The sequence below is a fragment of the Schistocerca americana genome, chromosome 2, assembly GCF_021461395.2.
Source record: "Schistocerca americana isolate TAMUIC-IGC-003095 chromosome 2, iqSchAmer2.1, whole genome shotgun sequence".
Lineage (NCBI taxonomy): Eukaryota > Metazoa > Arthropoda > Insecta > Orthoptera > Acrididae > Schistocerca > Schistocerca americana.
The window spans coordinates 137,394,946-137,683,303 of record NC_060120.1 but is presented as its reverse complement, the minus strand read 5'-3'; the positions used below and the strand labels follow the sequence as shown (position 1 = coordinate 137,683,303).

The window sequence follows — 288,358 nt, the reverse complement described above, 5'->3', positions numbered from 1 at the left end:
TGTTTGTTATTTCAGATGCGCAATTTCGCATTTCCAGGCATCATTATGCCTCCGCTTGCGCATTGCCAGAATTCCGACAGATTAATCTCGTCAATACCACGAGATACTCATAAACTAGCTATACTACGCACGGAAAAGTGCACACAAGCGGAAATGATATGTGACATTCAGTATTTTCCGTAGATAACAGGTCTTATATTCAGCCGACAATTTGTGCCAGAAACCTGACGATGAGAGGCAATAGTTTCATAATGCGAGAGATCACATTTACGCTCAACGATGCACGACATTCTGGATACTGCTGGTGCAAATGCTGTCCTTGATTAAAGTCTCGTATGGATGTATGTGCAAGCTATCTGACTTAACTTGTACCGCAGATAATATCCTATGCGTTGGCCGACATTAATAACAGTCGTTATTAATGTAACACATCAGTCATTTTACGACAGCACAGTTTAAATATGTATGAAAGACCTTCTCAATACACCTTGCAAATATCACGATACTTACGCTGTATAATAGCATCTCGTAATGGAATTCATGCCAATTTTCTATGTTTATGTGAATTAAAATTATAACTTAGTTATTTTGTTCGAAACGTAAAATTTTCCGATGTAACTCACCCAACTTCAAGGAAATCAGTTGCTTGGTATTAATATCTGATATGATTACAAAAGGGAAACCGAGACATCTGAAGTTAGAGACGTTAGTGAGAGAGGGGGTTATGTGTTAAAAGGAAACTATAACCGTTTAAATGTCTTATGTGTGTTACTGCTAATTGTAATAGTAGATCCCCTGGAACTGTAAAACATATTTGTTTAGTCGAGAAACGGATGAGAGAAAGTTTTCTGGAGTGACCTGTGCAATAAATACAACTCTCATGCAATTTCATGTATTACGAGGATGAGTAATTAGTTCTGCCTCTCAGAAAGATTCATTGTGAATGCATAATTGGTGTTTAACGAATTTCTATCGCGAAAGATTGGTCCAGAATAATGTTTGTGAAATATCAGTGCAAATTAAAGTTAAAAAATTTCGAAGTCCTTGTACGTAGCAGAAATTTCACTACGTTACTTTTCCCGCTCCATGGAGAAACACTTCCGCCCGTATCTTAAACTTCATTCTGCCAGACTATATTTTAGTTTCCAGAATAGTGAAATTAAATATCTGGAAAAGTTTTGTGCACAGTAGTTAAACTGAATAGCAACTTTACATTGTACCTATTAAAATTACGGTGACAAATAACATAATTGGGGTAAAGACGATAGTTACTTTATAAAAATTATAATTGTCATCAAATTGTAATCAGTATTATTACATAACTGCTGTTTTATATGTTGCTGTAATGAATCCATAGATATAATAAAAATGTGTATGCGTGTGCGTGTGTGTGTGTGTGTGTGTGTGTGTGTGTGTGTGTGTGTATGTGTGTGTATATATGTGTGTGTGTGTGTGTGTGTGTGTGTATTTCACATTTCCGCCTAAATCATTGGAATGAATTCAACCAAACTTTGTACACATATCCCTTACAGTCACGCAACAATCGCTCGTTGGGTTAAAATCCACCTATCATAGCTCGGGAGATATGACGTCATAAAGAATGAGATGCGTGAAAAATTTCAGCATCATGCATGTCGTTTAAATCTGTTACTTCTGTGGTGCTAATTGTATTTCGAGGAAATCTTGCAGTTCGTAACGAACCTATAAAAATTTATCATGATACCAGTTCAATAGATACGACGTCATAAACATGGAGATGCGCGAAAAATTGCCGCCTAGTGGTTGATGTTTACATTTATTTCTTCTTTTCCGCTAACTCAGTTCGCAATTCATTATGCAGACAGTGTCCAAATATGACACTGAATGTGCCTACAAAATTATGTCATTGTATGATATATAGATGAGGAGATACGACTTCACAAAAACTGACACGCGAGATTAACTGCTGCATACGTTTAAATTTATTATTTACTTGCCTCTAACCCTATTCCCAACTTATAGTATCCACATATGCCACCGAATGTAACTACACAAAAATATCGTTGTACGGCATCAACAATGAGATACGTGAAAAAATACAGCTTCATGCATGAAGTTTTAAAACATTTATTCTTTGCTACTTACAGACTCCTACATACGAGTCAACTTAAGGAAATACCTGATGCCGGGCGCCGCTTTTGACAGCTTTCAACTGCGAGGAGCAAACGGCTATGGGCGAAAACGAGAGCCATCTATACAGCTACGAAGAGGCGTTGACATAGAGACGTTTACAAAATCGCGTTGTAGAATCGCGAGGCAGCTGCCCTCAGGCCACAGAAACTGTTTCACATAATTTCTAAGGTGTTTCCACGAATAAGTGGAAATGAAAATTTTCCGAAATTACACTGCAAACATTGTTCATTTATTGCTTTGGTTTCTTATAGAAAATTTGCAAAATGAATACCCGAGAAGGGCAGGGTATGTCAGTTATACTGTAAACATTATATATAAACAGAAAGGTATTCATCACAGAAAGTGAGACCACTTATCACGCCGACGTGTAAACAACAAATACAAGTAAATAGGAACACTGATGTGGAAGTACAAACCTGATACGCACATCAATGATTAAATGTCTTAGTTAAGGTTTGTGAAATAATGATCAGTTAAGCTAGTCATCTCAATTATTACCGGAACGTGTAACCTCCCCCTCACTTCTTTCAGTCACTCCCCATTCGATCATCTTATCGATCTCCCGTTGAACTGCTTCCTTTTTGGACAGCAGTATAGCATACGGGTCACGAAGAATGGTTCGTGCGGAATTACATGCAACTTGCATTTATATCCTTCCACAAGTCCCGGTTTGTCTGAAAACACACTCTTATTCCTCATTACTACTTCATACAGTCCTCGTCTTTGTTCGTGTGTTATGTTTAACATACCGTCTACAATACTTTCCAATTCACTTTCTACACTATTGTCAATGCCGAGATTCCTCACATTACAGTAGTTCAAATCCATACCTACGTCAATAGCATCCGGCCAGTTAACAATGTGTATAGGCTGGTATTGCCTATGCACACCGTCTCCTGCCTCGTCAAAACTAACTACTATTGTTTTATCTTGTGATATACGTGTCAAAGTTTTGCTTTCGCAATTAATCACTGCACGGTACTTTAATAGCCAATCTAACCCGATAATTACTTCCATAGTTAAGTCTGGTACGACGACAAACTCTTGTTCAAATCGTGCCCCACATATCTCGAAGTTCACAAAAAATCTGTTTTGTGACCGGTTTACTGGCCTTCCCAGTAGCACCGATAATTTTCACTCCTGTTACTGGCATAACTACGATGCCAGGTCTATCTTTCAGTAACTCAAATATTTTCCCAGATACAGCACTCAATTCTGCACCGGTGTCAATCAACACGTTTAGTTGTAGGTCGTGCATATTAACAGACACTACTATCTGTCTACACTTGTCCTCGACTGTTTCTTCATTTTCCCACAGTAAATCCTCGTCTATATCCAGGTCATTCCAGAAAAAACCATCCGGCTTTGATCCTAAATCCGGCTTATCTGTCGGCCTATTCAGCCTCTGTTCACATACAGTTTTAATTTCAACACGTTTGTCCTGAGGCTTAGTCTGTAGCGTCGCCTCCAATACCGGAACCTTTTCCTGTAACTCGTCAACTAGTGAGTGTTGCTTTGCTATCAATTCATTAATTGTCACCTTCGTTGATTCCTCTTTGGTCAGATTGATCTCATCTGCCAATCTACCTGGAGGAATGTGCCCAGTAGTATCTGCAATTACTTCCTCTAGATCTGCGCAACTCACACTGCTATCGTCTGACCGTATAATGTCAGCTCTAACCTCATACACGCTGTAATCTATGTGCTTTTCTACCAATCGTGTCCGGCTATAACTAAAATTTTCGCAATCCTTCTCCTTAATACTCTCGCCATGTTTAAACTGGAGGTTTGCGTCGGATGGGTCGGCTACTTCTACCACTATAACTTTCGGTAAAGTCTGCCTGTTAAGGCCAGAACTTTCCGTTACTACTTTAACATCCAACTCCTGCGGGACGAAACACGACGAATCTTGCTCGTGCTCCCCATGAACATCAACTATTTCTAGTAAAGTCTACCGGTTAGGGCTAGAACTTTCTATCACTTCACAAATACTATCTTCCTGTGGGACGAGACGCGGCAAATCCTGCCCGCGCTCCCCATAAACGCTTCTCCCGTACAGGCCCCTATAATCTCTTAGTTCATCATATAAGCGACCGAATTGCCTTAACCAGACCTCATCCCTCTCTGCATCCCCTCGCTCAATGACGAACGAGTTATCCGACATCTGATCTTCTCTCAACAATTGCGAATCATTCTTAAACTCAATCTTCATTTCCGCTGTGGGTGTTACAGCTGCCACTTTATAATCGTTTTACGGAACACTACTTAAATTGTGCTCACTGACAGTGAATGTTTTTCCTATTGCCCTGTCTACAGCTGATCTACTACTTGTGGGCGCACTCCTTTCTCCTAACACTGGCACTCTCTCCCGCCGTTGAATATTCCGTACGGAATTTTCATAACGACGACACCTGGGTTTTCTCCTGTTATTGGGCCTCCATAATTTCTCCACGCCCGGTGGGCCCCTCACCGGCGCGGCTAGTGGTTTCCCTGTCTTGTCCCAGCAGATCAGCTCCCCGGACGCTGCTGAGGCGGGTTATCGCACCCTCTGGCGTTATTACTATCATGTGAAGCTCGTACCACGTTAGTATGATACTAGTTTCCGTCATTCCTGTTATTATTTGCATTGTACCGATTGTTATCACGGTCCGAACCATTATTGTTATTGCTTCCGTGGTTGCGGTTTGCGTTATTCCCATGGTTATCGTTGTTGTGGTTGCTTTGGTACCCGTTGTTGTTACTACGGCCTCTACCACTATCGCGATTATTGCGCCAATTGTCCTCGTCCTCAGCTCTTTCCAGGATATCATTGATTGTCCTGTAATTGCTTCCTACGTAGCGTTTTGTATCATCTGGAAGCTTCTTGTAGAGTTCCCAGACTATTTCGAATTCCGTGCGGCGATCACGCAAATATTCCAACTTGCGGATCCAGCCCTCACAAAACTCCTTCATCGAGCCGCGCGAATTCGCATCGAAAGGCCTCGATACGACAAATGGCTCTGAGCACTATGGGACTCAACTGCTGTGGTCATCAGTCCCCTAGAACGTAGAACTACTTAAACCTAACTAACCTATGGACATCACACACATCCATACCCGAGGCAGGATTCGAACCTGCGACCGTAGCAGTCGCACGGTTCCGGACTGCGCGCCTAGAACCGCGAGACCACCGCGGCCGGCTCGATACGACAAATTCGCGCCAGACACTTTGCTGTTTTTGCTCTGACCAGTATTCAGCCGGAAACAAATTCTTAAACTCGTCAAAAGTCAGGTTCGTAATGTTGAGGTTTAAGCCCCAACGCTTGGCATCACCAGCCAACACATTAATAGCCGCATTAATTTTTCTCTCATTAGTCCATGATCTGGGCAAAACTCTTTCACAATTTTTAATGAAATCAGTCCCGTGTATACCGCCTTTTTTCAAGGGGTCGAACCGCTCCTCTTTCGTCAACAATTCCAAACTATGTGCACAGATTGGCACATAGCTCTGTTTTTCGTCAAGTTTCTTGGCAAGTGGTTGTCGCAAGCTTTTCTACTTCCCTTTTTTTCTCTTCGCAGGTATTAGCCTGATTCGCCACTTTGGTATCTACTTCGGATACTAAAGCCTTTAAAGTTTGCACCTTCTTTTGATCCTCTTCTTTCACTAATTGAATTTGTTCCGTCACCTTATTCTCGATGATCGGAGCAAGTGCTTCTCCTACACTTTTCTCGATTCTGCTAATTTCGGAATAAAAACAAGAATTTATGCTCGCAATTTCCGCCTGAACGCCTTTCATTTCCTATTTAAGATTACCGATTTCGGTATTAATTACAACAATATCTTCTTTGATTTTATCAGCTTTTGTGTTAACAACTCCAACATTATTGTTAACAACATTAATAGCTTTGTTCTGATTGTCTAGCTTCCGTTCAATTTTTTCAGACTGACTCGTGAATCTGTTAATCAAAACATTCAATAAATCAGTTAAATTCCCGGAAACTACCGGCTTTACTTCCGTAGCGGCTTCCTCTTTAATTGTTTGTCCCCCCGTATTCGTCATCAAGGGATTCACATTTGATTTTCACTTCCGATTCCGAAACATTTTCTAAAGTTTGGAATTCCATTTCTGCTCTTTGTTGCGTTTCGGCGGTCGCGTGTTTCAAGCTAGCCGCCTGCCCCTGCAAAACGGGTTTCGCGGTGCGCGTTTCCCACTGTTCGACCGATTCTTCCGTATCCAAGTCTACCAAATTTTGGTAATTGTTGCCTTCACTCATATCAATAATTTTCAATATAAATGCCAAATCCTAAATCTAATTAGGATTCCTTACACTAATATTCTCGCTGACGTATCGACCATTTCATAACCTGTACTATGTTACGAGATTTGCACAACGCAAAATTCGTGTCCAGAACAACCTCAAATCCGAAGATTGTCCTGTCACCAGGTAGCCACTTGTAACCTCCCCCTCACTTATCGACCTTAATGACAGTGAAAAATTAAACCGCGTGTACCTAATGGAAATTTGGGAAAAGCAATCGTCACCGAAGTTAATTTGTCGGTAAAGAGGGAGGAAAGGGTTACATCTAAATGAAAGGAAAAGTGCAAATGAAACTGGTGGAAATTAATTTTGGAAAGGGGTAAAGTTAATAAAGAAAGTAAATGTGCGGCCATTACGTTAACAATTAACTAGCGGTAATTAGATATTTGAGATTTGGGGAAAATTACGGTCGCCAGTCCTAAGGACAATTACTATAGTAACTGAAAAAGAAGGGTTATTACACATATAATTAGCACTAGAAGCGTGGCAACTGAAGGTTGACACGTGTAGTGTGAAAACTGAAGGTTTGTCAGCAGTAATAAATTTCGCTACACTCTGACTTAATTTAGCAAAAGAATTAATAAAACCGGAAAATCGAAAGTTAATTTAGTGAGTGAAGTTAATAGTGAGCTTCCTTTCTGAAGCACGTCGAAATTCAGTAAAATACGGTTAGTCTTGGACTACCTCAACAATCATTTCAAAAGCTACTCGAATCTACGCAATTTAGAAATAAGAGATAGAACTTGAATTAAATGATTCTGAACAATTAACAATAGTAAAATTTTGTACGTACCAAGCTCTGCTGCAGTCACAGGTAAGCTAAAATATGGTAACAAAACTCGCACTCATAATTTGTGCTTGTGTAACCTGAATATTGTAGCCAGCTATGAATACTTTAACTGAACTTTGAAATTAAAGCAGTGAAATAGAAGAATATTGCTTTAATGCTGTCGTTTGAATTTCAACGACACTCGGGTTCATTCCAGAAAAGGAAGGGACCCTGCTTGGTAATGCAATTGGGACAGTGAGCAACAAAGGTTCATGCTACATTGCTGTAATTTTGTGATTTGAACAGTTTTAAAAGCTGAGGTCTGCCATACAGTTCTAAAACTTTACGTTCTTCCAGTGTTCCTTGTCGGTTGATTGAAGGTTTGAAGCCGTCGATCGAGGACGTGGCGACAGTCACTCATTGTCGGCCGTCGCTGTTGCAGAAGCTGGATGTTGGCGCGCCTCCTTCTCGACACGGCGAAACGGGCTCTTGATATGCGCCAGCTAATGCTTCCCGTCCGCGTCACCTAGTCAGAAACTATCATAGCAAGTCGAGCTCAATTACATGCTGCCAAACCCCGAAAGCGCGGCAACTCGCGGGAGCGTCACACAACACACCTGCTCCACTCACTACTCCAGGCAGACTCTCTCTCGACCCGCGCTCCACGCGACCGAGTTAACACTACCAAAGATCCTAAACACTTTTGTTCTCCACACGACCTATCGATGTATTCGTTCGATAGCATAGTTTTCCCAGCGTATAAATACAAATAATATTCACAAAACAAACCAACATAAATGCATATATATATATATATATATATATATATATATATATATATATATATATATATATACAAACAGTAAAACAGTTACAGTGTATAAAGACACAGAAATGTCATATCTTCAGGTAACAAAAGAAGGAAAAAAAATTATAGTGCAGCAGATGGAAATAGGAGGATATGCATTTCCGGTGTTACAAACGATTGAAGATACTGTAACTTTGTTTTCTCGCGGATGCATTATGAGAAAGTTCACACTAAATGACGCATAATCTGTTTCGTAGCTGCTTTTGATATCGGTAACAAATTCGCTTGTTCAACGAGAACTATAGTAATATCTGCTACTAGCATGGTAGTTCGAAAAGAGACGAACCGAAGGTTGTTTCACTCTTCAGAGTCAGACTACTAGTTTCGGGGTAATTACAGTGAATTACAGTGTTTACAACTTAGGATATATCTGTTTTGAACATTAAAGCGATTGCGGTCATATTACGACGGATAGAAGTCAATTCAGATAAGGAGAAAGAAGTGTTGCGTCGCAGATATGCCGGTGTAAAAGAGACAGAGAGCAAATACAGCTTTCATTCTGTTTGTGGTGTTTAAGTGCGTCGCTGCTGATTCGTATGAACAAATGTGTATGATTCACCAATCAGGTGATACTACACACTCTACTTCTTTGCCCCAAAGGGGAACAGAACAGTTGAGTCTTACGCATAAAGGCATCCCAGAAGATGGTGTTCAAGAACAATTACAGTTCAACGCATGTGCAGAAAATTGTTGGGAAAGCACTGGAATACTATACTGTGGATAAGGAGCAAGCCTGCTACGAGTGGAGCAAACGACATAAATCTTCAGGCAGCTGCTGCTCCTTATCTAGGTCTTAGCTCCAGAGAAATTGCGAGTAAATATGGAATACGTCAACCCGGCTTTGTTCGCATTTTGCGCGCAAACGGATTACATCCTATTCGCATTGCACTTCACTAGCAGTTCATTGAGCGGGACTGCTGCTAAAGATCACTGGAATTCTATCGCTTGGTTCCACTACGGTATCAGGACAATAGGTTCATTCTTCAAAGAATTTTGTATACTAATGAAGCTACGTTTGCAAACTACTATTGTAGCGTAACGGGTAGAGCGCTAGCTTGCGAGTCGAGGAGGTGTACCGGACCCGCGTAAAATCCGTATTAACGACCGGCGTTTTGTATACGGGCTAGCCTAGTGGCTTTTAGATGGTTACCCGTTCTCGTTTAGGTAAGTACTGCACCACCCTAGAATTTCGACTCAGAGAATAGGATACACAAACATTTAATAGATGATAGTGCACACGACAAAGTTTACATGATTCACAAGCAGATGACGCACACCATTTCACTACCTTGTATAGATTACTTTTACAGCTGTGGCATTAGGTAGGGCATCCAGCCACAATGTAAAATAATAGAATTACATTTGCCAAATCCTGACATAGCGTGCACCATATTAGGCTGGATACACCCTAGGGAAAGAAGAACATGCTATCTTAGCAGATCACCGAAAGCTCAATGAAAGCTGAAGTATAACTGAGCTGCAGAGAATCCTCACTGTCTGAGGTACTGACTGGAGTGTGACGTTTGATTCGGAGTTATTGGAGACTACTTGACTGATTCTTACTTCACTGCAGAACCCTTGACGGGTAAAATACACACCTAGTTCCTTACCGATGCGTTACCATCTCTCCTTCAGGGAGTAACACTTCTCTCTTTCTTCGTCGTTGGATAGGAAATGAAGGTCTTATCAGTTGTCCTGCAAGTCCACCTGAACTTTTTTTCTCTAAGGTGAGCGGTAAGATGTTAGTACTCACGTTCGGACGACACAGCAGGATTTAAGACGTCGCACTGTTGCAGTATGTCCAATGGTGTTGAAGGGCACTCTCCACCGGCCGCTGTGGCCGAGCGGTTCTAGGCTCTTCAGTCCGGAACCGCGATGCTGCTATCGTCATTCGAATCCTGCTTCGGGCATGGATTTGTGTGGTGTCCTTAGGTTAGTTAGGTTTGAGTAGTCCTGAGTCTAGAGAACTGATGATCTCAGATGTTAAGAGCCGGCCGCGGTGGTCTAGTGGTTCTAGGCGCGCAGTCCGGAACCGCGGGACTGCTACGGTCGAAGGTTCGAATCCTGCCTCGGGCATGGATGTGTGTGATGTCCTTAGGTTAGTTAGGTTTAAGTAGTTCTAAGTTCTAGGGGACTGATGACCACAGAAGTTAAGTCCCATAGTGCTCAGAGCCATCTGAACCATCAGATGTTATGTCCCATAGTGCTTAGAGCCATTTGAACCGTTTTTTGGGCACTCTTCAGTCTGGCGAGAAGTCCTCGCAACAGTGACTGCAAACGTGAATCGCTGTAGACAAGGGGCATTTCGAACACTTTAACAGTTGCATGCCGACGACCTGTGTTCTTTGTTCCACTTGCCAACACCAAAGGAAGGGTTATGGAACGGGACGGGAGGGGGTGGGGGTGGAGCACATAGGGACGCACCCCATGACCAGTACTCTGTCTCATTCTGGGATGAAACATATGACTTAAATATTTCTGTAATGTTGATAGACTATAAGTTTAAAGTGTTGATAAGACAGGGAAAGGATTTCTTAGTCTTTTTATAAAAGATTTCTTAGAATTATGTTTACATGAATTATAAATAATAATTTTACATTTATTTGTATTAATTTCACACTTACAAGGCTTCCTAAGATGCATACTTAGAACAATTCACAATACGAATTAATTCTTCCTTCTTCGTGTGTTCACGGCAGATATACTTCTTGCAAGAAGTGCAAGCTTCCACATCCTTACGGCCTTTGCTCTTAGCACAGAAGTAGGAACGTCCTTTCTTCGGCAGATTATTCGCAGCTGTACGTGTAACTTTCCCTCGTGGCTTTGTAATAATATTTCTCTGCTTACGGCACCTTGATGTTGATTACAATCATACTGAAAAGTTTATAATGCTGTTGTTTACTTTGAGTGAAGGCCTGCAGTATTCTGACCGCGTCTTTTCATGTTAAGGTAACAAAGTTCTCGAGAAAAATCATTCAGATAATGCTTTCTTCCAGCACTCTTTGTGGGGTGATTCTTTGCCCATTCCTTGTGTTTATCTTGAATTCTAACATACTAATTGTATGATACAATGCCAATGAAGTTGGAAAACATCACTACTTGTCAAAAACGCATTGCTCGACGGCAGCTGTACGTTATTACACACTTATCGAGTGTATCCACTTCAGACCTTTTACAGTTGTAGAATAGGGTGATGACTAGCTTCTCTTCCATCACATTCATATAGTGATATTGGATTGAAAACACTGTAACAACCATTCCTTTCTTGAGAACGTAAATGACTAAAGTAACACCATTAATAAAGGCAAACCGGACTGTTTCCGGTGTAACTCCATTTAGAGAAACAGGACAGAGTTCTGTAGGTACATCACGTTCGTCACTTCAAATAGTACGAACTGTAGATATTTTCTCTTTCAAAAGATTAGATGCTAATGGGATGGTAACGAGCTTTTCGTCCATATTGATGTTTACTCCTTTTTGTTTCAACTTAGACATTTGAATCGACCTTCTAACGATATCAGGATCGCTGTTACAATTCTTCTTACTGGTATGTCTTCCAGCATAGTTATTCCCTGTCAAGCAGTATTTCGTATCCAAATCACATAACAGGTTCACTTCCATGCCATGTTTTCCTGGTTTTGTTGGAATATATAGCCTGAATGGGATCGCCCATGGAAGGTCAAACTGTTTTCATACTAACATACATAACTATCTCCATAGGATTGTAAAACTAAGGAAATTTAAGCATTATCGTGTTTCATAAATCCCTCATAGGAGCAAATTTGTTTGTCTGTCTTCGAGCTGCTCGGAATACAGCATCGTCAAAACGCAGGCAATTAAGTAAGAGCCACAGTCTACGCTCCGAAAATGAAGCCAGGGCAATCGGAAAATTTTCTTACTAAATATGTCACGTAAACTGTCCTTATTCTGTCTGTGGCTCCACATTTAAAAAGACTTCCGATTGCTGTACAGTTTCTTCCATTTCAAAAGGTTGTGAATTTTTCATGAATGTATCTTCACGTGATTCCCAAAGAATTCCTAGTGTCATCGTTAAAGTATATGAGAAACATTTTACCTGGTGTATCAGATTTTATCGTTGGCCTGGTTCGTTTTGGAGCTCTCATTACGTTAGCAACAGACCTCCACCTTTGAGTTACGTGAGGGTCTGTTCATATCATACCTGACAGGGCCACCATTTCTCCTTCAAGGTGATAAATTTGTACCTCCGTCCCAGGTCGCCTTCTATACGAAAAAAAGGAAACAGAACCTGAAGTTACCACGCAAACCACTCATGTGTCGAGGAAATAATCCTAATTTTCTCAATAATATCTGCAAATAGCAAGAAATGGCAATACTTCCCGTGTTCGCTTCCCTCCGACTGGCTGCTGCCAGAAACTACTTGATTTGGAAGATCCACAACTACGTCAGTTTCATTTCTTGGACTTTCGGATAGTTCTCAACTAAATAAATTGTCTGAGTTGCTTGAAGTCTGGAATAAATATCTTATTTAATCACCTGTAAGTTTCATATTTTGATGCATTCTATTAATGTGCCACACATATTCTAGTTTCCAATCACACATATGCACGCTCCACTCGCCACACTGTTCACCGTTTGACTGAGAGTATTAGTTGCACTACTACACAATCGCTATAACTCAATAACGAGTGTAAACCATGTAGTATCGATAGCTACGATGCCACAACGTTGGTCCGCTCTGCTAGGTTGGCACTACGAGATACACCGACGACAGCACCCTCAAGCCGGTGTTGTCGAGGTCTACGAGCTCCGCGACTGCTTCAGCCCATTTCATAAGGTGCAGACAGCCAGGACACTTCGCTTCAACTTCGCACCACCTTGCAAGTTATGTAATATGTTTGCATGTGTTATCCACTAGTAAAGATGCCTTAACTGTATCTGCAGTACCGAGAAATTAGTACCTTTTCCTTTTCCTGTTCCTACCCACGCGCCGCTTCCCAGGCGGGATACAAAAAAACCAAAAGCTCTTATTATAGTCACTTGTAGCAATAGTAATTGCAATAGGCGTCATGTATGTGTTAAATAAAATACGGGAGTTTTAGCTCAAAAGTTTTGTTGGTGTTAGTCACTGATCACTGATTCTCTCTGATTCCTCCCCCCCCCCCCCCCCCCGTTCCGTTGGTGTGCAACTGTTAATAATAACATAAATGAAATCTTTAGAGAGTAATTATTTAACTGTCATTATACCTCTAATGTCTGTTGCACAAATTCAACTGTTGGTTTACATTTATCTTTCAAAGCTCTGGCACAAACTAGAACAGGACTCCTATCGTATTTGATGAATAGTGCTTGGATACCATATACCTTGCTTTCCAGTTAGTTTGTTGGTTCAAGTTCGTACAGACAAGTGTGATTAAAAGAAACTGATCTATACTGTTCATCTTTTGTTCGAGTAAATAGACTCCGTTAAGCAGTCGGCACACTGAACGTGCTGTCGAAGGTCATCTTTGAGCGTGCCGCCCCAAAGTGGTGCTGAACGCTCCGAAAAGGTGCGACTTGTGCATATTGTCCGTGCGCCTCGGTGTGCCACAATGTGGTACACGTGATCGCAGAGCACTCCAGCGGCAGTTGTCGGCTGCATCTCGCTCTTAAGTCACAATATTTGCGAAACTGAGGAACTTAAAATTTATACGATAGATCTATATAAAGCACATTTCATCCCTTGTCCACATCTTAGTAATGTTGTTCTACACTATGTGATCAAAATTATCCGGATACCTCCAAAAACATACGTTTATCATATTATTTGCATTGTGCTGCCACCTACTGCCAGGTACTTCATATCAGCGACATCAGTATTCGTTAGACATCGTGAGAGAGCAGAATGGGGCGCTCCGTGGAACTCATGGACTTCGATCGTGTTCAGGTGATTAGGTGTCACTTGTGTCATACGTATGTACTCGACATTTCTACACTCCTGAACATCCCTAGCTCCACTGTCTCCGATGTGATAGTGAAGTGGAAACGTGAAGGGACACGTTCAGCACAAAAGCGTACAGGCCGACCTCGTCTGTTGACTGACAGAGACCGCCGACAGTTGATGAGGGTCGTAATATCTATTAGGCAGACATCTATTCAGGTCATCACACAGGAATTCCAAACTGCATCAGGATCCACTGCAGGAACTCTGACAGTTAGGCGGGAGGTGAGAAAACTTGGATTTCGTGGTCGAGTGGCTGCTCATAAGCCACACATCACGCCGGTAAATACCAGACGACGCCTCGCTTGATGTAAGGAGCGTAAACATTGGACGCTTGAACAGTGGAAAAACGTTGTGTGGAGTGACGAATAACGGTACACAATGTGGCGATCCAGTGGTAGGGTTGGGTGTGGTCAATGCCCTGTGAACTTGATCTGCCAGAGTGTGTAGTGCCAACAGTAAATTCGGAGGCGGTGGTGTGACGGAGCGGTCGTGTTTCTCATGGAGGGGGCTCGCACACCTTGTTGTTTTGCGTGGCACTATCACAGAACAGGCTTACATTGATGTTTTAAACACCTTCTTGCTTCCCACTGGGTTTACACGACCATAATATCCCTATAATGGACTGACCTGCACAGTGTCCTGACCTGAATTCCATAGAACACCTTTGGGATGTTTTGGAACGCCGGCTTCATACTAGGCCTCAGCGACCTTCATTGATACCTTTCCTCAGTGCAGCACTCCGTGAAGAACGGACTGCTATTCCCCAAGAAACTTTCCAGCACCTGATTGAACATATGCCTGCGAGAGTGAAAGCTGTCATCAAGGCTAAGGGTGGGTCAACACCATATTGAATTCCAGCATTACAGATGGAGGGCGCCATGAAATTGTAAGTCATTTTCAGCCATTTGTCCGGATACGTTTGATCACATAGTGTATCTGTACATTGCAGAATAAGAACTTCAGTATCAATAAACATGTTATAAGGCAAAATAGAAAGTCCATGCCCAGTTAGTAAGGATACTCGCTTAGTAAAGCCCCGTTAAAACTGTGCGATACTTATTTACGGTACTTCTCCACATAAGATAAAAATTGTTTCACCACTCTCACTTGTTAGTAAAACGCTTTTCTTACAAGATCAATGTTTGTGTTCAGTAGCAGAATCTTTACAAAATGTAAAATACAAAACTTGAAACAATAAAGTACAAAATATCTTACTGCAACGAATACAAGCTCTCCTGTAAATGAAGCCGGTCGAAAAAATCCACTTTTCAGAAAGGGCGCACGTATATTTACTTAAGATCGAATATTATCGAATATGCTTCTGTTAAACTAGTAGGGGAGTATCAGAAAGGATTAGAAATCCGAGACGTTATTAAGAACATATTCGGACCTAGTGACACTCGAACCAGCAACACATCACCTGTTACTTACCACATCTGTATGTCTGCTCATTACTTTACTATAACCATAAATGATTGAAAACCATACTTTCTATCTTATCACCTTCTGAAAGCTTTAATCATAGATACGTTATTAACTGACACTTAACTATGACAAATTGCACTAACTGGTAGGTATGAAAACAGGGAGTAGAAACAATACAGGATTATTAATTTATTCCAAAAGACATGATAGAAGCTTCATTGGTATTAGTATAAACATTGACTGACTGAATCCCATAAGATGAGCTTATTAGAGTTAAATAAAATTAAATAAAGCGGAATGGCAACAACTTTAATAGAGGTCGCAGTCTTGAAAAAAGTTATTCTCCTCTCCTTTAAAACAAATTTAAAAAATTAACAGCAGTTAAACAACAGTATTTTTGTTTCTGCCTTTTCCTTGCTCCTCTAGCCTATAGTTAGAAACAATTGTTGTTGTACACTCCTGGAAATTGAAATAAGAACACCGTGAATTCATTGTCCCAGGAAGGGGAAACTTTATTGACACATTCCTGGGGTCAGATACATCACATGATCACACTCACAGAACCACAGGCATATAGACACAGGCAACAGAGCATGCACAATGTCGGCACTAGTACAGTGTATATCCACCTTTCGCAGCAATGCAGGCTGCTATTCTCCCATGGAGACGATCGTGGAGGTGTTGGATGTAGTCCTGTGGAACGGCTTGCCATGCTATTTCCACCTGGCGCCTCAGTTGGACCAGCGTTCGTGCTGGACGTGCAGACCGCGTGAGACGACGCTTCATCCAGTCCCAAACATGCTCAATGGGGGACAGATCCGGAGATCTTGCTGGCCAGGGTAGTTGACTTACACTTTCTAGAGCACGTTGGGTGGCACGGGATACATGCGGACGTGCATTGTCGTGTTGGAACAGCAAGTTCCCTTGCCGGTCTAGGAATGGTAGAACGATGGGTTCGATGACGGTTTGGATGTACCGTGCACTATTCAGTGTCCCCTCGACGATCACCAGTGGTGTACGGCCAGTGTAGGAGATCGCTCCCCACACCATGATGCTGGGTGTTGGCCCTGTGTGCCTCGGTCGTATGCAGTCCTGATTGTGGCGCTCACCTGCACGGCGTCAAACACGCATACGACCATCATTGGCACCAAGGCAGAAGCGACTCTCATCGCTGAAGACGACACGTCTCCATTCGTCCCTCCATTCACGCCTGTCGCGACACCACTGGAGGCGGGCTGCACGATGTTGGGGCGTGAGCGGAAGACGGCCTAACGGTGTGCGGGACCGTAGCCCAGCTTCATGGAGACGGTTGCGAATGGTCCTCGCCGATACCCCAGGAGCAACAGTGTCCCTAATTTGCTGGGAGGTGGCGGTGCGGTCCCCTACGGCACTGCGTAGGATCCTACGGTCTTGGCGTGCATCCGTGCGTCGCTGCGGTCCGGTCCCAGGTCGACGGGCACGTGCACCTTCCGCCGACCACTGGCGACAACATCGATGTACTGTGGAGACCTCACGCCCCACGTGTTGAGCAATTCGGCGGTACGTCCACCCGGCCTCCCGCATGCCCACTATACGCCCTCGCTCAAAGTCCGTCAACTGCACATACGGTTCACATCCACGCTGTCGCGGCATGCTACCAGTGTTAAAGACTGCGATGGAGCTCCGTATGCCACGGCAAACTGGCTGACACTGACGGCGGCGGTGCACAAATGCTGCGCAGCTAGCGCCATTCGACGGCCAACACCGCGGTTCCTGGTGTGTTCGCTGTGCCGTGCGTGTGATCATTGCTTGTACAGCCCTCTCGCAGTGTCCGGAGCAAGTATGGTGGGTCTGACACACCGGTGTCAATTTGTTCTTTTTTCCATTTCCAGGAGTGTATTTTATAAAAATAATTTCTCACTATTATTAGCACCAAAATATAGGGTAGCAGCAACAAAGATTACTGTTGATCACTCAGTATAACGAGGCATTAGTTCTGAAAGATTTGTGCAAGGTATCTAATAATAAAGGAAAATACTCAGACAAACATTCCCTACCATTCACTAGTCTCAATTAGGTCCAATTAAGAAGTTTGGAATCAATCGTTTTACAACCAGGCGCAAACTTACTTCCAAAACACTTTCTGGTTACCATATTTGCATTAAACAAATTAGAATAAAACATGTTACAGCTGAACAGCCCATCCCGACTCCCACCACTTGGTGATAATTAAAAATAATAAACACCTTTCTCCTTTTACAATTTTTCATGTTATGGACAAATGGCAATTACTAAAATTACTAGGAAGAACCAAAAAACTTCCTCTGAATAAAAAAAATTCAAGCACTCAAGATCTCACATGGTCCTTGTGCATGGCCGGTTGTGACTGCACAAGCCGCTTAGGCACTTTGGTCACGCAACCTGTCTCTGCGCCCTTGGCAGGACACTTAAGACTACAAACATCTCGATCTAAAACATAAGGAAATACCATTAACACACAGAAGTTGCTTCAGCAACTAAACCTTGTAACACAAGCCAGAAGGCACTTAAAAGCTTGGAAATTGTCATGAACAAGGGCAGTAGTGGTTAAATTATCCGCACAATTATAGCAAGAGCTCGTATTTCAAATACGTTTTCAAAAGGAACAGAAGTACGAACCATAAACGTACCACCGAATACAAATTTTGCACCTCTACCTTCCAAATATGGTATTGTCATACCATCTTATACTCTGTTGAAACAATTAGAAATATTAACCCAGCAAACAGTTTTGAACTCTGCTTCAACAGCATTTGTTTAGCACTAGAAGTACTGGACTTCGCCGTACCTGTAGTAGTATCATGTGAGTCGGGTTTGACCCACAGTAAGAAACCACCGTTTTGTTCGTATTTGGATGGTGTTTTGAGAGTCGCCATGTTGACAATGCGTTCGGGAAAACTGTAAAGATAACCAAAGAATAATTTAGTCTCTAAAATGAATAGTACACTGTCGAAAACAATTTTCAGACACAAACTTTTTTTTTAATTTTAGAGAAGAAATTGCAAATCTTTCATCAATCATCATTAAAACAAGTAAGTAACAAAACGTTGAAATGTTTTCCTTTAATAAAAGATCGGAACAGAATCAGACCGTATTGTTTATGTGAGTACAGGCAAATGAGGTAAGTAGTGAGTATTCGTGAAAGATTCTGAAACGCAGAAGGTGGCTAAAATGCTCTCCGGTTTTTTTGCTTATTGTGATCAAGGAACTATAACATAAGGACAAACAACTTCAGTCTATAATTATAACTATTTGGAAATATCTAGAAACAAAGACTTGACAGGATTGCCTAAGCTGGGATGGGCTCACAGTTCTGATATTCGACGAGAGTTTTTGTTTGGAAGCTTTTGGACACTTACTTGTTGCACCTGGAGCATAAGTTTGATGTTTGTTCCCCTATGTTGTTTTGTTGTTTGCAGGGAGACTGAATTTGACATCATATTCTATTTCTGTACTGCCCAGCGCCAGTATAGATTGCCTGCAATGGGAGATTAGCTCCTGTCAGCAGTTTGTAGTGTGCAGCAAGCTCATCTGCTACTCTGAGGAAGAAGTTTGGTCGAAAAGTAGTAGAGGTAAATAACTTTAAAACTTTGTGAGCATTGACCATGGAAAGGTCAAGAATAATGTAAAAGACATGCACAGGCCATCTGTGGGTGCCAGTTCGGGCACTGTAATGTCTAGCCATTTGGTGAATTAAATCTACTAAACCCTTAGTTTCATTATAAAACTTCACCGCTTCTGGAAGTTTCTTCTCTGTATTCTCATTCACCCGACGTCCGGCATGAATGTTACTCAGAACAAGAATGTTTTTATCTTTTCCCCTTCGTATGCTGTGTGAAGGTTGTCGCCTGATTTGCAAGTGTGTTGCACACAATGCGTCTTCTCCACTTCGGGCTGTGAGGGAGACCTCTTTGAGTAATCTCCTAAGAGTGCCAAATAAACGTGTTCCTTTTTCTTTCAGCTCATCCTCCAGTTTCTCGGAGGTGAAGAAGCTGTCAGTGGTGATATTCCGTAATGTCGATGCGCCTGCCATCCGCTGTCGCGTAAGACAACTAATAACAGTACCCTAGGAAGCAGTGTAGGAGGACGGGGGTGGGGGTGGTTTCAGCACTGTATAATGGGCTACTCTGTAACTTCCCAATGTCACTCGGAAGATCAGCATGTCACCAGTCCGTAGAAAACGGAAAGCCGCGCTGATGTAAAGTATCGCCAGACCTCCGAATTCTGCATATTTCACATTTGGTCCAATATGTCGTAACATACATCGACATCACGTGAATAACGTCGAGGCACGCCCAGGAGCTGTTTAGTGTATAAAACGCTGTTACTGATATGAAACAGCGTTATAATGCATATGGGTCAAATATTACCCTCATAGTACAAATGGTATAACGGTAAATTTTTCATACTTCTAGGTGGGCTAGGCGGATGAAAATTTGGTGAGTTGTTCAACCCCATAAAACGACGAAAAGTCACTGGAGCGTTTGGTCCTGTGATGGGAGACAACAAATCGTGGGTCAAAAGTGACGCATGTAACACATCTGGTGTTAACATGTTGACTAGGTCAGTCCCACAATAACAACTCTCAACACAGATCTCGCAGAAAGAAATACGTCACTTTAGCACAACAAGAAAGCACAGAGAATATCCTTTCTATATTCTTAGCGTCACGTTCACGACAACCAGGGCACAATCATAATCAAGCAACGACTCAACCTCTACAATCTCCCAAATAAACCAGTGAGTACCAAGGATATCGAAGGGAGTTACGGCTCACAAAGAAAAATGCGTTTCTGATGGATCTTCGATGTGATTTCTTAAAGCGAATACTTTCATAATAAGTAAGTTACTATAATCCTTTAACCACCAGTACCATGTTTCCTGTCACTTTTTTACAACAAATCATACAACTGACGACGAGCTTTCTAGAGATCCTCAACTAGCTAGTGCTTAGAAACGGGATACACTTACGTACATGTGGGCTCCAACTGGAAGCCAACATGCGTCTCACAACTCTGAACTGACGAGCGATGGCCTGCTTGTGACGTAGGTTGGGACTTTCCATCTCACTGGTCTACGTTAAAACGCACGTTCAGTGTGTCTGACATGCTAGATAATGCTCCGCAAGATCGGAAAGACTTCCCCAACGTGGTTTTTCCACGCTATGACATCAGAAACTCGGCACGCTCAACGTTCGAATGCACGGTCGGTGTAGCGACGGTCTTAGCAACGTCAAGCTGACGCGCCCCATCAGTTTTTCATGGCAATTTCGTGGAACAGCTAACTTTCATATGACACCGCAATCGATTTTCTGTTGAAAACAAACGAATACTATGTTTTAAACATAGTAATTACTCTGAAACTAATAATCTTAGTTTGAAGAGTAAACCGCCATCAAAATCGTCTGCTTCAGAAAAGAGATACCAGCAACAGAAATTGGTGTAATTGCATACGAAAACAGAATGTTGATCTCTGTAATATCTCATTATGTCAGTACATTGTCACTATACGTTTGTTCCTAACAGTATTAAGATATCTTAATGGCCTCGATACAAACTGGACCCAAAAATGCAATTTTCAAAATTTGTCCAAAAAATTTCTTCTTTCCTTTAGCTTTAAATGCGTGAAAATCTAAACCAAAAAATCTTCATTGTTTGTAGAGTTGTAAATGAATACTTGTGTTGCGGCACATGCCACATTTGAGATCCTGCACCCATTTCATTCCTTACTTTGTGGCTCTTAGTTTTACTTCGAACCTGCATCTCGTACTTTTGTGTCACAGAAAAGTAATTTTCTCAATCTTAGTTGGTATTGTTCAGTCCATGAATTGCTTGCTTCGGAGCTGTTCGTAGCTTGAATTGCCTTTCATTATTGAGTGTGAAGACTTGTTTCAGTAGCTGTTTCGGAGCGAATTCTGAGGTGATTGTATTTAATTTAGGAATGGAAAAACTATAAGCATCTTATAAAACAAAAATATCAGTCTTTTACGGAAACAGACATACTAATTTCCAAGAGAATGCTAATATTCGTAACCAAAAACCAAGATCTTTGGTGCCAAAAGTGAAAACATATTTCAATTCTATGGACTCTACATAAAATATAGTAAACGTGATTTTAATATGATTTAATTTTTAAGGAAGTAAAAAGTTATATGGTTGTATTCACTCATTACGCTAATGAGTCATTCCAGTCCGGAATTTGGAAGATTTAGGAAAAGACTTGTTTTTGGAAGATTAGTAAAAACAGGAAATCGTGCTGCTCTGATTATTTTTAATGATAGAGTGGATGACAAATTAAGTTACCGAAAGAACTAAAACACCTATGGAGCAAACAGAGCCAAATATGATAAAATATTTGAAGAATGGAGACAGGCAGAGAATAAATAGTCCTTAAAAAGGTCAGAACAATGCACCAAGAGAGCAAGGAAATTATGAAACAGTTTTAAATTACAAAACGAAACCAAAGAAGGTGGAAGAGTAAGAAGTATATTATTCACGGGGACAGTTTCAGTTCACTGAAGTCCTTTTAAGATACGAGTACTATAAAGCATTTTTGAAACTTCAATGGTAATTTTCTCAGTTCCTATGTTTAAAAATATATTTTCATGGTAACTCTTTGTCTACTGCTTGAGTCATCTTATAATTTTCACAGTGTTTGCTAATTATGATGGTCTACAGCATGCACTACAATTTGTTTGCGAAAGACAGAAAGTTATGAAGTTATAATTTTTTAAGGTTGCAACAGAATGTACAAAAATGGTTCAAGGAACTCAGTTTACCATTAAACAATTTTCACAATGATTGCTTGATGATGTTGTACCTATGCACAATGGCTATACAATCCAGTTTAAATAAATACAAAACATATATACTTGACGAGTTTCAAGGAAACCCTGAAAGTCAACTTTGCTGAAAGGTGAAATTAAGACATTTCCAAACTAGTTATTTATCGAAGTGTCGGCATTTCTCATTGCCTATATGCACATTTCTTCACACAGACAATTACATGGAGTTATCTCTGACGTTTATTGAGGAACAAACATTGGAATTTACCTTAAGTTTACTGAGCAGTAACTAAATCTGTCCCTCAAATAGTTCAGAAAATATCTTAGATGAACATCTTAGCTGAACCCTGCAATATTTACTGCAAAAAAATCATCATTGTCTACTCAGGGACATTATATTCCGCTCTTCCACTTCATAAATCAGTGTTGCTCACAGTTACTGTTTTCTGACGGATAACGTACCTGGGGATAATATTTTGTAAAAAGAATTGCACACAACCGTTTACTCTAATCTGAGAACCAAATTCGGCTCTATTTAACTGTTTAATATGGAACACCTCGGTTTCCTACCAAATTACGGTGAACATCAATCACTTAATTTCTTATCTTCATGATGAAGAAAAATCAAACTCTATAAGAAAACAATTTTTGAATTATGTATAGATCAAACTGCAAGAAACGAGCTCATGTCGTAATGATAAACAGACACAACTTCAAATGTGCAGAAACATTGAAACTAAAGAACTAAAGATCAGCAGACAGGTTGATCCCATCTGTAGGTGGTTTATGGAATGAACATTAATTTTTCTTCATTCTATTACTTCCTATAGAAGTTTTATGACTGCAGTAGTGATGACGCCATGTGACTGGACGAAAGACATGTGAAACGAAGTTGTATTTTTTCTTCAGATCATTTACTTTTACGTAATCCAGTTACCAAAAGCAAACTGCGCACTGATGAAGAAAGACGGAATGTTAGGCTCTTTGCCTTGTAAATGAAGGAATTTCCGTACTGAACTATGCAGCAGACATTTCTTGCCTTTGCAGTCGGAAGGAAGTTGACGCCAGATTTTATGCCATCAGTAACTACTTTCCCTCCTCACTTAGCGCCTAGAGAAAATAAAGGGGAAAACACAAATTAAGATAAATGTGGAAGAAGCACTGTCTGCATCGTAAAATAGTGTAAAACGAATTTTATTTGTATTCTGTTCTATACGGCTGTCAAAAATATTGTTACAGACAAGTTTCAATGGCTTAAAGGAACAGTTTCGTTCCGCCTGAAATACTACGGTCAGCATTAATAGCATACCGCGAGCGAAACTTCAGTGGCAGAATGTAGACCATGTACTTGTAAATGATAGTAGTACAGTGTTGATTTGTGTTCATGTTAAGTGCCAAAATTTGATCAATACCACATAAGTTTCTTTCCCTGTCTCAGAGACCACCATAAAAGATATGCTTGAACTGGTACCATAAAATAGTTGTTTGTTCATTTTCTCGTTGTCCTCACTGCTGCTAACCTAAGGATTCTGTTCAAATTTTGTTCTTCAAATCTAGAAGCCGAATTTTTCAGGCACCAAATATGTACTTAAAAGGGACATTCCATGAGATGGCTGCTCTGCTTCACTAACACAGATTACATTGCTTATTGCCTATTTAACCTAAAATGTTCTGCAACACCTCTTGACACTGTTTAACTATCTGACCAAGGTATAGTAAACGTCACATTTTGAAGCATCATACACATCAGAGAAAACATCAAATTATATTTATAGATCAACTCTATATTAGTGTTGCTGTTAATAGTGCAGCGCTAGTGTCAGTCCTAGTCTAGGGAAAGGGAAATTTTGTAAAAATTCAATGAAGGCGCGGGTCAGTGATGAAAGGTGAGGCCACTGGGTGAGTATAGTAACAGACGCCAGCCAGCAGGCCAGGCAAGGTAAACATGGCACTCATGGGCGTGGAGGTGTGACGGCCGTATTGCACCCACGATTTGTTTTGAGTGGAGCAACAACGAAGCAGGAAACTGTAGCGTTGCTGTAAGTTACTGCGATGTATGACGTGGGGCACTAGGCCAGAGCCAGGAGTGGCGATTAGTAAAAGGCTGACGTGTGGGAATCTATCCCTGCCACAGTTTCTGTCTCTCTCTGACACTACATCAGAAGCGTGGGAGAAACCAATATAAATACACGGACAATTTTAGCTTGACAGAATGTACCAGGTCAGTCGAGCGTCGGGAGGGACCTGTGCTGGTTTTCACTTATAGGGGCCAGCCTCGCAGCAATGTTATATGTATTCGGCATAAACTTGCACTTTGTTTCTATGTACACTGCTGACCATTAAAATTGCTAGACCAAGAAGAAATGCAGATGATAAACGGGTATTCATTGGACAAATATATTATACTAGAACTGACATGTGATTACTTTTTCACGCAATTTGGGTGCCAGGATCCTGAGGAATCAGTACCCAGAACAAACACCTTTGGCCGTACTAACGGCCTTGATACGCCTGGGCATTGAGTAAAACAGAGCTTGGATGGCGTGTACTGGTACAGCTGCCCATGCAGCTTCAACACGATACCACAGATCATCAAGAGTAGTGACTGGCGTATTGTGACGAGCCAGTTGCTCGGCCACCATTGACCAGTCGTTTTCAATTGGAGAGAGATCTGGGGAATATGCTGGCCAGGGCAGCAGTCGAACATTATCTGCATCCAGAAAGGCCCGTACAGGACCTACAACATGCGGTCGTGCATTATCCTGCTGAAATGTTGGGTTTCACAGGGATCGAATGAAGAGTAGAGTCATGGGTCGTAACAGATCTGAAATGTAACGTCCACTGTTCAAAGTGCCGTCAGTGCGAACAAGAGGTGACCGAGACGTGTAACCAATGGCACCCCATACCATCACGCCGGGTGATACGACAGTATGGCGATGACGAATACACGCTTCCAATGTGCGTTCAGCGCGATGTCACGAAACACTGATGCGACCATCATGATGCTGTAAACAGAACCTGGATTCATCCGAAAAAATGTTGTTTGGCCATTCGTGCACCCAGGTTCGTCCTCGTGTACACCATCGCAGGCGCTTTTGTCTGTGATGTAGAATCAAGGGTAACCGCAGCAATGGTCTCCGAGCTGATAGTCCATGCTGCTGTAAACGTCGTCGAACTCTTCGTGCAGATGGTTGTTGTCTCGCAGACGTCCACATCTGTTGACTCAGGGATCGAGACGTCGCTACACGATCCATTACAGCCGTGCGTATAAGATGCCTGTCATCTCGGCTGCTAGTGATACGAGGCCGTTTGGATCCAGCGCGGCGTTCCGTATTACCCTCCTCATGCCACCGATTCCATATTCTGCTAACAGTCACTGGATCTCGACCAACGCGAGCACCAACGTCGCGATACAATAAACCGCAATCGCGATAAGCTACAATCCGACCTCTATCGAAGTCGGAAACGTGATGGTACGCATTTCTCCTCCTTACACGAGGCATCAGAACAACGTTTCACCAGGCCACGCCGGTCAACTGCTGTTTGTGTATGAGAAATTGGTTGGAAACTTTCCTCATGACAGCACGTTGTAGGTGTCGCCACAAGCGCCAACCTTGCGTGCATATCACACCATGTTCTTCCTGTTGCTTAAATTTGGCATCTGTAGACGTCATCTTCGTTGTGTAGCAGTTTTAATAGCCAGTAGTATACTTGTTCGGCTATATTCCACCGCAGGGGACAAAACACCGGGGCGGGACGGAACGGCAGCCTGGAACTTGGAGATCACACAGTCTATCTGAAAGAGGGCAGTGACAGCAGTCTGCATCAGGTCCAGGAGGGGCTCAAATCCACTCTAGTCTACGGGCCACGTTCGGTTCCCACCTGGCGTACCGGGGTCCGGGCGAAGCATTGGCGTACCAGGGTCCGGACGGGGTATACGCTGCGGTCGGCGCAGTAGCGCTGTGGCAGTACCAAAGACGGCGGCGGGTGTTGCCATCCGGCAAGCACCACTAGCGGCAAGTTGCTGCACAGCGTCCAGGAGGGCACGGGTTCGAATCCGGTCCTGTCCTGGAAGCAGCGGCGGCCCGAGGGCCCACGGGTGACCGGTACACCCACCTTCGTCCCATAGTCGGACGGAGCCGGCCAAACGGCGCGGAGGGCGGCGAGGACCAGGGACTGTAGCAGTCTTCGGAATCGCAGGCAGCAGCGTGGCGCAAGTCGGAACGCGTCGGCAGGCGACGACGGGGATAGCGGTGGCCGACCTCCATCGGTGGGTGGCCTTGATGACAACATTAGTGGCGTCGGCATACCAGGAGTCTGCTGAGCTGGCTGGACTCTCGGGACATCGGCGGGTAGCACGCTACACTACACTTCACCATCGAGTACTGTAAATTAGCTGAAAATCGATGTTACCGAATACCGCTTGTAATGTGACAATGTGCTGTCTATAGTCAAGGCGCAACGGTAGAGAAAGTGGACGCTTATGCTATCTGTGGGCCAGAATCGAAGGCAAAGAGGAAGTGCTTCCGCCTGGTGGCAGCTAAATTAAAGAACGCCATGCGGGACACAGTGTCTGGCTTGTGCAGCACTCTGACAGCGAAATAACAAAAGAATGGAACTATATAATATTGGTACGTGTACTAAAAATATAAATGTAATTTTACTGTAATATAGTAAAATGCCTGTAATTGGATATTGGAATTGTATGGTATGTTTAATTGTAAATAGAGAACTTGGCACAATATAAAATAATTTTTAGGTGTGGCGGGGTTGGGGGGGGGGGGGGGAAATTCCCGAGAATGAGAACAGTGTACAGGTTGCCGCGTAATATTGGCGGTAGAAATAAGTTGGCGTAGCTCTGATGCAGAAAAAGTGTTACGTGGCGTAAAAGTGACTGCCGATGTGTGCTACGGTAACGTTGCTAATAGACCATTTAGAAGTGAGCTGAAAATAGATATGGACTTAGTTTATCGTTTTGCTACAAGCTAAATGGACACTAAGGCTTGTAAGGCTCGGTATTTCGACGGAGGTGGGCTGTGAGCGGCAAAATAGTACGGTTTTCCGCTCTGAGGTACATGGCACTGCATGGTGCAATGCTGTGTTAATTGTGACGAGTAGCTTGTGCCAACGGCGATGTGTGAAGGAACCAGTAGCCGCATCCTACGGCGTATTGTGATCTCAATAACTGATGAGGTCCATCGGTGAGCTCACTTCGGTAGCAACGAAACAGAAGTTATCTTACAAGAGTATTATTATGAACAGTGGTTGTTATACCGACGCCATTACCAGTACATTTCTATTTTGTGAATCAGTTTGTGTAATAGTCAAACCAAGTTCTCTACAGTGTGTAAAGTTTATAGGCAGTAATAATTTTGTGGTTTAAATTGCTTTCCCCGACTGTAATCAATTATTTAAAGGAAATAGATCATTATTGCCCATATCCAGAGATTTCTATGTGCTGCAACATCAGTGAAAAGTTATGGTGCGTGAGTATCAGTGTAGTTACATTACAAGAGAAAATAGTCGGAATCAACGCTGAAATTGCCAGCACACGCCGCTTCATACAACGGATGGAAGATGCCAGATACTGTGCCACCCTAATTACTATCCAGCTCGATGTGGTGGCTTTTCAGTACATTGCCATAGTCAAAAATTACTCAGTTCCGTCCGAGCAACGTGATTATCAATTACTGTTTTCAGTAACTATATTGACAAGCACATCTATATTGTTCTTTACTTAAACGTTCAAGGAAATTGCTGCCACCACAGTACACACTGTGCCCTCAGCACAATGCAAGCAAGCTCAATACCATCAAATTCAGTAATCACAATTTGTATAGTTTACATTAACCTAAAACAAGTTCAAGCGTTTATCATGTGTGTTTATGTAATGTGAAATGATTTCAGGCTGTGGTATTGTTTTAAATGAATACTGCCCTCCTGCTAGGAAATATCAAACATACAGAATTAAGTGCTCCCTGTTCAGTCACTTCAAAGAGATTATCAGTGCCACTAATAATCAAATATAGACGTAAAAATAAGTTTGTTACCCGCCATCATCATTATTTATTCCCAAAATTCCGTGTAGTAGTTGGATTACCATAGGGTGTCTATTCAAACCTATTACACGCGAGAGCCGCTTTCCAGAAGTCCGATGCCGCATGGTCTGATAATAATACAGGAAACTCCGGCAGTGGCATCACACGCTATATCTCTCTGCGCTGCCCCTCGACGCTCTTGATGTTGCTCGGTCTCCTGACGAAATACGGCGCTTTGGGTCCCAGCTTCAGCTCAGTCCCAGATTTGACCCCTGACCCCGCAACAATAGTAACGAGTAGATGCGAGTGGGCTTTAAAATCAGGAGAAATTTAGAATCAAAATTCTTTGTGTTGGTATGGCGATATGACGTTTTAAAATTAGATTTAACGCAAAAATAGGTAATCACAAAATAAAAAAAAAATCTCTTTTAGTTGTCTCGCAGCTGAGAAACTGACAAAGAGATATTGAGGTTCAATCTTCTATCGACGAAGAGGTCATTAGAGACAGAGCACAAGCTCATATGCGGAAATTAAAACGGCCGAGTCCTTTTAAGAGGAGCTATACCGTCATTTGCCTTTACGCGGGTTAAACAAGCCACTATAAAACTTATTCTGGATGAGGGGGGGGGGGGATATTTGAGCTCGGTCCTCCCTATGCGAATCCAGTGTCTTTCCACAGCGCGTCTTTGCTGCTCTATACAGGGTGAAATGTATTTAAACTGACAAACTCTAGGAGGTTGTAGGGGACATCAAAACAAATATTTTTCCCTAATGTCATTTTTTCTTATGAGTAGTATTTATACCGGTAGAGGAAGATTTCTCTGGCGGCAAATTAATTAAACCAACAAACACTTTTCCATTTTTCTATGACCAAGAGACAACACATTAACACAACCCAATTTGAATTACAGTAGATTTTCAAAAATGCCTCCACTGACACGTAAACAAAGTTTACACCGTCGGATCGTGTTCTGTCTGACACGGGCAAAAACCCCAGGAGTATCTTGAGTTGTTCCTGCTGCTGCTATTATCTGGGCTACCAGATCCTCTTCTGATGCAACAGGAGTTGTGTAAACAAGGTTGCGCATCTCTCCCCACATAAAAAAGTCCAGGGGGACATATCTGGGGATCGGGCAGGACATTGTACAGGACCACCTCTGCCAATCCACGGTTTTGGGAACCGTCGGTCCAGGAATCGCCACACACGACGACTCAAATGTGCTGGCGCCCCGTCATGTTGGAGCCACATGCGTTGTCTTTTAGGGAGCGGGACGTCTTCCAGCAAGTCTGGAAATGCTCTGGCGAGAAAATTGTAATAGTGCCTGGCATTTAATGGCCTAGGTAGCAGAGACGGCCCAATTAAACAGTCCTCAATAACACCGACTCACACATTAACAAAGAACCGCACTTGTTGATCAATCCGCTGTGCGGCTCGTCCGTTATGGTGTGCTACGTAGTACGCACCAACCGTATCAGTGTACTCACTCCAAGTGTATCGCTCCATTAGTAAACAGAGACAGTGCGCTACTACACTGGTGGACAGCAGCAGCCTACAACTGAAGAGCGTAAGCTCTAACAACTAAAGATCGTAATACGGCCTCTAACAACTGAAGAGCGTAATACCGCCTCCACCGGTTTAAATAATCTTCATAGGAAAAAATGACATTAGAGAAAAATATTTGTTTTGATGTCCCCTACAACCTCCCAGAGTTTGTCGGTTTAAATACTTTTCACCCTGTAGAAAAGGTGTAGTTGTCCAAACGCCATGTCATGTTGCATTAACAAACAGAAACAACACAGCGCGATCCTGGCACGGAGAAAGAGAATTGTTTTACAATCGTTTTACTGCAATTGGCTTAGGACGTCATGTGAAGAATGGGCACCAATATTACTTTCACACTGCGTCACGAAGCCATACACTTCCAATATTCCGTACAAAACTAGAAAATAAGATAAGCGAAAGTGGAAAATTCTTAAGTAGTGATGTCATTATTCTGACGAAAAATCTGTAGAAAAAACTAATATCTATGACAAAACTCTCCCGAACTATTTAGTAAGAAGTAGAAACAGTCCGCCAAAGAACTTCACGTGCCCCTTTGGAGTTTGCGAAAAGTTGTGTGTTTCCATTCGACTGTTGGCTATTGACGTCGACGGTTGGTCGTAAGTATTCATTTGGTGAAGGCCTACCGGAGGGGACTACAAGAGAACTGTTTTCGTTTATTGTGTATTTCTCAGATCTACAATTACGACGGAGAAATTAAATGGAAAATCTGTTTAGCAGGCTCTCTGAAGAACTTTTAAATTATGATTGCTGGCACAAAAGATTTTATGAAATATAATCATTATCACTGAAAGACAATGGAAAGCTATGGTTTTGTGTTTCCATAGCCAGACTGATACCATTGGCTAGATCTAGCTGGACAATCAATAACTCGTTTGCTTTACCTTTACGCACAACCGGTTTCTAGTTTCGCACTGATTACTAAGTACAATACAGGAATACTGCATATCCGAATAAGACATACTGGTAACTGCAACTGTCGTTTTACAAAACGAACGTTTGATATACGAGGCCGGGCAAAAGAAGTATTCATTGAATACGTTCAGAAATGTTAGAAGAACAAGAAGATGAATCATGGTTTATGACACTCAAGATTTTAAACATGGCTGAAACAGCAACTGTTGAAATTCTTCACGGTAAATGATGACAGCCAAAACAGTTGCAGGAGAAAGATTTATTAAAATTCTTGACCAAAGTTTCGGTATATATAAATATACCTTCATCAGAAGTAAATAATCCTGAACAGGAAGACACTTTCATTAGCAAAAACTTAGCATCGGAAATGAGAAATTAAAAACACTAAAGCTTAAGTAGCCGTAAAATTAGCAGAGTAATACATGCACAAAATCTTTTAGTTACTTACTAAAATTATATCCCGCAATGGATATCAATAAAACAATTGTGCTAAAGACGTCGTCAATAGTTAAGACATCATCTCTACTTGTACAACATGATTATGGACACAAGGTCAATGCGAACACAGTTTAGCACCAGTACTTCACCTACGAACTATCGTGACGAGAGTGTGAAAGCGATAGGACAGATGATATCGCCGAGAGAGGGCACTTGTGGTATGTGGCAGACACTCGAGCACATTAAAATCCATGGATGCATACACAAGCGCATCAGACTTATTAAAAGTTGTGCTAATTCAAACTTTCTATCACACATTGACTCTTCTGGAAAAGTACTCTGGAAATAATCACTTGAAATTGCAATATCCCGCAACTCGCTGTAATAGAGGCATATTAAATTAATGGTGCTATCTACTTAGGCCATGAGGAATTCCGAACAACTTCTCCATTCTAGAATTAAATTTTCACTCTACTGTGGAGTGTGCGCTGATGTGAAACTTCCTGGCAGATTAAAAACGTGTGCCGGACCGAGACTCGAACTCGGGACCTTTACCTTTCGCGGGCAAGTACTCTACCAACTGAGGAATTAAAGCTGTGAGGACGGGGCGTGAGTCGTGCTTGGGTAGCTCAGTTGGTAGAGCACTTGCCCGCGAAAGGCAAAGGTCCCGAGTTCAACTTCTCCTTATCATAGAGAACATTTGATATTTCTTATAACAATTAACAACTATGATATGAACTGTGTGGACTTAAGCTTGCCTCTTACTTTATGATAATATGCGTTTTTCGTATCTATTCTTTGTTTCACAGCCAGAGAAAATGCCAATTAACATTACTTTCTTTCGCTGTTTACACATACTTTACTATCACTTGAATTTTAATATTAAAGCAGTAATTATTCCACATGGAATTATGAAACCCCACACATCCTATCCCTAAACTGGTACTGTTCATAATTTCAGACAAAAGGTGACTAACTGTCGTTATTCTTTACGCCCTACAGCGATACTATCGCGTCGTTTCATTCGTTCCTAGTACGTAACGATGAATGGCTCTGTTGATTACATTATAATATTGCTGTTGCATTAGAACCAAAGAGGTAGAGAACATAGAAAAAGCATATTTGTGCCATCAACTGCACAATTTTATGTCTATTCTCAGTCAGAGTATACAAGAAAATATGGCGGCACGCCATTTGAGGCTCCTCGTGTTGCCATGCTGTAAGTGTTTTTGTTTATTTTTCTTTCTCTAGGTACAGTTGGGGTTACTCGAGTTTTGACCTTAGGCAGAATCATGGTTAACTGATAGTGGTGGCAGGCCAAGTCCCAAGTAAGAATACATGAAAGGGGATTTCTAGTTACAGTACTTACGTTGCAGCCAAGAATATTGGTAAGAACAGGGGGCTGTGAAGTATTTTTCATTTAATTGTGGGAGTATATTCCCCAGAATAAAGTATGGAACCTAATAGGTCTGGAAGTGTATAAGATATATATTCCGGTGAGGATTAATAGGGATGGTAATCCTGGTAACCTCTGACGTTTATGAGTAGGCTGTTTGTAAAAGAATGGGTCACGAGGCAGAACACACTTCCATGAGTAAGAAAGGGGGGGGGGCCGCTCAGTGGGCGTGTCTTGATTTTAATTTCACCTAAACCACTTTCATCAAAAGCAGGGGGCAGACTGATTACTAACCATGAAAAGAAGGGCTTCTCGAATGAGCTATTGAGGACAAGGATCTAATTAAAAGACTTTGCCTTTAATTCCTCGTAGCTACCATAGATAGCACCCGAAAGATAAACATAGTAGATGATTGGTATGTGTGTACTGACTTCACTGAACCAGACAAATCCATTTAAATAAACTTGAAGACATAGTTTTCAATTATTATTTAACCAGTGTAATGACTTGTTTAGGGAATCTTGACAGAGCATTCAAAGATAATAGTGAACTGCCACTTGGCGTTTATTTATCATTAAGCCGACAATGTTCACTGCCCAATAAACATACAGTTGTTGTTGTTGTGGTCTTCAGTCCTGATACTGGTTTGATGCAGCTCTCCATGCTACTCTATCCTCTGCAAGCTTCTTCATCTCCCAGTACCTACTGCAGCCTACATCCTTCTGAATCTGCTTAGTGTATTCATCTCTTGGTCTCCCTCTACGATTTTTACGCTCCACGGTGCCCTCCAACACTAATTTGCTGATCCCTTGATGCCTCAGAACATGTTCTACCAACCGATCCCTTCTTCTAGTCAAGTTGTGCCACAAACACCTCTTCTCCCCAATTCTATTCAATATCTCCTCATTAGTTATGTGATCTACCCATCTAATCTTCAGCATTCTTCTGTAGCACCACATTTCGAAAGCTTCTATTCTCTTCTTGTCCAAACTATTTATCGTCCATGTTTCACTTCCATACATGGTTATACTCCATACAAATACTTTCAGAAACGCCTTCCTGACACTTAAATCAAAACTCGATGTTAACAAATTTCTCTTCTTCAGAAACACTTTCCTTGCCATTGCCAGCCTACATTTTATATCCTCTCTACTTCGACCATCATCAGTTATTTTGCTCCCCAAATAGCAAAATCCTTTACTACTTGAAGTGTCTCATTTCCTAATCTAATTCCCTCAGCATCACCCGACTTAATTCGACTACATTCCATTATCCTCGTTTTGCTTTTGTTGATGTTCATCTTATACCCTCCTTTCAAGACACTGTCACATACATATTAACACGAACAAAACTGGATCTTGCTGTTGTTGAAAAATAACATAACGTCAACTCTGAGTAGGGATTATACATTTACACACATAAACATGACGAGTAGCGAGAGCATTGCTGGGATGCAGCGTTGAGAAAATCCACTCACACATGTATTCAGTGAATTCCTTAGAAACCATTACTTTATTATAGTTCGACAGAATGAAATACTATAAAACGGGGATATAGAGAAACTATCACGCCAACATATGGAATGACCTAAGTTCCCGAAACAAATTGCGAATTTAGATATCTCCAACGATTTCACACGATTGACTTCTAAATACGAGAGAGCATTCTGTCTCACCATCGATACTACGGATGCCGGCGGATTGACTGAAAGACACGCTGTCGGTCATCAAAGCACTATCATAGGAAGACTGCCTAAAATATCGAAGTACATTGTAGGTCGTACTGTACGTAAAACGTGGATAACTTAATTCTCTACCAAGCTCAGTGTAGTCCGCACTGCTGAAAACATTAGCATGCCGTCGCACAAAGGCACAAAGACACAAATACTCGACAGCCAGAAAGGGAATGTGAATTACGAACTCACGTGAATTACATTAGCTCACATACGTTAATCCTGAAAAGCAGAAGTGGATGCACTAGAATAAACACTAACGAGCATGAAATTCCTTTTTACGATCACTACACGTGGACAGCGGAGCAACACATGAAATAATTTCGCGACAGATACCAAAAGATCTCCTAAACGCATGATTTATACCAGGCTGTTCCAGCTCGTCGGCACCGTTGTGAGCCGCGGAGCGCTCCATACTCCAGGGAGCCGTGTCGCTCGCTGTGACCATTAAAGTGGGCCGAAACGCCGGCACGTGGCACGGCTGGCTGAGGCAGGCGGCAAGGCAAGCGTTTAGACGTGTCAGCTGCGTGTTACAAGATCGACAACCTCATACTCTTAGCTGCTAAGACGTGGTGACATGGTACACCAGGAAATACGAAGTTCAGGAAATAAACAAGAAAGAACTCTTTTACAAGAAATTGCATACTAAATTTATTGGGCCTCTGTAGCTTGACATTTTCTTTTCATTACAAGATCGGAAATATCAGGCGTCAAAGTGTTCGTAGCGTTAACGCGGAGGATGGCCTTCATTGTTGCATCCTGAAGAAACGATCGTTCCTTACTTTTTACTCTTTTCATTGCTGAGACAAGCTGCTCACAACAATACGTAGATCCAAAGATGCACATCATCTGAGTGGCATTGTTGTGAAGCTTCGGAAATGTTTTTTCCTGTAAAGTACGATACTATCGTGACAAATCCAACGTGTTGTAGTACTTGTCTTTCAACAAAGTTGAATTTTGCAAATCAATAATCTCAAATTGAAGTGACGATAACAAGTCATCGGGGGAAACTGAAAAAGGAGTGCTGAACACCTTAAGTTCCGTTTCCAAACTAGTGAGGTCTCAGAATCGTGTTTCAAACGACGTGATGAGCTGCTTTAACTTTGCTTGGTAATCGCCGAAAGTAGTACCTTCAGGTAGTTTTAAAGCAGCAAGACAATTGAAGAACAAATGTCCATTACTCATCTGCCTCACAAATAAACGTAACTTTTCCATGAACGCTTTGATCTGGTTGTGCATGTCAACAATTAGCTGCCCTTTGCCCTGCAATGACAGATTTAAATTATTCAGATACATAGCTAGGAACGCCAGGTCTGATATCCATTTTATATCTTTCAGAAAACGCATTTCTTCCGCTTTCATTTCGAGAAAAAGGTATATTTCTTCACCAGTGGCAAAGAAAACATCAATAACTTTTCCCCGACTCATCCAACGAACTGTACTGTGGTAAGGTATATCCCCATACTCAGCTTCCATATCTTTCAGGAATCCTTTGAATTGGGGATGATTCATACCGTGACGCCGCACAAAATTCACACACTTCACGACATCTTTCATTACGCCACCTAGCTCTACTATTTCACCACACATTGCCTCTTGGTGAATAAAACAATGAAGAGTCAAAATGTCTTTCCCGAATTCGTCCGTGAGTTTATTTTTCAAACGAGAAGCAAAACCTTGGTGACGCCCGATCATTTGTGGTGCACCGTCCGTCGCTACAGAATGGAGCTTATCGCAGGGCAAATTCATATTGCCCACTGATTCAGAAACAGCTTCAAAAATGTCACGTCCTGTTGCGGTGCAATCGAGTGGTACCACATCCAAGAGTTTTGCGGCTACTTGCAGCTCCATGTCGACACCACGCACAAAGACTGCAAGCTGAGCACAGTCCGATGTGTCGGCGCCTCTGTCAAGCGCTAGCGAAAATGCAACAAAGCTCTCTGCCTTTTTCCTGAACTGTGTCTCTAAATCCGCTGCCATGTCCAGGATTCGATGAGACATTGTCTGCTTCGACAGGCAAACCCCTTCAATTGCCTGCACCTCCAATGGCTCTAAGCACTATGGGACTTCACATCTGTGGTCATCAGTCCCCTAGAACTTAGAACTACTTAAACCTAACTAACCTAAGGACATCACACACATCCATCCCCGAAGCAGGATTCGAACCTGCGACCGTAGCGGTCACGCGGTACCAGACTGAAGCGCCTAGAACCGCACGCCCACAGCGGCCTGCACCCTGCACCTCCCTCGTATACAAACATTCTGCAACTGCTACCATGCACGATTTTACGAGTGGTCCCACCGAAAACGGCTTGCCACTCGTCGCAATGATGTGAGCGACCCTGTAGCTTGCTCGAATTGCAAATTCAGTAGTGTTTTCTCCGCTCTCATTCACCTGAAAATTATAAACGCATTACAGAACACGAACTATGATGCATGTTTTGATACCCTCTGTATTACGAACCCGTTTTTAAACTTAGGTCTCCTGGTATGTTCTGGCTGGCTGGCTACCAGTTCTCTGCGTGCAACGCCTTCTACCTGATCGTAGTGCGCTGCGTGAAGACGTGTATAATGTCGTTGTATGTTGTACCTCTTCGCAGAATTAAATACTTTATGACATAAAAGACACTGCGGACCACCATTCCTCTCAATGAATAGAAAGGTATCCTCCAATAGAGGTACAGGGGTCCTGCGGCTAGTTATAGCTGTCACTGAACACGGATTGTTGCGTCAGTTGCGGCTGCATCCAGCCAGGGGGCAGTGAGTTCGCTTTCCCCCTCCACGCGGGCTCCGAGCTGCCGCAGTGAGCGCTCCGGAGCGCTCCGGCTCCCTGGAGCTCGGTTGGAACAGCCTGATTTATACGCATCTAAACACTGACAGCTTGACTAATATTGAAACACTGAAGGGAAAATGATTAGGTAAGATAATAATGCACTAAAGCAAAAATTCTAATGCCTTCATGATACTATACATAGAGTAGAGCGGATCCACGTCTGTCTTACCTAGTCCCCAACCTGCGGAAGGTGTTTCAAACCATTTTCGTTCGCTGGTCTTTCACGGCCTTGGTGCGGTAAGATTGCTTCAAAGAGGCTAAGCTCGCCCTGATCAGCATAGAAGCAACACCCATTCGCTACTACAACCCAAGGAATTGTACAGGCGAAATCTCTGGCCACACACTAATGTTCTAAGATTGGCAAACATTTCTTAGCAGAACATGCTTCCCTTCGGACACTGAAAAGAGCCTCAGATTATAAGGTACTTTCACACACAGGAGGTGGATGTAGGAATAAAGATACATTCATTCACATTATCCTACATTCACATTTATGCATGCATGAGGAATGGTAGGAACAATGCTGATACACTTATGTGATTGGAATGATCAATCAGATGCACTGCTCCTTCCTGGAGGTCTGCTGCTGTAACAGTTGACTAGCACGGGGCAGAAACGACAATACATACCGATGAAATACAGGGTGATTCAAAAAGAATACCACAACTTTAAAAATGTGTATTTAATGAAAGAAACATAATATAACCTTCTGTTATACATAATTACAAAGAGTATTTAAAAAGGTTTTTTTCACTCAAAAACAAGTTCAGAGATGTTCAATATGGCCCCCTCCAGACACTCGAGCAATATCAACCCGATACTCCAACTCGTTCCACACTCTCTGTAGCATATCAGGCGTAACAGTTTGGATAGCTGCTGTTATTTCTCGTTTCAAATCATCAATGGTGGCTGGGAGAGGTGGCCGAAACACCATATCCTCATAAGAAAAATTCGCAGGGGGTAAGATCAGGGCTTCTTTGAGGCCAGTGATGAGGTCCAGAACTTTTCCCTTTGCACAAACACCCATTCTCTGTAAACTGTTTATACCAACGTTTAATACACCACCTATCAGGAGGTTTAACACCATACTTCGTTCGAAATGCACGCTGAACAACTGTCGTCGATTCACTTCTGCCGTACTCAATAACACAAAAAGCTCTCTGTTGAGCGGTCGCCATCTTAGCATCAACTGACGCTGACGCCAAGTCAACAGCGCCTCAAGCGAACAAATGTACAACTAAATGAAACTTTATAGCTCCCTTAATTCGCCGACAGATAGTGCTTAGCTCTACCTTTTGTCGTTGCAGAGTTTTAAATTCCTAAAGTTGTGGTATTCTTTTTGAACCACCCTGTATTATGAAACACATCTAACGAGTATGTTTCGAGTGTATGAGCACATTATCGGCAGATTAACTGTGCTCCATTTTGCATACAGTGGTGTATTTGTTTATTTGTGTTATTAAGCTTTTTTCATGAAAGTTCTCTATGCCGTATACCTTAAGCCATATGATTTTCCGAGAATTCCTTCACAAAAGCAAATCTTCTTACGGACATGCTGTATGTACAGATTTTAATCTTTTCCCCAGAATGAACAGCCGTGATTGAAGATGCGGGAACAAGTGTTGAGTCACGCTAGAATAGTTCAGTTGGTGGAGCATTTACTGCGAAATGCAGAAGTCCCTGTCTCGAATCCATGTCTGGTACGATTTCAATCTGTCAGGAAGTTTCTAATTCATTAGAAAAACAACTTCATAGACTGTTCCTAAGCCATTTCTCCCTAAGAGCCTTTCTTCCATGAGTACAATCCAGCATGATATGCTGGAGCACTCGTGTGAAGTTTGGAAAGCAGGAGAGATGCCGGCGGAAGCGAAGCTGTGGAGGCAGGTCGTAAATCGTGCTTGGCTATCGCAACTGGCGGAGCACTTTCCCGCGAAATGTAAAGGTCACCCTTTAGAGTGCTGGTCTGGCTCACAGTTTTAATCTCACAAGGAGTTTCACCTACAGAATAGCTTTCAACATCACTAAAAATTCAAAAACGTAAGATGCTTACTCTGTGCAGTGACTCAAGACTTCCTTGTTGGATGATGCGATGCCTCTTTCTTGTATCAACATTTTTATTTAATTTATTAGGATTTTAACAGCTGAAGTACGGATGATCGATATTCTTTATAAAATGTATGTTGTATTTTAAATGAAGTGTGCTTTCGCATAACAAAACGTGCATTTCAGAAAGAAAAGCAGGTAATTTACTTTAAACATATGGCTACCAGTTTTAAAACGTAACTCACTGTCTTAATGCCGTATTATGGCCACAAGTCTTCAAGAATCTAAAGGATACACCAGAAGTACGACGGTAGATGCGTTTTTCACCCATCGGCAAAATTGACGAACTCGATACATTTGATCGCAGACGATCTCGGCCTCACAAAAAATGACTTACATAATCTACCACACCAGTGTGGGAAGTCTTATACTGGGCAGATGATTCGTGTACATCATTAACCATTCGTGAAGATGTCGGCAATTCTCTACTGTGTATATAGACTGTTATTGTATTGCTTTCGATATTAACTACCTTTGCGCCACGTCTAGCATACAATGTTTGGATGTATATACTACCTTAGATATCGGCAGCGTGTTACATAATTATGAACCATCGTGTGGTTGCGTCATAGATACATCGAGGTTTGGAGCAATATTGCATTTTGTTATTGTTCATTTGAGTGTTAATGACTGTTTTTGTACTATTTCAATATACGCCATTGACAACTTAGACAAGAGTTGGCATAACGTTCATTTGTAAAACCATTCATGTAACTCAATCACTCCACTTTGCAATGCACACTTAACGAATGCCGCCAACTGCAATATGCCTGTAGTGAGTGATTTTGTAGGTAGTATTACACGTACACTGTTTATTTTGACTGCCATGGTATCTTGACATATATACAGACGCCGTTATCCGTTTTTATATGCGTTTACGACCATTTTGAATACTAAAGTAATTCATTATTGTTTCGTATTGATTGTTACTAGATTAGACACTGTTATTGACTATTTTGGAGATTTGTATAACATACAATGAGCAGATGTATGTACTAACATAGAATCGATATCGATTGATGTAGACTTCGGGCGCCAGATGATTACACCATTGATCTGCATTAATTTGCATCTGTGATTGATTCTATGAGGCAATAATCAATATTTACTGGTTACAATGACTGTTACTATACTGTTCACAATGTTTGCGACTTGCATATTACATTGTGATTGGGTTTATACATCAACCTAGGCTTCGATAACATATAACCTTGAAATACGGCAGTGTTATATGGTGTAATTATAAACTGGAGGTGATGTATACGTCCAGATAATCTTTACGTATCCTCCAGCACACAGTAAGGTTGACTAACATACGTACATTTTCATAGGTTTGGCTGCTACAATAACTTGTAAACCACAATCTCTTGTAATCTCTTCACACTCTTGTATGGACACTTAGTTCCCATCTTTGTTATTTTAGATTTGAGCTGTTACCTGCGTCATGGCAGATTCATTCATGCACTTCTGTTCTCGTGTTTATATGAGTGACCTGATTACCATACACACTGACATTTCCTCCTTGTACCGATCACATGATCACATACACTGGTTGTCTTTATATATTGCCTATAGTTAAACCAATCGTCAATAATGCGATTTCTGTTATCTGTTCCTATGTAGAACATTTTGTGTATAGATCTGTACAAGTTACTGTATCATTAGTCCTTCTATCTGAATAGACAGTTTTTATGATATTAGCAACGACTTCTGTGTATTTCCATATTTTTATTTACGGCGCTTGTCTAGTTTACTTCACTAATTTCTTTACGACAACTGTAGCTTTGACTGTTTTCTGTTTTCATTTTATACTTAACTTTATATTCCATACTGTTATACTTGAAATTGTGTGCAGCGACCTCCTAATGGTTTCTTCACCCATGAGCCTGTGCACTTATCATAGGTTAGTTGGCGTACGACAACCTCATGAAAACTCTGGCTGTCGCTGTCTCCAGACGACATGACTATTGTATAGATGTCACTTTGTGTGCAGGGCAACTATGTTTGTCTATACTTACTATTTAGTCATATCACAAGTATGAGAACGTCGTATGCTCTTAAAGCAGTGTTCTCGTTTAACTTTTGCTCTAATTCCTGTCATTCATGGCATATATAGACCTACATTACGATACTTCCATGTCAGTCTTAACGTCATTTGTTTGACAGTTGACGTATCTTTTTAACAGGTGACGTTCTCTTACGTTGCTAACAGCCAACTGACAAAGTGTCCTCTTACCTTAGAAACTGCTATAAGTACAGTTTAATAATTTTTTATTTTCTTAAACTACCATTAACGTTGAATGCAAATCCCTGTCTTGTAATCTTTCGCATGTAGTCCCTTCAGATTTGAAGGTAGCCCTTTACGGTCGAAACTAGTCATTAAACCATAACATGTAGGCTTTCATGGCCGGCGTCTTCATTAATTAAAACTTCCGGGCTGAATTGCCGTGGTCCGTATATAAAACTTCTCCTTCCTGACGTTTCGTTGCCTACTGCGGGCAACATCTTCTGAGGTGAGTCGGCGACTGGCTGCTAGGCGCTGGAGGTCCCGCTTATATAGAGCGCTTAGATGGTGCACCACTCATCACGTGCTTTCGACTTTAAAATTATCTCTGGCTAGTGCCATCTCTCTCGATTGTAGGTAATCGATAGTCACTTCGTTGGTACAGAGTCGACCGCCATACCTTTTCTAGTTTTAATCCTTCTTCTTTTTTATTAAAATTATTTTCGTGTTTGTAGATCTCTACAGCTTCTCTACATATGCGGGTATAATAATGTGAAGCCCTAGCTATCCCGTTTGTCTCACTAAATTTTATTTCGTGATCACCGTCTTTGAAAACGTGTTCCGCTACAGCTGATTTGTCAATTTGTCCCAATCTAAACCCGCATGTATGGAGAAGCTATAGAGATCTGCAAGCACCAAAATAATTTTAATAAAAAAAGAAGGATTAAAACTAGACAAGATATGGCGGTCTACTCTGTACCAACGTAGTGAATATCGATTACTTATAATCGAGAGAGATGGCACTAGCCAGAGATAATTTTAAAGTCGAACGCACGTGATGAGCCGTGCGCCATCTAAGCGCTCTATATAAGCGGAACCTCCAGCGCCTTACAGCCAGTCGCCGACTCCCTCAGAAGATGTTGCCCGCAGTAGGCAACGAAACGTCAGGAAGGAGAAGCAGTTTTAAATATGGACCACGGCAATTCAGCCCGGAAGTTTTAATTAATCTAGTCATTAAACTTCCTATATGAACTCTTGGCAGAAAGACATATATAAAAAATCAATAGACGTTCAAATAATTAAACGCGCCTCTACACTGACAAACTAGGAGACGGATTCAAATTCCTCATCCCCAAGTACATCCTCACCGGATGCTTATACCAGCGGTCCTATATCTATCAAAAATTTGCAAACTCTACCTCCTACATAGTCTGTTAAGCAATGTTCTTCCGCCGATTACGCATAGGGGTGCCTTGTACTAAAATTCACAGTGAACGTTTAACAGTGCCTGCACTGAGATTCCTGGGAAATTAAAACTGAATCTTTGACTGGGAGTCGAAATCGGGAACTTTGCCTTTCGCAGGCAACTGCTCTACGAACTGAGCTACCCAAGCACGACTAGCGATCCGTTCTTACAGCTGTACTTCCGTCTCCTCCCTTCCAGACTTTCAAGACTAGCACTCATGGAAGAAACGCTACTGCGGAGACACAGCCTGGGGCATGTTTCCAGAATGAAATTTTCACTATGGAGCGGAGTGTGTGCTGATATGAAACTTCCTGGCAGATTAGAGTTTCGTGTCGGACAGAGACTCGAACTCAGGACCTTTGCCTTTCGCGGGCAAGTGCTCTACAAACTTTCTTCCAGGAGTGCTAGTCTTGCAAGCTTCGTAGGAGACCGCTGTGAAGTTTGAGAGGCTATAGTCGAGTACTGGCGCAAGTGGAACTGTGAGTAGATGTCCTCACTCGTGCCTGGGTAGCTCATTTGGTAGAGCATTTACCTGCGAAAGGAAGCGGTCCCAAGTTCGAGTCTCGGTCTGGCACACATTTTAATACGGCAGGAAGTTTCATATCAGCGCATACTCCACTGCAGAGTGAAAATTTCGATTATCATTGGGGTGCGAGATGCACCTTTCAACCCATAAGCACATGTCTGTGTATCCCTTTGAAATTTTGTTCAGGGTCCAACCCATTTATACTTAGAGCCCTGCTGATTGCTATAACATTGTTGAACGTAGCCCAGTTCGTCACATCTACCACACACAGTCTCAGCAATATAAACTACTTTCGCCCAGTTCGCCACATCTACCATACACAGTCTCAGCACTATAAACTACTTTCCTCTGTGTAGGCTTTGCCACTGTATCCATCTCGGACAAGGCTGCTGTAGCTGCTACAGCCTCAGTTAAAGGTTTTAGAAAATCCACGCACACTTTATGTAACACATGAACAGGCAGTCCCTACGTAAATGCATGTAGCGTCACCTGCCGACTCATACATTTTAATGTTTAACTTCCTAATGAAACCCGAAACACTCCCCAAAGTCTGTGCCTGGCTCCGAGCTATCCCAATAAGTCGTTCCTGGGAGTATGATGTTGTGTTTTTACATCTATAACACTCTCTTATTCCGCTCTGCATATCTTGGAAGGACTGAATGTTTAACGCCTTTTTGTGACGCATCACACACTCTCTAGCATCACTTGCCAACTTCAGCTGAGTTGTACGTAACCTCTCGTCGTTCCAATTCCCTAATTTTGCAGCTGTTTGTGAATTATAAACAAATCCTCCATAGTTTTCCCCAAGAATGGAGTCAATAGGACAGGTGGGTTAATGTTAGGAACTGAAATAGGAATGGAGTCTTGATTTGTACATTCAAATTCATGTATTGCGGGTCTACACCAGGATATAATTCAAACAGCGGCAGTGTAGCTGAGGCAATCCAGTTGCTTCCCTCGTGTGTATGCGTGGCATCGTACAATCCTGCCAGACTGCGGCTTGGCTGAGCTGAGTTAGAGCACCACTGCTTTTGTCAGCAACATCATCTGGGCTCAGCGGGTACAGTAGTGATGGCTGAGACAAGACTGATGTCTCCCGCGCTGTGCTGGCTGTGACCCACTGCAGGAGCGCTGTCGCTGGCATACTCTGCCCACGTCTTGGCGTGTCCCGTGGCGGCACGACTCTGCATCTCCTGTCTCAGTGCAGGTTGCCATGACATGAAGTAGAACTATGGCCTTCTCCAGCATTCCGGATGGTGCCACTAGTATCACAGGCCCATGGGTGTAGTCTTCCGATACTAACAGAAGAATATTTCAGTACGTCAGTGGCTAGGTGTTTATACACTCATGAGCTATACTTGCTTGCGCTTTGCTATGCCTTGCTGCGTAATGATCACTTCCGCAATCGCTGGTGCGACACAGCATCCACCTTCATCCGTCTGGGTGCTGCTGTGTCAATTATTTTCAATTCTGCCTGGCTGGCCTCAAAATGCGCGACAGCTTTATTGTGTTTTGAAAGCTATAACATACACACTTTCCTGCAACTGGCTCGGCTCTAATCTATTTTCTACCTTGCGTGTTTCGCACCAAATGCGTTCGATGAGCAACCGACCTGACTTCTCTTCATTCTTCCCTTAGCCTTTCTACCTCCATACCTAAATTCCCACTATCAGTCCGCTGTGGATCTAATTGATGCAGCATGTACTGAAATGTTTTTTGAACTGATGCATTTTCACTTGCTGCCGCTTTACTCATCTATTTCCACCAAAAGCATACAAAACCCACGCAAAAGATAAAAAAGGAGGCCAGTGAGAACCATACAGACCCATACACAGGGTGATTCTGTGATGCTCTTACAGATTTTCAGGGATGGTGCAGAAGAGTAAATGTATCAATTTGAGGCAAGGGACCCTGGCTCAGAAACGTCCAAGCCGAAAGTTATAAGCGAAAATCGTTCTCAAATCTCTGACTGTGGATTACCTGTACTGGTACCTTAAAAGCTATGAACCTTATCTCTTCTACTGAGAGCTCTTTGGTTTCCATATTTTGGAAGAGGTAGTGCCAACCAACGCAAGAAAAGTTGTGTAGTGAATATAAATCACAAAATGAACATTGTAAGAGCAATGGGCACCTGTTAATGTGTTTCACGGTATCGAAGATGAACAAGTGTTCATAGCTCTTAAGATATGTGTTTTGGAGCGCATGTTTACTGGACTATTTTTCTAGTTTCGTCCGTACTACCATCTCTAAAAGTTAACAACAACTGTAACCATTTATGTATTCCCCTGTTAGAGAAATGACAGCGTTTCTCGCTTATAGTCGGTTATTTCTAGATGAGGGTCTCTCACCTCAGACTGATACATCTTACCCATCACTCCTGAAATTTCGTAAGGAATCAACACGTAAAAGTTGAATACCATATTAATACAGTCTCAAATGATCGGTAGCATTATCTTCACAATAAGAAGATTAGTTCAGGAAAATGAAGTTCACAATTAGTTTGCTTCAGTACAGTATGTTCTACAAAAAATATATGTCCTTACAGAAAATACCGAAACTTCTTTGAGACAAACATAAACCACAGCTTTTGGAGGAGGGCGAGTTCACATATTAGTAGGATAGCAGACTTTATAAACAGTATACGAATGGTATGAAAGGTGCAGTTACCTTTTATTACAATTTGAAATAAGTGAACTTTTTCTTCCATGGGTTGAATATGGAAATTCCGACTCACAGATCAATACATTACAACATAACCCACACATCCAGCTGTACATGAATGAAGTGGTGGGCAAGCCATAAGGTTATGAGATCTAAGACACTACCTAGTTAAAACGTCCTAAAACCGTTCATTAAGAGATCCAAATTTTCAAAGTGACTACCCATGTGCAAGAGAATACCACGATCAAGTACCATAGGAGTACCTTACACTTTGCACTTAATTCAGAAACGTGTTTCGTTAATAAATACAATTCTTGGGGTTACTGTCAGATATCACTGTGCAAGCCCCTTAATATTCCATCGGTGTTTGTTGTTGAAATCTCTGGCCGAAGACGCTGTTGCTTTTACTGACTTGGGGAGTTGGAAGTTTTAGGGATGAGGAGCAGCTAGTATACAACTATGGGGAGATGTTCAAAGTTGGACGAAGGTAGCCATCATAGTGCCCAGAGCCCCCTGCTGGGAACTTAGAGAGGCCTTCTGTGAATGTGCTGTGGAATGAGCTGCCAGACGCTGCTGCAGTTTATAGCTGAATTAACCCTCTGTGACTCACTGTGTCAGGTCTTAAATCGAAGATTTTTGTTTTCCCTGTTTTAATTTAATAGCAGCCATTGCTAGGTAGCGCTAGGCTCAAATCATGCATGTCTGATACTAAGAGTGTCTGTCGTACAGATATATATACGGCTGCCTTGGAATACCATACGATCCACTGTTATTCATGTCCCACCTGCATATCCGCCCCCCCCCCCTGCACCCCAAATTCTATAAGTCCCCCCAGATCCTCAAGTGCCATGCACTCTGCCTCACCTTCCGTATATGCCTCCCATCCCCCATGTGGATCCTCTACGACCTCATTCCTTTCCCCCATCTGCTACTATTCCTTGAACATATCCACATACTCTACACCTCCTGCTACTTTGATCTCCCACACCCCATGGTTGCTCCTCTCCTCTCCCATCCCTGCCCTCTGCCACACCTTCTCTGTTGTGTCCCCCTTACCCTCCATCTCTACACCCTTCATCTCCTTTCCCAACGTGGCCTCTGTCAACTCCCCCTCCCGGATGATTCCCTCTCTCCCTCCATTTATCCCCCCTATCAACTCTGATCTTCACCCCCTCCTTTCCTCTGTCCTTTCCCTGGCCTCCCTCTTTCCTCCCCCCTTCCATCCTGTTTTCTCCCCACCTAACCACTCCCTGCCCCCCTCCCCCCCCCCAAGGCCTTTTGTATTTCTGTCCTGCCTTTCCCCTGTCGCGTCTGCCCAGCACTCCACCCCCCACTCTCATAGGTCCTCGTCCTCCATTGGCTCCTTTGTTCCCTCCCTCCGCTTCGTTTTTCCTCTTCTTCCGCTCCCCCCTTTTCTTTCCCGTCATCTGTCCTCCTTCCTGCAGTCTGCCCTCGGCTGTGGTATGTCATATTTGTGCCAACATTTTAGTGCAGTGTTCAAGTGAATGTTCAGTGTTGTTCGTCTTTCGAAAGTGTTATGAACAGAAATCATGCTGTCGCTGGGTGTGAATTTTATATCTCTTGCGAGCAGAAACCAGACAGTCGCGGTGTTTCTTCACTGTCTGTGTATTATTTTACCTGTCTGCTTCATATGTATTTTATTAGCATCATCAACCCCTTATTCTATGTTTTAAGTTCCTCGATTTTCCACCATGTTACCATTAAAGTCTCCGATTTTATGGCCTGTTTTTATTATTTATTATCTTCATCTTTTTAAAACAACTTCTGTAGGCTGAAGAGCAGCATAATAAGCTGCTCCCACGCGCCCCCTTCGGGGGGAATGGAAACTCAATAAATAAAAAAAAGTACCATACGAGAATGATGACGCAGGAGATCACAGTCTGATCATTATCAAGTATGATGCCCCATGTTCAGGTAGTGGAGCATCACTGCTAATTTGTCAGGCTGGACCAGGCGTGTAGGTCGATGGTGCTCAGCACAACGTTTTCACTACATCTCATTGTAAATTAACTGGTGTAGTTGGGGCTAGTGTTCACACTCTCAGTTAAGCAGCCTTGGCTTTCTGAGAAGAGACAGAGACAGAGAAGCTAATGAGCTTTCATGTAAGGCCTCCCTAGTGGGCGTTTAAGCTATGACATCATACTTCGGCTTCATTCCCTCATCAAATTTCGTGCCAAAGTCGATCTACAACAGTTCGTAGTGGAGCCAGATGGGACTCTGTTCATGTTGGTTTTACTTCTGATAGGACCTTACGGTCACAGGAGAAACCACAGAAACTAGGAAAGCCGACTAACCTGCATACAAAGTCTCTTAGACTAGACTCATGGGGAATAACAGTGTAACATTAAGCCAAGATAATCTGGGTTGATGTAGAAGCAGACACGGCAATTAAAAAATTATGTGTGAATAATTCCTTGAGATAAAATGAATAGTTGGGTACAACAATGCGGTTTATTTGCCACGGTTCGTTCTAGTAATGCGTTTCTTGAATATTGTTGTGACCTGTGCAATGCACCCGTTGAACATTTCCCGTCGTTCCAGCGAGGCGTTTCTCATTTAAAGATATACAAAAATATTATTTTTAACACCCTTGAGTACATATTGCAGTTCCTATCACTGTTATTGTTATTCTTGCTATTATTATTATTGTTAATAGCAGAAGTAGTAAAAGTAAAAGTGAATTAAAGGTGTAAATATGAGCAACTTCTTTTGTTACTGACTATATTTTTGGAAAAATATTATATATTTGTCCTTCATTAACAACTATAACGACTTTCGTATATGATAAAGAATAAAATAATAATCAATATTAACTATTTCTATTAAAAAATTAATGTGTACATGAAGGTTGTAAACTAGCAATAAGAAATATAGTGCAAATATGGGCGCTCTCGAAAAAAAGTGATAAAAACCTTTCAGAAAATTTAAGTGAACAGGACAAAACAATATGAAATTGTACTTGAAAAATTTAGCTGATTCGTGTTGTATTGTTGATTGCGTTTACTTAAACATATTGGCTTGACTTTTTTCGTGTTAAAAAACATTTTATTTTTATCTGTTATTAGTTTTTGCTGTGCTGCGAACTCGGCCTCTTGTTGATAAGGTGCTCCGTCGGTTTGTAGATTAGACTGATGCTGAATCTGTCACCCCATATCATATAAACTGGTAGATTACCACCATGAACCCAATAGCCTACTTGAAAAATCAACTGCCGCGCACATCGGAAAACGTTGTTTGATAAGTTCCTGAAATTGTCAGCGGCCTCGCCTATTGTTTATGGTTGGAGGGACTGGAGCATATCAGTTGAGCAGTTTACTTTAATGGTTGCTGAAAGATAGATTTCGATCTGATGAAATAATATTTATTCAAACTTTTTGTGCCAAAATTGCTCATGATACATAAACTTCGAAGTTACAAAACAATGTGAGAATGAATTTAAAGAACTAAAATAGATCAATGATAAGAAAATGAATGGTTGTTATCGTCGCCACCAGCATGTTGCTGGACAATTACGGCTGAGATGGTGCCCAGACACATGAAGGACACAGATTATAGTTTCAATCGTGATCGCAAAGCTTTAAAAATTACACAAAAAGATACGAATTCGAAGTAAGCATATAACAGATCAATGAATAAAGGAAGAATGAGCTCCAATGAGTGAACTCAATAGCCGAACAAAGATAGGTGTTCATGAGAAAAATCCTCTCTGAAGCAAGAAGTAGACTGCCGAAAAACTTGCATACCAGGGCGTGAAGCGCATAGATCAAGCTAGAAAGCGTGAAAAATGGAAACCAGGAATGAATGCCTCTTCCCCCACTATATCGCGATTTCCGAAGACAAGGTGTGCTTTCCAAGTGCGATCTTACACTGATTGCCACTGAGATGGTTGCCGACGGCATTGGTGCGCCGAACCACGGACGGCTGGCGCCAAGGAAAACACGTACAAGCACTGAGTCGAGAGTAGCATCACCAAGCAGAAGTTCGAAACAGAATATCCACACGAATCTCAGTACCGGCTACCGAATTCCTCTGCCAGTTCTTGGTAGCCTTCTTTCAGACGTCGGAAAGGCATCCCGCACAATCTTTTGAGCCAATACCACAAAGGGCCTAAGTGCTCTTCCAATCAGGGATCTGGAAGTCCATTCCCTAAGCTCCTATCATAATGTTAAAAATGTATCCGCCAATGAGATACGTGTATCACGAAAAGGGAAACGAGTGTCCCCCGTTCCCAAGTGAAGGCTTCTTTGTCGGAAATTCTGAGAACTATTTTGGGCTTCGCACAGCGGCCTTCGGGAAGGGCAAAACACGCTAGTTTGCAGACACACTAGTGGCTATTTATTTTGCTTTAGGTAACATGTCTGGAGACCACACACAAATAGGTAATGGCAAATGGACAGCAAGGGACTCCACCCAGTAGTTACTAACAAGCAGACTTCTCACCCCTTCCTCCTGTTGTTTCCTGCTCTGCCATAGACGACACCTGTCTTTCATCCCGCCGCTCATTGTCTGCAGAGTCTTAGCCAGGATAAAAATCCTTGGAAGGCTCGTCCCACTTTCCGGGCAGTCTCTTCCAGAGCATGCCAAACTTCCCCCTGTTTTCACTCAAGCGGAAAGGAGTTCCCCTGGTCAGTACAAGATGCATTTAACGGGGAAAAGCTACTACAATAATGAAATGTTAGGTTAAGTACAGAGAGGTGCGTAAACCACGTTGTTAGAAGCTACCCTTAACCATCTAGTACTCAGTGCGCAGTACCGGTCAAAAGTAGACAAGTAAAAACGGGATCAGAAAGTAAATAAAGTGGAAGAGTCTTGTACACAGATTAGGGTTGCAAATAGGATAAAACATGAGATGGAAGGCCTGTTTCAGGCCTTTATCCCCACATTTTCTCTCTATAAACTCCTTGGTCTTCTCATACGGGCCCCCTCACCGGGTTGCAGCCCTGGACCGACGGCCTCTTCTTGACACAACTTTTATCAAGAAATTGATTCAAATGATCCTTGAGGCTCCAGCACTCGATATTTTACGTCCCCGAGTGGTGGTTCTCTTGATCATGTTAGCGACAGGAAATATTTCGAATGGAGGAACTGAATTTTATGACCCCATGGAAAATTAAGGTTTTTATATTGGGGTCCATATCTGCAGCAACTCTACCTAAGCAAGTGAATACTATCGAATTAGCATAAAGACGTGGGTTGCTAAAGACGTGTTTCTAAAAGTAGGTTAGGATTATGATTTTAGGATATCAATGTGAAATCAATTTAGGCCAGCAATAAGGGAATGTAAATAAGAAGATTTCGTAACCTGCCATGGGTTTGCAGTCCAGAACAAACATCAATCTGGACAAAACCCATGCTCCATGCACACTACAACACAGAGACGTTCCAACGCTTCCCTGATAACTTCTATCAAGAACCGGCACCGTTTACATTCCTGGCAGTAGTTTTATTCCCTATCCTCTAGTAGTAGTTGTTCTCGTAGTATTTGAAATAGTATTAACACAATTAGACCGTATTTAGTACAGTTAATCGAACTGTCAAAAGACACGTTAAGATCACTTTTGAGATAATAATTATTTGTATTTCTGCCACTTCATTACTATTTCTAAAATCTTTGGTGTCCTTCTTTCGGACATGTCCGAAGGATCAGATGCAATATGATCCCACAGCCAGTATGAACCAAGACACAAAGGAGTTAATAGCTACTAGTGGACATTGCTTTAAATCAATGGGGAAAGTTGAGACATTTTACCATAGAGGGATTCGAACCGGGACCCTCTGCTTACTAGGCAGATGCGGTGGCCACTGTCCCATTCAGACGGTCGTCAGTACAAGCGCATGGAATACACTAGCATGTCTCCCGTCAGGTGCTAATCCTCAACATATCCATACACTACAATGGTTCAAATGGCTCTGAGCACTATGGTACTTAACTTCTAAGGTCATCAGTCCCCTACAACTTAGAGCTACTTAAAGCTAACAAACCTGAGGACATCACACAAATCCATGCCCGAGGCAGGATTCGAACCTGCGACCGCAGCGGTCGCGTGTTTCCTGACTGCAGCGCCTAGACCCGCTGGGCCACTACCGCCGGCCCAATACACCTCTAGTCCTCCTGGCCCCATAATGATAAAGGACAAGGGGCACCACATTAGTAGTATATGGATGAGAATTTGAGTCTAACGGGAGGTGTGCAGGGTACTCCGTGTAGTTACGATGACCACTTTGTCTTGATGGCACAACAGTTAGCCTATCTGCCTAGTGACTAGGAAACCCCGTTTCGAATCTCTGTTATGGACTGTGCGGCTGATCCCGGCGGAGGTTCGAGTCCTCCTTCGGGCATGGGTGTGTGTGTTTGTCTTTAGGATAATTTAGGTTAAGTAGTGTGCGTTAGCTTAGGGACTGATGACCTTAGCAGTTAAGTCCCATAAGATTTCACACACATTTGAACATTTTTTATAAACTCTCAGTCCGCCACAAATCTTCAACTTTCCTCGTTGATTTATATCAAAACCAACCATCAGCTAATGTATTTAACTCCTTTGTGTCTCACTGTTTGTAATGTTGATATTGCTATGCGGCCCACGTAAGAGAGGGCCTGCTTGTTCTAGCCAGATCAGGGTAAACAAGTAAATCAGTGTAACGTTCCTTGAATAACAAAGACTCTTTCCAATGAGTCTACCATAGAATTGCAGGTTCTTGTAATGTTAAGTCAATAACGAAGTGCTTCAAAACAGTTTGGCGGCGGCTGTACTGTGGAGATTGCCGCGTACGGCGTTCCCTCCACTGGCGCTGTTCCGGCCGGTGCAGTGCCTTCGCCGCTGCGGCAGACGGCTCCCGCTGCACGCCGGTGGAGGAGTACTTGTTGGCAACCAGTTCGGCCGCGAAGGCGACCAGGGAGAGGCAGAGTCCCAGCGTGAGCAGCGCGAACTCCCCCTGCACGTGCGACAGCCGCAGCTTCACCGGCTCGTCGCCGGCCGGCGAGGAGGCGCGCGCGCCCGCCTGCACGGCCAGCTGCACGCGGGGCGCCATCCACTGCCGCGACACCTGGCGGGCCAAAGTGTCACTCTTTCAGGAGCGAATATGGTGGCTCGGTCCCAGCCTGTCTAACGGTTTCCAAGCGGCACAAAATTCTTAAATTCAAAACTTCATATAAACATATCAAAAAAGTTTTGCATCACCCCGATTCCCAGAACTCCTGAAGATAAACGTTGATTGTGGATATTGCATCACAGAAACAGTCCCTTTGACTGCTCTGAGATGTCACCAACCCGCCCAAAGACGTAAACAGCCATGCATCAGAAGCGCCTATTAGACAGAGGGGGACCGACAGCTGATTCTCCCATACCCGCCCCCTGCCACGTCTTCACTGGTGTATCCCCCCTACCCTCCATCTCTACGCCCTACATATCCTTTACCAAGGTGGCTTCCATCAACTCCTCCTCCCGGATGGTGCCCTCTCTCCCTCCATTTATCCCTCCTGTCAACGCTGATCCTCAACCCCCTCCTTTCCTCCGTACTTTCCCTGGGCTCCCTCTTCCTCCCTTCCATCCTTTTCCAAGGTGGCTTCCATCAACTCCCCCTCCCGGATGGTGCCAACTCTCCCTCCATTTATCCCTCCTATCAACTCTGATCCTCACCCCCCTCCTTTCCTCTGTCCTTTCCCTGGGCTCCCTCTTCTTCCCCCCTTCCATCCTCTGTTTTCTCCCTGTCTACCCTCTCCCTTCTCCCCCCCCCCAAGTCCTTTTGTACTCCCCTCCTCTGCCTTCCCCACTCTGTGGCACGTCTGCTCAGCACCCCCCACCCCTCTTCTGGATCCTCCTCTTCCATTGGCTCCTTTCCCCCCTCCCACTTCACTTTTCCTCTCCTTCCACCCCTTTTTTTCCCGTCATCTGACCAGTTTCCCCTACCTGCTCTCGGTATGTCATATTTGTGTCAACTTTTTAGTGCAGTGTTTAAGTGAGTGTTCAGTGTTCTGCGTCTTTCCACAGTGTTGCGAACGGAAATCATGCTGTCGCTGGATGTTCATTTTATATCTCTTGCGAACAGAACCCAGACTGTCGCCGTGTTTCTTAATTGTCTGTCTATTATTTTTCTGCTTCCTGTGTATTTTATTAGCATTATCAACCCCGTATTTTATGTTTTAAGCTCCAGAATTTTCTGCCATTTTACCTGTAAGTCACCGATTTTATCGCCAACTGTTATTATTTTTTCTTATCTTCATCTTTTTAAAACAAATTCTGTAGGCTGAAGAGCGGCGTAATAAGCTGCTGCCAGCCCGCCCCCTTTACGGGGAATCGAAACTCAATAAAGGAAAAAAAAAAGGACAGCTGATCAGTTCCAGTCATTCCACTAGGAAGGATGTACATGGCACGTGTTGCCTGTAGTTCAAACATGCCTAGATTTATCACATTATACGGAGAATGCTGAAGATTAGATGGGTAGATCACATAACTAATGAGGAAGTATTGAATAGGATTGGGGAGAAGAGAAGTTTGTGGCACAACTTGACTAGAAGAAGGGATCGGTTGGTAGGACATGTTCTGAGGCATCAAGGGATCACCAATTTAGTACTGGAGGGCAGCGTGGAGGGTAAAAATCGTAGAGGGAGACCAAGAGATGAATACACTAAGCAGATTCAGAAGGATGTAGGTTGCAGTAGGTACTGGGAGATGAAAAAGCTTGCACAGGATAGAGTAGCATGGAGAGCTGCATCAAACCAGTCTCAGGACTGAAGACCACAACAACAACAACACGGAGTTCACTATCCGAAAATTACCTCGAGCAATTAAACAGAGAACCAACTCGTGAAGATAACATCTTGGACCTACTGATAACAAACAGAACCGAACATATCGACTCTGTAAGCGCAGAACAGGAAATCAGCGATCATAAGGCCGTTGCAACATCCCTGAATATAGGAATAAATAGGAAAACAAAAAAAACGGAGGAAGGTTTATCTGTTTAGCAAGAGTAATAGAAGACAGATTTCAGACTACCTAACAGATCAAAACGAAAATATCTGTTCCGACACTGACAGTGTTGAGTGTTTATCGAAAAAGTTCAAGGAAATCGTAAAATGCATTACAGAGCCAGAGGCTGGTTGAACATGAACGCAGCTGGAGTTTGCAGAATTCAGATTCTGCATTTTCTGAGCATGTACTGAGCGAGGGACACAACTACCAGCCAGTGTCCCATGTACTTCACTTAGAAAACAAAGGCCATAAACTCAACCTTCTCGAAGCCCTGGAAATTAACAAACATCTTGCTCACAGTTCAGATCTCAACCTAAATTACCAGACACAGCTCAACACTTCCGCTCTCCTAAACTTCATATAACCATCTTTGTTGTTCATTACTTCCCACACTCTCTCTTTCTACATATTCCCATTTCCCTGTATGCATTAAGTTGTTTTATTTTCTTGAAGTTATCTTTGTGTTCCACATAGACTGTAGTTTCAATAGTTAAGGCTTTCTTTTAACTGGTACTTGTATTACTGTCCATGTTTAACACCCCTTGTAGTTGTCTCATCAAATACAGTTCATATTTTGCTTTGCTCATTTATTTAATGAAAACTGTTACACAACCACTGCTTTGATTATAATGTTAATGTTAAAATGCAGTACCACCACACTCTTAGACTGTAGGTTAACTCAAACACCTCCATTTTCCTGCATTTATTTATTTCTGTTTATCTTATTGATATTGCTTAAGTTCCTTACATATTCCGTATTTTCATTGATAACTGTCTCTTCTTTTAATTTGTTGTGTATCACTCTCCATGTTTCATACCTCCTGATGAAGCCTCGTCTAGTAGTAATTTTATTTTATTTTATTAGTTTTGTTTATTAATAGAAACTGTTATGTAGCCATGCTATTCCTATTTTGCGCTAAAGGTTTTCCTGTCTACTCCACTGTTATCCATGTACAGTTCAGTTTTTACTTTTTCATTGCAAAGATGTTATTTACTGTATGTTTCCACATCAGTCTAGATGTGTTACTTCTCCTCCAAAGTTGTCTGCTAATATTTAATTTCTTTGGTGGTAATACTCAGTAAATGTCTGAAGATGGCCTTGTAAGCCGAAAACCGCTTTACAATAAAAGTAATACTGTGGAACAAAAGCAAACTGGTGCTTTTCATTTATTATAATGTAGTTCTACCAAGAACCGACGGAAGATTCTGTTAATATGAAAAACTCAAATATTTTGGCTTAAGTTATCTATCGCTTAGCACTGATAACCTGGATGTTGAGCTCTCCTAATTCACAAATCTGTCGTTCCCTGGTATAAAACAATAACGCTAGTAATCATTTGGAGAGTCTGAAATGGACGTTGAATTACAGAAGCTGGACAAAAATACGGAAACACAGTGAGAAACATTTACTTGCAAATGAATGCATATGTTATCCAAGCCTCTAGTTTGCTCTGTAGTATTTGAAGACGAAACGCTCCTGTGTGATGTCCTCGATATGTTCCAAATGTGACTCGTCATCAAAACAGTTTTCTGTGTAGCTGTAAATCTGTTATGACAAAGCTAAGTGAATTCGAACGAGGGCATATTGTTGATGTTGGTATGGTGACAGCTTCCGTGAACAAGTTAATCGAAGAGTTTTGTGTTTCAAGAATCACCGTTCCGATGATTTATACCGGGAACAGAGAGAGCAGAAAAACGTCGTCCATTCAGTCACAACGCGGACAAAAGCTTGTGTCGAGTGATCGTGAGAGAAGCTCACAGAAGAGGATTGTGTCGAGAAGAAAGAGAATGACAGCTGGAAATGTCTCTGCAGAACCGAATGTCGAACTCCGGAATCCTGTCGACACGTAAACAACACATAGAGAGATACATAAGCAGGGAAATGCAGGGCGACCCCGAATTCCAGTATCACTCGTCAGTGATGCTTATGGCCATAAAACTTGGAAAAAGTAAAAAAAGTCATTTGGTCGGATGAGTATTGTCCCACCGTGTTTCCACCTTCTGGCCGAGTAGGCGTCTCAAGACGGAAATATGGTGGGGTTTCAATGATAACTGGGCAGTCATATTGCGGCATTTCATTGGCCTCATGGTTTCCTTGTAAGTTCATATTACTGCCAAGGATTATGTTACCACATAGGCCCATCAGATCTATCCCATGGTACAATGTTTGTTCCCCAATGATGATGCAGTGGTCCAAGAGTAGAGGGCCTCTGTCCACACAGCTTGCGTCGTCCAGAACTGGTTTTGTGAGCAGGAGGATGATTGTTTGCACCCCTCTGCCACTACAGTCACTAGATCTCAACATTATTAAGTGTTTGTGCCCTTCTTTGCAAAGAAGTGTGCTTGATCGCTAACTACCTTCGTCATCGTTACTTGAACTTGTCATTATGCTGCAGGAGGTATTATATACGATTTGTCGGCCGGTGTGGCCGAGCGGTTCTAGGCGCTTCAGTCTGGAACCGCACGACCGCTATGGTCGCAAGTTCGAATCCTGCCTCGGGCATGGATGTGTGTGATGTCCTTAGGTTAGTTAGGTTTAAGTAGTTCTAAGTTCTAGGGGACTGATGACCTCAGATGTTAAGTCCCATAGTGCTCAGAGCCATTTGAACCAATATACGATTCCACTGCAAACCGTACAGGGGCTGTATTTGTCCGCTTCGAGACGGCTGGAAGTTGTATTGAATGCCAAGGGCTTTTATAAATCGTATAAGGCATCATAATGTGCTGTGGTTTTGGTATTTCCATATTTTTATCCATGCTCGTATGCATCTCCTCTGCGCGGAAGAAGAAACGCTGCAAGCGGCTATTAATCGACATAAAATGGTAGAATGGTCTTAAAAAACAGACTTCGGACATTATAGACAGCTAGGAGCCACTCGGTTTTTCCGATGACTGGATTCCATCTCTGACAAGGTCTTGTCAGTTTAATTCACTGCCTCTCTAATAGCACGAATTGTAAACTGAAGAGCCCAAGAAACTCATACACCTGCCTAATATCGTACGCCCCCGCGAGCACGCAGAAGTGCTGTACACGACATGGCATGGACCGAGTAACGTCTGAAGTTGTGCTACAGGGAACTGACGCCATGAATCCTGTAGGGATCTACATAAATCCGTAACAGTACGAGGGGTCGAAGGTCTCATCTGAACAGCCCGTTGCAAAGCATCCCAGATATGTTCAAAAATGTTCATGTCCGGGGAGTTTGATGGACAGCATAAGTGTTTAAATTCAGAAGAGTGTTCCTGGAGCCACTCTGTAGCAATTTTTGACGTGTGAGGTCTGTGCATTGTCCTGCTGGAATTTCCCAAGTCTGTCGGAACGCACAATGGATGCAGGTGATGAGACAAGATGCTTAAGTACGTGTCAGGTGTCAGAGTCGTATCTAGACGTATCAGTGGTCCCATATCACTCCAACTGCACACGCCCCACGCCATTACAGAGGCTCCACCAGCTTGAACAGTCCCCTGCTGACATGCAGCGTCTATGGCTTCATGCGGCTGTCTCCATACTCGTACACTTCCACCCGATCGATAAATTTGAATCGAGACTCGTCCGACCAGGTAACATGTTTCCAGTCATCAACAGTCCAATGTCGGTGCTGACGGGCTCAACGAGGCGTAAAGCTTTGTATCGTGCAGTGATCAAGGGTACACGACTGGGCCTTCAGCTCTGAAAGCTCATATGGATGATGTATCATTGAATAGTTCGTACGGTGACACCTGTTGTTGGCCCAACATTGAAATCTGCAGCATTTTGCAGAAGGGTTGCACTTCTGTCACGTTGAACGTGGTAGTTCGTCCCGTTCTTGCAGGATCTTTTTCCGGAAGAGCGATGTCGGAGATTCGATGTTTTACTGGATTCCTGATATTCATGGTGCACTCGTGAAATGATCGTACTGGAAAATCCCCACTTCATAACTACGTCGGACATGGTGAGTCACATCGCTCTAGCGTCGACTATAACACCACGTTCAAACTCACTTAAACCTCTATAACCTGCCATTGTAGAAGCAGTAACTGATCTAACAACTGAGAGAGGCACTCGTTGTCCTAATATACAGGCGTTGCCGACCGCAGCGCCGTATTCTGCTTGTTTACATATCTCTGTACTGGAATACGCATGCCTATACCAGTTTCTTTGGTGCTTCACTGTGTGTTTCATATACAGTTTTTGTGTAAGGAAACTTTGCTTGCTGTTGACTTGGCACTTTCTGTAGCCATACTCCACGATCGATGTGACGACGTGTCTGTGCTAGTTAGTGTACGGCTAAGCGGGGGCCTGTGATCTTCAGAACCCTTTCATTCCTGCAACCTACTAGTTCCGCAGTTCTCTTAGAGCCCTGTAATTTTAGCTCGTCGCGTTATCCTCTGTACTTAAAACGACTGTGACAGCATCTCCATTCCATTTCTCGTTCTTTGAAGTCTTTCTAGTATCTCCAGGGTGTAAGGTCTGCAGCTGTATGATTCAACTGTTAATCACAGTTGAACATATTTTTGACCCACAACTTAAATAGCTTTGTTGGATGCGACCAAATTTTTATTGGCAAACAGCCGGAAACGTTTCACAACCGTTGTCTTTGACAATATAATTTCTCTGAAAATCATCCGCAGTTGCGAAAGTTAAACTAAGCTTTGCAGCTTGAAGATGTCAGTATTAATTACGACTCAATTTAGGAGCAAAGTTAATAGTATGTTATTACAGATCATTTAAAATCAATGTTGTTTTCAGTAACTCGAGCAAAGCAGGCATAGCAGAAATATACTTGATGACGATAAAAACTGTCTCTAGCAACTGAGCTAGCCTTGCAAAATCGAGGACGTCCAGAAATCCCGACCGTATTTTTTTGATGGCACAAACAAAACTATCTTCTGAACGACATCTTACACAGATTTTGAAAATTCTGCAAATCCCACTAGACCAAAATTCTTCGTCAGAATTAAACATTAGAAGATTTGAGTTTAAATTATGGTTTCCCCTAGGTAAAAGAATACTCCATTTTAGAGACACCGTTTTTGTTTTTAATTCAAGTTTAAGCGTTGTAAAAGCTGAGATGGCAGAGTGTTCCTTAGTTTGGACTCATAATTGCACACGGACAACTAAGGAAATTTTGGAAATGAAATACTAAGGTACCAACATCCAAGTCAAATAAATGGCTTTTGCCATTTATTGAAAAGCTATAGAAGAAGTGTATATGCAGTACAGGAGGGGTTTCATACCTTTCAAGACCTTCGGAGGCGTAGTGCTAGCAGTGCTGAGGAAAGGAGATAGACGAAATTCGGAATCCTACGGGACACCGATCGAATGCCGGCAGTCACGAATTCGATACATCTGTCCACAATTAAATTCTGTTTCTCGCACTTCAAAGTGCTTCACCGAACTATATAAAGTGCACAGGTCCGCTTCTAAAGCCCTCGTGAGGGCGGATACTTGGCCAAATACCTTACAATTGCTAATAACATTGTCACCTGTCAGCACGTGTGTAGGCTGACTTCCAATACTCCTGATTCAACGTAGAGGTGAAACACGGGACATCTCCACCCACAACATTTCGCCCGTTCACCTTTGGTAAGCTTTGTCAAGCGTAAAAGAATGTTGTGCTATGAAATCGTATGAGAAGGAGTTAGCGCCCATGCACTCACATTAGGCCTGGCACTATCGTATCATGGGAAACCTCTACATGATCAACAACTGCTCGTCGTATAAGGTGTCCACTGCTTAAGGCGGCGCTAATCCGGTGGTCAGGCAGTGCAGATTGAGGGATGGAGCGGTTGCACTTTCTGTGCTCGCCTTCCCCTATCAGCTAGCGCTTCTGTGGTCTTCTTTCGGCTTTTCCCACGCTAACTTTGAGGCTGTTGCAAGTCACGACAACCTATCCCATTTTCCCTATTAGCGTTTTCCTCCTAGCATTTATAAAATCAGATTAGCTACTATCTAAACAGTTTTTATCATAAAGGTGACAAGTTATTCCAGTAGCTCTGTTCTGGCATTCAGATGGGTACCAATAATGTATCTGGCAAGAATTTCTTCTAGATGAATCATTATAGCCATAATTCAGTGCAACAGAAACGTAAAAAGATACCATTATTATTGTGTTTTTCATCGTAGGTTTACTTGGCTGTTTATCAACCAGGAGTTAGCTCATGGCATTACTGAACGTAGTGACAGTGCATAGGGTACTGTAGTAACTTTCCTTCAATCGGATGGAAGCGCAGAATGGATTCATCTTAAAATTTACACAATGTTGAGTTATTGTGTAAGTACACATCCAAAGAGTGGGACTTCCTATTTCCCATATGTCGTGTACATGTAACAATACACAATAGTATTGGTCTTTCATTCTATGAAGAAGTATATGATAGTAAGATGCTGTAATCTTTTGACTTAGTAGATCCTAAACCGGGGAAAAAATTGAGGTTCTTTAAAGAAATCAGCGAACTTTGGCAAAAAGTGAAAACAACAAGTATGATAGCGCTGGAGCGGCAGGAACAACTATAAATCCTGTTGAAACACTTAAATCGATTAGAAGTAGGTTTATTTTATGTAACTGTGTATCTGCAATTATGAAGTGCGTATTCTTTGTTAGTTAGAGTCATTCACTTGTGACAGGAAACTTATAGTTTTGTAATATATATATGAATAAAGCAAAATGATTTGCTAAAATAATGAATTTTTATAAAATGTGTATGTTTATCAGAAAGACACTGTTAAATGGAAGCTGGTTCATGCATAGGGCACTTGTATTGTAAAATGTAAAACTTGTAGTGAAGCCCCTCTTCAAAGGTAGTGGCATGGAGCAATGTAAAAGGTGGTCGTGGGGGTCGAACTGGGTGGCTCCTTGGCGGGAAAGGTACGCAGTAAGTGACTAGCCGTAGCCCGGTACACTTCGACGGTGCCAAGAGAGGCAACTGAATGCTGCTTTGCGAGGGATTTTTGCCTTGCAAGTGGAACTGGCTATTATTTGGTATTCTCGGCAAAAAGGAATGGCTCTAACATGGTGGAAACCGACGACAATCAGAAATTTTATAGAACATTCGTACATCAAGAGCAGTGAGTACCGTAAGCTGTCACGTCGCTTGCCACCAAAACTTCGCCACTGCTTCGCTAACTTCATACATCCATATATTTATATGGCGATGGACCAGTTAATTTGGGTGAGTGGTTTTAATAATAATCCAAATGCTATAAATCTGTGTTTCGGACCGTATTTCTATCATTATCAGGAATCTATGGACGGTCCTCTCCCAAGTGGTACTAAAACTCAGTATCCAGTTTTAAATGAACTATTATTACTTTCAAGTGTTCTAAAGTGGTTACCTTTTGTTTGTCAAATGTGAAAGGAGTGACAAAAGTTAAAGGTAAAACAACAAAAGTGAAGTCATATAGGATTTTGCTTATGTACTCTCAGTGTATTGCAAACTATAGTTTTGCAAGAAGACAGTGCCAGATTGTGTAAAAGTTATTGTCTAAAAATCTGCTTCCCCGTGGTAAAAAGGAGGCAAGTTTGTTTTAAAATTAGTGGTGTCTTGATTCCTATCATGAATGACCCCTTTTTTTTAGTTACTTTAGCTCAGTGTTGAATATTTTGCATTGAAAAGTAGAATATAAACTATTCCAAGTGAAGTTAAGGAGTAGCTTTGTTTGAATTAGTTTTTTCTACTGAAACAATCGTACAGCTTGACTAGTGACATTACACTCGTTAATGGGTACCCATTATACTCATCTATATATATATGTACACAAACAGTGTAATTGTGATTTTCTCTTTATTTGTGTTTTTTTACATGTCAGTTGAGATAGAAGCCCCTAAGTCCACATTTAGCTCTGCACTTCCTGCAGTAACATTTTAGTACTGTTTTAAGTAGTGATCTTGAGGGTAGCCGTGATTAGTATTAGCGTAGTGCAAATTTGCTGTCCATAATTACTGGAGTGTGCGTTATTGATAACAGCAGCTATACACAGCTCAGAATACCCTACGTCAGTTTGTATCCTGTGCGGTATTCAAAGCGAAATATTAATGAAAGTAAGTTTGATAACCATTATTCAATTTTCTTCAAAATATCTTTCCAAATTTATGTGCCCAATTGGGCTGGCTTCCGTTCATTTTTTTTAATTCACATATGAATTTTACCACTTTCATTAAATCCCAAGGTTAAAGTCTGTTTAGTTTTTCTATTGATTTTCCATATTCAAAATTATAGTCCGATACCTTTATCTATTAGACTCACGCACGGTCAAAATTCAAAATCCTCTCAGACAGTAACATTAACTTGTTCCACGGCAGGCTGGTGTTATAGTGTCCGTATGTTACCTCAGTTTGCACTTAGCCAGTAGGTTTTGTTGACGAACCCCGAAGTACCAAAGGTCAAAACAATAAAATTCCGGAATCGGTATCAAGGAACGTATCAGGATACAGAGTTACTACGAGTGTCATCAGAAAGTTACAACTGTCCACGAAAATCTTTGCCGTACCTGCAGGTAGGGTTAAGCCGTTTTAAGTGTAACTTAAGCGCTCGTCTCCTTCTCTATATCTGCGCGAATCTTCCTAAAATTGTGTAGCAAATCTTCTCTTAAAAGATTAACAAACAAACTAATTCCAAACTTAAACTCAAGTGCTGTCCATAATTATGACTACACTGAATTGCACAAAGACTCAATATAATATGCTCAACACTGTCTACAAACTGAACCTCACTGTTTCTATAAAAATGTAGTGCTGCCCTGAATATAACCGGACTTTGGAAATGAAGGTGCAAGTGAACTTCAAAAGTTATTCCTGGTCCTAAATTGTATTTTCGCATACCTTGTGCCTTGACAAACATTGTAGATTTTACGAAAGAGCGCACAGGGTACATAGCTGCAAAGCATCATTAAAAAGTCCGACCGAAAATTCCATACCACAGACTGCAACGTGCGTTCGTAGATAATACACTGAATGAGGAGTGGAAATTTTAACTGGTAATAAACTACGTCTGACATAATTCAAAGAAAACTCTATACCAACAGTAATGCTTTAAAATTCAGCTGAATGTTGACGTTAGTACATGTGTAATATGACTTCAGGAAATAAATTTACACAGGGGGAACCTCATCTTCCTAACAGAGAAATACACGTGACAATCCCACTGTCTGAGCGTCGTTACTGCACTTTCACTAACACAAAACAATGCTCAGCGCTAGGGTGCTTACCTCAACCTCTCAACATTCCAGAAAAGCTAACAAACAGTCCTCCTTCGCTTCTTTCTCAATCATAGCATCAAACTCATTCATACTCAATTTCGTCAATTTCATGCCACACTTTTAAAGAAAATTTCCTTACCAGTTCTTCAAAATATGTCTGCTACTCAACACTGCTCAGCTTAGAAGGTGTGTGACTTTGTTGGCGCTATTCGCCAAAGGCGGTGTAGCACCGCAGGGATACTGTAGGAATAGCCGAAGATTATTAAGCTGCATGCTTTTGCTCTGTGTGAGCTATCTACGCCTAAGGTTCCGTAAGAGAGAGAATTTACAGAGTGACGAAAATAATAAGCACACCTGACTAAAGGAGCTGCAGACCCACTTCCTCAGGCGCCAGAGTCATCGTCATTGTAGGACATTAAGTCGAAAAAGGAAGAAAAGAGATCAAAAGTCATTCATAAAGGAATACAAGATGTTCCGCACACCCTTAGAGCACGTCGCGGAATGACTGACTGATATGGGTTTGTGAAATGTTTTGTCGGTAATACATGTCACTGTTTTGATATACTCAGGTATACTACGTGCTTAGTTTGCTGTTATGGATTTATTTTTGTTGGTAGTATTTATAATGATAGCACATAGGGTATTGTCAAACTGTATAACGGTGATAGTGATTGTATGCGTAAATCTTATTGAAATAGGAAAGGAAATAAACACAGATGAGATTCAGAGTATGGTTGACAATTTATACTGTTTGGAATTGGCAATGCCTTTTGTTGTAAGAAAGCTGTACGATCATTGTGTTTAAATATTTGATAATGTCAGTTGTTTAGAGGCCAGCTATGATAAGCTGAATGTCGTGGGGAAGTGCTGTGGACACACAGTTATTTCCAGGAAGTAGTTAGACTTTGGAGGCACTCAATTCTTTTTCTGAACATGGTGATAGTAAAATTTTATGAGTAACGGAATCCCAGGGGCATGACAGAGATAACGGGATGCTAATCAATGGTGAGTACGACACACGGTCTCCCGGCTACTGTCTCTGGAACGACTGACATAAATCTGCCTCAATCTGTGTTTTATTTTCCAGTAAAGCCACAGATGTGTGTTTCAAGCGAAGTAACTAGCCTTCCCAAATAAAACATTGAAACCAGACCTTCTACATTCTATCCACAAATTCATAGCATTGTAAAAGGAACGAATCACTGCAGACCAAATGTTTCAGAATATACAACTGTATTAACGAGACACAATACCAGACCGTACTGACCATAACTGTAGCAGTTTCCAGTGCTGTGCTGATTCTGGTTATGTTTTACGTAGCATAATTTTATTGTAACCGAAAATGTGTACAATTTCCAAAGCCACCTGTACATCAAATCCCAGTCGAATAGTTTACTTATAGATGTACAGATAAGAAAGATTTAGAGTATTGTATTACCTGCATTAAGCCTTAAGTGCGGTGTCTGTGCGTGGAATGGGAAATATTGTGATTCCGTTAGTCTGTTAGTGTGTATTTACAGGAAATGCATCCTCGTAAGAACATGAATTGAAGAAAATAAGGTTTTAGAACTAAGAGCGCAACCTAGGAACCATGTGGTTAGAGATAGACACAGTGTGAGAGGAACCAGGAACGTTGCATATAATTGCATTTTCTGCATGTGTGTCAAGAATTCTTCAGGGACACCTCGAAAACTCGAAGTTGTATTTATTAAATATTGAGGCAGTGTAGCAGTGTAGCCAGAAAAACTCCAAAGACCTTTCCTGGCGACAAGAGGCAGGGAAAAAGGACCAAGTAGCCAGGGAGAGTTCCAGTGAGAAAGGAACATTGGTGATTCAGTAACAGACATGGTAGCTATATCACCACACTGCCCGAGCAGCGACCATCGCAGAATGACCACATGGTGACAAAGAGATATAATCTTAATGTTAATTGCACAAAGAATCACAGAAAAGCCTAAGTCGGACACAAGAACGTTTTTCAGTGCTCTGACCCCTTAGAATATGCCTGCTACCACTCCTGAAAGGCAGAGCTGCTGACTGGACAAGAAAAGTAGGGTTAATGACTCCTTATTCACGTCACAGTAGCAAAGGACACAAGTCTGTCTTCCATAACAGCACTTAAGTTCAGGTGGAGTTCTAATCTGTTTGCAGCTGTACAGCCAGAATGTGAACCCTGTGTCAGTAGCTGTGTGTTGTAGACTTCGATCTTCAGTGGAGCAATCTCCTGTCTGGAGGGACTTAGGCTCAGTGAGATGTAGCACCGAGTATTGAGTAAAGATTGATAGAAACCTGTGGCTGTCACCATCTGACAGATCCTTTGGAGGCTTAAGTAACAGGGGCTGAAAGCAAAACCATCATCCGTCATCATGGAGGGTGCGCTACTGCTGCCACTCCTCTGTTCTTGGAGCAGACTTCGGCACTGCCTGTCTCTGTTGTATGAGGAGGCCAAGGATCATTCGTGCACGACTTCATATTCTTGAAGCACAGCTGATAGATGCCTTCCCTTTGTGCAGTTTCTGATGGGACCATGGGAGCCTCCCCATCATCTCCTGGAAGCTGCGTGCAGCCGCAATCGGTACTGGCGAGGTTGTATACTAATGCAGGTGAGATTTATTACCTCTTGTCATTGCTGGAGCTGAGATGACGCGCCTCCTGACCGTTCTCATGTGCCGACCGGCTCGTTCTATGGTGGAACTTTAATACCAACACTGCTAGTGTTGCTGGCTGCCAGAAAATCGATATGTCAACTGTCGTATTTTGTGAGTAATATATATTTGAAGTTTTCATAAGGTTTAATAATACCTTCGTTTATCAAACAGGCACCAACAGTTCGTGCCACCATGGTCCACGTCCTTGGGTGGTCAACTAACGACCTCGACTAGTTCTCGATACACTACCTTCTGTAATATGCTATGCAAAGGGCGCTGCAGTACAATATAAAGAAAATGACAATTTAATGTCCAACCATACAGCATGTGATGAACATGTGAAGACAACTAAGCATAATTTGACACAACTCAAAATAGCATGGAAATAATACACACTTCAGATAAATGTCCTTTGTCAAGGGTATTGGAGGAATTAGAAATATTTGTAGAAACCCGCTAAGAGCACTGGATGAACATATGAAGAAAAATAATCATAATTTGGCACAAATTGACCTAGTACGGATATTATAAGCACTGGAGATAAATAACACTTTTTAAATGTTTTGCAGGAGTTACAAATGTTTGTAGAAAGGAAGGGAAACTTGCTAAATGTATTAAATGAACGAAATGAATTTGAACCTAGAACACTATAGAGGAGGTAAATGTAACATTGCTAATAAACCATTGTAAAATTTACTACTCCACATTTAATTCAAAGCAAGTCATAATTTGTAAGTTATACGCTAATATGTTACCATTATTAGATTTCCGATTAATGTTATGTAACAGAATGCTAAGTCTCAAAATGTCCTGTTTTATACCCAACTGCAATTGTAAATTATCGAGAGTTTAGTAATCTAAGATTAATTTACAGATTCTTACTGTCGTTAGCTGAAATATTATAGATACACTCTTGTCTATCTGCCGATTTATCCTTACAGAAGCATTGTAAAAAGTGTATTTTTTAGTTGTGTATCATAGCAGGTATACTATTAAAGATTCTTTTGAAGACATGTTGTATGAAACTGTATTTTAAAAGAAAGTACAACACAATAAAATTTGTGTAATGTTAGAGTGATGTGTCTATATTTACCATCACAATAGCGGCAATTCAAATTTACACCTGTTTTTTCTGTGACAATACAAATGATACAAATGAAAGAGCAGTAATTTGATAACAGTATACAACTAAATTAAACTGGCTTTTCATGAGCTAAATTCAATCATATATATATATATATATATATATATATATATATATATATATGTGTGTGTGTGTGTGTGAGAGTGTAAGATATGCACTCATCAATAAATATACTATATTATCTTAGGATGCATTTGCCAAGAGGCGTTACAAACACTGTAACACAGCCAAATTAATCTCTGACATCATAAATGTAATCGGCCAATTATTTTGGCCATAAATTACCATAACGTAAATTCAGTATGTTCTTTTACGTCAAATTACGATTCACTATCAAGCGACGATCTTGTTAAATTGAACAAAACCGGTGAGTAAAAAGTGTTGATTGCGACGTGTGTCCTACAAACTTAGTTTTAACAGTCAGTGTGTCCCCTACTAGGAATTCCTAGTTTAGAAAAATAAGTAAAAAGGAACAGTCATTCTTGGCTGGTGTTGCAATGTGTACAGAACATTTCTTGGTGTTCTTGACGATATTGTTGTTCTGTCGTTGCAACTGCAAAAATGCGTGATTTCCTCGCCAGACGCGTTTCGCGTTGTTGAGGTAATGCATCATCAGTGGTCTGTAATAAAGTTATTTACATTTTGATTTGCTTTTAGATCGAAAAATAGTTCGTTAAGAATAGATTTATTTGTACTGATTCCCCACTTACATATGGAAATGCCATCTGCTAGCACATTGTTGTTTTTCTATGTTAAAAATTTTGGTCTAATTTTTAAATGTTCTGTAGCACTATGCATTTCTGTGTGACCATCGATCTGCTGTGTACTTATGTCCGCTCATCATAGTTTCTATCTCCCCCCTAAGGAAAAAAAATCCTCCATCGTCATTCCGTCTCTACTCTTACACAGTACATAAATACACAGAAACATAATTAAATAGAATTACACACATACGATAATGCAACGAAAAAATATGTTACAGGTCAAAGACAAAGTAGTGGAAAGGTTATGTTGACAACACTACAAAACACAAACAACAACACATACTCGAAGTAAAAAAACAAATACAATACAGTGGTGAGCATAAAAGTGTGTTGTGATAAACATAAGAAATGCATTGCACTGCAGGACATATAAAAATTAGATTACAACTATCAGTGTCTAACACAGAATATCAACGATGTGCCTGCAGACGGCATTTCCCGATGCAAGCGAGGAATCATCCGAAAATCACGGTAAGTGCGAATCAACTTATTCTTAATTAACCGTTTTTCGATCTAAAAGCGAATCAAAATGTAAATAACTTAATTACAGACCTCTGATGATGCTCTACCTCAGTCGGTCGATGTGACCGAGCGGTTCTAGGCGCTTCAGTCTGGAACCGCGCGACCGCTACGGTCGCAGGTTCGAATCCTGCCTTGGGCATGGATGTGTGTGATGTCCTTAGGTTAGTTAGGAGTAAGTAGTTCTAAGTTCTAGGGGACTGATGACCTCAGATGTTGAGTCCCATAGTGCTCAGAGCCATTTTTGATGCTCTACCTCAATAAAGTGAAACGCTTCTGGTGAAAAGATGACGCATTTTTGTAGTTGCAACGACAGAACAAAAATACTCTTAAGGATTATAAAGCAACTACGGACACTGTGGCCACTCAAATGAAGAATTTAATGTCGCATTTAGTAGAGATCTCTGACTGTAAAGAGTGTCGAATTATTTATTGAAACAGATTTTGTTTTAGGTTTGGTATACACAGAAACACTAATTTTGCTGGAATGAGATTTTCGCTCTGCAGCGGAGTGTGCGCTGATATCAAACTTCCTGGCAGATTAAAACTGTGTGCCCGACCGAGACTCGAACTCGGGAGGTTTGCCTTTCACGGGCAAGTGCTCTACCAACTGAGCTACCGAAGCACGACTGACGCCCGGTACTCACAGCTTTACTTCTGCCAGTACCTCGTCTCCTACCTTCCAAACTTTACAGAAGCTCTCCTGCGAACCTTGCAGAACTAGCACTCCTGAAAGAAAGGATATTCCGGATACATGGCTTAGCCACAGCCTGGGGGATGTTTCCAGAATTAGATTTTCACTCTGCAGCGGAGTGTGCGCTGATATGAAACGTCCTGGCAGATTAAAACTGTGTGCCCGACCGAGACTCGAACTCGGGACCTTCGCCTTCCGCGGATAAGTGCTCTACCAACTCAGCTACTGAAGCACGACTCACGCCCGGTACTCACAGCTTTACTTCTGCCAGTACCTCGTCTCCTACCTTCCAAACTTTACTAGTTCTGCAAGGCTCGCAGGAGAGCTTCTGTAAAGTTTGGAAGGTAGGATACGAGGTACTGGCAGAAGTAAAGCTGTGAGTACCGGGCGTGAGTTGTGCTTCGGTAGCTCAGTTGGTAAAGCACTTGCCCGTGAAAGGCAAAGGTCACGAGTTCGAGTCTCGGTCGGGCACACAGTTTTAATCTGCCAGGAAGTTTCACTAATGTTGCTGATTACTGTTGGAGAGCGCCATATAACTATGATTTAAATACGTATTTCAATCCGTATCTGAATTTATTGTGGGTCGTATGTGGCCGACTTCCTGTTAAATCGCCGCCAACGCAGTCCTCGTGTTGGCAGATCCGTACCTGTCCCTCCCAGGCTAGCAGCAGGCCGGACTCGATCAGCCGGTCGATGAGGGCGTCCAGCTGCTCGAGGTGCGGCCAGCGCTTGGGCACCGCGATCACCACCCACTCCCAGTAGATGTCCTCGCGCATCGGGCGCAACCACTTGCTCGCCGCCTCCTCGTCGATGTATTCGCCGATTGCGAAGTAGCCTGAGAAACAGACCCGACAGTTGCATGGGGTCTTAATTATATATAATGCAAAAAATCGCTCTGAGCACTATGGGACTTAACATCTATGGTCATCAGTCCCCTAGAACTTAGAACTACTTAAACCTAACTAACCTAAGGACACCACACAACACCCAGCCATCACGAGGCAGAGAAAATCCCTGACCCCGCCGGGAATCGAACCCGGGAACCCGGGCGTGGGAAGCGAGAACGCTACCGCACGACCACGAGATGCGGGCGATATATATATAATGCAAATATTTTTAATTTTAGTAGCTGTCTGTCCGGTTACGAAGTCTCGTAACCGGTTGGCCCTGACTAGTATTAGTACGCAATCTGACTGCATAGAATAACAACAAGGAATGAAAGGAAATTTCCGTTAACACAATTAATTAATTAATTAAGTCCCCAGCAACTATAAAAGCTACGAAAAAAACAAAGCACAAGTGTAACTGTTCTGTGTGTGGAAGCGTGATTCAACGTACACATCTGGCACGGTTCTTCCTCAATACGACAAGATGCTTTAAACGCCATTTACAATTAAGTAATTTAAAAAAAACAGAAATACTATGATTGCACATAGAAATCAGAATTACACTCTAATACATGAACACAAGCCAGATGCTTTGTTGACTGAACCTCTGACCAAGAGACATTGTTAGTTAAGAAACTTAAAAAAAATTTAAAAAAAATGTTTTTTACCTTCATATATATTGACGAAAAATACCCTCTGATCATTCCAACATCTCCATTCGAACAACATCTGATGTCTAGCCCATCAAAACAACTGCACACGACATGGCCTCAAATAATACAGCTATCAACATCCTCTCAGCAAAGCACTAACCACCACACCTTCTGAACAAGCACTGCCAGTGGAGGTGGCGGAATAAAACTCTTTGGCGCGATCTCTGGCGCTCTGACTCAGTGTAGCCACCTTTCACAGTACGCTGTCGCATTATTAGGGAATGCTGTGTGGTGCAAAAATTACCTCACCTCTGCAAATTGCCATCAAATCTTATAGTGCCAAGCTGTCAGTGTATTAATTAAGCCCACGATAACAATACAGTGACTCGGCGGTCACCGAGAATTTTGCGTGCCACAAGATTAACCCAGATTTGAGTGGCTGTAACAGGAGGAATGTTTTTGTTTTGATCAGAGATGGATGTACGTTTGCCTGTGCAGAGTGAGCCCAAACAGGAAGGGACTAATGCAAACACCTAGCTTTCGGCGGGGAAATACAGCAATGGAGTTACTTTTAACAAAACCGTAAGACAAGCATTGAAAGTCTGATTGATACTGTGATCCTCGAATCAGATTACACTCCATTCAGGTCGAAATTTATTTCACTCTGGTAAAAATCAAGATCATTAGCACGAGATCCCTCAAACAGCTGTAGAAACAAGAATGTTAAATGATTTCCCTTGCACTTGACTACACAATTCCTCTTAACTTTTTGAATGTTTCCTTACCGCCCACAACTGTCATCTCTTATTTCTTTTCTGATCTGTCGTAGGCTACAATTTCAGCCATCATTTACTTTCAAACAACACGTAAAAAAAAGAAGAAAAATATATCTGTAAATGACCTATGGCTAAAACTGTATGTGAATAAAGAAAATTAATTTAGTCTGAAGTAGGACGCAAGAATAAGATATAGCTTCATGTCCACTAGGAATCCATGAGAGACGGACAACTAGCACGGAACGCAAAAGTATAGAGTGCGAAGTCTGCTATTCCCTTTCAGTGAATTATGCCGGTATTAATCTTAAGCGATGTAGGGAAACTACGGAGAAACTAAATCTGGATGGCCTAACGAAGATATGAAACGCCATCCTACCCAATATATCCGGTTTCTCGCCTTGCGCCTCATCACTCGGCGGTATTAATTTGTAGAGGAAGTAAGCAAGACTATATCATGCAAGACGAAAGGAACGAAACTGTTACACGCATACCGTCATGTGTAATACCAGCTTCCACGTGTATATCTCTTGTAAACTATATCAAACCTTTAGCAGCACGGGGAAGTTCACACGTATCGGTCGTTATCACTTTCTTGCGCTGTACATCTTCCATCAGCAAGATCTCCTTCTCCCGCCCCTTTCCCTAACCACTATACCTCCCTCCTTCCTTCTCTCTCTCTCTCTCTCTCTCTCTCTCTCTCTATATATATATATATATATATATATATATATATATATATATATATATATACATAAACACACGTGCTGTGCACATTAAACACATAGTATAAGTTAAAAAGCCTCAATTCAGTCGGAAACCGCGAGAACCGTTCATAATTTTAAAATTACTACGTCGATATATAAGTATGAAAATTTAAATGATTACATTGCTCAGGTCATCGAGATGAATGATCTTAAGAATAGAAAAAACGAATACGACAAAATATGAATAGAATTTATTCAACTGCACACGAACGTAATTTCAAAATCATTAGGATGATATAACCACCAATTGTGGATCAATGGAACAACACTGTCATGCTACATTTCCGTTGTGTTATAGTGAGTCTCATATCTGAAGTAATTGATTAATATATGAGATCTGCATTTCGTGGAGGAATGTGAGGATAGTTTGGTGTGTTGACGGTTCTTGGATCTATTGACGCTCTTATTCTAATCCTGCTGTGGTAAAGAGAAACGAGCGTCATTTACGATACACCTTCATTTTTTGCAACAGTAACACAATAACCTGTCTAACGGTTTAGATCAGTTTGAGGCAGTACTTGGCTAAATTTCTCAGCGGGTACATTACAGTGATGTATCGTGAAATATACAAAATACAGAAAAGTGATCACGGAAGGAGCTAATGATTTACCGTGCAATGTAAGAAAAAATTATAGCAAAGATTTTATTTTGTGAACTTCACTGCGGTACTAAAAGAAGTCATTAGTGACACAAAGAAAATTAAATATCCAGATATGAACAGCCTCGACTTCACTATCCCTTTTTGTTTCCATAATCGGCTTGAGAAATTCACAGGGCTACTGTGTTGATTATGTTATATTATTGTAGTTCTTTGTCTGTTAACTCTCTTTTATATTCTGCTGCAGTGTAGCTCACTATTTTACTGGTTTCGTAAAGTTATTAGCCTTCATATTTTGATTTAGACACTTAATTATCCTTGAGACTTGAAGACAAATTATTCGACACTTGTTTCTTTGGAAGTTAAGTAGAAGAAGGATGAAAAGAAGATATTGACAGTTTAGCTGCTGAAGCAATACGAAACAAGATTTTATGGGTGAATTTTTAACCCCACGTTAATTCTTATGTGAGACGTAAAAAAGAACATCTTCTTTCTCAAATCCTGGTATCTACGAGAAAAGACATGAAGCTACCTATCACGTCTATCTTTGTAATTGGTAAACCAATTGAAGTACTTGGTTTAGAAATATCATGAGTACTAGAAAATGTTTTCCGTCTTTACTTTCGACGGAACAGTGTAACTCAGAATAAAATTTCGTTCTTTGTTAGATAAGTGTTGTTTTCATTCAGGCGTGCCGTAGAATGTAGTTTTGAGGCTCTTACTGGTTCCACACAGTCACGTTGTTCTCTACACATTTCAAGAGTTAGCATAATTTTCACAGACAGCGAATAGGGTGACGTTACTCCATCATATTCAGCACGGGTGTTCACGGTATGTGGAGTACTCACATGCGTAGGTGAACATGGACTGCGACAGGGATTCAAGAGAATTGCCAATAAATAATGGGACCAGCATATTCTTATGTTCAGCATGAGGTACTGCTGACGAAGCAAGCTGCTTTCAGTGAATTATTCTAGTCGTTTAATGACAACAATGGCTTGGAACCAGAATAGCAATTTTTGACTGAACAATGCCTTATGGCTATACTGATAAGGTTAAAGGATACCAAACAGAGTTCTGCGAAAGGCAACCGTATACACTGATCAACCAGAACATTATGACCACCTAACGAATAGCCGGTACTATCACCTTTGACATGGATAACAGCGGTGATGCATCGTGGCATGGAAGCAATGAGGCCTTGGTGGGTCGCTGGAGGGAGTTGGCACCACATCCGCGGACACAGGTCACCTAGTTCCTGTAAAATCAGGAGAGGGGGAAGAAGAACTCTGATGCCACGTTCGATCACATCACAGATGTGTTTGATCGGGTTCAGATCTGGCGAAATCGTCAATTGGAACTCACCACTGTATTCCTCGAACCGCTCCGTTACTCTCCTGGCCTTATGACATGGCGCATTATGTAGTTGAAATATGCCACTGTCACGTAGTCTGCAAACAGTGCACGACAGTCCTTGGCATCATCCTGCCTTGCACATGCTCTACAGGACCCACGGACACCCACGTGAATGTTCCCAAAGCATAAAGCAGCCGCCTCCATCCTGTCTCCGTCTGGCACTGCAGGTGTCAAGGAGTTGTTCCCTCGGAAGATAACGGATTCACGCACTCCCAGGGATGATGAAAAGGTTATCGGGATTCATCGGACTATGCAGCACACTGCAACTGCGCCAAGATCCAGTGCTGATTGCTACGTGCCCATTTCAGTCGTAGTTGCCGATGTCGTAGTGTTAAGATTGGCACATGCATGGATCGTCGGCCACATAGAACCATCGTTAGGGGTGTTCGGTGCAGTGTGTGTTGCTGGCCACCTCTCCCGTTTTACCAGTCTGCCAAGCCTACAACATTCGACATCTGTAATGAGTGCTGTCTCCCCAACCCCACGATGTCCGCACGTGGGCTCATCTTGCTTTCACCATGTGCTGAAGGCACTCATCACAGCAGTCCTCAAGCACCTGTTAAGTCGTGTAGTTTCCGAAATGCTCTTGCCGAGCCTTCGATCCATCATAATCCGTTCGTGCTCAAGCTCAGATGGACTGCGAGCCTTCCCCATTCTAGACACGGACTGCACGCTCACTGGTACTTCATGCACTTTTGCATGTGTCTGACTAGCAGTAATTCCTCGCCACGTCACGGTGCTATCGTCTGGACGGGTGTTTGTCGGTAGTAGGTCGTTGGGCATAATGTTCTGGCTGATGATGTCCAGGGCAACAGATCTGTGAGGTGAGATTCTCAGGAGTAATGATGAGCAACCTAAAATTTTTACTCGATGTTTGAGGGTACTTTTCAAGCCTTCAACGACCCGGCCTCATGCTTTCCACACTGCGGAAGTTTATAAGTTGTGTTGTGATCGTGGAACACAGAACTGTACAAAGGGGATGGTGGAAGAGGTACAAAGAGCATGGCCGGCCGGAGTGGCCGAGCGGTTCTAGGCGCTACAGTCTCGAGCCGTGCGACCTCTACGGTCGCAGTTTCGAATCCTGCCTCGGGCGTGGATCTGCGTGATGTCCTTAGGCTAGTTAGATTTAAATAGTTCTCAGTTCTATGGGACTGATGACCCAAGACGTTAAGTCCCATAGTGCTCAGAGGCATTTTTTATAAAGAGCATGAACAACATAAGGTTAAAAAAAAGTGCGAAAGCTGTAAAGTGGAGCACCAGAATAGCGACAAAGAAATTTATTTAACAACATATGTGTGCTAACCTAAGGGCGTAGTATTTACGAAAGGAAATTCGGCGAATGCTTGAGTTCTATCGGAAGGTGTCACATTTCAACCGAAATGGGCCTACGTATGTCAAATTTCATAGCTCCTAAAAATCGAGAAAGTCACTAAATTGCTGTAGATATTGAGAAATTGTAACACTCCTAACAATTCTCGGTAAAGCAACCTATCTGCATGCTTAGAGATCTTTTAGTGTGACGTGTTTGGTTAACATTCCTCTCTCTTGCACTTTACAAGCAATGTCGACGGCATACAAATGATAGCCAGTGCGGTTTCCCTAGCAACTACGGAGAATCTCTATTTTTCTAGCCGCTGTATTCATTACTTCAAAAAAAATGCATATGAAAGGTTTCGATAGCAAGCTGCCGTATTTACGTATCCACTATTAATTATAACTGCTTGGACTTAATATTCTGGTTTGTAAGGATTGTGAGCATTGTATCTACTCAGGAAATTTTTCGCAGCCTGCTCCAAGGCAAACCTTATATATACGTATGACATACGGCGTTCTTTTCTTTTTTCTTTTTTTTAAAAAAAAAGAATGCTACCCACGCGAAAACTGTTTCCTACCAGAAAACAAAAAAAAAAAAAAAAAATTCATAAGATATAAGAAAGCCAACTACCAGAAGAGATACAGTAATTAGTAAAAACGTAGAGCAGCTGCTATCGACAAGCGCCGTTTCAAATTGTTTTTGTTAGCAAGTAATATTAGCACGAGCTGAATATATTCGATTTCCCACAATTTTTCACTTTACAGTTACAGGGGTTCTGTAACTAAGAGGAATACTATAAATGCAGAGGTGAAAAGTCATCAAGACTAGGAAGTTACCCACGAAAGACAGGGAGGAACAGAGTGTTACACATTACACATGTATTCTCTTACTACTTACAAGCAGTGTCTGAATGACACATCTCCTAAATTGAAAACAGTCTCAGTATCTCGTTTCGGCCAAAGAGTATGCCGGAACCGGTGTTACCCTCCGATTTTATTTCAAATTGTGTATCCTCCTGTCCACTGCCAGGTTCTCTATTGCATGACTGAAACTAAACTCTATGATGGGTCAAATCTAAAACGGTTGCCTGTATCCCTTGGAACACAGAATGCAAAATAATAGAATTTCTATGTGATATATTTTGGAACGTATATTAAATCAGTTAACCTAATTCAGAAAAACAGATATATTTTGATCAACTGCGTTTAACCATTGAACTGAAAACATGTAGATAGGAAAATATTGAGATTTTAATTCATTAAATTTCTTTTATTGGAAGTATATGAAAAGTTAAAACAAACAAAAAACAAAATTTTAAATGTAATTAAATTTATGGCGGTGTTATGAACTCAAGCCATATGAACTAAAGCCATTGTGACAAACAGAAACAATTGTTTCTGTTTCTGACCTGCAAGAAAGGATTTCAAATCGTAACTGAGTTCCACTGAGATTGGCTTTATGGTGTCACAGTATGCGACATTGTATTGTAATTTACCTATCTACATAACACAGCGTTACTGGTTCGGAAACACTGGCCCAGTTGACAATCACTATAAAGTGAAAGTGTTAAGGAACACGTATTAGGAGAAATAAAAACTTGTGTTTGTAACTAGTATCCTACAAAATTCAAATCTGTTAAACATTTGTATAAGTAAGCAGAGTCGCTGGTCATTTGGGGACATGCCAATACTACGTCAGTTTGGTGAAAGTACGAACTAGCTGGATTCTCGTGGAAAGGAGTATGTACATTACGTGAAACTCATAGACGTGGTTCCAAAACGAAAGCACACTCAACAGAAACCGGAGAAACTGGATTCCAAGTCGAGTCACTGTGTAACACGCAATAGTGTCATCCTCCCAAATACAAGGCTAATACGCTAACCACAGCGCCATCTCGCTCGGTGTCGACATCGCTGTCATTAGTGTTGGAGCACAAGCTTTGATGAAGAAAGAATGTGTATGGAAATTGGTAGTGTCTTTCACGGGAACCATCGCGACATTCGACTGAAGCGACTTAGGAAAATCATGGAAAACCTAAATCAGAACGGCTAGACCGAGATTTGAACCGTCGTCCTCCAGAATGTGAGTCCAGTAGGAACTATCTGAGAACAGGAACACGACAACGCCAGCGATATTTTATTAGCCCTGAGTAGCTGATAATGGAAAATTTATGGAATCACAGAGAGAACCGTGTATTTTCTCGTAACATTTAATGTATATTCTCCTGACTTTACGTTGTTTTATTCACTGCATCTCTGTGCGTTTTCGTGCTGTTGAATTCACATTCTGAAAATAATATTTCGCAGAACTGTAATATCAATTATTTACTTACTCCGGCGCACGTTCTCCTTCAGCTGGGCTACCTTGTCGGGGATATTTTCATGCACTTCCACTTTTAAATATCCCTTTAGGTAAAAACCAGAACCAGCTAACAATGGTGCACAAAGCGGCCGCACAACTTTGCTAATTCAATGTTCTTCTGGGGAAGCTTCATGAATACGACACGGCGTTTGGCGAGACGTGTGGTACGCAGCTCCATGATGAAAAAGCGGTACTGACTTTTCTGTTTGTTTACGTCAGAACAAAAGTTCTAGTTACTATTTAGATAAGCTGTAGATAAATATATGCATAGTGAAAGTTTTCAGATAACATCGGGTCGATACTTTCAGTACCAGAAACCGCGCACCGAACTCAGGTAGTTTTTTTACTTATAGCATGAATGACCTGATGCACAATGTGATGGTTTGCGGTGGACTCGTACCAACTAATCTGGCTATTCACATGATCAGAAAGGTTAAACCAAGTTTCGTCTATATCACTATATAAAATCGTTGTTTAAAGTTGTTACCAAAACGCACGAAAAGTACCTGACCGATTTGCTTCATATTTTTAAACGATTCTATAATGAACATTTGGATGAACATAGGCGATATATGTTTGTACAATATTTAATGTACAAATGCGAGGGTTGGAACTTCAATAGCGGCAACTATTAATTTAAACGTGTTTCAAAGTTTTACTGACAATCAAACTAGTCATCAGCATTGTGTATAACCCGTTGCCAGCGATGTGGAAGTCATAGTTGTCAGTTCGAGTGGCGCAGTCTGTTGCCCGACGACTTTCTAGCAGTTCTGAAGCGAATGTCATGATGTGTTTCCTTCAGTTTAGAAATCCAGTTGAACTCACGAGTGCTTAAGTCAGGGGAGCGCAGTTGGTTGTATAGCACTTAGTAGCCCCATCAGTCAAACAAATCAGCAACAGCTTTCACTGTACGTGCTTGAGTGGTTCAAATGGCTCTGAGCACTATGGGACTTAACTTCTGACGTCATCAGTCCCCTAGAACTTAGAACTACTTAAACCTAACTAACCTAAGGACATCACACATATCTATGCCCGAGTCAGGATTCGAACCTGCAACCGTAGCGGTCTCGCGGTTCCAGACTGTAGCGCCTAGAACCGCTCGGCCACTCCGGCTGGCGTACGTGCTTGAGCACTGTCCTGCAAAATGATAGCCAGGTCCTGCAGAAACTGTCATCACTTCTATCTCTAAGCTGGTCGTAGGTTGTATTCCAAAAATAAACAGCATAGATACAGAAATGATTCCACACATGCTGGCAGTAGAAAAATGTCTCTCACAAAAGCTTTTCCTGTGGACATTTCGGACAGTAAATGGACGTTAAAAATTGGCAGCCTGGTAACTCTGTAGTTACATGTAAGTTAACTAACTCTATCAGGAAGTTCAGCAGTGCTGTGCCGCTGGTTCAGTGGATAGCGTTTTGGGTTAGCATGGGGGAGGTCTAGGGTTAGATTCTGGTTTGAGGCTTATTTGTTTTTATTTGCTGTTAGTAGACTGCGTGGTACGGTGTCTGAGGTCCGAATCATCATACAGTGATTACAGTGGGTCTTCTACAAAACATTTGCAGTTATGTACCACGAATACAGAAGTGGAAGTACAATCGTTTTAATTGGTCAACTTTTAAAGAAGCCTTTTTCACGTCGTGGACGCGAATTGTACTAGATGCCAAACCTATATTCTGTGTGATCTCCCTGAATGGCCCCACCGAAATTATTTGCAAAGCACGTTGCTAGCCCTACTGGTCACGTAAGGCGCTTACGAAGTGTAACGGACCTGTCACTGCCAAATTCGTTAAAACCGATGGGAACGTTGGTAGAGGGTACACACAAAACAACTTCGTAATCTAGTAGATGCAGTGGTGCGAAACAATTCGCGTCCACGGCTTGCAAAAGGTTTTCTTAAAAGCTGACCAATGAAAACGACTGTATTTCCATTTCTGTGTTTGCAACATGTAGCTGCAAATGTTTTGTAGACGACCCACTGTAATCGCTATATAACGATTAAGACACCAGATATCGTACGACGCACACTACTTGTAGCAAATGAAAACAAGTAAGCTGCGCCCCAGAGTCGAACCCTCGATCTCCTGCATCCTAACCCAAAACGCCAGTCCCCGCACCATCAGCACAGCACTACCCCTATAACCTGACAGAGGTAGTTACCATACATGATTAGAGTGTTGCCAGATTACCAGTCTTTAATGTCCATTTACTGCCCGAAATATGCGCAGGATGAAATTTTGACACAGATATTTTTGTTCTGCTAGTATGTAAGGAATCGCTCTGCGAAGTCCGAGTACGCGAATTTTTCTTCACCCTGTATAAATACGTATGTAACCTACTAAGGGGAAACGTTGTTACCAAAACCCTAATTATCAAGGAGAGACATCGTTTGCAAAAAAAGTTCTTGATCGATCTACTTCAAATTTTTACATGATAGTCTAATGAGCCTTCAGACAGACGTAGGGTATTTTTTCAAATAACAACGTACAGTTTTCTGTTAAAACGGACTGCGAGAATGAAAGTGGTGTGCTGCGTTGTGATAATATGCGGCTTCGAATTCTTTCTCGCAGTCCTTTTCGACAACGATAGGAGGGCGTGTAAACTATTAGACAAATTCCTTCTCCTTATACATATTTTCTAACAAAAATTGTATTTAAACTGTATGTACAACTATGTCTGTTTTATTTTCATCCTTTCTGTCGGTTTTACAGAAAATAGGCGTGTTCTAGTTATGGGTTATCGACTTAGGATTAGAACACTACCACAAAATCTGAATCGTCCGAAACTTTGCAATATTACCAGTTTGCAGCTAAACTATGAGAAATACTGTCATTTAAGCTGCTATTCTAACAAATGTATCGGCTGGAGAGGTCTCTCTTGTACCCCGGGAATGTTGATAATAATAATAAACAAGCCTCAATTTCAGAGAGGGGGAGGGGGAGGAAATTGAAGTAAACATGGGGGAGGAGGGATGGCCAGAGAGAAGATGGAGAAAGGAGTTTGAGATGTATATACAATTACGATATTTAACAATGGTGCAGCATTGCCGGGATCGCTAGTTAGGTACAAAATACAGTATCCTCGCCAGCAAATTTTTTTATCGGTCACTCACAAATCGTACGTAACCCATTTCTCATTATCAGCTGGAAGTACTTTCTGAACATATGGCACGCGGTAAGATTGCCAGCTGTACGAACATCACTACAGAATTACAAGACGTACATTTAATTGCTGTATGTTGAAGGCGCCTGACACAGTATCTCGAACCTACAGTTTGCGGTTTGAATGCGTTTTCGGGGTTCAAACTGAAACGCTATGGTTACGCTTACAATCAGCGACATCACCACTGGACCGTCCGTTTGTTATCAGTGCCTGAACACAACAGGAATTCAGGAATTATTCATAAAAATGAATCAGTGGGTGTAAGCTCTAATTATGGACACTATTTCATTCACATAATATGGCGTTCCTCTCTGGAATAACTATGAGAACCACGAAAACAGAAGCAGGGCACATTCCAATAACAAACAACAACGCTTTGACAATTAATCACGGCTGTCACCAAACAAAATCTGACTCTGTGACAATTAATCACAACTGTCATGTGGTCGGAAGATCGGGCGAGAGCGTAAAAGTAAAATCACAACGTATTGTTTATATAGCGGGACGGCTTTTATCTAGACATATTTGTACTAGCGTTGTGCAAAAGAGTCAACACCGTCATACCACACCAGGCTTCGCATTGACTAACACGAAAATTACTCATGTGAGAGTGAAGCGGCTAGAAATGGCATCTCTTTCTTTTCCCACCTGTTGGTATGGTAGGTATTTATTAACGAACAAAACATTATACCTATTGAAATTCAGCTTTAATGCAGGCTGGACTTCATGAGCGAAGAGAAAACACGTTGATGCCGCTGGTTTTTTGCCAATTGTCATCAAATAGTCCCTGATGAAATGCATTATTGTTGGGCGTCCGCATTGGTGGCTTTGTGGGACAGGTACCGAAGCCCTTTATGGCTTTGGAAGTCGACAGTCATTCCCGTCAGAGATTCTCATTTTGCGCATGGCTGTGGGACTTGCGAAGCAAGAGGCACCAAACGCACACTGCTGAAGCGTGCCAAGTTGTGGTTAAACTTGGTGAGATATGATTCACTCCATATAACGTATTTTTCAAGGAGTTTCAGTAACGTATGGTGGACTATTGATTCGACGGTATTTACTCCTGTGGATTTCCGTCTTTCCTTTCATTTAAAGAAATTTTAGTCTCGGGAATACACTTAAAAAGACAGGAACGTTCAGGCGCCTATAACAGAGTACTCGTAGTTTCAATATCTAGCGCTAGAAAACACTAAAAAGGCACACAAAAGCTACAACACGCTATGAGCTTTGTGGTGTCACCGCCAGACACCACACTTGCTAGGTGGTAGCCTTTAAGTCTGCCGGGGTCCATTAGTATACGCCGGACCCGCGTGTCTCCACTGTCAGTGATAGCAGAACGAGCGCCACCACACGGCAGGTCTAGACAGACTTACTAGCACTCGCCCCAGTTGTACAGCCGACGTTGCTAGGAAAGGTTCACAGACAAATACGCTCTCATTTGCCGAGACGATAGTTAGCCTTCAGCTACGTCATTTGCTACGACCTAGCAAGACGCCGTATTCAATTGATATTTATTATGTGAAGCATGTATCATCAAGAGAGATGTTCTACAATTGTGGATTAAAGTTAAGTATTACATCACCTACGTACTTTATTTGAAATTCTCAAGATATTGTCCTGTTCTAGACCTCACGCCAGTCAGCGTGTAATTAAACGCGTGCATTTCGGCCTCCTCTAGAAACACAGTGTTGGCTCTTCTGCCAACACTACAATCTTCCCAGTTAGGAAACGAGTATGTAAACAAGTAACTCAAAATATTTTGTGCTTTGTACATCAGTGTTCTCTTGATGCATCTTGTGTTTCTGAATATGGCTCCAGGGAAACTGACACTCAGATCTCTCAAATAACTCATGTGGAGCGAACGTGAAATTTCAAGTTACAAACTGTCCTAGCAAATAATATAGTCTCCACAGTTGCTAGGAAATGTGTAAGACGAGAAACACAATGAACTTCAAAAAGAGATCATCACAATAAAAGACGATACGAAATGAAACATAAGTCGATAGTGGAGTAAGACAGAAAAAAGGGTAAACAGAGCTGCATATAAGAAAAACGAACAGGTTTCAGTAGTAGATGATGGCTATTTTTTAGTATACAAAGGCAACCGATAGACCATGACGAAAACGAAATTATGTCGATTACCTTTATAATTTGTCCAATGTCATGCGCAAACCGAGGAATTATTAAAAACTGTACGACACAATGCATGAATAAGACAACAGGTAAACACTACGCGTAACAGTTGTGAACAAAGCGTAGTTCTGACGGTAGGCTAGTTTCAGTGACGTCGGAGTATTGGAACAACGAGGCTACTGGGGAAGGAAGTTCGTGGTGACACAACAAAGGAAGGAGAGAAAGATGGAGGATTAAAGTTTACTGTCCCGGCGACGATGTGACGTAGGAACGGAGTAAGAACTCAAACACGGCAAAGCATTCCTGTTAAAGTACTACAGTATTTTACTTAAGTTATTTAGAAAAACCTTGGAAAACTTAAAACTTCATATATAGAAAGAAGTTTGAAAATGTCCTCCTAGCGAATGGAGCGTCCAGTGTCCAGTTACTGTGGCACATCTCTCCTAATATGAGAGGTAGAAGTTACTAGAAATCCATTCATCGTATTCCACAGGAAAATTCGTAGAGGTGGTAGCAGTGAACACAAGTAAATCTCGACACTGCCTTAAGAATAATCTACCAATATACCACTTAACGATAGTGCCAGATAAATTGAACCCAGTAAACTAGAAAGGAAGCTGGTACTATGACTAAAACTGTTCCTTGTCAGTTACACTAAATGGGATCTGGTTATTATTTCATATTGGTACTTTGGTACTGACATCACGAAATCGGTATTTTCCAAACAAAATAGTTACCAGTATTTGTACATACTGAGTCATGTTAACAGTATTTGTCACGGAGTTAGGCAATAAACACTTCCCATGGAACTAACAGAACTCTACTCAGTTATTGTATATAGACAGCCAAATAAATTGCCTTGAGGCTGGCTAACGAGTACTTTTTTATTTTGAAATTCTCAAATTCTTGCTATATTTTAGATGGGAGCTTGCTAGATATCTTTGTACAGGGGCACATCACTGCTGTTTGAGTTCTAGACAATGAAGTAAAATCAAAACTATTTTTCGCTTCTAGTATTTATTGTCATCGACCTAGACAACCGTCTGTTTGCCAGTGGCTACTGTGTAAACCCAACTTTTTCTGGTTGGCTAAGTGGATAATCAGTGATTTGACGACGCAAGAAGACTTTTACCGGTAACTACTTACCTCTAAAGATCATCTCTAGAACTTTGTTATGCTGTCTGTAAGTTGTTTATTTCTTTTCACTGTACACTTCAAAGAACTTGAGTTCTGTCGGTGGTGTCTTTTGATGCGTCTTTAAAATTATGCTTTTCGTGTCGCTAGTCATTACTGTGATTCAGTTTTCGTACTAAACAAGATAATCGTGTGCAATTTCAGTCTGTAGCCAGAGACACGTATGAGTCGAGTTATTTCGTCTTGTCTGCCACGGAATTTTTCAATCTACGAAGTGCTCCTTGGTCATTGATATGTTCTGTCAGTTGCTGGATTAACTACCTAATAAGGAGAAGCCTGTGTTCCCCAACAGTGACAATGAAAGTGAAATGGTGGTACTACGGAGAGTTTGCATCTTCTTGATATGGCTGTAATCAGTACAACAAAATCTACAGCGGATTAAACACAGAAGATGGAGTGAATTTGGAGACGTTTCTAGGTGTTTTTGTTGGAGAGCTTGGGGATGCGTCAACGTTTTTGTGAAGAACAAAAGCAAATAAAGCACTGCCCATCAGCTGTTACAAACAATACGTTCCATGTGAAAGTTTGTTAATGGCGGAGCAAATTTTCAGAAATGGGAAAAGGAGTTATGTATGAAGTGTGTAGCACATACACACTCTATCACTGTAACTAATGGACGAGTACAATGTTGTTGGTCTTTGAATGAGTAAGAATAGTAAGTGGTTTGTAGGATACCACTAAACGGTAACAATACCTGGCTTACCAGTGGTCTCACTGCGAAACCACACACAATAGTGTGTTTTTTTCTGAAAATGCTTATGTTAATTTTACATGTACTTGATTTTACCTTTGTTAAGAAAATAAGAACGTAAGAGCCATACCTCTGGCATCAAGGAGATAGGCAACTGTATCAGCGAGAATACCATCAGCTAGGAGTACGAGTAGGGGAAGAATGGAAGGCGTGTGGCGTAAAAACACGGGGAGCACAGAAGGATGCCACATGCACCTCCTGTAGTAGGGCAACGTCAACGTCCGCAGGAGTATAGCCAGTTTGTAGCGTATGCAAGTGGTATTGGCAACGACGGTGGCTATGAAAGCTACTGTCACCAGGAAGACGGGCGATTCAAACACGAACGAAGCACAGCGTGGGCCCCGTTGGGTCCCAGTGGAAGGGCACATCGCTGTGACAGGAAAGCTCCACCAAGCGATTTCCATTGCTCTTTACACCTACAGAATCTTTATCCTCAGCATAGACGTCGTCTGCCAAGGAAACAGACGTCTCGCTGGGCGGCATCAGTCATCTGACTGGTTTGATGCGGCGCGCAACGAATTTCTCTCCTGTGTTAACCTCTTCGTCACAAAGCATTTGCAACCTACGTCCTTGATTATCTGCTGCCTGTATTCCAACATCGGTCTTCCTCTACAGTTTTTGCCCTCTACAGCTAGTCTAGTACCATGGAAGTCATTCCCTGATGTTTTAAAAGATGTCATCCTGTCACTTCTCCTTGTCAGTGTTTTCTACATATTCCTCTCTTCTCCGATTCTGCGCACAACCTCCTCAATCCTTAGTTTCTCAGCCAACTTAATTTTCTACATTCGTCTGTAGTACCACATCTCAAGTGCTTCGATTCCTTTCTGTTCCGGTTTTCCCACAGTCCATGTTTCGCTACCATACAGTGCTAATCCCCAAACGTATTTTCTCAGAAATTTCTTCCTCAGTCCTATGTTTGATACTAGTAGACTTCTCTGGGCCAGGAATGCCTGTTTTGCTTGTGATGATTTGCTTTCTATGTCCTGCCTGCTCCGTCCGTCACTGGTTATTTTGCTACCTAGCTAGCAAAATTTCTTAACTACATCTTTTTCGTGACCATCAATCCTGATGTAAAGACTCTCACTGTTTCCATTTCGGCAACTTCTCATTAATTTCGTCTTTCTTCGATTTCTCAATCCATATTCTGTGCTCATTAAACTGTTCATTTCATTCAAAAAATCTTGCAATACTTCTTCTCTTTCACTGAGGAGAGCAATGCCATCAGCAAATCTTATCATAGATATCCTTTCACCTTGAATTTTAACGCCAGTCTTGAAGCTTTCTCTTTTTTCCATAATTACTTCTTCGATACATAGAACGAACAGTAGGGGCGGAGGACAGCATCCCGTCTTACACCATTGTTAATACTAGCACTTTTATCGGGGTCTTCCACTCTTATTTTCCCTATTCGCTTTTGAACATGTTGTTTATAAGCCTTCTCTCACTATAATGTATCGCCGTTGTCCTCAGAATTCCGTCAGGTGACTTACGGACTATGGATGTAGATGTAGATGTAGATTTTGCTTTCTCGATTGCTTTTTCCAGGTCGACAAATACTGTGAAAGTGCGTTGCTATTTCTTTACTCTCGCTTCCATTATCAACCACAATATCAGAATTTGCTCTCTGGTGCCTTTACCTTTCGTAAATCCAATTTGATCGTCATCTCACACATCCTCAATTTTCTTTTCCTTCCTTCTGTATATTATTCTAGTCAGAAACTTGGATCCATGAACTGTTAAGCTGATTGTGCTTTAATTCTCGCACTTGTCAGCTCTTGCAGTCATCGGACCTGCGTGGGTGATATTATTCCGAAAGCCAGACGGTATATTGCCAGACTCATACATTATACACACAAATGTGAATAGGCGTTTTGATGCCACTGCCCCTAATGAATTTAGATATTCTGGTCGACTGTTATCGATCCCTTCTGCCTTATTTGATCTGAGTTTCTACAAAGCTCTGTTAAATTCTGATTGTAAAACTGGATCCCCTGTGTCTTCTTAAATCGACTCCAGTTTCTTCTTCTATCACATCCGACGACTCTTTCCTTTCATAGAGGTTTTCAATGTGTTCTTTCCACATATCCGCTCTCTCTCCTCTGCATTTCACAATGGAATTTTGGTTACAATCTACATGCTTTTAATTTCACCAAAGGTTAATTTGACTTTCCTGTGTGCTGAGTCAGTCCTTCCGACTATCATTTTTTTTTTCGATTTCTTCACTTTTTCATGCAGCCATTTTGTCTTGGCTTATCTGCGCTTCCTATTGATTTCATTGCTCAGCGACTTTATTTATGTATTCCTGAGTCTCCTGGAACATTTTTGTATTTTCTTCTTTCATCGATCAGCTAAAGTATTTCTTCTGATGCCCATGGTTTCTGTCCAATTACCTTCTTTGTACCTATGTTTCCAAATTTTGTGATTGCCCTTTTCAGTACATCCACTACTCTTCAACTGTACTGCCTACTGAGCTATTCCTTACTGCTGTATCTATAGTCTTAGAGAATTTCAAGCGTATCTCGTCATCCCTTAGTGCTTCCGTGTCCCACTACTTTGCGTATTGATTCTTCCTGACTAATGTCTTAAACTTCAGCCTACTCTTCATCACTACTATATGGTAATCTGAGTCTATGTTTGCACCTGGGTACGCCTTACAAACCAGTATCTGATTTCAGAATCTCTGTATGACCATGATTTAATCTAACTGAAATCGTCCCGTGTCACCAGGCCTTTTCCAAGTATAGCTCCTCCTCTTGTGATTCCTGAACAGAGTAATTGCTATTACTAGCTGAAACTTGTTACAGAACTCTATTAGTTTTTCTCCTCTCCCATTCCTTCCCCTACAACATAACTCCAGACCCCCATGACTATTACATTTCCATGTCCATTTACATACTGTATTAGCCTTTCAATATCCTCATACACTTTCTCTATCCCTTCATCTTCAGCTTGCGATGTCGGCATGTATACACGAATTATCGTTGTCGGTGTTGGTTTGCTGTCAATTCTGATAAGGATAACCCAATCACAGAACTGTTCACAGTAACAGACTCCCTCTCACCTACCTTCCTAGTCATAGCGGATCCTACTCCCGTTATACTATTTTCTGCTGCTGTTGGTATTACTCCATACTCATCTGACCAGATATCGTCTTCTTTCCATTTCACTTCACTGACTCCTACTATATCGAGATTGAGCCTTTGCTTTTCCATTTTCAGATTTTTGTAAGTTCCCTACCACATTCAAGCTTCTGACATTCCATGTCCCCACTCGTAGAACTTATCCTTTCTTTGATTATTCACTCTTTTTCTCATTGCCACCTCCCCCTTGGCAGTCCCCTCCCGGAGATCTGAATGGGGACTATTCCGGACTCCTTTGCCAATCGAGATATCATCATGACACTTTTTCAATGACAGGCCATATGTCCTGACATGTGGATGCACACTATGTGTCTGTCAGTTTGAAAATCCTCCACGTTCGGAGGCCAAAACCAGCGTTATCAGCCACGACGGCGGTTATATGGCCGTCACAGTATCGGACCTTCAGATCGTTAACATGGCACCGAACAATGTCTGCGCCCAGCTCTTCATTCCCCAGACTTATATGCACATTGGTACTAAAGACTGAAAAATGATTTCCGAGAACATCTTGTCTCTGGAGACGAATTTCGTCCGTGTGGACCGTTCCACTTCATACGATTTCCGTGGTTCACGATCCAAAGGAACCCTTGGGATACGAAAACGTCATGATGATCGGTGAATTAGAAAAGGGAGACAAACCGTTATGCGGAAATAAACAAATACGCTCTCTTTCGCAAGCGTTGCATTAGGAGATACGCAAAGAAGGCGTTCTCGCCTCACCACTGCCGAAAGCAGCATCGCTTCGGCTACACGAGCAAGCTTTTCGGCCAGTCACAATACTATATTTCTCGCACATTACCTCCGTGGCGCTCATCTCCATACCATCCTCATTTCTCGCAGCATTTAGCGTGATTCCTACAAGAGGTCGGTCCTAGGGTGAATTTACACTTACGGTATGTCATGAAATGCCGTTAAGACGTACAGATGTTACTATTTTATGTATGCTATCCCTTCGTTCATATCTGAGAGAACAGACACCACACACACAATAGAAATAGTACGTAATACGTCAACCTCACAAACACATATATGTTCGATATTATTTAGGCGGCCTGGGTGGCCGAGTGGTTCTAGGCGCTACAGTCTGGAACTACGCGACCGCTACGGTCGCAGGTTCGAATCCTGCCTCGGGCATGGATGTGTGTGATGTCCTTAGGTTAATTAGGTTTAAGTAGTTCTAAGTTGTAGGGGACTGATGCACTCAGAAGTTAAGTCCCATAGTGCTCAGGGCCATTTTTTTTCAATATTATTTAAAAGATATCCTTGTTGTTTACATATACACAGGGTGAGTCACTTAACATTACCGCTGGATATATTTCGTAAACCACATCAAATACTGACGAATCGATCCCACACACCGAACGTGAGGAGAGGGGAAGGTGTACTTGGTTAATACAAACCATAAAAAAATGCACGGAAGTATGTTTTTTAACACAAACCTACGTTTTTTTAAATGGAACCCCGTTAGTTTTGTTAGCACATCTGAACATATAAACAAATACGTAATCAGTGCCGTTTGTTGCATTGTAAAATGTTAATTACATTCGGAGATATTATAACCTAAGGTTGACGCTTGAGTACCACTCCTCCGCTGTTCGATCGTGTGTATCGCAGAGCACCGAATTACGTAGGCATCCAAAGGGAACGGTGATGGACCTTAGGTACAGAAGAGACTGGAGCAGCACATTACGTCCACATGGTAATACCTTTTTATTGGTCTCTTTCACTGACGCACATGTACATTACCATGAGGGGTGAGGTAAACGTACACACGTGGTTTCCGTTTTCAATTACGAAGTGGAATAGAGTGTGTCCCACTGGAAACGCGTCGAGGTATGTGATATCAGCATGATGGTGCACCTGCACATTCCGCAATTAACACCAGGATGACCCTTGACAGGATGTTCGACGGGCGTTTCATAGGACGTGGAGGACCCATAAATTGGCCAGCCCGTTCTCCTGATCTTACACCTCTGGACTTCTTTCAGTGGGGTACGTTAAAGGAAAATGTGTACCGTGATGTGCCTATAACCCCAGAGGATATGAAACAACGTATTGTGGCAGCCTGCGGCGACATTACACTAGATGTACTGCGGCGTGTACGACATTCATTACGCCAGAGATTGCAACTGTGAGCAGCAAATGATGGCCACCACATCGACCATCTATTGGCCTGACATGTCGGGACACACTCTATTCCACTCCGTAAATGAAAACGGAAACCACATGTGTACGTGTACCTCACCCCTCATGGTAATGTACATGTGCGTCAGTGAAAAAGACCAAAAAAAAGTGTTAGCATGTGGACGTAATGTGCTGTTCCAGTCTCTTCTGTACCTAAGGTCCATCACCGTTCCCTTTGGATCCCTACGTAATTCGGTGCTCTCCGATACACACGATTGAACAGCGGAGGAGTGGTACTCAAGCGTCAACTTTAGGTTCCAATATCTCCGGATGTAATTAACATTTTACAATGCAAAAAACGGCACTGATTACGTATTTGTTTATATGTTCAGATGTGCTAACTAAACTAACGGGGTACCATTTAAAAAAACGCAGGTTTTTGTTAAAAAACATACTTCTGTGCAATTTTTTATGGTTTGCATTAACCAATTACACTAGCCCCTCTCCTCACGTTCGGTCTGTAGAATCGATTCGTCAGTATTTGATGTGGTTTACGAAATATATCCAGTGGTAACGTTAGGTGACTCACCCTGCATATGTACACATATACGTATCATTCATTTACACTGCATTCGTGAACCACAATCATTTTCAAAGCAAGGGTTTCTCTGGGAACTGCTACAAATCAGAAAGCTCTCACTTTGACACAATGAACAAAGCAGTACTTCACAAACCTCTTACTTCACAGCACAGTAATTCGCGTTCGGGCATTAGGCACCTTCAGTGGGGGAGCGACGATAGTGTGTATTCGTCCATAAATGCTGTTACGTTCATAGGTTTTCTTTTTTTTCTTTATTGCACTTCGGTTCCCCCTTCCCACGAGGGAGCCAGTTGGCAGCAGCGGAATAGGCAGCTCTACAGCCAACAGAAAAGTTGATAAACGTAATGAGAATATAAACAAACAATAAAAACCGTCGATAAAACGGTGACATTGTAAAAAAAACTGTAAAATGGCGGAAAGTTGTGGAATTTAAAACATAAAAACACGTCGTTAACGATGCAGCTGAATACACCCAGTAAGCAGACAGGCACAACTAAAAAAACACGGCGACAGTCTGGTTTCTGTTCGCACGAGATAAAAAACACAGTTAGTGACAGTATGGTGGCTGTTGGTAACACTGACAAGGGACGCATAACACTGAACAGTCACTTCAAACAACACTATAGAGGCGACACAGTGGCAGATGGCGACGGGGGGGGGGGGGGGGGACCCGGACCGATGAGGGGCAAAAAAGGGGGGGAGGATCCGATGGAGGGAGAGGACATAGAAGAAAGGGGGGGGGCAGGGCGGAAGCAGAAAGGGTTGGGGAAAGCAAAGCAAAGGGACGCGGGGGAGACAAGCGGTCATAATTTCGTACCACCAGAACTCTGGCCCACATTTTCGTGTAGGATCATTAGCAGGGGCTGGCATCTTGAAATCGCGGTTTCTTTCTCGTTAAAATATGACGTCAAGTTGGAGATGTTTCCTCGTTGGACAGCACACAGCAGACACCCGCGTTTACCTGACGGCAGCCGCTCCATGGGGAAGGCCAGGTTCCGCGTTGTGGTCCTGGCGTGCAGATCACCCTCCTTCATCACCCGGAAACGCCGGCAGAGGTCTCTGAAGATGTCTTCGGTTCGCTCTCGCAATGAATTGAGCCACGCAATATGCGTCTCTGCCCACTCCAGGCCGCTGTGGTGCAGGTCAGACACGGTGTCAATAGGAGGGTCATACCTGCAGCAGTGTTACACAGCACAAATGAAGTTGAACAACTGATACCACCACCGTTAGTATAAAAAGTAACAGTTTTTGGAAATACTGATATCTGAATTTTGTGTGCGCCGAATCTGATACCATTGATGCATTTACAGTGCTCAACAGCATAGTCTTCAACACCCTTACTGGATACCAAGACACACAAATCTTAGTTTAAAGGATGACTGTTCTCACGAACGGAAATGATATGACGCTTCATTAGGAACGTTTATTAGCAGTTTTCCTCAGAACGCTGTGCTATATTGGCACACATATGTGGTCTGTCACTGACAAAATCAATAGGCCAGTAACATTGTCAAGTATTAAAAACCAGAAATCGTTTGGAAAAATTCGAGAGAATTCCGTAATAAAAAAGAAATCTGTTCCGTAATTCTAGGACAACATCTCCCTAACACATTGTGGTTGTTGCTGTCTTCAGCCTGTAATGGTACTTGAATTACGTAACCATTACGGCACCTCAACTCAACCTCTCGATACCAGCAACATTCTATTGGGTTTCTGTAGAATAGTTAACACATTTCTAAGACAACATTCAGATCTGATTTCATTAATGTAGAGATACTTTGATACATCGATATGTTTATGTTGCAATGGTATTATTCTGATGTGTATTATTTCTTTTGTCACTATGATCTTTGACGTACTTGTAACTCTGATTTTTGGGCCCGTAAGCGGTTAGTAGTTAGAGAGTGGGACCTTGAGAAAGTCAAGTCTTGGACGTCATGTCGGAAAGACGCATATTGTAGCCAGTATATAAAATGCGAAGTTTAACAGCGAGGAAGATGTTTTCAAGTATGTTTTGTATTGTGAAGTGATGTTTTGTGTGTTACGTGATATTGCAACAAAAGTAATAAAAAGGAGCGCTGATTAATTTTTTACATCACCGTTGTGCTAACTTTGAAAGGTTTAATCTTCAAGAATGGTTTGTGAAGCGCATCTACAAAACTTTTGAATATAGCAGAATAAAACCTAGGCCTCTTTGCATCCGAGCTTGGAAACATCACCACCAAGATTTTCGACGATTGAGCCATTATTTTACAACGGAACCAGCGTGGGAAACACGAAAAGATGAGTGCCTACTTTATTCATTATTACATGAAATGACTTAATTAACTGTGCTCTAATGACACCTGCCACTTAATTACTTTGTTGTTGCCCGAAAATGCAGTATTTAGCAGCGTGAGCAACACCATAATCATTGCTAAAATTTTGACCTTTGTTGTGGTAGGGTTGTTAGAAGCCCCAAGAACGGTTTACTGTGGTGCTCCACACTAATCTACACTCCTGGAAATGGAAAAAAGAACACATTGACACCAGTGTGTCAGACCCACCATACTTGCTCCGGACACTGCGAGAGGGCTGTACAAGCAATGATCACACGCAAGGCACAGCGGACACACCAGGAACCGCGGTGTTGGCCGTCGAATGGCGCTAGCTGCGCAGCATTTGTGCACCGCCGCCGTCAGTGTCAGCCAGTTTGCCGTGGCATACGGAGCTCCATCGCAGTCTTTAACACTGGTAGCATGCCGTGACAGCGTGGACGTGAACCGTATGTGCAGTTGACGGACTTTGAGCGAGGGCGTATAGTGGGCATGCGGGAGGCCGGGTGGACGTACCGCCGAATTGCTCAACACGTGGGGCGTGAGGTCTCCACAGTACATCGATGTTGTCGCCAGTGGTCGGCGGAAGGTGCACGTGCCCGTCGACCTGGGACCGGACCGCAGCGACGCACGGATGCACGCCAAGACCGTAGGATCCTACGCAGTGCCGTAGGGGACCGCACCGCCACTTCCCAGCAAATTAGGGACACTATTGCTCCTGGGGTATCGGCGAGGACCATTCGCAACCGTCTCCATGAAGCTGGGCTACGGTCCCGCACACCGTTAGGCCGTCTTCCGCTCACGCCCCAACATCGTGCAGCCCGCCTCCAGTGGTGTCGCGACCGGCGTGAATGGAGGGACGAATGGAGACGTGTCGTCTTCAGCGATGAGAGTCGCTTCTGCCTTGGTGCCAATGATGGTCGTATGCGTGTTTGGCGCCGTGCAGGTGAGCGCCACAATCAGGACTGCATACGACCGAGGCACACAGGGCCAACACCCGGCATCATGGTGTGGGGAGCGATCTCCTACACTGGCCGTACACCACTGGTGATCGTCGAGAGGACACTGAATAGTGCACGGTACATCCAAACCGTCATCGAACCCATCGTTCGACCATTCCTAGACTGGCAAGGGAACTTGCTGTTCCAACAGGACAATGCACGTCCGCATGTATCCCGTGCCACCCAACGTGCTCTAGAAGCTGTAAGTCAACTACCCTGGCCAGCAAGGTCTCCGGATCTGTCCCCCATTGAGCATGTTTGGGACTGGATGAAGCGTCGTCTCACGCGGTCTGCACGTCCAGCACGAACGCTGGTCCAACTGAGGCGCCAGGTGGAAATGGCATGGCAAGCCGTTCCACAGGACTACATCCAGCATCTCTACGATCGTCTCCATGGGAGAATAGCACCCTGCATTGCTGCGAAAGGTGGATATACACTGTACTAGTGCCGACATTGTGCATGCTCTGTTGCCTGTGTCTATGTGCCTGTGGTTCTGTCAGTGTGATCATGTGATGTATCTGACCCCAGGAATGTGTCAATAAAGTTTCCCCTTCCTGGGACAATGAATTCACGGTGTTCTTATTTAAATTTCCAGGAGTGTTTACGTGCAGAACTCCTGCAACGTACGTCCATTTGAATATGCTTAGATCTCAACAACATTTACCCCCCCCCCTCCCCCGAGCCCTAACGTCTATAGTCCAATTGACGACTCATTGATGCCACAGGATGTTATACCAAAGAATCCCTTCTTTTCGTCAGGTCGTGTGACAAATACCTTTATTTCCCAATTCCGTCTATTACCACTCTTTAATTATTTAATGTGTCTATCTGATGTACGGAGTTCTTTTGACGCACCAGGTATCAAAAGTTTATATTTTTTTCATCTCTCAACTGTTTATTGTGAACTTTCACTTCCGTTCAAGGCGACACAGCAGGTAATTGCTATTATAAAAGACTTCCTAACACTAACATTTACGTATTCGTGTGAATAAAATTCTTTCTCTGAAATGCCAGTCTTCATTTTATACCCTCTCCATTCTTAAGATATTTTGCTACACGAATACCAAAACTCATCTAATACATGCAGTGTCTCACTTTTTAATCTCGCTTGCTTAACGTTGCCTCATTTAATTTGATTAAATTCGATTATACTTGTTTTACTTTTGTTGATTTTCGTCTTGTAACTTGGTATAAAAAAGGTATCCGCCCCATCAAATGATATTCCATTTCATTTAGCGCCCCTGACGGAATTACAATGACAATTCTTGAAGTTTTTATATGTCCATCCTTTCGGTTGGAGGTTAGAGGGACATCGGCCGTTGACTTATGCAATAAAATGGAACACTTATAGCCGTCCTTACAATGTTATTTATTATATGGCTATCAGTTTCGGTGCTTCAATAGAACATCTTCAGGTCTTACCAGAAGCTGAGTGGGTTAAGTGCAATCGTATACACGTTTCCATCAGTGGCCACCATCTATGAACTGGTTTTGGTAGACCACGTCTAACAACGATGTTGTGTGTCAAACCATCTACTGCCCAAAATTTTTATTTCTTCTCCACGAAATTTTATTCCGTTTCCAGATTTTTCCCTTGGATTCCTTCACAGGCTATACAGTGTACAGACTGATTTATATCGTGCATACCTTACAATCCTGTCCCACTGCCTCCACTGCCTCATCAACTACTACTTCCCCTTCGCGTCATTTGAATTTTATAACTGCAGTGTGTTTGCTGTACAAATTGTTGATAACTTTCCGATCCCCGTGTTTTACCCCTGCCACCTTCAGAATTTCAAAAAGTGTATTCGAGGCAACATTATGCAAATTTTCTGAGCATATAAATGTTATAAATGTAAGTAAGCTATTCTTCAGCACATCTTCTAAGTTAAGCTAGTTAGTTAGTTACATATTCCATGTAACATTTGAACGATTCATTTATGGAAATGAGTCACTTTACACGATATGTATACATTATCAGTGTTAACATTAACGAACACATTAATCTGCTCTACGTCTACATCCACATCTACGTGATTACTCTGCTATTCACAATAAAATGCCTGGCAGAGGGTTCAATGAACCAACTTCAAGCTGTCTCTCTACCGTTCTACTTTCGAACGGCGCGCAGGAAAAAGAGAACACTTAAATTTTTCTGTGCGAGCCCTGATTTCTCTTATTTTATCGTGATGATCATTTCTCCCTATGTAGGTTGAAGCCAATAAATGTTTTCGCAACCGGAGGAGATAACTAGTGATTGGAATGTTACGAGAAGATGCCGTCGCAACTAAAAACGCCTTTGTTATAATGATTGCCACTCTAATTCACATATCGTGTCTGTGGCACTATCTCCCTTTTTCGCGATAATACAAAACGAGCTGCCCTTTTTTGTACTTTTTTCGGTGTCATCCGTCAGTCCCATGTGATGCGGATCCCACACCGCACAGAAATACCCCAGAATATGCCAACAAGCGTGGTGTAAGCAGTCTCTTTAGTACACCTGTTGCACCTTCTAAAGTGTTCTGCCAATGAATCGAACACTTTGGTTTGCTCTTCCCACAACATGATCTATGTGATCGTTCCAATTTAGGGTATTTTTAATCGTTATCCCTAAGTATTTAATTGAATTTACAGCCCTCAGATTTGTGTAACTTATCGCGTTATCGAAATTTTGCTGATTTCTTTTAATACTCTTGTGAATAACTTCACTCTTTTCTTTATTCAGAGTCAATTGCCACTTTCGCACCATACTTATATGTTATATAAATCATTTTGCAATTCGTTCTGGTCATCTGATGACTTTACAAGACGGTAAATGACAGCTTCATCTGCAAACAATCTAATACGGCTACTCAGATTGTCTCCTATGTCGTTAATATACACTCCTGGAAATTGAAATAAGAACACCGTGAATTCATTGTCCCAGGAAGGGGAAACTTTATTGACACATTCCTGGGGTCAGATACATCACATGATCACACTGACAGAACCACAGGCACATAGACACAGGCAACAGAGCACGCACAATGTCGGCACTAGTACAGTGTATATCCACCTTTCGCAGCAATGCAGGCTGCTATTCTCCCATGGAGACGATCGTAGAGATGCTGGATGTAGTCCTGTGGAACGGCTTGCCATGCCATTTCCACCTGGCGCCTCAGTTGGACCAGCGTTCGTGCTGGACGTGCAGACCGCGTGAGACGGCGCTTCATCCAATCCCAAACATGCTCAATGGGGGAGAGATCCGGAGATCTTGCTGGCCAGGGTAGTTGACTTACACCTTCTAGAGCACGTTGGGTGGCACGGGATACATGCGGACGTGCATTGTCCTGTTGGAACAGCAAGTTCCCTTGCCGGTCTAGGAATGGTAGAACGATGGGTTCGATGACGGTTTGGATGTACCGTGCACTATTCAGTGTCCTCTCGACGATCACCAGTGGTGTACGGCCAGTGTAGGAGATCGCTCCCCACACCATGATGCCGGGTGTTGGCCCTGTGTGCCTCGGTCGTATGCAGTCCTGATTGTGGCGCTCACCTGCACGGCGCCAAACACGCATACGACCATCATTGGCACCAAGGCAGAAGCGACTCTCATCGCTGAAGACGACACGTCTCCATTCGTCCCTCCATTCACGCCGGTCGCGACACCACTGGAGGCGGGCTGCACGATGTTGGGGCGTGAGCGGAAGACGGCCTAACGGTGTGCGGGACCGTAGCCCAGCTTCATGGAGACGGTTGCGAATGGTCCTCGCCGATACCCCAGGAGCAATAGTGTCCCTAATTTGCTGGAAAGTGGCGGTGCGGTCCCCTACGGCACTGCGTAGGATCCTACGGTCTTGGCGTGCATCCGTGCGTCGCTGCGGTCCGGTCCCAGGTCGACGGGCACGTGCACCTTCCGCCGACCACTGGTGACAACATCGATGTACTGTGGAGACCTCACGCCCCACGTGTTGAGCAATTCGGCGGTACGTCCACCCGGCCTCCCGCATGCCCACTATACGCCCTCGCTCAAAGTCCGTCAACTGCACATACGGTTCACGTCCACGCTGTCGCGGCATGCTACCAGTGTTAAAGACTGCGATGGAGCTCCGTATGCCACGGCAAACTGGCTGACACAGACGGCGGCGGTGCACAAATGCTGCGCAGCTAGCGCCATTCGACGGCCAACACCGCGATTCCTGGTGTGTCCGCTGTGCCGTGCGTGTGATCATTGCTTGTACAGCCCTCTCGCAGTGTCCGGAGCAAGTATGGTTTGTCTGACACACCGGTGTCAATGTGTTCTTTTTTCCATTTCCAGGAGTGTATATCAGGAACAATAGAGGGCCTATAACACTTCCTTGCAGAACGCCGGATATTATTTCTGTTAGGACCACTCCCGCAACTGCACTTAAGAACTAGCACAAAAAAGAAAAAGAAAACTGTGACAGTTTTAATTTAATGTTTTTCTGCAAAAGATCGAAGATTTTGTTGCCTTCATACTGAAATCCTTTGTGAGCCACTGACGGTTTTAATAATGGATAATAGAAATTATCTCTTCTGTTGCTGCGCTGATCTGCAGTCAAGACTGAAAAGAACCTTTACAGGACTGTCTTGAATTGAATTCTTTAACCTTTTTTCTGGCGCTTCCAAGTTCAGCCCTCCAAAACTGCAGAAATGATCGATCTAGACGAGGGTGCGATGATTCCGACACCTATTCCCAACACGCAAACATGGCAGCAGTAAATGTGCCAGTCCTCCGTCCACAATTTCCATACAGACTCTCTGCGACTTAAGGCACAATGACAAGAGTACTTCACCATTTGTCTGTAGACAAATAAGTCCCTCGATGGCTTGCTGATTCTCCATTCAAGTCTCCACGACACAGGTTGTAATTTTTACGCCGTAGATCACTTACGACAACTTCCAGCGCCTGCAACCAAGGACAAGTGTGAAGTCAGAAACCATTCCGTGGCTGGGAGAGATGTGGACTTTGCGGTTTTCTTTAGATACGCAAGGGACAGGCTGGTGAATGTCCTCCCTCCACTTAAGATTGGACGCCTTGCGAAGAACCTGTCGGACAAAGTGAAATGTGCAGGTAACCGTGGACGTCTACGGGAACTAATGTAGAGCATAGACAGAAATGTGGCAGGAATACGAACCTAGAGAAAAACTTCTGGGTGACAACAGCCATTTTCGCCTGCCTTAAAAAGTGAAACACTTGTCGGTAACTGAAGGACCCATGCAGGCACTGGCAAACACTGTACACACAAAGAGCCAAGAATTCACCCAGGAGCGCATGTGAAACTAAAGAAAGAGGTCAGCCTGCTTAAAAATTGTTTTCTGGACAGTAAGATGGATGCTTATAAATTATGCAGGCCAAAGCACATACATGAGACCGTCGAAGCCACACACAGAGACAGCCCTTACAAAGAAGCATTGTGTGGCTGCCTTCACAGAAACGAAGGAATGCTGAAAAACATCTGTACTATGTGTGACCAGAGCTGGGAACAGCCTTGACATTGAAAACGTAAAAAAATACGCCGTTTCTCCAGTCACACAATATAACACGCAAAATAGAACATTTTCCTCCTATACTGTGGGGCGTGGTCAACAAACGGCGAGTACTCATTGAGTGGCAATGCAAATGTAATCAGCGAAGACAACTCTGTTAGCTAAGCAGAATGAGGAGATTGGAAGAAGGGGTCAGTGAGAAATGGTAGGAGCAACTGGCCGTAGAGACCCTTCCATCCTTCGCCTAATTATACTTTGGATCTGACCCTTACTCCCATCCAACGTTCATCATCACTTTTTGATTCTTATCCTGATTTATATTTAATGGACGAATGCTTACGGTCCATTGTTTGAGACTGAAGCACTCGAGTGACGATTGCAATTCTTTGCCTGACATCCGCCTCCCGGAACCATGATATCACTTATTCTGCTACGGCAACACAAGACGGGATCGCAGAGACCATTCCTGGGACTTGCTGTAAATTCACGGGGCACCGAATAGGGCGGCCGACTCGCCACCGCACAGCTACGAGGCGACGTGCCGTACCAATCCATCGTCTGCAGCATCTACCAACACAAGGCAGGTCCCTGAGCGGTCGGCCGGCGCTCAGAGAAAAGGGATAATGGCCTGCGTGTTCACCTTAAAGTAAAACCGGCTATATCGTTGGAAAGAGCCCCAGAATAAGCATTTTTTGACGGACCTAGTGCGAAGTTTCAGAGTTCTCGCAGCTCGACAGTAAATGCCTGGTGTAGATGCTATATATTTCTAGTGTGGTCGGCTTAAACGGAGCGCCATTCTGCCGTTTGTAAGAGTAACGCTTATTGACGAACTATTTCTGACGAAATGAACCGTTGGAGTGAGGGAAGAACAGCAGATGATACACCCATTCGCTTTTTGAGTGGAGAGGGGTGGTTTCGTTGATGTTCATGAAACGGGAACACATAGCACGAGCGATTGCGCTCGTGCGTGTACGTAGAGAGCGAGGAGCAAAGTCTCTCTCAGTACTGCACTGACGGAGCACCTCTGTCGCTAGCGAATCGGAGTGATACTCTATACAGAGTCACTCGCGATTAAGCGTTTGTTCACTGTGTTGACCGCGACACTTTAAGTGCGGTGTGAACACAGACAGAGTATTAGTTAGCGCCTGAGAACGAACATTGAGTGGCATCGCGGTGGACTGGTTATCCGTCTGGTTAGACTAGGGGCTGGTAGGAGTCCTTGACTTAATCAAAACCAAGTGAGAGTTCGACTGGCGAAGGTCAAACCAGATAGAAAGAGATAGTTTTGTCATTTTTCAGCTGCGAACGACGCAGGCAGCAGTCATCGCAGCTCACGGTATTGTGCACCACAGTGTAGGCGAGCCCCATTTTTCCTCCATTAGAAATAACATAGTTCATTCACGTCACTCAATTACATTTCTCACGTGACAGCCTCGACCGTACTTAGAAAAATTCAGACAGATAATTATTCAAGTTGAGTAGGCGCGGCTCTCAGCCATTCTGCCGAGTAAATAACATTATTAAAGAAAAGGGATAAAAGAGCTTTCCCTCACTTCATTTATGAATTACGTTAACAGGATTCCTATCCATGATAGGTAACCTCCTATTCCTAAAATATCCCTTAAATTTGTGCATCACTTTATAAATAAATGTTTCACTTGATTTTCTCATATTTTTGCAATAAATAATATTTTCCGTCCGTTTAATGTTTTTCTCACACTAACTAGCAATACTCCAGTACCGAACTATCCCACTAGTTACGTAAGAAAATAGAATATTTTTGTTTGTTTTCCTTACAGCGGACGACTCCAGAAGATATTTATTGCGGAAAGTTTTTCAGGCATTTTTGGTACGTTAGGAGCGTCTGTCTGACTTCTGTAGTAGTGTGCGGCGGCAATTGCTTCTTGCAGGAGCCAAAAGGAACTTGTCAGATCAATTCGTTGCGCAACTCGGCAACATAACACCCACAAACATACAACGTCATCCTCCAACTTAGGTCCTGTAAGTTGTAAGGAATCCGCCAGAGGTACTCGTGTGAACAAAGGGACCACATCGAAACTCATTAATATGTGAGATAGTTCGAGACGTAAAGTCCTCAGTTGTTGCATAAAATCTTCTGAGTATCGATTATGACGTTCACTTTTTACTACCAAATTGCTCAGAAGAGCAGCAAGATGTTATGCTAGGTAATATGTTGGGACTCCTATATTGCTCACAATGCGGCGAAACGGAACAGCTTCCTTATGGATCTTAGGCAGCTATAAAGACGTGGTGGTATTGGCGCTTGTACTCTAAAGAACTTCTTTAGGTGTTCAGAAAAGAGTCAGAATTTGAGGAGCGCGGATGTCTTCCGTTGTGTCGCATCAGTTGGATCCTTCTGGAGACGAGTCCTGCAGTAAAATCATCTAGCCGAAGTAGGTTGTTGCAGGCAAAAGGCAGTAGGTTTTCCCTTGTCAGCAGGTAAAAATCCTATTTCTGTGCCTTCTATGAAGGAACGGATAGCTTTTCCTTCTTCAGTGTTGATTTTCTGCTTGGATGCGGGCATCCTAGATACGGCCCTGCACGTCTCTCACCTTATTCCTTCAGCAGTCTCACTGGCAAGTTTCGAGACACCTTGCCCAATCGCACTAATAAAATCCTTGAGAGGCAAGGTTTTAGCAGTGAACGCTAAATTTAGTCCTCTTTCTAAGGCCGATATCTCAGTGTCATTCAGTTGTTTACCTGTGAAATTAAACATAAGACGTCTACATGGTTTATGTTTTCGCGATGATAGGCGTGTACGGCGATGGAACTTGGAAGTTTCACGCCACGGCCTGCTGCTTCGTCAAGTCCGAAAGCGAACACGTAGAAGTGTCCACCCTCTCCTAGTTCGTGGAGACTTTCTAATTCTCGTCTAGTATAAAGGATTCTTTCTCTCAGCAAAGCTACGCTGGCTCGTTGTTTCATCCTTTTAGCGGCTGCAGAGTCCGTATAATAAGAAAACTTGCCTAACGTCGGTGTAGTTTGTTGGTCCCGACATCTCAATAAAAATGCGAGAGAGCGTAACAGTCTGTTCCTATTGTTGCGGAGTTTATCGAACCCACGTATTCCGTTGACCATCTCCTAGCCACAGAGGTACCAGATGTGCTGTTTGAGACTTTCTTGACGTAATATCTGCTTTATTGATCCACGAGCGTCTCGTCGGATAATGTTGTGAGAGTTGCACAATATTTCTACGACACACCTGCTCGTCATCTTCAGGTGCATACTGACGTTTTGCTGCAGTGTCTCGCCAAATATATGGCTCGCTAGAAAATCTCAGGCCTCCGCAGGGACACTGGATGTCACCGTGCGCTGTGATTGGTCTACGATGACGTTATAGCCCCACCGCTCGGCGACTGCACTTTTCTACTGAACCAACTTATAGAATGGTGGGCCATTGTAGCAATACGTCAAGATGAAGAACAGCTGTCTCGCTGAAATGTTGTGCAGCTTCCACAACGTCCATTATAATTATCTGGGCTGTTATGCCGTGGTCGGTTGATGAATTCTGGGAATCGACACAGAATTCATCAACCGACCACGGCATAACAGCCCGGATAATGACAATGGACATGATATTTCCGGCCGTGAAAGTCTACATTTTAGTATCAGCTTCCACAACATTATCCGACGAGAGCCCGTGACCGATGAAACAGTTATTACTTCGGGCAAAGACTCGAACAGCACAAATTTAACGAAACTCGAGTACTGGAGAAGCAGGCGGCCTTAAAGAAATGCAGTATCAGTGAAAAGATGTAAATCATACCTCCATCAACATGAACAGAGACGTTGGACACGGGCTTTCCCCATCCTGGATGCCGGCTCTCAGAGGCCAACAGTACGCATCAACATTTGACGCGAGTGCTACGGGTGAGAGACAGCGCCGAGAGGTCTACATCCAGCAGGACGACAAAAGGAGCCCACGACTCATTCGCCAATGAGCACCGACCAAGAGAATCAATGCAAGCAGCAATAGATACACAACTGACCATTAAAATTGCTACACCACAAAGATGATGCGAAATTTAACCGACAGGAAAAGGATGCTGTGATATGCAAATCATTAGCTTTTCAGAGCATTCACACAAGGTTGGCGCCGGTGGCGACACCTACAACGTGCTGACATGAGGAATGTTTCCAACCTATTTCTGATACACAGACAGCAGTTGACCGGCGTTGCCTGGCATTGACGGCACTTTGAATAGTGGACGTTACATTTCAGATGTGTTACGACCCTGGCTCTACCCTTCATTCGATCCTTGCGAAACCCTACATTTCAGCAGGATAATGCACGACCGCATGTTGGAGTTCCTGTACGGGCCTTCCTGGATACAGAAAATGTTCGGCTGCTGCCCTGGCCAGCACATTCTCCAGATCTCTCACCAATTGAAAACGTTTGGTCAATAGTGGCTGAGCAACTGGCTCGTCACAATGCACCAGTCACTACTCTTCATGATCTGTGGTATCGTGTTGAAGCTGCATGGGCAGCTGTACCTGTACACGCCATCCAAGCTCTGTTTGAATCAATGCTCAGGCGTATCAAGGCCGTTATTACGGCCAGAGGTGGTTGATCTGGGTACTGATTTCTCAGGATCTATGCACTCAGATTGCATGAAAATGTAATCACGTGTCAGTTCTAGTATAATATATTCGTCCAATGAATACCCGTTTAGCCGGCCGGAGTGGCCGAGCGGTTAAAGGCGCTACAGTCTGGAACCGCACGACCGCTACGGTCGCAGGTTCGAATCCTGCCTCGGGCATGGATGTGTGTGATGTCCTTAGGTTAGTTATGTTTAAGTAGTTCTAGCTTCTAGGGGACTTATGACCACAGCAGTTGAGTCCCATAGTGCTCAGAGCCATTTGAACCATTTTTGAATACCCGTTTATCATCTGCATTTCTTCTTGGTGTAGCAATTTTAATGGCCAGTAGTGTAACAGCAGACTCCTAACGTCTGCACAACATCAACCCATTATGATGAAGATCCAGCTCCTTCCGTCTCAAGTGACCAGTCATAACAACAACCTCTTAAAAATTGCAATATAGAATCATTCTCAGTGAGCAGCAGTGACAAAATGTAATCGACTCCACACAAATAAAGCACACCGGTAGATGCAGAAAAAGAGCAGTGTAACAGTGACCGAGGCTTTGGTCTCTCTAGTATAGTGCATTACATTACGATGTACGCCACTCAGAAACCTTTTGTGTCAACTAAATGGTCGCGGAATCCTATGCAATTATATAAAAAGATGTACTTTGCATTTTCTGTTCATATATCTCTACTGTTCGTGTACTAAAGTAATCCACCCTAAAGTACTAAATAGGTAACTATCAATCTTTTGAGATTCAAGAGCTGGCCGTGCGCGTCATTACGCTCTTTGGCTGTTACTCAAAAGGGAACCTTCCCATCGCACCCCCCTCAGATTTAGTTATAAACTGGCACAGGGATAGGCCTAGAAAAACTGAACACAGATCAATCGAGAAAACAGGAAGAATTTGTGTGGAACTATGAAAAAAATAAGCAAAATATACAAACTGAGTAGTCCATGCGCAAGGTAGGCAACATCTAGGGAAGTGGGAGGTTACGAGTGCCGTGGTCCCGTGGTTAGCGTGAGCAGCTGCGGTGCGAGAGGTCTTTGGTTCAAATCTTCTCTTGAGTGAAAAGTTTAATTTCTTGTTTTCACACAATTATTAAAGTTCAGGCACTCACACATAATCAACTTCGCACTCCAAAATTCCAGGACATGTTTAGATTTGCTTGGACATATGCAGGATTTGATGGTCTACACACGGAAACATTTGAAAACGTAAAAAACATAAGTTTTGACAGAGCACAGGGAAAACTGTGCGACTGTGAAACTGTTGCATTCATTTGTTGCAGTTTATGTGACAAACTCTTATGTTTTCATCACTTTTTTGGGAGTCATTATCACATCCACAAGAAAACCTAAATCGGGCAAGGTAGAGGAATCATTTTACCCATTCGCCAAGTGTGCAAGTTAGGTGGGTCGACACCATATTCCTGTCATGTGGCGCACATGCCGTCACCAGTGTCGTATAGAATATATCAGACGTGTTTTCCTGTGGAGGAATCGTTTGACCTATGACCCTGCGATCAAATGTTTTCAATTCCTATTGGAGAGGCACGTCCTTTCGTCTACTAATCGCACGGTTTTGCGGTGCGGTCGCAAAACACAGACACTAAACTTATTACAGTGAACAGAGACGTCAATGAATGAACGTACAGATCGTAACTTTCCGAAAATAAAGAAAGTAAAATTTTCACTCGAGGGAGGACGCGAACCAAGGACCTCTCGTTCCGCATTTGCTCACTCTAACCACGTGACCACGGCGCTCCTCGACTCACATTTTCCTTGTGTTGCATATGTTGCACATGGACCATTCAGTTTGTATATTTTGCTTATTTTTTTCATAGTTCCACACAACTTCTTCGTGTTTTCTCGATTGATCTGTGTTCAGTTTTTCAAGGCCTATCCACTGCGTCAATTTATAACTAAATCTTAGGGGGGTGCGATGGGGAGGTTCCCTTGTCAGCAACGGCGACGAGTGTAGCGCCCGAGAGAGCGGGCGCAGCGGCTTCCGTGCCTTTTGCAGGCGCACCGGGCATTTCTCTCTCTGGTGGTCAAGAGGGAAGGTGAGAGCTGGCAACACGAGCGTGGAGTCCATTCCGAGAGCGACCGGACGGCCTGAGGGGGTGCCTCAAGAGCAGCACACAGCCGAGCGAACGACTCCGGCGGGTTGCCTATCCGATATAAAGACAGGAGGCGAAGTGAGCAGATGTATATCGCACGAAGGTGTCGGTGGATCGCAGTGCGCTGCCGAAGGAAGACTGATATACCAGTTACCACTTGGGATACTCATTGTTCAACCAAAAATTAATGCACTTAAGGCGAGCGTTTCAGAATATTTCTTGTTGCTGTGCGGCAATGCTGCGGAGCCGACTTTAACCTACAGTGTAGTCAAGTTTAATGCTTTTTATCTGGAACTTCGCTCCCTATTGGTGTACAGTCAGTACCTTACATGGTGTTTGTTGCTGGTTCCGACAGACTTGAGAAAGAGTCATCATTTACCCTTTGGTGTTAAATTCCTGCCGCCTGTTAATCTGCTCCTGTTGTCGCTGGTTGGAATTAAATATTGTCTGCCAACTGGCCCTTTTATTCGTTTGAGTATCGGGGCTTGCAGGACACTAGATTAGTGTACTGATGGTCTGAACTTGCTCAGTGAGTGTGTCCGGTTTTAAGATTCTTGTTGTGCGACTATTTAAACTTGGGCTAGTCGATGTTGTACGTTTAGCTTAGTTATACTCTATTAGGCTTCCGTCATCAGCATTTTTTCTCGCAAGTTTCTGTCTAGTTATGTACAGCTGCTACCATGTTCGCCAGGATTTGTTGCAGTTGATTCATTATTGAGGAGTCAGTAACTAATGGCGTTAGATACAAGCCACGCGGTCTGGGGCGTCTTGTCACGGTCCGTGCGATTGCCCCCGCAGGAGGTTCGAGTCCTCCCTCGGGCAAGAGTGTCTGTGTCATCCTTAGCGTAAGTTAGCTTAAGTTAGATTAAATAGTGTGTAAGCTTACGGACCCATGACCTCAGCAGTTTAATCCCATAAGACCTTACCACAAATGTCCAGAAGCCCTACATTCAAATGGCTCTGAGCACTATGGGACTTAACATCTGAGGTCATCAGTGGCCTAGGCTTAGAACTACTTAAACCTAACTAACCCAAGGACATCACGCACACCCATACCCGAGGCAGGATTCGAACCTGAGACCGTAGCAGCAGCGCGGTTCCGGATTGAAGCACCTAGAACCGTTCGGTCAAACCGGCCGACAAAGCCCTAAGTCATACTTATTTGTGGGGTTTCTGTTATTTATTAGTATTGTGAAGGGTTCCTTTAAACTTATTCCTGGATGCGGGAAATGCACTGTATAATCCTGTGAAACTTTGAAGAGCTGTCAACTTTGGTGAACTGATTATTAAGATTTTAATAAATGTACTTTATTTACATCTTTTAGATGTACAAGTGTCTGCGCTATTTGAGCAGCGTCCTGTGGAACGGCGCATTCAGTATAGTAAACTAGTAGTGGGTTTAAGTCCTGCTCACACTCGCTTGATTTCGAAAGAATGCTAATTGGGTACTGGCTGCCATTTATAATGTCATAGTAAACGTGTTACTTTTCAAAATTTGTTGTTGAGCGAATTATGTTTATTTGGCAGTCCAGTCCTATCAGTCTCCAAGTGCATATCTCGCTGTGCATTTCAAAAAGTTTTCTCGTAATTATTGTCAAACTACTTTCTTGGAGCAAGATATGTTTTCAAACTAAATCAGTTATATCGAATCGCTAAAGTTTTGAACCTTGCCTCTCCTTGAAAAATTTCTGAATTTACCCTACATGTAAATCATAGGAAAGCGCATGGCGGAGGGTATTTGACTTTGTACCACGTGTAAGTTTGCTTCCCATTCCATTCGCGTACGGTATGCGGGGAGAGTAAGTGCGAAGCTTGTTTAGACGATACCCGCAAACGCAACTCGTAGGGGCAGTATTACCTCACAAAGGTGAACAGTGGGCTATAATTACGGTATGACAGCGAAATATGGTAGATATTCTCCCATGTCAATACGGATCCGATTCACTCTGGAAAAAATAGTTCCAATTTTGTCCACCTGGTGCAAATCTGGTGCTTCGAAAGCAATAAAGACGTATAGAAATGTTTCGGTACGTAAGGGATTCTGAATGGGGCGTGGTAAGGAAACTTCAAACCAGTAAGAAAGGCACAGTGTGCGTTTTTCTGTTAACTTCCGTTACAGAGTTAGTTCAGTACGAGCACCGGAGATCGGTAAGATGCTGTACAGCGCCATGTTTACACCTGATGGCTAAAATTAGAACTAATTTGTTTTAGAATGTAAATCTTTTTCACATTAATGCGTTAGGAAATCAACCATGCTTCGCCACCATATGATACTTACAACCAACACTGGAGCCAAGTAAGTACCTGCTCTCTAATTATAACCACTCGGTATACCTCAAGTTCCATCACTTCCTTCTCAGTCCGGACAGTGCAATGTGTCTGCAAATAATGGAGGGCGCTCGCAGCCATGTAACACAGAATTAGAGCAGCGGTCGTGAAAAGGTCCGCCAGCCGAAGTGGCCGAGCGGTTCTAGGTGCTACATTCTGGAACCGCGCGACCGCTACGGTCGCAGGTTCGAATCCTGCCTCGGGCATTGATGTATGTGATGTCCTTAGGTTAGTTAGGTTTAAGTAGTTCTAAGTTCTGGGGGACTGTTGAGCTCAGATGTTAAGTCCCATAGTGCTCAGAGCCATTTGAACCATCAACAGCGATCGTAGACGAGCGTCACGCCTTGTCCGTGTCGATCGGTTTCAAATACGACAGGAACTGCTGCCTTCAGTGAATGTAAGACCTTCTGAAACTTTTTTAGAGGCATCACTTCGAAAAGAACTGCATGCGGTCGGGTACCACGCACATAATTCTCACAGCAACACACAACGCTAGACATCTCTTCAGTTCGCCTAACAACGGCGATTGGACAATGGCTGACAGCAGGCGCGTAGTGTGGTCCGACGAATCCCGACTTCGCTGCTGCTCAAATGGCACGAGGTGTCGAGAACACCGACGGCGCAAAGAGGCATTAACCTTCTTACTGCCAGACTTATTTTGTTTCGTTAAGTACAAGTGGCCTAATAGGACCAAATGGTTCAAATGGCTCTGAGCACTATGGGACTTAACATCTGAGGTCATCAGTCCCCTAGAACTTAGAACTACTTAAACCCAACCAACCTAAGGACGTCACACTCATCCATCCCCGAGGCAGGATTCGAACCTGCGACCGTAGCAGCAGCGCGGTTCCTAACTAGAACGCTTAGAACCACTCGGCCACAACGGCCGGATTAATAAGACCCTATTTAATTTACTGCAGAATTCTTATTTACACTTTAAGACATAAAAACAACGCACCACGAAGGAATTATTTATTCAAAAGAAAGAGCTTCACAAACTGAGCAAGTCAGTAACGCGTTGATCCACCGGTGGCCCTTATGCTAGCAGTTATTCGGCTTTGCAGTAATTTGACATAGTTGTTGGATGTCCTCCTGAGGGCCGCCGTGCCGAATTCTGTGCAATTGGCGCATTGGATCGTCGAAATCCCGAGCTGTTTAGAGAACCTCGCTCATAACGCTTCAAATGTTCTCAGATGGGGAGAGACCCAGTGAATTTGCTAGCCAAGCTAGGGACTGGAAATCACAAACACCAGCAATAGAAGCAAACGCCGTCTGCAGGTGGGCATTATGTTACTGAAAAGTAAGCGCAGGCTGGCTTGCCATCAAGGGCAACTAAACGGGGCGCACATTATCATCGACGTATCGCTGTGCTGTAGTATTGAATTGGATTGTTTAGGGAGGAGACCGGACAGCGAGGTCATCGGTCTAATCTGATTAAGGAAGGACGGGGAAGGAAGCAGGCCGTGCCCTTTCAAAGGAACCATCCCGGCATTTGCCTGGAGCGATTTAGGGAAATCACGGAAAACCTAAATCAGGATGGCTGGACACGGAATTAAACCGTTGTCCTCCCGAATCCGAGGCCAGTGTGCAATCCACTGCGCCACCTCGCTCGGTGTGCTGTAGGAGTGCTGTGGATAACAACCGTTGACGTTGTGCTTTGAAAATGAATGGCTCACCAGACAATCATACCTGGTTGTCAAGCTGTATGGTGGGCGACAGGCTGGTTGTTATCCCCACCGCGCAGCACGGCATCTCAAGAAACATTTCTGACCTTGAATCTCAATGACTTGAGTAGAACTATCTTCATTGATGAGTCCCGCTACGAACTGGGCCCCGATGACCAGTAGCCGCCCTGGACATGTCTCGCATACCAGCGTGACTGTCGCCCGCCGTGCGGCTCGGCAGCGAAAGAGTTGAACCGTGTGCTATTTCTTTTCATAGCAGGAGCATTTGGTTGTCATCCTCGGGACCATTACACTACAGCGGTAAGTCGACGATACTCTACGAGCCGTTGTGTTGCCGTTCATGGCAAGCCATACACTGGGGTTATATTTCAGCCAGATAATGCCCACCTTCACGCGGTGAAAGTTATCAATCGTTGTCTTCATGCTTGCCAAACCCACCATGATCAGCTAGGCCGTGGTAGTGGTTCTGACTGGATATTTTTAAGGGATTTTGATGATATAACCCTCCAATTGAAGAGAGTTTGGCACAATGTCCCTCACGAGGATACCCGAAAACTGTATCAACCAGTGCTAACCAAATAATAGCTTGCATGATTCTAGATGTGGACCAATACGTTACTGAATTGCTCAGTTTGTGAATCACTTTCTCCATCATCATGATGGAGAAAGGCATTCAATTTTTCTGAAATTGTAGTCATTTGTCGTTTCTGTACGTATACATATACTGACATTCGTTCCATTTGGATGAATCCTTCGTGGGGCATCTTTTTTTGTCCGAGGGTGTATTTTAATAAACTTTCATAAAAACGTGCATTACTGAAATGAAAAAAGGAGAACAGAGTGGTGGTAAGTTCCCACGGGTCCGAACTGCTGAGGTTATCGGTCCTGGACTTACACACTAATTAATCTAACTTAAACTAACTTACGCTAAGGATAACACGCACACCCATGCCCGATGGAGGACTCTAACCTCAGTTGGGGGAACAGCGCGAACCACGGCAAGGTGCCTAGACCGCGAGGCAACTAGGCGGGCCTCCTAAAAGACTATGTGTGTAAGCTCTTGTAGATAATGCCTTTGTACTTTATCTTAAATATCCCTACATTTAAAACAAAGTAGCTCTGTTCATAGACAAAAGAAAATTTCTTGTACACTTTCCTGGATATTTTATATCTACGGATGTTCGGGTAAGGGATTCTGTCCACATTTCGCCCCTCGAAGGAGGAGATTGAAAAGGAGGAACTCTGCTGCGCCGACTTCTGTTTTGCTTTACTGGAGATGTCATCAGTTTCAGACAATCTTATCTTCTTTCGTTTCTTTCTTCAAGACATGATTTAAATCCTGCCAAGTTAAGAAATCATTGAGGACACTAATATTCAAAATATTATAACAAGTAACCGTGAGGCATCTTCTTGTCGTACGTTTTATAGTGGAAGTCCTACCCAAATTGCCCGTTGTGCCTACAGTTGAGAGTTGTATTATACTCTAGGATTACAGTAGGTTGTGCAACATCACCTATGCCTATTTACTCTTTGAAATCCATAGTACTCAGCAGGGTGACTATCGTCTAATTAACTTTTTTGGGGGACAATAGGAGAGTATTGTTGGCGATTCCTGCAATTATCTTAATGGTGCAGTTCTCACGCCCTTGTTATCACAAATTCTGCGTGTAGTTCACGAAGGTTTTTACATATTGTTCCAAGCAGAGTCATCTTGTTATCGTCCTGCCCAATTCCAGATTTTTGAAGAAATAATCTGCTGTGATATTTATACACTCATGGCTAAATTTTCTGTCAGTTTCGGTACTACCGTTGTTCCCTGACTTCTTTCTCTAGGGTCTCTCCTCGCCCTTTCCCTTGTACACCCGCATGTTTGTGACGTAGTAATTAGCGCTGGCACATACAGCCCATGTATTGACACCATACGTCCCCGGTTTTAAGTGAATAAACTGGTGAAAAGGACACCTGCCCCTACAAGTTACCAATTGCTCATCAGCTATAATATTCTCATACGGGTCGTATGCATCAGGGGAAGTCTGCATGTCTTTACACACCTCTCAATTTTGTATGGATGTTAGTGGCAAAATATTCTAACTGCACACCATTGTCGCAGCATTGGTGATTTATAAAGTAAGGAAGGACTCTTACTATATGAAATTCATGAAACAGAGTTACAATAAATTAAAGCATAGAAGGGGTTCTCAACAAACACTGTATGTCAAAACTTTTCGAAAATGTAATGAAAATGATTTTAAAACCCATACCATCTAAACCCAGAACGCCCACTAGTGGACAATAGGTCCCAGATTGACTACCACTAGTATGCATCAAGTAACGTGCTTAACCACTGTTCAGATATTTAGTTTACAGGAGCCAGTTTATCAGGGCTACGATTCTGTTGCCACTAATGTGCATCGTCGAACTGTATACAGCGTGATATTTCTGTAAAGCTGTCTGTAGCCATATAAGTATTGAAAACAGGCCAGCCACACTCTTTGTTCCATAAATTTACTACGCACTCATTGCGTCCTTTGTGCTCTACTGCGAGTATAATGTGGCCCAGGAAGCTATCAAATTCTCCTCTATCACGATCTTTTCGTTTTTTCTCAAAGTAACATTACCTCCTTTGTTCGTTCACTTCAAAATATTTTGGAAACTGCTGCGTTTTATAAATAATTCAGATGTCGACTGCACTGTGTTTGCATTCCTTATGTTATGCCTCTTTCGACCAGGAGCTGTCTTCAATGTATTTCAGGCTGGCTGCCTCCCATGTAATACAGAAGAATTTTTTCACATGTTCCCATTGCATTTCTGGGGAAGAAAAGAATGAGATTACCACTGTACATATGTACCTACATACTGTTGTTATTAATAGCTGTATCCGGCAATGCTTTGCTGTCGCTCAATCTGGTTAAATGTAAAAGTGATAAATAGGTATCGGAAGAAGATATACATCCTGATCTCATTCTGTCCCTGCCTCTGACCATCTCCGCCTTCCCCTTTCTTTGATCATCACCTCACTCTCGTTCTCTCAGCCCATCACCTCCTCCACATCTTCTCTGCCCATCTCCTCCGCTCCTTCTCTCTCCCTCTCCTCCTACCACCCCTCTCTCTCTCTCCCGTCATTCATCTCTTCCCCATCCTCTCGCCTCAACTTCTCCTCCCAATCCTCTGTCCCCATACCCTCGTTGCGCCCTCTCTCACACTCCCATTGTCCAGTATTTCTCCCTCCATCTTCCCCGACCATCTTCTCCTCCCCACCCTTTCCATCTCGTCCTACACCCTCTTTCCCTTCACTTCCTCCTTTCTGTTCTCTATGTTTATCCTCCCATCCCTCTATCCATTTCCTCTTCCTCCCTTTCTCTGACCTTGAACCTTGTTTATTGTCATTGCAAATTCAGATTCTGTAGTAGTAGTGTAATCATGAAGTGATAAGCCAGAAATACGTCTCCGTTGGCTGACAACGTTTCACTATTATATACTTTATTACATATGTACATATTATGTATAACAAAAAATTATATTCTGCATGTGTACATACATTTATTACAGTAACGCGTAAAAGCTGAAGTAAATCGGTAAAGTACTTTCTGCGATATTTGATAAAAATATTTCCTCTTTATATACTACATATATATTACATATATTAAAAAATTTATATTCTATGACAGAATGTACAGGGTGATTATAATTAAAGTTAAACTTTCAAACTGCTGTAGAAATAACATCACTGGTCAGAATGAAGTCAAATTGCAACGGATATTATCGGAGAAGGGAGAAAAGGTTCGGCAGAGGACAAATAGATAGTTATAAAATGTAGCAATAGATGGCCCTGTAACCACATACTTTAATAGTGGTCGACTACAAATGACAAATGAATCATACAACAATGCCTAAGGTGTACGTATGACCTTACTCAGACTGGGTTGTACAGGCGTGATACTGTTAGTTACGGAAGCCCATTCACCACGGCAAGGTCATATCACATCGGATGGGAAATATCGGTTTTTAATCACCCTGAGGCCAAAAGCCGCATAAAAAGCATCAATCAAAATCAAATCGGATTATTAATTTCCGGGTGACTGGCGCAAAGCATGTTCAGTATGCTGTCCACCGTTTTCTGCAACAAGTTGAAATCGAGAAACAGCATTCCACAACTGATGGAAGTGTTTCCGGAATCACGTTCAGAATTTGTTGCGCAATGCGTGCCTCTAATGCAGCTAAGTTTGCAATCAGAATACTGAACACAACATCTTTCAAACAGCCCCACAGCCAGAAGTCACACGGATTAAGATCAGGTGATCGGGACGGCCAGGCTGTAGGGAAATGGCCGCTGTTAATTCTAGCATTTCCGAAATGGCGCTTCAACAGCTGCTTAACTGGATTTGCAAGGTGCAAAGATGCGCCATCTTACATAAAAATGACGTGGTTGAGCAAAGGACACTCATAGCCCTTACCAATTAAAGTACAGGTAACAGGACCGGAAACACGTGTCTCTTCGAAAAATATGGCCCTATGATAAATGATGCCGTAAACCCGAACCACACAGTGACCTGTTCAGGATGAAGTGGTACTGGCTGATTTACGTGTGGATTTTCCGTTGCCCATATTCGGCAATTATTTATATTGACATATCCTGTCAGATGGAAGTGGGCTTAGTCTGTCCACAAAATCTTCCACAGCCAAACATTGTCCACTTTCATGTGAGCAAGAAATTATAAAGCAAAAGTTTGTCTAGCTGGCAGGTCAACAGGAAGCAACTCGTGCACGTGGGTAATTCTGAATGGATAGCAAAGTAGCATGTTTCGTAGAATGTTACGCACCGTGCTCACGGGTGTGTCCAATGTTCGGACAATTCTCTGTGCACTACACGTTTGCACACCACCATCGTCTCCTCCTGCACTACTGTGACCACTGTTTCCACTGACGTCGAATCAATTCGTTTCCTCCCTCTACAAAGTTGCACACCAAAAGAGCCCTTCTTTTCGAATTTCCGAATCATTTTCTCCAGACCCACGGGAGACATCGGATTGATGCCTTTCTTCAAACCCTTCAGTGTCCGGAACGTCTGCAGAACTTCTGCACTGTCATCATTCCTGTAATACAACTTTACAAGCAGAGCGCGATCCTGCACTGAGACTGTCATGGCGAATATCGCAGACGCGAAAAGAGGAAAAGCAGTGTACCCGGTGTGTTTATGCCAACTTCAGTGGGTCGTGCGCATTACAGGTTTTTTCATTTACGTATTCTGACATACACAGTGCCATCTGTTAATTAATGTCACGCTATTTTTTTTCTTTTTTTATACGTTTTCCCACATCTCCGATAATATTCCGTTGCAATTTGACGTCATTCTGACCAGTGGTGTTATTTCTACAGCTTTTGAAAGTTTGTTTATGATATATATATATATATATATATATATATATATATATATATATATATATATATATATATACAGGGTGATTCAAAAAGAATACCACAACTTTAATAATGTGTATTTAATGAAAGAAACATAATATAACCTTCTGTTATACATCATTACAAAGAGTATTTAAAAAGGTTTTTTTCACTCAAAAACAAGTTCAGAGATGTTGAATATGGTCCCCTCCAGACACACGAGCAATAACAACCCGATACTCCAACTCGTTCCACACTCTCTGTAGCATATCAGGCGTAACAGTTTGGATAGCTGCTGTTATTTCTCGTTTCAAATCATCAATGGTGGCTGGGAGAGGTGGCCGAAACACCATATCCTTAACATACCCCCATAAGAAAAAATCGCAGGGGGTAAGATCAGGGCTTCTTGGAGGCCAGTGATGAAGTGCTCTGTCACGAGCTGCCTGGCGGCCGATCCATCTCCTTGGGTAGTTGACGTTCAGGTAGTTACGGACAGATAAGTGCCAATGTGGTGGCGCTCCATCCTGCTGAAATATGAATTGTTGTGCTTCTTCTTCGAGCTGAGGGAACAGCCAATTCTCTAACATCTCCAGATACTGTAGTCCAGTTACAGTAGCACCTTCGAAGAAAAAGTGACCAAAAACTTTATTGGCTGAAATGGCGAACAAATGTACAACTAAATGAAACTTTATAGCTCCCTTAATTCGCCGACAGATAGTGCTTAGCTCTGCCTTTTGTCGTTGCAGAGTTTTAAATTCCTAAAGTTGTGGTATTCTTTTTGAATCACCCTGTATATATATATATATATATATATATATATATATATATATATATATATATATATATATATTATTCAAATGTGCATATGGAGTCATATGAGTCATATTGAACAGTGTTTGGTAGGGTTTAGTTCAGGCTAGAGGTGGTTCTCTGACATTTTGGGGACGTTTATCACACCATGACTTGGGCGCACTGATTCAGCTTATCGTGAACATCAATCAAGACGTTTATTTCAACATTCTCAGTGATCCAGTGTAGTTTCTCCCACATCTTAATAGTGAATACGTTGTGGACACTCCCGTCTTCCAAGATGACAACAGGCTACAGGAATACACTTCTGGTTTGGCCGACACCCATGCAGCCTTTCGCTAAAATATCCGATTTTAATCCCATGGAAAATGTCAGTGACTGGAACAGTTGGTGAAGCATACTAATCAGCATTCACACAGCTTCGTAGCTCTACTGAACATGGTTATAAAAGAGTTGCTTTTTCGGGGTATGGCATACGTGAGCGAACTTGTGGACTTCCTTCCTCGCCGAAATAAGCCCAGACTGGAGGTCATGTTGCAAGGGTTTGGCGTCATGGCTCTGGGGGGAGACGTAATTCTCTTTTCAGTGTTATTATCAGGTATAACCTTGCTGCTTCAGTGTAGACCAGTGTGGTCTCAGTTTTTATTAAATTTTTTTTCTTCGAGCCATCAGCTTTCTGACCGGTTTGATGCGGCTCGCCACGAATTCCTCTCTTCCGCCTACTTCTTCATTTCAGAGTAGAACTTGTATCTTCCGTCAGCAGTTGTTTTCTGGGTGTATTCTACTCTTTTTCTTTCCCTACAGTTTTTATCCTCTCGAGTGCGTCTAGTGCAGTTGGTCCCAAAATTGGGCTAATTACACCATTATGGGTAAAATGAAATTTTCTGAGGGGTAAATACCAAAATGGTTTGACTGTGTCTCTCGCGAAACTAAATTGTTTCTAAAAGGTAATTATTGTCATTACTATTATGGCAATTTTGTGAGACACTAATATTGAATACGGATTTTAATAGTAATAACTTTTTTGGAATACCATCGTTGTAGATCTACAGGTACATGTACATGATTACTCTGCAGTAGACATTGAAATGCCTGGCATAGAGTTCATGGAAACACCTTAAATCTGTTTTTGTACCGTTTCACTCTCGAACAACGTGCGGGAAAATAGGACACTTAAATCTTTCCACGGAGCTATGATTTCTCTTATTTTATTACGAAGATCATTTATCCAAATATAGATGGGTGCCAACAAAATATTTTCAAATTCGGAGGAGAAATTTGGTGACAGAAATTTCAGGAGAAGATCCAACGAAGGAGGCTTTTGTTTTAACGATTGCCTCCAGCATTCGCGTATCATGTCCGTCGCACTTTGTCCCCTATTTCATGGCAATACAAAAAGAGCCCTTCTTTGAATTTTTTCGACGTCCTCCTTCAGTCTTACCTGACGCGAATTCCATGTCGCGCAGCAATACTCCACAAGAGAACGGACAAGGTTAGTGCACGCAGTCTCATTAGTAGACGTGTCAACATCGTAGTCTTTGATTCGCTTTCCCCATGATGATCATTCAATTCCAGTTGTTCGTAATCGTTATCCCTAAGAATTTAGTTGCAGTCACAGCCTTTAGTTTACCGTGTAAGCGAAATTTAGAGTGTTTCTTTTACTACTCACGTGGATGACTTTACACTTCTATTTATTTACAATCAATTACCACTTTTCACACCGTACAGATATCATGTCTTAATCATTATCCAGTTGGTTTTGATCATATGATTAGTTTACAAGGCGGTAAATCACAGCATAATCTGAAAACAGTCTAGGAGGGTTCTTCATATTGTCTCCTAAATTGTTAATGTAAATCAGGAACAGCAGAAAGCCTGTAACACTTTCTTGGGGAACGCCAGATGTTACTTTCGTTTTGCTCGACGAATTTCCGTGATTCATTACGAACTGTGAGATTTCTGACAAGATATCATGTATCTACTCCGTCAACTGAGACAATAGTTAGTAGGCACACTATTTCTTAGAAGTTGCTTGTGTAGAATGAAGTGAAAAACCTTCTGCAAATTATAACGAACTTTAAACGTTACTACTTAACTTGCGTTGGCCTGTAGTTCATAATTATTGTGGATGCTGCGAATAATGAGAACATCACGGAAATTTCAAGCTTGGCAAATTATTAATGACATCAGCTGATCGACAGAACTGACATAAATGCAAAACAACTGACGAAACTGAGCTAAATCGAACTCGAACTGAACTGCACTGACTCCTGAAGTAAACAAAACTTGACTTACTGTCTGTAGAGCCTCGCTGCGTCGCTTTAAATAAAATTCAAACAATCGCTACCATTGTTAATTTATTACAAAATGTAACTTACAATTAAAAACAATTTCATCTCTACTAACTGCTGTTAATTTTGTACAGATTATAAAATATAATGCCAAATAACAAAATATTTTTATCATCATCTTTGTTTTATGTGTAAAAATTAATTCACAATTTGATTTCAACAATTATTTTGGTTTTACTTTAATTTGGGAATAAGTGACTCTATTGATTTATTACTTCAATTTCACGACCTGATATTTCATTTGGAATATTTACATATTTTTGTTAATGACAACAATAAGAATGTACGTCATTCCAGAATATTCTATATATATTTACAAAGAAGAATAGGTTTTTGGGTAAACTAAACTGAACGATACCTAGAAAAACACACATAGAGAGCCCTAGGAAGCACTTAATCGTAGGATAAATACACGGATGCATATAAAAAAGGTGGCATCGGACAGTTCATACTGATCTTGTGGGAGGCTGTGCATAATAAAATCTAAAAATGTGGAATCAGATTTACGTTCCCAGCGGATAGTACTCATTACAACATAATTATGTGCTGAATGCTACGATTGTGAAACTTATGCATGAAGAGTACTTTCTCCACACAGTCCACTCAATTCACACGTACTTCGTTTTGTACCTTGTATCTGGTGAGACACACTTGTAACAAACGCTAAGTATCTGTGTATATTTCTTCTCCAAGTTGTATGTAGTTCCTGCAGTGGACGAGAAGTTGCTTCATTACCCGCTCTGAAACAGCTAAAGGAACTAACTGACAGTACACAGAACACTAGTGTGAGTGGAGAAAGCAAGGAGAAATTGAAGCAGAAATCAGAGCCCAGGACATCAGCCAGGTACCGAGAGATGTGGCGCTGTGGTCAGCTCACTGGACTCGCGTTCTGGAGGACGACGGTTCAAACCCGTTTCCGTCTGTCCTGATTTAGGTTTTCCTTGATTTCCCCAACTCGCATCAGGCAAATGCCTCGATGGTTCCTTCCAAAGGGCACCGGTGACTTTCATCCCCATCCTTCCCTAATCCGTTGGGACGATGACCTCACTGTTTAGTCCCCTCCCTCGAATCAACCAACCAAGCAACGAGGCCACATGGTGGAGTCAGCCAGGCGTCGGTCAGCGACCCTCGAGCTGACTGGATGCTTAGAAATTCTAGTCACTGCCGTCAGCGTGACGAAGCCAAGCCGGTAATTAGGAAGAACTCCATGTTGCTCTGTTCACTTACGACAGCGTTCACTCCAGATATTCCGGCGCGGTACACTATCTTCGTGCATTCCACAAATGTCAGTGCATGGAGGCACTATTTAGCCACGACCTACCACCTCGTCATGGTTATACCAGATTGGGAGTAAAAGTGCTATGTTTTCCTAGATGTGAAAATTTATCGCAACATCTTTCGCTGTGCGGTGCATGCTGCGAAAAGCTTTGTGAAACATTTTCCAGGCGCTGGGTGGTGTGCGTCAATACGTAAAAAAATTTAGGTGCTGTGTTTCATTTTTATAGTTTGACACCTGTATATGATAGAGCGATACGTGAACTACCTCCGACACACTTTTTTTAATTCAATGAAAATTTTGCGGTATTGAATAGAGATATATTTAAGCTTCTAAGAAAGCAATTTTTCGCGCTACTCAATATTTACGACACCGTGTCTCCTAAAATGTATGTCGTACAACACCATATTTTTATAATTCCGTTCGGCAATGTGTAGAGATAACGACTGAGAAGTTTCTGGCAACCAGGGTCGGTAACTGCGAAGCGGTCAATTAAAATCTCACGTCTGACGCGAAACTTTTACCAAACCAACGTCAGAAATGTAGTAAGCGACATAATTTTCCGTTTTACATTTTTTGTGAGGAATGAAAGTAAAAAAAAAGTCTGCGAAAAGTTTGAATTTATAGTTCGTTGTGTGTTGGTGGGCGCTACAGTTTCTAAGAGAAGGGAGGAGTATTGTGTGGTTCATTGCAGAGTCGCGTGTTCCAGCGCACTGCGACGAATATTTTGCTGTGACAGCACAGTCATTCACAGGCATTTCTTTATCCACGTAATAATATCCCGCGCTAACCGACAGGCGTAGGCGCAACCAGTGGCAGAGAGAGGCGGGCTGCTTACTCGGTGGAGCGTCGACACGGCGCGCTCGCTCGCCGACGGTGCGGACACCGCACAAGCCCGCTGCCGTTAAGGTGCAGAGCGAGGCCACACAGTAGTCATGTCTGCACGCAGCGCAGTGCTCGATCTAAGAAGCTGGCATTCCGAAAGAACACGTAAGTTAATGAAGAGCAGGAAGACTGATTACTGGGAAGAGTCCTCAGGAATCGCAAAACACTCAGGCACATATTCGTAAGTCGTGAAGAAGAAGAAGCGTCTAACGTTTTAATTACATGATATCTGCTCGATGATGCAGAGGAGCGCCAGTTCTCACTATTCTGTAACGCAGATGTATCAGTGATCAATGAACTGCCCCAGAAAGACGATCCCTTTGTTTGGTGTTGACGGTTATGCCAGAGCTGGGGGATTCACTGTGAAGACTTAATTCACTGATTACTTCAACGAGGTGAATTTGAATCATCGTTTATGTGGTGTCACCGCCAGACACCACGCTTGCTAGGTGGTAGCCTTTAAATCGGCCACGGTCCGTTAGTATACGTCGGACCGGCGTGTCACTACTATCAGTGATTGCAGACCGAGCACCGCCACACGGCAGGTCTAGTCTAGAGAGACTACCTAGCACCCGCCCCAGTTGTACAGCCGACTTTGCTAGCGATGGTTCACTGTATACAGACGTACTCAATTGCAGAGACGACAGTTAGCACAGCAGTTAGCTACGTCATTTGCTACGACCTAGCAAGGCGCCATATTCAGTTACTATAATCTGAACAGATACTCGCAATATTGTGAATCATGTACCGTCAAGAGCGACGTTCATCATTAATGGATTTAAGTTAAGTTTCAAACTAATTATGTCCGGTTTCTAAATTCTAATTCCTTGTCATGTTCCAGACCTCACGTCAGTATAGTTCTTCCCTCCTCACGCCAGCCGGCGTGAGCTAACACGCGTGCATTTCGGCCTTCTCTCGTAACACGGTGTTGGCTCTTCTACCAACGCAACAGTTTGCAGTACTGATCACAGTAACAACATCCAACTCATTACAAAATGTTCAAATGTGTGTGAAATCTCGTGGCACTTAAGTGCTAAGGTCATCAGTCCCTAAGCTTACACGCTACTTAACCTAAACTGTCCTAAGGACAAACACACACACCCATGCCCGAGGGAGGACTCGAACCTCCGCCGGAACCAGCCGCACAGTCCATGACTAGAGCGCCTCCCGCGGCCAATTCATTACAAGAATGGTTATAGACTCAGTACAAATGCTTTTACATATGCATGACTCTGAAGTTGTTGGATCTACATCTTCATCTACATGGTTATTCTGCAGTTCACACTTAAGTGCCTGGCAGAGGGCTCATCGAACCATTTCCCTACATCTCCTCTACCATTCCACTCTCGAATGACGGGTGGGAAAAAGGAACACCTAAATCTTTACGTTCGAGCCCTAATTTCGCTTATTTTGTTATGATGATAATTTCTCCCTACGTAGGTGGGTATCAACAAAATATTTACGCATTCGGAAGAGAAAGCTGGTGATCGAAATTTCGTAAATAGATCTCGCCGCGAAGAAAACCGCCTTTGTTTCAGTGACTGCCACCCCAACTCGCGTATCATATCAGTAACACTCTCACCACTGTTGCGTGATAACACGAAACGAGCTGCCCTTTTCTGCACTTTTTCGATGTCCTCCGTCAATCCTACCTGGTAATGATCCCACACCGCGCAGCAATATTCTGGCAGAGGACGGACAAGTGTAGTGTAGTCTGCCTCTTTAGTGGGTTTGTCGCATCTTCTAAGCGTTCTGCCAACAGAGCGCAGTCTTTGTTTCGCCTTCCCCACAATATTACCTATGTGGTCTTTCCAATTTAAGTTGCTCCTAATTCTAATTCCTAGGTATTTAGTCGAATTGACATCCCTTAAAGTTGTGCGATTTATCGTATAACCTAAATTTATCGGATTTCTTTTAGTACCCAAGTGGATGACCTCGCACTTTTCTTTGTTTAGTGCTAACTGCCACTTTTCGAACCATACAGAAATTCTCTCTAGATCATTTTGTAATGGGAATTGATCGTCTGATGATTTCACTAGATGGTAAATTACAGCGTCATCTGCGAACATTCTAAGGGGGCTGCTCAGGTTATCACCAGATCATTTATATAAATCAGGAACAGAAGAGGGCCTATGACATTACCTTGCGGAACGCCAGATATTACTTCTGCTCTACTCGATGATTTACCGTCTATCACTACGTACTGTGGCCTCTCTGAGAGGAAATCACGAATCCAGTCACACAACTGTGGCGGTACTCCATATGCACGCAATTTAACTAATAGTCGCTTCTGAGGAACCGTATCAAAAGCCTTCTGCAAATCTAGGAATATGGAATCGATCTGAGATCCCTTGTCGACAGCACTCTTTACTTCATGGGAATAAAAAGCTAGCTATGTTGCACAAGAAGGACGTTTTCTGAATCCGTGTTGGTTATGTATCAATAAGTCATTTTCTTCAGGGTGATTGATAATGTTCGAGTACAGTATATGCTCCAAAATCCTACTGCAAATTGAGGTCAGTGATATGGGTCTGTAATTCAATGGGTTGCTTCTATTTCCTTTCTTGAATATTGGTGTGACCTGTGCTACTTTCCAGTCTTTAGGAACAGACCTTTCGTCAAGTGAGCGGTTGTATATGATTGCTAAGAATGGCGCTATTGCGTCTGCATACTCTGAGAGGAACCTGAATGGTATACCATCTGGATCGGAAGACTTGCCTTTCTTAAGTGATTTGAGTTGTTTCGCAACACCTAAGATATACCCTTTTATGTCACTCATTCTAATAGCTCTTCTGGTATCGAATTCTGGAAGATTTACTTCGTCTTCTTTCGTGAAGAAATTACGGAAAACTGTATTTCGTAACTCCGCTTTAGTGGCACCATCATCGGATTCATTTATCTTACGACTTCTGCCCAAATTAACACCTTTTTCATTTGGATTTTCAACTCAGTGGCACCCATGTTCTACAAAATACGCTATTCGGATACCAACTTCATAAACTGCCTATCCTCTGAGGCAGAGAAGGGGTCGATGTTTCAACAACTAGATCGGGGGAATTACCTTCTCTACTGCTGCCCGTGCGGGCGAAATAAATGCTGAAACAGTCGTCTAGTTGTTCGCTGTTGCTTAGTTCGACTTCACCCCACTCCTCCAACGAAGAAAATCGCTGCGACGTGTGGGACAGACTATTTCTCTCAAGCACGCAAGCGTTTCCCTGAAGTAGATCTCCCAGCGGTACTGCATTGTCCGCACCCTTGGAAATCCGTCTTGTGTGTTTGCATTGTGTGAATGGGAAATTACCGCAGCTAGGGAAAAGTAGATTAACTCTTCCGCGATTGGGCCGCGAAGGAGGGACCTGCGCCTGACTGCCTAGTCCGGTCCAAATTTCGACTCCAGGCAATGCCATCGCCTTTCCAATGAGACGCCGCAATCTGGCGTTGACACAAAAGACGCTACTGGCTGGCCTTGCTCTACACCGCAATGGCAGCGGGTCTCTGATGTGTCCGCCGCACAGGGTAGCAGCATGGCCTTAGACACATTTCACGGTTCGTGCGGCTCCCCTCGTCGGAGGTTCGTATCCTTCCTGTCTGTTGTCCTTAGCGTAGGTTAGTTTAAGTTAGATTAAGTAGTGTGTAAGCTTAGGGACCGATGACTTCAGCAGTTGGTCCCATAGAACTTACTACAAATTTCCAAACTTCTCTGCGGTGTCCGCATGGTCGCCGAGCCAGCTCACCGTGTCAACGCCCCACCGTGTAAGCAGCTCACATGACTGCACTAGTGGTTGTGGCTACTTCTGCCTCTCAGCGAGGAATATCACGCGGAGATATAAATGATTTGGAATGACTCTACTAGCCCGATTGAACCATTAAATGCTTTCACATGTTCATGGAGGAATCAAGCGGAATGACTGCATAAAGGACTTTGTATACGTCCAACGCTGGTCTGTCTCCCGCTTTTCCACTCACCACACTCACCTTACCACCTACGGACTTCACCACACCTATTAGAATACTCAAATCAATTCTGACGAGCAAGAACTGACCATGTTTGGCTCTAGTATTTCCACAGATACCGTTGGTCCGCTACATTTTAACACGCAATGGGGCAATTCTGATGCACCTTGTATACTTGCTGCGTAATGTCTATTATAGTGCCATACAGAATTTATTATTATTATTATTACCGTCAGTGTTCATACGCCAAGAATTGGTAGTCTGAAGTTTTCTAATTGCATCCAGTTCAGAAGTAAGAAGTCTAGCAATGGAGTGATTTACAATCTGTAACTATAATCAACTTGATGGACTTTAAATGGGGATACAGGGTGTTGGTGAAGTAAGTGTTGCTATAGAGTTCATTGATAAGTACAATTTTTAGATACCAGTCGTCATCCCCCGGGAGTCGCTTCCCTAACATCTTGTTCTACAACACGAACTGCAGGAACACAGCACATGCAAAAGGAACGTTGCACTAAATATTTAAATGCATGGAAGTGGAAATATGACTGTGACAGCAATGTAATAAGAAAAATGACCAGATGTACTTAGAGGATGACTTATGATGTGCACGGCTTGAAAACAAACTGAATATTTAATACCTAAGCCATTCCAGTCGTCTCATTTACTCATTCATTTTTGGTTTAGTAAAATGCATAAAAAACTAAGTATTATTTACATCATTTTAAAATGAAAAGATTCTGGGAAAGCTATTTTTCATTCTAACGTTTTCATTCTAACGCTGGAGATGGCGAAGACACGAAATATCTGATTGTATTCGGGGATAACGGTGTCAGACTGGATCGGAACCACTGCTCTAGTACCATGGAGGTTTTTCCCTGAAACCTAAACGCATGTCCCATCATCCTGTCCCTTTTTCATGTCAGTGTTTTCCATGCATTCCTTTCTTTACCGATTCTGCGGGAAACCTCCTTACCTTATCAGTCCACCTGACTCACAACATTCTTCTGTAGCTCCACATATCAAAAGCTTCCATTCTCTTCTGTTCCCGTTTCTCCACTGTCCACAATTCACTACCACACAATGCTATTCTCCACACGTACATTCTCAGAAATTTCTTCCTCAAAATAAGGCCTTTGCATTACGGCAGTAAATTTCTCTTGATCAGGAATGCCGTCTTTGCCCGTACTAGTTTGCATTTGATGTCCTCCTTACTTCGTCCATCATCTATTATTTTACTTTCAAGGTAGCAAAACTCCTCAACTTCATCTCCTTAGTGACCACCAATTCTGATTTTCATTTTCTCGCTACACTCATATCTGCTACATCTCATTACGTTTTTTGTTCATCCTAAATCTACATTCTGCACTCGTTAGACTGTTCATTCCATTCCACAGATCATGTGCTTCTTCATTATCAATAAGGAAATTAATATCTCCAACGAATCTTATTTTTGATATCCTTTGACCTTGAATTTTAATCCGTCTGTTGGACTTTTATTGACGTCATTGCTTCTTCGATGTATTGGTTGAACTGTAGAGGTGAAAGACCGAAATCCTTTTTGTTAGAGCACTAGGTCTTCCGATCTTATTGTTACCTCTTGGTTCTTGAAAATATTGTATAGCACCAGTCTTCCCCCTCCTATTTTCCTCAAACTATCTCAGTACATCAGTTAATTTTATCAAACTATGTGTCCTTAGAATGGTCAGAACAAGACGCTCCCTGATTCAAGACCACCGTTCAATTCCTTCTGCGCACACAAATCTGTGTGCTAGGGTGTTTTTCCCATGACCTCGGGTACAAAACAACTTGCCTGGTAGCTTTATACGGAACAAATTTTCTGCTAGGAGAACTTTACCATGTATTACATCGTACAACAATGATTCAGCATTGGATGGTTGGAAAGGTGAAGCCAAAGTTCACGGTAGTCACTTCTCATTTGCAGTACGGTATCTGGTATGTTCCATTTTCTCGCTTCGTAGTTTACCTGTGCAATTCTTCCATACGCGCTCCAATATAACTACTGAGTTGCTTAGCCATACACTATTTACTGTATAATACAAGGTGCAACATCGAAATCGTAGTATATTCTCGGAAACCAACTGCAGTTTAAAATCAAATTCAAAAGTGTGCACCTTGTGATAGGTGACACAATGAGAATGGTCTGAATAGAAGTTTAATCTGCAAATACGCCCTATAAGCATTATTAAAAGCTAGATATAGGGAACCATTAACATTTTTTAAAAAATACGTGAGCACTGAATTAGAAATTAGAGAACAATTGAGTATAAAATCAGTAGTGGAACAAATTTACGTAGTTAATAGGTTTATAGTTAATACGACATCCACACCTGTAAACTGGAAAACCACAGGGAAGTGTAAGACGGAGGGTGTTAAATCAATGAAGCTAAAAGTTTCATCTCAGATGTTAATCCCACGTATTTTAGACCAACGGTAGTTCTGTTTCCTAATTTTGACTACTTCAAAATAAAGAAAATGATTTGGAAATTTGTATGAAACGGAAGAATGGCCTGCACTGTCCACATAAATCTCGTCCACTCATCCCTTTCACTCACAGATATTTCCGCGTTTTGGTTTCGCTACTACTTGTGATGCGTTCTGTATACAAATATTGCACGTGGACGCAGTTTGGCACCGTTGGCTTTAAAGCAGACCTTATTTTACGGTGCATCAAGGTTTATGCAGCTGTATGGACAATGATGATGGCGTCCTCTTGGGTAAAATATTCCGGAGGTAAAATCCCATTCGGATCTCCGGGCGGGGTCTACTAAAGAGGACATCGTTATCAGGTTAAAAGAAAACTGGTGTTCTACGGATCGGAGCGTGGAATATCAGATCCCTTAACCGGGCAGGTAGATTAGAAAGTTTAAAAATTGAAATGGATAGGTTAATGTTAGATATAGTGGGAATTAGTGAAGTTCGCTGGCAGGAGGAACAAGACTTTTGGTCAGGTGAATACACATTTATAAACACAAAATCAAATAGGGGTAATGCAGGAGTAGGTTTAATAATGAATAAAAAAATAGGAGTTCGGGTAAGCTACTACAAACAGCATAGTGAACGCATTATTGTGGCCAAGATAGACACGAAGCCCACGCCTACTACAGTAGTACTAGTTTATATGCCAATTAGCTCTGCAGATGATGAAGAAATTGAAGAAAAGTATGATGAGTGAAAAGAAATTATTCAGGTAGTGAAGGGAGACGAAAATTTAATAGTCATGGGTGGCTGGAATGCGAGAGTAGGAAAAGGGAGAGAAGGAAACACAGTAGGTGAATATGGATTGGGGCTAAGAAATCAAAGAGGAAGCCGCCTGGTAGAGTTTTGCACAGAGGATAACTTAACCACAGCTAACACTTGGTTCAAGAATCATGAAAGAAGGTTGTATACATGGAAGAATCCCGGAAATACTAGAAGGTATCAGATAGATTCCATAATGGTAAGACAGAGATTTAGGAACCAGGTTTTAAATTGTTAGACATTACCAGGGGCAGATGTGGACTCTGACCACAATCTATTGGATATGAACTGTAGATTCAAACTGAAGAAACTGCAACAAGATGGGAATTGAAGTAGATGGGACCTGGATAAACTGAGAGAACCAGAGGTTGTACAGAGTTTCAGGGAGAGCATAAGGCAACAATTGGCAGGAATGGGGGAAAGAAGTACAGTAGAAGACGAATGGGTAGCTTTGATGGATGAAGTAGTGAAGGCAGCAGAGGATCAAGTAGGTAAAAAGACGAGGGCTAGTAGAACTCCTTGGGTAACAGAAGAAATATTGAACTTAATTGACGAAAGGAGAAAATATAAAAATGCAGTAAATCAAGCAGGCAAAAAGGAATACAGACGACTCAAAAATGAAATCGACAGGAATTGCAAAATAGCTGAGCAGGGATGGCTAGAGGACAAATGTAAGGATGTAGAGGCTTATCTCACTAGGGGTAAGATAGACACTGCCTACAGGAAAATGAAAGACACCTTTGGAGAAAAGACACCACTTGTATGAATATCAAGAGCTCAGATGGAAAACCAGTTCTAAGCAGAGAAGGGAAAGCAGAAAGGTGGAAGGAGTATATAGAGGGTCTATACAAGGGCGATGTACTTGAGGACAATATTATGGAAATGGAAGAGGATGTAGATAAAGATGAAATGGGAGATATGATACTGCGTGAAGAGTTTGACAGAGCACTGAAAGACCTGAGTCGAAACAAGGCCCCAGGAGTAGACAACATTCCATTAGAACTACTGACGGCCTTGTGAGAGCCAGTCCTGACAAAACTCTACCATCTGGTGAGCAAAATTTATGAGACAGACGAAGTACCCTCAGACTTAAAGAAGAATACAATAATTCCAATCCCAAAGGAAGCAGGTGTTGACAGATGTGAAAAATACCAAACTATCAGTTTAATAAGTCACAGCTGCAAAATACTAACGCGAATTCTTTACAGACGAATGGAAACACTAGTAGACGCCGACCCCGGGGAAGATCAGTTTGGATTCTCTAGAAATATTGGAACACGTGAGGCAATACTGACCTTACGACTTATCTTAGAAAATAGATTAAGGAAAGGCAAACCTACGTTTCTAGCATTTGTAGACATAGAGAAAGCTTTTGACGATCTTGACTGGAATACTCTCTTTCAAATTCTAAAGGTGGCAGGGGTAAAATGCAGGGACCGAAAGGCTATTTACAATTTGTACAGAAACCAGATGGGAGCGATAAGAGTCGATGGGCATGAAAGGAAAGCAGTGGTTGGGAAGGGAGTGAGACAGGGTTGTAGCCTCTCCCCGATGTTATTCAACCTCTATATAGAGCAAGCAGTAAAGGAAACAAAATAAATATTCGAAGTAGGTATTAAAATCCATGGAGAAGAGATAAAAACTTTGATGTTCGCCGATGACATTGTAATTCTATGAGAGACAGCAAGGGACTTGGAAGAGCTGTTGAACGGAATGGACAGTGTCTTGAAAGGAGGATATAAGATGAACATCAACAAAAGCAAAACGAGGATATTGGAATGCATTCGAATTAAGTAGGTGATGTTGAGGGAATTAGATTAGCAAATGAGACACTTAAAATAATAAAGGAGTTTTGCTATTTTGGGAGCAAAATAACTGATGATGGTTGAAGTAGAGAAGATATAAAATGTAGACTGGCAATGGCAAGGAAAGCGTTTCTGAAGAAAACAAATTTGTTAACATCGAGTATAGATTTAAGTGTCAGGAAGTCGTTTCTGAAAGTATTTGTATGGCGTGTAGCCGTGTATGGAAGTGAAACATGGACGATAAATAGTTTGGAAAAGAAGAGAATAGAAGCTTTCGTAATGTGGTGCTACAGAAGAATGCTGAAGATTAGATGGGTAGATCACACAACTAATGATGAAGTATGGAGTAGAATTGGGGAGAAGAGGAGTATGTGGCACAACATGACAAAAAGAAGGGACCGGTTATAGTTCAGTTCTTTTATCTTGGCGGCTCGCGCATGCCCGCCCAGACGCGGGAGATTGCTGCGTTGCCAGCTGCACACGACGCACGCGCCAATAGAAGCAGCGCCGTAGTATAGCACAGTTCGCAAGTTTACGTTTAGGGGGGAGCGCGCAGTTCATGAAGTAAAGCCACCACGGCCACATTAACCCTTTCGCTGCTACAAAGACGTGCTCCCTGCATTCCGCGCTGTGCGCGATTTTGTCACTGCACTGCTCGCCTGTGCAGACACATCGTGTTCCGACTGCTTTGACACTCTTATCAATCGATTCCACAAAAACTATTTGGCCCAAAAATTAGGTTTTTTCGCATCTTCTTGACTGATACCTTCCCCCCATAAATGACTTACTTTTGTTTCGATGATCAACGCAGTTATTATGCAGCATTAAATATAGTAAATCATTGCACAAAATTTTGAAGAGTATGCAGAGGTAAAAGTCCATAGAGTATACTTTCCGTATGGTCGATTTTAGTTGCCACAATGTTGAGAATGAAATGTGGACAAGATACCTAAATTTAATATAAAATTTACTGTATAACAATAGCTCATTTAAGTACCACATAGGTGTCGTATGTAATATTGAGAAATATTCCGCCTTTCGCGACTGTAACAAAAGTTTTATTTATACTGAGCAAGTTTGGCTTTATTTTAAAGCACTTCAGTCAATCAAAAGGAAGTAGACAAAATACATTAAAGAAAACTGTGGACTTACAAAAACATTAGGACTTGAATATACCGTCTATCAGTGAAGTGCTCTGAGCTATGTCACATATAATTTTTGTGTGTGGCACACACAAACACCATTTATTTGCTAAAACACTGATCTGCCAACACAAACGTTGAATATTGTGTTACCGCAGCACAAAACTACGAAAGGTGACTTGGCAATGGAGGAGCCAAAATACTGTCCACTGAAGGTGCTTCAAAAGAGAGAAACGCGTCTGGTCTAAATAAGTCCCTTATTACAGTTGCAGAAGAGGAATATATTTCAGTACCATCGGTAAAACTGCGACTGTCGAACAAATACGGGAAAGAGAACTTGAGTACCGTTGTGTATGTGTCATACCTTTCCTTGATTGAAGTGCTTTAAAATAAAGCCAAACGGGTCCGGTGTAAATAATACAGGGCTACTACAAATGATTGAAGCGATTTCATAAATTTACTGTAGCTCCATTCATTGACATATGGTCACGACACACTACAGATACGTAGAAAAACTCATAAAGTTTTGTTCGGCTGAAGCCGCACTTCAGGTTTCTGCCGCCAGAGTGCTCGAGAGCGCAGTGAGACAAAATGGCGACAGTAGCCGAGAAAGCGTATGTCGTGCTTGATATGCACTCACATCAGTCAGTCATTACAGTGCAACGACACTTCAGGACGAAGTTCAACAAAGATCCACGAACTGCTAACTCCATTAGGCGATGGTATGCGCTGTTTAAAGCTTCTGGGTGCCTCTGTAAGGGGAAATCAACGGGTCGGCCTGCAGTGAGCGAAGAAACGGTTGAACGCGTGCGGGCAAGTTTCACGCGTAGCCCGCGGAAGTTGACGAATAAAGCAAGCAGGGAGCTAAACGTACCACAGCTGACGGTTTGGAAAATCTTACGGAAAAGGCTAAAGCAGAAGCCTTACCGTTTACAATTGCTACAAGCCCTGACACCCGATGACAAAGTCAAACACTTTGAATTTTCGGCGCGATTGCAACAGCTCATGGAAGAGGATGCGTTCAGTGCGAAACTTGTTTTCAGTGATGAAGCAACATTTTTTCTTAATGGTGAAGTGAACAGACACAATGTGCGAATCTGGGCGGCAGAGAATCCTCACGAATTCGTGCAGCAAATTCGAAATTCACCAAAAGTTAACGTGTTTTGTGCAATCTCACGGTTTAAAGTTTACAACCCCTTTTTCTTCTGCGAAAAAGATGTTACAGGACACGTGTATCTGGACATGCTGGAAAATTGGCTCAGGCCACAACTGGAGACCGACAGCGACGACTTCATCTTTCAACAGGATGGTGCTCCACCGCACTTCCATCATGATGTTCGGCATTTCTTAAACAGGAGATTGGAAAACCGATGGATCGGTCGTGGTGGAGATCGTGATCAGCAATTCATGTCATGGCCTCCCCGCTCTCCCGACTTAACCCCTTTGCGATTTCTTTCTGTGGGGTTATGTGAAAGATTCAGTGTTTAAGCCTCCTCTACCAGGAAACGTGCCAGAACTGCGAGCTCGCATCAACGACGCTTTCGAACTCATTGATGGGGACATGCTGCGCCGAGTGTGGGAGGAACTTGATTATCGGTTTGATGTCTGCCGAATCACTAAAGGGGCACATATCGAACATTTGTGAATGCCTAAAAAAACTTTTTGAGTTTTTGTATGTGTGTGCAAAGCATTGTGAAAATATCTCAAACAATAAAGTTATTGTAGAGCTGTGAAATCGCTTCAATCATTTGTAATAACCCTGTAGTTTTATTACAGTCACGAAAGACGGAATATTTCTCAATATTACATACGACACCTATGTCGTACTTAAATTAAATGAGATATTGTTATACAGTAAATTTTATATTAAATTTAGGTATCTTGTCCACATTTCATTCTCAACATTGTGGCAACTAAAATCGACCATACGGAAAGCATACGCTATGGACTTCTACTTCTGCAAACTCTTCAAAATTTCGTGCAATGGTTTACTACATTTAATGCTGCATAATAACTGCGTTGAACATCGAAACAAAATTAAGTCGTTTATGAGGGGAAGGTATCAGTCAAGAAGACGTGTAAAAATCAAAATTTTGGGCCAAATAGTTTTTGTGAAATCGAATGATAAGTGTGTCAAAGCAGAAGGAACACCATGTGTCTGCACGGGCGAGCAGTGCAGTGATGACAAAATCGCGCACAGCGCGGAATGCGGGGAGCACGTGTCTGCAGCAGCGAAAGGGTTAATGAAGAGACAAAGCACTAGAAATTTCAAAAAATTGCATTCAAACGAATAAAATTCGTGAAGTAAGATACTTCGATATTGTTTTTAAATAAATAAAATATTAAGCATCGCACTCTTCACCTTCCGCTTTCCAACCCAATGCCTTAACTGTTACGCTAACGCAGTTCATCCCACAATGTGACTCCATGAGAACTCTAACAGGTCACGCAAAATACTGACAAACACTGTTGGTATGACTATGAATTACTCACGCTTCGTCGAAGTACAATAGGAAATAAACAATTACCGCTGTTCTTTATTGCGAAAAAGCGATTCGTGAGAGCGATACAAACACCTTTCCTTGCTATCGCCTGAATTAGGAGCCTTATTGCTTGTTTGGTTTCATTAATTAATAGAATATGAAGCTATTGGTATAAAGAATGCTTTTTCCAAACTTTCTATAAAAGAATGTCTGCTATCAAGACATTGCTTTTGTTCTATTACTTTATTTATGACTGAACGTTTCTAAAACTGAAGACACTCGTCCTTGCTCTGCACTGCAGTCGAGATGTGGCAACGTCGTTCCCTGTTCATTGGCTGACTGTGTTTTGTGTTGTCAGATGCGCAGAACGAACCTAAACTCGGCCGCCAACATAAATGACGCGCACTTTAGTAGGACATGTTCTGAGGCATCAAGGGATCACAAATTTAGAATTGGAGGGCAGCGTGGAGTGTAAAAATCGTAGAGGGAGACCAAGAGATGAATACACTAAGCTGATTCAGAAGGATATGGGTTGCAGTAAATACTGGGAGATGAAGAAGTTTGCACAGGATAGGGTAGCATGGAGAGCTGCATCAAACCAGTCTCAGGACTGAAGACCACAACAACAAACAATATGGACAATGTGCACAGTGATATCTTACATACAGGACGTCCATAAATAGGTGCCAAAAAGGGAAATTTTTATTCATTACAGAACTCTGACAAATTTCTATCATCGACTCACCGGAACTGCAGATTTAACACAGATAAGCCCTGTGGCGAATAGTGCTATAACTTTTGCTATCATTGTTTTTCCTGGATTATCAGTAATCACCCTGTTCACAGGAAATAAAGCCGATATCTACAGGTGACAGCCATTTCAGTGCTGTTTTGCTGTCAGGATGCGAAACATTTCAGAACGGTGCCAAATTAAGTGTCCTTAATCTTTTGTCTGTTACCTCGTCATGTAGCCCATACCGTACTGTAGATTATACAAAAGAATCACGATAGTAGCGTATCGTTTTATGTGATCGAAGAAGGCCTGTGATGACTTGGCGAATATACCTACACTTTTACACGCCAAGGCTACTATAGTGCTCCATGAAAAGCAATACGACTACGCTAAGAAGTAGATCTGTACATATATATTTAATCTTTCGTGAGTCGCGAGGGCATCAGAGGTGCTCTAGAAGTCAGAAGTCATTACTCTCGATGTTGTTATCACTTATTTGTTCTCTTCAAAATGCAGTAACGTTCGTTATTTAAGTAGAATTTGTTCTTTTCTTCTTTATGCATCGATTTACAAACCTCCACGCGGTTGACAATTTTCTTCTTTTACTGATAAAGATTGATAAAGCATCGCACAGGTTTGATGCGATAAGGATGGGAGAAAAAGAGGCACAAAGAACGGAAGGGTAACGTGGCCTGTTAAATTCATCAGTCGAAACTGCGATGTTCTCAAACTTTATGGATGCAACACAGTCCGAAATGCAAGCATAGAGGTATCAATTCTGCAACTGAACAGGCCAGAATTCACAATTATGGAACAAACTCAAGGGGCAAGTGCTGCCTTGACTCAACGGTGGGCTGTTAAAACTCGGTTCTGCTGGACAACTTTAGTTGGTTTTGCGTGATTTCCCACATCACATTCTTCCAGTCGAGTAAATAAAAAATGGCGTGTGACGAGGGCCTCCCGCCGGGTAGACCGCCCACCTGGTGCAAGTCTTTCGATTTGACGCCACTTCGGCGACTTGCGCGTCGAAGGGGATGAAATGATGATGACTAGGACAACACAACACCGAGTCCCTGAGCGGAGAAAATCTCCGACCTAGCCGGGAATCGAACCCGGGCCCTTAGGATTGACAGTCTTTTGCGCTGACCACGCAGCTACCGGGGGCGGACTTCCAGTCGAGTGATGGACCTTGGTTCCACATCTTCCAAGCAATCCAAACCATGTAGCTTACAAAATTTATTCTCTTAAACGTTAGTTATGTCAGTAAACGTCAAAGATCGAAAGCAGGGAAGTAATACAAGAAATCCACTAATGGCGTCAGGTGGGAAGCGCAGTAAGGAATCAAAATGTTACAGAAACCACTAATGCTAAATAAGTATTTTTAGTGGTTCATTATTCCTTTCTCTGGTTCCTTGAACAATAGTTTGGAGAACAGAAACAGTTTTCAACTTTAAAAGAACAAATAATTATTTTAAAATAATGATACTAAAAATTATGTGGAATTAAAGGTCTTATGCCTGACGTTAAAGTCATAATTATATTTGTGACATAGTTCATGCTCTTATAACATTAAAAAAAAGTGAGGACTTAGTGTTTCTATTCTCCCACAGAGAGGGGCGAAAAGTAACAGAAGTATCAATATTACTATTTATTCTGTTTATTGGACTTTACGGTTAATAGGCATATGTTACACTCTGATTTGATCTACGAGAATAAGAAATAAAATTTATCTCGCTCAAGAAATGTTCTATTCAACACAAAAATTAAAAGTTTTGCTTGAATTGTGATTTTTTATTCTGTTTTCCAAATAATAATTGCTATATCTGCAATTACATTATTGTAACATTGAATATATGGTCTTGGTTTCTTCATTAACATATTAAGTCACTGACACCACATTTAAAAATGACGTTTTTGAATCTTGAAGAATTACATCCAAAACTAATGAAGAAATTTCTAACATCTCCTTGACCAAAAATTGACTGCTTATTTAAATGTAACAAATTTTAACTGCATAATATGTAAATGACTTTTACTTTACTCATATATTTTAATCACAGCATATATTTTAATCACAGCATAATATTCTCAGTTCAAAACCGTTACAAGTAGTTGTTGATTTCTGTCAAATACTTGGTCTTATTCTGATGAGACACTGAGAATTACTGTTTCCATTCATCCTAGTAATTCCGAAAACATAGATCTGCATATGCAGTTAACACAAATAAAATTTATATCAAACTGTACTTTAAAAGAGAAGTTCTGGTTATAGAAATGGTGCTGGAAATTGGGTTACCATGTACTTAAATCAGAGCAACACAATTTAGAATGATACTTACAGGTAAAGATCGAGGTAAGAAAATTGAGCACCTCATTGAATTTTTGCCATGGAGTAAACATAACATCAACTGAAAGTGTCGCCAACTTTGAAATTCGTAATTTCCTTGTCAGAAAAGTTCGCTACCAACATAAACAAACAAATCTTTGTAGGATATCACCATTGGTTTCCCAACACGATGCTAAAGAACTTTTTTTGGAAGTGTCGCTTTTATTCAAGTTATTGTTCTTATTCGCCACATATACGGCAGTTTCAATTGGTTGTTTTTTTTATATCCAGCATGATTTTCTGAGTCGCTCTGTTTATGGTTCACATTTTTTAATTCACTGTCACTGAAATATACGAATTTTTTGCAAGTACTTTCTTCCTATATTTCGAAACTCACTGGTTACCCTGCGTGTAATTTTATGATTACATAGTTTCAAGATGATATATAGATACAGTATTATCTAGATTTATATAAATAGTATAAAGAGATTACATGCGCTGTCGAAATATGGAGCCCGTTTAGGTACCGACGAAATCTACCATGAAATACTACATGAATTGTCATCAATTCTTCGAGAAACAACTAGTTTTGTCTACATCCTTCCTAAATTTGTACCCTGTCATAAATGGCAGTTTAAGGAGTTTGAATCCTCTACAATAAATTTCTAGAGACGTCCATGGTTCAGTGTTCTGTCTCACAGTAACACATTCACTATTTCATCTACATCCACTTAGACTTTCTTTTGCATATTAATACCATCATGTTTCTTTCATTCATATAGCAGTTTTATACACACTGCGTTCCAGAGTTCCCTGTTTTCCTTGGCAGTACAACTATTGTGAATTCATGTAGTCAGTGTGAGGTGAAAAAATTTCCTTGCAATTACGCTTTATGGTGGAAAAATTGTCTTACAAGGAAACTACATGGAAATTAGATTTTTGTAGACTTAATAGTTTCGGCAGGTGAAGTTCAGAACTAAAATCTGAATCAGTCAGAGCAGTTTGATGCAACTTTCAAAAGTTCTCGAGAAAACTGATTTTGAAGCTAAAATATAATCAATACTTGAACAAGCAGTGGGGCTTTATGGTACAATGCTTGCCTGTCCACTGGGACTGGGTTCGATTAAACACTGATATAATTTTTTAACCAAAAGTGAATGTTCTAGGACCGTTTCCGTGAAGCGTGACTTATCTAAAGATGAAAAAAAAATCGGTAGCGCTCTGGGCTTGTGATTGCTGGATCGCTGGTTCGAGTCTGCTTTCCGTCTTTCTTTTCGTTTCCTTCGTTCACTTCAAATACTTTTGTCATTTAGATACAAAATTCAAATGTATGCCAGTTAACAGATTTCGTATGGCAGGTTTTGTGAAAAATGTACGGCTCCTTGTTTCTCATTATATGTACTACACAATTATCCAGTTTTCATTACAAATGTACACTCTGAATTAACATATTTTTATAAAATACTGTTCATCTTTATATTTTATGCTTCACAGAAATGCTATGTTTAAAAATTCTGCTCAGAGCGGGATTCGAACACTTATACCGGATTGGACCACACATGCATTCTACCAAGGAGCCAAGCATTTCATCGATAAAATCTTTTACGTGTTTTCGGTATTCACAAGGCATCGAATGCTACAAAGTAGACTTCCTCTAGAATTTTTCAGAGCTTCAATGAACAGCTTAAGACGATTGATATTTCAGTTCAGACCTTCACGAAGCACAAATATAAAAAAAAAATTCAATCCAATTGCCGCATGGTCTCTTTGTTTAATTATCGTTTTGTAGAATATCCTTCAACTAAACGTCATGATCGCTTTAAGGTAAGGCATGTAATCAAACTACATGCGCGTTTACTTAAACGCTAAGAAGATCGCACCATTCCATCTCACCCATGGAGCGTTACCATATATCAATCTTCATGGTCATGTCTCTCTTCACCTTCTTCTTCTACGTCATTTTACTCGTTTCGTCCTTTCACCTACCCTTGCCTATTCATCCCACTCTCTCTTGCCTTACCCAACATTGCTGAGAAAAATACAAGCTTTCAGATATACCCCACATGTGTTACTCCATAAAATGATGTAGCGAATGGCAGAAATAGGTCACTTAAAATTGCTGTTTAAAAAATTTCAAGATGGTGTAAATGGTGGGCAATTGAATTAGCATTGTATTTCAAATATGTTTGAGAGTGCCAACTGCTATTTGTCAAAGGAAGAAACAAGTGGCGTAATCGGAGTTTTTATTTGCTTACGTAAATAATTATTCTGGCGTATGCAGCACTGTGATGCAGTTGCAGACACGTGCCTCACCTGTAAAACTCACGAACCAAATGCTGGATGCTGACTAGGGTTACACTAAGTCAATCTGCCTCCATTGACCGGTTATTAGGGGAAATGATGCAGTGGTCAGCTGCAATAGTACGGGAAGTGCGGCCAGGTCTGCGAAATACTTTCTGTGTGATCTGCTATTATATCGGCTGCATGAGTTGAAAAGATCTAGGTCAGACCTGTAGTTTTCCACATACAGGCTGTTATGTCTTCCTTTGAACGATGTGTTGCTCTTTAGTGGATACAGGACTGAGGGAGGAACTGATGCCGTTCATGAATAGAGAGTTCAGATATAAATTTATTCTACATCGAATATCTAATAGAAAAAATAGTACGTAACTTTGTTGCCGTAGTGCAGCGTCCGTTACTGACAGTAATTTTGAATGTTGAAACACATACAGATTCATAATATTTACATATGGAACTGTTCAGTACAATGTCTATTCATAAGCTGTCGAGCTGTGCTTACTTTGAAAGTATGTAAATGTTATTCGGCTGGCAAACACACAAAACGGAGGACAGTGGATGAATGTCCGAACTTAAGTACACCCGCCGCTGGAGCTCCGGAGATTGGATACTTGTATCTCATTGATAGCGTCGTAATTGTTTGTTGCGGCACCGTCGAGCCTCACTGGCAGCTGTACGAAGTGTGGCAGCGTAATTGCCGACGCGTTTACTTGAAAACGCAAATTGCGGTCGTTACGACACAAACCTAACTGCAAGTTTTCACTCGTTCACGTACTCCCACAACCACTATACCTTGCCCACGTTCCGTCTGTCACTGCATCATGAGTTAAGTATACCTGTCTGAGCTGAAAAGAACATGAAAAGTATATTACAGGAATGCTGTGTATGTTGCAGATTGTGACCGGTCAAAAAAAGGTATTTGGTTTCACGAGATTAGTAGCTGCTTCACCGTAGATATAGATAGCTTTCAAGGGTTATAATTAATACTGTGCTTACCGATTTCATGAATTCGAGACGTCTTTTACAAACATGCTCTGATTTAATGTGGAACGTTTGTACGATAATGCTTTAATATCATAGAGTGGGATAGTCATGATAAAGAACTAACTGGTTTGGTAAAATAGGAGTAATCATTAGTTCGTCTTTGAGTGATGTGTGAGAAATGCTCACACTGATGAAGTCAAAGCTAGTAATGCCCGTGCTCTACAGATATTAATGGACACCCTTGGCTTCGAATGTGGCTGGTATATGTAGCACAGACAGAAAATAACTGGGGTATGATTATTGGTAAAAATGTTTCAGTTTTGGTTCAGGCGCTAGTTCAGAATGGTTTCGAGAGCGGGAGCTGGAATTCGGAACTGGAGGCGACTAGTTTGTGAATCTGCAGTGTGAAGTCACTTAGATTGATAGAGGGATGTAAGCTTGTTCAGGTAAATTGAGTATAATCTGCTGTGTGTAGTGACCAGTTCCAACAGTACGTGTTTTTTGGATGAAATTCCTTTTTCGGAATACTGTGGTGACTGCTAACGTTATAGGGTGGGATATTCAGGATAAAGGAGTAATTGGCTGGGTAAAATGGGAGTAATCACTAGTTCATCTTTGAGTGAATTAAGTCTCAAACCATCGATGAAGCTCTTTGAGTGGGAATAACGTTTGGCCGGCAGTATTTCCGATCGTTGTCCGGCCTGATGCAGATATCAGTAGGCTGAAATTTATCAAGCGACAGAGGTTACTATTTCTTGTATCGTTTTCAGATTTTTTTTGTATTTAAAGGTTACAGTTTGTTAGAATTTTTTACTGAGATAGGCTCAGTTCCAGTTTGATGTGAAGAAATAGCTACTAATGTCATTACCAGGTAGTTAAGTTCGTCGTGTGACTTCAGTAATTGTAAACTTAACCTAGAATCGTTCAAATTACACATCCTCAGTGCTATTGAGGAACTACACAATAACAAGGAACTGTGATATTAGCAGCTTACGAAAGAACTGATTAAAATATCACAAACTATTGTGATACATTTATGGGAACTGTAATGTTAGACAAAAATGTCTGAACAGTACGAGAAATATTGTTGAAACTGGTAGAGGCAGCGTTCAGGTGGCCGTTGAGAGTAACAGTTTTTGTAAAGAGATTGCCGCATTGGTATCATTAGGTAACACAGTGGAGCTTGAAGGCTGCAGGTATGTATTTGGAAAAAAAGTGACCTGCATTTCAGCATTTAATTTAAAAGCAACCTCTTTATTTTAGCTTCACCTAAAATTATACAAAGAGAACAAAACGAAGAAAGGACATATAGCCTTCCCTTATAACGAAAGTCTACGTGGTACTGACTTATATTTGGAGCTAAGATTAAAGAAAAGAGTATAGAAATACATGAAACAACTTCGGTAAAAGAAAAAGAAAATATTTGTATTCCCATATTCTCTAGTACTTTTACAACTATATCTTTGCCTATTAACCACTAATTAGTGCACATAATATCGTCTTAAAAGGAGTAACATCGCTGGATTACTATTGTGTTATGATAAAAACAATAGGATTTGTCCTCTAAATATCTGCTATCTACAATGTTCAGTCATTACTACTAGAACATAGCATTTAATTACTACTGAATGGTGGAACGATACATAGAAAACCGTTTAATGTGATAGTCAACGCGTGTATCTTGGGTATGTATTAACAATGTATGGTGACACCAAGAAGGGATTGTTCAACATAAACGAATGCGAATTCTTTACAGACGAATACAAAAACTGGTAGAAGCGGACCTCGGGGAAGATCAGTTAAGATTCCGTAGAAATGTTGGAACACATGAGGCAATAGGTAACCTTAAGACTTATCTTAGAAGAAAGATTAAGAAAAGGCAAACCTACATTTCTAGCATTTGTAGACTTAGAGAAAGCTTTTGACAACGTTAACTGGAATACTCTCTTTCAAATTCTGAAGGTGGCAGGGGTCAAATACAGGGAGCGAAAGGCTATTTACAATTTGTACAGAAACCAGATGGCAGTTATAAGAGTAGAGGGGCATGAAAGGGAAGCAGTGGTTGGGAAAGGAGTGAGACAGGGTTGTAGCCTCTCCCCGATGTTATTCAATCTGTATATTGAGCAAGCAGTAAAGGAAACAAAAGAAAAATTCGGAGTAGATATTAAAATTCATGGAGAAGAAGTAAAAACTTTGAGGTTCGCCGATGACATTGTAATTCTGTCAGAGACAGCAAAGGACTTGGACGAGCAATTGAACGGAAAGGACAGTGTCTTGAAAGGAGGATATAAGATAAACATCAACAAAAGCAAAACGAGGATAATGGAAAGTAGTCAAATTAAATCGGGTGATGCTGAGGGGATTAGATGAGGAAATGAGACACTTAAAGTAGTAAAAGAGTTTTGCTATTTAGGGAGTAAAATAACTGATGATTGTCGAAGTAGAGAGGATATAAAATGTAGACTGGCAATGGCAAGGAAATCGTTTCTGAAGAAGAGAAATTTGTTAACATCGAGTATAGATTTAAGTGTCAGGAAGTCGTTTCTGAAAGTATTTGTATGGAGTGTAGCCATGTATGGAAGTGAAACATGGACGATAACCAGTTTGGACAAGACGAGAATAGAAGCTTTTGAAATGTGGTGCTACAGAAGAATGCTGAAGATAAGGTGGGTAGATCACGTAACTAATGAGGAGGTATTGAATAGGATTGGGGAGAAGAGAAGTTTGTGGCACAACTTGACTAGAAGAAGGGATTGGTTGGTAGGACATGTTTTGAGGCATCAAGGGATCACAAATTTAGCATTGGAGGGCAGCGTGGAGGGTAAAAATCGTAGAGGGAGACCAAGAGATGAATACACTAAGCAGATTCAGAAGGATGCAGGTTGCAGTAGGTACTTGGAGATGAAGAAGCTTGCACAGGATAGAGTAGCATGGAGAGCTGCATCAAACCAGTCTCAGGACAGAAGACCACAACAACAACAACAACAACAACGAATGTTTCTACATCTGAAAGATAATGCCTATTCAATTTTCCCGCCAGTCGCATAATAGTGGTGCTATTAACGCCAGTATGAGGATGCACATCAGTTTTGCTTTAAAGACACGTTGTGACGGTGTAGGCGCATTGCCACGGTTCGTGCGGCTCCATCTGTCGGACGTTCGAGTCCTCTCTCAGGCGTGAGTGTCTGTGTTGTCCTTAGCGTAAGTTAAAGTTAGATTAAGTAGTGTGTAAGCCTGGGGACCAATGACCTCAGGAGCTTGGTCCTATAGGAACTTAACACCACAAACGGCCGTGAGCGTTAATTACCTTTGAGACTTGATGTGGTGAGTTGATATTAGTCAAGAATGCCTTTAAGGTGACAAAGACGCCATTACAAACGCCTCACTGAGTTTTAATGAGGTCGTATAATAGGGTACGAGAAGCTGGATGTTCCTATTGCGATACTGCAGTTAGAATCGGCAGCAATGTAACCACTGTACGTGACTGCTGGCAGTGGTGATCAAGAGAATATACGGTCGCAAGAGGACCGTGTGCTGGACAGCCACGTGACACTAACCAAAGGAAAGACCGTCGTGTTCGACGCATGGCTCTGGCGCGTATTAGTGCGTCTACAGCGGCAACTTGAGTAGCGATTAGCACCGCACAACGAACTGTTACAAAGCCGTTACTTGCAGGAAAGCTCCGAGACAGATGCACTGTAGCGTGCATTCCACTGACCCCAAACAACCGCCATTTGCTACTTCAGTGGTGTCAAGCGAGAGCTTATTGGAGGGCAGGCTCGAGATCAGTTGTATTTTCTGATGAAAGTTGGTTCTGCCTCATTGTCAGTGATGGCCGTGTGTCGGTTACAAGGAGGAAAGTTGAGGACCTGCGACTAACCTGTCTGTGTGCCATACACGGTGAACGTACACCTACAGTTATGACAGCAGAAACACTCTCGTGGTTATCCCACCCACCATAATGGCAAATTTGTGCAGCAGTCTGGTGATTCGATCAGGTCGTGGCCAATGATGAACAGCATTCTATTTGATGTTTTCTGACAGAACAATGCTCGCCCACATGGAGATATTGTAGCCCAAAACGTTCTACAGATTGTCGATCAATAAATCAGTCTCCAATCGAGAGCATATGGGACATCATCGGATGACAACTCCAGTGTCAACAAAGAACAGCATTAACCGCCCCAATATTGACCGACAAAGAGCAACAGGCATGAAGCTCCATCACACAAACTGACATCTGTCCCCTGTACAACACAATGTATTCGTGTTTCCAGGCTGGCATTCAACATTCTGGTGGCTACACCGATTATTAACGTACTAGCATTTCACATTTGCAAAATCTAATCCTGGAACTACATTAACCTTTTATCTTGTAATGCCAGTCACTTAAGTATGTTACCCAGACAAATGTAGTCCCAGAATTCTATTACCCTATATTAATCATTTTTTTTTTGGTGTGATTTTTTTTCCATCAGTGTATTTAGTACCACAATAATCAGATTTTTCCGTTAACTTATCGTAATTACAACTGATACGATATTAACAGTGCACAGCACGTATATTTTGTGTCGAAGTGAATCATTTTTTATTGTAACCACCCGAACAGAGGCAGATACCATAAAGTGGGCCACTCATTAGAATGAACTGACCCAGCAGTGTTCCACAGCACACCACAGGCGGCGGCATCCGTCTACCAGCTAGGTCCTGAGTGATAGCAGAAATCAGCGGCACTTTGGTAAGCACCTTGCATGACCCCTGTAGTTAAGCACCAAAAGAAACCCGTTTTGGCACGAATAAATACTGGACTTCCGGCCATGGTGGGGATGCGACGAAGCAGCAGGAGGTCACTATCTGCAAAGAGTTTTTTGGACAACATGGTTGTGGAGATGAAGCAGCGATTAGTATGAGTAATCAATTATTCGAAAACAGTCTTAATCGCAGTCGACCAATGGTGTAAACGCCCAGAAGATGACCCCTACGTCGGCTTGAAACCGGTTGGCAGTATAATAATAATAAATGCGATTAAGACTGTTTTTGAATAATTGACTTGCCAAGAGGTCAAGCTGCCTGCTGGTGGAACAGTGGTCGAACTGATTCCTTCCTAGCCACCGTGCTGCTGGAGTTCTCACCACAGCAAGTCGCCGGCCAGCCACTTGTCCTGGGTTCGCTCGCTGGCTTCTTCGGCCTGTCGTTTGCCACAGCCAGTAGGCAGTGACAGACTGCTACATCGGCCGAAATTGTCTGTGTAGCCAGATCGCGCCTTGTCTGGACAACACTGAGCACAGATCCACTTGGTGTCCTACTACGAGGGCGTTCAATACATAATGCAACACATTTCTTTTCTCGGTCTTCTCGGCTAAAAAATTAAGGATTTGTTGTGAGACATCGTCGAATGTTCCGACTGCAGCCCCTATAATTTCTAGAAGCTCCGATAGTTAGCGGCGATATGCATAGCCTTCAAATAGGCGTCTGTAACGGAGGTGGGTTCAAAGCAGAGAGCTTTCATCGAGTTCCTTTTGGCGGAATACCAGAGCTTCACAGATGATCTATGGAGACCTGGTAATAATCAGAAACACAAGCGGTCACTGGGTGATGCGTCGGTCATCGTCGTGACAACCTTGTGCAAACCTATCCGATTTCCTGCAAAACTGGAACGTGCGGACACTCTCATACGAAGTAGTCGAAAGATCACAATGAAATACCTCGCTACACAACTGAATGTATGTGTCGGTGGTGGTGACACACATGTCCACCAGTTGGGGAATTCTAAGAAATGACCTTACGTGCGGAGTTCCTTGCGCGTTACGAGGTTGATCACGACAATTTTTAGTCAAATATCGCCAAAGATGTTGAAACATGGGTTCATCACGACGAACCGGAAACTAACGGGAATCCATCGAGTGACACATCACCTCTCCTTGAAGAAAAAGTTCAAAGACGCTCCCGCAGCCGGCAAAGTCATGGTGAAGGTTTTCTGGTTCTTAGAGGGAGCTATTATGTTCGATGATTTCCTTTAGGGTGCAACGACCAACTATGAAGCGTATTACGCTACCCTTAGGAAACTGAAGAAATGGCTTTAGCGTGTTCGTCGCCACAAAAATGCAATCGAACTTCTCCTTGTGCTTGATAACGCAAGGCCTCACACATGTCTGCGCATTCGAAAGGAGCTCGCAATACTTCACTGGACCGTTCTTCAAATGTGTGAATTGCTAAGAGACCAAACTGCTGAAGTCATCGCTCCCTAGACTTACACACTACTTAAAATAACTTATGATAATAACAACACACGCACCTGTGGCCGAGGGAGGACTCGAACGTCCGGCGGGAGGGGGTCTCAATCCGTGACATGGCGTGTGAAGCCGCGCGGCCGCTACGCGCGGCGACTGTTCTTCTTCATACACGATACAGTCCACATCTCGCATTTTCCGACTTCCACGTATTTGGCCCAATGAAGGATGCACCTCACAGGAAAGACTACGTAGATGATTTGGAATTACTGATGCAGCAAGACGTTGCCTCCGACGTCGAACATAAGGGTGGTTCCATCCAAGCACCCAGGCCCATCGAGTAATGTGGCGTAAGGCCTTCGAATTCAACGGAGATTGTGTTGAAAAAAAAAAGGATATAAATAAGAATAACACAAAAATTATTCATGCTTGTGCACGCAGTTTAAGCGCCTCCATTGTCGTAATTATCTCAACAAAAGAACCCAGTGGGTGAATGTTGACTTATCACCACAAGGCGACACATAGCCACACAGAGAATTTCATTTGTTGTTCTCAACAGTGTAAACAATTACACAAAGAAGCGACAGGGCGTAGTTATAATCAGTTTCCTTATTCTTTAGGAAAATATACACAAATCAAGAAAATGTTTTGCATCACCCCGATTTCCAGGATTCCTGAAGACAGAAGTTGGCTGTGGATATTGTACCACAGACACAGTCCCATTGACTGTTCAGGTATGTCACTAAACCCGCCCAAAGATGTAAGCAACCAAACATGAGCAGGGCCTATTAGACGGAGGGGTCCGACCGCCTATCAGTTCCAGTCATTCCACCAGGAAGAATGTACACAGCTCTTGTTTTCTGTAGTTCAACCATGCCTAGACGGTCAATACCGCGGTTCGATCGCGTCCGCATTGTTACATTGTTCCAGGAACGGCTCTCAACAAGGGGAGTGTCCAGGCGTCTCGGAGTGAATCAAAGCGATGTTGTTCGGAAATGGAGGAGATACAGAGAGACAGGAACTGTCGATGACATGACTCACTCAGACCGCCCAAGAGCTACTACGGCAGTGGATAAACGCTACCTACGCATTACGGCTCGGAGGAGAACGGACGGCAACTCCACCATGTTGAATAATGCTTTTCTTGCAGGCACAGTACGTCGTCATACGACTGAAATTGTGCGCAATAGGCTGCATGATGTGCACTTTCACTCCCGACGACCATGGCGAGGTCCATCCTGCAGCGACGGTACAGATGGGCCCAACAACATGCCGAATGGACCATTCAGGATTGGCATATGCCTTAAACGAGACAATGTCGAAGACGTGTTTGGAAGCAACCTGATCAGGATGAACGCCTTAGACACACTGTTCAGCAAGTGAAGCAAGGTGGAGGTTACCTTCTGTTTTGGTGTGACCTTATGTGGGACCGAAGTACGCCGCTGGTGGTCTTAGAAGGCGCCATAACTGCTGTGCGATACGTGAATGCCATCGCCCGACCGATAGTGAAACCATATCGGCAGCATATCGGCAAGGCATTTGTCTTCATGAACAACAATTCGCCTCCGCATCGTGCCCCATTTGTATATGACTTCCTTCAGGATAACGACATCGCTCGACTAGAGTGGCCATCATGTTCTCCAGACAAGAACCCTATATAACGTGCCTGGGATAGATTTAAAATGGGTCTTTAAGGACGACGTGACCCACCAACCATCCTGTAGCATCGACGCGGCACCGCCGTTGAGGTGTGGGACAATCTCGACCAACAGTGCCTTGATGAGCTTGTGGATAGTATGCCACGACGAATGCAGGCAAGCATCAATGCAAGAGGACGTGCTAATAAATATTAGATTTTCCGGTACGTACAGCAATGTGGACCACCACCTCTGAAGATCTATGTTGATCTCTATTCTAATTATCTGTATAGGTTCCAGTGAAGCAAAACTTTCTTTGGCATGTGTAAAAAAAAAAATGCTAGTGGAAAGTGACGATAGCATAATGGATACATAGCGTGCATGATCCATATGAACACCCAGATCTGTCGTATTTAAACGAAATATTAAGAAATTAAAAATTAAACGTATATCTGTATGACATTAAGGCTGGGGATACAGGAGCAGAATGTTTCCATAACACAACAAATACTGTAGTGAAACGCAGAGACCTATAGCTATGTGGCCAGTTGAGAAAGAAAATTTCGCGCATATGTAGAAATATTGGAACACGTGAGGCAATACTGACCCTACGCTACGTCTTATCTTAGAAGATAGATTAAGGAAAGGCAAACCTACGTTTCTAGCATTTGTAGGCTTAGAGAAAGCTTTTGACAATGTTGACTGGAATACTCTCTTTCAAATTCTGAAGGTGGCAGGGGTAAAATATAGGGAGCGAAAGGCAATTTACAATTTGTACAGAAACCCGATGGGAGTTATATGAGACGAGGGGCATAAAAGGAAAGCAGTGGTTGGGAAGGGAGTGAGACAGGGTTGTAGTCTCTCCCCGATGTTATTCAATCTGTATGTTGAGCAAGCAGTAAAGGAAAAAAAAGAAAAATTTGGAATAGGTATTAAAATCCATGGAGAAGAAATAAAAACTTTCAGGCTTGCCGATGACATTGTAATTCTGTGGTGATGGTTGAGGTAGAGAGGATATAAAATCTACATTTGGCAATGGCAAGGAAAGAGTTTCTGAAGAAGAGAAATTTGTTAACATCAAGTATAGATTTAAGCGTAAGGAAGTCGTTTCTGAAAGTATTTCTACGGAGTGTAGCCATGTATGGAAGTGAAACATGGACGATAAATAGTTTGGACAAGAAAAGAATAGAAGCATTCGAAATGTGGTGCTACAGAAGAATGCTGAAGATTAGATGGGTAGATCACATAACTAATGAGGAGGTACTGAATCGAATCGGGGAGAAGAGGAGTTTGTGGCACAACTTGACTAGAAGAAGGGATCGGTTGGTAGGACATGTCCTAAGCATCAAGGGATCACCAATTTAGTATTGGAGGGCAGCGTGGAGGGTAATAATCGTAGGGGGAGACCAAGAGATGAATACACTAAGCAGATTCAGAAGGATGTTGACAGCAGTAGGCACTGGGAGATGAAGAAACTTGCACTGCATAGAGTAGCATGTAGAGCTGCATCAAACCAGTCTCAGAACTGACGACCACAACGACAACAACATGTAGAAATTCAAATACTGAACTGTCTGCTGTATCTCTAAAATAATACACTCCTGGAAATTGAAATATGAACACCGTGAATTCATTGTCCCAGGAAGGGGAAACTTTATTGACACATTCCTGGGGTCAGATACATCACATGATCACACTGAAAGAACCACAGGCACATAGACACAGGCAACAGAGCATGCACAATGTCGGCACTAGTACAGTGTATATCCACCTTTCGCAGCAATGCAGGCTGCTATTCTCCCATGGAGACGATCGTAGAGATACTGGATGTAGTCCTGTGGAACGGCTTGCCATGCCATTTCCACCTGGCGCCTCAGTTGGACCAGCGTTCGTGCTGGACGTGCAGACCGCGTGAGACGACGCTTCATCCAGTCCCAAACATGCTCAATGGGGGACAGATCCGGAGATCTTGCTGGCCAGGGTAGTTGACTTACACCTTCTAGAGCACGTTGGGTGGCACGGGATACATGCGGACGTGCATTGTCCTGTTGGTACAGCAAGTTCCCTTGCCGGTCTAGGAATGGTAGAACGATGGGTTCGATGACGGTTTGGATGTACCGTGCACTATTCAGTGTCCCCTCGACGATCACTAGTGGTGTACGGCCAGTGTAGGAGATCGCTCCCCACACCATGATGCCGGGTGTTGGCCCTGTGTGCCTCGGTCGTATGCAGTCCTGATTGTGGCGCTCACCTGCACGGCGCCAAACACGCACACGACCATCATTGGCACCAAGGCAGAAGCGACTCTCATCGCTGAAGACGACACGTCTCCATTCGTCCCTCCATTCACGCCTGTCGCGACACCACTGGAGGCGGGCTGCACGATGTTGGGGCGTGAGCGGAAGACGGCCTATCGGTGTGCGGGACCGTAGCCCAGCTTCATGGAGACGGTTGCGAATGGTCCTCGCCGATACCCCAGGAGCAACAGTGTCCCTAATTTGCTGGGAAGTGGCGGTGCGGTCCCCTACGGCACTGCGTAGGATCCTACGGTCTTGGCGTGCATCCGTGCGTCGCTGCGGTCCGGTCCCAATTCGACGGGCACGTGCACCTTCCGCCGACCACTGGCGACAACATCGATGTACTGTGGAGACCTCACGCCCCACGTGTTGAGCAATTCGGCGGTACGTCCACCCGGCCTCCCGCATGCCCACCATACGCCCTCGCTCAAAGTCCGTCAACTGCACATACGGTTCACGTCCACGCTGTCGCGGCATGCTACCAGTGTTAAAGACTGCGATGGAGCTCCGTATGCCACGGCAAACTGGCTGACACTGACGGCGGCGGTGCACAAATGCTGCGCAGCTAGCGCCATTCGACGGCCAACACCGCGGTTCCTGGTGTGTCCGCTGTGCCGTGCGTGTGATCATTGCTTGTGCAGCCCTCTCGCAGTGTCCGGAGCAAGTATGGTGGGTCTGACACACCGGTGTCAATGTGTTCTTTTTTCCATTTCCAGGAGTGTATTTTATGTGTACAAAGGGAAGCTACATTTCCTGTGTTATCAGTTTCTCAGTAAAACCTTTACGTTTTGATTCAAATATTTAAAACTTGGTTTTTTTACTTCTATATGTTCTCTGCTCTGCAGTACGTTGTAACGCCGGAAATGCATATCCTTCTATTTCCATCTATTGTACTATAGATTTTTCCTGATTTTGTTACCTGAAGATATGACATTCCAGTGTCTTTATATATTGTAATTGTTTTACTATTAGTATATATATATTTATGTCGATGTATAATTGGTTTGTTTTGTGAATATTATTTGTATTTATAAGGTGGGGCTGGCCTAGGGAAAACTATGCTATCGAACGAATACTTCGATAGGTCGTATGGAGAACCAAACTGTTTAGGATCTTTGGTAGTGTTATCTCTGTCGCGTGGCTGGGGTGGTGCAGTGGAGCAGGTGTGTTGTGTGACGCTCCCGCGAGTTGCCGCGCTTTCGGGGTTGGGCAGCATGTAATTGCGCTCGACTTGCTATGATAGTTTCTGACACGGTGTCGCGAACGGGAAGCACTAGCTGGCGCACATCAAGAGCCCGTTTCGCCTGGTGACCGTGTCGAGAAGAAGGCGCGCCAACATCCAGCTTCTGCAACAGCGACGACCGACAATGAGTGACTGTCGCCACCTCCTCGATCGACGGCTTCAAACCTTCAATCAACCAACAAGGAAGACTGGAAGCACGTAAAGTTTTAGAGCTGTATGGCAGACCTCAGCTTTTCAAACTGTTCCATTTTCATAACTAAATTACGGCAACGTAGCATGAACCTTTGTTGCTCATTGTCCCAGTTGCATCACTAAGCAGGGTCCCTTCCTTTTCCGGAATGAACCCGAGTGTCGTTGAAATTCAAACGCCAGCATCATTCGATTTCACTGCTTTAATTTCAAAGTTCAGTTAAGGTATTCATAGCTGGCTACAATATTTAGATTACACAAGCACAAATTAAGAGTGCGAGTTTTGTTACCGTATTTTAGCTTACCTGTGACTGCAGCTCAGCTTGGTACGTACTAAATTTTACTATTGTTAATTGTTCAGAATCATTTAATTCAACTTCAAAGTTAAATCTCTTATTTCTAAATTCCATAGATTCAAGTAGCTTTTGAAATGATTGTTGAGGTAGTCCAAGACTAACCGTATTTTACTGAATTTCGATGTGCTTCAGAAAGAAAGTTCACTATTAACTTCACTCACTAAATTAACTTTCGATTTTCCGGTTTTATTAATTCTTTTGCTACATTAAGTCAGAGTGTAGCGAAATTTATTACTTCTGACAAACTATCAGTTTTCACACTACACGTGTCAACATTCAGTTGCCACGCTTCTAGTGCTAATTATATGTGTAATAACCTTTCCTTTTCAGTTACTATAGTAATTGTCCGTAGGACTGGCGACCGTAATTTCTCCCAAATCTCAAATATCTAATTACCGCTAGTTAATTGTTAACGTAACGGCCGCACATTTACTTTCTTTATTAACTTTACCCCTTTTCAAAATTAATTTCCACCGGTTTCATTTGCATTTTTCCTTTCATTTAGATGTAACCCTTTCCTCGCTCTTTACCGACAGATTAACTTCGGTGGCGATTGCTTTCCCCAAATTTCCATTAGGTACACGTGGTTTAATTTTTCATTATGATTAAGGTCGATAAGTGAGGGGGAGGTTACACGTGGCGACCTGGTGACAGGACAATCTTCGGATTTGAGGTTGTTCTGGACGCGAATTTTGCATTGTGCAAATCTCGTAACAAAGTACTGGTTACGAAATGGTCGATACGTCAGCGAGAATATTAGTGTGAAGAATACTAATTAGATTTGAGTTTTGTCATTTATACTGAAAATTATTAAAATGAGTGAAGGCTACAATTGCCAAAATTTGGTAGACTTGGATACGGAACAATCGGTCGAACAGTGGGAAACGCCCCCCCACGGTACCCATTGTTCAGGGGCAGGCGGCCAGCATGAAAGACGTGACCGCCGAAACGCAACAAAGAGCAGAAATGGAATTCCAAACCTTAGAAAATGTTTCGGAATCGGATGTGAAAATCAAATCTGAATCCCTTGATGACGAATACGGGGCGACAATTAAAGAGGAAGCCGCTACGGAAGTAAAACCGGTATTTTCCGGGAATTTAACTGATTTATTGAATGTTGTGATTAAAGAAATCAAGAGTCAATAGGCAGAAATTAAAGCTCAGGCTGCCAAGCAAGAGGCTCAGGCTGCCAAGGAAGAAGCTCAGGCTGCCAAGCAATAAGCTCAGTTTGAAAAAATTGAACGGAAGCTATACAATCAGAACAAAGCTCTAAATGTTGTTAACAACAATGTTGGAGTTGTTAACACAAAAGTTGATAAAATCAAAGAAGATATTGTTGTGATTAATACCGAAACCGGTAATCTTAAATAGGAAATGATAGGCGTTCAGGCGGAAATTGTGAGCATAAATACTCGTTTTTATTCCGAAATTAGCAGCATCTAGAAAAGTGTAGGAGAAGCAGTTGCTCCGATCATCGAGAATAATGTGACGGAACAAATTCAATTAGTGAAAAAGGAGGATCAAAAGGAGGTGGAAACTTTAAAGGCTTTAGTATCCGAAGTAGATACCAAGGTGACGAAGCAGGATAATACCTGCGAAGAAAAAAAAGGGAAGTGGAAACGCTTGCGACAACCACTTGCCAAGTAATTACGAGAGTGTCGGAATTAGAAAACAAACTTGACGAAAAACAGAGCTATGTGCCAATCTGTGCACATAGTTCGGAATTGTTGACGAAAGAGGAGCGATTCGACCCCTTGAAAAAAGGCGGTATACGCCCGACGGATTTCATTAAAAATTGTGAAAGAGTTTTACCCAGATTATGGACTAATGAGAGAAAAATTAATGCGGTTATTGATGTGTTGGCTGGTGATGCCAAGCGTTGGTGCTTAAACCTCAACATTACGAACCTGACTTTTGACGAGTTTAAAAATTTGTTTCTGTCTGAATACTGGTCAGAGCAAAAACAGCAAAGTGTCTGGCGCGAATTTGTCGTATCGAGGCCTTTCGATGCGAATTCGCGCGGCTCGATGAAGGAGATTGGTAAGGGCTGGATCCGCAAGTTGGAATATTTGCGTGATTGCCGCACGGAATCCGAAATAGTCTGGGAACTCTACAAGAAGCTTCCAGATGACACAAAACGCTACGTAGGAAGCAATTACAGGACAATCAATGATTTCCTGGAAAGAGTTGAGGACGAGGACAATTGGCGCAATAATCGCGACAACGGGTTCCATAGCAACCACAACAACGATAACCATGGGAAGAACGCAAACTGCAACCATGGCAGCAATAACAATAATAGTTCGGACCGTAATAACAATCGGTACAATGCAAATAATATCAGGAATGACGGAATCCGGTATCATACTAACGTGATAGGGGCATCACAGAATAATAATAACGCCAGAGGGTGTGATAAGCCGCATCAGCGGCATCTTGGGAGCAGATCTGCTGGGACGAGACAGGGAAACCATTAGCCGCGCCGGTGAGGGGTCGACCGGGCGTGGAGATATTTTGGAGGCCCAATAACAGGAGAAAATCCAGGTGTCGTCGTTATGAAAACTCCGTTTGGAATATTCAACGGCGGGAGAGTGTGCCAGTGTTAGGAGAAAGGAGTGCGCCCACAAGTAGTAGATCAGCTGTAGACACGGCAGTAGTTAAATACATTCACTGTCAGTGAGAACAATTTAAGTAGTGTTCCGGAAATGGATTATAAAGTGGCAGCTGTAACACCCACAGCGGAACTGGATATTGAGTTTAAGAATGATTCGCAATTGTTGAGAGAAAACCAGATGTCGGATAACACGTCCATCATCGAGCGAGGGGATGCAGAGATGGATGAGGTCTGGTCAAGGCAGTTTGGTCGCTTATACGACGAACTAAGTGATTATAGGGGCATGTATGGGAGAAGAGTTTATGGGGAGCGCGTGCAGGATTTGCCGCGTCTCGTCCCGCAGGAAGATAGTGTTTGTGAAGTGATAGAAAATTCTGGCCCTAACCGGCAGACTTTACCAGAAATAGTAGATGCTAATGGGGAGCACGAGCAAGATTCGTCGTGTTTCGTCCCGCAGGTGTTAGATGTTGAAGTAGTAACGGGAAGTTCTCGCCCTGACCGGCAGACCTTACCGAAACTTATAGTGGTAGAAGTAGCCGACCCATCCGACGCAAACCTCGAGTTTAAACACTGCGAGTGTATTAAGGAGAAAGATTACGAAAATTTTAGTGATAGCCGGACACGATTGGTGAAGCACGTAGATTACGGCGTGTATGAGGTTAGGGCTCACGTTATACTGTCAGACGGTAGCAGTGTGGGTTGTGAAGATCCAGAGGAGGTAATTGCAGGTATTACTGGGCACATTCCTCCAGGTAGATTGGCAGATGAGATCAATCTGGCCAAAGAGGAATCAACGAAGGTGACAACTAGTGAATTGATAGTAAAGCAACACTCACTAGTAGACGGGTTACAGGAAAAGGTTTCGGTATTGGGGGCGAAGCTACAGACTAAGCCTCAGGACAAACGTGTTGAAATTAACACGGTATGTGAACAGAAGCTGAAAAAGCCGCCAGATAAGCCGGATTTACGATCAAAGCCGGATGGTTTTTTCTGGAATGACCTGGATATAGATGAGGATTTATTGTGGGAAAATAAAGAAACAGTCGAGGATAAGTGTAGACAGATAGTAGTGTCTGTTAATATGCACGGCCGACGACTAATCGCGTTGATTGACACCGGTGAAGAATTGAGTGCAGTATCAGGGAAAATATTTGAGTTACTGAAGGACAGACCTGGCATCGTAGTTATGCCAGTAACAGGAGTGAAAATTATCGGTGCTACTGGGAAGGCCAGTAAACCGGTCAAAAAACAGATTTTTGTCAACTTCGAGATATGTGGGGCATGATTTGAACAAGAGTTTGTCGTCGTGCCAGACTTAACTACGGAAGTAATTATTGGTTTAGATTGGCTATTAAAGTACCGTGCAGTGATTAATTGCGAAAGCAAAACTTTGACGTGTACGTCACTAGATAAAACAATAGCAGTTAGTTTTGACGAGGCAGGAGGCGGTGTGCATAGGCAATACTAGCCTATACACATTGTTAACTGGCCGAATGGTATTGACGTAGGTATGAATTTGAACTACTGTAATGTGAGGAATCTCGGCCTTGACAATAGTGTAGAAATTGAACTGGAAAGTATTGTAGACGGTGTGTCAAACGTAACACACGAGCAAAGACGAGGCCTGTATGAAGTGATAATGAGGAATAAGAGTCTGTTTTCAGACAAACCGGGAGTTGTAGAAGGATATAAATGCAAGCTGCATGTAATTCCGTACGAACCATTCTTCGTGAGACCGTATGCTATACCGCTGTTCAAAAAGGAAGCAGTGCAACGGGAGATAGATAAGATGATCGAATGGGGAGTGATTGAAAGAAGTACGAGTCCATACAATAACGGTTTGGTCATTGTAGCAAAACGGGATGGTAGTGTGCGTATTGTGACTGACGCACGCACGGTGAATAGGGTCGTTCAATGCGAAACATAGAGACCAGAGAGTATGGAGGAGATTTTGCTACGTTTTCATGACGTTAAGTTCATGACTAGCCTCAGTCTGACGGCTAGTTACTGGCAAATAGATCTCGAAGAAGAATCTAGGCTATACACCGCCTTCTTGTTCGCAGGCAGGTGTTATCAGTATAGAGTACTGCCGTTTGGACTTAATATATGTGTGTCCGTATTCATCAGGTCCCTAGATAAAGTGCTAGGACCGGCTTTGAGTTCAAGATTAACTGTATACGTTGACGACCTATTGTTGGCCAATGCCACTTAGCATGACCATTGTGACCTGTAAGATGAAGTTTTTAGAGCATTGCGCCATGGCGGAATGACTCTAAAGCTAAAGAAATGCGAATTTGTGAAGCAGGAACTGAAATCTTTAGGGCATATAATTACCACTGCTGGTATTACGAAAGACCCAGAGAAACTAGAGACAATAAGGAATTGTCCTCCACCCAAGTCTAGGAAACAGTTAAAAAGTTTTCTAGGGTTCACAGGATTTTACCGTAAATTTGTAAAAGGACAAGTGTTTAATGATGAAAATTTGAATAACCTCTTACGCAAAAATGTTCCGTTTGTGTGGACTGACGGGTGTCAGGACGCTTTCGAGAGATTAAAAGAAAAGTTGTTAAGATCTAACATACTATTTCATCCTGATTTATCGCTACCCTTCCATCTGGGAACGGATTCGTCGAATTACGGGGTGGGGGTAGAACTGTTCCAAGAAGTTGGTAAAGGAGAGGATAAGGAACACCGGACGATAACGTTCGCGAGTCAAACTTTATCAAAAAGTGAGCGAAACTACACGAATTCTGAGAAAGAGTGTGTCGCCATCGTGTGGGGATTCAAGAAGTTAAAGGGTTACCTATGGGACCGTAAGGTGATTATTCATACGGACCATAAGGCGCTCACTTATCTGAAGGATTGTAAACTACTTCACGAAAGACTGACTAGGTGGTCGCTGTATTTACAGAAATTTAACTATGACATCTGTTACGTAAAAGGGACCGACAATTGCGTAGCGGATGCGCTGTCGCGGTTGCCCGAGTCTAACCAAGATGTATTGAAAGATGACTCAGATGGAGTGGTCAAATTAAAGAAGTTGAGGGACGCAAATTAATAGTGAACGTCTGTAAGAATCTACGTCGTCATCAGAACGAGGATGGTTGTTTAAATATGGTGAAAACCCGATATGACGAAAGGAGTCCAGAAGGAGAGAAATTAAGGAAATATTACAAGATATACGATCATATCTTGTACATACGTAAGGGTGAAGGTAGTAATATTTGGCGGGTATGCTGGCCCACCAAAGTCGTCACGGAAATAATAGACTACTACCATTTGGCGTATGGTCACTGTGGACCAAAGAAATGTACGAAAAGCTGAGTGAAGTAGTGCATTTTAACAACATGTTAAAACGCGTTACTGACAGAGTGAAAACTTGCAATTTATGTCAGAAGGTGAAGGTTACCAACTGTACGAGTCGTGGTCCTATGCAAAGTATAAGGCCTAACGACACCTTTGAATTACTGTGCGTGGACTTGTACGGACCTTTGCCCAAGTCATCAGGAAACTTTGCCTACATTTTAATAGTGCTACAAGCTTTTTCCAAGTTCATCAAGCTATACCCGATTAGGGAAGCTACAGCCAAAGCTGTCGACAGCAAGCTTGTGAACGATTATTTTGTTCATATTGGTAAGCCCAAGGCGATTCTATCAGACAATGGGGCACAATTTACTTCTAAGTTGTGGAATGAAGGCATGGAAAGTAATGGGGTCGAGGAGATCCATATTTCAGCTTGTTGACCGGCTGGGAATCCCGCTGAGAGGTATATGCGCGAGCTAGGCCGACTTTGCCGTACCTATTGCCATCACAACCATAGGGAATGGGGCAAATATGTAGCAGTATTTGAGAGAGTTATGAACACCTTGAGACATGAATCGACGGGATTTTCTCCAGAGGAAATCCTGTTGAATGACAAAAGTAAAAGTTTAGTGGAAGAAATAATCAAATTCCTTCCACGGATTGACATTAGTATTGTTGTGAAAAAAGATCGTTTGCGAGAAGTAATGAAGCTAAAAGCCGATGCTCGCATACGTCGTCATGACGCTAAAGCACGTTTTGCCAAGTTTGCAATCGGAGACTTAGTACCTGTAAAAGCTCATGAGAAATCGAGCGAGATAGACAATGAAATCTCTAAATTTAAGTTTGTTTATAATGGACCATATAAAGTCATTGGTATACCTGACACAAATGCTTATTGCTTAGAGTATCCCAGCTCTGGAAAACTATTAGGTATACGGAATATTGTAGACTTGAAATTGAACCAACCTAGGATCGATTAATACCACACAATGGGTAATTTGTACAGTATGTAAATACAGAGTGTAAGATTTAAGGTTTGCTAGATTGCCATGCTTTTGCCTGACCAAGAGGACATTACAGAAGATGTAATTAATAAGTAATTAATCTTTACTAAACGATTTAAGAGGAACTGATTAATAATCAATTGAAAAATCCAAGCTGCTGTTTTAAGTTTTCAGCTGAGTCACAGTAGATTAAGGAATGTAAATATGATTTTGTAACTAGCTGTTAGATTTAATAAATATGTGATTTACTAGTCATTGCCGATGTACTTAGAGGCTGTTTTAAGTTTCAGGCTAGTACATGCGTGTGATGATGGACAGTGTTGGGTTATTCACTGTGATAGTGTTAATGCACTCCTTGAGATTACTCGGGAGTGAGTTTTTCTGAAAGAATTCAGTGACACTGACGTTCTGGAAATGCCGTTACGCAGGCGAGTGAGATCAAGCGTGCCGCACAGGCGGGCGCAACAATAGTGGTGAGGCGGAGCCGCTGTCGGCTCTTGTGCCGCTGTCGGCATTCTTCGCACTTGCGGATTCGGAAGGCGGAGTTGTTTTTCTTCCCGGACAGCTGAAGTGAAAGAATTCTGTTGTCAATATTTATGTTTTTGTAGATCTGCTGTATATTATTTTCTTGTTTAGCGTTAAGTGGACTCTCATGACGAGAATATTAATTATGAAAAGGTTTTATAAAATATGTAATCTATGTCTTTAATTATTAATTTGCGTATTTTGATTTACCTGTTTTCTATGAACATGTACTCTGATTATCTTTGTAAATAGTAGTACATTTCTTGATACTGTTAAGAATTTTGATTTTTTGAATAGCTTAACCATTTTCTATGTTTTCTATGAATTTTAATATGTTGTCAACCTGTTTTCTTTTGTGTAAGATGACAGAGTGGAATAAGATTAGGAGTGTCTCCACTCAATTATTATGGTCTAAAAATTGGTTTATGGTTAATTAGCCTAATGCTAAATTTTCTTGAAGTTTTGAACATATGCATTTCCGCTGGTTTTTTTTTCCTTTTTGGGACATTTTCTGAGTCTGTTTACGTTACACGAACATCCTCAGACTATGTGGGGCACGTGTAACGCCGGAAATGCATATCCTTCTATTTCCATCTATTGTACTATAGTTTTCTCCTGATTTTGTTACCTGAAGATATGACATTCCTGTGTCTTTATATATTGTAATTGTTTTACTATTAGTATATATATATTTATGTCGATGTATAATTGGTTTGTTTTGTGAATATTATTTGTATTTATAAGGTGGGGCTGGCCTAGGGAAAACTATGCTATCGAACGAATACATCGATAGGTCGTATGAAGAACCAAACTGTTTAGGATCTTTGGTAGTGTTATCTCTGTCGCGTGGAGCGTGGGCAGAGAGAGTCTGGCTGGGGTGGTGCAGTGGAGCAGGTGTGTTGTGTGACGCTCCCGCGAGTTGCCGCGCTTTCGGGGTTGGGCAGCATGTAATTGCGCTCGACTTGCTATGATAGTTTCTGACACGGTGTCGCGGACGGGAAGCATTAGCTGGCGCACATCAAGAGCCCGTTTCGCCTGGTGACCGTGTCGAGAAGAAGGCGCGCCAATATCCAGCTTCTGCAACAGCGACGGCCGACAATGAGTGTCTGTCGCCACCTCCTCGATCGACGGCTTCAAACCTTCAATCAACCAACAAGGAAGACTGGAAGCACGTAAAGTTTTAGAGCTGTATGGCAGACCTCAGCTTTTCAAACTGTTCCATTTTCATAACTAAATTACGGCAACGTAGCATGAACCTTTGTTGCTCATTGTCCCAATTGCAATACTAAGCAGGGTCCCTTCCTTTTCCGGAATGAACCCGAGTGTCGTTGAAATTCAAACGCCAGCATCATTCGATTTCACTGCTTTAACTTCAAAGTTCGTGTCGTTGAAATTCAAACGCCAGCATCATTCGATTTCACTGCTTTAATTTCAAAGTTCAGTTAAGGTATTCATAGCTGGCTACAATATTTAGATTACACAAGCACAAATTAAGAGTGCGAGTTTTGTTACCGTATTTTAGCTTACCTGTGACTGCAGCTCAGCTTGGTACGTACTAAATTTTACTATTGTTAATTGTTCAGAACCATTTAATTCAACTTCAAAGTTAAATCTCTTATTTCTAAATTGCGTAGATTCAAGTAGCTTTTGAAATGATTGTTGAGGTAGTCCAAGACTAACCGTATTTTACTGAATTTCGATGTGCTTCAGAAAGAAAGTTCACTATTAACTTCACTCACTAAATTAACTTTCGATTTTCCGGTTTTATTAATTCTTTTGCTACATTAAGTCAGAGTGTAGCGAAATTTATTACTTCTGACAAACTATCAGTTTTCACACTACACGTGTCAACATTCAGTTGCCACGCTTCTAGTGCTAATTATATGTGTAATAACCTTTCCTTTTCAGTTACTATAGTAATTGTCCTTAGGACTGGCGACCGTAATTTCCCCCAAATCTCAAATATCTAATTACCGCTAGTTAATTGTTAACGTAACGCCCGCACATTTACTTTCTTTATTACTTTTACCCCTTTTCAAAATTAATTTCCACCGGTTTCATTTGCATTTTTCCTTTCATTTAGATGTAACCCTTTCCTCGCTCTTTACCGACAGATTAACTTCGGTGACGATTGCTTTTCCCAAATTTCCATTAGGTACACACGGTTCAATTTGTGAGGGGGAGGTTACAGCGTCTCATTAGATTTCGAGGAAAATATTCGTTAAGAAATTATTCTGTTGTACCATATAGTCTCATATCTAATCCTGATAATGCACTGGCATTCGTTTCGTTGTATCTCATAGTTATTACGATATTTCGATATTAAGTTACCTACTGCAGATATTTCAAAGTGTTCACAGTGATAAATTTGGTCACTGATCTGTTTATATATGGTGCATTTCAGCTCGCATATTGCTGTGTATGAAATGTAGCTAACACATTGAAACTATATTTGGAATTGCAAGGAATATTCCTGAAGATCCAACATTGCTGCGGTTACATAATGAAGAGCGTCTGACTGATGCAATCAGAAGTCTGTTCGGATGGAGTAGTGTTCACTCAAATCTGCCACTTATTTAATATCAATAATAATAGCCAGTTGCTTTTGTGACAACTTAAGTTAACAACTGAGATATACAACTGAACGGTATCCATTGTCTTTAAGGTACCCAAAGTCTTTAAGATGGAATGTTAAGCGGTGTGCAGATCCCACTGAGCTTCGTAAAACCTGACCGTGAAATGTGTGGATGAAAGAAAGACTTACAAGGAGTAATAAATACGTGCAAAGATGAAATTCCCAAAATAGTGATGGAAAAACCATCTAACAGATATATCGTGTATGTTGTAAGAGAGTCTAGTCATTCCCAATAATAACATGATAAAACCCTAAATTTCAATAAATAAATGATCAACACTTCCTTAGAGGTGTCTTCTTGAGATATAAACCATGTAGAACTTATAGTGAGAGGTCATGCATACTCATGGATATCTGCTAGACTGAGCCCTTCGAATCACATTTGAGATGAACTTTGTTGATTTCAAGGCCTCGTCGACCGTGTTAAGCAGATTCAAGCAATCACACAGTAAAGGAACTCACAAAAAAACGATATCTACTTCAAGAAAAGATGTAGAGGTAACGCTATTAATTCATAGCTGGTATTAAGACGGAGATTGCTGTAATCCCCGCATTTGCTATGTCTAATGCGGATCATAAGATTTCGTAAAAGAACTGCGAGCAAACCCCACTTTATCATTTCGAGGCTAAAAGAGAGACAGTCTGCTGCGCAATCCATTAATGTTGTGAGACATTCGTATACAACAACGCCAGTGATATGTATGACCTCAGGGCATATTAAGGCCAAAAGTTAAAGAAAGGCTATTTAGTTGCAAAATTCTTATAACTGATCAATGAAAATCGGAAAAAATTGGAAAGAATAATCTTCAATATTTCATTCAGAATGGTTTCTAACCATATGCAGAAATTAAAAAAGTGCTTTTGTTGCGTTCATTACTCGGATATAATGACACCTCCTTTTTGAGGAAGACAACGAAAAGTCTGTTGATAAAACTGAGATTCCATCCTGAACAACCAATAAGCCTCTTGACAAAGAATTTTTTCGACTGTGGAAAGTATTTTTAAGGAAATGGTTGGATAATATAATTTCTTATAGCTCCGTGTCATTTCAGGTTTATCAGCAGAACAGTATTCTCAGATTTCAGTCATTTGTGTATTATCAGTTTCCATCGGCATGTTTTACGAATTGCTTTAAGTATGCCTGGTGTGCAGTACAGTATGTAGAGCAACAACCAGGACCATTTCACACTCCACCGCAATTCTGAAAAATAAGAAATGAAAACAGCTAGTAATTACTGTGAAGTTCCCTAAAGCAATAATTTTTCTTTCGTCAGGTGTGCCTGGTTTAAGGAAAATGTTTGTTTCGTCATCCAAATGACACTTCACTTTATCGTATCGACTATGATCAACTAACAAAGAGGTGTTTCATCGTTAGTAAAATATACATTAGTAATAAATTATCATAATATCTGTGCTACACGAGCCGGTTGGGGTGGCCGAGCGGTTCTAGGCGTTACAGTCTGGAACCGTGCGACCGCTACGGTCGTGAGTTCGAATCCTACCTCGGGTATGGATGTGTGTGATGTCCTTAGGTTAGTTATGTTTAAGTAGTTCTAAGTTCTATGGGACTGATGACTTTTGACGTTAGGTCCCATAGCGCATTTCATAATAGTTCGTGTAGCACAAATAAAGTGGTTCAAATGACTCTGAGCACTATGGGACTTAAAAAAAACTTCTGAGGTCATCAGTCCCCTAGAACTTAGAACTGCTTAAACCTAACTAGCCTAAGGACATCACACACATCCATGCCCGAGGTAGGATTCGAACCAGCGACCGGAGCGGTCCCGCGGTTCCAGACTGAGGCGCCTAGAACCGCTCGCCCAACCGGCCGGGTATTATGAAGTGATGTATGAGCAAGAAATTTTTCATTTGAACAAATTAAAGTCACGATTGTTGGAAGTCGTCTGTGATGTAAAAACACTGCCTACATTTATTATCCTCTACTAGTCACCTTTGTAATAACTACATCCGCACCATCTTAGTTGTCGATACGAACTACGTAACTTTAATGATACGCTTGAAATACGCTTGTGTCACTCAGGATATTGGCTATATGCAGCGCTACAGTCTCTTTTCGCGTCCAATCGGGTGCTGGGCAGAAGGGTTTGTACAAACTACTGTCATAAACGGTTCTTCGTGCAACAAAAACCTACAATGATAATTACATTAAGACCCTTAGATGCCGACAGGCATTGATATACATCAACGGGGACAGTTGAAAATGTGTGCCACGACCGGGACTCCGAAAGAACAGATACCATCTTCATATAGTTAAGGCTAATCGGCCATTGATGCACACGCATTTTCCGAACTCTTACGGGACTCGGTAAGATTGTCTGCCGCGAGTAGTGAGTGTAGTTGGCAGGAGCACTACCAATATAGTGGGTGGACTTTAAATTGGGAATGTGGGTCTCACGGGGAGCGTGCAAGGGATAAATCCCTGCAGTCGCACTATCCTCTGTACCCTAGGTGGTTAGCTGGCCAGCCAGCACGGTTGATAAGCATGTTCGGTCATAGACCTGGTTGGCCTCTGAATTAAAAAACTTCATATAAAAACGAGCAACTTGAATAAGAAATCACATAAATGTTTTATGGTCAAGGTGACAAGATACTTTTCATTTTTCCATTTAGAAACTTCGGATTTTCTTTGTGCTTGAGTATTTATTTCTGTGCTGTCTGCTCAGTGGCAACTGTCTTTCAGAGGACTTTGCGTACTCCATTACCAGCTTACACCCTTTAGCAAATAATACACGTGATAAACTTTTGAGTCGGCCGCAGTGTCTAACGGTTCTAGACGCTCAGTCCGGAACCGCGCGACTGTTACGGTCGCAGGTTCGAATCCTGCCTCGGCCATGGACGTGTGTGACGTCCTTAGGTTAGTTAGGTTTAAGTAGTTCTGAGTTCTATGGGACTGATGACCACAGATGTTAAGTCCCATTGTGCTCAGAGCCATTTGTACCAATCATAAACTTTTGAAAGAATTAAAACTGAATGCTTGGTGTGGCTCGAACAAGGGACCATGCTCCTGTTGTTAATGTGCTAGTAATTGCCGGAGCCGTGCGCATTTCAGTTACTTATTTAAATACTCATCTTTGCTATTGATCCTTATTATCCTCCGTAAGCCTGCCAAGAAAGAACTGTTCAGCTTTAAGAAATTATAAAGATATTTGCACCCTTTCAGTGAAGAACTACAATGGTCTTTAGCCACATATGACCCTGTTCCTTTCCTTTTATGTCAAGAGTGAATGTTACGACACCTAAACCTCTTAGAGTGTACCTGGGCACAGTGAGCACGGAGGAGAGTCCGCTGCCGTAGCTGGCGGTGACGAGCAGGTAGGCGATCAGCAGCCAGGACAGCACGTGGCGCGTGGGGCCCACGACTCGAGTGTGGCGCCGCTCCACGTCCGGCGCCTGCAGCACCAGCAGGCCCAAAGAACGGAAGAAGCAGTCCTCCACCGTCGAGTACCGCCCGTCCGCAGCCCCGCCAACGCTGCCTGTACAGAAGGCTACTGTGGAGTACGAAAGCAAAACAATAAACCGTAGTGTTATCAAGTCATACACCAGAGACTGCAGGCCCTAAACGAATTGATTGCGTGGTTAATAGGGTATCGCATTTCCAAGGGCCTGGTTGTTTGGGCAGTGAATTTCCCGTTAAGCACCCTTCTACAAATGCGAATGGTAACAGATCAAGCTACTAGCAATAAGTGTGCATACTATCTTAAGCTCAAATTGATTGTCGTGTGACATTTCTGAACCTTTGATCTACTGTTATTATCGCCGAACTCCTTACGTTAGCAATATTCCTTTAAGAAAATCGGAGAGAGGTTAGTGTGACGTAGAAAGAAGTCAACGATATTGCGACCGTACAGTACAATAACAAATGTTGCATAATATGGTTCAAATGGCTCTGAGCACTATGGGACTCAACTGCTGTGGTCATAAGTCCCCTAGAACTTAGAACTACTTAAACCTAACTAACCTAAGGACATCACACACATCCATGCCCGAGGCAGGATTCGAGCCTGCGACCGGAGCGGTCGTGCGGTTCCAGACGGTAGCGCCCTTAACCGCTCGGCCACGTTGCATAATAAAGGCTCAATAAAAGTGTGTGTGTGACCGATTTTAAACTTCGAAGTTTACAGTGGAGTATAGGGCGGCTATATACCTACATATCGTGTAGAGATTTGCTGGAAACTGATTGAATGACGAGCAGGATTTAGCTGGTGCGATAAATCGATCTCATCAGATTATGGATGCACTTCACTTCATTAATAAACTAATTTACGTTATTTAAATGCTGTGTGTGTGTATGTGTGTGTGTGTGTGTGTGTGTGTGTGTGTGTGTGTGTGGCGGACTGATGTGTTGAATTATTCACAGCAATTCTGAGTCTGAAATATATACTGTGGAAAAGTTTCCTAAATACATTACATCTTATAGAGATTTTAAAAGTCCCGAGACCTGTGGCACTCAAACTTCTAAACGCATTATGAAGCAACTACAGTGCTGCTATTCTGCAAACATATCTTTCCTCAATGAGGTCTTACTACAGACTGTCCCAAACCAGTGTGAAAACTCACACAAATGCAGTTATCATATTATTACTACACGTATGTACCTAAATGGATCATGCAACTCGCGTTCAGGTGCTGACTCCTAAGACATGCTGCAATATGCGAATTTCTTAATGATTTAGAGGCAAATGTTCCAAATAATACCTACCACGAAACGGCCACTTGCTACGGAAAGCACGTCGTAGTAAACCCTAAGTTTACTTACTGTCCTAATAATAGCTGATCTTTACCTTGTGGCTGGTACAGGCATTCCACAGAAGTGGTTCAGATGTCGTCTGCACCATATCTAATGTCTTCAACTCGCAATCTTGTCACAGACTTTGCCACCTGTGTCTGAACTCCCACAGCATCCCATCATCAGTCATTCTTCAGTTTTTTAACCACACCTGTCATTCCGACTATATATTACTTAAGTTCAGTTCACTGAATTCATTTCATATTATTAAATATTAGGGTAATACAGTTGTTATTTACATTCAATAATTTATGTGAAGCTATTCTTAGATGAAGTAGTGTCTGCAAGCTCTGTAATTCAATGAAAACCGCAAATATTCAATAACCACTTAAATTGTGATAAAAATTTTAACAATTAAAAGTGTACGGAATGATTAGATGTTTCCAAAGCTGTATGAGGATGCTTTATTTGCAGCTACCGGTTTCACGTCAGTATAGACTCGTATTCACGTTTATAATGGTTATATTTTTATGATGTAGATGGACCGTTATAGACTCTCAGCATTCGATAAGTTATCCTCTCCGCTACTGGTAGCCTGCATGATCTGCTTTAACCACATCGGCCTTTTGACAATACGGTTGATGCAAGCAGATCATACTGGATTTTTAATTTTAATTTTATCGCTTTTATACAGCTGGTGTCTACCGAATCCTGTAATACATCCTGCGAGGTGCTATCTGGCCTGCATCGTTCAGTAGTCATGCACTGTACACTTCTGGCAAAACGTCTTTGGGGTGTACCCAGTCTTATTGTGACAAATCACCAGTCTTGTTTGACTCTTAGCGTGGATAACTTCCCGAAGGCTGTGAGTCCGTAACGGTCCATCTACACCATGCAAATACAACCATTATGATTCTGGAGATGTGTCTATACTGACGTGTAACAGGTAGTAGTGAATATAACACCTTCATATAGCTGTGTAGCTTTCGGAAGCACCTCATCATTCCCAACTTCTATAAATTTCTGAAATTTTTATCATAATTTAAATGGTTTCGGGAGTTAAAAATTCTTTCTTGTTATTCACAATGTCTTTGAGCTGTTGTTGTCCTCCCAGAGAACTGTTTCTATAATTCATTCTTAAATTTCTACAAACTGGCAACAAATTATTAAATATGCTCTAGTCTGATCTTGAATACATGCGTACCCATATAATTGATCTCTTTCTGCTGCAGAGTTCACCCCTTTAAGTCTTTGTGGGCGTTCATCTGGGTCCAACCATTCTATAAATTTTTTTCAGTATTTCTTGAGAAAAGAAAAACATTATCACCGTCAATGGTTAATAAATTTATATGCATAATGTACCATCTATCTGGACCACTCTAATCAACATGTTGTCCAGAAGGGAAATAAAACATATATCGAGCAAATGTTCTTTCAGCAAGGGGAAATTAAACAGTAGGATTGCCTCTGATGCAGATATATTCGTTATAAAAATACGAACACCTGTATGTCTTCTTCTGATGGCACTTTATATCTTTTAGTAGGTAATCCCTTCCTCTCCTGAATATCTACTCAAAGACGTACCACAGTGTATCATTCAAGTAAACACGACGTTATTAAAAACGTAACGCAAAATTAACATTCTCTTTCCTGTACTAGCACACTGTGTAGGTATCCGGGGTGTCGTAACTCGTTCACTTGCTGGAACTAGAAGTAAACAAATGGAAACACAAGGATTATGCACTCCGTTCATTCAGTAGAACATTTTAGATTGACGGTTTGTGTGAGTACACATACACCACTAACAGAAGGTAGACATGGCTCTTATTTCTGGAGATAAAGTTAACAGAACTGTTACTCCGATGTAATTATCTTATTTTCAAAACCGATACAGTATAATAATGTAGCAGTTTTAAGGAACACATATAGCAAAGGCAGTAATTGATAATAAATAGCATTATCATTACTTTTCTATTATTATGACATAAGCAGAAGAACTCTGCAGAGACCGATATTCCGTCAAGAACCCACCTTCCCGCCGCTTCAGGAAATAAGAAGTTTCAACAAAGGCAACGCAATGGTCGTGGAACTCGTCCAGACGAAGTCACCAAAGGTATTTTTGTCGCTTCTTTTGCAATTAATTCAACCGTGAGTACACGTAAGCTTCAAAAGAAGGTTGCCACTCTTTTACTTGTTCTCCTTGATGAAACCTTGATGTTATTTATTGAAAAACTGGTCAAGAAAATCTCTAAGGTTTACAGTCATACGCTAAAATTAACTTTTTTTCTTCAATGTCAAATATTTTGAACAATTGAATGGAGTAGCTACGGGAAGTCCATTATTTCCCATGGTCGCCAATTTGTTTTCGGAAGTGTTCTGAAGACAGGGCTCTGAGGAAGGCATTTTAAAACCTCACTGTTTTTGGAGATATTTCAATTACACGTTTATGGTGTGCCACATGGAACAACGCTATGAACGATTTCATGAATCGTTTTAATTACCGTCATCCCAGCACGAAATTCACAACGGAGATGGAAACTGATGGACAGCTGCCGTTTGTAAACGTAATGGTGTACAGCAGATGTGCTCAGTCTTTTTAGGCATGTAACTTAGTCCATTCAGAGATCTAATGACAAAAATTCAAAAAGGTTTAAGTACAAAAAGGTACTATACCCTAAATTAACTGTATTCGTTATACAAAATACATGAAAGTTAATTTTCTCTCCATGAAAAGTTGTGGACCTACCACTCACTTTTCAAGAAATCACGACAGTAATAAGGAAATATATACACAAACATAAATGTTGAAAACAGTTTACTGAGCTACTTGTCATTGCATATCATCGGCAAGTTTATTATAATCCAGTGGATCACCTGTCAGAGCCGACCTCGCATCGTCTGAAAGATGAGGATCAGTTTTTTGTACACTTAGACTTCACTATGATCATGGTTAAAAACGGTGCCTCACATAGAGAAACTGATGCAAAAGCGATAAATAGTTGCCGCTTTCACAATTTTAGAGTAAGTTTTTGAACTCACTAATCTCCAAAAGGTATTTTCATTGTACTCTGGATTTAAGGAAACGTCATTTTTAAATCGAATTATTCCCTCTTCAAGTTCAGTCTCGCTCATTTTACTTGAAATGTCTTTCACATCCTCTTTTTGGGGAGGTGGAGTTACAGAAGCTAGTACAGGATCTATACACTGAAACTGAAAAAAAAAACGGTTTTCAAAATCTGTTTTCAGTGCTGTCGGGTTGGCCGTTTATTCCTTCGCTGCTTCTTGATCCCGCGATGTTTGTTGATCCGATAGTTCTAACTGCATTTCAGGAAAGTGTTTGACATTTCATTCCCGTAACTGTGCTATCCAGTGGTCAAATATACGCATTAACTACTTTACAGAAGAGATAGCAGCTACGGCGGTTTGGCTTTTTAATCGAAATTCCTTGTTTACCTGATTTACTTTAATTGGCATGTCAGATACAACAGTCAGCTGAAATCACATAGTGTTGGTGTAATCTTCCTCTCTTTCAGACACAAAAGATTTTGTCGCTCTCAGTTGTTCTCTAAGTATGTTTAGAACCATGTCCCCGCTCAGCCACCGATCTTCGGTGCGCAACAGAAGGTCTCCATACAGGCTATCCAATTCGACAAATAACACTTCCTTCTCTGTGATGACTGCGAGTGAACAGAATTCACAGTCTTTCTGGTAATACCCATAATATGTACCATTTTCAATGTTGTTGTGGTCTTCAGTCCTGAGACTGGTTTGATGCAGCTCTCCATGCTAATCTATCCTGTTCAAGCTCCTTCATCTCCCAGTACCTACTGCAACCTACATCCTTCTGAATCTGCTTAGTGTATTCATCTCTTGGTCTCCCTCTACGATTTTTACCTTCCACGCTGCCCTCCAATGCTAAATTTGTGATCCCTTGATGCCTCAGGACATGTCCTACCAACCGCTCCCTTTTTCTGGTCAAGTTATGCCACAAACTTCTCTTCTCCCCAATCCTATTCAATACCTCCTCATTAGTTATGTGATCTACCCACCTAATCTTCAACATTCTTCTGCAGCACCACATTTCGAAAGTTTCTATTCTCTTCTTGTCCAAACTATTTACTGTCCATGTTTCACTTCCATACATGGCTACTCTCCATACAAATACTATCAGAAACGACTTCCTGATACTTAAATCTATACTCGATGTTAACAAATTTCTCTTCTTCAGAAACGCTTTCTTTGCCATTGCCAGTCAACGTTTTATATCCTGTCTACTTCGACCATCATCAGTTATTTTGCTCCCCAAATAGCAAAACTCCTTTACTACTTTAAGTGTCTCATTTCCTAATCTAATTCCCTCAGCAACACCCGACTTAATTCGACTACATTCCATTATCCTCGTTTTGCTTTTGTTGATGTTCATCTTATATCCTCCTTTCAAGACACTGTCCACTCCGTTCAACTGCTCTTCCAAGTCCTTTGCTGTCTCTGACAGAATTACAATGTCATCGGCGAACCTCAAAGTTTTTAGTTCTTCTCCCTGGATGTTAATACCTACTTCAAATATTCCTTTTGTCTCCTTTACTGCTTGCTCAATATACAGGTTGAATATCATCGGGGAGAGGCTACAACCCTGTCTCACTCCCTTCCCAACCACTGCTTCGCTTCATGCCCCTCGAATCTAATAACTGCCCTCTGGTTTCTGTACAAACTGTAATTAGCCTTTCGCTCCCTCTGTTTTACCCCTGCCACCTTTGAAATTTGAAAGAGAGTATTCCAGTCAAAATTGTCAAAAGTTTTCTCTATGTCTACAAATGCTAGAAACGTAGGTTTGCCTTTCCTTAATCTTTCTTCTAAGATAAGTCGTAATGTCAGTATTGCCTCACGTGTTCCAACATTTCTACGGAATCCAAACTGATCTTAGCCGAGGTCAGCTTCTACCAGTTTTTCCTTTCGTCTGTAAATAATTCGCGTTAGTATTTTCGGCTGTGGCTTATTAAACTGATAGTTCGGTAATTTTCACATCTGTCAAAACCTGCTTTCTTTAGGATTGGAATTATTATATTCTTCTTGAAGTCTGTGGGTATTTCGCCTGTCTCATACATCTTGCTCACCAGATGGTACAGTTTTGTCAGGACTGGCTCTCCCAAGGCCGTCCGTAATTCTAATGGAATGTTGTCTACTCCCGGGGCCTTGTTTCGACTCAGGTCTCTCAGTGCTCTGTCAAACTCTTCACGCAGTATCGCATTTCCCACTTCATCTTCATCTACATCCTCTTCCATTTCCATAATATTGTCCTCAAGTACATTGCCCTTGTATAGACCCTCTATATACTCGTTCCACCTTTCTGCTTTCCCTTCTTTGCTTAGAACTGGGTTTCCATCTGAGCTCTTGATATTCATACAAGTGGCTCTCTTTTCTGCAAAGGTCTCTTTAATTTTCCTGTAGGCTGTATCTATCTTACCCCTAGTGAGATAGGCCTCTACATCCTTACATTTGTCCTCTAGCCATGCCTGCTTAGCCATTTTGCACTTCGTGTCGATCTCATTTTTGAGACGTTTGTAATCCTTTTTGCCTGCTTCATTTACTGCATTTTTATATTTTCTCCTTTCCTCAATTAAATTCCATATTTCATCTGTTACCCAAAGATTTCTACTAGCCTTCGTCTTTTTACCTACGTGATCCTCTGCTGCCTTCACTACTTCATCCCTCAGAGCTACCCATTCGTCTTCTACTGTATTTCTTTCCCCCATTCCTGTCAATTGTTCCCTTACGCTCTCCCTGAAACTCTCTACAACCTCTGGTTAAGTCAGTTTACCCAGGTCCCATCTACTTCAATTCCCACCTTTCTGCAATTTCTTCAGTTTGAATCCACAGTTCATATCCAATAGATTGTGGTCAGAGTCTACATCTGCCCCTCGAAATGTCCTACAATTTAAAACCTGGTTCCTAAATCTCTGACTTACCATCATACCTTTTGGTACCTCCAGGATTCTTCCATGTGTACAACCTTCTTTTATGATTCTTGAACCAAGTGTTAGCTATGATTAAGTTATGCTCTATGCAAAATTCTACCAGACTGCTTCCTCTTTCATTTCTTAGCCACAATCCATATTCACCTACTATGTTTCCTTCTCTCCCTTTTCCTACTGTCGAATTGCAGTCACCCATGACTATTAAATTTTCGTCTCCCTTCACTACCTGAATAATTTCTTTTCACTCATCATACATTTCTTCAGTTTCTTCTTCATCTGCAGAGCTAGTTGGCATATAAACGTGTACTACTGTAGTAGGCGTGGGCTTCGTGTCTATCTTGGCCACTATAATACGTTCACTATGCTGTTTGTAGTAGCTTACCCGCACTCCTATTTTTTTATTCATTATTAAACCTACTCCGGCATTACCCCTATTTGATTTTGTATTTATATCCCTGTAAAAATCTTGTCGTTATATAGTGTGTTTCAAGATCAAAATTTTATGCAAGTTTTCTTTTGTACTGAAATCCGATAACATCAGTCTTATCAAAATCATAAGTTAATGTGGTGAGCAAGGACTCACTAGCTGCTATAAGGCACTCCTTAACAAACGTGCATCGTCAAAAGATGCTACATGTTTCATTAGTACTTCTGCTACACGAGAAGATACCATATTTGATGAAAGAGTTTCTTGTACGGGCTTAACAAGGAACGACGATTACGATTGAAATTTAATTTTTAGATTGGAAAGTTCCTTATTCCTCAACTCACTATCAAGGACTGCTTCTGATTCGAAGTATTTCTGAACTGGTCTAAATTAGCGTCGTATATTTTTCTTTTTAGATCTGCTAAAGTAGCATTATACAGGGTGAAAAATAGTAAAAACTGATAAACTCCATGGACGGATTCCCGACTGAAAATGAGGTTGGGTTGATTTGAGGGAGGAGACCAAACTGCGAGGTCATCGGATTCGGGAAGGATGGGGAAGGAAGTCGGCCGTGTTGCTTCCACAGGAACCATCCCGGCATCTGTATGAAGCGATTTAGGGAAATCACGGAAAACCTAAATAAGGATGGCCGGACGCAGAATATAACCATCGTCCTCCCGATTGCGAGTCCAGTGTGATAACCACTGCGCCACCTCACTCGGTGGGAATTGGGGGAAAAAAGGTCCTATGAACATGTATCTGGAAATGTATCGTAGCCACGGTAGATGCCGCTGACCAATGAAAGTACCTCTCACCAGGTTTAGTGTGTTCCTTGTGTGTTGCAGGTTGTGTGATTCACGTAGCTTAGAGCAAGCAACAGCAGGGTCCGGCATTCATGTCGGAAACAAGCAAAGATGGTGTTTGTGTACAGCCAGGCAGACGGAAACGGTCGAGAGCCAGCACGGCTGTATCAAAACAAGCACCCTCATAGACATCAACCACAACACACAACATTTGAAGCCCTTTTTCGTTGTTTATGTGGTCGTGGGTCCTTTCAGGTAGACGTGCAGATTTAGAAGACGTTCTGCAGAATATTGAAACGAACCCTATTATAAGCTTCAGTCAAGTGGCTGGTCAGCATGATGTAAGCAAAAGTACGATTATGTGTTTGCTGGATCATAAGCAAACGTGAGCGCGTGCGTTGCATCACATGGGGGTCTCTTTGAACATCTGTTGTGACGAGGATGCGATGCAGCTCTGTACTGTGTTCCGGGATAATTTGCTGTTGCTGCCCGCACACCGACTATATCCGCACACGCGTTCTCCATTTCTAGTCAGGAATCCGTCCCTGCAGTTTGTCGGTTTTATTCTTTTGGCATTCTCTTGACTAGTGCTTTAGGTCGACAGATCCACTGCTTGTGGCAGTGGGACGGGCGGCGAATCTGCAACGAGAGGGAAGGCCACATGGGGGCGCGATTCAAGGTCCGCCTTAGTGGCCGGCAGCCTCTCCGGGGAGGCAGTCAGCTGTGAGCAAGGGCAGTAGTGTCTTCGGGGCTGGCGCGATGCTCAGCCAGCAGCTAGGCTTCAAACGCTAGTCTGTACTGTTCCGACGTGCCAATTGCTCATGTTTGGCCAGTGAATATCGGCCGGTGGAAAACTGTTCCACCATGACGGTTGAAACCTGTGCTTCAAGTTCGAATAACTGAAGGAAAGCTGATTCCGCTGTGGCCGCGGGATTACTACCTGTCAGTCAGTCAGTTCCGATCATTGGTCGTAACGGCTCTTGTTTAATTACGGCCTGTTTAGTCTTGAATGACAGCTGTATGACGGAAGTACACGTTTGCTAGCGGTCACGGTTATCTGGAGGCTTGACTTCCTCAGAGATTCTCAGAAATAACGATGAGAGTTTTGCTTTATACCATGTTGTTTTGTAATAAACTTGTCAGAAGAACAGTAGTGCCAGTGATACATTAGATCGGCTATTAAGTGATTTCTTATACTTGGTTTGTTATTAGTCTTACAGTATCAGTGGAGCTGCAAGGAAAATTCGGGTTGTGTTAAGTGTGGGTGCTGTGCAAGTGGCAATGGCGTATGTGGTTTAAGTCATTTCTATGACACGGTAATTAGGTATTTATTTATTGTGCCTTGTTGTACCTCGTGTGCACAAGTGGTCCCTTAAACTCGAGAATCCCTCTTTTGTGTACGGGTAGGTTTTATTTTTATTTTTGTTCGTCTGTCTTCCGTTTATTACGGACAGGGGGCTCTTATAATTCAGCCATCGGTTGCTTTCTATAAATTGCTATGGTGTACATTTGGAGGGCAGTTGCTGCTAAATTCATTGGATCACTTTATTGATATTGGTCACCAGTTCATTTCTGTAAGTGTAAGACTAAATCTAGTGGGCAGTTACTGCTTAATTGATTGAATCATATTTTTGATCTAATAAAACCGTTATTTAGGTTTCATTTTTAGGCTACAAGTTTCGACGATACACTACGTCACCTTCAAACCTGGTAAAATCAAGTAGGCCTGAAGATCCAGTGTATCGCCGAAACTAAACTAAACTCAAAATAAAACCTAATAATGGCGATTGGTAATGACTGGATGTTGACCTGCCGTAGTCCCATAATCCAGACAGAAAATGGAGTTAGATTTATTATTTATGTCAGATACCGGCTGCATGAGTTAACTTCTCTAATTTGTTAAAGTCCACCACCAGTTGCTTTTAGTTAGTTGTGAGTGTAAATCTGGTGGACAGTTACTGCTTTCCTTATGGCTTCCATTGTTCTGTTAAATTCTGCCACCAGTTGATTTCTATAAGTGTAACGCAAAATCAGGTTGGCGGTTGTTGTTTTATTCATTGGATCGTTTTATTAAATTTTACACCTGTTGATATTTAAAAGTTGTAACAGTAAATTGGTTGGGCAATTGCTACTTGGTTCCCAGGTTTTATCATTCTGTTACATTCTGCTACCATCTGCTTTGTATAAGTTGTAGCAGTTGCTACTCTGCTCATTGTATTGATGATTCTATTACGTACTGCCATCAGTTTCATCCTTTGAGTAGCAACAGTAAATCTGGTTAACAGTTGATGACCTGCTCACTGATTATCATATTTAATCGTGCCACATGGTGTTTGCCCTTAAGTTGTAACAGAAAATCGGTTGGTGAGTTACTGTTTAACTCACTGGTGAGCCTTGCACTGCTCGAGTTCATGCCATTTAATGTTTGTCATCTTCTATTACGGTACTGCCGCCTCGTTTTCTTATTTCATTTACTGGCGGCACTAACTTCCTGCCTTCCTTGCCCATGAGTGGCAGTAGCACCGCGTATCGATAAGTGCACTGTCGTACCATTTTTGGAGCGACCGAGAGTATTTCCGGGTCGTCGTGTGTCTGGCAGTCAGTTGGAGACGGGTCAGCAGTGCAGTCGGGACGCAGCAGCAGTGAAGTCGGAGACGAAGAGCCGGTGAGAATCCGACAGCCAGTACGAGAACGTACCATATCAAGGATCTTGACCACTTCGACTCTGAAGAGTGAATTTATTTTAATATTAAAATGTCCTGATTAATGTACAATCAGTTAGTTATCATTCAACACTCACTAGAGCACACTATTTTAAATTTAGACTGCGGTATTCTCAAGAAGACCAATACACTTGGGCAGCTTCTGACTTCAGTCAAACGCAATAGAACGGAAAATGCAGAAACAGAGTAGTAAAACACTATCAGACTTGCAGGCCTCAGTAAACAAAACCGACCTGCCAGTAACCTTGGGTCTAGTGTTGTCGTTCTCCAATTCGACGGCCACCAGCTTGCTCCGTTCCTTGGTCGCTAATTAGATGCGTCGCCAGCCACGAAGAAACCTTCCACACTTGCAACTCTGTCTTGTTTCGCTGCCGTCTTGCTCATCTCCGCGTTCCAGGCGTCACTTCAATTGATAGCTGAGGCTGCTCCCTCCCAGCATGCTGTGGCTCCACTCAAGGGCCTTACTTCTTTCTCTCGCAATCAGCAACAGAGCAGCATGTAAATTTTGCTAATTTAGTGCGCCGTGATGAGCGGACCTGGATCTACAAAGGCCACGAATATCACAGCACACCATTTTCCTCTGCATCAACAGCGTCATGGCATTAATTTTCAATCTGGGTCACGGTGAGCTGGTGGTTCTGTGGAAGATTTTGTTTACGAATTATGCATCATGGACAACACATGGGGAACTGAGGATTCGCTGTCTGGTAGGAAGACATCGATAAACTGTGATCTTGGTCTGTCAGTGTGTGGTGCAGGAGTTTCAAAAATTTTGTCATTGATTGCTGTTTTATTGAGGGTTCTCTAAGGAGCCACAAGTATTTGTAGTTATTCAGAGGCATCTCCTTGGACGTTAGCCATTCCATTTAATACCAACGTGATGTTGTTGCGCCCATTTCGCATAGATAATTTTAGCCGTTGATAAAAGAATATCTGGAGACCGCAGAATCGGTCTTTCAAAAAATGCAAAACGATCTGCACACATAACACCTGCATTTAAATCTAGACTTACATGACTACTTTCCTTTTCGCACTTAAGTGCCTGGCAGAGCATTCACACAACCACTTTCACACTGTTTCTCTACCGCGCCACTCTCGAACAGCGCGCTGGAAAAACGAACACTTAAACTTTTCCATATGAGCTCTGATTTCTCAGATTTTACTACACTGATCATTTCTCAGTATCTACTTGCACAACAGGGTATTTTCGCATTCGGAGGAGAAAATTATGGACTGAAATTTCGTGAAAAATTCTCGTTCCAACGACAACCGTCTTGGTTTTTAATGGCTGCCACCCCATCTCGAACATCATATCCGAGACATTGTCTCCCCTGTCCCGAGGTAATACAGATCAAGCAGAGCTTTTTCGAACTTTATCGATGCCCTCCGTCAGTCATTTTCGGTGACGATCCCATGCGGACGAGCGTAATGCAGGCAGACCTTTTAGTGCGTTTGTTGAATCTTCTAAGTATTCTCCCAATAAAACGTAATTTTTGTTTCACTTCAATAACCTAATTATCTATGTGATCTATCCACTTTAAGTTGCTCTTATTTTTAGTTCTTGTGTATTCAGTAGGACTGACAGCATTTATATTTGTGCGATTTGTCTTTTAACCCAAATTTATGGATTTCTTTTAGTAGTCATGTGGATGACCTCACACTCTATTATTATTTATGGTCAGATACCACTTTTTGCACCATACAAGTATTTTATTGAAATCATATTTCAAGTAGTTATGATTTTATGATAACTTTACTAGATGGTAAACACTGTAACAGAGCTGCTCAGATTGTCTCATAAACTGTTTACTTACATCTATAGCACTTAGTAGGAGAACGTCAGACTTCCTGTCAGTTATTACGAACTGTGACATTTCTGATAGGAAATCACAAATCCAGTCGCAGAACGGGAACTATACTCCTACAGCAAGCAGTTTGGTTAGACACACCATATGAGTAACGGTATCAAAAGCCTTCTGGAAGTCTAAACATAAGGAAACAATCTAAGATCCCCAGCCGATAATACTCATTACTTCACGAGAATAATGACTGATATGCGTTGCACACGAACGATATTTTCTGAATTCATACACGCTATGCGTCAATAGACTGTTTTCTTTGAGGCAAGTCATAATGTATGAACAGCGTATACGTTCCAAAATCCTTCTGCTAATCGACGTCTGTAATTCAGCGAATTACTTCTGTTTCCCTTTTCGAGTATTGGTGAGACCTCTGCGACTTTCTAGTCATTAGGTACTAATATTTCGCCTATTGCGTATGGAGCTGTTGTATCTACATACTCTGAAAGAAAGATAACTTGTATACATTCCTGATAAGAAGACATAATTTTGTTAAATGGGTGTAGTTGCTTCATTGTACTGTGGATATCTACTTCTAAGTCACTCATTTTGGCAGCTGTTCTTGATTCGAATTCTGGAAAATTTATTTCGCCAATTCTGGGGAAGAAATTTCAGTAAATCTTATTTAGGGATCCGCTGTTAACATTACAGACGCTATCAAACAGTCAAGGTACTGACTGTGTCTTGCCGCTGGTGTACTTTACATCAGTGTGCGATTTGCAGGGGGGGATGGGGGGGGATTCGCCCCCCCCCCCCTCTGCATCAGACCATCCCCTCCTCTGGTTTTAGTTTATGCATCCCAACCTGCGATGTTTATTTCCCACGCACTGGAGTAAAACTTTACATATAATTTAAATTTGTGGAGCCGAACACTGATAGTTGTTAATACAGTCTTACTATTAATACTATTAATATGTCTGCTTATTAATTCTGAGAAAGTGTTATGTAGTAGGTAAGCATTTCAAACCGATAAACGTATTTTCTGATGAAATAAAGAAAAGTCGTAAAACGTTGGGAAAACTGCATTGATGTCCAGGGAGGTTACGTAGAAAAATAACGCATGTTTCAGTTTTCTATCATCAGAATAAGTACAGATTTTCACAAATGTGCCTTTACTTTTTGAATTCCCCTCGTATACCTGTATGTAGATGATTTTGTAACCAAGTATTAACTATAATGTACTTTTAAAGATATAACAAGGGATGGCTTTTCTGACAGCGCTTACGCTTGGATAGTGAATTTCGGCACTAACATCTATTTATAAATAACTGTTTAACCATGGGTAACGCCACGGTCCAAGCTAGTAACATATATAATTATACTAACCCCCTAAGGCATCCCCCCCCCCCCCCCGCACTGGTTAAAGCACAAATCGTACACTGCTTTACATGCAAAGTAATATAATCAGGAGGTCCAGAAGAAAACCCGACGATTCACAGAGATGTAAAGTGTCGTATAACAATCGTGTCTGTGGACGTAAATCCAGGTCACATTTAGAGCATCGTATTGTCTTTCCAGACACCCGTCAAAGCATGTGTCAGTGCTGCGATAATTCCGTTTGGGTTTTCTGCTGCGCTGTTGTTACCCTTCAATAGAGCTGCTTACATGTTATGTCGTGAAGCCCTCATAGAAGGCTCCTTGCGTTGCTATAGAAGAAAGGACTACAGTGTAATATCCGTTTCCCAACGCAGATTTTGGTTTTAAGTTGTTGTTGTTGTTGTGGTCTTCAGTCCTGAGACTGGTTTGATGCAGCTCTCCATGCTACCCTATCCTGTGCAGGCTTTTTCATCTCCCAGTACCTACTGCAACCTACATCCATCTGAATCTGCTTAGTGTATTCATCTCTTGGTCTCCCTCTACGATTTTTACCCTCCACGCTGCCCTCCAATACTAAATTGGTGATCCCTTGATGCCTCAGAACATGTCCTACCAACCGATCCCTTCATCTGGTCAAGTTGTGCCACAAACTTCTCTTCTCCCCAATCCTATTCAATACTTCCTCATTAGTTATGTGATCTACCCATCTAATCTTCAGCATTCTTCTGTAGCACCACATTTCGAAAGCTTCTATTCTCTTCTTGTCCAAACTATTTATCGTCCATGTTTCACTTCCATACACGGCTACACTCCATACGAATACTTTCAGAAATGACTTCCTGACACTTCAATCAATACTGGATGTTAACAAATTTCTCTTCTTCAGAAACGCTTTCCTTGCCATTGCCAGCCTACATTTTATATCCTCTCTACTTCGACCATCATCTGTTATTTTGCTCCCCAAATAGCAAAACTCCTTTACTACTTTAAGTGCCTCATTTCCTAATCTAATTCCCTCAGCATCACCCGACTTAATTAGACTACATTCCATTATCCTTGTTTTGCTTTTGTTGATGTTCATCTTATATCCTCCTTTCAAGACACTGTCCATTCCATTCAACTGCTCTTTCAAGTCCTTTGCTGTCTCTGACAGAATTACAATGTCATCGGCGAACCTCAAAGTTTTTATTTCTTCTCCATGAATTTTAATACCTACTCCGAATTTTTCTTTTGTTTCCTTTACTGCTTGCTCAATATACAGATCGAACAACATCGGGGAGAGGCTACAACCCTGTCTTACTCCCTTCCCAACCACTGCTTTCCTTTCATGTCCCTCGACTCTTATAACTGCCATCTGGTTTCTGTATAAATTGTAAATAGCCTTTCGCTCCCAGTATTTTACCCCAGCCACCTTTAGAATTTGAAAGAGAGTATTCCAGTCAACATTGTCAAAAGCTTTCTCTAAGTCTACAAATGCTAGAAACGTAGGTTTGCCTTTCCTTAATCTTTCTTCTAAGATAAGTCGTAAGGTCAGTATTGCCTCACGTGTTCCAGTGTTTCTACGGAATCCAAACTGATCTTCCCCGAGGTTGGCTTCTACTAGCATTTCCATTCGTCTGTAAAGAATTCGTGTTAGTATTTTGCAGCTGTGACTTATTGAGCTGATAGTTCGGTAATTTTCACATCTGTCAACACCTGCTTTCTTTGGGATTGGAATTATTATATTCTTCTTGAAGTCTGTGGGTATTTCGCCTGTTTCATACATCTTGCTCACCAGATGGTAGAGTTTTGTCAGGACTGGCTCTCCCACGGCCGTCAGTAGTTCCAATGGAATATTGTCTACTCCGGGGGCCTTGTTTCGACTCAGGTCTTTCAGTGCTCTGTCAAACTCTTCACGCAGTATCGTATCTCCCATTTCATCTTCATCTACATCCTCTTCCATTTCCATAATATTGTTCTCAAGTACATCGCCCTTGTATAGACCTCTATATACTCCTTCCACCTTTCTGCTTTCCCTTCTTTGCTTAGAACTGGGTTTCCATCTGAGCTCTTGATATTCATACAAGTCGTTCTCTTATCTCCAAAGGTCTCTTTAATTTTCCTGTCGGCGGTATCTATCTTACCCCTAGTGAGATAGGCCTCTACATCCTTACATTTGTCCTCTAGCCATCCCTGCTTAGCCATTTTGCACTTCCTGTCGATCTCATTTTTGAGACGTTTGTATTCCTTTTTGCCTGTTTCACTTACTGCATTTTTATATTTTCTCCTTTCATCAATTAAATTCAATATTTCTTCTGTTACCCAAGGATTTCTACTAGCCCTCATCTTTTTACCTACTTGATCCTCTGCTGCCTTCACTACTTCATCCCTCAAAGCTACCCATTCTTCTTCTACTGTATTTATTTCCCCCATTCCTGTCAATTGCTCCCTTATGCTCTCCCTGAACGTCTGTACAACCTCTGGCTCTTTTAGTTTATCCAGGTCCCATCTCCTTAAATTCCCACCTTTTTGCAGTTTCTTCAGTTTTAATCTACAGTTCATAACCAATAGATTGTGGTCAGAGTCCACATCTGCTCCTGGAAATGTCTTACAATTTAAAACCTGGTTCCTAAATCTCTGTCTTACCATTATATAATCTATCTGATACCTTTTAGTATCTCCAGGGTTCTTCCATGTATACAACCTTCTTTCATGATTCTTAAACCAAGTGTTAGTTATGATTATGTTGTGCTCTGTGCAAAATTCTACCAGGCGGCTTCCTCTTTCATTTCTGTCCCCCAATCCATATTCACCTACTATGTTTTCTTCCCTCCCTTTTCCTACACTCGAATTCCAGTCACCCATGACTATTAAATTTTCGTCTCCCTTCACAATCTGAATAATTTCTTTTATTTCATCATACATTTCGTCAATTTCTTCGTCATCTGCAGAGCTAGTTGGCATATAAACTTGTACTACTGTAGTAGGTGTGGGCTTCGTATCTATCTTGGCCACAATAATGCGTTCACTATGCTGTTTGTAGTAGCTTACCCGCATTCCTATTTTCCTATTCATTATTAAACCTACTCCTGCATTACCCCTATTTGATTTTGTGTTTATAACCCTGTAGTCACCTGACCAGAAGTCTTGTTCCTCCTGCCACCGAACTTCACTAATTCCCACTATATCTAACTTCAACCTATCCATTTCCCTTTTTAAATTTTCTAACCTACCTGCCCGATTAAGGGATCTGACATTCCACGCTCCGATCCGTAGAACGCCAGTTTTCTTTCTCCTGATAACGACATCCTCTTGAGTAGTCCCCGCCCGGAGATCCGAATGGGGGACTATTTTACCTCCGGAATATTTTACTCAAGAGGACGCCATCATCATTTAATCATACAGTAAAGCTGCATGCCCTCGGGAAAAATTACGGCTGTAGTTTCCCCTTGCTTTCAGCCGTTCGCAGTACCAGCACAGCAAGGCCGTTTTGGTTATTGTTACAAGGCCAGATCAGTCAATCATCCAGACTGTTGCCCTTGCAACTACTGAAAAGGCTGCTGCCCCTCTTCAGGAACCACATGTTTGTCTGGCCTCTCAATAGATACCCCTCCGTTGTGGTTGCACCTACGGTACGGCTATCTGTATCGCTGAGGCACGCAAGCCTCCCCACCAACGGCAAGGTCCATGGTTCATGGGGGGTGGTTTTAAGTAACGCCCGAAAATTTCTTAATTCCAATGTCGGGATGATTGCTTTGAGAGAGCAGGCACGGTGATATAGTTTCCCATTCTTCTCCTTGCCCAGCTCGTGATCCGTCTCTAAAGACCTCGTTACCTATTGGTCGGTAGAAGGTGATATTATTCCTTTTCCGGCACTTTCCAGTGTTTAGAATTTGTCGAGGTCTCACCTCACTCAAGCAATACAAGGCGTAATTTACTGGTTACTAATGTTCATGTGAATAGTAGTGTCACCCTACTAGTGGAATCTCACAAACGTGCTGTGTTCCGACCTGTAGTTTCCTATTAGTCTTCAGCTTTCATTACCCGCTCGCAGAATTCGAATCAGCTTGGCCTACAGAGGCTGTCTCCGTCCGTTTCAACGCCATTGCGATGAATGGCATATGTGTTTGACATGTGAGACAAACATGGCATGTATGATACGCAACGACAGCTGACTGCTTCACTGTTTATAAATGGTTTAATTTGCCAGTCTGACAGTAAATGTTGAGGGAACAGCGGCTCATACTAGTTATCCTCTACTTTGAGTTAAGCGAGCTGACAAAGCAATGCAGTCTGTAATACTTTCCGTGTTGTCAGTTGTCTATACAAATGTGTATATCGCCATGATTGAAGGATCGAGTATATTTTCTTGGAAATAGCTATTTCAGATGTGGGAAGATATCTTACACAGTTAGAGATGAAAACGCTTTCTAGAAAACTTAATTGAAGCTAAAATTCCTTCCTACACTCGTGGTAGTGTTGGAATAGTTATAGGATAGTCACCGTTTCGTGAAAGCTTCGTCCATATTATCTATATTGTATTTATTCATTTTCATTAAAGTTTCGGGAAATTATCTCTCACTATACTTAATTTAACATAAGCCAATCGTCCAAATAGTCTGTGTACTAATCTGTCATGCAGTTGATTAAGGAATCTGATCCTGAAATTAGTCGATTAACTAAATGCAGACGCCAGTCATCGATAATATGGTTTGTATGAAATTATGACATCCTGTTAAACAAAACAACCACGATAGCTAACAAGTAACAATGAAGGAGTAAGGTAACATTTTTATAGGTTTAGGAACACAAATGATGCTCAGTAAGAAGATGCAGATAGAACTAAGGCCTCACCTTTGTGATTAATACCTCAGAATTCGTGAAGCGTTTTCCTTTCCATATATGCTTAATAGTAGAAACAGACAGAAATCTCCAGATGAAACATTAGATCCATAGGTTGTTTCCTACAGTATTATAATATTCTTAATGGTAGTGTAATTTTTTAACTGGCAACAAGAAAACCACAGCGGTCTTCCTTTGCTCTGTGCCTTGTAATGGTGGCTTTGTAATAATCGCACGCTGCATGCGTAAACTAGATAAACTTTAGTAGTATTCTATTGCACCAGATAGTGCTGGAGAGATACATGCCTCATTCAATCTGCGAAGTCATCTAGGTGCAAGGGATTGCAGTATCTTGTGGTGAGAGGGCTCCTACACAAAGCCCTACACTTTCTATAAGCCGTTGCTACCAGCGGAAACTAGCGTGGTAAGTACTATTGGACTACAACGCTCGAAGCCATGTAACGAACATTGCATTTGTCTGTAGACTGAATAAAGTAACATCATATTCGATACCGTCTCTTTGCTGGTGAAGAATATATCATGTTCCATCATGTTCTGGCCAGTGGAGAACCTATAGATACACGAGCACTTCTCTTAACCACACTTCACACGGCATAGAGTTAACCTCAAATACATGAAAAACGCCAACAATCGTTACCACCAGAAAAAAGGTGAACTTCAATGATGAATTTTGGTAAATGTCCACACAAATTTTTAGAATCTCGTACAAAGAGATGGATATCTCTAAACCATCTCCTAATATTCACACTCTTTCGTTCGTCTCCTTCAGTACACTGATGGTGCCGTTTTCCTAGCCCTTGTCCCCACATTCCAGGAATCTCAACTGCTTGCAGAGTCATCAGCCTTCAGACTGGTTTGATAGAGCCTGCCACGAATTCTTCTCTTGAGCCAACCTCTTCATCTCAGAGTAGGACTTGCCACCTACGTCCTCGATTATTTGCTGGGCGCATATCTTCCTATATAGATTTTCCCGTCTGCAGCTCCTTATAGTAACATGGAAATTATTCCCTGATGTCTTAACACGTTTGTCCCTTCTTCTTGTCAGTGTTTTCCATATGTTCGTTTCTTCTCCGATTCTGCGCAGAACCTGCTCATGAATACCTTATCAGTCTACCTAATTTTCAACATCTGTCTGTAGCATGACACCTCAAACGCTTCGATTGTCTTCTGTTCCGGTTTCCCCAAAGTCCATGTTTCACTATCATACAATACTGTGCGCCAAACGTACATACTCAGTAATTTCGTTTTAAAATTAGGGCCTACGTTTGATACTGGTAGACTTCTCTTGGTTGGGAATCCCCATTTTGCCAAGTCCTGTCTACTTTTGATGTCCTACTTGCTCAGTACCTCTTGAGTTATTTTGCTGCTTAGGGAGCGGAATTCCTTCCCTTCATCTACCTCGTGACCATCAACACTGATGTTAAGTTTCTCATTACTTCCGTCTCTCTTAGATTTACTCTAAGTCCATATTCTTTATTCATTAAACTGTTCTTTCCATTCATCAGATCCGTAATTCTTCCTCACTTTCAGCGAAGATAGCAATGTCACCTTATCATTTACTGTATATCCTTTCAATGGGAATTTTAATTCCACTCTTAAACTTTATTTTTATTTCCATCGTTACTTCTTCCACGTACAGTTTGAAAGCGAAACGCTTACAACCCTTTTAATCCGAGCACTTCACTCTTCGTCTTCCACTCTTATTATTCCCCTTTGACTCTTGTACATGTAATATATTATCCGTCTTTCCCTATAGCTTACCCCATTTTTCCTTAGATTTTCGAACATCGTGCACCAGCCGACATTGTCGAACGCATTTTTGAATTTGACAGATCCTATGAATGTGTCTTGATTTTTCTTTGGTCTTGTTTCCATTATCAACCGCAACGTCAGAATTGCCTCTCTGGTTGCTTTACCTTTCCTATAGCCAAACTGATTGTCATCAAACACATCTTCGATTTTCTTTTTATTGGTCCGTATATTATTCTTGTCAATAAGTTTGATGCATTAGCTGTTAAGCTGGTTGTGCGATAATTCTCGCACTTGTCGCCTCTTGTGGTCTTCGGAATTTTGTGGATGGTTTTATTCCGATAGTGGGATGGTATATACAATCCAGACACCAACGTGAATAGTCGTTTTGTTGCTGCTTCCGAAAATGGTTTTAGATATTCTGATGGAATGCTACCTAGCCCTTCAGCCTTATTTGATCTTAAGTCTTCCAAAGCTCATTGAAATTCTGATATTAATACTGAATTCCTCATCTCTTGTATACTGACACCTGTTTCTTCTTCTGTCAAAAAAAATGGCTCTGAGCACTATGGGACTTAACATCTGTGGTCATCAGTACCCTACAACTTAGAACTACTTAAACCTAACTAACCTAAGGACACCACACACATCCATGCCCGAGGCAGGATTCGAACCTGCGACCGTAGCAGTCGCGCGGTTCCGGACTGAGCGCCTAGAACCGCTAGACCAACGCGGCCGGCTCTTCTTCTGTCACGTCATCAGAAAATTCGTTCACCTCATAGAGCCCTGAATGAAGTCTTTTCACCTATTCACTCGCTTTTCTGTTCCCGTAGCACTCTTAATGTTACCATTCTTGCTTTTAATTTCACTGAAGCTTGTCTTGACTTTTCTATTTGCTGAGTCAGTCTTTCCAACATTCATTGCTTTTTCGATTTCCTCAGTTTTTTGAAGCAGCGATTTCACCTTCCCTTCCCTGAACTTCCCATTTATTTCATTCCTCAGTGATCTGCATTTCTGTATTCCTGAATTTTCCTGAACTTTTTGTCCTTCCTTCTATCGTCGAACAACTGAAGCATTTTTGTTACCCATGGTTTCATTGCAGTTTCCTTCTTTGTACCTTCGTTTTCCCTTCCCTTTCCTGTGATTGCCCTTCTTACGGATTCCCATAGCTCTTAGACTGAACTGCCTACTGGGCTATTCCTTGTCGCAGTATCTATAACCCTAGAGAATTTCATGCATATCTCCTAATTTCTTAGTACTTCATATCCCACTTCTTTGCCTAGTGATTCTTATTGGTTGTTCTATTAAACTCGTCTTCTCCTCATCACTCCTAAATTGTGATCTGAGTCTACATCTGTTCCTTATTACGCCTTATAATCCATTATCTGATTTCGGAATCTCTGTCTGATCATGATGTAATTTAACTGACTAACAGAAATCTTCCGTATCTCCCGACCTATTCCTAGTATAGCCCATACTTTTATGACTCTTGAACGAATATTTACTATTACTAGCTGAAATTTACTGTAGAACTCACTTAGTCTTTCTCTTCTCTCATTCCTAAACGAAGCCCATATTTTCGCGTAACTTTTTCTTTTACTTCTTCTCCTACTACCATATTTCAGTCCCCCCCCCCCCCCCCCCCGATTATCTCAACAATTCCTCAAATTTCACGTAACCAACGGGTCTTCAAAACAAATCTTTTCAAGATATAGGCAACAAATAAGGAACGAACCACGTGCTGCTTCCCAGCCAAGGACTTTCACGTAGCAAATCATTACCGCGTATCCTACTAACCATTAAATTTAAATATGTATGACAAAAAACCGGCGCGTAACATCGAAGTTCCACCAAGTTGTCAACCAACGAAATGTCCACAGTAGACTGAAACTGCGAACACGTGGAACATTGGGATTGCCCTCCTCCACTATCCTCCACATCTACAAGTTCTCTATGTGACTTTTTTTGTATATGGTGCCTTGATATGGCATGTTTCGAAGTTTCGTCACTCCCTCCTTTAACGCCTCGTACTCCATCTTGACTTCCGCAATCGTTAACCACGCATGTATGCATCCATTATCATGTCACCAAATTCCCGTCCATCGCCGGTCACACTGTACATGTCTGTATGAACTCCACTGTGACAAACTCGAACTTAATTCCCAATGCTGGGAATGTACTGCGCATATACCAACTCAGCCCAACCAACCCTACCCTTACAAAACAGCATATCATCTCCTAAAGAAACTCCAAACGGTTCACCATAGAAACGTCCTGTCACTTCTCTTTCCTCCCTACCGACCCGAAATCAAGATTCGTGCCTTACTCCACATCTTCCCCTTTCCTCAGACTATCGTCTGGCACACACCCCAGTCACCTACTCTCCTCCTATTTCCTCCCATCCACTACAGTACCTACGCTCATCTGTACAGTCACAAACAACCAGATCGTTTGTTTATTCCTACTCCCAACCAGTATACGGAACACAGAATTTCCCATTTTACAACCATCATACCCAAATGAAGAACCTTCACATTTCATTGAACATGCAGTGCTTCAGCTTGTAACATTCACATTCGTTTACATATATTCGTATCTAAAACTGACACAGGTAAAAGTATACGATAAAAGAAACCAAAAAGATCTACCAAACACTGATCCACAAAACAGGCGTTTGCAACTTAGAACTACTTAAACCTAACTAACCTAAGGACATCAAACACATCCATGCCCGAGGCAGGATTCGAAACTGCGACCGCAGCGGTCGCGCGGTTCCAGACTGCAGTGCCTAGAACCGCTCGGCCACCCCGGCCGGCTGTCCTCGGGTAGCAGTAAACTCCTCGTGCGTAGAAAGCAGAGCGAGACTCCTGTCATTCAGCTGCATACAAGACCGTTGGGCATGACTATTATTATGGGCCAGTACAGTCAATGATCAGTTAGCAATGAGATATATATATATATAATCATGTGAGGCATTTAATACTCTGTAATAAAACTTGTTCGGCTCGAAGCCAGACATCCAAAGATACCAAACTCGACCCACCTGTCCCACACCCACGGACCAGTAGGGAGGTCAAGCTTGAATTATCGATTAGCAGGCACCCATTCTTATCGCGTATTCGGGTTCTTCGAGGAAAAATAGAACGTAACTTCTGTATTTAAAAGTTTTTTCGTTGCATGGTAGATGGCACTGCAACTAAAAAATACCGAAAATGCTAAAAATCGTTCAAAAATGATATCATCTCGTGAAATAGTATTCCAGGAGCTTAGAAATGCAGTTACTCTAAAACCTTTATTCTGAAACTGGTTTTTATAGCAAAGAAATTTGATGCTCCGTAACATAACAAATTAGTTTGTTGACATTAATGGTGTAATTTTTTTCACAAACGTCGTTGAAATGGATAGCAATTATATGGATGCTGTTCTTTCGGACAGACGCCACACATTCATATAATTTATACACCTAGTTGGGCAATGGATCCACTTTCTTCAGTGTGGATGCACTAATGCGTCCGACCTCCAGTGGTAATCTCGAAGTAGCGAACAGTGAGTATAATGGGCAGGGACTGTAGGTAGGTGGTGCTAGGTAGGAATCTGGATCAGCCATGAGGCATTCTGAAATAGTCGGCGCAGCTGAGTTGGCATCCCTTCGCTACCAGCTTCAGGCAGTGTCGGCTTCGGTCACACAGCTTGAGGCAGTTGCCAATGGGCATCACTGTGGGGGTCCAGGCGGGGGTTTGTCGGGGATGGGCAGCTCGTCCTACTCATCCGCCAATCGGACTACGGCTCTGACTGCCTGGAATACTGACCCCATTGAGGCTGAACCCTCACCCGTGGTAGAGTGGGGGGTCGTCTTGTTTTGTGGCAGGCGGAGAAAAGACATTCCGGAGGACTGAATGGAAGGCCTCTCCTGTTGACGAACTGGTTTCACGCTCTGTCTCCGACAGATACTGATTTTCAGCCGGACATGGCTGCTTGTCCTGTTCCAGAGATTGCCCCTCAGTCTGCAAGATCCGGGCGGTCACAGAGGGTGTGCTTACTGGTAGTTCGGAGCTCCAACGTCAGGTGCGTAATGGGGCCCCTTAGGGATACGGCTGGAAGGGAGGGGAAGAAAACCAATGTGCACTCCGTGTGCATACCGGGGGAAGTCATTCCAGTTGTGGAAAGGGTCCTCCCGGATGCCATGAAGGACACAGGGTGCACCCATCTGCAGGTGGTCGCTCATGTCGGCACCAGTGATGTGTGTTGCTATGGATCAGAGGAAATCCTCTCTGGCTTCCGGTGGCTATCTCATTTGGTGAAGACTGCCAGTCTCGCTAGCAGGATGAAAGCAGAGCTCACCATCTGCAGCATCGTCGACAGGACTGACTGTGAACCTTTGGTACAGAGCCGAGTGGAGGGTCTGAATCAGAGGCTGAGACGATACTGCGATCGCGTGGGCTGCAGAATCCTCGACTTGCGCCGTAGGATGGTGGGGTTTCGGGTTCCACAAGATAGGTCAGGAGTCCACAACACGCAGCAGGCGGCTACACGGTTAGCAGGGGTTGTGTGGCGTAGACTGGACGACTTTATAGGTTAGATGGCCTCAGACAAATGCAAAAAAGGCAACAGCCTCAAAGGGTGCAGGGCAAAGTCAGGACATGCGGGGACCAAGCAGCAATCGTTATTGTAATTGTAAACTGTCGAAGCTGCGTTGGTTAAGTACCGGAACTTCAAGCGCTGGTAGAAAGCACCGAAGCTGAAATAGTTACAGGTACGGAAAGCTGGCTGAAGCCAGAGATAAATTCTTACAAAGGAACACACGGTGCTTAGAAAGGACAGATTGCATGCAACCAGTGGTGGCGTGTTTGTCGCTGTTAGTAGTAGTTTATGCTGTAGTGAAATAGAAGTGGATAGTTCCTGTGAATTATTATGGGTGGAGGTTACACTCAAAGGTTATACTCAACAACCGAGCTAGGTTAATAATTGGCTCCTATTACCGACCTCCCGACTCAGCAGCATACCTGAATATGGAAGTAAATAGGAATATAAAAAAGGGAGTAAGGTTTATCTGTTTAGCAAGAGTAATAGGAGGCTGATTTCAGACTATCTAATAGATCAAAACGAAAATTTCTGTTCCGACACTGACATTATTGAGTGTTTATGGAAAACGTTCAAGGCAATCGTAAAATGCGTTTTAGACAGGTACGTGCCGAGTAAAACTGTGAGGGACAGAAAAAACCCACCGTGGTTCAACAACAAAGTTAGGAAACTACTGCGAAAGCAAAGAGAGCTTCACTGCAAATTTAAACACAGCCAAAACCTCTCAGACAAACAGAAGCTAAACGATGTGAAAGTTGGCGTAAGGAGGGCTATGCGTGAAGCGTTCAGTGAATTCGAAAGTAGAATTCTATGTACCGACTTGACAGAAAATCCTAGAAAATTCTCGTCTTACGTTAAGTCAGTAAGTGGATCGAAACAACACATCCAGACACTCTGGGATGATAATGGCATTGAAACAGAGGATGACACGCGTAAAGCTGAAATACTAAACACGTTTTTCCAAGATGTTTCACAGAGGAAGACCACACTGCAGTTCCTTCTCAAAACCCTCACACGAACGAAAAAATGGCTGACATCGAAATAAGGGTCGAAGGAATAGAAAAGCAACTGAAGTCACTCAACAGAGGAAAGTTCACTGGACCTGATGGGATACCAATTCGATTCTACACAGGTACGTGAAAGATGTTGCCCCTCTTCTAACAGCCGTGTATCGCAAGCCTCTAGAGGAACGGAAGTTTCCAAATGATTGGAAAAGAGCACAGGTAGTTCCAGTTTTCAAGAAGGGTCGTCGAGCAGATGCGAAAACTATAGGCATATATCTCTGACATCGATCTGTTGTAGAATTTTAGAACATGTGTTTTGCTCACGTATCATGCCATTCTGGAAACCCAGAATCTACTCTGTAGAAATCAACATGGATTCCGGAAACAGCGATCGTGTGAGACACAACTCGCTTTATTTGTTCATGAGACACAGAAAATATTATATACAGGCTCCCAGGTAGATGCCATTTTCCTTGACTTCCGGAAAGCTTTCGATGCAGATCCGCACTGTCGCTTGATAAACAAAGTAAGAGCCTACGGAATATCAGACCAGCTGTGTGGCTGGATAGAAGAGTTTTTAGCAAGCAGAACACAGCATGTTGTTCTCAATAGAGAGACGTCTACAGACGTTAAAGTAACTTCTGGCGTGCCACAGGGGAGTGTTACGGGACCATTGCTTTTCACAATATATATAAATGACCTAGTGGATAGTGTCGGAAGTTCCATGTGGCTTTTCGCGGATGATGCTGTAGTACACAGAAAAGTTGCAGCATTAGAAAATTGCAGCGAAATGCAGGAAGATCTGCAGCGGATAAGCACATGGTGCAGGGAGTGGCAACCGACCCTTAACATAGACAAATGTAATATATTGCGAAAACAATGAATGTAGGATCCTTTATTGTATGATTATATGACAGCGGAACTAACACTGGTAGCAGTTACTTCTGTAAAATATCTGGGAGTATGCGTACGGAACGATTTGAAGTGGAATGATCATATAAAATACATTGCTGGTAAGGCGGGTGCCAGGTTGGGATTCATTGGGACAGTCCTTGGAAAATGTAGTCCATCAACAAAGGGGGTGGCTTTCAAAACACTCGTTCGACCTATACTTGAGTATTGCTCATCCGTGTGGGATCCGTACCAGGTGGGTTGACTGAGGAGACAGAGAAGATCCAAAGAAGAGCGGCGCGTTTCGTCACAGGGTTATTTTGTAAGCGTGATAGCGTTACGGAGATGTTTAGCAAACTCAAGTGGCAGACTCTTCAAGAGAGGCGCTCTGCATCGCGGTGTAGCTGCAAGGTTTCGAGAGGGTGCGTTTCTGGATGAGGTATTGAATATATTGCTTCCCCCTACCTATAACTCCCGAGGACATCACGGATGTAAAGTCAGAGAGAGTCGAGCGCGCACGGAGGCGTTCCGGCAGTTGTTCTTCCCGCGAACCATACGCGACTGGAACAGGAAAGGGAGGTAATGACAGTGGCACGTAAAGTGCCCTCCGCCACACGCCGTTGGGTGGCTTGCGGAGTATAAATGTAGATGTAGATGTAGATAACGCTGTATCCTGCATGGCACAGGGGCTTATAGACCTGCTTAGTAAGCAGGGAATCCTGGGTTTGCATCCCAACCGGCACGGTAGCTCAGCGTGTTCAGTCAGTGGGATAGCTGCCCTCTGTGGTAAAAAAAAAAACTGAGTTAATGAATCAATGATGAACGTGAACAAAGGTCATGGCACGTCTGCCCCGAACTAACAGAACGAACAATAACCGACAAAATGAGATCAACAAAAAAAGTCCCAGTCTGGTACACATTTTCGCTCGTCGCCGCTGATTCTGCATATTGCCCCGCTGTAGCTGACAGCAATGAACCCTTTGAATTAATTTGAAACAGGAAGCATTTGGAATAGTTAATTTGTTTGCTTATTAATCTATTAAAATCTACTTTAACTTTTACCTCGGAAGTGTGAAAGAGACTGCACCAGTAATGTAGACAAAGTAATGTATTACGTTCTCTAGAATCAAGTTCTTTTTGCTATTAAGAACCTGGTTTTCAATAAAATTTTCAGGATAACTGCCTTCATGACCTCTCGGGATGCTAATCTGATGTGTATTTCTTGAGATGTTATTATATTTCAATGATTTTAAATTTTCATTTTTATTACAGCGCCATCTATCACGCAAGAGAGAAAATGTTAGATGCATAAGTTTCATTTTCTTTCCCGGAGAATCGTTTTTAGGATTTAAATGTTTACCCGTGCCCCCCCCCTAGGAGTTGGGCAGAGAGTCCAGTTTGGTGTCACTGGATTTCCCTCTTCGGGGCGAACAACTTTTATTACAACTTTTATTACAACTTCTATATGGTTGAATGCGTCTGTGTGTTTGATACGTATATATGCTTCTACATCTGTAAATTGATTTTAATATTGAATATCCACTGTGGGACTGTTTAACTATTATGTTGATGTACACACGCTTTCGAAGCGTTACTGAATGTGTGACGAGGGTACAAGTGTGCATGACATGAGGATAAAGTGAATTCTCTAATTGGTGATTAATTATTCATATAAATTTACAACAGAGTTCGAAAAAGTCATAGAAATGAATGATGAGTTCAACAACTCGCTGTTAACCCATAAAACAGGAGTTGCCGCCACCAAAAGAATACAGAAATATCACGCTTCTTGTTCCAGAGGCGTAACGGTGATGCTGTAGAGTGCCCAGTTTTTCTTTTCTCATGCTGGAGGTGGAATGAATGCAGTCACTTCCTTTCATTGGACGATATTTGAATGTTTGTCGTTTGAAGCGTGAATTTATGCCTGACATCAGTCTTCCTCTAATGGAATAAATTTACAGTTCTATATACTGCAACAGTTAATTTTCGTCTTATATCCTCCAAAGCATCACAAAACACAGTTCTGTCGAATGACATCTGATCTCCACAGTCGGTCATTTCGCCTTGTCAGTGCTACTTTGGAACAGCAATCCCGTGTCTTCGACTTCCGTACTATACACGACTGGCCTTTCACTCCTGCCTGCACGCTTCAGTTAGAGAGAACAAGTCGACGAGTATAAAAGGACATCAGGGTGACTGATTTCAAACTCGACATAATCGCCGAACTTCAGCGGGAAACTGATAAAGCTCTGATGTATAAGGGGCGCCTAGATTTGTAAAGTATACAACCAGCAAAATTATGTTCCTACTCGCTCCGTTTCTATTCTCCAGTTAAAAACCTTCTCATTTGGGCACACGTTCTTGCAAGAAACATTGATGTACGAAGATCCCTTCGGTTTCTGTTGCAGGATCATGAAGGATTGCTTCACGATCGGCTGCATGCACGATGCGCGATGAGGCATCATAACAGTTTACTGCCGATGTAAGATCGTTTCTACTACAACAGTATGGTTCAAGAGAGCTCGGTCAACTAGAACCTATACCAACCCTCAGCCATCTGGCTTCTTCTTATTGGAACAATTTGAAACGTGAAGTGCACAACTCTCTCTTTGACACAGAACACCGAAATATACGGTATTATCACGCTTTAAATTATCTTACGTTACCTGTTCTTGGTTAGTAACCCATTCAGGGAATTGCAAACTACTGTTTCCAAAATGGCGTGTGAAAACAGTTTGAATTTTCTCTGATGACGACAGTACAAAAAGGACATGAGGAAATAGATATCTGGAAATATGAGACTAGCTACAGGGAACGGAAGCGACATTTCTTACAAAGAAGAAGAATCCGCAAAAATAATTTTATAACAACACGCAGATTTTACAGCTGTCTCAGAAGCTAAGCAGAAGCTGAAAGGTAATAAATGTTTTGGAAAATATATAATGCTGTGTAGCGTGGTATGCCAGGCAGAAAGAGCTAGTACAGGTGTAGCAATATACAAAAGCAGAAAATGGGAGGAATATGTCAAAAATTGCGACTATATATACGAAGCAGTTGTAACACCAACGATGAAATATGATACGAAAACCAAACTATAACAGCACTTTTATGCACTGGAGGGTGACTGAGGAATCAGTTAACTTTTATGACACCCTACAAAATATTATGGACCAATAAACTCTAAAACATCAAGTCTTTCTATTTAGTGACCTAAATGAAGGGCAGGAGATAATTCAAATCCTAATGTAGTTGGAATCTATGGAGAACAGCTTTGAATCATAATGGGCAATTACTTAGAAATTTTTCCACCTTTGATGATCTAATAATAACTAACATCTTTCTAGAGAAAATATATTCGCAAATATATTTGGATCGTTATAGGATGCAGATCCGATGTAGATTGTGTAATATTGAATAGAAGAAGACAGTAAATGATACAAGAGTATAGAGGAATTTTAATATCTGATCTGATCATTTTCTTATAATATTCTGAATTGATACTTTCGATAAATGGATGCAGAAGACACCTTTTACTACACATAAGTAAAACAGGTCTATAAAGTTTATTTACACCAAAATGAATGTAGTGGAGGCCTACATCAAAGAAGATTAAGAAAAGAATTAGAATAAGTTGCTACTTAGGACAAAAGGGAATACGAGTGGATGAATATAGAAAAAGCAATAAAAGAATCTGCAAGTCAGGTATCAGGAGACAAAAGTAAATATATCTGAATGTGTGCATTAAAAGGTCAATTAAAACTAATTGCGGAAGCAGTACAAGGAAGACACATAGAATATACAAAAATCTTTCAAAGTCTACCATGGGAAATGAACAAATCTATGAACAGAAGATGAATTACAGAAAAGCAATGGTGAAGACATCCCTTCACCGTGACTGGGACTGACACATTAGCCATACATTAGCTATCATACAAAGCTTTGAAGATGTTAAATACAACAGAAACAAATGCAATTCATTTGAATAACACTACGAAAGTAGAGTTGATTAAATTAAAAAAAAGAAAAGAACAGGAATAGAAGTAAAAGGTCTAGATGATGTAACAAGAAAAGAGCTTATAGCAGCTACGGACAGAAATCGGAAAGTAGGAAATTTAGATGGAATTAATGCAGATTTAATTAAACATTTAGGATTATCATCTACTCTTTAAAATGTAACATTTCCTTAACACTTGATGGAAGTAAAAGAAGTTCAAAATGGTTCAAATGGCTCTGAGCACTATGGGACTAACTTCTGAGGTCATCAGTCCCCTAGAACATAGAATTACTTAAACATAAGGACAGCACACACATCCATGCCCGAAGCAGGATTCAAACCTGCGACCGTAGCGATCGCGCAGTTCCAGACTGTAGCACCTAGAACCGCTCGGCCACTCCGGCCGGTCAAAAAGAAGTACCACAGAATTAGAAGAGAGCAAAAGCAATATCGATATATAAGAAAGAAGTGAGAAACATATTTGGAACTAACAAGGGTTTAGCTTATTTGAAACAGCATATAAATTTTATCAAAGAATTTTAAAAATAAGACAGAAAACTATAGCAGATATAGTTTTTATTTTGTGACAGTTTATTGAAGACCAAGCAGAGTTCAACAAAAAGGCACATAATGCTTTTGAGAAAGCTTTTGGTGATGTGATTAGAAAAAGTTACGACCGAGCACTCAGGAGCCCTTTACAATTAATGTCATCTAGCAAAAGTCTGAATAAAGTTACATCAGTAAATATAGATGTAGAAGGCATAGGCGTGAGACCAGGCTGTAGTTTATTCCATACAGTGTTCAACATTTACAGTGAGGATTCATTTCGGAGAGGGATTTTTTTTTTACCCTTTCATTGCTACAGACGTACTCTCTGCTTTCCATGCTGACAGCGTCTTCTGTTATGGCTGTACTGCTCGCCAGATGCTTGTGCCTGTGTTAAGAGTCGGTGTTCTGGCCTATATGACGTACTTATTATCCGATGTTTCGGAAACTATTAGCTGAAAACAATTATTTTCGCGCATCTTACAGTCTGATATCTTCACTCGATAAAGAACTGAATTTTTTTTCCTTATCCGACATACTTACTGCGCTGCATCAGATCAAGTAAAACACTGCACGTAATTTTAAAGACCCTGCACAGGTAAAAACTCATTGCTTAAACTATGCTAATGGTTCATTTCACCTCATTCATGGCGGTATAGTTACTGTATTTTCTATACGAAGAACGGTCGTGCTCGACGTGCGCAGTTCCGTCGGTTTGGACTTTCTGGGTGCAATAAATCACTTACCATCATATTTTAAGAAAACTATAACATGAAAATGTTTAATTTTATCACATCTCACAGTCTGATATCTTAACTCGATAAAGTACTCAATTTCTTTTCGGCAAACGTCATACTTTCTGCAGTGGTCAAATTAAGTAAGACATTGTGCACAGTTTTAAACATTTTGCAGAGGTAAAACGCACTGCGTAAACTTTACCTGTGGTTGATATTAGTTCATACACTTCAGGAAATAAAACGTAGATAAGATATTGGCATTTTGTTCACAACTAAGAGTAGAACGGTATTTCATTTCTTTCTGCATTTACTGGCTTTTATATACGAAGGACGGTCATGCGTGATACGCTCATTCACATCTTTGCACATCGCGAATCTCATAAACTATTCAAGATTTCGACAGGAAGGCCTTTGAAAATGATAGCACGCAGTGAGGCACATATGTCATGTCGTATGATATACAGGGCGTAAATTTTATGTTGACGAACCAAAACAATTCGAAGAATAAGCTTCACACGAAAAAATGTGTAGAATCTGAAGTTCATTATTTTCGAGGGGGACATCCGCTGGTGCTAAGATTAGCCCACCACCCCAGTCCCTGGGGTTGCCGCGGAAGGCAACTTTAAAATTTAAAATAGGAAGCTCAATTTTTTATTGCTGAATCAGACTCTACATAGAAAACTACGTACATTTTGTCTTAAACATTTGTTTTGATTCCTGGTAGTGGGCGCTGTAAGTCAAGAAAATCCATGTTCTCATTTTTGTGTGGAAAATGGTTACGGATAAATAAAAAATACCTATTTACTTCGTAAATATTGATTCGCTAAAACTAAGCTCTCCCTCTCACCCAATAGGGTGGGGTTTGAGAGAGAGGAATTAGACCTTCACAAATGTCGACACAATATTGATTTTTTCCGCAGATTCGGATAAGTTTTGTTTGTTTCGTGGTCATGAGGCCACACAACTATTAATGGGGAGAGAGAGAGAGTTTTAGTTTTAGTGAATCTAAATTTACGAAGTAAATAAGTTCTTTTATTTATCCGTAACCATTTTCCACACAAAAACATGGATTTTCTTGAATTACAGCGCCAATTACCATGAATCAAAAGAAATGTTTAAGACAAAATGTACGTAGTTTTTAAGTAGAATCTGATTTTGCAATAAAAAATACGGGTTCCCATTTGAATTTGTTAAAGTTGCCTCCCGCTCCACCCCACAGGGGGCTACGGTGGCGGGCTAATTTTAGTACCAGCAGATGTACCCCTCGAAAGTAATCAACTTTGGATTCTACACATTTTTTCGTGTGAAGCTTATTTCTCGAGTTATTCTGGTTTATCAACCTAAAATTTACAGCCTTTATGTACTCGGGACTTGTTTTATTTACCGAGAAATGGAAATAACTCGTCCGCTATCGTGACAAGTCAGTGGTTCAGGGCTCATACAGATGGAAAACCCAAGCCACGTGCGTATACACATCTACATCATCTGGAGAACGACGTAGCAGGTCGTGTACAGATGTCCACAACAGCGAAACAGCTAGGGTAATCTCTGGGATAAAAACTAAACAATTCGGAAATGCCAAAAGCAATCATCCGTGCTGATAATATTACACTCATTTTATCAGGAGAGCAGAAAGAAGATGTAGACCTGTGTTACTTCGTTCCAAGAAAAACCAGCTTTCTCAGAAAACGATTCCCTCTTTCCTGTCAACGAACAGCCATCAGATACGCTAGATCATCATGTTCTGTTTGGTGACCGTTGACGGGTTCACAGGTAGATGCCTGGTTTTTTGACTTCCGCAAGGCGTTCGATACAGTTCACCACAGTCGTTTATAGAACAAAGTAAGAGCATATGGACTATGAGACAAATTGTGGGATTGGATTGAAGAGTTCCTAGATAACAGAACGCAGCATGTCATTCTCAATGGAGAGAAGTCTTCCGAAGTAAGAGTGATTTCAGGTGCGCCGCAGGGGAGTGTCCTAGGACCGTTGCTATTCACAACATACATAAATGACCTTGTGGATGACATCGGAAGTTCACTGAGGCTTTTTGCAGATGATGCTGTGGTGTATCGAGAGGTTGTAACAATGGAAAATTGTACTTAAGTGCAGAAGGATCTGCAGCGAATTGACGCATGGTGCAGGGAATGGCAATTGAATCTCAATGTAGACAAGTGTAATGTGCTGCGAATACATAGAAAGATAGCTCCCTTATCGTTTAGCTACAAAATAGCAGGTCAGCAACTGGAAGCAGTTAATTCCATAAATTATCTGGGAGTGATTAAAAATGGAATGAGCATATAAAGTTGATCGTCGGTAAAGCAGATACCAGACTGAGATTCATTGGAAGAATCCGATGGAAATGGATTCCGAAAACAAAGGGAGTAGGTTACAGTACGCTTGTTCGCCCACTGCTTGAATACTGCTCAGCAGTGTAGGATCCGTACCAGATAGGGTTGATAGAAGAGATAGAGAAGATCAAACGGAGAGCAGCGCGCTTCGTTACAGGATCATTTAGTAATCGTGAAAGCGTTACGGACATGATAGATTAACTCCAGTGAAAGACTCTGCAGGAGAGACGCTCAGTAGCTCGGGACGGGCATTTGTTAAAGTTTGGGCTCAAATGGCTCTGAGCACTATGGGACTTAACATCTATGGTTATCAGTCCCCTAGAACTTAGAACTACTTAAACCTAACTAACCTAAGGACAGCACACAACACCCAGTCATCAAGAGGCAGAGGCCGGGAATCGAACCCGGGAACCCGGGCGCGGGAAGCGAGAACGCTACCGCACGACCACGAGCTGCAGACTGTTAAAGTTTCAGAACATACCTTCACCGAAGTGTCAAGCAGTATATTGCTCCCTCCTAGGTATGTCTCGCGAAGAGACCATGAGGATAAAATCAGAGAGATTAGAGCCCACACAGAAGCATACCGACAATCCTTCTTTCCACGAACAATACGAGATTGGAATAGAAGGGAGAACCCATAGAGGTACTCAAAGTACCCTCGGCCACAATACATCGTCAGGTGGCTTGCGGAGTATGGATGTAGATGTAGATGTAGATATTTGAACTTCAACGTCAAGAAAATAGTGGCTGGCAGTTAATGAGTTAAGTAAAAGCGAAACAGAGGGATGTGCAGATGTTACCTAGAACCCAGGTGGTAGCCATCTTGGTAGCGAAGAGGGCGAGGGTGGCGAGCAGGACTGAGGCTGCGACGGCGGCCCACATGCCGGCTGAGAAGGGCAGCAGCGGCACCTGCCAGCCGGACTGCACCAGCGGCCGCGGCGCCAGGCACGTGATGCCGGTGCGCACGTAGGGCCGCGTGTAGTCCAGGAACAGGTACTCGTGGAACCACTGGTAGACCGCCGCGTACGCCACGTCCGCCTCGCCGTTCACCACCGCGCCCAAGATGCCGTTCCCGGAACCGTTGTTGTCCCAGATGGCGCCCCATTTCTCGTCGGCGTATTCCGTCACTTGCCAACTGGCATTCACCTGCAGAAAAACCAGATCAAGTGTACTCGCAGCTCCGCCGTTCTGGCCTCGCGCAATCCAATAGCGACTGACCGACCACTGCATCACCCTCAGCGTATGTAGTCATTTGGAAGCGGAATGGAGGGGCATGGAGTCAGCAGTCACCACACGGATCTCTCGCCCGCTGTCGGTTTCACAGGTATTCGATCCGCAACATTCAAGTAGCTCCACAGTTGGAACCATGACGTTGAGTGCAGACCTTTCCAACCCTGCCGTCAACGAAATGATGTCCGCCCCCGGTAGCAGAGTGGTCAGCGCGACAGACTGGGTCGGACATTTTCTCCGCTCAGGGACTGGGTGTTGTGTTGTCCTAATCATCATTCCATCCCCATCGACGCGTACGTCCCGAAGTGGCGTCACACCGAAAGACTTGCACCAGGCGAGCCGTCTACCCGACGGCAGGCCCTCCTCACACGACATTATTATTATTAACGAAATGATTCCTAGCTGTACAGGGAGACCTCAGCTATAAAGGCGGACGAGAGAACATATACAGGGAGATTTTTTTTTAAAAAAGGAGCTAAACCATACTTTCAGATATCTGTTTAAAGTCAGTACAACCATTAGAAAATTCAAATGGCTCCAAGCACTATGGGACTTAACATCTGAGGTGATCAGTCCCCTAGAACTACTTAAACCTAACTAACCTAAAGACGTCACACACATCCATGCCCGAGGCAAGATTCGAACAAACGACCATAGCAGTAGCGCGGTTCGGGGCTGAAGCGCCAAAACCGCTCCGCCACAGCGGCCGGCGTACTGTCATTAGACTGTAGTTAATTTACAGCGTTACATTTACACTTACACAATCATGACTTCGGCTATCAAGTGTTTAAAGTGTTATAAATTTTTCTAACATGGCACACTGTCGTATTAAATTCACGTATAAAACACTTGATAATGGCACTTTGTAACCGAAATCATTATTTTGTAAGTGTAAATGTATCACTGTAAATAAACAACAGTCTAATGGCGGTACGGACTTTAAGGAAATATACAGGGTGCGTCAAAAAATGTATACACACCTTGAACTGTCATAGACAATTTACACTCCTGGAAATTGAAATAAGAACACCGTGAATTCATTGTCCCAGGAAGGGGAAACTTTATTGACACATTCCTGGGGTCAGATACATCACATGATCACACTGACAGGACCACAGGCACATAGACACAGGCAACAGAGCATGCACAATGTCGGCACTAGTACAGTGTATATCCACCTTTCGCAGCAATGCAGGCTGCTATTCTCCCATGGAGACGATTGTAGAGATGCTGGATGTAGTCCTGTGGAACGGCTTGCCATGCCATTTCCACCTGGCGCCTCAGTTGGGCCAGCGTTCGTGCTGGACGTGCAGACCGCGTGAGACGACGCTTCATCCAGTCCCAAACATGCTCAATGGGGGACAGATCCGGAGATCTTGCTGGCCAGGGTAGTTGACTTACACCTTCTAGAGCACGTTGGGTGGCACGGGATACATGCGGACGTGCATTGTCCTGGTGGAACAGCAAGTTCCCTTGCCGGTCTAGGAATGGTAGAACGATGGGTTCGATGACGGTTTGGATGTACCGTGCACTATTCAGTGTCCCCTCGACGATAACCAGTGGTGTACGGCCAGTGTAGGAGATCGCTCCCCACACCATGATGCCGGGTGTTGGCCCTGTGTGCCTCGGTCGTATGCAGTCCTGAGTGTGGCGCTCACCTGCACGGCGCCAAACACGCATACGACCATCATTGGCACCAAGGCAGAAGCGACTCTCATCGCTGAAGACGACACGTCTCCATTCGTCCCTCCATTCACGCCTGTCGCGACACCACTGGAGGCGGGCTGCACGATGTTGGGGCGTGAGCGGAAGACGGCCTAACGGTGTGAGGGACCGTAGCCCAGCTTAATGGAGACGGTTGCGAATGGTCCTCGCCGATACCCCAGGAGCAACAGTGTCCCTAATTTGCTGGGAAGTGGCGGTGCGGTCCCCTACGGCACTGCGTAGGATCCTACGGTCTTGGCGTGCATCCGTGCGTCGCTGCGGTCCGGTCCCAGGTCGACGGGCACGTGCACCTTCCGCCGACCACTGGCGACAACATCGATGTACTGTGGAGACCTCACGCCCCACGTGTTGAGCAATTCGGCGGTACGTCCACCCGGCCTCCCGCATGCCCACTATACGCCCTCGCTCAAAGTCCGTCATCTGCACATACGGTTCACGTCCACGCTGTCGAGGCATGCTACCAGTGTTAAAGACTGCGATGGAGCTCCGTATGCCACGGCAAACTGGCTGACACTGACGGCGGCGGTGCACAAATGCTGCGCAGCTAGCGCCATTCGACGGCCAACACCGCGGTTCCTGGTGTGTCCGCTGTGCCGTGCGTGTGATCATTGCTTGTACAGCCCTCTCGCAGTGTCCGGAGCAAGTATGGTGGGTCTGACACACCGGTGTCAATGTGTTCTTTTTTCCATTTCCAGGAGTGTATTTCCTGTTCTACAATGTTAAATATCTGTGAGAAAGTAATGTTATGTTTCTTAAACAGGTGGCAGCAGTGGTAAGTGCAACATGGCGGACGTGCGTTTGACCTTTGAAGCGCGGAAGCCGATAATTGAGTTGTACTGGAAGTTCGAGAATGTAGCTGCGGTTGAAGACAGTGGAGAAGTGAGTATAGTACAGAACCACCTTCAAGGTTAACGATTACACGTCTACGAGACAAATTCTAAATTTATGGAACAGTGTGTGATGTGCGTAGAGGTCGATCAGAGCGACCTCGTACACCTACAAGTGACGATTCCAGAACTACGGTCTTGGACTGATTCAGGGTTCACCTCAAAAATCTTCAAGGCAAGCGGCACGTGAGAGTAATGTAAGTGCTAGCAGTGTGCTACACATTCTGAAGAAAGGCAAGTTTCGTTTGTACACTCCAAGGCTGGTGCAACAGCTAAGTGATGACGATCCAGATCGAAGGTTAGAATATTGTAAATGGTTTCAGGCGATGGTGAGACGTAAACCGGTATTTATGGGTAGCATAATTTGGTCGGATGAAGCCAAATTCAAACTCAATGGAACTGTAAATAGGCACAATTGTGTGTACTGGGCTGAAAATAACCCTCACATTACAATTGAACAGGCTCTGAATTTGCCAGTTGTAAATGTGTGGTGTGTTTGTCTGCAAGGGGACTCGGGCCTTTCCGGTTTGAAGGTAGGCCTACTGTTACTGGATAAACGTACCTGACAATGCTTGTTGACTCCATATTCCCTGTCATTCGTGCATTAGACGTTAATGATGAGTTTCATTTCCAACAAGATGGGGCCCCACCGCACTATCATAGGGACGTACGAGCATACCTGGATCACAATGTGCCAGGCCAGTGGATAGGACAAAGGGAACCAATCGAGTTTCCTGCACGCTCTCCAGACCTCACGCCGCTGGATTTCTTCTTATGGGGCACAGTAAAAGATGAGGTGTACAAACGTAAACCACGTAACCTGGACACACTTTGGAATGAGATTCAGGTGGTGCGCGCACAAATCTCATTGGACACTTTGGTACGATGCACGGAATCAGTGGTGAGTCGTACTCAGAAAAATATATATATGCTGAAGGCCACCAGTCTGAACATTAATCACATTTGCAAAGTACATTTATTTTTCCAATTGGACTTTTAAGCTTTCCACTTCCAGAAATTTAACATTATAGAGCGGGATATAAATTTTCTATGACGCTTCAAAGTGTGTATACATTTTTTCACGCACCTTTTATTATGACTGTTGGCCCGCATTATGAAAAAATTATTAACTTTCAGAAATGGTAGTATGGATCAAAACAGGACAAAAACGTCCAGCAAACCTGGGTTCTAAACTGAATGGTTTAAGATCTATGAGCTCCTGTCCATCTTCGCTACCGTGAAACAAATCTACTGCTGCGGTGTCTTGCCCTCACAAGTTGCTAATATGGTTCCTACGGGATGCAGCGTTCTCGGAATGTTATACAACACTTCAAAAAATGGCTCTGAGCACTATGGGACATCTTCTGAGGTCATCAGTCCCCTAGAACTTAGAACTACTTAAACCTAACTAACCTAAGGACATCACACACACCGATGCACGAGGCAGGATTCGAACCTGCGACAGTAGCGGTCACGCGGTCCCTGACTGTAGCGCTTACAACCGCTCGGCCACTTCGGCCGGCTACAACAATTCATTGAAATAACATTATTAGTTTCATTTCCAGAAAGGAAATTGACAATACTTGACTATAGCAAATGTCGCTAGTGAGAGGTGACATGAAAACATTACAGTCCGATAGCGAAGCACCAAACACTTTGCAGCGCGATTCGATCTACGCGGCCAAGGCTAGACGAAACTGCGTATATGCTCACTTGCTGCAGGGGGCGCGCCTGGTGCAGCGTGGTCCGATACCACACACCATTGGCAGCCTTCTCTTCACCGCCTTGTCTGCTCTGACGTGCCGCCTCTTCGTTCCCACTTATGTGGTTACGCCGGAACATTCCTCTCCCCTCCCACCCCCCCCCCCCTCTCCCCGCCGTCCAGCGACGGACCGTCGTCGTGTATGGAGTGCGACAACGGACAACGGCGGAGGAGGCTGGAGGGTGGATACTCTGAAGGGCTGGAAGCTGTAGCTGCAGGGGACGACCAGCTACCAGCCGTACCCCGCCATCCGGCCTGCGCTCTGGCGGAAACGTACCCCGGGAAACGACCAGAAAGGTACGCGTCCACCCCGTGCAGCCATGAACAAGATGAAGAAGGCAGCGACAGCTGCGGTGCGGGCGGGTCCATCTCCATGGGTACGACGAGAGGAGACGAAGGCTCCGTCTCCATCGGGTCATCCCGCGGTGTCGTGTTGACCTCCTCTGGCGGCTGATGCGGCCGCACTGTCCTCTAGACCCGTGAATCTGGGTGTAGAAAGACTGGAAGATCATCGTGTACGTGACAGGGGCACCCGTATCCAACTGAAATTTCACACATTTTCCACAAATAAGTAAATGAACATAAAGTACGTTTGACTGACGTATCACTGACGAAACTGCACGCTTGCTAGTTGCTGACTTGCAAAGTACTGCATTAATGACACGGGCCTTGTGACGAGAGTATTGTGAGTGGGCTGAATACTTATGTTTGTTTCGTTGCAAATATACGGATTGCACATGTCTTTTCCTACCACAAGCGTAACATTGAGATTGTCGGCAGGGGCAGTCTTGGCGTTTCTGCCGTGTATAACAGCAACGGCAAGACTAAATTTTGTTCTTACAATGAAATTAATACGCTTAGCTGCACACAAGCGTCGATATAAGTCAACGGGGACATTTGAAAATATGTGCCTCGACCGGGATCTCCTGCTTATATGGCAGACACTCTAATCAACTGAACCACCGGGGACACAAAGGATAGTGCAACTGCAGGGACTTTACTCTCGCACGCGTCCCGTGAGACCTACATTTGCAACTTATTGTCCCGCACTATATTCATAGTGCCTCGGCCCATGATACTGATTACTCGCGGCTTTACTGCCGATTCCCATAAGAGTTCGGGCACTGTTTGTGCATCCGCACAGAAGAGGATGGTCAAATGGCCGGTGAGCCGTAACTATATATATATATATATATATATATATATATATATATATATATATATATATATATACACTCCTGGAAATGGAAAAAAGAACACATTGACACCGGTGTGTCAGACCCCCCATACTTGCTCCGGACACTGCGATAGGGCTGTACAAGCAATGATCACACGCACGGCACAGCGGACACACCAGGAACCGCGGTGTTGGCCGTCGAATGGCGCTAGCTGCGCAGCATTTGTGCACCGCCGCCGTCAGTGTCAGCCAGTTTGCCGTGGCATACGGAGCTCCATCGCAGTCTTTAACACTGGTAGCATGCCGCGACAGCGTGGACGTGAACCGTATGTGCAGTTGACGGACTTTGAGCGAGGGCGTATAGTGGGCATGCGGGAGGCCGGGTGGACGTACCGCCGAATTGCTCAACACGTGGGGCGTGAGGTCTCCACAGTACATCGATGTTGTCGCCAGTGGTCGGCGGAAGGTGCACGTGCCCGTCGACCTGGGACCGGACCGCAGCGACGCACGGATGCACGCCAAGACCGTAGGATCCTACGCAGTGCCGTAGGGGACCGCACCGCCACTTCCCAGCAAATTAGGGACACTGTTGCTCCTGGGGTATCGGCGAGGACCATTCGCAACCGTCTCCATTAAGCTGGGCTACGGTCCCGCACACCGTTAGGCCGTCTTCCGCTCACGCCCCAACATCGTGCAGCCCGCCTCCAGTGGTGTCGCGACAGGCGTGAATGGAGGGACGAATGGAGACGTGTCGTCTTCAGCGATGAGAGTCGCTTCTGCCTTGGTGCCAATGATGGTCGTATGCGTGTTTGGCGCCGTGCAGGTGAGCGCCACAATCAGGACTGCATACGACCGAGGCACACAGGGCCAACACCCGGCATCATGGTGTGGGGAGCGATCTCCTACACTGGCCGTACACCACTAGTGATCGTCGAGGGGACACTGAATAGTGCACGGTACATCCAAACCGTCATCGAACCCATCGTTCTACCATTCCTAGACCGGCAAGGGAACTTGCTGTTCCAACAGGACAATGCACGTCCGCATGTATCCCGTGCCACCCAACGTGCTCTAGAAGGTGTAAATCAACTACCCTGGCCAGCAAGATCTCCGGATCTGTCCCCCATTGAGCATGTTTGGGACTGGATGAAGCGTCGTCTCACGCGGTCTGCACGTCCAGCACGAACGCTGGTCCAACTGAGGCGCCAGGTAGAAATGGCATGGCAAGCCGTTCCACAGGACTACATCCAGCATCTCTACGATCGTCTCCATGGGAGAATAGCAGCCTGCATTGCTGCGAAAGGTGGATATACACTGTACTAGTGCCGACATTGTGCATGCTCTGTTGCCTGTGTCTATGTGCCTGTGGTTCTGTCAGTGTGATCATGTGATGTATCTGACCCCAGGAATGTGTCAATAAAGTTTCCCCTTCCTGGGACAATGAATTCACGGTGTTCTTATTTCAATTTCCAGGAGTGTATATATATATATATATATATATATATATATATATATATATATATATATAGACGGTATCTGTTCTTTGGGACATGAAAACAATACAGTCTGAGAGCAAAGCCCTAAACACGTTGCAGACGCGGGCCGACCTAAGCAGCCGAGGCCACTTGCAGGGGGCGCACTACGGGCCGCCCTTTCTTCACCACCTTGTCTACTCTTGCGTTCCGGCGTTTGTAGTTACGGCGGAACAGCTGCAATTTTTTTGCTATTACGAACGATCTAAGGAATGCAGTAAACAAATGGGCACACTCTGTAGTAAAAGTCTGTTAGCATTGTTACTATAAACCTTGTTCATAGTTCTAGGTAAGTGCCACGCATACGTTACTTCCCATGGAACACTTTATTGGAATTACGGAGCAGGAGTCTGCTAGTCCTTGAAACCGACTGAACAACTGTGCGAAGTGAACGGTGCGTTCTGCATATATATTTTTAAGCATACAGAGCAAGGGTTTGACACCTGCTTCCTTTTGAAAGACAGGAACAAATGATCATATCTGCCATTTATCCTATGTAATAACAAGCTTGTATTACCTCGTTAAGTACAAAGATGAAATTGCAACTGTGTTTCACAAAATTATCAAAACACAAACTAGTTCTTCATTTGCTTACATCATTCTATAGGTCGGTCGTAATACCAAAGACCTTGCACTACAAGAAATGTGTTTCAGAATATCAAAGATGAAAAAATATTTATATCTCTTCACGAATGCATTTTAGAACTTATGTTTACTGCACATTTTTGTCTGGTCTTGGTTCGTACTACCATCTCTAAAAGTTCTGAATTTTGAACACCCTGTACATGTAACGCTTAACGAAGGAAATACTTCTGTCCAGAACAAGCTCTTCTCATCGGCCATCAGCCGAAAGATTCCGCCCGTATATTAGATAACGGTGGTTGGATCTCAGTTGTTCCTAAATTATACCATTCCCTGCTGGTCCTAGTCGCGCTATGCCCGACATTCTGTGTCTGCACGCCTTTCACATCATGAATGTCTTACTAGCTATTTTCGCATCCCTCTTCAAATTCGTGGAACACCGAAAGAAACCCTACGAACCTGACAACTCGTTCAAAATACGACATTGCCCTACAACTTACCTAACTGGTTTTTCAGCTATCCCGCTTCAAACACCTCCACACAACATACATACTGGAACAAATTAACTGCAGTGAAATTACGTTCCTCATCTAAACACCTATGCCTGTTACCAACAGCTGTACTTCCTTTCTCCTTCCACCCTTTAATCAACTATATGTACTCTCCACCTCCAATTCTCATTACAAACCTCCATATTTCACTTCACACAAGTTCTTTCAATTCTCCTTTGAAATTCACACCAACTTCCTACATATCTACTCTTTCATCTGTTTGCCTTTATCAGGAGCAGTTTACCGTTCACCTGCATTGCACGGCCACCAAATCTTGATCAGGTCAGTTTTCATCCACTTACTTTGTATATTCTAACCCCTTGTGTTAACCACTTCTCTACATTGTAAAAATTATGGTTAGTTCAAAAATTATATGGGCTTAAGAGTGGCATATGGTCAGATCTGAAAAGCAGCCCCATACTAAGGAAATGATCTCCTTATTTTCTATATAATTTACGTTCGTCTGCAAAACGGGCATAGCCCTCAAATGAACTGTGAGCCGTATATGGTGATCCGGAGAATTCAGGACCAATCATCTATTTCTGGGCAATAAACTCATCACCAGCTAAAAGACGGTGAACATAATATACACTTCACCTTAGAGAAAAATGACGATCTAGCGTTAGAAACAGCATCAGAAGTCAGAAGCAAATGCCAGGTATTCAATAGCCTGTCTGACGTGAACACTGAAATAATATTGCAACATAGTCAGAAAATAATTCAAGGGAGAAAAGGGTACTTCAGCATTCGTGACCCTGTTGCAGACAGTGTGTCAGCACGCCAACCGGCCAGTTATTGTGGGGGCTTAGTACAGGGTTCCAGAACGAAGCTTGGCTGGTAATGGCAAGCCAAGTACCAAACCTAACTGTATAATTGTTTTATTGTGTTAGAACTCGTTTGGAATAGGCTTTTAATTATGGTGATGCCATTAAATGTCATAAACAATTTTCGAGTTTTCTTATTTTGACCACCGTGACTAACATTGAGCCATGGTTCAGATTGCTAATTCCATTGTACCCACGGCGTGTAGTGAAATCCTGTAACTGCGTGTGAACTCTGAAGAAGTACAAGAATTTCTTCGTTACGTTTTCTGACAAATAACGCAGAAAGTATGAAATGTAAAATACATTTAGTGAATTCTTCGTCGGTACCTGGTAGAATATTCCAATAGTATAAGAGAAAAATACCTTGAACAAAGAAACTGGTAAACGGCCTTCTCACATTGCAAACAGGGTGCCCTTGGCTGAATGAGACTGAAGTCGCCGAAGTGGCTTCGAAACGAAACACTTCCACCGCTCCAGTGTGCCATACAACAATATTATTATATAAAAAAAGAAAGTTCGTTAATGTTTTGCAAAAAAATGTGGTGAAATAATGTAGTGAGCTAACAGAAACTGCTACTGAAGATTTAATAAAACGACATTAAAAAACAGTGATAAGTGATTAAACAGTGACGAAAATAGGTCAACAAGCATAGTTGTAAGAAACAACAGTATTATTGTGAGGTTTTAAGTTGGTCTCTGCTCATTCCAGTTAATGTCTGAGTAATTACTGAACAAGTACTGTACGTTACTTACCCACAAAAAGGCAGTTTTTTATATGACGAAGAATTAAATGAGATATTTATTTACAATAACTGTTACTAGATGGCACTTACATAGTCTGAAGTCTCATGACACTCCACCACATATCTCTAGTTTGTCTTCCCTCCACTTCAGTGTCAGCTGTTGCTTGTTGTGGATAATTTTGTGCATTATGTGAAGAATTGTGCGAATAAATAATTCCGTAAGTATCCAGAAAATTTTTATATTAATCTGTTGTGCTACAATAGCAACAAATAACAAGTGTTTGGTGTTGCAGGTCATGGGAAACAGAAGACATTTCTCCAAGGAAGGAACTCAAAGCTGATGGACTCTCGACAAGGAAATTTGCTAGGAAGTTATCAGTTGACCACTGAACTGTACGACATATATCGATGAAACAGGATGAAACTTGAAACTTCAGTTCGAGTCACAAATGTGGTCAGAAGAAAATTTGCGGTACCAGATTGTGCAAGGCAATGAAAATGATAGCAACACAAGACAGAAAACTGAGTTGAGGCAGACTGCTTTTAAAACTGAGCACGGTTTTGGTATCTCAACTTCCTCAAACAGCGCTAAGAAGCATTTCTGATCTCATCGTTACGTAGAGAAACATTTCAAAGAAGGCTCAAGTACAAAGAAACATGATCAAGAAAACAAAAATTTTTCTTGATATGTATCAACTCCTGACATACTGGGACTGGAAAGTGACCTTTCTTCTGATGATAAGTAATTTAACGTGGATTGCATTAATAGTTGTTTGAAGTTGTAGATGCAACTAAGAGAGGAACTGAAGAAAGATTGTGTTGTGGAAGCTGGGAAGCTTCGTGTATGTGGGGAGAATGTGTTCTAAAGGCAAGGGCGAATTTGTTCTGGCGCAACAATGGGAGAGATAGCTCCATGGCCAATAGTGACAAGGGATGACTCCGATGTTGAAAGATGCTAATACCGATGTTGAAAGATGTTAAACGCCTCCTGAGGTAGAAGGTTGATTGACTTCTGTGGCTTTAGAAGGATGATGGACTTCTCCTGAAGGCTGTTGGTCTCCTCCTAACGTAGAAGGTTGTTGGTCCTCTGGTGTTGTAGAAAGATGACTATCAGTTACAAGGACTGGCAAAAAATCTACCTCCTTCAAAATATCTGGGTTATACGACATGATCCCTGAAGCTTTGAATCGCGACAATATTATGTAGTGTCATGGCATTTCCAAAGGCACTATTTACGAGATTAGGAATGTCATAAATTATTAAAGTTTTTCCAGGGTTGGTAATTAGCCAGTTGTCTACAGCTGTAAAGTGGTATTTCTTGAATGGTCCACAAACAAATATGTCAAGGGGCTATAAGCGGCGAGAGGGAAAGACAGCAAAACAACTCCATTGTCTTTACAGAAGTTTAACACCTACACTGACAATGGTGAATCGTGATTGTCAAGCAACGAAAGGCAGGGATGGCCGGGCGTTGACTTTACGTGGCTGTGAAATTGTCTCATGACACAGTTATCCAGCCAGACGGATGTGCAGTACCAATACATCCTGGCAGACCTCTCTTTCTGAAATAGTCTTTAAAGAACATTCTAGGGTAAATGAAGAGTTAGGGGACAGCGTTGCCAGTAGCACTGACACAAGTTGCAGTTGTCACTGTTTGCTCTCGCTCAGCAGAAGTGGCTTTTGCAACATACCGAACTACTTTCTCAACAATAATTTTCCTTGGCCGCTGAAGAGTCTGCACCCAAGTTTCGTCTGCATTCCACACATATTTTCTTTAATACTTATGTTTTTCTTAAACATGTCTCAAATTTTCAAAAAAACTCCCAACGTTGTGCCGATTAAAACTAGTTGCTTCACTAAGGCTACTCACTTCCGGCTCTCTTAAAGAAAGTTGAGATGCGTTTCTAAAAATTTATAAAACCATTCTGAAGTTGCCATTTTGGCATTTATCCAAGTATCTGGCACTTTTACTTGTTTCACTACTGCAAATTCATAGGCCAGTTCCCGAACACTTTAGGAGTTAATTCACAGTAAATTTTAGCACTTGTTAACATGTAGTTACTATGCTCGTGTTCCAAATCATCATTCAATAATTGTCGATGTTCAGCATAGCATATCCCATTTTCAAATTCCCAGCCGCTTCTGGTGTTTCAAGATGATTTTCCTTTTTAGCTTTATACGTATGAAACGTCATTTGGCCTATAACATATGTTTTTGCTGCTTCCCTGATAGACATCCAGCCATTCTTAATTTATTAATGTGCCGTCTCAAAAATATCAGAGTATTTCCCCCCTTTTCAGTTTTCTTCTTATAATTCCTCGGCATTTCGGAAAAAAATACCACATAAGAAAATATTTGTTATTTAAATTGATACACCATATGAACTTGACCCAAAAGAAGCGCATCAGCTTGACCCAAACGACGCCGTTACACTTAATTTAAAATCTACGAGAAACAGGTAGCAGGTTGAATTATTGTTTAAAGTTCATATTTTTACCTTCAAACCATGAAACAATATGATGTGTTTGGTTGTTCAATTAGCTCACGAATAACCCTAAAATAAAAAGTGAAAGTGCATAGTAAAACTTTTAGTGCAGTTGAAAAAAAAACTGTTCTTATTCAAAAAACACAGCGGCAAGCAACCATCTCCTCCAGCGCACGTGTGGTTACTGAGTATCAATCTGTTACCCCTCCACTCTCGTTCCCACTTGCAAACCTCTTCACATTTAAAAATTATTGGGCCTGTAACCAATTGTATCAACTAGACTCCGTCTCCCCTGTCTTTAATAATGATATATTAAATACTGCAAGGGGTCATTTCAGTGGAGAAAGGCTTGGGCCATTCATTTACCAAGATGGCAATGTTGTCCAGAAAAGTTGCGCAGAGCTGGGTGCAGAGCACTTATGGTAGTCCTAATTTTTCGAACACAAATCTTATTAAGAATTTCAGGGCATCTATGTCTAAAAAAATTATTAATAGAATAGAGTGTGTTGAGGAAATTGCCTATGTCTTGTGATGTGAGACTGAATGTGGTAAATGTGAAGAACTTGTTGAGTGAAGACAGATGGAGTTCAGGCACTTAAAAAGGTATGAAAAAGGACTCAGAAAATATTAATTTAGATGTAATATGTTCAACACAACTCAACTTCACCTTAAATAAAGAAATGTAAACGAATAAAATGTACTTTTCTTGTTACTGTTGTTTAAAAATAACCTACATAAAATTTCTAAGTGGGGATTTTATTTTTGGCCATAATGTAAAGTAAAATACGTGAATATTAACAAAACCGACAGATGCTAGGGAGTCAAAAAATTCCAGAAGCAATTTCCATTTAATATCATGAAACAGAATAGGGAAATACCAAGTACAGAAGAACTGCATCGGAAATTATGAAATTCCATTTAAAGCAAAATGTTAGGAAAAAACCCTACAGTTAGACAGGTCTCTGTGGCACTCAATAATTTGTCTAAATGTAAACAAATAAATATATAAATGACAGAAAAAATTACACAATGCATTTAAAATCAGTTAAATATAATTAGAATACAATTAATTTCATATGTGGCATTTCATTCCATTGTGGCATGCAACAGTAGTAAATAATGATTCAAATGAGTGAACAGTCTCTGTTGCAGTTATGTAATTGTTCATTAATTCCATCAAAAACAGGAGCCCCAACTGGAATTAATAAACAGTCACATAATTGCAACAGAGACAGTTCACTCGTTTGAACAATTCATTTTAGATGCGTTCGGAGTGTCGTGCATTTTCGGAAAACTGTCCCTAGAAAAAGCAGGATAACGTAAGCGCTATATGGCATTACAGTAAGCCACAATGTGTGTGGCAAAGAGCTTTAAATTTTATAAATTGACTTTCTGAGTAGTACACTATCTCACCGACATGGAGTATTTGCAATACTGTGAATAAGTATCAAGCTGAACATAGATAATATTTGTTTATGGAAAGATATTAGTTTTTATGGATATTTTCGGTATTCATTTTCCTTACTTCTCTACAGTGTTTTTTTTTTTTTTTTTTTTTTTATGTGATAGAGCTTCTCTAATTTTGAGGCAAGGTGTTTTCTCAAAATTAAAAGTTTCTCGACCTGATAAGACATTGAAAATGACGACTGGGTCACTTTTCTACTGTTTCCCTTTGAAGAAATGTGTTTCTTAGTACACTATTTCCTTTTGATAAAATATATGTATTACTTATTACAGAGAAAGGTATGTCCAACAAAGCTTTAGAATTATATAAAAGAGTTGGTACAGGAATTTTGATATCCAGAATCAGTAAAAGAAATTATGATCTTTCATTTCGGTTTGTCCCATGTTTGCTTCCATTGTAGCTAGGTGTACATAATGAAAATCGCTGTAAGGAATAGTGATTTTCGGTCTTTCAGGCTTTTCTATTACAGTGACAATTATAAAAATTCTATGACAAAGTGAAAATTTCTGATTGCATTTGGTGACGTACTTCCTATTTGAGCTAAACGGTTTGTATGAACTTTGCGAGCCATCTCACGAATATTCCATTCACACTGTTTTTGTTTTAATCTTCAACGTGGAGGATAGTGGGACGCAGGTCTCGTTTCCTGTAACGTATTTGATATGATACTACAGAAACAAAATTGATCCCCTCTTATTTAAACTACTTTCGCTTTCGCCTTGAATTATCTTAAGTAATTGTTGGATGAGCGCTAATTTTCACACCCATCCTATCTTGTTGTCTTTGGAACCGCAGTAATTATAGTCTATTAAAAGTGATGAAATTTCATCAGGTAGATCTGCTTTGATTAAAAGCTCGCATAATTCCTGCTGTGCCCTGTGAGTTAATGACTGCATCTACACCTAGACATACATTGTTTCCGAATTCGTGAATAGGTATTTGAGTCTCACAAATGAATATCGTATCTCGCACATTATCTTCTTACTCGTATCCCAGTTTTCATTTACGTTTGAGATTTCTAATTCTTGCACTACTTACTCTGTACTCCATTATCTGTGTGGAGTGTCTAGGTCACCGAGTTACAGTTTTGTATCTGTTTCACATATTCCTCCAAGTTTTCATTAACTTCGCAGTTTTTCCGGATAATTTCATTTCTGAGTGACCTATATTGTAGCATTAACTTTCTTTCTTTCTTTCTTTTTTTTTTTTTTTTTTTTTTTTTTTTTTTTTTTTTTTTTTTTTTTTTTTGCAGTTTCTTTCGTTCATCACTAACTCAGATGTCCCGTCCATGGCTGCGTTGTTATGTCTTATTGAATCCTAGCCTTTATCAGCTGTATTTGCGACACCTCTTTTAAGGGGATACGGAATCACCTATCCCCGCAATGTTAATATATGCCTACTATAGGGAACATTTTCTCACAAACTACTGGAGACAGAGAGGTAAAAATTTTACTGTATGTGCATTCATATGTTACAACAATACTGAAACAACAGTTTATTGTCAAAGTATTTTCTTACAGAGATATTGTACATTTATTTTTAAGTAAATTTTTTCCATCGCTTTTTACTAGACTATCACCCCTAAGTCTTTTGTAAATCAAGTAATTAAAAAAATCGTTGTTTCAGTATGTAATAGGGGCCTATGTCACTACGTCATAAAAATTTCAGTCTTCTAGGTTGACCAGTACCTGAGATAATGTTCCTAGATGAAGTAAAAAGTAAACTTACGGGAAACGGAGAAAGAAGATTAAAACAGTCCTGATCCGTAGCTAATACCCCCTTCACAGTCTTCATAATCATCTTCAAGTCTTCTTTTGGCACCCCTCTGCACCTGTCTTGCTTTTTTCACTAATGTCTTGATTATATTATCAGCATGCCTTAGTCTGTGCTGATCTAAAAAGAACATAGCACGTACCGTACGGGAACCAACACACATACCCAACTTTTGAAGGACCTGGCATTTAGTTATATTTCCAAGATTGAAGGTTGCCACAGCATCATACACACCAAAATGTAGTGTATTAATTCCGACAAACACTGTTTTTGGGAGACGATGCCATATCACACTATTCAAGCACTCGTTGGGGTTCTGCGTTTTTCCGTGAAGACATTTCATCAGAAGACTTCTGTCAGCCAGATCTCTGAAAATGGGCTTTATTTCTGCCATGATGGCTGATGGTAGACTGTGGTGGTGAATGTATTTCTCTCCTGTTGTTAGTCCCCTATTGTATTTACACCAGCTGTTTTCACCTTTGGGGCACAAACCATGTTGTGGATGCTCATCCGTGGATGTGGTGTGGAAATATAAAGCCCATATAGCTCTCCTCATTTCTTCAAGATTGCCTGTATTTTGCCTGATTGCAAGGCCATAGCAGTTCTGAATGTGGTCTATTATGGAATCAGTCAATCTTCCTCTGCCATCCAAGGTTTTCCCATCATCTAGTTTTTTCCCTTTCATAACTGATTTTAACCTTCTCAGCCTGGCACCCATTCTCTTCTGCACATGTCCTATACATTCAAGTTTGCTTATATTTACACTGTTCCCATATGGTTTGCTTTCCAAAACTTCTTTGAATGCTTTAGAGTCACCATCTCCCAGATATTTGACATAGCGAACATTATACCACTGTGAAGAGCGATGAAAAATTTTCTTCACCCCAGCAACCTCCATGCCACCACTACTACCATAATAATTAGCAATACAGTCATCACTGTGTTCATTTTTCAGCCTGCCTGTGCACCTACAGTATTTAGACATTATTGCAACATCAATAACCTTGCCAGTATCAACACTAGTTGCTGTTACAACACCATTGTTGGAGGTGTGGCCCCTTTTCTGCCACGTGCCATCAAACGCCACTGTGAGGTCACGACTGCCGTCATTTTCTTCCACTGCTTCTTCCACAGCAACCTGCATTGACTTCTGTGCTACATCTTCAACTGCAGATCCTAGTACATAATTGTAAGCTTCAAACTTTGAAGGTGCACTTGGAAGATTTAGAACACCACATAGCATATCACCAGCTGCTTTGCCCTTACCAATTGCTCGCAATCCATAAACTAACCTAATATTTACACTATAAAGTTCAGTTTTCTTGTATCCATTATTTACAGTTACTGAAACCGAACTTGGAAACTTACAGCTGTATTTACAAACACTGCATATTAAATTAAACTGGGCAGCCAGGCCAACATGGGATTCTACTTTCAGAGAAACGTTTCCATGACATTTTTTGCAGCACAAACTGTTTTCAAGAGCTTCACACAATATATTCGTATCAATGAGTTCAAAAACTTCATTCCCTCTATCAAGTAAATTATATTTCTCTTCCAAATCTCTTAGTTTTTTATGAGAAGCACTGTTTTCATTTGGTGTAAGTTCGTTCGGCAAATCAGTAATAAGTGGATTCACATTTTCCAACAGTGATGATGATGAACTGCTTTGCTTTGCTAATGAATCATTATTTCTTTTCTTTTGCCAGTTCACACGCTTTTTAAATACTTTTGCTTTAGCTCTAGGCATTTTCACTGCGAAAAATGAAGCACTAAATACGAAATAACTCAACAACAACTACTTTCTTATATCACACTGTTTACAAAACAGTCCCGCCACAAAGTCAAAGAGTAACTTGAGGAAACCAGAGAGAAACATTTTCGGGCAACTAGTGTATAAATAGTCGCTGGAAACCGGGATATTTGAATTCATGTCACTTTAAAGGTACTGCCAAAAAGTTCATGGTCAGCCACGAGAGACGTGTATAACTAAAGCGCAATACCCGATCTCACAAATATATAAAAATAAAATAGTTATAATTGTAGTAGAGCTATGTATGATACGTCATTTTAAAGAGGAAACATGGCAGAATATAATACGCCAATAAAAAAAAATTCGATTTTTTAACCCAAAATCCGATTCCGTATCCCCTTAAGATTTCTCCACGTCGCGTCAGTAACTGCTTGAAGTGGCGTTATTCTTTTCTCCCACATTCGTCCTTATCTGTCTATATTTTTTGTATCTTCTACTTGTCTAAGTGGCAACGTGTCACATACCTTCTCTTTTACTTCCTGAATTGCATGTAGCCTTTCATTAGATTAGGTGCACCCTCAATATCATAATCCAAGCATGGCTACTCTGATGAAGCGAAAGAGTTGACACGAGAGTGGAACGGCGTTCTGTGGTCGTCAGTGACGAGAGTAGTTCCTGTCTGCAAGCGATTGATGGAACATACACGTGTGTGGCGTAGACCAGGTGATACGTCTATCCCGAAGTGCATTCGCTCTCGGCACACAGGTTCCATCTCGGGTTTTGTTGCATGCGTAGCCAGCACTTATCGCTCGCGATCACATTTGATGTCTCTGCAGGGTAAAGCAACCAGTGCCGGCCATATTGGACTGGATTTCATCCCTGTACTACTGCAGTTTCTTCGACAGGAACGTCTACACACCGCTGGGACAACGCAACGGGCTTTTTCTGGATGGACGTTATAAAGCGGGAACTTACTCGTTCTCCAGAAACTGATACAACCATTGCCGAATTGCAAGGAAAAGGAGCAAGATGCTTGGGACAGTCTATTGGAGGATGCCATTCAGCACCTTCATGATCACTTTCATACGAGAATACACACATGCGTTGTCGTCAGAGGGCAGAGGCACACTGTGAGTAGACTGTGACTGTTTTGACAGCCTCTACTTTGACATGCGTGTTCCATCTCTTCTAATTTTGTTGCCTTATACTCCTACCAATGATGCAAAACCTGTCAAGTAACTTGTCAATAAAATGACCTCGTCCTTAAGCCTGTTTTTTCCGAGGGCGACAAAAGCAAGTAACTGCATATTATAACAATAATTACACCAACGTTTAGAAAATCGCAAAGTTAAGTTACTGAGTGGAGATAAAATGCGTTAAGCGTTGTTATTTGGTCTAGAAAATTGAAAGATTCATTCGGACAAGAAGAAGTCTGAACGGAGAAGGGCAAAAAAAAATCGTCAAGACAGGACCCTTTCCATAAGGAAAAGCAAATTTTTAGAAAATAGGCTTCGATATTCACTAGGTGTTGTAATATCCTTTATGTGGCAAAAAATCTTTGAGGAGGATGAATTTTGAAATACGTAGCAAGGATAATTGAGAACGTTAGACGTAGCATAAGTCGGAAGCGGTGGCCGAGCGGTTCTAGGCGCTACAGTCTGGAACCGCGCGACCTCTACGGTCGCAGGTTCGAATCCTGCATCGAGCATGGATGTGTGTGATGGCCTTAGTTAGTTTTAAGTAGTCCTAAGTTCTAGGGGACTGATGACCTTAGAAGTTGAGTCCCATAGTGCTCAGAGCCATTTGAACCGTTGGAACGTAGCATAAACAAAAAAATTGCCATGAATCACGTAAGAACTGAATTACAGTTGCGGTCTACTAAAACCTGATCTTCGTGTAGTTGTAGCCCTTGCTTACTTACCTTGTTGATGAATTCGCTGAGAATGCGGGTCTCTGTGCCGTCGAGGGTTCCTGGAGCGCCCTCCAGTACGACGTATGGAGGATAGTGAAGAGTCGCGAAAACCAGCTGGCGGCCCTCCAAGTTTGTCAGTCTACTTGGAAACGGCTCAGCCAGTGGCCGGTCTAAGCCGCTCCCATAGTACCACCGCGCCACCACCAGCTCGTCCCGCCATGTCGCTTGACCTGTAAATTTTACTGTCACCAGCTTGAAGCTGGTGATGCAAGATGAGGTTACCTACTGAGCCTCTCTGTATTTCAATCGCAAAAAAGATTATCAATCGCTCGTGAAGTATCCCAATAGCTTTACTTGCAAAATACGGAAAATAATTTTGAGAATGTACACAAGAAAATGAATTTTGGATTTTGTCTATTTAAAACACATTTATCGCAAACGACACTGTAAACTGTGACTAAGAGAAGTGTGTGCTGTAGTCTTGAAAAAGGAAACCTGGCACGCTCAACAAATGAATTTCGACTTCACAAATGAATTTCTTCTGATACTTAGACTGGAGAGTTTCAAAGCATAGAAAACAGGAAAATAGGGAATTTGGAACGCTATTTTATACGGTAACAGCTAAATGAACTAGTCTCGAAATTTAACAGAAGTGTGGAGCCGCAGTTATTTGTGAAAACAGATGTGGCGTAGAAGTATCAATGAAGGAGGACAGGATGAAAAACACTTTGGAAAAGAAACCTAGTGACACCCTGAATATGAAGGTCAAATTTATTCCAGCTGCTGTGTCTGTATTCTTCTGTAATTCTGCCATCTTTTCCTTTTTCTATAATAGTGCTCACTCACCCACAATTCGCGTATTTTCATTTCCTTTTATTGCGTTACCCGATTAATTCTCTCACACACTCTCTCTCTTCCTTCATCTACCATGTTTGACATCTTCACTCCACTTCTGTATTTTGCTTTGGGCTACTGTCAGTTCTAATGAATGGATAGCAATAACCCACTCTTTGCAGCGCTTTCCTATTCTTAACGAGTTCTACTGCCTTTATACCATATTCCGCTCGTTTTGTTTTTACCAAAAATTTTTGTTTCCATTACACTTCACTGCCGTATGTATATTGTGTATTTTCATTTGGGTTTGCTGATTTTCTGGTTTCCCTGTTACATTCATGTTCCTGACATTCCATGCTTTGACTCGCAGCGTATTACACTTTTAATTGGTTTTTCAGAATTTTTCTCATGGTCACCCCTCCCCGTCCTTTAACTAGACATTTTTGGACCGCAGACAACATTTTCTGTTGTTAAACATTATGTCTCAAATACAGGATATTGTTACGGGACATCCTCCTCTAGCAATATCTTTCCTCAACAGTAATAGTCCATACCAGTATTATTTTCGAATTTTGGACAGATCAGAATTATCTTCGTTGCTTTTCTGAAAAGTACCATATAAGTTTTTAGAAGGCATGTTATATTTCGAGCCAAAATTTATGAAAATGAAATAGTTTATCATATACTTAATCTCGATGTTATAATCGATAAGTTCAAGTTCTGAATATACAGTTAAAATTATTTTTTTTAGAAATATCTGAAATTGCGACCTAATGGCACACTTAATATTTCTAATGTTAGCTATGCAATACCGTACTGGTTAGTATGTTTATTTCTGGACTAATTTATGAAGTAATAATCGAAAGTCTTAATGCAACAGAAACTAGTAGAAAATCATTTGTTAAGAGAAATTGTAAGCCCGTTGAATTTTGGGCAGAGTGAAAGAGTAGTTAGCATGCCTCTGATGTGATAGGACGTATTTTTGTATTTTGTGCGAACAATATAATTTGGGCTTTGTTAATGTGAAAAATCGAAAGAGTATATGATATACTACAATGTGAGAAAATATATTAAAAACAAAAATACGGCAACAACTATCTTCAAATTTATCTAGTTCCATCCAACCGTGAGGACCGAAAATGTGACATTTTCAGCTTCAAGAATCAGACCCATAGACAAGAACAACTGGAACCAACCCTACATGAAAAGCTAAGTAAGCTAGAAATTTCATTGTAATCTTCGCTCCTCTCAAATCATCGTAAAAGACTAATGTGGACAATAGATGGAAGAAGGGGGGAGATTACAGTCTCCGCTGCTTTGTGAATCTTCATGCCTGTCATTCCTGATTCCCCAGTCTTGGCCAGCAGTTTTCCGTCCCATGGGGATTAGGGGAACTTTTGTCCACTCCTACTTTCTGTTTGACAAGTTCTTTGAGGAATGAAGGTGTCTGTAATGAATAACACACTATTCAGCTATTACGAAACGGAGACATCCATGGTAAAAACTTGTACACACAAGGAGTTACCGGCAGGATTACATCATTATGACAGATATTGGATTGCAAGCTATATTAAGTAGCATAAACTGATCAATATTTAGTAATGTTTAAGAAAAATCTGACACTTAAGAGTATGTAAAGGAAGAGTAAATGTTTAGTCAAGTGGGATATTGAAGTATGATGGTGTATTTGAAGATGTCTGAAAATAATGCATACCATCACCTCTAATCAGTTGAGCTGGAAAGGAATGGACATACCTGTAAAAGGCAGTTAACAGAGGTTACAAGAACAAAGATGGTAACTGCGAAGAGGACTTATATGACAGAAAAAAATACTTCAATTTATCGTTGAAAGGAGGAAATACAAAGATGTAAAGTATAAAGAAAGAATGAAGCAAAGTAAGCCACTATGGGATGAAATTAATAACAAGTGTAGTGAAGCTAAATTCTGATGCCTACAAGGAAAATATTAACGATAGGAATAGAAATGTGCCGTCGGAAGGATAAATTCATGATATAGAATGATCAAAGTAATGTTCTTTGAAATTAAAAGAACAAGTGACAACGAAATGAGTACAACATGTGTTCCATTGTCAAACGTACAGACAGAGTGGGTGGCTGGATAGAGTACTTTGGGGACCTCTAATGAGTGGGGGGAATTCTTTGCTGACACGAAAGAAGAAGACATGGGTATCGATGAAAGATTTGAAGTACGCACTATTAAAGTCAGAAACTTAAAGAGCTTCAAATTTTTTGGTCAAACAGGACAGATGAGATAGATAACATTCTCTTACAAATTCTAAAATTGCTCAAGTTAATATGCATATCGATTCAGAATCGGGTCATACAGTCGGACATGCGGCTGAATGTTATCCACAGTCCCAAAGACCGTACGCGGATGTAAATGCGAGAAGTATCGTACAATAAGCTCAGTTGTGGCATGACTTTAAAACATTTGAAGACTCTTTATCATTAGGATCTGAGGTCGTTAACGATCTGAACACGTTAAAAAAATTTAACTTTATCAACAATATAATATACATGTGCGAGAGGACAAGGTTGGAATGGTTTACCGTTTTATTGTCTCCACACTGTTGGTGAAACTAATGAAGTATTGAATGTTTTGTCTACGAGAAAATAATCCGTGCTTGGAAAACATAAAAAATACCCGCTGGCGGTTCGTATTGTTTCGATAAATAGATGAAAATCAAACATTTAACTAGGACTTGAGATCATTATACGTCTTTAACTTTACACTTTACATATAAATGTTATACAAATTCGTAAAATATTGCTGATCAGCTGGGCAGTGTCAACCAGAGAACGGTATCTCTTCGACTCTTGGTTTGTTTACATCCCACTTAGTCAACTCTAGCAAGCATCAGTAGCAGAACGGGCGCCCCGGAGCTCCAGGTGTGTGTAGTTTGTTGAGCAGCTTTCCAGAGCAGGAGGTAATCGTATACGTTGAAATACGCGTCCGTGATGAGCTCTTTTCGTTCATTCAGTGTTTTAAACGATAGGTTCCCGTTTACTGTACCAAATTTCTAGCTCTTCTTTTGTGTCGAAATTATGTCCCTTGTCGATCACGTGCCAAATTTTTAGATTTTCATCCGTGTTCGTAACGATACGTTAATGAAATCAGAAGTAGAGACCTAATGATGCCTTGTTACTAGCATATGTATGGTCTTTCTAAGGCGTCAGTAATTTTCATATCTTTTGGCCTACATAATGCTCTTCACAGTTGTCGGAATTGATACACGTCGTATTTGCCGTCCTTATGTATGTCGTGTCGGGAAGGAAATTTTAATTTGTCCACTGTTTTAATTGCAAGTTTGCCACTTTCTGCCCGAATGAAAGTTTGCCACTTTCTACCCGAATTATTCGCTCAATTTTATCGCACGTGGTAACATTATATTTCACATTAGCATATTTTATGTTGTATTTAGCGGTTTTACGTGCTGCAGCTTTTCTTATAAGTTTTTAGGCATATATACGTTCTCCAATTTTTGAGTGAAAACCATTCTCGTCTGTAACTTCTTTTAAAATCAGTAAGCAGTTTTCATATTATGTATTCATTAGCGGCAAATTCAGAAGTAGGTGTAACTTGGTATAAGAAAGTGGCCTAAATTTCTTCTTTGGGGGTTTTTATTTATTATAGCCTAACGATTAAGTTACAAAATTATTTAAATAATGCCATGTTCAACATCAGGATGCAGTATTTGGTACCTGATTCAAACAGCAGAAATTCTGAGAAAAATAAATACACTACCCTAAATTTTCCGAACATCGACAACCGGTACAAATTAGCAAGTGATCTCCTATTTCGTACCACTGGGTAAATAAATTGTACCACGCTTGTAAACTATGTCCCTGAATTTAAAGATGTGTATTAGATTAAGTTTAAGGAAATGTTCCATATTTTAGTTGTTACATCACTATTTTAATACAGTGCAATATCAAGTTTTGCCTACTGTCCCCCATCCTTGCACACTTTGCGTGAATCCACATTTTTCATTTTATGCATTTAACCCATTCTTTCATTCGATCTTCCTCAAACAGTTCGCTATACCATAACTCAGTTTTGCGAATGAGTTTCTATGGTGGCTTCCCGGCAGAGTCTTTAAGTCTGTAAAACCCTTCCTTTTGGTTAATGATCTGTAGTTTTAGATTTCCTTTCCTTTGCTTCATTCCGCTCTAAAAGGAAAAAATCATGGGCTACTTCTCAGCTCACAGGGTCCTTGACAAGATCTCGGAAGTTTTGTTTGAAGCTCTTATTATTTTCCACGGATTCGGCGATATTTCTTCGAAGGATACCTTCAGGCCACTTTTTGCCTGTCATGGCTTCCTCTGAATTTGAACTATGGGGCAATACGTTTCCTTCTACAATGTCGAACCCATGTTTTCTTACGTGCGGTATGCTTAAACTGAAATACAGGGTTATACTCTTCCAATTTGCACTCAACATTTTCATTTGCAGCATGCCTCTTAATTGTTGACTTAGAAACATTTTACATGCCTGCACATTCATTTCATCCTCGGTCACACTCAGATGTAGTGTTCCAGTTAAATGCAGTTCAGCTGTGCTCCACTTTCCATTATGCCTTTCTGTTGCCATATTGAATTAATAACTGGGGTTAAATGGCAAAGTAAAAAATTCACATCATCATTTCGGAACATTACGCTGCGCAAATAATGGAAAAACGCATTTTTTAAAGATTCATCATACCAGAAAACTTTTCATATTTTACCGGTACAATATCAGAAACTTGTACCTGTGCAAGACGCCGTTTTCTATTTGTCAGTTCCTTAGGAATGAGCCAAAACGAATGCAGATTTACGACCGTCTGAAAACTAAGGTTATTTCACGTATATTCACCTATAAATAAAACAATATGTTGCTGATTACCGCATATATGAGTAACAGTAACGCTCTTCACCATATGTACAAAAGGTTGGATTAAAACTACAACCGCCCGCATCTCGTGGTCGTGCGGTAGCGTTCTCGCTTCCCACGCCCTGGTTCCCGGGTTCGATTCCCGGCGGGGTCAGGGATTTTCTCTGCCTCGTGATGGCTGGGAGTTGTGTCCTGTCCTTACGTTAGTTAGATTTGAGTAGTTTTAAGTTCTAGGGGACTGATGACCGTAGCAGTTAAGTCCCATAGTGCTCAGAGCCATTAAAACTACAACAAAATCAACGCTGTGCCGAAAACTTCTTCGTTGCAGAACTTGTTTTATTCCTTTTTTCACTGATGACATTTGTTTCGCCTTGTAAAAGGCATCTTCAGACTGACCTGCACTAATTACAGCAGTATTAGAAACTCTTGATGACAAGTTCTAAGATTAAATATTTAATTTTTTTCAACTTACTAATATGGTGTTGGTAAGTGATACAGTAAAATAAATCGAAGGAGGTAGGTGCTCACGTAACGTGTTAACAGCGTAAGTCCCGATAACCACATTTAACATTATTTTATTCATCCACAGGTTATCGGATGTTTCGCTTTTAACACATGATGTGAGCACACACTTACTTCAACTTATTTTGCTATACAGGGAGGTTCACTTATACGTTTCAGCGGGAATGCCTCTGGAACTACAACTGATATCATCCAAGGACTTTCACGGGTATGAGTGTAAGGCAGGGGTTCCTGAAAGTAAATACTATGAGACCTTCTAAAATGTAAGCATATATTATCTCCAAATAAAACCTGCGTTGTTTTTGAAATGGATCCCCGTATTACTTATTACGTAATCTATAACATGAGAAATCACTAAAAGTATGACATTACTTGCATAGCAATATGTCATTTACATTCCGAGATATTTCAAAGTGATGGCACTTGTAATAAACTAAAGGCGCCGCAATTGCCCTTCCCCAGACGTAAGTGTGAACCCCACGTTTCTCGTAATAGCGATGCAACAAGCACTGTACTTATTGTATTTATACTGTTATTAAGTGGACTGGAAACACTACAGATGTCCAGTCACACAACTACGTACACCTCCCATAACGGCTCCGTCAGATCCTTGGTCAGCCATTAGCCTGGCCGGTGATATTCGGTTTTTCACTATAGTTACGTCCATTTTAGTACTGCAATAAAGATCAATAAAAGGCCAAAGAGCATATCCTTTCCTTATTTTTCATTGTATGTGATTGGACATCTGTAGTGTTTCCAGTCCACTTAATAACAGTGTAACTGGCAATAAGCAAAGCGTTTGTCGCATCGTAGTAAGTAAATCACATCGCGATTAGGAGCAACATGGGGTTCACGTTTGCGTCTCTGAACGTGCAACAGCGGCGCGTTTTGTTTATTTCAAGAGTCAGTTTCGCTCTGCAATGTAACTGATGTATTGAGATGCAGTCGAAGTCATTCTTTTTGTGATTCTTCTTGTTGTTGATTGCCTAAAATGTAATGCAGGATGACAATTAAAAAAACAATAAAAACTTAAGTCTGTGTTGAAAATAATGTTTGCTTACGTTTTAGAATGTCTCATAGTATTTACTTTCGTGGGCTCCTGCATTACGTTCATACCCGTGATGGTCGGTTTCCAGCATCTATTGTTGTTCGAGAGTACACGCACTGTAACGTTAAAGTGGCCCACACTGCAGGTAAGGTGGGTAGTCTATTTTTACCGGTGCCGTAACAATGGCACCCAAAATCCACTGACCAACAGAATAATGATAGTTTTCAAAAATATTGTAATCTCCCATTCGCAAGTTAGGATCAACCCTTTGTAATACTGTTGTAATTAATGTAGGTAAGTCTGAAGATTCCTTGTGTAAGGTGAAACGCGTCCCACTGATACATAAGGCAATACAATCAATTCTGTAGCCAAGGCCGTTGTTTTCACCACATTCTGCATACTGGTTGCTGTACCAAAACCCCATGAAATGGAAATCCTTTAAAATCGACGCTGCCTCTTAAGCCACTTGTTCATCAACGCACAGAGTTCATAGCTCGCACTATGGCTGTAAGAAGCACGTAGTTATTTTCACCTCACTAAATGCCAGTGCAACAGGTACGAATTTTTTTAGCAGTGATGCAAATTAGGAGCTGGTACAATAAAAGCAACTCTCCTGTACGTGTGACACCGTAACCACACACAATTTTTAATTTTCGTTTTTAGATCCTAAATGCTCACTCAAGATGGTCGGAGTCAGGAATCTGAAAAGCTATTTATGAATGTGTCAGAATGTAAAAAATTTACTGTTTCACTACTACTTTCATCTCCAGAAGTAAAATTAATGTTTATTTTTTTTTTTATTTACACGTGAAGCTACTTAGGACCAAATTGAAGAGCAAATCTCCAAGGTCATGGAACTTGTCAGTACATGAACTTACAACATAAAAGTAATAACAGATAAAAATAAATGTTCATGAACCTAAAAAAAGGTCAGTCCATGATTTTAAGTTAACGCTATAGGGATTACAATAAGAATCAGCTTAATTTTTCAAGAAACTCCTCGACAGAATAGGAGTGACCCATGAAGAAACGCTTCAGTTTCGATTTGAAAGCGCGTGGTTTACTGTAAAGATTTTTGAATTCGAGTGGCAGCTTGTTGAAAATGAATGCAGCAACATACTGCACACCTTTTTACACAAGAGTTAAGGAAGTCCGATCCAAATGGAGGTTTTATTCCTGCCGAGTATTAACCGAGTGAAAGCTGCTTATTCTTGGGAATAAACTAGTATTGGTAACAAGAAACGTCAATAAGGAATATACATATTGAGTGCCCAATGTCAAAATACCCGGACTCATGAACAGAGGTCGACAAGAGGTTCGTGAATTCATACCACATACTGCACGAACCACCCGTTTCTGAGCCAAAAATATCCTTCTACAATGGGAAGAGTTACCTCAAAACATAATACCATACGATATAAGTGAATGAAAATAAGCAAAGTAGACTTATAATACGTGTCGAGGAATCACTCACTTTTGATACCGTTCGAATAGTAACAATGGCAGTATTAAGTCTTTCAACAAGATGCCGAACGTGGGCTTTCCACGACAGCTTACTATCTATCTGAACATCTAGAAATTTGAGCTGTTCAGTTTCACTAATCATATGCCCGTTCTGTGAGATTAAAACGTCAGGTTTTGTTGAGTTATGTGTTAGAAACTGTAAAAACTGAGTCTTACTGTGATTTAAAATCAGTTTATTTTCTACAAGCCATGAACTGGGGTCATGTACTGCACTATTTGAAACTGAGTCAATGTTGCACACAACATCCTACACTACCAAGCTAGCGTCATCAGCAAACAGAAATATTTTAGAGTTACCCATAATACTAGTGGGCATATAATTTATATAAATAAGGAACAGGAGCTGCCCCAACACTGTTCCCTGGGGCACCCCCCCCCCCCCCCCCACTTGACAGTACCCCACTCGGATCCCACATCACAGCCGTTACCAACATTGTGAATAATGACCTTTTGCTGCCTGTTGCTAAAGTAAGAGGTGAACCAATTGTGAGCTACTCCCCTTATTCCTTTAATGGTCCAACTTCTGGACCAATATTTTGTGATCAACACAGTCAAATGACTTAGTAATATGTAAGAGTAAGTAAAACAGACTGGCAAGACTGTTAACCTGTTTCCCTCATCCACTGTCCTGGCCACCAGAATATCTGGGACGAGCTTGATATCTGCGAGACCAAAGACGTCGCTCGCGTTGACGGGATGGTCCCTATCCACCGGCAGCAGCAGGAGGCGGAGTCTGGCGCGACGAACAGCTCGGCGCGACGCAGACAGCAAAGCATCGACAGCTGCCGAAGCGTCGGCATGCCGAATGACGAAGCCCAGGCAGTCCGCATCCAAAGCGGACACCAACAGCTGCTCGTCACCATCATCCGTGCCGTCTAACACATAGGTCATCCTGGCCCTTAGCGACGCTGCCTTGTCCCATACGGCATAAGGTGAATCAGAAATTATCGCCATGCATTTGTAATACCCAAAGTACACCCTGATAATATCCTGTGTCATCTCGTCCAGAACGTGTTCGAAAGAACTTTCACCATCTTTCTGTAGAATCATACGTCCTAGGCATTGCTCGTATCCCAATGTCCATATCAATGATAAAGTATACATTACTATACTTCTTAAAGAGCACCACGTCATTGAGGTTACAAAATGTTACAAACTTACAGGAGAACACACTTGCTGTTCCTGTGTACCTCACGCGTACATACTTCACAATGTCGCAGGTATCTCTCTCTCTGTCTCGTGAGGCTACGAGACACAGAACTCATTGTAATGCACAATTCTCTGTTACCAGAGTTTACATCCGCATTACAAAGCAAATCGTTCGCAAGCCACGTTAGCTAATGCTGCTACAGCAGCTCTCATAAATCTGTTCAGACTCCCTTTGTTCAGTGTACCATACGCGCTCACAGGCTATGGAGCCGCAAATCCGTTCGATTCTGTTAGATTAATTCATTGCCAAACACTAATTTGCGTTCGCTACTATTGAAACCATAATGCAAGGAGTCACTTGTATAAGCATCACAGGACGCTGCTCTTCACTGTTATGTATGCGTTGCATACGCTCGTTACATATTTCAGATACTCTGAATAGTTCATCAAGCAGCTCGACAATGTGCACAATGGCAGTTACTTCAGAAGATCGTGATCGGACCCTTAGTACACATATATGATAAAAATATACCACTCTGTTATTCGCTTACGATTGTCAATCTTTACCTGTACGAGTTTTGGTTCGAAGTGAGTTAATATGTTTTTACTGTTTCAGTCACTTTTCTTTAGTTTCTTGATTGCAGTAACGCCTTTCTGCGACTCAAACCATAACTAATTTCACACTGAGGTGGTTTTTGCTGTCGAGAGAGAGAGAGAGAGAGAGAGAGAGAGAGAGAGAGAGAGACTATCAAAATTGTACCTCCATAATACAGAGAAAACAAGTATGGAACTGAGTACACCTTAATTGTTAACCATGAAAACGATAGATTTGTTGAACAGGTATAGAAATCACTGACGTCGTATTAAAAATGGCATCCTTCCTCTGTGTCTACAGGTAGTGTCTCAAATTTCTGTACCTTCCAAATCTGTTTACTCTTGGAGCTCCCTGATATGCTATTTAGCATAGGAGCAAAAGTAATACATCAGTGGATATTAGAAAAATAGCCTTCACTCAGAATAAGAGAAAAGTGAATGCTATCAATACAAAATTAACGGACATGTTGACTGAAACTTCCTGGCAGATTAAAACTGTGTGCCGGACCGAGACTCGCACTCGGGACCTTTGCCTTTCGCGGGCAAGTGCTCTATTAACAGAGCTACCCAAGCACGACTCACGCCCCCTTCTCACAGCCTTACTACTGCCAGTACTACGTTTCCCACTTTCCAAACTTCACAGAAGTTCTCCTGCGAAAAGCAAAGGTCCTGAGATCGAATCTCGGTGCGGCACACAGTTTTAATACGCCAGGAAGTTTCACATCAGCGCCCGCTCCGCCGCCGAGTGAAAATTTCATTATGTTGATTGAAGTTAAAATACTGGAATTACTAAAGGCATTGTACCTCATACAGAGATCGATTGACAGATTAAACCGAGAGAGGATGTCCCTGAGATGTAAGAACACAAAAACGAGAAGAAATAAAAAAGGTGTCATGAGAAATACAAGGGATAATTAATGACAATGTGGAATGTGGTAGCCGGATTACAAATAAGAAATTCCGTCCGCAACTATGGACAACGTTGCTTTTGGAACGGAATTAGACTGAAATAGACATTTTTCCATTTTCAACGTAGGAAAAGGTTTAGTTCGTACTTAAGTAATCCGTCCAAACCATATAGAGAGAAAATTAACAATTTACTACACTCGCGTATTGAAATATTATTTTCTGTACTTCCTGATCAAAAAGCTTAGGTGCATGCTTCTGTAATTGTATCTGATAAATCTTATGGGAAAGATTTCTAATTCAGTTCCTTAACAAATATTTATGGCAAACGCATCTGTTTAACCCTGCTGTTCTGTTCGGATCTGTATGACACGGAATGGTTATCAATATCGTTTCTTATTGTTTAAACATCAAAATAACGCTATGAAATTTGATGACTTTGACTTAAAATGCAAGGGCAGTATGTGGTTAAAAAGTTTTAAAATATTTAAGTCATCTGCTCATAAACCTTCAGAGTTACATACGTAACGTTCAGGGAAATGTGACCCAACATTAATATGATTACTCTAAAGTCAAAAACTTTCTGGATGCCTCATATTTTATAGAAGTTATGACTTGAAATGTTCATACTTCCGTTCAACGTTCAACAAGTCAACAAAGGCGCTGCGTTTACAACGATGGACTTGTCATTACGACTTGTCAACTGTTCAAATTACCCACTGTTTCTACTCAGCTTGTGTTCTCTATTGTTTGTGATCAGTGTCAATTGTGACATCATGCGATTACATCATTGACTGATGCTGAGTTGGAAGAATTAGCAAGTAGCTCAACAGACGAAGGATTAGTCTCTGAGTTCGAAGATCAGGACAGCAATGTATCTGGAAGCCAGTGTTCAGACGACATCGACGACAGTCCATAGTCTGTTCAACGTAGTGTACAAACTTCTATTTCTTAAAAACGGGAACACAGAATGGCAGTTGCAACCACCAGCACAAAACGGCTGCCTACCTGCTTCTAACGTCGTCAGGAGTAACACGGCAGTTACCAAGTACGCAATCCGCAGAATAAGTGATGTAAAATGTTCGTTTGAAGTATTTTTACAGTAGTTCAGAACGAAATAACAGACGTATCAAATATGGAGGGGCAGTGAGTTGATGGTAAACAATGGACAAACTTTGATTACTCTCTTTTTCACGCATACTCAGTACTCCTGTTCCTTGAAGCTGTATACCTCAAATGGGGAATCTACGATACGTTTGTGGAATAGGGATACTGGGCGGAACACTCTTCGAGCAATCATGTCTGTAGAAACATTCTATAAAATATCAAGCTTGTTGCAGTTTGATAAGAAATCCACAAGAGATGAAAGACGAGGCACTGATAAACAAACTGCAATTCGCTGTATCTGGGAGATGTGGTTAGAAGTCCTCCCTAAACTGTATAATGCAGGGGGGAAATGTGACCGTCGACGAGCAGGTGGTAGCATTTAGACCCGCTGTCCATTCAAGCAGTGCGACCCAAGCAAACCGGTAATATAAGGGCTCAAGGTATGGACTTTGTGTGACAGCAAAACTTCAAATGTACTGAAAGCCAAAATTTACGTAGGAAAGGGAAGTGGAGTTGCACCAGAAAAAAATATCGGAATATGAGAGTACTTGCCGATCTTACGTCTGATTTGTGAGATCGGAATGTAACTTGTGACAATTTTTTTACGTCATAGAATTTGGGAAAGCCGCTCCTCAAAACGAAACTGACAATGTTGCGAACCTTACGTAAAAGTAAACCAGAGTTCCACATAATATGACCAACAAGGAGGTTCATAGATCATCATTTTACGTCACGAATGACACTACGTTGGTTAATTATATCCCTAAGAAAACTAAGAATGTGTTACTAATGAGCACTCTCCATCATGGTGGGGAAATAAGTGGCGGGGCTGTTATGAAGCCAAAAGTGATTTTAGATTATAATTCAACCAAAAGGACTGCAGACACACTCGATCAGCTAACAGGTCCACATATATGCAAACGAAAGGCCAATAGACGGCCAATGACAGTTTTCTACAACATTGTTGATGTTACTACTTATAATGCGAATGTCTCGTAGACTTCGATTGACCCTAAATGGAAAGCAAAAAAATTAACTATAAGGATAATAATTTAGGAAGTACTTGGAAAGTCACTGGTTGCAGAGCACATTGCATCAAGAAAGCATTTTCCAAGAACAGAAGAAACTTTGAGAATGGTCAGTAGCATCCAAGACCCTGAAGGAGTGGCAGGTGTGGCTGAATCACTAACAACAAGATACTTCACTAAACGTGCACGTTTTAAGTTCTGTCCTGCAAGCAGTGATAATAAAACAAACGTGTTGTGTGGAAAGTGTAATAAACATATACGCAAAACACTCGTCACCTAATTGTGTCCAAGCTGCAGTGAATAAGAAGGAAAGAAAGTGATATGGGGAGACGGACAGATGGTCGTTGAGAATAACTTTTTGGCGCAAATATCTGTTGTTCCTAATATACCCTGCATGAATATTAAAATAATAAATTTTCTTTAGTCAAGTTCTGTGTAATATTATTAATATAATTCTTGTTACTGTTATTACTGTCGCTATGATCACTAACAAATAACGTAACATAACAACATTGTCATTGGCTTACAGCTGTACGAAAAATATGTGTGAGTAGAATTTTTTTAAGCATTTTATTATGTCGAATCATACTGACCAGAACAAAACATTTGTATAGTAAAAGTGAACAGATCAGCAGGGTTTGGCACATGCATCAAACACTCTACAAATTTGGTCAATAGACTTACTTGCTTCTGGTAATGGATGACAGTATGTGAAATGAAATTGTTCAGTGAAATTCCAGTGAAACAGTTGTTTTATCTCTTCGCAACAGTCTCCTGTTTCGCCCATTGAACACAGTAAGGTTTTCTTCATAATGAATCTTCTGGCATCAAGTTCATGTACTACACATATGGGTTTTCATGAAATACACGTGAACACTTCATATGCATTTAGATTAACTTAAGTTGTTGTTCTAAACTGAATAAGATGATTCCATTACATTGTTATGGGTGTAAGATTCGTTGTTCTCACTCTTACCACAGAGACTTGAAGAACTGTTTGACGTGTACTGTTTGGTTTCAACGGGATGGTTAACATCCTGGTAGTATTTACCATGTTCTACAGGAGTTTGTAAAGGAAAGTATATTTTTATATCCGGAAAAAGTATGAGGTGCATTCAAGTTTTAAGGCCTCCGATTTTTTTTCTCCGGACTGGAAAGAGATAGAAACATGCGCATTGTTTTAAAATGAGGCCGCATTCATTGTCAATACGTCCCAGTGATGGCAGCACCGTACGGCAGATGGAATTTTACCGCCAGCGGCGAGAATGAGAACTGTTTTAAATACTTAAAATGGCGACGTTTTCCTTACTTGAACAGCGTGCAATCATTCGTTTTCTGAATTTGCGTGGTGTGAAACCAATTGAAATTCATCGACAGTTGAAGGAGATATGTGGTGATGGAGTCATGGATGTGTCGAAAGTGCGTTCGTGGGTGCAACAGTTTAATGAAGGCAGAACATCGTGTGACAACAAACCGAAACAACCTCGGGCTCGCACAAGCCTGTCTGACGACATGATCGAGAAAGTGGAGAGAATTGTTTTGGGGGATCGCCGAATGACTGTTGAACAGATAGCCTCCAGAGTTGGCATTTCTGTGGATTCTGTGCACACAATCCTGCATGACGACCTGAAAATGCGAAAAGTGTCATCCAGGTGGGTGCCACGAATGCTGACGGACGACCACATGGCTGCCTGTGTGGCATGTTGCCAAGCAATGTTGACGCGCAATGACAGCATGAATGGGACGTTCTTTTCGTCGGTTGTGGCAATGGATGAGACGTGGATGCCATTTTTAAATCCAGAAACAAAGCGCCAGTCAGCTCAATGGAAGCACACAGATTCACCGCCACCAAAAAAATTTCGGGTAACCGCCAGTGCTGAAAAAATGATGGTGTCCATGTTCTGGGACAGCGAGGGCGTAATCCTTACCCATTGCGTTCCAAAGGGCACTACGGTAACAGGTGCATCCTACGAAAATGTTTTGAAGAACAAATTCCTTCCTGCACTGCAACAAAAACGTCCGGGAAGGGCTGCGCGTGTGCTGTTTCACCAAGACAGCGCACCCGCACATCGAGCTAACGTTACGCAACATTTTCTTCGTGATAACAACTTTGAAGTGATTCCTCATGCTCCCTACTCACCTGACCTGGCTCCTAGTGACTTTTGGCTTTTTCCAACAATGAAAGACATTCTCCGTGGCCGCACATTCACCAGCCGTGCTGCTATTGCCTCAGCGATTTTCCAGTGGTCAAAACAGACTCCTAAAGAAGCCTTCGCCGCTGCCATGGAATCATGGCGTCAGCGTTGTGAAAAATGTGTACGTCTGCAGGGCGATTACGTCGAGAAGTAACGCCAGTTTCATCGATTTCGGACGAGCAGTTAATTAGGAAAAAAATCGGAGGCCTTAGAACTTGAATGTCCCTCGTAAGTATTCGACAGGAAGATCCCTTGAAATTGGGAATGGGCACTACGTAACTCCGTTTCCGGTCATAACAGCCACCACTGTCTGCCACTTTAAAGGTTGCTATTTTTCACCTGGAGCTCTAACTATAAGACATTTCTGTACCGATATGTCAGCACTTGGTTTATCTGCTTAAACTTCCAGAACAAATGCTGTAATACAACTTTAAGAGGTTCACCTGTGTTTAGAATTATTTTGAGTAGGAATTTTCCCAACTATGACCTTAATTGAGATTGTGGGTTACTATAACACATTTGTTGATCCATACTCAGTTCATCTCACTATCATCAAAGGAGGGTTTAATGAGGTCAGAATTAGCTTCATGAAGCTTCGTTGTAGGTAGGCACCTGTGGCTCATTGATCACTTCAGTAATATTTGTCGATGTAACATGATTTTGCCGACTAGTATCAGGTGGACCATGGCATCGGGCTACTTTTCCGGTGAACATTGTTCATGTCCCCTTGGTTCTGGTTTGCATTACGTGAACTCCCTTAACCCTTGTTATTTTTCTGTAAAAGAGTCTACCCTTCTTTCTTTGCTTTTTTCTAAGTATGTCCCAATATATCTGCGGAGACTAACCTGTTTAACATGAAATGGTTCAGGATTGAAAACCTGTTTCCTGAGACTTTACTGCAGGCAAATTATCTAGTATTTAGACATAAATGCTCTCTCAGATTGTTCTGCCATTCGAGTTGCCCAGAGGGCGCAATCACCCTGCATATAGTCTGTTGTTCATTCCAGGACTGAAGTAACACATGTTTTAAGGGCTTTGCGAGCGCGACTGGATGTGAAATATGTTTATTCAGCAAAAAGAACCGGAACTGTTTGTGCCTTTTGAAATGTTCTTCATGTAAAATAGAGGATAATGAGGACGAAATCCTTGCTTCATATGGTTTACGTTTTGGCGATAAATTAAAGGAAATCACTTCGTTACAGGACGTCACGTGATACACTGCATGACTATTATAGCTATCACATGTCTGATTATCAGTTAGTGGGCTGCCCTGAAATATTACTCTAACTGCAGATAATTCCTTCTGGACACATGTGATTTGTATTGAAACGTGATCGCACCATTACGGTAAATCTTTGCTTATAGTGGATTTTATCTGTGCTAGTTCTGACCTTACTGAGAGAGTCTGATAGACGTGTTCGGATGTAGCAGTTGTAGCTAATTCATTTACCACACGTTCTAATCCTGAATCTAGTTATTCATCTTCGTGTGAAGCCATTGTGAAGAGTTATCACCAATGGGGTTGTGCTGATCATCAAATTGTTTATGCACTTTAGCTACCAGCTCTTCCACGAAAATATCGACTTTGTTTTATAAGTATTCTTACAGTATCATCAAATTGTGTTTGTTCTGTAGAAAAACAATATATGGATTCGGGAAGGCCACAATAGGCCATCTTCAGTTGTACAATCCACCTGTTGAAACATTAAAATGCAGTGAAAATTTGTTGAAAATACTAGTCAATTCTGTTAAATGATTGTAATTTTTTTTAGTTCGTGCAACATTCTTTATTGTTCTACGTACTGCTTTTGTAATTGCGCTGATGTGTTATTAATGTTGGTCTGATGTTCAGAGTTAAAACATTTTTACTTTCCTCCAAATCTTGAAAATTTCGTACTAGCTCCGTAAACGGTTTAATGGGTGATAAATTATTTCTGCTTTCGATACACTTCAAGTGTCGTCCATTGGATTATTTACTTCTAATGAAACATCATTAGGTTGAATAAATACATTATTTGAAAGACTGTATGTGTGAACATCAACCGCTCATAAGTGATTAACAGTTAACATACACTACTGGCCATTAAAAATGCTACACTAAGAAGTAATGCAGATGATAAACGGGTATTCATTGGACAAATACATTATACTAGAACTGACATGTGATTAAATTTTCACGCATTTTGGGTGCATAGATCCTGAGAAATCAGTATCAAGAACAACCATCTCTAGCCGTAATAACGGCATTGATAAGCCTGGGCATTGAGTCAAACACAGCTAGGATGGCGTTTACAGGTACAGCTGCCCATGCAGCTTCAACACGATACCACAGTTCATCAAGAGTAGTGACTGGCGTATTGTGACGAGCCAGTTGCTCGGCCACCATTGACTAGACGTTTTCAGTTGGTGAGAGATCTGGAGAATGTGCTTTCCAGGGCAGCAGTCGAACGTTTTCTGTATCCAGAAAGGCCCGTACAGGACCTGCAACACGCTGTCATGCATTATCCTGCCGAAATGTAGGGTTTCGCAGGGATCGAATGAATGGTAGAGCCACGGGTCGTAACACATCTGAAATGTAACGTGTAACGTACACTGTTCAAAGTGCCGTCAGTGCTAACAAGAGGTGCCCGAGACGTGCAACCAATGGCACCCCATACCATCACGCTGGGTAATATGCCAGTATGGCAATGACAAATACACGCTTCCAATGTGCGTTCACCATATCGCCACAATGCCGCCACTCACGGATGCGACCATCATGATGCTGTAAACAGAACCTGGATTCATCCGAAAAAATGACGTTTGCATTTCTGCTCCCAGGTTCGTCGTTGAGTACATCATCGCAGGCGCTCCTGTTTGTAATGCAGCGTCATGGGTAACCGCAGCCATGGTCTCTGAGCGGATAGTCCATGCTGCTGCAAACGTCATCGAACTGTTCGTGCAGATGGTTGTCGTCTTGCAAACATCCCCATCTGTTGACTCAGAGATCGAGACGTGGCTGCACGATCCGTTACAGCCATGCGGATAAGATGCCTGTCATCTCGACTGCTAGTGACATGAAGCCTTTTGGGCTCCATCACGGCGTTCCGTATTACCCTCCTGAACCCACCGATTCCATATTCTGCTAACAGTCATTGGATCTCGACCAACGCGAGCAGCAATGTCGCGATACGATAAACCGCAATCGCGATAGGCTACAATCTGACCTTTATCAAAGTCGGAAACGTGATGGTACGCATTTCTTCTCCTTACACGAGGCATCACAACAACGTTTCACCAGGCAACTCCGGTCAACAGCTGTTTGTGTATGAGAAAAAGAAATGGCTCTGAGCACTATGGGATTTAACATCTGAGGTCAGCAGTCCCCTAGAACTTAGAACTACTTAAACTTACTAACCTAAGGACATCACGCACATCCATGCCCGAGGCAGGATTCGAACCTGCGACCGTAGCAGTCGCGCGGTTCCGGACTGAGGCGGCTAGAACCGCTCGGCCACCGTGGGCGGCCGTTTGTGTATGAGAAATCGGTTGGAAACTTTCCTCATGTCAGCACGTTGTAGGTGTCGCCGCCGGCGCCAACCTTGTGTGAATGCTCTGAAAAGCTAATCATTTTCATATCACAGCATTTTCTTCCTGTTAGTTAAATTGCGCGTCTGTAGCATGTCATCTTCGTGGTGTAGCAATTTTAATGGCAAGTAGTGTATTTGTATCGCTTTCAGAGCGCAAATATAGATCGTGTTGTGAAGTGTGTGAATTACCGATCTGTGTGTTAGCAAATCTGCTTTGTTCTGTTCAAGCTCCACATTACGATTTTCTTCTGTAGCCATTTCAGTAATTCTCTGTATTTTTACCGTGACAGAAATGTATGTTAAAATATTTCAAATAATTCTGAATGAATAATGATGTGATGTAAGATCTATTCGGTAATAGTGCTTAACATTATCGCTTATCTGAAACAATAATTAAGTGCCATGCTTACACAAATGTGACTTGACTTCGCCATTCAGCAGTCTTGTGGCCAAAATCCAATGAAGTTTTGTTTGAAGTTAAAAATTTTTAATTGTAATGGACGTAGATCTTAATGTTAAAGGCTGTACGTTCATGAAGGATGGGCAAAAAAGAGCAGTGGTCCATACTTTAAGCAGTAATACATTGAAGATTCTGGATAACAGTTTTCCTTTTTCTTTCTTTTCGTCGTCAATTATTTACTCTCTTTTTGTTTATTCTTTCTCCTTTCAGTTGCACTCTCCTATTTACTCCATAATGTCTCGTCTCAACCTACTGATTGGACGTGAAACATAAAAATAGGAAACGTAAGATACTTACAATTCCTGTCTCAGTCTCGTCATTAAAATTGCTCTTTCTGTTGAATTAAATATTAATGTTTCATTCTATTTGATTACCAGCAAGAAGAGAAGGCCGAATTATCTTAGTGACGTGAGCTAAGGAAGAAATCGGTATAATCTGTGACCGTAGGCTTGGCGCTATGAGGGTGACGGATGCCCGAGAGAAGACATATCAGTATTTCAGTGCCTGCCTGGGTTTCTTAGTGCAGTGATTCTCTAGAACAGTGCCCGTCAAACTGCAGCCTGAATCAAGTATTCCTGCGGCCCGTGGTTCTGAGCCGTATCTTAGTACGCAATAGCGACTAACAGCCGAACCCCAAAACATGAACTAACGTAAAGAACTTGCCGAACAGTTTCGTTTTTACGCTTTCTACTGCACAAAAATAATTACAGAGACATTAGTATTTCACGATGTATTTCCTTTTAAATGTCCTTGGTCCATTCGGCCTTGAGCTCAGTAAAGTTGGCCTCTTATCTCACGGTAGTGGGGTAAGCGGCACCGGTCCTGCGGGGTTAGAAGGTATGAGAGACAGTATGTTCTATTGTTTCTCTTGCAGGAATGACACATTACTGGCGTGCGTGAACGTCAAAGCAGATGTTATGACACAAAATGATATCGAAGTAACATGGATTCGTGAATGAACCTTACAGAGTCAACATCTTCGATTGCAGTTCTTATTTTTAGCAAGGGATATGAAGTTATATTAAGGCTTTCCTAATATAATAAAATTAATCGAAGAAGAATTGCATTCAAAATATTTAGTAAATATTTGTGATCGTGTCTTATATTGCATAAGGCAGTACAAATGCATGTCTGAAACCGACACCTACGAAAAAGGTTCACTGTTTGGCACGTATCGCAAGTATTGATATACCTCGTAAAATATCTGCAGACGTTGAAAGGAAAATGGTTCAACCAATGTATTTGCACTTTTTCCATGGCTGTCTACCTCCAAGATTTGGAATCCAGAATGCCAGAGAACAACTGTGAATAGCTAGATGTTACCAACTTGAAACCTGCTGAATGCCTACAACATGGGAGATCACTGAAGAGCCTAAGGTCGGAAGTTGTTAAATAAAGGGTCACCCTTGTCAAACGGGGACTTTCCGAAGGATCGACAAAATGCGAATGGGAACGAGAACCGAGAAGGGATCACCTGTGCCAGCCATGTCACTAAACGTGCGACCCCTCCCGCCGGAGGTTCGAGTCCTCCCTCGGGCATGGCTGTGTGTGTTGTCTTTAGCGTTAAGTTAGTTTACGTAGTGTGTATGTCTGGGTACTGATGACCTCAGCAGTTTGATCCCTTAAGAATTCACACAAGCACACACACAAATACACACACACACACACACACACACACACACACACACCTGTACCAGTGTCCAAGCTGCCCTTAGTCATGTAGTAATGCAGAGGTGATCAACCCTGAAAGCTGAGCAATTGATGTTGCTCAGTTCTGGGCGAAGATCATTTAATTCAGTATGTTAACCATGTAAATTGTGAATTATGACTAATGTTGTTCATGAAGTAACCCTAAATATTGTGCATCTCTGTGATGTAGAGTTTTGTACGGCTTCTGCCTCGAGTAAATGAACACAACTGTTGGGATCAGGTGTCCTAAGAAGAAGATACATCGGCTTCATGACAGCTTTTCCAACTGAATCAACGCAAGCATCAAGGCAACAGGGGCTGCATCATCATCCTGATAAGTGATACTGCCAAGTTGTTCATAAATGAACTTGATTTTTTCCTCACTGATTAAACATCATATATGCTCTCAACATCACATACCCTCTCAACCCAAGAAGATTCCTCTTCCCTTCCTGGGTGATTCACTTTTTTTGCCGGGCAGTGTATAATTTGCTCGAACTGAGCGATGTAAATAGTGTTATTGTAACTTACGTCTTCATGAGGGATACAACCCATCTTTCCCACTATACTTTCTCAAGCATAATGGTCTTCGGCTGTATGCACACATCTTGCGTCCATGTGTTTTCTAACGCCATCTATCCACCCGCCTTCCATTGCGTTATCGCCTCGGTCTTTCCTGGCTGCCTGAAGTCTAAAACAGAAATAGCTTCGTCCGCCTACCATCTATTTGTCTGGCTACATGTCATCTCCACCTACATTTTATTTTCATTACGGTCATAATTTCGTGTACCACACCAGGTTGCTAGCCGATCAAATGGTTCAATTGGCTCTGAGCACTATTGGACTTAACTTCTGAGGTCATCAGTCGCCTAGAACTTAGAACTAATTAAACCTAACTAACCTAAGGATATCACACGCATCCATGCCCGAGGCAGGATTCGAACCTGCGACCGTAGCTGTCGCTCGGTTCCCGACTGTAGCACCTAGAACAGCACGGCCACTCCGGCCGGCGGCTAGCCGAACCATTTGTTCGATCTCCCCAACCCTCTCCCTTCATTCTTTCTCTCTCTCTGTCTCACTGACTCATTCTAGTACGAGGCACGCAAAATTAGTCATTAATACCTTAACGTCCGTTGGTAGCAGAGTTATTGAGCATATTTCAAGTTAGAAAGGAAGAATTTTCCTTGAGATAGAACAGTTTCTGTCAACATATCAGTGATGATTCGTAATGCAACTCTCATGCAAAACTCAATTTGTCGTTTTAACGTGCGATATGCTACGGACCGTGGATGAAGGGCAATAGGAAGATTCCATATTTCTGTATTTCCGAACTGCTTTTGACACGTTGCCGCATTGCAGGCTGTTAATGAAAGTCTGCTGAGCATACGGAACAGTGTCACAGATATATGAGTGGCTCGAAGATTTCTTAATCGTATCGTTAGTGCTGCCCCAGAGATGTGTGATAGGAATGCTCAAGTTCCTTATATAGATCAAATATGTAACGTACAATGTGAGCAGCAATCGAAGATGAGCAGCAGTCTAGGACTGTCGGCTGATGCCACTGTGCAGTAAGGGAAATTTTTGTCGTTGAATGACTGTAGAAGAATAGAGGGTGACTTATACAGGATTTCTCTTTGATGTGCGAAGAGCAGCTTCCTCTAAAAGCATAGAAATGTAAATTAATACAGGTGAGGAGGAAAAACAACCCTGTAATATTTGAATTTCGTATTAGTGGGGTGCCGCTGAACACAACCACAATCTAGGCGTAAAGCGTTAAGAAATGGAATGCGCAAATAAGGACGGTAACAGGGATAGAGTACAGTCGACTTCGGTTCAATGAGAGAGTTTTCGGAAAATGTAGCCCATGTAAAAAGGAGATCGCTTAAGAATATTTGAGGAACCCGTGTTTGAGTACTGATCGAATATTTGAGCTGACGACCATATTGGATTACAGACAGACATAGAAGCAATTCAGAGACATGATGCCACTTTGCTACCGGTGGTTACGACCCACTCGCGAGTGTTATGGAGGTACTTCATGAACTCAAATAGGAATCCCCGGCGGGAGGTCAACTTTAGTTTTGCGAAACACAGTTGATGACATTTAGAGAACACGCTTTTGCATCTGACTGTAGAACAACTTTACTGCCGCCAAAGTACATTTAGCGTAAGGACATCAAAGAGGAGGTAAGAGAAATTAGGTCTCCTACGCAGGCATATAAGCAGTCGTTTCTCCCTCGCTCTGTTTGCGAGTAACGGGAAAGGAAATGACTATTTGTGGTGCAAGGTACGCTCCGCCATGCACCGTACGGTAGTCTGAGGAGTATTTATGTAGATGTAAGTGTACATGAACATGTAACATTGGCTGCATAAATAAACTTTTATTCTCTGCTGGTTTCGGTTAAATAATCATTTTCACAGGAGGACTATAAAATGTGGCATCAGAGGAAGCATGTACAGTGTACACAGACAAAAGAAGCATTTGTGTGAAGAACAGTCAATTAGAAAATACATACAAAGCTGTACAATCATGAGTCACGAATACATTACCTTCAGGTCAACTCCAATGACATGTTCCTACAACTGATGCATAAACACAGATGAACCAAAATTAGTTTGTCTCAATTTAGGGAACAATTGTATGAGCACACGACTGGAAGATAATGTATTCGCTACCCAGCTTTGCACAGCTTTGTTAGTACTTTCTAATTGAGTGTTATTCACAAATGCGCTTCTTTTGTCTGTATATACGATATATGTATTTTCTGTTTCTGTACTTTAAAGTCCCGTGTGAACATGGTTATTTAACCGAAACCGGTAGAAAACAAAATTGTATTTATACAGCCTCAAATAAGAGGGATGAAGATTATAACTTAATTTTGCCGGCCGCTGTGGCCGAGTGGTTCTAGGTGCTTAAGTCCGGAAACGCGCTGCTGCTACGGTCGCAGGTTCGAATCCTGCCTCGGGTATGGATGTGTGTGATGTCCTTAGGTTAGTTAGGATTAAGTAGTTATAAGTCTACGGGACTGATAACCTCAGATGTTAAGTCTCATAGTGATTAGAGCCATTTGATTTTTTAACCTAATTTTTCTTTGCCAACAAAGTCAGAAAAGCCAATGCTAAGGCAGTAAATGTTTGAGCGGTATTCGGTTGTGCCAAGCTGTCAAAAGAAACCACGAAATAAGAATATACAGACAGCTATCCGGAGAGTGGAACCAAGTGTCATTCGATTAAGTCTGTGGTGCCTTAAGAATTGTTTCAACTTTCTCACTAATACTGAAATTTCATAATAATGGATATGGAGTTTTTATAAATCCTTATTATAACCGAGGAAAACACTGGTACAAATTTAAATAGCATAAGGAGATTAAAAACGCGATGTGTAGATACCGTCATCAAGTTTCGTAAAAAACATCTGGGGACTGAAATCACTCAGTTTTCGTCTAGATATCCAACGTAGAATCATTGTGTGATTCAGTGCATTTTTTCCTAGCTTCATGTTTCAAGAGATGTTGTGTAGTATCGACAAATGCATGTGGAATTGTAATCGACAATGGGTGAAGAAATGAAGTCAGAGCACATTTCCACGGAAACCGTGCCTAACATTGTCAAACGTCTATATAAGGAAAGACGCTTTGTAGTAAGGCAGAGATTCAGGGCAAGTCGCTGCTCTGCCGTGCACAAGAGGCTGGAAGCGGAAGGGGGTGGTGGCGTTGAAGCTGTTTGTCGACGATACGAAGACATGCCGTCGTCCCTGAGCACGTACGAGCTCCCTCGATTCTCAGTAATCGTTTGCACATTTGCTCTCTTTATTTTCTCAGACTCTTTGATTTATTTGATTATGACGACGGCCCCGCCAACGTGTACAAATCGACGGAAGCGGAAGAGCTGAAGGGGGCACCGGCATCGAAGCTGTTTGTCAACGATACGAAGGTACGCCATGGTGTCTGAGCACTTACGAAATTCCTCGACTCGCAGTAAACTTTTTCTCATGTACAATATCTCGTTTTCTTTTCAGAGCACTGCATTTATTTGAGTAGGACGGCAAGCCCCCGCCCCTCTAAAGTGTACGAATTTGCTGGAAACGTGAAAGCTGAGGGACTGCCGGCGTCTAAGCTGTTTGTGAACGATACGAACGTATGCCGTGGTGTGTGAACACGTACGAACTTCCTGGACTCGCGCTGGAAACGTGAAAGCTGAGGGACTGCCGGCGTCTAAGCTGTTTGTGAACGATACGAACGTATGCCGTGGTGTGTGAACACGTACGAACTTCCTGGACTCGCAGTAAACGTTTGCTCATGTGATCCTTGTCTTTTTTTTTTCAGAACATCGGTTTTATTTGAGTGTGACGATTCTACCGCCCTGTAGATGTCGTTGACATCGCAAAAGCTGACGGAGTGCCTTCGTCGAAGTTGTTTACGAACGACATGGACATATGTGGTGATGTTAGAGCGCGTACGAGCTTCCAGGCCTCACAGTATACTTTTTCTCGTGTACTATTGTTTTTTTTTTTTTTTACAGAGTGTTTGACTTGAGTACGACGACGTCGACGCCGTCGTCTACAAGTCGCTGGAAGCGCAAGAGATAGAGAGGTGACTTCGAAGCTGTCTGCAACCACAAGAGATAGAGAGGTGACTTCTAAGCTGCTGTCTGCAAAGACACGAAAGAACACCGTGGAACCTGACAGCTTACACTATCACAAGACTGAAGACACGTGGGGTCGGTGAAGGAGCAATCTGAGCTGCACGTGAGGAGCACAGAAGATGGCACTTGCACGCGAAATTCTGGACTCAATGTTAAGCAACATTAATGCACCTGTAAATAAAATAAAGTCAAGCATAAATTGTTTCCTCTCAGGCTTATAAGTACGTAGAGCCGGAGCAAAAAATGTTTTTAACCGGAAATATGAAAATTACATTTGTTCTATCTGCAGTATCGGTAGAAAAATGGAAAATTTACCAATTAGAGGCTCCTATTTTTTTTACTAGAGAAGCAAAAATCCCAAGTTCATTACAGAGAGACGTCCTGTGCACAACGTTTTCCTTAGAGTATGCAAAGCTACATGTTCTGTAATAAGTGTATGTGTACGACATGAAATAAGGGTTCCAGAAGTTACCTTCTGATTTTCAGTTTATAAGCTTATACTCTTCTTCTAGTGAGCGCTGTGGATATATTTGTTCTGTCGGTTTTTCATCTCCGCTAGCTCTTTAGCAAATATATTTCTGTTGCACGATGTGTACTCTAGGGGGAGTGTCCATTATCAGCAATGAAAACACACTAGGGCCTGTGTTTCTCCTCTATCACCGTTTACATTTTGAGCGAAAGCCATCAGCAGTGTCGGCCGAAGAGCCGCACGTTCTGCCAACTTCATTGTCGAAACGGGCGGGATGGTGAACTCCTTGCTCTTGTGGTGGGAAACTACTACTACTGAAAGGCGGAAGTGTCAGCAATGATCAACGGCATGGGTATATACAAGGCAATGGAAACCACAGCGCTAAGACGAGCAATGTGTCTCTAAAATACGTGTGGCCCTTAATTGAAAAAGTATGAAGATAATCTATCCGTTGGCAAAAGATTCAGAATTTGTCCCTCATTCGAATATCTGTGCGAGGACTGCCGAAGTGAAAAATTACTAACCAAAGAAACGGTAACATTCTGTGATTCGGAGCGTGGAATGTCAGAAACATGAACGTATGAGGGAAGCCTGCCGCTGTGGCGAATCCTGCCTCGGGCACGGATGTGTGATGCCCTTAGGTTAGTTAGGTTTAAGTACTTGTAAGTCTAGGAGACTGATGACCTCAGTTGTTAAGTCCCACAGAGCTTGGAGCCATTTGAACCATTTGTTATGGAAGTTAGAAAACTTGAAAAGAGAACGTTAGGGCTGAGCAGTGGCGTAGTGGGAATCAATGAATTGGAATAGAAGGCGGATAAGGATTTCTTGTCAGACAACTGTAGGGGTAACAGAGACAGCAGCAGAAAATAGCAAAACTGGAACAGGAATCGCTGACAATAGGTAAGCAAGATTGAAGTACTATAAAAAATGAATATAAAGGAATTACTGAATTACTGAGTTAGTGATAAATATGAGCTTTGTAATTGGTGTAAGAGAGGAGAATGGCTGATAGAATTCTGCAACAGATTTGAGCCAGTAATAGCGAATACATTGATGGACAAAGATTTTTGAAAAAATGCCCATATTCATTTTCTGGCTATTTCTTCGCTACTATACTCATAATTCATGTCAGTAAGTCTTAAGTTCGACGTCTCGTTTTACAAGTTTTTGGTACCGACAGAATGAGTTTATAGTTCCTGCTTTCTATAAAACCAAAAAGTACCTTTGGACCCGTACTGGAAATGAGCGTTTGGCGTCATTGGTCGGGAGGCCCCTTGCGGGGCAGGTCCGACCACCTTGGTGCAGGTCTTACTACATTCACCGCCACATTGGGCGACCTGCGCGCCGCCTGTGGATAAAATGATGACGAAGGCAGCAGAACACCCGGTCCCTGAGCGGAGAAAATCCCCTACCCAGCCGGGAATCGAACCCGGTCCCGTAGGACGGCTATCCATCACGCTGACCACTTTCTTTTTCATTTTGTTCCATATAGTTCGTCACAAGACATCCGTTCAAGTTGATCGCTGATTCCTTTACTCAGTTTTTTACTACAGAGAGCGCGCAGCCCTCTGACCGAACACGCTGAGCTACCATGGCGGCTATCACTCAGCTGTCGGGGCGGACCGCTACTGAATTATTAGAAATCATATGTATTACTGCTTTGTGAAACTGAGACCACAAAAATTTCCTCATAGATCACTTATTACGCTAATATTACTCTGATTTCGTTCGGAGTCAAATTATTCCGATTTCGGGCAGTTGATGTATTCTCATGTTATAGTAGCTCCTTAACAAGGCCGGCCGAAGTGGCGGTGCGGTTAAAGGCGCTGCAGTCTGGAACCGCAAGACCGCTACGGTCGCAGGTTCGAATCCATCCTCGGGCATGGATGTTTGTGATGTCCTTAGGTTAGTTAGGTTTAACTAGTTCTAGGTTCTAGGGGACTAATGACCGCAGCAGTTGAGTCCCATAGTGCTCAGAGCCATTTGAACCATCTGAATCCTTAACAAGTGTGAAGGATCGATTCTTTCACAGCCAGTATTTTCTTTATTCATTTAATTTTCCCTTGATGGCACCGTGCGCTGGCTACACCACAAAGCAAATCTTTTAAAGTTGATAGCCTTTGCTACATATCTCGTAGATTACACATTGATGACCCAATAGACTACGAACTCTGCGCGCGGCGATATGACGCTACTGGGGATGGTGGGAAGTACCACTTTATAAGCCAATGAGGTATCATTCTACCGAGGATCAGGGCCAAAATTATAGATATCTAGTGATCAGTAGCTATCCTGACCAAAAGCAAATTGCTATGGCCCGTCACCTGGGAATGGGCACCACGGAATTGGGAAAGCTGGTCGTCTTTCGCGAGCCAGTATTGTAAGCATCTATGGAAAGTGGTTGGAAGACAGTGACCCTACGTGTAGGCGACAAGCTTTTGGACGTCGACGCCACACCACAGAACGATGATGTCGGTGCTTTCCAGCTCTGAAAAACAGCAGAGTAGGCAATGGTGTCAGATCTGGCAACAGAGTAGAATGCTGGTACACCAGTGTTTCAGAGCACACCGTTCAGGGCGAACTGTTGATCCTGGGGCTTACCAGCAGACGAACCCTTCATTTTCCCATGTCAAGCAACAACATTGTCAGTTACAATTGCATTGGGTACAGGATTATCGAGATTGGTGCGTGAGTCAATGGAAACGCATCACCAGACCGAATGAATCTCGTTTCTTGTTAGACCAGATCGATTTTCCTTGCCGGCTACGCCGTCATCAAGACAAACAGCCTTTCGAAACTCACACCATGACACGGACTCCAGTTATTTTTTTCCTAATTTGGAAATTTGTGGTAAGGTCTTATGGGACCAAACTGCTGAGGTCATCGGTCCCTAATCTTACGCACTACTTAATCTAAATTACGCGAGGACAACACATACACACCCATGCCCGAGGGAGGACTCGGAACTTTCGACGCGGAGAGCCGCGTGGACAGCGACAAGACGCCTAAGACGGCGCTGCTTCCCCGCACGGCCGGACTCCAGTTGATAATGGTAGTATTACGCTTCGCGGTACTTCCACTCGTGCTCCATGGAACCTGTGGTAGTGACCGAAGGTACTAAGATAGCAGTGGTCTATGTGAAGGTTTTTGAGGACCCTTTTTCCCCTCTTCGCTGAAGGAGATGTCATCGCCCAGCACGATAACTGCCGGTGTCACAAGGCCAGAATGTTGCGTTAGTTGGAGGAACATGAAAATGAACTCACTATGGTATCTTGGCCACTAATCACTTGCTCTGAATCCGGTGCAGCTCAACAGTTCCCACTTCGAGCGCCGGCCGAAGTGGCCGTGCGGTTAAAGGCGCTGCAGTCTGGAACCGCAAGATCGCTACGGTCGCAGGTTCGAATCCTGCCTCGGGCATGGATGTTTGTGATGTCCTTAGGTTAGTTAGGTTTAACTAGTTCTAGGTTCTCGGGGACTAATGACCTCAGCAGTTGCGTCCCATAGTGCTCAGAGCCATTTGAACCATTTGAATCCACTTCAAGCACCAAAACATCATGGAATTGTGCGACATTGTCGTAGATATCTGGTGCCTAAAATGCATCAATGATTTGTCGAATCCATTTCACGCTTAATCGCTTCTCTGTTGAGTTTCAAATGTAGAATAACATGTTAATAATCATACGGCCATAAACTTTTGGCTCGTAGATTTATTTCAGTCCTTTCTTGGTCATTCACATGGACATATTTATGGAGAAGTCTATGGTGGTAATACTGCCATGAGGAAGGTTGGTTGGTTGGTTTGGGGTATAAAGGGACCAAACTACAGAGTCATCTGCCACTTCTTCCTCAAGAAAACTAGTCTCGACGTAAAACAATTAAAACAAAGGACTTGGGGAACGGGTGTAATACTAACGGGGAACCACACACAAAGAGAAAATGAAAGAGGTGAAACAAGGGGGGTAACAAACACTAAACGGAAACGTAGAGGAAGGCAATGAAATCACACAGCAGATGGCCTGGCCTGGCTGATGACAAGGTTAAAAAAGGATGGGCCAGCCACTCTGCAACATACTAAATTCGCCAGTCTAAAAGACAAGGCAAGAAGAACACACATAGGGAACAGGCAAACAGCAAAGCAAACAAACAGCAAAGTAAGGGCGACGAAGACGTAAAAGGGAGGGTGGGTGGATGCCTCAGGGAGAGGGCCAGGCGCCCATTCCTAAATGGTACGATAAAAAAAACATCTCCAATAAAACGTAAAACCAAATCTGCTGTTGAGGTATTGTTGCCCAAGACCGTAGGGAGGGTGCTGGGGTGATTGAAAGTCCAAGCAGTGCGGTTGAAATTGGGCCGTCTACCAAGAGGTGGACGATAGTCATACGGGAGCCACAGAGTCACCGAGGTGCGTCCTCGCGACGGAAGAGGTGAATGATCGATGCGGAGCCGAAAAGGACAACAAAGCCCCTGCGAGTGGCTCGCATGCATGACCGCCACACATTAGTTGTCTCCTTGATAACACGGAGGTTGTTTGGGGTACTACGGGTGCGCCATTCAGTGTCCTAGATCGCGAAAACTTTGTACTGGAAGACCGAACGGAGATCAGTCTCCGGCAGTCCGATTTCCAAAGGATGCCTACGATTAACAACACACAGTGAATGCTCAGTTTTATTAGTGTGTGCAGACTCAGTAATGTAAACATGCAGATGAGCTATAGTTAGAGTTGTAGAACTACCGTAGGCTACCATACACAAGCGCAGAATACGTCAGTTTTCCTAGAAGTTTTGCTCAGTTTAAGGACTACCCACATTACTTGTATATTACTGGGTTACATACCTATCTGGCGTTACCTCGTAATGATCTGCTCTTTTCGTATGTGGTGTCCGCCCCCAGTAGCTGAGTGGTCAGCGCGACAGAATGTCAGTCCTAAGCGCCCGGGTTCGATTCCCGACTGGGTCGGAGGTTCTCTCCACTGACGGACTGGGTGTTGTGTTGTCGTAATCATCATCATTTCATCCCCATCGACATGTAAGTCGCCGAAGTGGCGTCAAATCGAAAGACTTGCATCCGGCGTACGGTCTACCTGACGGGAGGCCCTAGTCACACGACATTTATTTTTGTTTCGTATGCGAGCGGTGTCTTACTAGATTCTCCTAAAACCAGAGGCAGTGAACCGCCTAGATACTGAAGGACGATATCTAAAGTGATCGGTAACATTCGGAACTTGATTGTTATTATCCTCCTCTCTTGTACTTAAAAATAAATAGCATTAAGAGCAAAACTGGAATTATCCACGTTTAATTCAGGAGTAATTCGAAAACTGTTGACTTATAACATCAGACAGAGGGACATTGTTTTTTCAATAAAAACAGGAAACTCATGCCTTTGCATGAGCAACAGGTATTCGGGTTGCTTTCAATAGAGTCCAAATTAACAACCACAGTTAAATATATTTTCTGTGTTTATGCGTATAAACTGTACCTTCATCGAAGATAATTGCTTCGATTACATAAAAGCACTGAATGTACGCTGCTAACTAATTTTTGTCTCTTATAAAATGCAATTTATATTCTGAAACGATCTGAAATACACAGAGGACTAAAATAAACTGAATGACGTGCGGTTCTAGTTACATAATGTGATCAAAAGTATCCGGACACCTGGCTAAAAATCTAGTGGCGCCCTCCATCGGCTATTCTGGAATTGAATATGGTATTGGCTGGCCCACCCGTAGCCTTGATGACAGCTTCCACTCTCGCTGACATGCGATCAATCACGTGCTGGAAGGTTCCTTGGGGAATGGCAGCTCATTCTTCATGGAGTGCTGCACTGAGGAAAGGTATCAATGTCGGTCGGCGAGGTCTGGCACGAAGTTGACGTTCCAAAACATCCCAAAAGTGTTCTATATGATTCCGGTCATGATTCTGTGCAGGGCAGTCCATTACATGGATGTTACTGTCGTGTAACCACTCCGCCATAGGACGTGCACTATGAACTGGTCCTCGGTTGTGTTGAAAGATGCAGTCGCCATCCCCGAATTGCTCTGCAACAGTGGGAAGCAAGAATGTGCTTAAAACATCAATGTAGGCCTGTGCTGCGATAGTGCCGCGCCAAACAAGGGGTGCAAGCCCCCTCCATGAGAAACGCGACCACACCTTAACACCACCGTCTCCGAATTTCACTATTGGCGCTACACACGCAGGCAGATGACGTCCAGCGGGCATTCGCCATATCCACACCCTGCCATCGCATCGCCACATTGTGTTCCGTGATTCGACTCTCCACACAATGTTAATCCACTGTTCAATCGTCCAATGTTTACGCGTCATTTGGCGTTTACCAACGTGATGTGTGGCTTATGAGCAGCCGCTCGACCAAGAAATCCAAGTTTTTTCACCTCCCGCCTAATTGTTATAGATCTTGCAGTGGATCGTGATGCAGTTTGGAATTCCTGTGTGGCAGGTCTGGATAGATGTCTACGTATTACACATTACGGCCCTCTTCAACTGTCGGCGGTCTCTGTCAGTCAACAGACTAGGCCGGGCTGTACGCTTTTGTGCTGTACGTAACCCTTCACGTTTCCGCTTCACTATCACATCGGAAACGGCCCTATGCATTCTTAAAAGTGTGGGAATTCGCGTACAGACGTACGAAACAGCTAACACCTCATCACCTGCCCACGTTCCATGTCCCTGAGTTCCGCGGAGCACCTCATTCTGGTGTCTCAAGATGTCTATTGACTACTGAGGTCTATGATATGGAATATCTGGCAGTAGGTGGCGGCAGAATGCAACTAATATTAATGAGCTATGTTTTGGAAAGTGTCCGGATACTTTTGATCACATAGTGTATGTACAAAAGAAACAACCAAACAAAGAGAATAACAAAAAGAAGTCGTCGGCTTCCACTTTTCTCTTCCACGTTCAACTACCGTACTGTACTTTTGGTAGAACGGAACTATATCAATAGAGCATCGTAATAGCTCACAGTGACAGTGGGGTGATCACACCTGTCAGTTATTGAAATGTGATTAACGAACATTGCATTTGCCACGTCAATTACGACTGCTGGTTTCATTCCTCGTTGGTTTCATTCCTCTAGTCGTTTTTTTATTAGCTACAGGCTAAAAAGTCGTGGGTATTAGAAGGACCATGAAAATTGTCTGCTGCAGTCTATGAGATAAGAAATTAACCTTGATGACGAACTCATCGAAGAAGCTTAACTGATCCTCGAAAACGTGCATGAGCAACATATATCTGGATTGCTGGAAACAGTAATTGGTGGAAGAGGCTAGACGAGGCTTCACTTTGGCAATGAATGCCTGATGACTTTTGCTGCTGTTGCTGCTGCTGCTGCTGATGATGATGATGTATACCTTAACTCTTTAAACTAAACTCTAAACTAAACTTAACTCTCTAAACTAATGTACTCAAATTAATCAGAAGAAATAGCTCAGCCTAATTTTCATATACATCACAACCACAAAACATATTAAGTATAAATTACGTTACATGAACTCCCAGAAATGTACCTGTTATTGTTCTCTATGCTGCCATATTTCTCATAGGCCACGATTCTCTCTAGCAGCGGGGGCCGGCACACTAACAGTAATTGGACTTCTGGATCTCTGTGGCGGTAGATGTCTGCTTTGACGCTACAAGCTGCAGCTATTCATGTCGCAAATTCAACGCAGCTGAGTCACAAAGTTAGATCACAGAGTTGGTTCTAACTTGGTCTGGTCCTCGCTGTAGTCTGGTTCCCTCAAAGGGCTCAGGGAGCGAGCGCTGGACTGTGAGTGCATATCGCGTATTGTACGCTAGCTACGGCTTACCAGCTACCACAGACGCAAGTGAATATACACCATGTTTCACATTCCTCAGCGACAGCAGCTAAAACACCTACTTGGGTATCATCATTTGTTGCAGGTCGTAGTTGACAGTTCACATGCGGCTGAACTCTTCCTGTTTCCTTACACAATGTAACTATCCGGTGAACGGTCCGGACACTTGGATGATGTCGTCCAAGATCCCGAGCAGCGTACATAGCACACGCCCGTTGGCCAATTCGATCATAATAGCCATACATTAACACGATATCGACCTTTACCGCAATTGGTAAACAGTCTATTTTAACACGGGTAATGTATCACGAAGCAAATACCGTCCGCACTGGCGAAATGTTACGTGATTCCACATACTTATACGTTTGTGACTATTACAGCGTCATCTATGACAAAGCGAAAAAAGTGGTCCACTAAAACATTCTTATTTCTTTACGTACTACACGAATATGCAATAATAAATGAGGGTTCCTATTTTAAAAAACGCAGATTATACCGTTTGACCTTTGGCAGCGCCATCTAGCGGGCCAACCATAGCTCCATCTGGTTTCCCCCTTCAAGCTAGACGAGTTTCGTTCTTTGTAGTTTTTTCGTTTGCCGCTTATTTCGTGAGATATTTGGCCCGGTCACTATCAGTGGACCACCCTGTAAATATCGACGTCTCCCACACAATAACATACGGAAGTAAACTGTACTGTGCAATGTTAAAAGAATGTGTAGCAGATTAGTCTGGGCATACAGCACACAGTCACTGACTTTTGATACGGATATTAACGAACAGATGGATATATATATATCGACGTCTCCCACATAGTAACATACGGAAGTAACAGTACTGTGCAATGTTACAAGAATGTGTGGCTGTTTACTGGTTAAGGTGCGTTACTTGTAGGCATGACAGGCAGTCAAAAAAACTACAGAGTTCGGACATGTTAAGGATCCTAACGTGGTCACACAGAAGTGGTTATAATCGGATTTTAAATAGCCACGGGTTTCTGCGTTTCCTAGATCCACGTCAATTTTGACTTCACGGAGGCTTTGTAACGTGCACAGCTGTCATTTGGCAGGGACGTGCACATATTGCAAGTAATCTTATATGCAAGACTATCAGCTTTTTTGCCTTATGGCAGTATGATATACTTGTACATTCATTGAAATATTGTAGTTGTAAGTAGGCTGTTTATGTTTTCTCTATGTAAGTAGGCTGTTTATGTTTTCTTATTGGCAACGTTACGTAGCGCTCAATATGAAAATCACTGGCTGTGCTGTGTGCAGTCTGTGGCTGCTTTGCATTGTTGTAATACTCGCCATTGTAGTGTTAGGCAGCTGGCTGTGAACAGCGCGTAGCGTTGTGCAGTTGGAGGTGAGCCGCCAGCAGTGGTGGATGTGGGGAGAGAGATGGCGGAGTTTTGAAATTTGTCATGAACTGCTATATTTATATATGATGATACTAAGGTAAATACATTATTGTTTGTTCTCTATTAATATCTTTCATTTGCTAACTATCCCTATCAGTAGTTAGTGCCTTCCATAGTTTGAATCGTTTATTTAGCTGGCAGTAGTGGCGCTTGCTGTATTGCAGTAGCTTGAGCAGCGAAGATTTTTGTGAGGTAAGTGATTTGTGAAAGGTATAGTTTAATGTTAGTCAGGGCCATTCTTTTGTAGGGAATTTTGAAAGTCAGATTGCGTTGCGCTAACAAAGTATTGTGTGTCAGGTTAAGCACAGTCCTATATAAATTGTTCAAAGGGGACGTTTCATATGGCGACCCTTAGCCTAGGATACCTCACTGGAATCTTCTGATTTTTTCTTGTAGTTTGTGTATTTAGTGTAGATTTTGTTTATTGCTAGCGCGTAATTGTAGAGAGAATTTCCTTTGTAGTTGCAGTCTTTCATTGTTGTATAGTAAAACAGTTGTGGCATGCATGTAGATTTGCAGCAAGTATTTCGCAGCTGCGCTTGCAATTAACTAGATATTATTTTCAGTGCTATGTTAATGTGTTCTCTTATTTTTGATCTTCAAATTGTGTTTTTCTGTGTTGTCGTGTGAAATACTGTGACAATAATGGCGTGTGAAAAACGTAATACTAGGCTCCAAAGTAAACTGAGAAATGACAGTGAAAATGAAAGCAGTGTGTTAGCGCCACCGAGTAATGAATTAACTGATGTTCAAAGTAGTAATTTGGTAACTGTTCATAGGGAAATGGAGCAGGCGGCAAACAATGGCGTGGACAGTGAAACAATTAGTGAAGAGGGACGCATTATCGATCGATCGGTCGGCAACAGCTCGCCTCAGGAATCCGAAATGACAGGACACAATTTCGCAAATACTGTAGATTCAGGTTTTGGGTCATCACCGTTTTCTCAAATAAGTCAAGACACATTTTCTGCTTGTCAAAATGTGAATGTTGTCGGTGCAAATGCACTGCCGAAAAGCGTAGAGAAACAGATTCCAGACACTAATACATTATTATTGCAATTAATGCAACAAATGGAACAAAATCAGAGACAAACACAGCAACAGTTAGACACAGTGGAACAAAATCTCAAAAAGTTAGACACAGTGGAACAAAATCTTAAAAAGTTAGACTCATTGGAACAAACACTTGAACAAACACGTGAAGATTTAACTACTGAGTTACATAACATTGAATCGAAATGTCAAAAAGTCTGTAATGACGTAAAAACACAAATTTGTGAGCATTTTCAACCTATTTTTTCGCGGCATGAAAATGCATTACAGAATCACGAAGCAGCCATAAAAGAACTGCAAATTATTGTTCATGAAAATCATGAGACCTTGCAAGCTAAATTTGACTCAGTTGCATCTACCGATTCGGTTACGCAACTTGCAAAAACTCAGGAAAACTTTAAGGACACAGTAGATACTCTGAAACTTGGTTCAGAAAAACACACTGAAGAAATAAGTACACTATCGGAGAAAGTAGCCGAACTTTCGGATCAGGTCACTAACTTATCTACAAAGGTAGATGATGATCTGAATGACACAAGACCCGTAGCCTTCACTGACACAGAAGAGTATGAACAAATAAGAAAATTCAAACAAAATCAGAATCAAATTAATACACAACACCAAAGAGAAATCCGGGAAGTACAAGATCAGCTGACACAGGTAATACAAGAATTACGTATTTCAGAGGACACTCGCGCTCCAACACGGGAAGAGGGACTTAGAAATACGGAAAAGACGCAAAATAATAACACAGGGCATTTCGTAAGTTATGAAAGAAACTGGCAATGTGCACCGAATTTCGATATGGAACCGCCGACACGACGTAACAATGACCGATATGCTACTCGCCGACATGATGATTTTGACTATAAGCTGTTCATTACTACACGTAAATTCAAAACATTTAAGAATTCTGGCAACGACATTCATCCACAAGCATGGCTCCATCAATTCTCTCATTGTTTTCCTCCCAACTGGTCGTTGGAACACAGATTAGAATTTATGTGTGGCTACTTGGAGAATGAACCAGCTGTAAGAATGCGATCGGTAATTCACGATTGCCACAGTGAAGGAGAGTTTTACCATGCCTTCCTCTCAGCATATTGGTCTCAAGCCACACAAGACCGTGTAAAACATAGCATCATAATGATGAAACGTTTCGAACAATCTGAATTTTCCAGTCTTATGAAATACTTTGAAGACATGTTGCATAAGAATCAGTATCTTTCAAACCCATACAGCCCCTCAGAACTCATCCGCATTTGCTTAATCAAACTGCCTGAACATTTACGACATATTATTTTGGCAGGACGTTGCAAAGACGACATTGAAGCATTTCAGGGACTCTTACAAGAATTAGAAATTGACACTGACAGTCGCCGGATGCGAAAACAGGAAAACAATCACTACAGGTCACATACGTCACAATTCCGTGACGACAGAAACAATAACTGGACACGACAAGGCTATTCTTACAACGCAAATTGTGACCAAAACAGACACCACCCATATGACAACCACTGGCAGAGTAATAATAGTTACAGAGAAAGATCGCATTTCCGTAGTAATGAATATGACAGAGATAACCACAGAAACAGACAATATGGGAACCAAAACAATTATTACCAGGGGAGACAGAATAACTTCAGACGCAACAGTTCAGCGCGGAGTTACGATTCAGGGAGAAATTCTCCACCACGTGACCGACAAGGAAGAAACTACGGATTCTACCGAAATGACGACAGACGATATGATCATAACGACAGACGTCAATTGCATCAGAACTGGCGGGATTCAAACAGAGCAGGGCCCTCTCGGCAAGGCGAATTTGTAGAAGTTAGGTCTCCTAATCCCAATAACGACGCGCGCCAACAAAGAGACAGACAATGACTCGCACAGCAGGCAGCCGCGTGCGCCGGCTGGCTCAGAGAAAAATAACATAGACGCTAACCTTGAGAAAAATTCCAGTATTCTTTACCGACGTACATTGCATGATAATTGCGTTCAAGCTGAAATTCTGAGTACTTTGAAGAGTAAAAGATTGTACCACATTTCACATGTAAAACCGATTATTGAAAGATAATCTGCTTTTTAACTTTGTCTTTGCCATAAAACTTTTCACTTCACATTACTAGTATGCTTTGTCAGACTTAAGAAACTGTTAACATGCAACAATGTTTGAAGTTAAATATCCAGTCTAGAACCTAGGGAACATTTTTAAACAGGAATTACGATTGCATTGTTATAGTGAACAGACGTCACAGTGTTATTGTATTTGTACATTCTTGCTTGTTAGTTGCACGATTACGTAACGACTATCAGGCTTACATACTAAGAACCTATACCAGTACTGCTAATGAGATTTTAATGCAACATTTTGGTTTACTTGAAAATACATTCTGGGTTTAATGTACTTTCTGTGAGATACCAGACGGCACAGTGGTTAGTTTAAGTGACAACTATACGGTTTTATCACGACGCTACTAATGAGTGACAATTTACAATGTTGCTTTTGCGGTGTATCTGTTTTATATCTGCACAGTTTTTCTGAATTCTTCTGGAAAGTAAAACAGGTTTTAGTAGTAACTTTTGTGGTATAGCAACAATGAGACAGCCTTTTTTGTGGCACAACAATACGTTACTGTACAGTACTTTCTTCATCACGCCAATAACCATAATAACTATGATATCTATACGCAAAGCATTTCACTTTTGTTTATCATGAGGTAAGTACATTGACTTCTGCAGAACTTAGCTTTCGGAGGACGATAACTACGACACTTCCACAGAGATTATGTTGCAACAAGACGCACATTTAGCGCTACAGTACACGTATTTGAGTGATCAATTTTATACTTAAAACATTTATTTTTAAAGATTTTTGAATTACAAAGAAAGTTTTGCGTGATACATTTCATTCCATTGCTGTAATCTGTAACACCTGAGGGTATAATTACATTAATCCTCAGGGGGGTACACACTTACTTTGTGTACCATGTGTGTGGCAACCACAAGGAACCCTAGCTAATATGGTATTTGCTTATACAACTTTACACATCGGTACCTTATTTCTCTAACACACAAATTACACAGCTATCTGATTATTTAACTGAGAGAGACAAACATTTATTTTACTGCATCAGTGACACATGTTTACGCAATTACACGGTTGGATAACTTCACACTTATGAAACTGTATTTTGTCTGTACTTTGTAAACTGTTCATATTTTTTCGGAACCATTGTGATACTATGAGAGATTTGAATGATATATTTGGTAAGGGAGCATGATTTTAAAGTACGTTTGAGGTAGATGACACTATTGAAATGAGCAGAGAATTTTTTTTACGTTTGAAATTATTGGAGGAAGTTACGACGATTTTAAGATTTGACTGAAGTGTTATGATGTTATTATTACGACGACGATGTGTACTATGCTGTTGAGGTATGTTTATGATAAATAAGCTGATGCTATATGAGGAATCTGATTATGCTATGTAGCTATTATGATGAAATATTGAAGATGTGTTGATGAATATGAATATGTATATGTGTAATAAGGTAAGGAATAAGGAGTAGTGTTTAGGGACTCTGATTTATGAAAAGGATGTTGGAAACCAAGAAACGTACTTTAAGAGTTATGAAATGTGTGACTGTATCACAATGCTGACGAATATTTTTTTTTGGACACTTATATTTATAGGATTTTGTTTCTACAGATTTGCAACGCTAATTCTTGACCTGTGAAATATTTTTAAATGAGACTGCAACGGTAGCAGAATCTCGTGTCGTAAATATTTCCGTACGAAAGTTAAGTGACCACCTGCACGTAATGCGTCGCGGGCACCCAGCTGTGTCAGACGGCTGGAGAAAAAGCCATTATTGCGAGCCCTTTTCAGCGGCACAGGTAGAAAAAAAAAAGGGGACGTGGGACGTGTCAAACACCTGGAGAACAAGCCATTAGGGTGTGCCTTTCATCGCTAATGCGACACCCTCGTTACTTGAAAACATATGATTACTCGCACTTTGTGCTAATTACTGAAATGCTTATGAATTGATGGGAAATATTCGTACATCTGCACACCTGATTATGACAAGCGTCTTTCTATGAGAGTTGAGAGAATTTCTACTAACTTATGAAATGTCACATGACTACTGAATGATATTTTTATGCTTTGCTTTTCATAGTTGCTTATTTCATTTGATATCTGGTTTCCAGCTGTGTTGCAGCATTGCTTTTATAAAATGAAATGCATTTGCTAATGTGAACACTTTCTGTCAACAGATCTATTAAATAATTATTTTATGATCCACATTCTTTAAAAAAGGAGCACTTGGAATGGAGAGAACAATAAGAAGGGACTAATACCAGTAACTGCATCTATAATTTTCTTTTCAAGTACTTGGTAATTTCTTTTGTAGAATAAATTGTGATGCATCACTCTAATGTTAAGATGTGACATAGGTATTAGACATGGCCATTTTAGTGTAATATTTTTTCTGCTTGCGCTATGTCATGTTTAGGTATAAGTTGCTGCTGTTTGCCAGGCATAGTGTTATTGAATTTGACTTTTGCTCATTTATGCTGCTAGCTTTGCCAATCTGTATTTTTTGTCATTGCTGCTTGTGTTAATTGTTTTGTGCTGCTGCATTGCCTCGTCCCTTAGTTTAGCATCTGAGCTCAGTAGATTTAAGTTAGCTTAAGAGGGGGTAGACTATGTAAGAAACTGACTATGGAGAATAGGTAAAGAAATGCATTGAGAAAACAGGTTTAGGTAGGATTTTCTTGGAAATAAATGTTGAGGTAAGAAATGTATGAACATATAAATACAGAAAGCATGCTTAGATAGAATTTTTTGGGTGGAAACAAAGGATGAAATAAGAGGAAAGATATATGAAGTTTTGGGTTGGACTGCAGTACCACATGTTACACTGAAAATGAACCCTGTCCTTTCCCTTTTGTGTTATCCCACTATATGTTTGTGTACCCTTGTGTATTTGTTTTCTTCCTGTCTCTGTGTACAGTTTCATAGAATTTTTTTCTCTTTTAATATTAAGCTACATTCACTATGATGAGGAATACTGTTATCCTCGAATATAATTGGCATTAATAATATGTTATTTACTTTGTAAAGATGTTAGATATTGTTAATTCCGTTCTGTTTAATGCTCATGTGTGAAGTTGATGTTTCGAAAGTTATTGTGATCCTTTATGTATGTACTCATGTCATAATTCCACTGATGTATATGTTTATTTCTATTCTTTTGTAAAGCCTGTTTTACTACAAATGTTATCTGTATTATTATGTTTTTAGTGATGTATTTTGTACCTTTGTTACTGTATTCTTCTGTTATAAAATTGTAATTGCCATCAGTTCATGATATTATTAACTTGTAAGTTACATTTCACTGCACACGTTTCTGTTGCTCATAGTATGTGGACAATATGTGAGAAGTTGGGACTGTTAGTGTTTGCACGTGTGTTTATAATTCAGCAAGGGACTGGATAACAGCATTGCTGGTTCTAAGGACAATTCCAGAAACTTTGTGAGCGCACAAGTGATGGTTTATGGACTTGCTATATTATCCGCAAGACTCTTCAATGGTGATTGTGCACCTGCACAGTCACAACAGATGGCTGCTGGCTATCTCTACAAGGACTACAGTGGGTCTACATCTTTGATGATCCATCAATATCATTATCTCTACAAGGACTACAGTGGGTCTGCACCTCTGGTGGCCCACCAATACCATACTCTCTACCAGGACTACGGTGGGTCTGCTCTGTGATGACCTACCTACCAATATTCTTCCAAACTACGACTGACTCTGCTGTGGGTTTGCTCTGTTGTGGCCCGTTATCTGTCAGCATGTCAAGAGTCAGCACTGTCTTTCCGTTGGAAGGACAACACTACTTCTTCAAGACTGCATGGAAATCCACTACTTCTGTGTGCAATTTCTTTTACTAATGAGACTTTGTAAAAAAAAAACCTGTAATTACTGTTATGATGTACGATTAGGACTGTCTTTATGGACTGTGAGACAATTTTAGCTTTTGACCAACATAATATCAATAAGTGTGTGCATTTGATTTCTTTGTTATTGTAATTATGAAAAAAATTTTTCAAATCTGTATTGGCCACTGCCCAATCCAATTTGTAAAATTTTTTGTGGGGAGCATGGGGGCTATGTAAGTAGGCTGTTTATGTTTTCTCTATGTAAGTAGGCTGTTTATGTTTTCTTATTGGCAACGTTACGTAGCGCTCAATATGAAAATCACTGGCTGTGCTGTGTGCAGTCTGTGGCTGCTTTGCATTGTTGTAATACTCGCCATTGTAGTGTTAGGCAGCTGGCTGTGAACAGCGCGTAGCGTTGTGCAGTTGGAGGTGAGCCGCCAGCAGTGGTGGATGTGGGGAGAGAGATGGCGGAGTTTTGAAATTTGTCATGAACTGCTATATTTATATATGATGATACTAAGGTAAATACATTATTGTTTGTTCTCTATTAATATCTTTCATTTGCTAACTATCCCTATCAGTAGTTAGTGCCTTCCATAGTTTGAATCGTTTATTTAGCTGGCAGTAGTGGCGCTTGCTGTATTGCAGTAGCTTGAGCAGCGAAGATTTTTGTGAGGTAAGTGATTTGTGAAAGGTATAGTTTAATGTTAGTCAGGGCCATTCTTTTGTAGGGAATTTTGAAAGTCAGATTGCGTTGCGCTAACAAAGTATTGTGTGTCAGGTTAAGCACAGTCCTATATAAATTGTTCAAAGGGGACGTTTCATAGTGACTCCATAATGTTCAGGCAAAGTGTGTAACTACGGGGGCTATTCAAAAAGTAATTTCCGATCTGTCGCGAGATGGAAACCACAGTGAAAATTCGATGAAGCTCTACACAGGTGTGTTGGACAGTGTTTCTAGTCCGCCCGTCAATCGCATGACGTCGCTCTTTTTAGTTCTGACTACACAGTGAGCAGTTAAAGATGCCTAGAAAATAGCGTTGCGGTTGCTTCTTCATGACAATTCTCGGCCGCTCTCTGCAAGGGCAATGAAGGTGCTCGCTCCTGCAGCGTTTTCGATAGGAAGAGTTTAATCATCCACAATACTCCCCATAAGCGACCGCCCCTGAGTTTCACCTCTGCTCACATTAACCGTGGGCTATGAAGACCACATTTTGACGTAGGCAACCGGCCATAGACCAGCATAGAGAACTGGTGGAAAGCACAGACGGCTGCCTTCTACGGCTAGGGAACTGTAAAGTTGGTACTACACTACAACAAATGTCTACGTCGGAGCGGCAACTATGTACAAAAGTAGCTGCAAGGTGTAGCTAAATGTTGAAAATCAAACATTTTCGATTTTCACAGTGGTTTTCATTTCTCGACCGATCGGATCTTACTTTTCGAATAGCTCTCGTATATTTATATGTATCTGTACAAAGCGTTTTTGTGGTCGTATCTCATCTGAAGATGGCAAATACTTGCAGAAAGCCGTAATGTGAAAATAACTTCAAGTGATACTGGCGTAATAAACTATTATACAAACATTTGCTAATTTCGCACTCTTCCATTAGAGAATATGTTAGCTTCTGAGAAACGTAGTCGTATTTCCATCGACTCTTTGAGGATAGAGTCCCAGAACCCCTTAGTGCGGTGCAGCATCTTCGTCTATTCAAAAACAAACGTGTCCTTCGTTGACGCCTGCTCTGGTATTGTGGTCTGCTACGTCTAGACGAACGCACTTGACATACTCCGTACAACGCTTAAAGGGGTAGCGCCACGTCTGACCTGTGTACTGAGTACCATACTCGCACCTCATACTGTCATTGACAGCTGTCCATAGTTCATAGGCTTGAGTCCTTGATTTAGAGTGTTGTGTGCCAGATGGTTTTTATGTGCATTGTCATGACAATCTATTTTGTGTCCTGCACACGAAAGGACGCCAGAGATCTTTTTCCTCCGGCTTGTCCTCTTTACTCTTGTTCAAGCAAGAGTAAAGAAGACAAACTGGAAGAAGAAACCAAATAGTTCATTGCCATAAACCTTACCCAATATTCCGTACGTTTATACACATAGCGATAAATTTCTTACAGTTAGGATGAGAGCCATAGCACCATATTCCCATCTGATCCGATCATGAGAATTGCTCCAACACTGTCATACATCTATGTGACAAAATAATGGATCTATGTATATATTATAATGAGCCATAAAGCTTAAGGATCATTAATGTGTTGACATTAAATCAATAACGACACGTTTCGAGCCACTAATGCTCATCATTTCGTATCGACACTTAAAAAAAAACTTAAATATTATTTTCGTTACCAACACTGTTAACTAACTTATCTCTAATTAGTTACGTTTCCAGAATTTAAATTAAGTTCTGAATCTATGTTACCGTAAATAAAAATGGAATGAAGGCTTGGTGTATTTCTTGTGTGAGTTTAAATGTATTAGATGGCGGTGTATGGTGACGTATTGCAAAAAAAAAAAAAAAAAAAAAAAAGTTCAAATGGCTCTGAGCACTATGAGACTTAACATTTGAGGTCATCAGTCCCCTAGACGTTAGAACTACTTAAACCTAACCAACCTAAGGACATCACACACATCCATGCCCGAGGCAGGATTCGAACCTGCGACAGTAGCGGTGACGTATTGCAGATACGTCCGCTGACTGTTCTTGTGTTCAATCATCTGTACTCGGTTTTGTAGCATATTTCTGCACTGTTTCAAGTGTCGGCTTCTTTTCGCACTGCTGTTGCTTGTCAACCAGCTTTCGCTGGCAACTGTGGTAAGCTATGCTGTTTATATCTTTCGTGTCTTCTTTCTAACACAGCTCATCAAACCTAGTGCGCTTTCTCATCTCACACAGCTTTCCTCGGCACATACTACTTTAGCCTTATTGTAAAATACTTTTCAATTTTATGTTTTTTTCTGCACGTCTTCGTCCTCATAGCTTAATATTAAATCCTGATTACTCATACGTTCTGCAAATTTTTTTCCTGTCACTCTTTCTAAGCAAATTTATTTTCTTAGGTTTTTTAATATTCCTTGTGACACTTGAACATGACCTGTGGTCATAACAGCCGTCAGTTGGTTACTAAGAGGTGTATAACATTGGCCTTGATGTAATTTTGATGCAAGGCCGTCAAGTTCTCACATGAATCCCTGTCTCTCATATGAGTTCCAATTGCATCCACGTCCTAATGACGATTATATTTAGAGTCTTCTGGCTGGTTCGAAATTGCCGGACACCAATACCAGAGTCGCGCGCGATTAGCCGAGCGGTATAAGGCTCTGCAGTCATGGACTGTGCGGCTGGTCCCGGCGGAGGTTCGAGTCCTCCCTCGGGCATGGGTGTGTGTGTATGTTATTAGGATAATTTAGGTTAAGTAGTGTGTAAGCTTAGGGACTGATGACCTTAGCAGTTAAGTCCCATAAGATTTCGCACACGCACCAAATCCAGAGTTGCTTGTCAACCAGTTTCCACTGGGATCGCCTCTAACGTCCTTACTTTTTTTCTGGATATATTCTAATATCTGTCATCTGCCACAATTTTTACAGCTCCGTCAGGTACCACTTTTAATGTGGTAACACTTGTCCTACGAACCCGTCCCTTCTTCTTGTCGATATTTTCAACATGCTCCTCTTCTCGCCGATTCTGGGAAGAATCGACTTATCTCTTATTATCTCAGTCCAAATTACAACATCTTTCTTTACCTTCACAACCAAACACTTCTTTTCTCTTCTTTTCTGGTTTCCACACAATCCAAGATTCACTTTCTACCCCAAATTGCAGTGTTTTTTTTTTTCTTTTAATTTCGTCTTTACCTGCCTTAGTTCGTTTTGCATATCTGCCTTGCTTTATCGGTAATGTTTTATTTGTCTCCAGGATAGCAGATTCCTTAACTTAGTCTACTTCGTAGCCCCCAGTTGAGATTTTAAGTTAATCGCTGATTTTCTTTCTGCTACCGCTCATTATATTCGTCTTTCTTCAGCCCACTCCCAGTCCGTAGTGTATACTCATTACCCTATTTACTCCATTTAGCAGGTCCTGCACTTCTACCTCGGTCTGTCATCAGCTTCTCTCATCGTTGACAACCTTTAATCCTGAATTAAAATTCCACTGCTAAACCTTTCATTTACTTAGGTCATTGCTTCCTCAACATATAGACTGAACAGTAATAGCATAACTTACGGACGACCCTTTCTAATCTGTCAACATCATTTTGGTCGACCATTCTTATATTTCCTTCCAGTTTCTTGTACACATTGTGTATTACCTGCCTCTGTCTATAGCTGACACCTATTTTCCTGTGAGTTTCAAATACCTTGCATCACACTGAAGCTGTCGAAATATTTCCCTCCATAGATAAATCCTATGAACGGGCCGCGCTTATGAAAAACCAGTTTCTTTTTTATTTTCATCCCATTGATGTTTTTATGTTACTCTGACTGGATTACGAAGGACAAGAAACACATACTCAGTCCACAGTGTGAATGTGAACCATTATTTCGAGAAGAATGACTCGTTATACTGTGTGGAGTCTGTGAGCACAGACAACACCTGCAGTTAGCATCCCCAGACAGAGCTCTGAGGGGTCGTATCGGAGCGGTGTTGGTCCACTGCGGCGCTTTGGGAAGCTTCATTTATTAACCAGGCGTGTAGCGCGGGGAGTTGCTTACTCCATTATGGACGCACTGTGTGAGGATCAAAAGTTGGCACCATTACCTATTCCTCCACCACACGGAGCACAAGACTAGCTTTCGCCGCGGGAGAGACTAACTCGTTGGGCACTGTTTATTCTGGTCTTCCAGCAATGAGAAACTAAACCATGAACAAAAGCGCTGAAGGTAAAACGTCAGCATATGTTACAAGTTTGTGAACGGATGTTGTAACAAATAGTATCGTTTAAGATGGAGATGGATACTATCGTGTACTACAAGACAAGTTAGTTAAGATCTGTTATCAAGAGCTCGATATGACGTAGATGCGCAAAAGGCTCTGTTATGACGCGGCGCTTGATAATTTGGAAGAAACTAAACTTAAATCAGTACATCTTCCTAGAATTCAGTCTTGAACGCAAAGTGAATCGTGTGTTGTTTCCCAACTTTCTGGCAAATGGTTCAAATGGCTCTGAGCACTATGGGACTTAACATCTAAGGTCATCAGTCCCCTAGAACTTAGAACTACTTAAACCTAACTAACCTAAGGACATCACGCAACACCCAGTCATCACGAGGCAGAGAAAAATCCCTGACCCCACCGGGAATCGAACCCGGGAACCCGGGCGTGGGAAACGAGAACGCTACCGCACGACCACGAGCTGCGGACAACTTTCTAGCAGAATAAAACTATGTGCTGGACCGGGACACGAACGCGGAAACTTGCCTTTGGCGTGAAATACTCTTACAAAACATGAACATTACGATTAGAAACCACGTAATACATGAAGTGGACAATTTGTGAACCTTGGAAACAAAATAACGCCACACGGACAAGGTTAAGACGGAATAAAAATGGTACCAGCACAGACATAGATATTATACAGAGAAAAGGAGAATGAAAGCATCACACATAGCCCAAAATTTCAGAAAGATTTGTTGGTTGATCTGGGGGAGGGGACAAAACAGCGAGGTCATCGGTCGTATCAGATTAGGAAAGGTTGGAGAAGGAAGTCGGCCGTGCCCTTTCAAAGGAACCATCCCGGCATTTGCCTGAAGCGATTTAGGGAAATCACGGAAAACCTAAATCTGGATGGCCGGTTGCGAGTTTGAACCGTCGTCGTCCCGAATGCGAGTCCAGTATGCTAACCACTGCGCCATCTCGCTCGGTTTTGGGAAAGGTATTTCTGAAAATAAACGTCTATTGCGCACCATATCACGAAAGAAAAGAGAATCTGAAGATCAAAATCACGATTAAAATTAAGATGACCAAATAGGTAAGGAACGGAGACCTCTTCACAGAATCATTGGGCAATGAAATGTAACTAGCTGAAGAGACAAGACGATAACGCAAAAGGGAATAACTTCCACGATAACACTTAGAGCCATACAGAGGAAAAAATATAGGGGTAAACGTTAAAACACAGGAAAAATAGTAACAGCGCTGAGAGTAAGTGCTGCTCTGAAATGTAGAGAGTAGCGTAGTACACGAAATAGTAGTGGCCTGCATCAGACCAGTCAAATGACCTACCATGATTAACTTACGTATTCGTTTCCCCACTTAAAAGTACCAGTGTGCCTCCGATTCTCAACTCCTTCCTTGTTGATCAGCTTTTCCAGTACGATATTATACAGATGCAGTTTTCATTTCAAAATTTTTGGACAGAAAATATTTCAAATAAGCTTCCTTCCGCATTTATTAACAGCAACCCATATTAAAAAAATTAAATTACAAAAAATCAGTAATCATTTTTGGCAGCATGAGCTCTACTCGCCTCATTCCGTACTCAAATTCAATCCGCGTTTTCAAAGGGATTTAAGAGAAAAAATTTTCTTCACTAAAGTATGCTTAGGTAATGCCAGATTATAAGATTATATCCAGAATCATCAGGCCAAAAGCCATTTACAGCAAAATATGAACGTCTTCTCCAATCTTCTACGTTGTACTTACGGCTTTGTTTTCATGAGTGGTATTAATACTGATGTGCACATATAAGATATCAGTTTTCCGTATCATCAAGAAACTTTGTATGTAAGCTTTAAGTTAGTTATTATTGACTAAAATTGTGCTTTAATATCACTAAATATATTTATTCCACTCTAGTACTCAACATGTTTCGTTTTATATGTGAGGGCATTCAAGTAACGCAACACATGGTCTTTTTCTGAGAGAAGATTAGTTTTATTCAGGATTCCAATATACCACATTATTTCCCTACCCCTTTAGCTAAAAAACCATATTTTCCAACATCATCTCCATTCAGTACGACGCCATTACGCTACCTTACTGAGAGGGTCTCTAAGCCCGCATGGTACCTGTTGTGTATGAGGTGGAACTATGGGCCTCATGGAAAAAGGGTGACCCGCCAAGGTCCCGCAATTTGACTCTTATAGTCCGATCACGAGGTGAGGCCATTAATTGCAAGCGTTGGTCACGTAGGCTGACGTGAGGCTCAATGAACTATACTTGACTGGATGTATCTGGAACATCTTAGGAGATTAGTTAGTAGACAGGAATAGAATTAAATACTTAGCTTTCAATCAGCATCAGCGGTGAACGTCGATCTTGACTTTGTACAATAATATTTTCAAGTGCAGTTATTGACTGAAGTGCGAATACTTCTTTACAATTCTGATTGCTTCACACGTATAGATCAATTGTCAATGCATAGACTCAATTAGCTGAAGGCTATGCTAACTAGCGTCTCTGCAATGAGATCTCTGAAGCTAAAACAAGTGAACCAGTCCTATTCAACTCGGCTGTAGAACTGGCCAGTGCGCTAGCTTGTCTCATTTCAGACCATCCGAGTGGCGGCGCTCGGCCTGCTAGCGTAGACAGTGGCTACTCGCGGGTCCGATGTGTACTGACGGACCGCGGCCGATTTGAGGTCTACAACCTAGCAAGTGTGGTGCCTTGCGGTGACACCACAGTACCAGTCCACTGGTCGACTTCGGAGGCAACGTCTCGCAGCATCTATAACCTCCCCATAACCCACGTACTGCTTCCTACGGAGTGCATCCTTCATTGGGCCAAACGGATGGAAGTCGGAAGGAGCGAGATCCGATTGTAGGGTAGATGAGGAAGAACAGTCGAATGAAGTTTTGTGTGCTCTTCTCGGGTGCGCAGACTTATCTAACGCCTTACATTATCTTGGAGAAGTCCGTTTGCATTTTTGTGGCGACGTACAAGCGAAAGTCGTTTCTTCAATTTCGTGAGGGTAGCACAGTACACTTACAAGTTGATCGTTGGATCATGAGGGAGGACATCAAACAAGATAACCCCTTCAGAGTCCTAGAAGACCATCGCAACGCCTTTACCGGCTGAGGGTGTGGCTTTTGAACTTTTTCTTCGGAGGGGCGGTGGTGTGGCGTAACTCCGTCGATTGCCGTTTCGTTTCTGGTTCGAACTGATGTACCCTTGTTTCATTGCCTGTGGCGATGTTAGGCAAAAAAAAAAAAAAAATTGTCACTATCAGCCTCATAACGGGGAAGCAGTTCCCTACAGATGGTGCTTCATTGCTACATACGATCTTCTTTCAGACGTCGAAGAACATAGCGGACACACATCTTTGGGTACCACAAATTGTCCACTTGGGCAGCGAGGTGATACATTGTGATCCGTCAATCACCTCCAATAAGAGTGTACGCACGTTCCAATATTGCAGGAGTCACAGCTGTGTGCGATCTGTCGGCACGCCGGAGTTGGAACAGGTTTGCGCGACCTTGTTGCGATGATGTCAGACGCCGTGCTTTCGTTTACTACCAGTTCTCCAAAAGCATACTGCAACAGCCTATCAATATCTGCGATGCTCTGGTTTTCCGCTAAAAGAAGCTCAATGGCAGCTCTCTGCTTGGAACACACCTCCGTTACAGACGCCACTTTGAAGGCTGCGTATCCTGTGTACCTATCGTAACTTCATGAAACTTTAGGGACTGAAGCAGGAATTTCCCACGATGTCGCACAATTTTTCAACCGGAGGTGCTAGATAAAAAATGTGATGCATTACTTATTGAACACTTCTCATGTACACTCCTGGAAATTGAAATAAGAACACCGTGAATTCATTGTCCCAGGAAGGGGAAACTTTATTGACACATTCCTGGGGTCAGATACATCACATGATCACACTGACAGAACCACAGGCACATAGACACAGGCAACAGAGCATGCACAATGTCGGCACTAGTACAGTGTATATCCACCTTTCGCAGCAATGCAGGCTGCTATTCTCCCATGGAGACGATCGTAGAGATGCTGAATGTAGTCCTGTGGAACGGCTTGCCATGCCATTTCCACCTGGCGCCTCAGTTGGACCAGCGTTCGTGCTGGACGTGCAGACCGCGTGAGACGACGCTTCATCCAGTCCCAAGCATGCTCAATGGGGGACAGATCCGGAGATCTTGCTGGCCAGGGTAGTTGACTTACACCTTCTAGAGCACGTTGGGTGGCACAGGATACATGCGGACGTGCATTGTCCTGTTGGAACAGCAAGTTCCCTTGCCGGTCTAGGAATGGTAGAACGATGGGTTCGATGACGGTTTGGATGTACCGTGCACTATTCAGTGTCCCCTCGACGATCACCAGTGGTGTACGGCCAGTGTAGGAGATCGCTCCCCACACCATGATGCCGGGTGTTGGCCCTGTGTGCCTCGGTCGTATGCAGTCCTGATTGTGGCGCTCACCTGCACGGCGCCAAACACGCATACGACCATCATTGGCACCAAGGCAGAAGCGACTCTCATCGCTGAAGACGACACGTCTCCATTCGTCCCTCCATTCACGCCTGTCGCGACACCACTGAAGGCGGGCTGCACGATGTTGGGGCGTGAGCGGAAGACGGCCTGACGGTGTGCGAGACCGTAGCCCAGCTTCATGGAGACGGTTGCGAATGTTCCTCGCCGATACACCAGGAGCAACAGTGTCCCTAATTTGCTGGGAAGTGGCGGTGCGGTCCCCTACGGCACTGCGTAGGATCCTACGGTCTTGGCGTGCATCCGTGCGTCGCTGCGGTCCGGTCCCAGGTCGACGGGCACGTGCACCTTCCGCCGACCACTGGCGACAACATCGATGTACTGTGGAGACCTCACGCCCCACGTGTTGAGCAATTCGGCGGTACGTCCACCCGGCCTCCCGCATGCCCACTATACGCCCTCGCTCAAAGTCCGTCAACTGCACATACGGTTCACGTCCACGCTGTCGCGGCATGCTACCAGTGTTAAAGACTGCGATGGATCTCCGTATGCCACGGCAAACTGGCTGACACTGACGGCGGCGGTGCACAAATGCTGCGCAGCTAGCGCCATTCGACGGCCAACACCGCGGTTCCTGGTGTGTCCGCTGTGCCGTGCGTGTGATCATTGCTTGTACAGCCCTCTCGCAGTGTCCGGAGCAAGTATGGTGGGTCTGACACACCGTTGTCAATGTGTTCTTTTTTCCATTTCCAGGAGTGTATAATACGCAAACCACAATACTGTGCATGGCTCAGTATTCTTCTACATCTACAACTAAGTCTGCGTCTACATCCACATCTACAACCATACCGCGGAAACTAGCGTATTGTGTGTGACGGAGTTTTCTTTGTGTACCACTGCCACTTTTCATGTTCAGTCGCTAGTGGTTTGCGGGAAATGCTATTGCTGGTAAGCCTCTGCTTAGGCTCGAATCTTTCTAACTGTATCTTCAAGATCTTTTCACGAGATATAGGGGTACAAAGGAGGAAGCAATACAGTTGTTGACTCTTCTAGGAGAGTACACTCTTGGAACCCTAACAGTAAGGAATACCGTGAAGCAGAACGCCTCTGTTGTAGTGGCTGACACCGGACTTAGATGAACATCTACGTGACGCTTTCGCACGTACTTAATCAACCTGTAACGGATTGTGCTGCTCTTCTTTGAATGTTCTCTATTTCCTTTGGTACGCATCCCTGGCTGCAGAGCAATATTCAAGTACTTGTCTTACGAGGGTTTTGTAAGCTACTTCCTTTGTTAATGGACTACATTTCCCGAAGAATCTTAGTGTGAATCTTAGTCTGCCTCCTACCGCACCCGCGAGTGACTTTATTTGATCGTTCCACTGGAAATGTCTCAGTACGCATATTCGTAGATGTTCCATGGAATTATCTGTGAACATTGACTGATCTGCAATCTTGTAAGCGTCTAGTAATGGGTCTTCTTGTGTATACGTAAGCAATACGTTACTTCTGTTCGTGTTGAGGGTCAAATGCCATTTTCTGCCTTCAGCGCCGATCCTCTGCAAATCTTCCTACATTTCGTAACAAGTTCCAGATGTTGTGGCATCTGTGAATGAAACAGCACCGTGAGCGAAAGGTCTTATTGAACTTCTACTTGATCTGCCAGGTCATGCATAAAGAGTGTTCAAAAATATTTGTCACATACTATAAGAGGTGGAATTACTCATCGAAACAAGAAAAATAAGTCCAATACACATGGAAAAGGAAATGCATGCTTTTTTAGATAAATCCGAAAATCGTGGGTCTTGAAATGCACATTTTCTGCGATAAACACGTGTTTACTGGATGTGTTAAACGTAGCATTAATTCGTTGACAACAATGCACTCCTCTGCCCTCTGGCGTAAGGATTGACGAACCCTTTGAAGCATACCCGCATTGAAGATGCTACCCTGGAGTTTCCGCACATCATTGATCGGCGAGGCGTAGGTCAATCCCTTCAAGTGTCCCCATACTCAAAAGTCTAGGGGACTGAGGTCTATGGAACGATCAGGTCAAAGCGTCTTTAACTGCCGTTACTCGTACTTTAGGTACTTGGGCAATGCACAGGTCTGTTTAAAAAGAATAGCTCAATGCAGACGTAGTGTCGAGCCACGCAAGTCTGCTTTCATGCTCCACAGCTAAATCGCAGCAAATAATAACACGTAGCTGTCCTCTTGCAGTCAAGTTCTCAATGCATTGGCGAGAATTACGAGTTAATAAAATAAATAAAAACACAGATAAAAGTCAAATGAATGATTTAATAAGAAGGGATCTAAACTAATGTCTGTAAATGATGTAGAAGACATAGAACTATGTCGAATAACGTTCATTTAAGAAAGAAGGTCTCAAATATAAATGAATTGGTCCTACGATATTGAGTTAAAACGCTGGCAGGAAATACCTTTATCATACGCTGTAAAGTTACATTAAGAGAGTTAAGAGATTGCTACAGATATCTCCAGACGAAATTTTAATCAAAGATGCGTAAACCTAAGTCCATTTCGTAATCACAATATACAAAATATTCACCAGCTCAAAAAGTTCAGAGTTCAACATGTTGATTTACAAATTATCACACGCGATACAAAGAACAGTAACACATACTTTGTCTATCCTCCATCCCCTAATACAAGCTCCAGTCACATTGAAGCCTCTGGAAAACAAAATCTCTTCAGAAGTTGAAGCACGGTAACGGCATTTCACCTCTCAGAATCAAACACCTCCACAGTCGAATACCACTCGTTACCACAGGCAGGTCTGCTCCTTTCCAGAACTCACTTAGAAGTGCCTAGAATGGCTCTCTTGAACTCTTCACTCGAAAAAGTCACAATCACCACTTGAATCCTGTAGTGTGCCCCTGCTGTCTTCTTTTCCATTGACTGAACGCTATCCTCATCAGAAACACATCGTTCTTAATGCCAACAGAGATAATTTCACTCAACTTTACATTTTCCTCGACTACGCTACCATATTACAACAATATTTAAAGAAAGAAATTTTATAAACATTTGCGCACGCTCAGACCATTCACAATAAGTATAAATGAAGGACTGTCCATAAAAATAAGCTTCTATTCTTGCGCAAGTGCGCTCACGATAAATGACAAAAATTGTCGTTAAATAATTTTTTAAACGAAAGTTATTTTTGGCACTCTTTTACTAAGGTGGTGCCAATATTGCTTAAATTACCATGAAGTTGTAGTATCAATTGCAATTAATATTTAAATAAAGTTATTGGCAAAATAGTAAACTGATCAATATATAAATACCCAAGTGAGACACAATATGTGAGATTCCTGCTGTGTTCATTTACTGTGTAATTTTGAAGGATGCGATGTTCTGACAAACATTTTCATGATGAGAAGATGTAAAAAACATAATAAATCAAGAATTAGATAAAGACACGTAGCTTTCAGATATGATAGCCATAGTGCAATGCTGTCATCTGAGATGACGTACGTTGAAATCACTTGAAGATTTGCAAAGCTATTAATTCAGTGGCTCATTGTGAAAATTTTTACTCCCTGTAACATATCAACTTCTGTTGTTCTGAAGATATTGAAACATTCTTGTGTCACTGAATGTTCCTCAGTTCTCTGAGATCACTGATGATTCTGATCTCACTTTAGTCTGAATTATTATACGTTCCTGAAGAGCTGTAAGACGCAGTCGACCGGCTTGTCTGACACTACCCCACTTCTTGGAGCATTTTCTGCACGAAGGGGATGCGAACAACAGCCGTTCAAATTCCCAGCTTTGTGATATACGCTTCCGGTGACATGCTCGTTGCTTCTGCACCAGAGCTCGCTCGGGGCGGCCACATTACGTCTTCGTCCCGCCGACTCGCACCCAGCCAAGCAAGTAGATACGGCTCTCCTCAGTACCAGTTCTAGATGGACGAATAACTCGCCTAAATATTCTTAACGTCACAAGAACGACATGATGTGTTTTGTTTGCTGGAAATTGTTCAGTCCAAAAACAAAGTTGGTCTGATATTCCGACCAATAACGATTTCATTTCGCATTCCATTGGTGTATTGAACGAGGGAAAAAGTAGTTTGTGTCTCTCTAAGCACCCTAATATCTCTTACTGACAAGAGACTTACTCGGTGTGTACAATGGTGACAGTATAATGGTCACACAGTCTCTCTGGAGTACAGCCTCTCAAAATTTATCCAACATGTTTTCTGGAAAACTGCGTTGCCTTTCTTCCATGGATTCCCATTTTATTTCGTATGGAATATACCGGCCACTTACAATTCCAGCAGCGGGTCTTTGACTTTGTTTCCTGTCTTTTGACTTGGCTTCTTGAGGAGGACAACAAACACCGGAAGAAGACTCCAGAATTATTGCCTGCACTAGTGTCATATTTGCCACTTCTTTTAAAAATACACTGTACTTCCTCAGAGCTCCTCCAGAAAATCTGAATTCGCCTTTCCTAAAACTTGGTATATTTCATATCACTTTTCGTATTACCCTATACATTTGTACCATGCGACATGTGCTAGATATTTATCTACTACTCTTGTAATCGGATACTATCACACTCTTCGACTTAGAAGCACGTAAGGACACAAGAGTAGTAGGTGTTACATTTCATTTATCTACTTTTAAAAATAGCTGCCATTCAATATACCGAATATTAATTTTGTCCTTGCGTTATATTGTTTTCTTGTATGTGGTTTTGAAGAATACATCAGTAAACGGAAGAAGATGAACAGAAACGTAACGGAACCATATCACCCTATGCAGATGGTCCACACACTTGACACTAACTGATTGGTTCTCTCTATTCTTAGCAATGACTGATAATTTCTTTAACGCAACAAATAGCCCCTTTAATTTTAAGGTCAGCTTCTCTCACACACAGGAGATGATATGCAAGTTCTCGAAGCGTTACTTGTAGTTTTCTTTACTACTCTATGAAAATGACTGGTCACGTGTTGGCAAAATAGAAGGAAGAGTTTATATTTCAACCTTCCTCGAAAGTTGAGACTGTCAGGCTTCTCCGTAACTGATTCGGATCATTGCCTCTCGTGGGCCAAGATTTCTTATACGTGCCCTCCAAGCAAGTTTTATGCACTTACTCTCACCCTGAAAACGATCCATTTTCGAAACTTCCTGCTTTCCTTGCTGATAAAGGCTCTGACACTGTAATTTAACCTACGAACTGGAGCTTTATCAGAGATATTCATCTGGCCACATACTCAGAATGAGAGTGGATATTTAATTCTAGATTTAATCCTATATCCGGTGAGGTAATAGCGTCAATGAAGACCTTACGGAGACAATAGCATCGCACCTTCATCAAATCCTCGTTCTCGCCGGGAGTGCTCTGCATTAAGCACTTTGTCCATCCTCTTCGGCCGCAGCACGTGCGAACTTTCACCTAACAAGATATGTTCGGAGAAGGTGGAGTGGACCAAGTTTGCAAAGTGGCCGTAATGGCGGAATCCCCTTCGTAATTACATTCAGGATTGGAGAAGCATGGAGGCGGTAGCTCGATAGTCCACAAAACGAAAACGTGCTCCAGAGATCAAGAGCAGATATCGTGGAAGACATGGGTATGCTTTTTTGGGCTCAAAAAAGGAAACTTCATTGGTCTTGTAAAACAATAGTAGCAGCAATGTGAACGTCGTGACAGAACTAATTATAATCGGCTCAGACGTTGTTTCCTTCGTCAAACCTTCATTATATGGCAGTTATACACATGTGCCAGCAACAGATCCATAAACATTGTATGTCATGAGACATCCCACAAATGATATAAGAGAAAAAATTTGTTGAGAACCGTAAGTTACTATTAAAATGCAGACTGACGGGTTACCAAAATGTCGTAGTATAGAGAGCTATTGTTGTATGAACACGAATCTAATTTTGTTGTGAAGAATAACTCATTAAATTTTTTCCTCAGTTTAAAAAAAAAATTCTCATAGAAATGCTCCAGGTATGGCCTCTTTGTCGCTTTATTCATATGAGTCAGCTGCGATTTTAAGTAAGGTGGAGTCTGAATTTCAAGAATATTGGTCGATAGGAGAAGAACAAATGACCTGATCTTAAGCCTTAGTCCCATATGATTAAATCTGGGGAACATGGTAGCCTGAGTAAAAGCATTTGGTTACCGTCCATCCCCGTCCTACTCAACATTGAGGTAGTTTATGGTTTAAGATCACTCTGAACTTCCCAGAGATATCTACTGTTTCTCCCCTTACAGAAACACACAAGTTCACAAAGTTAGTGTACCATCCGAGAACAGAAATGTTTTAGAGAGGCGGCTTCCTATATTTTCTTTGGGAATGGGGCTAACTCGGGTTATGGAAAGATGTTAATATTGTTTAAGGGTACAGAATTAACTCCATTTTGTAAACACTGATATAAATACCATCTGATGGTAGATGAGATAACGAAAATCGATTCAAGACGAAAGCTGAAAGTTTATTTGTATATCGCCGGAACGATAAAACAATTTGTTTTCTATTGCCTCTAAAAACGGCCACGAAAACCAGACGATAATTATGAAGACTCCTGTATAGTTATGTATTATGCGAATTGTTTCATTCAGAGTTCGTGAGCTGTCATACATCTTAATTCGCCGGCATAAGTTAACACTTGTGTCATAATGACGTAATAGAAGTTCTTACTAAGGAACAAAGATGAAGTAGCAGATGTACTTACTTAAATATACGTAGTGCGGTCAAACTGCAAGTGTTTACATAATTTGAACCAGTCTAATTCTCAACGGAGCTTCATTTATCATTGTAAGTAGGCTGTTTAGGTTTTTTATATTGGTAACGCCACGTAGCGCTCTGTATGAAAATCACTGGCTGTGCTGTGTGCAGTCGGTGGCTGGTTGGCATTTGGTTGGCATTGTTGTAATACTCGCCATTGTAGTGTTGGGCAGCTGGATGTTAACAGCGCTTAGCGTTGCGCAGTTGGAGGTGAGCCGCCAGCAGTGGTGGATGTGGGGAAGTGAGATGGCGGATTTTTGAGAATGGATAATCTGGAGGTGTGTCCATCAGAAACAGTACATTTGTAAGAATGAATGTCATGAACTGCTATATATATTATGACTTTTGAACACTATTAAGGTAAATACATTGTTTGTTCTCTATTAATATCTTTCATTTGCTAACTATGCCTATTAGTAGTTAGTGCCTTCCGTAGTTTGAATCTCTTATTTAGCTGGCAGCAGTGGCGCTCGCTGTATTGCAGTAGTTTGAGTAACGAACATTTTTGTGAGGTAAGTGATTTGTGAAACGTGTAGGTTAATTTAGTCAGGGCCATTCTCTTGTAGGGATTATTGAAAGTCAGATTGCTTTGCGCTAAAAGTAATGTGTGTCAGTTTAGTGTTGATCAGAATAAGTAAAGAGAGTAATGTCTGAGTACGTTCAGTTTTGCTCAGCTGTTTGAAAATCAAATAATGTATAAGGTTTATCAGCACAGTAATTAATTAATTTTTCTAAGGGGACGTTTCATCATATCCTCATCAACAACCGAATATGTAAAATTCGGCATACATATTAAGGTTTCAAATTGCGTAGGCAGACTGCAGATACCACTTAGTTAAGAACTTTTGGGTATCCCACAGTAGGTGCTCCAAATCAAAAATTTGACTTTTTCGGCTTGATTGTTCCAATGCAAAGCAACGTGGCCCTCAGAGTTTAATACGAAAACTAGTATCTTCCATCTAAGCGTTTTCCTCTAAGATGCTAGCCTCAGACGTTTCCGGAAGAACATTTGTGAACCTAGGAACTTTAGAGTGGTATACTTGAATATCATTACATATTGAGCATTTCTGAAAGACAAGTTGGGATGCGTAAACTGTTGTCTGTCGTATGCCACCTGCTGTTAACGACGCATGGCAACTCCAGATCCCAACTCACACTCAAGTAATCTGTTCCCGAAGATTAGCCTCTAACCTCTTCCAGGATTCTAGTTCGCGGTATCCGTCGAAGGAAGGTGAAGAAATGGAAAAATTATAATTAATTAACAGCAAAGATCCTAATAAGGAGTCATTATGTTAATAAGAACTCCACTAACAGCTGGTAAAACTGTTGTTTATTAAAACACAAACGATTTCGCGGCCTTCAGCTTCGTGGTCGAGTGCAACTTACATGGTAAAAAGCACAGTACAGCGTCGCCACATTTTATGGATAGTAAAATTAACAAAGGAATGTTTAAAATATACACGCGACGTTAAAAGATCATAGGCATATCCATCGCTCCTTGTCAAAGTTTATTATTCAGAAAATATCGTCAATACCACGGCGAGAGTAATGTAAAGAAAACAGGCTGCATTCTTTAAAATTTGTCTGCGTCTAAAACGAAAAAAGAAAAACTTTATAGTGAGCGGACGCTAGAAGTTTATCAAAAGGGAGCGGATTGGCGATAAAAGCTTGTCACTGTTAACATGATTAGTCGGGACACTATGCGGATAACTTTTTGGAAAGTGTCAGATCACACTGTCTTACCAGTGTGAACACCAGGGCAGCTCGATGCAGAGCAAAGCCAAAGTGGCCCCCACGAACGACAAAGAGACTAGCTGGGTGGCAGAACGGAAACTATCAGTGTGACGCCATGTATTTACGACTAGGAGCGTTGGGTCGTTACCTGTACAAACGAGAATAATACAGAATTTTATTATATACAAAAATCTAAACAGACAAACAATCAAAATTTGCCTAAATGCTAGTGTCCTTTAATTCGTATTGGTTATTCAACGTGAAATGTACGTTTTCATTTTTATATCTAAATTTCTGCTTCCTCTATAATTCAAAATATACTTCATACAAATACTTCTTAAAAAACATAAAAGCGAAGTCTTTTCGCAGCATCGCAAAAGGAACATCCAGCTTCTCGTAGTCCTATTACAGAACCTCGTCCTAACTCAATGACGTTCTCATAATGGTTTCTCTGTCGCCTTCAAGGCATTGTTTCTAGTCTCAACGGTAACTGACGCTCACGACCGTTGTAGCGTGTATTTAAAGGAAACCTGATTTGCATCTTCATAGTGGCGCTACCAACGGCACACTTAGGCGGCTGGCACATATTCTGAATACAAATATTTTTTCAGATGCAGAAACACACCTACAAACATTCATTTATGTCGCACAACTCCGTCTCTGTGTCGCGATTTTTTCCGTCAGTGTGGTTAGAGCTCGTCTGGGCGTTTTGCAGAATCTTGCACCAAATGTATTTCTGCCGATTCCTTAAACTGAATCCTAGAAGTAGCCAGGAGTTTCTTGGCAGATACGTTACTTCAGGGGTCCTCACACGCACCACATTTCTTGCGCAATAATTTTATGTCAATACATTGCTCGAAAGTGTGATGCCAAGAACGGCAAAATATTACTGCGCAATATTAATGCAAACATATCGGCGTTTTACTATATCGAACTCATATGTATTGCGATTGAGATGCTTGCCTTGCAAAGCGTAAGCGAAAATTGTACAGAACAATAGAAAAAGTCTGTAAAGACTCCAGTAAACGTTTCGGTGGATCAGGTGCTCATTCACTGAAACAATGAACACAACAATTACTTACAAAGTAAACAAGTGAGCTGCGTAATTTGTGGTGTATATATGCTGTTTTCTCTGTATTTCCCTTCTGTAGCAACTGCTGTGGACAAATAAATCAATGATTTACTGATTGAAAACTTAAATGATGTCATGACCGTGGTGTCACAACTTTTGCAAGAGAGAAAAAAGGAAAAGAGTAAGCTGGCTAAACAGCTGGCCTGGTCTTTGCCGCTTCTGAAAACTACTACAAATGAAAAAAAAATATCTGGTTGCTGTCATGACACCTGATCTTCAGCTTCCTCTGCTGTCGTGGATACCGAGGTATCGGTCGCTTCGTACTCTGTCAACAGTTACATTTCTGAGAGTAGTGCCTGGCGCTTTAATATACGTTCCCCAGCCCACCCCCAGATTTTCTATCTTTTATTTCTTTCACTTCTTTGCAGAAATTCCTTCGTAGCAAACAGAATTTCTTTCGATATCGGCAGCAGCTGCCTTTTATGGCGCAATGCTTCAATATACAGTAGAATACATTCGGCAATATATTGAGTGAGCGACAATATTTTTAAAGCTGTGTAGTCTATTTTAGTATACAGCCTAAACTACTAATACCCTCTCAGGTGGTCCACATTATTGCGCAATAAATATTGTACCGGGGTGGGCCGCATCTTTCGACTGCCAAAGACAGTATCACAATAATGCAAGCGCCTGGGCATCACGGGTGGAGCAGTATTCAAAGAGGGCGCAAAGCTCGAGAAAGGGCGCTCATTGAACGGTCTCGTGTGCGCACGTGCCTCAGCGCCAATTTCCGGTATAGACATAGAGTAGTGAACAAGCACCTCCAGTGTGAAACACTTACCAGATGATGGCTGATTGGTTGTCAGTTGAAATACCGTGGTAAGATATCGATGTCATCCGGTTGCGATCCCGAAACTTCATGGAACGTCTGTAAAGCTGAAACTTCAAGAGTAAAAGCGGTGACTCAATCTATAAATGTTGTTTACCAAAATTCCTTAATACAGACCTTATGCAAACCTAATTGGCCATTTGTGAAATGGCTGCAATAAAGCAATAAAGTCAAAACAGGCCCTTAGTACTACTCTCACGTTCACAGTGCTTTACCTTCCCTTGTACACCAGAAAGCGAGTTCTTCGCCCTGCAGTCGAATGATATATGATTCCTCTTAGGTAAATTTTGCCTGATAATTACATTTTTATGAAGAATCGGAATGTAGGGGGAACGTATGTGAGTTTTATGTCGCTACCGGACTTCACGTTAATTTTTGTGTTTTTCTGTCTCTCTTAACACATAGAGTTAAAACGAATAGTGAGGTAGACAAATTTTTGATCGCTGTTTCGAATGGGAACATGACGTTTCACATGATTAGAAGTTTTTTAAACCAGAAATAAATCGACGTTTACCATCGAGAATGACCATTATGTGAAATACATGGTGAACAATATCTAAAAAAACGACATTGCGGAGTATCTGCAGAAAAGCTACTCTGGATAAAAATAGCTCTGCCTTCAAGAGAAAACCATAGCAGTAACCACTGTTATGCACATCACCTCCTTCTTTCACGGCTGCGTTTCAGAAAGATCTGAATTTGTGAGAACTTATTTTGCTTTCGTTTGCCAATAAGAATGGTAAATATGACAGCATTTCTCTAATACTGGCCATGCTCACGGGTCATACAACTACATGGGTACTATAAATGTTTCATTCGTTTGTGTAGTTCTGTATTTTCAAAAGTATTATATTTAGAAATGTGAAGAAAAGAACGATAATCTCACCGACTTTGCACTGAGCTCACCATTTGGCGCTGCCGCTGCGATTGCATTGCCTTCACACAATGGAGACAAAACAAGTAAAGAGATTTTGAGTGTTAGAATGTGTGAAATGTTTATCTGTTACAACAATGCAACGTGCATTTAGAAGAAATTATGAAAAAGAACCAAAATGTAACGTGAGCACTGTGCACTGATATCGACAATTTGGGGAAACTGGTTTGTTCTGTAAACAGAGAAGTATTGGGTGACCAAGTGTGCCAGATGCAACCGTCTGGAGGTGGAGGGAACATTTTGTACACAGTCCAAAAAAATCTGCAGTACGCACAATCCACGAACTTGGAATATCGGAGCCAACTGTGTGGAAGGTTTAGCGACTGCGGCTACATTTAAAACCATAGTGTCTGCGCGTCGTGTAACTTAAGAACGTAAGATTACGGCTGGCGTCTTCAATTTTGCATCAAAAGCAGGAAGCATTTGAGGATGGACATTTACGATATTCAGTGACGAAGCAACCTTCCATTTATCTCGAACAGCTAATATCACCACAATGTGAGAGTATGGGGCACCGAAAATCCTTATAAAATTGCGGCACATGAACGAGAATCGCAGAAGGATAAAATTTTTGTGCAGTGTCACAGACGGAGCTCTGTGGGCCGTTCTCGTTCAGTAAGTCAACTATGACGGTTCCCTCTCACCTTCACACGTTGCAGTTGTGGTTTCTTCCACACCTGATTCCTGATTCCGAGAATATCATCTTCCGACGAGACAGAGGACTCCCTTACTGGACCAGGGATGTTCGTCGCTACCTCAACGATGAACTTCTGCAACTTTGTATTGGGTCGAGTGGTGAAGATTGTATGGCTCTGTTCCCATGGGGCCCCTACAGGTCACCTGACCCATGTGGTGTTTTTTTCTTTTAAAATAACTTATATTTTGATTAATTTATCATCCTTTTGTGGGGATTTAGAAATCTGTTGTGGATTTTTCACCACTTCTTGGCGGGAAGAGCAAAGACTTTTCAAAAACTTAAGTACTGTATGTGATAGTTTATATATCACCTGAAATCGTTTGCAGAAGGCGTAGTGTTCTCAAGATTAAGAACAGAGTTCGCATTGTCACTTAATTTATTTGTGTCGTGATCATGTACGATCACGACTGGACATGAGACATAGCAACTACAAACAGAGAGATCTAAGTGATCAGACAGGGCTGGATATTTTCTTTGCTATAATACACCACACAAAAAAAAAATTTGGATTTAAGTCACAATCAAGGTAAATAGCAATGCGCCATCTGCCTTAACTACGACGTTTGCCGACATGCAGTCGGTCGCTGGTAGCCGTATGAAAACTATAAAAACACCGTTATTTCTGTTCCTATTAATAGGAGATGGATAGCATTGAAATACTTTAAGTAATAAGCAGGCACTACAGCATATGAGAGCACAGTAACCAATTTATTTACCTTAGTCAGTATTGCTAACAATAGGATCCGTAAATTTCAATTTTATATATTGCTGGCTGTTTCTTTAAGTAAAGTCCTTTAGCATTTTCGACATCTTAGCTGCACACATAAATCCTTACATAGGACTGCACAATAGTAATATTTTGTAATAACTAACTAGTGATTGCGGACCACGCCATATACGCGTCCGCCGTCTTTAAAAAATATATCAGGACTGTGGTAACAGAAGAGGACTACAATTCTTCAGCTGTCAAAAAATAAGAAACACAAAATACCTCTATCCATACAATTTATGAACAATTCGTATTCTGCACCGTCGCTCGTAAGATATTCTTTTAAATGCCGGGTGGTCGCTGCTCAGCGACGATCTAAGATATTTTTACACAAACTGTATAGCTTTTACGAGCCTGCATGGTTAGAATATTGAACGTAAGTTTATTTCAGCCATCTAAACAGATACTAATATTACATCTAACGCCTTTGCTATTTCATTAAGGACTGTGTTTACGAACACGCTCCCCGCAGAACTCTGGAACAGATCAGAGAACGCATCAGTACTGCTGTCATGATCATTGATAGAGTGTTGCTACATAAGGTTAGGTTTGGAACGAACTTGACAACCAATTGGACGTTTGTCTTGTGACCAGACGGGCAATGACAGAGCAATGGAAAAGAGCAACTTGGTGAATTTACAGTTTTGTTCATGCATCACTCGTATTTCAACGTGCAATACTTAAGAAAACATAGAGCTTTTAAAACGAATGAATCATTTATTGTAGCCCCGTACAGTGACAGTTAATGTCGAAGACTTAGTGGGATTCCGATATGGGCTTCTAGCATGACAGACATGCAAATTGAAGGTTACGAAGTGTTGTAATATTATAGATACAAGGCATTGTGAGAATGAAGATTTACAACAAAAGGCTAAGGGAATATAGCTGAGCGATGTGAGGACATCGATATTTCAGCAATCATAATTTTTAAAGTAAACATAACGCTTTAGCCAGCAGATGCAATTAACGAATGATATCTAACCATATGTTCCAATAATTAGTCTAATAATTGCTTCGAGCAAAAAATCATTAATGAAGACCCAAAAGAGGCCTGTTGATACTACATAGGGATGACCTTAAAATCACTGACCTGTTCGTGCGACCTGGCAACAAGTATAGTGCTGTCGCAAGAGGAGCTTAATTATATAACACCATGTAACAAACCCACATTTGCTACGTTCTTAGTTC

General features: G+C 42.0%; 1 protein-coding gene across 1 annotated transcript; it reads right to left on the bottom strand.

The window, feature by feature from the left end:
- Nucleotides 1-52,666: 52,666 nt before the first annotated feature.
- Nucleotides 52,667-231,727, bottom strand: LOC124593829 (glutamate receptor ionotropic, kainate 2-like). Its single transcript, XM_047132176.1, has 7 exons — nt 231,444-231,727; nt 222,027-222,276; nt 202,417-202,762; nt 166,348-166,579; nt 92,744-92,955; nt 70,558-70,745; nt 52,667-53,035 (listed from the first exon to the last, which is right to left on the bottom strand). The coding sequence occupies exons 1-7, from the start codon at nt 231,725-231,727 to the stop codon at nt 52,667-52,669; spliced, it is 1,881 nt and encodes a 626-aa protein (XP_046988132.1).
- Nucleotides 231,728-288,358: the final 56,631 nt, after the last annotated feature.

Bases quoted from the DNA above. Each gene is read 5' to 3' on its own strand.
- LOC124593829 (XM_047132176.1), bottom strand. From the start codon at position 231,727: ATGACCTATGTGTTAGACGGCACGGATGATGGTGACGAGCAGCTGTTG. The intron at 222,277-231,443 runs GTTAACAGTCTT...TTGCATCACCAG, and splicing joins ACAGTGGATGAGGGAAACAG to CTTCAAGCTGGTGACAGTAA. The intron at 92,956-166,347 runs GTACACTCTAAG...ACACTGCTGCAG, and splicing joins TCCGTGCTCACTGTGCCCAG to GTATGACCCTCCTATTGACA.